This window comes from Uloborus diversus, chromosome 8, assembly GCF_026930045.1.
Source record: "Uloborus diversus isolate 005 chromosome 8, Udiv.v.3.1, whole genome shotgun sequence".
NCBI classification, from domain to species: domain Eukaryota; kingdom Metazoa; phylum Arthropoda; class Arachnida; order Araneae; family Uloboridae; genus Uloborus; species Uloborus diversus.
In genome coordinates, this window is record NC_072738.1 from 148,244,503 (window position 1) to 148,459,784 (window position 215,282).

At 34.1% G+C, this 215,282-nt stretch overlaps 6 protein-coding genes across 7 annotated transcripts; 4 read left to right on the plus strand and 2 right to left on the minus strand.

Annotated features, from left to right (window-relative positions):
• Positions 1–2,082: 2,082 nt before the first annotated feature.
• On the plus strand, positions 2,083–13,869 carry LOC129228674 (midnolin homolog). Its single transcript, XM_054863358.1, has 7 exons — positions 2,083–2,087; positions 2,349–2,436; positions 6,319–6,375; positions 7,959–8,372; positions 10,469–10,559; positions 11,858–12,049; positions 13,360–13,869. The coding sequence occupies exons 1-7, from the start codon at positions 2,083–2,085 to the stop codon at positions 13,626–13,628; spliced, it is 1,116 nt and encodes a 371-aa protein (XP_054719333.1). The 3' UTR covers positions 13,629–13,869.
• Positions 13,870–37,731: 23,862 nt separating this feature from the next.
• LOC129227573 (60S ribosomal protein L27-like) lies at positions 37,732–46,766 on the plus strand. Its single transcript, XM_054862155.1, has 5 exons — positions 37,732–37,870; positions 38,022–38,103; positions 38,994–39,163; positions 43,897–44,007; positions 46,677–46,766. The coding sequence occupies exons 2-5, from the start codon at positions 38,023–38,025 to the stop codon at positions 46,723–46,725; spliced, it is 411 nt and encodes a 136-aa protein (XP_054718130.1). The 5' UTR covers positions 37,732–37,870; position 38,022; the 3' UTR covers positions 46,726–46,766.
• A 5,589-nt stretch (positions 46,767–52,355) lies between these two features.
• LOC129227592 (28S ribosomal protein S31, mitochondrial-like) lies at positions 52,356–82,088 on the minus strand. Its single transcript, XM_054862173.1, has 11 exons — positions 81,913–82,088; positions 79,539–79,602; positions 79,378–79,415; positions 77,843–77,921; positions 74,853–74,950; positions 72,897–73,058; positions 69,117–69,275; positions 64,629–64,733; positions 58,485–58,561; positions 57,123–57,266; positions 52,356–52,705 (listed from the first exon to the last, which is right to left on the minus strand). The coding sequence occupies exons 1-11, from the start codon at positions 81,996–81,998 to the stop codon at positions 52,443–52,445; spliced, it is 1,275 nt and encodes a 424-aa protein (XP_054718148.1). The 5' UTR covers positions 81,999–82,088; the 3' UTR covers positions 52,356–52,442.
• Positions 82,089–82,375: 287 nt separating this feature from the next.
• LOC129227593 (geranylgeranyl transferase type-1 subunit beta-like) lies at positions 82,376–83,915 on the plus strand. The gene has a single exon (XM_054862174.1). It carries the CDS (start codon positions 82,394–82,396, stop codon positions 83,558–83,560), a length of 1,167 nt encoding a protein of 388 aa, XP_054718149.1. The 5' UTR covers positions 82,376–82,393; the 3' UTR covers positions 83,561–83,915.
• Positions 83,916–97,106: 13,191 nt separating this feature from the next.
• LOC129227594 (coadhesin-like) lies at positions 97,107–172,789 on the plus strand. Its single transcript, XM_054862175.1, is given in 11 exon segments — positions 97,107–97,219; positions 114,495–114,668; positions 132,570–132,743; positions 143,853–144,026; positions 152,517–152,702; positions 155,503–155,569; positions 155,571–155,622; positions 155,624–155,690; positions 158,763–158,915; positions 167,670–167,704; positions 172,662–172,789. Coding segments are annotated over 11 exon segments (1,218 nt in total). The 5' UTR covers positions 97,107–97,131; the 3' UTR covers positions 172,710–172,789.
• A 379-nt stretch (positions 172,790–173,168) lies between these two features.
• On the minus strand, positions 173,169–213,860 carry LOC129228183 (regulator of nonsense transcripts 2-like). 2 transcript variants are annotated; one of them, XM_054862846.1, is made up of 33 exons: positions 213,741–213,860; positions 213,414–213,461; positions 211,397–211,609; positions 211,043–211,174; positions 210,860–210,952; positions 209,863–209,902; positions 208,896–208,957; positions 205,332–205,418; positions 204,793–204,865; positions 204,312–204,440; positions 202,895–202,998; positions 201,124–201,209; positions 200,251–200,359; positions 200,116–200,173; positions 199,919–199,974; positions 198,775–198,891; positions 198,107–198,208; positions 193,798–193,881; positions 190,190–190,363; positions 189,886–189,945; positions 189,268–189,406; positions 188,988–189,124; positions 187,054–187,237; positions 185,805–185,906; positions 185,316–185,413; positions 184,472–184,651; positions 182,150–182,228; positions 179,932–180,011; positions 179,336–179,398; positions 178,562–178,640; positions 177,450–177,561; positions 176,997–177,133; positions 173,169–173,500 (listed from the first exon to the last, which is right to left on the minus strand). In XM_054862846.1, the coding sequence occupies exons 1-32, from the start codon at positions 213,858–213,860 to the stop codon at positions 177,130–177,132; spliced, it is 3,204 nt and encodes a 1,067-aa protein (XP_054718821.1). In that variant the 3' UTR covers positions 173,169–173,500; positions 176,997–177,129. The 2 variants fall into 2 exon arrangements, with proteins under 2 accessions (XP_054718821.1, XP_054718819.1); XM_054862844.1 differs by having other exon boundaries at positions 185,316–185,416.
• Between the last annotated feature and the right edge of the window lie 1,422 nt (positions 213,861–215,282).

Sequence of the window (215,282 nt, forward strand, 5' to 3'; positions counted from 1 at the left end):
GTGAGTGCCCTTTGGAATTCAAACGACTGAAATTGATCGTCTGCGAGAGAGTTTGTTGAGGCTTGGGGAAAGTTTTCCTTTCAACTCAACTTCTCCAATTTCTCCGCGTCCCGAGCGAAAGTAGCAGGCGTAGGCGGCCAGTAACTTTATTGGGATGGTTATTACGATTTAATTTGCTTTTTGACTTCGTTAGCAAAATAAGATTTCGTGGCCGGATGCATTGATGTGTAAATTGTATTGCTCCATTAATTAAGTTTACTATTTTAATTAAAAAAACTGGCATTTGTTGTACGTCAGTGTTCAGTATATAGTGACAAACAAGTTTGCTCAATGGTTTCAAATGTTTTTAAACACTGCTGATATTGTAACAAATAAATACCTTTGTGCTGAAAATTAAAATAATCAGTTATCCAACGTTTTTGAAGCACAAAAAATGCTAATTACAGCAGACACGTGTTTCGGTGTTACAAGGAACACCTTTTTCAATGCAAAGAAGTATGAGCTTCTGGATGAAAAGTCATCCGAGAAAAGCAACACGGTGGAACAGGAGACAATATAAATACCAAAAAATAGAAATTTAAACAAAACAAAAAAGACAAAAATGTCGCCTGGAGCCGAAATTTATTATATAATTCCATCAGGAAAAAAACCCGTTAAGTAATAAATTTCCAAGAAAACCCACAAATAATGCAAATAGTTCAAAAATGAAACCACTCTGAATAAATTAGCAGTAAATTTACTGACAGGAAAAACGATGTATGGAAGCGATGTACCAAATGGAGAAATGCAGAAAAAACAAAGTGAAGGATAAACAAATTGGAATTAGTTGATTACAAAACAAAACAATAAAGCAAAAAATGAAAAAATAAAAGTAAGAAATATACGACGTTTACATAAAAATAATAAAAAAACCCGAACCAATTTATATAAAAGAGTCCACACAGAAGAAAAATACGGAATTGCAGTAAGATCGTTAACAGAATTAGACCGGTTCCTCAGGACGTGGAAAGATTCCCAAAAATCGAGATCCAACGAATTGGGGCATTTTTGGATAATTTGATAAGAGTTAAAATCAAAAGATTGATTCGAATCCCAACAGTGTTGAGCAATACTAGACTTATTCAATACTGGATGTTGTTTTTTCACATAGCTTTGATGTTCTTTTAAGGGAATTTTCAAAGAACAAGCAGGAAAAACCCCGATGTATCCGAGTTCACAATTGCAAACAATTTTATAGATGGGAGCAAATAAGTCATTGGATAGCTGCAGCTTTACAATGCAGAAATCGCAGGCAAAAGGAGATGCTTGATTCCTTACTTGCAATTCTCGCATAGCTTTGGCCATATTTTTTTCTAATGCTCCTGGAGCTTACATGGTTAATCAAAAAGGTTCTAATCAATTACATTAAATCTACTAAATTTTTTCTCGAAGGTTTCCGAGAAATGACTGGCTTTAACAGGGGAGATTTCCCAATTCTTTAGAAAGTTTCAAAGAAAATTTCAGAAAGGTTACTGATTTTTATCGGAAAACGTTCCTGGTTTTTGCAAGTAATGTTACTGAGAGAAATTGGGCACATCAGCTGCCTATTTCTCTATTCCAGGAACGTTTCTGAATCGTTTTTACAGTGTTGCAAAATAACTTGTAGTAAGTTTGAAAAAGTCAAATTAATTGTTTTACAATGCCAAGTTAAATATTGGAAGATGCATTTAAAAAAACATAAAATTCCAGGAAATATTATTATTTTCAAATTGAAAATTCATCATTTTATTAAATTTACATTACTTTTTTTAAAAAGTCTGCTGCCTTTCTTTGAAAAATTATCGCCTCGGTTCACAGAAATCTCGGTTAATCGAGGTTCTACTGTGATAGTAAAGAAGTAAAAGTAGAAGTAATTATGCAGTTTTAAATATTAAACAAATGTTGACGATAAATAATAAATAACTAATGATTAAGCAATATGAATATGAAATAAGATGCAACAAATTACGTAGTGCTTCTAATTTACAATTCAAGTATAGGAGGCGCTGCTACCTCTTGCTAATGGCGGCAGAAAAAGGTAAGACCGACTCACTTACGTAGGGTATGACGTATGACGTGTCCAGTGAGACAGCAGCTTTGTCCGCGCGAAATTGAAATGTTTTACCTCTTTGGCTAATTTCTTAAATCACAGTTTAGGTGGTACATTCAAGCTCTAGAACTGGAAATAAATTATCCAGAAAGTAGGAAAGATATATTAATTAAAAGCATTGCAAATATATTACACCAGTTTTGCGACTAATTGGAATTTTAAAACATTAGAAATTTCTTCAATCTCTACTACAAATTTAATTTCTCTCTTTCGATTACAGACAGCTGGTTGAAGGGTCATTGGAAGACAATAATATAGCAGAAGGTTCTAAACTAACTCTTCTTCCAAATGTGGAAACAGGCCTAATGGTAATTATGATTGTGACTTTTATTTACTTTATTCCCTTTTTATGTAAACCATAATATTTTCTTGAAGTTTTCTGACAAATAGTGAGCTTAGTAGTTTCTATATAATAAGAAATTTCATTAAAAATTTTGTTTGAATATTAAAGGTTGCAATAGAGCTTTGAATATATTTTCATAACCTAATGTTTTTAAAATATCTAAAAATAAGCAAAATGGGGAAAAGAAAAAGAAATTTTGTAATTTTTAGGGAGAAAAACTAATGAAAACGAGTATTGGTTTTCTCTGACTACATTTGAACCTTGTAATTAGTTAAGAATATTTTACACATGAGCAAAACGGAGTGTTAGTAAATATTTGATTAAAATTACTTAGAATATACGGTTACGTGTTTTCAAATCACATTTCTCGTGCATGGATTTTCAGAGATATACAATTTATTAAATGAGATACATTCAAAACACTTTTTTAAAAAATTTCCGCCGTCAACTAAATTAAAATAAACAAATATATTATCACTATGTGTAAACATATCTTTTCTTTGATGCTGCTTGCACACAAAAAAAATTAGAAAATTATAACAACATATTCTTTGCTTATAATACAACTTCATCAGCTCATTTTCTGGCGAATATCGTATGTGATATGCAATAGTCTTAAAATACTACGTCTGACTAAAATTATTAATTCCACCATTTTGTCGGTTTTTTCTTTTGCTATTTTTGGACACAAACTTTCTGAAGTCATCTAGAATCCTCCTTTCCCTTTCAATTGGTTTAAATTGAAAGAAATTAAAATTCGCTTTATTCCCACTCGCTGTATTCTGCTTTGTCCTGACCACGTGTGGAAATACGTGACCGTGCTGATACTAGAGGGTGTCCAGGAAAGGACTCCCTGATTTCAAAATAAAATATCTCGAAAACAAAGGACAATATTGGAATAAAATAAAAGAAAATTTATTGGAAATACGTGACCATGCTGATACTAGAGGGTGTCCAGGAAAGAACTCCCTGATTTCAAAATTAAATATCTCGAAAACAAAGGACGATATTGGAATAAAATAAAAGAAAATTTATTGGAAATACGTGACCATGCTGATACTAGAGGGTGTCCAGGAAAGAACTCCCTGATTTCAAAATTAAATGTCTCGAAAACAGAGAACGATATTGGAATAAAATAAAAGAAAATTTGTTGGAAATACGTGACCATGCTGATACTAGAGGGTGTCCAGGAAAGGACTCCCTGATTTCAAAATTAAATATCTCGAAAACAAAGGACGATATTGGAATAAAATAAAATAAAATTTATTGGAAATACGTGACCATGCTGATATTAGAGGGTGTCCAGGAAAGGACTCCCTGATTTCAAAATTAAATATCTCGAAAACAAAGGACGATATTGGAATAAAATAAAATAAAATTTATTGGAAATACGTGACCATGCTGATATTAGAGGGTGTCCAGGAAAGGACTCCCTGATTTTAAAATTAAATATCTCGAAAACAAAGGACGATATTTCAATAAAATAAAAGAAAATTTATTGGAAATACGTGACCATGCTGATATTAGAGGGTGTCCAGGAAAGCACTCCCTGATTTCAAAATTAAATATCTCGAAAACAAAGGACGATATTGGAATAAAATAAAAGAAAATTTATTGGAAATACGTGACCATGCTGATATTAGAGGGTGTCCAGGAAAGGACTCCCTGATTTCAAAATTAAATATCTCGAAAACAAAGGACGATATTGGAATAAAATAAAATTTATTGGAAATACGTGACCATACTGATATTAGAGGGTGTCCAGGAAAGGACTCCCTGATTTCAAAATTAAATATCTTGAAAACAAAAGATGATATTGGAATAAAATAAACGGTATGTTTATTGTGAAACACATAAAAGTCATGTACAGGAACTTGGAAATTAGTAACAAAAATCGTCAACAGGGGCGCTGCACGCTGTTATTGCAATAGCAATCCCCATAAATAATGCTGCTTCAGCAGTAGTTTTGCCTCTCAGAGGCTTTATGCTAGAAATTATCGTTCAACCCCCTTCGCAGCACTATTTATGGGGATTTGTATTGCAATTACAGCGTGCAGTGCCCCCTGTTGGCAATTTTTGTTACTAGTTTCCAAGTTTCTGTACATGATTTTTATGGGTTTCACAACAAACATACAGTTTATTTTATTCCAATACAGGCCTTTATTTTCGAGATATTTAATTTTTAAATCAGGGAGTCCTTTCTTGGACGCCCTGTAAATCAATCTTTTTGTGTCCAATTTTCGTTTGCCCTATATCGTTTTATTTTTACTTTACATCAAGCTGTAAATTTTTAAATATTGAAACTACAGATTTCCTTTTTTTTTTTTTCAGTCCCTTTCTCTTTTCTTAGAGTTTGTAGGGATTTTACTCCTTTTCATTTTTCAGTTTTCCTTTACCACCTTGAAGAAAGTCATTCCTTCTGAAATTAATTTTCTTATTTACAAGCAAATCGCCCGTCAAGATATGACAGGTGAAAATTGCTTCTACATTTGAACGAAGCAATTGCTGGTTTGGTGATAATTTGATAGTTGAAATTTTAACCCTAACTCCAGTGAATCAATCCTCGATAACTCCAGTAGATGGTGTTCATTATTGACCACTTTTTCCTTTCTTCATACCCCTGAAATGACACAGTCTTACCAGTAAAACAGTTAAGTGATCAGTTCAACCCTGTAATTAAATAATCCAGTTCAACCCTGTCACAATAAAGCCTTTCTCTGCATTTTAAACATTACCAAAACATGTTATCGAATTATCATGTCGTGGAGCGAGTTTCATTGTTCACTGTTAAAAAAGATTTCTTAAAATTGAGACAAAATCGCTTATTCTTGAGAACATCACTTACTCAAAATGGCTCCGAGACAGTTTGGAGTAAGGACAGTTTCAAAAGTAAGAACTTTTAATTTTAATGTCGAGACATTAAAATTAAAAGTTCTTACTTTTGAAATATACCCTCTTCTTAAAATCGATTCACCATGTTCTCATTTTTGAAGTACTGCTCTAATCAGATATAAGCACAGACGGTATCATTTCTGCGAATAGAGCTGTTTCAAAAATAGAAACATGTCGAATTGGTTTGAAAATTCGAATGTCTCAAAAATAAGCACATATTGTACCATTCGTGAGTATAGTATTTTGCTCACCTATAATTCTTGCAAGTCCATAGACTTATTCGCTTCCTTTGGGAACTTAAACAGCCTGGACGTGCAGTAAACGACCTGAAGCCGATGTTTTTTATAAATACGCTCAGTTAATCTTTAAACTGGGAACTAAAAATATTTTTCACAACAGTGAGAAGTCTCCTACTCTCCTTTCTGCACATGCCTTATTTTTGAGATGGTCTGCTTTCTTAATTTAAGTTTGACATTTACTTATTTATAAGTCGGAACTGCTTAGAAAAAATGAGAAGAAAAATGTTTTCATTTCTAAACAGATGATTTTTAACAATGTTGATGACGTCAGGAGCGTTACTCGACCATTGGTTACATATGAGGATTTAAAAGAAAACTGAGATACAATACGACCTCACTTGTTTCGATTTGAAGCAGCAACTTTCCCTTAAGAAGGAGATCCCCCCCCCCCCAAAAAAAAATCTTTCTTTCCCTTTTTTTTTCTTTTTAAAGTTTAATGAATTATTTATTTTTCTGTCATAAAATTGGAAAAAGTTAATCAGGTAGATGATAGTAGAGTTTCGTTTTCTGACCGAAACACGCAACCTGCATCAAATTTGAGATTCAAATAATCTAATTACTAATTAAAAGATTTCTTTTTATATTTTTCAAAACGTAAAAAACCTATGTTTGCATTTAACAAAAAATATACATTACTTTTTTTTAATTCCTTACAGACACAAAATCCAGAGCAATGTGTTATGCAAGCATTGGAAACTTTAAATGAATCACAAGTAAGTATTTTTTTAAAAATTGTTATTTCTTGATTTTGTAAATGAAATTTACAGTTTTCATTTGAGCATTAAAAATTAGGTAACCAGATGCCTACCTTAAGTATGAAGGTAATTACAGTGAAACAGCCATTGAAAGAAATTGAAATGTATTTATCCACGATTTCAAGCTTAATTATGTATTAAGATGATTATACTTTCCTATTGTATTCTACATAAGTGTCTTTATCCCAAATATACAGGGTGATCAGCAAATAAGCCCTGATTTCAAAATTAAATATCTCTGCAACAAAAATCGATAGAATTATGCGGTAAACTGTACGTTTATTAGCAAAACTGTAAAGATGGTGCACAAAAAGTTAGAAAATTTAATTACGAGAATTGTCAACAGATGGCGCTCTGCGCTGAAAACTCTTTCTCCTGAAAGGAGTCTGAAAAAAAAAACAATGAGGTGAAGCAGGCTTTGCAATTAGAATACAATTTTTTCAAAGTGTTCACCGTTCGAAGCAATGACGCTGCGTAAATTAACAATGAAATTTGACATGACGTCTTGCAATATCTCAACGGTAATGGAATCACATTCAACACCAATCAAGCTCATCTAGAGTAGCGAGATTGTTTCCACATATACTGTCTTTCAACGCGCCCCACAGAAAGAAGTCACAAGGAGTCAGATCGGGAGAATATGGAGGCCAATCTATTCCAGTGTCAGTAAAACCAGTCGATATCTGGTCAATCCTCCAACGCTAGTTGATTGCTGACAAATTGTTCCAAAAGTTTAACGTAACGTTCAATAGAACATTGAATCGGTTTTGAAAACTGCGACGTGTTGCCTTAGGACTGTGTTGTCATCGGTGGAATTTCAGTACCAAAAACACGCGTTCTTCATTGGAATACATTATTTTACTTTCTACGCTAGCCTCTTTTTCACTATCCAACAGTCGTACTGATCACTTTATACTTTAAAGGCTCTTGATAGGTCATTGTGAGTGCAGCGCCATCTGTTGACGATTTTCGTAACTAAATTTTCTAAACTTTTGTGCACGATTTTTACAGTTTTGCTAATAAACGTACAGTTTAAGGGATAATTATATCGATCTTTGTTGCAGAGATATTTAATTTTGAAATCATGGCTTATTTGCTGATCACCCTGTACAAAGGACAGAGCAATAATCCTGGTTGAAACTAGCTTTTTTTTTTCAAAGTTAACTATTTATTTCATCTACCAGTTTGTTGGCACTCTCAGCTTCAATGAGATGAAATCTGCCAAACTTGGTTATTCACCTATTGAGACTCATGAGTTGTTATAAGAACGAGTCTGCAGTCTATGGATGTAATAACCAGGCTGTCTGGCTTATTGCGTATAGTTCTTAGCCCTGGCTTAGGGGCAATAAGTTTGATGTGGGATCATATTGCATTTCAGATCAAAGGCTCACTGTAATTACATTTCATATATCAAGTTTCTTTACTTTTAACATTTTTTTTTTCACTTTTACCGAGACGGAGAGGCCTTCGTATACTTTGAACCAATTTTTGCTAAAAGTCTTGCTGCATGGAGACTAAAAATGTTTTAATTTCTCTTGCAGGTCGATAACTTCCTAGCTGGAAGGTCACCTCTAAACTTGACGATGAGGCTCGGGGACCACATGATGTTTATCCAGCTACAACTATCCACTGTTTCCACAGCCCCCCACAGCAGCAGTCCTGCCACCACGTCTTCCCCTCCCACACCCCCAACGACGCCCACTTCCACCAGCCATCCAGATTCCCCATCTCCATTCAGCGCCCCTCCAGTGTCGGCCGTCTCTTCGTCCATCACCTCCATGCCGTCTCCTCCTCCATCACCCAAGTGCGCCAGTCCATCCGATCCAAGAGTTCCAGCCGAGTCTTCGAACTCGATCAGCAATAAGGTGTTCACGGAAGCCACCCGCAACCTGACTCAGACGCTGAAGCAGTTGTCTTCGTCGGCTCTTACCAAAAAGATGAACGAAAGCTGTGATGTAAGTCTGGCAATACTGTGCTTTGTAAGTACAGTGGACGCCGGTAAACTGAATCAACCGCTTTATTGAATCAAATCGTCAGAAACAAGACTAAATCCAGCTTTATTGAATTAGCCGCTGTATTGAATCAGTCGTTTTGCGGAATCAACAATCAAAATATTTAGGACAAACATGATTCATATAAGCGGCGGCCACTGTATAAAGTATCATTTTACTGAGCCTGTGGTGGCCTGATTGGTTGGGAGTCAGACTCATAACCGGAAGGGTGCGGGGTTCGATCAGCGATGTGCTCATTAATGGTGGCTGGGACATGGTAAATTTGTCGTGGTCAAAGCCCTCCAAGTGAATCAATACCCCTTAGGATGCTGGACCAGGAATTGCTTGGTTTTTGCTCTGGATCAAAAAATCAGAGCTGTCTTCTGTGCTCTATTGAACCGGGTAAATCCTAATAGTGGAAGGTACGGGGAACCTAAGAGTGTGAAATATCATTTAGGTTGTGTTCGCATACCTCAACCGGTTTACCGGTGACTAACCGCAGCGTCCTATGAGAGCTACCAGTTAACTGGTTGCTACCGATGTCGTTCTATTAGCCTCACCGGTTGACCGCAATTTACGCTGGTTGATTGGTTCATTGAACCACGTGACATTTTTGACCAATAATAAGTATTTTTCACCTGCGTGATATTCGTTCTGCGCCATGCCTGCGCAAGTAACCGGTGATCAACCGAAAGCTTTCGATGAAGCATTGGTTGATGAACAACCGGTTAGTAGCCGCTGACGTCATTAGTTGTCATGTGATAAACCGATGGATAGCTACCGGTCGAGGTTGGCGAATGCAGCCTATCTATTCGAATGGTACAGTGTGGGGCAAAGCAATTTACTTATATGCTTATTCAATAAAAAAAATACATTGCAGAAGTCACTAATTTATTCGTTAACAACGATTACAAGTCTTACTCTTCAAACACCGCAAGGAACAACAATAAACATTTATGTTTACCCAGTTTTAAAGATTCTGTCAGGAAGATGTCGTCTATTGTTTTTTATGCGCTGCGTCAGTCGGTTTTGAGCTCTCTCCAGCATCTTCACAAGTATGTTGGAAGCAGCTTGACGGACAAATGTTGTTCTTCAAATGGTTGAGGGTCCTGAGACGATCGTCGTAGACCAATGACTTGAGATACTCCCACAAAAGTAGTCGCAGAGAGGTTCCATGGGGCACAATATTGAAACGAGAATTAGGTATTTCTCGTTCACTTGTCCGTTGTCAGACTTTCTGAACCATTTTTCTTTTTGCACTGATGAAGGGGTTTGCTTTTATAACCTCGAAGCAGCTGTTTGCAGAGTTTTTTTTACTTTTTAATTGTTTTTATTTGTCCATGTGTACACGTTGTCGAAATTTTACTCATTTCATTGTACAAAGTTTCTGACTGCTTTTTTACATATGTGTTTCATTGTCAATACTTACTGGGAAAACAGTAAAAAAAAGCCGCGATTCGATTTTTTTTTCTGTTTGTGTGAATTTATTTTTTTCTAGATCCACTTTTAAAATACCTATTTCAGTTTCAAATATTTTTCCATTTGAAAGAAATTAATTTCTGTGTTTGTTTATTTTAAAACTGTAATTGAAGTTTCGTGTCTCACTATTATACCCAACTTCCCCTAAAGTCTTTTGAGAAGTCAGTTTTTACTTAGCATTCCAATTGAAAATCATTTGATGCTTTATATCACATTTGACGATAGAAAAGAAAAATGCCTAATATGAACCTTTATACATTATTTAAGTTTTATTTTCTTATTTATATCTTTTTAATTCTAAATTGTTTCGAAAATAGTTTTCAGGTTTTTAGTGCATTCAATGTGAATATTAATCCAACTACTTTGCTTTGGTCTGTGGTGTCTTACTGGCTCTCTTGCAAAAATAAAAACTACTGTGTTTATTGCAGTTTTTAAAAAAAATCATCTGTTTCGTTGAGAATCTTTTTAATATTTGATATTAAAAGTTCATGTTACGTCATGAGTGCTCTTAAAACTGTGAACTAAACATTTATTTATTTTGATATTTTTTGTGGCATTGACTTATCTTTATTTGTATTTAGGGCCGCTGCTGTGTGGCACGTCGGCAAGGTGGTGCTGTAATCGAAAGCATGTTCCATCATGGCCGAGGAGTCTTTTCAGGAACATTTTCTGGTAAGATTTTTAGAAATGTATGAATAGGTTTTGTTAGAAATTTCTTCTCTTGGAATAGTTTTTCTTTTAGTCCCAGAACAAATTTGCAACTAACAATTTTATTGTACCTCTGTTCTATGTAAAAAAGTTATTTTAAAACTTTTTATTAACTTTTCTTAAAACTGATTATTAAGATTAATATCAATACATTTAAAAATACTGTCCGTTCTCAAAAGCAAAGACCACCACTCAGGACAGATTCCATTACAAAAAGGGGCGATAGGTTGAGGATGGGCACTTTTCGCTCGCACTTGCTGTCTCTGTCTTTTTCGATGCTAGCATTGGAAGAATGCTGAGCACGTTATCCCGCATCTTTTACTTCCGGATTTCCCTCCCTATTTTGTTAAAATCATAGCAGAGCTCACGCATGCGCAAAAAGGCGCCAGGTCTCAGCTAAGGAAAACAAACAGTACTATATCTTTAAAATGTTTCTCCAGTGTAAATATTTGACTAAACTAAAGCATTACACCAATGTATGCGCCACAATACAGCATAATTTCGTAATTCACAGGCAGTCCGTTTATCATTACTTCTACCGTAGAGAAACGTTTCCAGTGTTCATTAGAGATTGAAAGCAGCAGATTGTATAAAGAAGAAAAAAAGTATTATGCTTTCCTCCAGCATTGTATTGCTATTGATATCTGTTAAAAATGATGATAATTTTCATGTTGCTTCACATCATGATTTTCGTAATTTTGATGATGGTTTTCATGAAATCAAAGGCCACAAATTGTAGAATTCAAAAAAAAAAAAAAAAAAAAAGTGAGTTATAGAAGTCCTTCATCTAGCAAGGTCTTATGCTAACTTTCAAAAATGATGTTGATGATTTTCATGTTGCTCTCTGATAATTTTCATGATTACAGAGATGATTTTCATGAAATCAGAAGCTGGACTGTTTGATTTCTAAAGAACATGTTTTCAGCGTTCATTAGAAATCAAAAGCACCAAATTGATAAAGTTGGAAGGGGGGGGGGCGAGAAGTTATTGGCCATCCCTCATCCAGCAGTGTATTGTTAACTGCTGAAAACGATGATGATGATTAATACAGTAATTGAATCAATCATAGCTTTCAGAACCCTTGGTGAGGATTCTAGGGATTCAGTTCTTTCCATAGACAGCTTGGGAAGATCAGAACCCCTAGAATAAGTTATAATAATATAATAATTATTAATTAATACAGATGAATAAAAACAAACTTAGGAACTAACCTTTGATCAATTGATTAAGCATCTAACTTTTGACCTTGCTTTCACCTTCAGGTACACTAAGTCCTCTGTTGCAAGACAAGAACGGTCGCCCCCGCCGCAACATTTGCACAGTCATTCACATTCTAAACGATCTGCTCGGGGCTTCGTCTCATTGCAACCCCTCTGCTCAGTGCCTCTGCTCAACAAATACTCCCGCTGCTCAGTCAAAGCTCTCGAAGACTGCCATTCCTAGCAAAGTCAAAGGTGAGTTAAGTACTATCGTGGATTGGCGTTCATAAAAATCTTTTGTTAAAGGTTACAGGAGCGGTAAATCTTAAAAGCAAATTTTTTAACATTCAGTTTTGATCACACTGTAAAAACAATTCAGGAACGTTCCTGGAAAATAATGGGCAGCTTATGTGCCCAATTTCCGCCAGTAACATATCTTGAAAAAACCAGGAACGCTCTCCGCTAAATGTCAGTAACCTTTCTGAAATTATTCTTGAAACTCTCTGAAGAATTTGGAAATCTCCCCGGTTACAGCCATGGGAACCTTCAAAAATTAGGTAGGCTTAATACATTTACTTGTAACCTTCCTGATTTACCAAGAAAGCACCAGAAGCAACGATTGCCCAAGTTAGAACAGAACTGCAAGTAAGAGCTCTCCATCGACTTATTTGCTCCCATTGAGAGCGTAGTCAATCTGGATGGGCTTCAATCGATTTACAGTCAATAACACTAAATAAACACTCTCAATCAATCTTTAAGCTGGTAGCTAAAAATATTTCTCACAACAGTGAATAGTTTGCATTCGTACAACTTGTAGCAATTCAGGAAACTTGATTGTAAAATACTTGTTTCTACGCGGATAGCAGATGAAAACCTCAGAAATCCTGAAACGTTCCACGGAAGTAATCAGTAACGTTTCGGAATTTTTTTTACAGTGCACTGGTTGCTCGTTTGAAGTGGAACAATATCCGTTCAGGAAAAATTCTAATCTTAGAGCCGAATTAACAGCTTTAACTATGAGGATATCAATAGATTTCTTTTTAATTGAAACCATTTTTCATTACGCTGACCTCGACTCTATATTATTTTTTTAACGAAATTCTAAAATATATCGTTCGATTTTCTAGCACCACCCCTAATTTGCATATGCAACAGTTTAGTTAATTGGAAAGGCAACTTATTGAAACGATTCCAGAATTTTTTTTTTTTTTATGAATTTAAAATATATTTCAACTAAAATACATTTTAAAATCAATAAAAACTAAACGGGCAGCTCTGATTTTTCAAATATACCGGTCATTTTGGCGATCTTTTACTGACTGGGTTTTCTTTTATACCTTTCAAAATGCCTATAGCGCCATCTGTCGAGGAATATTGTAACTAATTTTGAAAGTTTGTCTGTCTGAAAATTTACTGTTGTACTAAGCATAATGCAACAAACGGTATATTTCTATTGCTGCCCGTTTAGTTTGTATTGATTTTTTTTAAAATGTATCAGTCATTTTTGGAACACCTTGTCTAAAAAAAAAGTCAGGCAGTTTAACAACCACTCGTTTATTTTTCAGATGAAGACTGCAAACAAGATGAAGACAAAGTGCTTAGAGAAAAGGTCCAACATATCCAAACGATGCTGAAGGAGCGACGACAAAACCGGAGAGTTCGCAGGGAAGAAAGATCTTCCCCTTATTCCTCCGACAGCAAAGTGGTCGATCGAAAAACTCTCACCCACCCCACGAGTAGCTTCGACAGCAACGGGGTGTTCTGTTCCACACTCAGTTCTGACTGCAGTGACCAGAAGTGCATGGACTACAGCTCTGAAACAGCTGTTGCATGACTTTCCCCAACACACTGGCCATAGAGTTGGTTATAAATCAGTATTTTCTATTTTGTCCTGATTTGATCAGGACTCTGTTTGCCATGCTTGTTGAATAGCGTGGGTATTTCTTTTCTTTAATCGTGGTACTTGGTAGTATCACTGTGACCATATATGTTTGAGTATTCTTCAAGGCTGTTAACGAATGTAACGTTTAGGTTTGTTCCCAGTCTGTTACCATATTTAGAAGTATGTGATACAGTTCTCGTCATGATAGTTGCAGTAGATAAGCCAGAAGGAAGGATAAATATTCACCACTGCTGAAGTTGTTTATTTTTGATTTGTTTAGGTTTTATTATTTATGAACTGTTAGAATACAGTTTTTCAAGAAAATATTTTTTTTTAGAGCTGAGGCCGTCTGAAGCAAAGGGGTGTATGCAGACATTTTTAAGTTTTGAGTAGAACGTATGCAAAGCTGAAAACCTAGGTAGGCTTGCATTGAAAAGCTTTTTTAAGTCATGCTTTATAACAGCGGTTGGCAAACCCTCGATCTCAAATTGATTTTTAGTCGATAGTGCCAATATTTTATATCTTGCTAAACATTGTTAACTGAAACCATTAATAAAAATTATTTTCTGGAACAAAATTAGGTTTAACATCTAAAGCAAAAGTTATTTGAAAAACTTTTTATCGTCACTATTTTATCAATTTTGAAACTGCAGTACTCGGCTGGAATGACTGAGCTGGCGGTGTATTTCATGTATTTCTGCCTTAGGCCTGGCGGTAACATACTGAAAATATACTTCTGTCTGAAAATATTTGGATGTGCGTTAACAGTGCTCACATAACATTGTTTTAGCAATTATTTAAGTACTGAAGCCTTTTAATCAGAGTTAGCCTACAATTTGAAGTCAGCATAGTCTCAACTTTACCATGTACACTACACAATCGTTTTATTTATTATTATTATTATTATTATTATTATTATTTTCAAATACACCAGCAAAGTTGATTTTTATGTTCACTAACCTGGAAAGTAAATCTTCAGTCTTGGTTTTCAGAATGCTGTTGTATAGCATCACCTAACAGGGCAATTGATACAATATCTTGCTCCAAAACAGTGAAGAGTTCTTTCTATCACTCGTACTAGTTAAAGCTGTAGTTAGTAGATTAAGTAGCGACTCGTCCGCCATCTTGGGGTTAAATACCGCTTTCTTCCTGTGTCTGCTATAATGAAGTACTGTTTGACCACGGATTGTATGTAATTCGGCAATCTGCCAAGTAAAGACGATTCCATCTGAATGAATGTAGCAGGGGAGAAGAGAAAATAAGGATGGGATTTTTATGCACGCGTTTTTTAATGTCACTAATGCCTTATTCATTTATTGCATTCTCAAAACTAAAATAGGGGAAACAAAAATAGTTACCATGGAAACAACAAAAAGAAAATAAAATATTTTCATTTCGTTCAGGAACGTAAAAGCAAAATGGTAAGATCAAAACTTCGTTGTGAATAAATAAATCAATTAATTATTGCCGTAAGAACATGGATCGAATATACTTTAGATTTAAAATATGCTGCTGTGAGCAAATTTTGATTTTTACAAAACTAAGGCTAAATAATAGAGAAGCAAAAGTGCACATCTGAAACAAACCAACTAACAGCCCTATAAGCTAATACATAACGTCCATTTCCGCCTATAAACCGGATATTAGCCTTTCCATGTAATCGATGGTCAGACAGTAACGTGCTTTGCTTCTTGAATTTGGTGCTTCTTTACTGTGGATTAACATGGAGTTAATAAGAAACTACAGTTTAGAGGCAAAACGTGCTACTTCACCATAGCAGACATAGGAAGAAAGCGGCGTTTAACTCCAAGATGGCGGACGAGTCGCTACTGTATATTCTACAATTCAGATCTTCAGTACTAGACATCCTCATTTTTTTATTTTCCGCTTACATCCCTTTGCTTCTCCCTGCATTAATTTAAGTTAAGTTAAATTCTCCGAGAGTAATAAATTAATAGCCTTTTTTAGTTATTAATTTATGTTTGTAAAAGAAAGAATTTAATTACACTGAAAAAAGCAGTTTCAACGACCACTTTTACAGTTTGTGGCACAGATTGAAGTTATTGCTATATGAATATTTTTCGGAGCAGTAAAGTGATTCTGGATATGGAGAGGAATTTTTGTTAGTTACAATGTAACTGCAATAGTATTAAATGTAATTAAATACTATATTTTGCATCGAAGTGAAAATGATGTGGACTAATGTGGTGATGTTTCTAAATGTGAATCTACATTCATTCGTAATTTTTGTTGCAATTACATATCATAATTTATAATTTAGTTTCTATAATGCTTTGAACTTTGTTTGAAAAATAAAAAGCCTATTTATTATAAAAAATGTAATTAATATGTGTTAAGGTTTTGATATATTTTATGTAAATATGTATTGATAGATTCAAAATGCTGTAATATTTAAGTCATTTATTCTCTCATTGATGCAATTTTTGTGCAGTTATATTTCTACACTTTGGAGCAATAACAAACTGTCAGATTTTGACCAAAATTAATTTATGATAGTAATCTATCCCCGAAGTAGTTAACTTTTCGGTGCTACCAATCTGATGGAACTCCCTTAGTATTAAGTTATAGTATACTCACATTTACATAAATCCAGTAATCTTTATTTTTTTCCAACAATCTGCATTTTTAATCAGAGCTAAAACAACCGGTGCCTCTTGCAATTCAAGCATAATTAAAATTGAAATAAAATATATGTGCATTCACAATGTAGCATAAGTCTATAATTTCTTGAAATGTTCAAAATTATGCTGGACTCGGACGTAAACGCTGGATAGATCCGGAAAGTAGTCGCGAAAGTTTGCGATCAGTGGCGTACCTAGACTTCGGTGCGCCCCCCCCCCCCCCGCAAGATATATAAGTGCAACCCCCGCCCATATGATTTATTAGTGTAAGAAAATTGAAATTTTAAAATATCAAAAAATATTTCAACCTAGTGTTTCTTTTTTTTTTCAGAGCGTGCGCCCTCATACCTCTTGCCCCCCCCCCCCCCCCCCCCCCCCGGCGTTGCAAGGGTTGCTATATACGCCACTGCTTGTGACCTATCTTTGTAAAACTCATAGTTTTGACATTGGGTGTTGTTGCTCCAAAGTATATATGTATATAACATAAACTAAAACAATTTTCAAGTTTTTTTTTTCTCTTTCCATTCATTTCTTTTTAAAAGAAAATCTATATTTTCATCTATTAATCATATCATTTTTATCAATCCAACTTCATTATTTATCTCTATCATCTCAATATGTAGCATTATTCTTTAATCATGACGGTATAAACAGTACTGTACATTACTTTATCTCTACATTTTTCATTATTAAAATACTGAACTCTTATTTTAGCACAGCAAAACTATGCAATGTAAATAAATAGAGATAATGACTTAGTTAAATACCTATTGGTATGTAAGTTTTTATTCTTTGCACTAAAAACCTTGCTTTTTTTTTTTTTTGTTGTAGTAATTTGAAACGATGATGCACTAGAACTTTGAGCATTGTTTTGATTCTATTTTCATGATAGTTACTCTTTTTTTTTTTTTTTTTTTTTTTTTGCGACATTGCTTCAACCAGTTAGCGCTGATGAGTTGTTATAGAAAGCTTTCGATTAAAATAGCGGTTTAAGCCGATCATACCATCAGCGAATTATCATTTCTCGATATTAGAATAACTAGAATTTAAAAAATTAGTTTCGTGTTACATATGCATCTTATTAAAAAATAAAAAAACTCTGATCTTATTTTAAGATTGAATGTTTTAAATAATAAATTGTATTGCAATGAATGCATTCTTTAAAGTTCGTTTGACAAAAAATGGGAGAAGAAAGTGGAGAAAACTAATAAAAAAAAGAAGAGTCAACTAAAATCGCTATTTAAATATTTTAAACTTTAGGTTCTAATTTAATGAAAAACATCCTGAAGCGGCTGTGTATATTATGCAATAACATGAACAAATAATTCTGAACTCTTGGCGCGATGAGCCCTTTTTGTTTACCACTTATTGTTTTTTAACATCACTTGTTAATTGTAGGACAGTTTTATCTTCTATTGTTTATAGACTGTAACTGAAATGCCGTCAAAATGGAAAATAATTAAACAAATTATCTTTTTTTATTATGTTATAATGATGTGGCAGTACTAACACGGTGGTAACGTAAGCGACTTTTCCCCCGCCAAGTTTGAAACTAAACAAGTCGCCAAGTACTAACGTATCTCTGTTCTACTCTTCTCAAAAATGCAGTAGTTTAAAAAAAATACAAATTGTGTGATAAAGTACAAAAACTGCGCCAAGATTTTTCCTGTGACCATTACTTGGCAGGTTCTATGGCGCTCATTTTGAGAAAGTATATCCGATACTTAAAGAGCTCTACTGATGGAAATGGGTAAATTGTGCACGATAATAAAGATATTTGACGCGGCAGAGGACCGCCAAATTTTTCAACCAATGTACATAACATCACACAACCAAATAATTCTTCAACAGCTTTTGCAGCATCAACATTATATGCGTTTTAGATGTTGCACTGTTAAAATGAATTAGTGTACTATTCTATGCCTTTATTGCTTACGAATTCGAATTATTTTAAAGCTTTCAAAATGTAATGAAAGCGTATGAAGCAATACTTTTAAACGTACATTGTATAATAATGTAAAGATATGCAGTCTCGCTTAAAGAATATGTATAATGTTAGTGAATTTGCTCCTTTTTGCCATATATATGATTTTTGGAAGAATTTATTTACTCCTAAAATTTAGTTGCTCTTAGTGTGCTTAAAATTAGAGACTATGTAAAGAAGTAATAAAAAAAAGTTTGTAATTGAAGAGTTTAAGAATCAAATTAAAAGACTTCTTCTTTAGAGATCTTATAAATAGGTGCTACTTGCTTAACGCAGTGACAAAAAATCGTCAATGAACTCCATGCGGTACAATCCAATTTTGTGAGAAAACTTCTTTTTTTATAAAGCTTTTATCATTATAACATTCTTCAAAATTACAAAATCTGCAAATTATCTTTATATTCATACCTTCTACTGCTAGTATAAACGAGAGGTCTTTCTTCATATAAAAAAGCAACAAATGGAGTATATTTCAGTCCATTCTAAGCAACTCTAACTCTGCAATTAGACATCATCTTTGAAATAAATTCTTATCCCTAAGTGAGGACAAGCATAGACTGAGCCATGGTAAGAGTAATCTTGTTGTCCAGAAATTTGCCTAATTCTTATTCGCTGTCTTTATTACCATCTCGCAGGAGAATTAAACTACCTCTAAGAGCTATCCATAAATTAATGAGGTCAAATTTTTTTTTCAACATATCTAACCCCTTCCCCTTTGTCACATTTCACCCACCCCCTCCCCCAGGGCCTGATTACCGCACAGGCCGCCTAGGCCTGGGGCCCCCTCTTCATAAGGGGCCCCAAATTACTTAAAGAATTATGCATAGCATTACAACTATACAAAAAATACACATTTTAAAAATAATAGCCTTCAGAGGGCCTCTAAATTATTGTGGGCCTTGGGCCTCACTTTCAGTTAGTCGGGCCCTGCCCTCCCCTCCATCCCCTGTTCACATGTTACGCTAAATTACATAAGGGCCATTCCACGGGAAAGCCAACCGCTTGTCCCGCACGTGACGATTCATTTATTTCATTAAAAAGTAATGATTTGAAAGCATAATGACGAAATTTTTTGCTTAATATATCAAACAGAAGTTTGTAATACGTTAATCAGAAGAAATGTTTTCATTAATATTTTAAAGTATTATTTTTAATGACATATATGAGGCACCACGTGCGGGACAGGATGACCGTTTTCCGTGGAATGGCCCATAAATTGTTATTTTAAAAATATTTTAACCGAAATACGCGATATCAGTTTTTGTTATTCCTCCATCCCTTTTGCCACAAACTGTCACAATATCATGAGCTCCATCTTTCAAAGTGTGACATCAATTGGGAATGAATCCATAACTAAATTTGTGAGGTACACCGTCGTTGACAGCCCAAAAGTAACCTCAATGTTCAGAGGTAGTTTATCAGTGGTCAGTGACTGCAGCAGATGCATCACTACTGAAAATTAATGTTTCGAAAAGGAGAAGTTTGTTTCTTATTTATGAGAAAGAAAAGGTAAGAATGTAGCATGGCCTCACCAGATAGCGCTGACGCTTAACAGGCCTTGACAATTTCTGACTTTTCTGTCTTAAACCGATGCAACTGCGATTCGCTCATGCGTCTACCAATCAATGTCAACGTTTCAAAGTTTTTTTTTTTTATTGGACGTCGCCATTTTGACCGCAGGAGGCGCTGATAAGAACCCCTGCATCCACCAATCAATGACAATGTAATGGAAACATCTGTTCCATGTAGCGCCCTCTCTGTCGCCACGACTTTCAGCGATTGTCACGGCCTGTAAGAATTAAGTGGGGCCATGAATTTAGCGAACTGAAGCTGTACCGATCATGAAGTTAGCGTGGGTTTCATTTATACTTACAAGGCAATTCGTTATAATTACCCTGGTAGACAATTTGAATAAGCGATTCTTATTATTCGAAACTGAAACTTTTATTTTCTAATAATAACTGAGGTTTTATCCTAATATGTCTGAGTAGCAATCAAAGACATAATTTTACAAAAAAAGGACCGACATAAAGGCACAAATCATCAAAAATATTACATCGAAATAGCTATTATAAAGTCCCAGTGGTTTTCTCATTTTCAATGCAGAAAGACTCAACATACCAAGAAAAGTTCTTGTCCTGGTTACATTTAATCTTCTGAAAGTCCTGTCAAAATTCTTACGAGCAATAATTTAAAAGACAAATTAACTTCAAGAGTAAACTTGAACAATACGCATTAATGTTTCAGTTTGACTTTTCAACTAAGGCCTGTGATTTTCTTATGTTCTGTTGGAGAATGGCGAGCTTTTATCAAATTTCAATGTTAAAAGTTTTTTTCACGATCTTTTGAACTCAAAACTAGCAGAAACTCTTGAAATTAAACGATTTTTGCAACAGCTGAAGCATGCTCTCAGCATGCGTATTCCAATATTACAATTTGAATTCTTTATACAATTAAAATACTATAGAATTAATTCGTGAACTCAAGCATTTATAAAATTTTTTTTTATTAGGTTTGTTCCATGTACTTAAATGCTATATCTTTAAACTTATCACATTTTGTTAATTAAGTACTAATTGGCTTTCCTTTCACTGGTATGTGTTTAGTAGAATTATTTCTTTGCGCAATCCATTTTATGTTACACAGTATTCTGGGCAACTGAGTTTTCATGTATTTAAGGAAGTTATGGGCATTTTATGCAAACGCAGGAACGTTGTCTTCAGCCTGTAAAAATGTCATCAATAAAATTTAATATTTTCAGGCATTAAACACCATAATGCTGGAAATTGTAAACTGCAAAAACAGTGTGGAAAAATTTACTATATTGTAACATTGTTAAAAAATTAATACTTGGTTTATACTTATAGCATAATATTTTAACATGTCATTTTGATCATTTTATTCTCATTATATTACTATAGTGTGACTCTGATAAGTTGAGGCTTGACCTTGACAATGCTCACTTTTTCGGGGGGAATTCAGTAAAAAAAAGGTACATTAGGGTTATTCAAAAATACAGGTAAAAAAAAGTTTCTCCTAGATAACAGGACACCCCTCAATATTTTTAGACTTGTGGATAGAAAAAAAAAACTGGAAGTATTTTAGCTTCGTATTTCAACTGAAAGAGGGAGCTCAACCCCCTACCCCAAACTTCATAAGTATAGGGGAGGAGGGTTAAAAAATACATTGAACTGAAAAAACAATGCTACATGTTATAATACACACGAGTAATATGCATATACATTGTAATAAAATAATTATTTACAAAAAAAAAAAAAAAAAACAGCTTGGGGAAATTAAATGTTTATAAATTTGTGACATTTTCCATGCTACGGCTAATGTTAAATTGAGGCACCCTCTTAAAATTTGAGTAAGAAGCTGAAACTTTTACAGCATAATACTATTAGTAAGTCTTTTAAAAATGGGGGGGGGGGGGGGGTTTCCTGGACTCTATCCGAAAAAAGTTCTTTTGAACCAACTTAAGGGACATGTTGGCGTAAATTTGAGTTGGAATAGTTTTGTAAAATAACTATGAAAGTAGCCTATTCAATTTAGCGTCAATCAACCATTTTATTCTCCAAAAGAAAGTAAGGATTGTTGGTCAAGACCCAACTTATCCGAGTCACAGTATATTATTCCTTATATTTAAAATGTTTGGTATTTTTTGAAAATTTTTAGTGTTTGAACTTCAAAAATATAATGATTTCGATGCAACATTTCAATTTTTTACCCATAAACAATGCATGTAAAACTCATTTTGTCCTACTTTTCCATTGTATCCTATAAAATACCAAAGTTATACAGCAGTGATTAGATTTATTGCTCTTCCATATTACGTTCGAGTTTTGAACAAATGCCAGGGCTGTAGAAACTTGTTACAAAAACCATTTTCAGTAATGTACACTGTTGTTATTGAAGATATATATTTCTGCTTCTAATTTGATGTACGCCCCTGGAATCCGTGTTTGTTTCTTTGTATCCATTTGTGTTGAAACAGCAAATAAATTTTGAAACGAAATATTTTGCAGAAGTTTATTATTAAAGTGTGTCGTTGTAATGATTCAAACACATTAGATTGTTGGAAAAATCACACGTAGTGTCTCTGATATGTATAGATGTAAAAAGTGGGGAAAGAACCAGGAATGAACCGGATTTTTTCGGAAAGGGAGTTTTGAGGTTTTGAGTACTTCCAAAACATGATAATGGGGTCATTTCCGAAATTTTAAAAGTATTTTTTTCTGAAAGAGCATGCTTAAAAACATATGATATAACCATTTTTTAAATAATTTGTTTAATATTTTTTTAAAAATTACTTAAATCGGTGCGCTTTCATTGTTTAAGCTTCTACCCGATGACATCACACATGATGTAATGCCATTCAGTGTTGCCATTCACAGACTAAAATATTTAATTCGCATGTTTACTCACGTATATCGGCAACGATATGGTTGATAGCAACCGTAGAGCGCAATTTTAATTTGCTTCTTGATTATCATAACGTTGAAACGCGAAAGAAAGATGCGTCAAAATGCATCATTTGTGACGTCATCAAGACCACGCCTTGTTTGAAAAATTGGACATTTAAAAAAAATTAATTAAAAAACAACTGTTGGGAAAATAAAAATATTTTCTGGGTCTAAAGTTTTTTTTTTTTTTTTACTTATTCTATCCATTTTAGTGACTAAAAGTAGTACGCTTGACTGGAGGAAGCAACCCCATTTTAAAACGTTTTGTTTACCTTTTCTCAATGGCACAAAATTTAATTTGTATTTTTTGAAATGACGTACGTAAATTTGGATTAAGAATTAAATCCATATTCAGGGAGGAGGAAGGGGGGATATTAGCACTGGTTAGCAAAAGGTTAAGAATGTACATTTTACTGAAAATATGATAGCCATGGAAAAATCATCACGTCTCACCCAGCTCAAAAGAAAAAAAAAATAATTTGAATCTTGACATCTTGAATTCAAATTATGTTTTTCGCAATCACGAATGTGTGTGTGTGTGTGTAAGCGTGTGTGTGTTGTGTGTGTGGGTATGTGTGTTTGTGTGTAGGTATATGTGTTTGTGTCTGTGTGCAGGCATGAGTGTGTGGGTAGTTGTGTGTAGGTGTGTGTGTGTTTATGTAGGTGTCTGTATGTATGCGTGTGTATGTGTTTGCGTATGTATGTGTAGGTGTATGTATGTATATATATATATATATATATATATGTGTGTGTGTGTGTGTGTGTGTGTGTGTGTGTAGGTGTGTGTATGTATGCATGTGTGAGTAGTATATGGACGCAACCTGGAGACGGTTTTCGCTATAGGATCAGCATCGTGAGGAGTCGGTCGACAGTGATGCTGCAGAGGGTGTTGGCGGGAAAATAAAATGATAGCACATCAAAACCGTCAAGTAAAAGCAATAAGCAATCGTAATTGCTCAAAAAATCTATCCCCCATAACAGGATATTACAAGCAAGTACGGATACAAGGAAGGGGCGATCGCTTCTCCCTTTGGGGATACTGCATTGGCAATTTTTCAAAATTAAAGTTCTAAATTGCAAGTGCGGCTATCTTAAACGACCTTTATTAAAGGAAATGGGTTCAAATCTCTCTTCCGGAAGCTTTTGAGAATTGAGAGGGCTGTTCCAGACGATCTTTGATTATGATATAAAGACGAATTTGGAGGACTTTAATGGACACGACTGTAAACATTTCAGGTAGTGTTAATGGAAGAAATGGGTTCCGTGACTTTCCATCAGAATTTTTTTGAAACTAAAGTTCCAAAAAAGGGCAATTTTAGACGACCGTCGACCATGTTTGAGGGAGGGGGTTTTGAAACATTGCCCTGGAATTATTACGAAATTTAAATTCTAAAGCACAGTTTCAGAATAAATCTTTCAACGGAAAAGCAATGAAATAGGTTCGGAGACCTCCTTGGATAAATCTAAACATGTGTAAATTAATAGCATGTGTAAATTAATAGATACGTAGTAGAGGTAAGTTAAAATATCAACCGCTTCCTAATTGAACAATTTCTGAGTCCGTCCTTGCACTGTAAAAACGATTCAGAAAAGTTTCTGAAAAATAATGGGCAACTGACGTGCCCAAATTCTGCCAGTAACATATCTTGCCAAAGCCAGGAACGTTTTCCGCTAAAATTCACTAACGTTCCTAAAAAATATACCGGAAGCCTAATGAAAAACTCAAAAATCTTCCCGTTTCAAGTCAATCCGTGTTTCTGGAACTTAAGCGAAAACTTAGGTAGGTATATTATAATAGCTCTGCACCTTCCTGATTTATTAAGGAAGTTTCATAAGCAGTATTGCAAACACGGCCAAAGCCAAGCCAGACCCGCCAGCAGTTCTTGCAAAGCATCGTCGTCCATACCTGTTTGCTCCCCTTTTGGTCCCTTTGGGCGCTTTATCAGCATGGACGGGCCATAATCGCACTGAAACCGATACACTTTATAAATACGCTCAGTTAATCTTTGAACTGGGAGCTAAAAATATTTTCCACAACTGTGAGAAATCTGCATTCATGCAACTTGTAGCAATTCAGGAAACGTTTTGACAGTGATACTTGATATTTCCAGTAAATCGATAAAAACCATTGAAATCTTGAAGCGTTTTGTCGCCAAGTTGGCGACAAAATTTGGCTACCAAAAGACTGGTGCTCTATCGCCAAGTGTCCAACAAATTATAACACTACTCGAGTCTACATCAAAATTAACAATGATTCCCCCCTCCAAAAAGGGGCAAAAGGCCCTCTTAGGAACATCCGAATGCAACCAAAATGGGAGGTGCACAACAAGACCCCACTAGGAGTCTACGTACCAAATTTCAACTTTCTAGGGCATACCGTTTTTGAGTTATGCGAGATACATACGCACATACACAGCATACGCACATACATACATACGGACGTCACGAGGAAATTCGCTGTAATTAACTCAGGTGTCGTCAAAATGGTTATTTCGGGTGTCTGTATGTTCCTAGGCATATATCCACGTGTTGTAGGGTCGAAAAAAAAATCAACATTCATTTGGAGGTGAGAGAAATGGAAATTAAGGCCGATTTTGAGTGAAATTTTTTTCGCGAATACAATACTTCCTTTTTTGTGAAAGGAAGTAAAAAGCATCAAAATACAAGCTAAAATAAACATTTCTATTATGCTTTGAAAATGCAGATGGTCAATTGCCGACTTATTGCCCAGATGACTGTCCTGTATGTGCGTAAATTGAAATTGAGAAATGAGGAATATCATGAAGATAGTCAACAAGAGCATTAGTAAGTATTGAATAAACAAAATGGAGTGGATAGCAACGTAATGCGACTATGAAACCATGTTCTTTTAAAACAAATTCGGCATACTTTCAAAAAAGAAGTAAATTTTAATTTCCTTCTGAAGAAAAGCCAATGAATTAAATATTTGGTTAGAAACCGTAATAAGAAGGGGTACCAACATTTTAAATAATTAGTCTAAATAGAATACAGGTTTCTTGAACCTCTGGTGAAGCAAATAGTTTAGCAAAATGAGCAATAATTTGAGCTGACGTAACTAGTGAAGTATTGCATCTTAGTTCCTTACAGTGGAAATGTTTATTTATTGCCAACTAAATACTAGTTGCAACCAGATCATTTGTTTTATCAATTTCATCAACGTGTCATGATTTGATTCAAAAAAAAAAAAAAACGATTAATTACCATTTGTTTCGCACTCTTGGCTTCCTTAAGAGGTTTTCCATCTCCAGCTCAGTCACTTTCCTATGCCGGGCTGATGAGTGCTAATAAGCACGAAACTGCAGTCTTCGGCTGGAAATGACTGAGCTGGCGGTGTGTTTCACGAAAATAGCACTTCTTCATGGAGACGGGAGATACTAATAACATACATGAATACATAAATGTTGATATAGTTTTAGAGCTTTACGATGGTTATGGTCCCCTTCTATTGCCCCTCGTCTTCTCGTTGCTATACGTTTTTAACTTTTAATTCCAAAAACACAATTTTTTGACGATATAAAAGGATGGGGGTCTGGAGGCTTACCCCCAGAAAATTTTTGATATTTCAATTCTAAAAACTCAGTTCTAACAAACCTCTGATCATATTAGGAAGAGAAGATTCGGAGGCCATTATTTGGAGAAACTGAAGTCAAAGAACGTGATTGTATACTGCCTTGGGTAAGATCAGAGGAAAAAATTTGAGTTCACAGCGACTCTCCAGGCAGTTTTTTAAAATTGAAGTCTTAAATAAAACTGTACATTATCCTTAATGATGTTGTAGAGAGAGGAAAGAGTGGTGTTCAACGAGGTCTCATTGGAAAATTTTTGAACTTATTATCTGTTATTTATCTAAAAACACAACTTTATAGCAAAAATTCTCGAAATTATATACTCCGAAATGGTAATTTTTTACGTTCTTTGGTGAATTTGGGGCGAAGTTCGCGAAAGCCATCCCCTGGAAATTTTTCGAAAGTGAAGTTGTGAAAACGTGATAGATAATAGGCCATCACGAGTTACGTTTCGGTATGGGATGGGGTTCAGGCACTCTTCGAGGCAACCGGAAAAATTTCGAAGTTTGTCTTAAAATACATTTTAGACCATTGTTAACAATGTTGGAGGGGGAGAGGTACACACCATTGAAATTTTTGGAAATTATAGTCCAAAATACGCATTTATAGGCCTACTAGACGACGTTATAGGACGGGATCGGGCTCGGGATTACACCCATGGAAAGTTTTCGAAACTGAAGTTCCAGAAAGCAATTTTAGTGGGTTTTGGATTATGTTAAACAATTTTCTTCCTGAATTTTTCTGAATTTCAAGTTCGAATAAAAAAGTTTTTGGCTACCTTTGGTGATGCAAAAGAAAGGGGTTAGGTTCGGGGCATGGGTGACAGCTTTTTAGTTCCCTCCCACTAAGAGGAAAAAATTAAAAACGATATTTAAAGTCTTTCTTCTACACATAATTATTTTAGTTCATCATAAAATAATATTCTCTTAACAATTCATTTACTTCGCTCAGCATAAGTGTGAAGTCTCAGAATCTTTCTCTTTTCTTCTATCATGATCTCTTAATTTTGCTCATTGTTGTTTACAGTGCCGGATCTACGGGCTCGTGTCGCGGGCGGAAAATTTTGAGGGTGATAAATTGACACGAAGTTAAGTAACCAAAAAGAAATTAAGGATGACTAATAATTACCTTTTCCGGACTCCAATTTCGAAAGCTTTAAGAAGAAAGCCACTTTTAAACAATTTCTGGATGGTAACCCTTTCCCCTCTTTTGTCTAACATCACCAAAGAGAGCCTTAAAATGTGGTTTTAGGATTTGTGCTTTAAGAATTTCAGCATCCTCCTTCTCCTGCTATCAACAAAAACTGCTTAAATTTGAGTTTTTAAAGTCTAAATTCCGAAAAATTCCGGAAATTTCCCTTAAACCAACTCTACTTCAAAATTGCAAAAAAATTCCAAAGGACACCTACTTCCCTAGCTTCTCAACATTTGGGGGGGAAGGCTACAAAGCAACACTCTTTACCTAAAGTTAGAACTAAAGATAGCCTGCGTCTTGAAGATTTCGGTTTCTAACATTTCACGAAGCAAACCCGTATCTCCCCCCCCCCCCCCGATAACGTCTCCAGTGATAATCTAAAACCACGGTTTGTAACTTGAAGTCAGAATTGTTTCTGGGGGAGTTTAGACCCTCATCCCTTTCTCTAATCTTCCTACATAGCTTGAAATTTTGTTTTCAGCTATACCATGGGTTCGATCCCTCTAACCCTTTCTTCCCAAAGATAGCCTGACATTGACTTCAGTTTTGAGCACAATTTCAGGAAAGAAAGAACCCTTTCCCCTTTCCTCTATTGTTATGAAACAACCAAAACTTTCTCTTTTTTTAAGGCTTGAATAGCTGAAAGTTTTAGGACCCTAACTTTCTTAAATTTCCTAAGATACCTTAAAATTGACTTCATTTTAGAAAAAAAAATCCAGAGAAAACCCAATTCTCCGTTCTCCAAACTTTGCCTAAAATTGTAATTTTTAGGTCAGTTTTGAAACTTTTCTGACCCAACGGAGCTTTTTCTCTTTCCACTAAGAAAGATCAACTAAAATTGCGTTTTTTAAGACTTCAATTGGGAGAAATTTCTGAAAGCAATCTATCGAAAAAATAAGATTTTTAATTTACCTGAGTATTTAGAAAAGCTAAATCTAAATAAAAAGAGGAAGATAGAGATAAGTTTAAACGGGTTAAAGTGCGGAAAGTAGTTTTTTTTTTGTGGAATTTTTTCTCATGGCGCTGGGCCCTCAGAAGCGCGGGGCCCGTAGCATTTGCTACTTCTGCTCTATGGCTAATCGGGCCCTGTACTGAGAAGCTTTTAACATAAAATCTTACAAACTTGAAAACTTGGAGTCTTTTCACTTACTTATGAAGATGTTTAGGAGAAGAGTAGATACATTCAGACAGGGAGACTAGTGAGACAACGGCAATTTATTTTGTGTTGTTGCAAGATTCCGTGCTGTTGTGGAGGATTGGTCGATGAGCTTCCTAAAGGTTTTTTCTAACGAATTCGCTCACTGTAAAAACGATTCAGAAAAGTTCCTGGTGAATAATGGGCAGCTGATGTGCCCAATTTCTGCCAGTAATCTACCTTGCAAAAACCAGGAACGTTTTCCGCCAATATTCAGTAACGTTCCTGAAATTACCTCGGAAGCCTCCTTTAAAAATTCAGACATATTCTCGTTTGAAGCTAGTCGTGTCTCTGGAACTTTAGAATAAACTTTGGTTGGTATAACACAATAGCTTGGTCCCTTCCTGATCTATTAAAGAAGTTCCATAAGCAGTATTGCAAACATGGCCGAAGCTAAGCCACAATTGCCAGCAAGAATGGATGACTATTACTCGCCTGCAATTCTTGCTAAGCAGCGTAGTTCATGCTTATTCACTCCCTCTGGGAGCTTAATCAGCATGGACGGGCCATAATTGAAATAAGGCAGATTCCCTTTATGAATACGCTAAGTGTATCTCTAAACTGGGAACTAAAAATATTTTTCAAACCAGTGAGAAGTCGGTAATCGTGTAACTTGTAGCAATTCAGGAAACCTTTTGACAATGATTCTTGATTTTTCCAGGAAGTGGATAAAAACTATTGAAATCCCGAAACGTTACACAGAAATACTAAGTAACGTTTCGGAATTATTTTAGTGCAACAGAAAATGTGATTCTTGCCTTTCGTTCATTGCCTTTATTCGCAGTGTTTCAGGTCCAAAGTGCAAAATGCTAATATTTTCTTGTAGTCATACGCTGAAAGGAAATATTCAACTCCCGCTTTCCTTTCTACGCATGCATTATTTTTGAGATGATCTGCTTGCTTGAATTTAAATTTGACATTTACTCATTTCTAAGTCAAAACTGGTTGGAAAAAATGAGAAGATAAATGTATTCATTTCTAAGCAGATGGTTTTAATAGTGGGGACCGATTTAGACATGTGAGCCCGAGCACCAACAGCAACCAGTGGTCCCTGCCGGAAAGAGAATTCATTATTTATTTTTCACATGTCGTCGAACACAACAGGACTGAAATATTAATTCATTTTTGATGTGATAGGAGGGCTCATTTTTGAGCTCAAATTTTCTCTACCCGACTTGTCATTGAAATAAAGTCACTGTTCTTAGTGCGATCGCGCAAACCCGAACCACCGCAATGACGTTTTGCTGTTTCTTACTCTCCGATACCGACTTTTTCTTGTTGTTCTACAACAGTTTTATGCCAGACGAGGGAGGAGTGCCACCGAAATAACTGAGCAAAAAATGAGAGAATTCCATACTGAAGAGCTTGTAGACTTCAGTCGCGTGAGGCTAAGAAAAGAAAAATGAAAGAAATCTTTATCTTTTTTCTTTACTAATAATAAAGCTCAATAGTTTGTATGGATTTCTGTCGGGATATCTGTCTCGATCTCTGTCTGGATCTCTGTGACGAGCATAACGTCTAAACCGTTCGGCCGATTTTCATGAAATTTGGTACAAAATTAGTTTGTAGCATGAGGGTGTGCACCTCGAAGAGATTTTTCAAAAATTCGATTTTTTTTCCTATTCCAATTTTAAGAACATTTTGCCGAGCAAATTATCATAACATGGACGAGTAAACTAGCATTACATTGATGAGCAAATTACTATAACAAGGGCGAGCAAACTACCATGACAAATTGGCGAGAAATTCATTATCCATTATTTGTAAATACAAAAGTGAACCAAATGACCTTTTAATTTTCTACTAAGGGCAAAAAGTCGTGCGAGTACTGCTACTTCTTTATGAAACTGACTCATTTCCATTCCGTTTTGATGAAGTATTGTTGACAAAGAATAAGTAAAAGAAAAAAAAAAAACTCGGAATTTCGGACAATGGGGAAATTGAATATCTAGTACAGTTCAGAATTCGGCATCTGGAAGGAGACTCCAAAACCTAGCTTCTACATATCCCAGGAAAAGTTGATCAATCAATGTCGCTCGCTCATCGTAAAAAATATACGACACAAAAGGAGTTTAAAAGAGTTCAACAAAACCGAAGTTGATCAAAATCTAGAGCTGAGAGGCAGTTTCACACTGACACAGAATTATTTCCTTTATCATTATTATTATTTTCTGTTCTATTTGTACAGGGTCATTCACATCCTGTTTGTATACGTTTAGTAAATTACCGCATCGATGACGCATGATATGAAAGATCCGCATACCTTGTCAGACCTTAATTTTAACTTGATTTTGTCGACTGCGAGGTTACATATTTGTTTACATGGCATAGCGCATTATTTAAAGTAATGTCTCCTCATTTCTAGATGTGAACTTCAATGATGCCAACGATTTAGTTCTGACATTGTTTTCATCAGTACAAATCAATCAAACCAACAATATTTTTTCCATTGCAACTTGTGTTCAAAGCGAGCTGACAGTTTCATCACAATCAACACTTTTTTCGTCACTTTTGATCATAAAAATTGAATTTTCTAACTGGTGAGAAAACGTTTTAATACTACACTTTAGTTTTCTTCTTTTTTTTTTTGAGAAGTTTGTTTATTAGGGTCTGGTGGGGTAAAGTGGTCATAAAATCGTAGGTTTTCAACTTAGGTGGATAATAAATACAACAAATTCTTTAAACACTTCAACTTTTTTTGTTGTTATTTTACATTGCATTATTAAAGAACACGGTACATTGCATTTAAGGAAGAAAAACATTGATTTTAGTAGTTTTATAGCACTTTCTTTTCCCTATGTTTTTATGACCACTTTACCCCATGGGGTGGGGGAAAGTGGTCATGGCATGGGGTAAAGTGGTCATAGTTAAAAATAGATGCAAAACCGTTATAAATAACCCTAAAACTTGGATATTTCGGTTGTTTTTATAGTTACAAGTATATTCATGAATATATGCGTGTATACACGAATATATTCGTATCGTGTTATGCACGAGTAAACACGATCCTATATGAGTAGATACATGTATACTTCAGATACATGCATGCACTTGCCCACTCAAGTATATACGTGTATATACGAGTGTATAAGCATACATATATATATGTGATTACCTACAGGAGTGTATACGTGTAGTACATACGTGACACGTGTATATACGTGTCACGTTTATACGCGTGTCACGTGTATACCAGTACATACGCGTATAAACGAACATCATATGCGCGTATGCAGTTGTATCTCGAGAAAATACGTGCATACTTGAGTACATATGTGTAGAGTAGACGTATATATGCATATATAAGTGTACATGCATACATATACGAGTATAAACGAGTTAATTCGTGGATACATCCAGTGCGTCTTTGTATGTGTCTACTCACGTACATATAATATGGAAGCACGAGTATATACGCATGTATACGTGTAAACACGATTATATACCTGTATAGACGTATATAAGTACATTTACGTGCATACACCAGTATATGTATGTATACACGAGAATATACGCTTATATACATGTCTGCCTACTGAGTGAATCTAAGCTTTTGGGCAAAAATCAAAGGAGTGTAAGAGGGGAGGATAAGAAGCAAAGAATCATAAGGAAGTTATAATCACTGACGCGCTACATGCACACAAAGCCAGAAACTGACGGATGCAAAGCAGGGCACAAATTTGTTGCACAAAGATGATTTTACGTAACATTTTAGTTTTTAAGAAATATATAGAGCAGTTGTTTAAAGTTACGGCCTGTAGTAGCTCTAATACACGCATCGCAACAAAGGGCGCAGCGGTTGATGGAAGTTTTTCAAAAGTCTCGTTTTGCAACAGAGAGTGATCTGTGAATGCGACGCATTATTACATCTGCAATCCGCAAATTTCATCAATCCCTTCAAAACTTTCTTAAGACCTAAAATGTTGTGTAAAATTATCTTTGTGTATTATAAATTTGTGACTTTTTTTGCATCCATCAGTTTCTGGCTTTGCGTGCATGTAGTGCGTCAGCATTGTGTTTGTGACCATATGTTCCTTATGATTCTTACTTCTTATCCTCCCCTCTAACACCTTTTAATAATGTGCTCAAGGGTTTAAACTCACCCTGTATACTTGTATTTATTATGCTTGTATGTAAGTGTAAGTGTCTACTCGAGTAGGTACGCGTATATTACGTGTATACCTGATTATATAAGTGTTCTTGTGTATACAAATATAAGCGAGCATATACATGTATAGTAAAATATATAGCTGTATGGATAAAAGATACTTGCAGATACCCATATACGTATTTATTGGCGCATTTATTTGAATACGCCTATGTACGTGCCTACACGAGTATTTATGATTATGTATACGCATATAGTCGGTATATTTAACCCCGTTTACTGTAAAAACAATGCATATTAAGTAAAACTAATATTTAATTTGTATCTGCCTTATACTTAAAGATTAAGTGACATTAGAATAACAATATTCGTTAAGCCTAATATTATGACCACTTTACCCCATCTCACTTAATTTCTTCTAAAAAATTATCTAAAATAGATTCAGCTAAATGCTAATGAGTAAGAGTTCTTGAGATATGTAGGAAGCTTCCTGTGCAGTCAATCTGTTCCTAATTCTAACAAACAAAATTTCCCAAGGAAGTTAAAATAGGTGTTTAGATTTTAAAAGTTTTCATATTCACGCAAAATATTTTTTTTTTTATCAAATAAAATTTTGCCAGTTGTAAAATTTTGTATTCAAAATGTAGTTTCTAACTGCCCTACTCTAAAATAAAATTTTCACATTCATTCGAACATTTATTTCCAAGCTATAGCCATTTATTTGACGTATGACCACTTTACCCCATTGACCACTTTCCCCCACCAGACCCTAAGGTTTGAATTATTTTACTTTTTTTTTTAAATGGGAGGGGAAAGGGGAGAAAACAAATGTGCCCTCATGTTTTCTTTTATTTTCCTTTCTCGCCTTTCCTAGTGAATATTTTTTAGATCCTAAGCAGTGATGTTACTGTCAATTTTTCTGAGGATAAACTCCCAGTAAAGCCTCTTGAAAAGGACAGGTTGAATTATCCGACATTTTGGTTCCAGAACAATATTGAATTCAACCTCGTTTCTAGTATTTATAAATCTTAATATATAAAAATCAATGTCCTGACATAATATATATACATATATACATACATACATACATATATATATATATATATATATATATATATATATATCAACGCACAGCCAATACTGCTGAAACCTCAGACTTGAAATTTGGCAAGTATGTCCACATGATTACGAAAGTATCCACTAAGAAGGGATTTTTCGAAATATCAATTAGTTCAGGAGAAATTAATTAAAGCCCCTTAATTTCTGTGAAACTAAAACCTGTAATTGAAATTTAAATCACTTATTTTCGACGGCTTTCCTCCATTCAAATCATTATTCAGTACTTCATCTCAACTTTTTGTAGATAGCGAATTTTAAATTTGATATTCTTTTTATTTCTCGCGTGAATCTTCGAGGCTTCTCTCAAGTCAAATAATAATGTTGCTGTCTTTTGCTTTCATTTTTTTAACACCAGAAACGAAGTTTTTAAGAACATCATCTCGGACCGACTATCCTTTTGAATTTAGAAGGGTACAGTTTCCTGTAAAAATTTGTTTTGCAATAACCAACACAAGGTCATACATTAAAAGTAGCAGTGATCGATTTAAGAGAAGACTGTTTTTCACACGGCAATTTTATATAACTTGCTCCAGGGTGAGTTCATCAAGTAGCTTAATAATTTTAGCACCGGAAAAAAAAATGTTGTATACAAAGAAGTTTTTGCTCAAACATAGGTGTAATAATAAAATGTTGACGGCCTGCGTTTGCAAAGAAAATCAATACTTTAAAAGCTATCGTTAATGACAGTTCAGGATCGGTTAAGGACAAGGTCATATATATATATATATATATATATATATATATATATATATATATATATATATATATATATATATAAGGAGTCTAGGGGCCCGGGACCCTCCCACAATTCGAAAAAATTATAGGCAATAAGTAATTATTATAAGGGATTTTCGTAAAGGTTCACCAAGCACTGTTATCCCCTGCTGGTTCCAATACCCGAGCAATGCCGGGCACGGGAATGCTAGTACGTTATAATATTCGTTGGTTGCTATGTCGTAAAATAATTGATGATAAGTTGAGTAAAGTGCCACTTAAGGAGAATCTAGAAAGATAACTTAGCTCACAAATTCATCAAAAATGTATCGGGAAATGTTAAATGTGATAAACCACATTTTCACACCTTATTTGTTTTTAATTTGTATTAATTAAATCGTCTTCATATACAGAATAAAATGATCAAACATCAATCAGGCTATCTAGAACTTGGAGACTAGTTTTCTGCAATGAGTCTTTTGTACAAATACTATTTTTTTCGCCCGACAATTTTGGAACCAAAATGTCGGGTAAGGCAGCTCCCCTTATATAGGAGCTTTAACACTCCCAGTAATGAATGATGCACAACATGTGTATGCGATCATACACATTATATGTCTAAGAAATGTTTGAGAGAAAATGGCGTATATGGAGTATAATATGCCCTATGGAACAACTCTGGTCATAAGTACGTCTTTGGGGGGGGGGGGGGGGTCTACACATATCGTAGCCAGAAAGCGACAGTAGACTATCTTACTGTTATTTCTAGGCTGAGATGTCTTACTGTTGCTCTGAGGTGACGATATATATAAATGAGAGTTTAATTGAAGTTAAATGGAAGTTCTTTGATGCTCAGGAGCTGTCCTAAGGAGCTTTTTGCGCTCTTATAGGGAATTTTCCTCATTCAAACCCAGTTTTCGTCGGATCTTTGCCAACTTGGCACAGAGGTCTTTTGATGGGCAGAAATTCACATATGGTTCTATTGCCCTCTATGGGGGGGGGGAGGGAGAACATACCCCCTGGGGAGTTTCGCCAGAAAATCCGTAAAACGAACTATTTACGCCTATTAATAGCAATGACTGAATTATTGGAATTTTGAAGAAATCTGAAGATATATAAATTTAAGCTCAAGCACCGGATGCAAAAAGGGGGTTTTGATCTCCTTGAAGAGTTCAAAGAGAACTAAAAAAAGAATATTTAGACCTATAATTTTAGAAAAATTCCGGAGAATAGCGCGTGATCCCCAACGTCCTACCCTGTTGTCACCAAAGGTAAATTGAAATTACATTTTCAAAACTTCCATTTTGAAAAATTTCTGAAGGAGAGCCTCTTCTTCGCTCCTTCTCCCTTAACTTGCACAGCTGTAACAAAAGATGGCGTTTATGAAATGTCAATTTCATACCATTTCCTGCATGGAAACTCCCCCATCCTTTGCCTAATGTTGCTTAAGGTAACTTCGGAATGTTTTTAGTAGCAAGAACTCTCGAATAGCCCATCGCATCCCCAAATATTGAAAGTGATAGTAAAATCGCGTTTATAGAACGCAAGTGTCAAAATATTTTATTCTATGTTACTATACCTAGTACATTTTCAGACCGTTAATTGCAAAAAAATATAAAAAAAATCAAGGAAGAGCATCCGTATACTCTCAAAAAGCCTTATGTGTAGCCTACAATTGCGTTTTTGAAACTTTAATAACAGAGAAATTTGGGGGTCAGCCCCCTACATCCTGAACGAGTCAAATCGCAAATAACCGGGTAGTAAAATGTCACCCCCTTGATGCTGAGAATGCCAACGAACTTGTAGATAAAGTATATTTATCTCACCAGCGAGAGTTCGCTGCCATAGTGCGTTTCAACTCGCAAGACAAAACTTGAGCTTGAGTATTAAGCAGTGGTACCGCCCTTAAGCCAGGCAGAACTACATGCAATACCAGTTTCAACGAGATGACAATTGTTTCCAGTAGCAGATTTTAGGAGGGGGCTCAGGGGGCCCGTGTCCCACACAGAAAGGATAAATTAATTACACCATTTTATTTATTACTTTTTAATTGACCTTTCTTTTGCATTTTTTTACGTTGTTAATTAAAAAGAACACAAAACACACACAGCATATTTTGAATAAAAGCATTTTCGTTTGCTAAAAAAGTATTGCTGAAGTCAGAGGCACAAAGTTGCAGAATATATGTAACTCACTGGTTTCGAATTCAAGGGACCGTATTGAGCTTACGCTCGACGAGCACGACCGGTTGGTTAATCACGTGATAGTTCATCGAACGCTTTCAGTAGATCACCGGTTACTTGTTGGGCAGACATGACTCAGACCGTAGCCGAGCGGCGGCCTGCATCCTTGTAGGCCACGCTCAGACGATAACACGTAGGTGAAAAATACATAAAATTGTTCAAAAATATCACGTGGTTCCATCAACCAATCAACCAGCTAGAGATGCGGTCAACCGGTTCATAAAACTCATAAAACGAAATCGGTAGCCACCAGTGGACAGTATTCACCTGACGTCACTGCGGGTAAAAACCCCTCACTGCAGTGCATTGTGGGAACTACAGCGTATCATAACACTTGCTTTTGTGTGGCTTATAAACTCTTCTTTCTATTTAAAAATGGGAGGTTTTTTACGTTTTTAAGTAAGAAACGTAAAAGAATGATGAACGATTCATTTGATACGAAATACTCTCTTTATTATCGTATTTTCACGGGTTTAAGCATCTTTGGTTTCTTATCAGAAACATATGGTGAAAACTCGAATTCTCTTTTTATTTTCCCTGTTTCTCGGCATTTTCCATGCATTCGTAAGTCTTTTTAAGCCCTTAACATGTTCATTATGCGCATGAAGTCCAGTAATCCTTAAATAAAACGAGTTTTTTTAGCACTACTGACACTACGTAATTGGTCAAAATACCCGCAGACGGACAGCTGATGGGACCGTTGCCAAACCGTGAATAAGGTCCGTTAACCGGTAGCTCTCAAGAACGCCGCGGTTAGGAACCGATTACTTACCGGTAAACCGGTGAGGTTTATCGAACGCAAACTTTGTGCTCCGTGAACTTCTTTTGAAGTGTGACATCTAAACTTTTGCAAATCCACGCTTGTTTTTGTTCCCGAGGCTTATAGAGATTTTCGGGTTCGGATTTTTATAAAGTTCGAAAGGAACTTATAAACATCTGAGCGTAAGCATAATTTTATGTGTTGAACTTTTGTATTTATTTAAAACTCATAGTAAATCGGTCAAATACTATTTTATTTCCTGGTTTCAGTTCTCTCATGCTATTAGTATAGCTTCCAAATTTTCGTGCTAACAGCTGTGTATTTTCTTTTCAGCATGGGGAAAATAATGAAAATAGGGAAGGTTGTATTGGTTCTAAATGGACGATATGCAGGAAGAAAAGCCGTCGTTGTAAAGGTTAGTTTGTTCTTGTATTAACATGTGTTGAACTTTTTCAATCATTATAGCTTAATGTTTACATTTGTCAGTTAACCCCTAACGTCTACTGTCGTCCAACCTCATAAAACCACAAACTTATTTATTCATTTATGCGCCCCCCCCCTCCTATTGCCTAACCCAGTGTTGTTTATTTACATGAAATATTTTATTTTTCTTGTCATTTTTTACTAGACAGACTTAAGTGAAGTGCTTTTCTTCCTCGATCTAACTTCAGGATATGCGTTTGTCATTCCATTTTTCACCCTCTCTCGTTAAAGATATTTCTGCATATCTACCTCGAATTGGCGATGTTTATGAAGAAAGCAGTGCCTTTTATACGCAAATCATTTTAACTGGTCTCATTAAGACCAGTCTTTTCCAAGTCTTTCTATCTGAATTGTCGGGTTTCTGAGGTTCTAAGACGTTTCAAATTCCAGTTGGTGTTCTCTTTCATTTATAAGTTTTGTTCTCTTCTCTTATCATTCCACTTGATTCCTTGATTGTTGTGGAATTAATAAAACTGATTGCCGTTGCCATCTTGCCTATATTGTACAAACTCTGAATACTGTACAATTTCTCTTGGAAAGTCATAATCATATGAAAAAGCTACAACTTTTGATAAAATTTTTACTAATTTGGTTTACTTTATAAATAATTACTGTCATACATTACAAATAAAACTGGTATCCATTTTACAAAGCATAATATTACTGATTACTATGCTGAAAATATTCAGTACTTTAAAATTTTTGTCAGTTATTTTGTAAATTTTGTTCGGTAAAATAGGGATTTTTGACCTTTCAAACAGTTACCCTGTGTTTGCTAGTATTATGTACATTCATTACTGTTATTCTTTTCATTATATTTAGAATAATGATGAGGGCACGTCTGACAAACCATATGGACATGCTTTAATTGCTGGAATTGATAGATATCCAAGAAAAGTTACCAGACGCATGTCGAAGAAAAAGTTGAACAAGCGAAATAAAATCAAGCCTTTTGTTAAAGTTCTGAATTATAATCATCTCATGCCAACAAGGTAAATAATCTCTTTTGCCTGGTTTTCAGACCTTTTAATTAATTCTCTTTTTTTTATAATATTTTGTTACAGAAATAAACTCGAGCCCATTCAATACTCTGACTCATTAAGAGCTAGTAAACTGCAATTTCTTAAAAAAATCTACTTCAAACTAAAAGGGAGTATTGCATATTTAATCACACAAATTTGCAGGAAACTGCTTCTTGTGTTTTGGTGTTGCAACAAACCTCTTTCTCAATGCCAAAAACAAAGTGCTTTCTGCAAAGTTGTGAGATTAAACATAGTATTTCCTTTTACTCTTCTACACTAAAGTGTTTCCTTGGGGAAAAATGTGCACAAATTATTTTAAAAAATGTTTGTAATTGAAGTAATACTTGTACTAAGTTCATTAAGTTTGCAGTAAATTTTCCATGCTAATGTTTAAGTTACTCTAGTTATCTTCTGTGTTGTGTGCTTAAAAGCGAAATTTAAATCCTTGATTTAAAATCCAGGGCATACAATGCACATCGTCACGTCTGAGCAATAGTCTGATACATTACTGTTTTCAAACTTGGATGCCTTCTGTGCTCTGATACAATATACCTCCTGACTATGTGTTTAATTTTTATATGATGAATTCTCTAACTGCAATAAACAAAAAATTGCACTATGTTTTGAACACCTTCATTTGCATGTATTGCTCAACGTTAAAATTAAACACCAAGGAGAAATGGTCGGGAAAAAATGAAATTTGGCAAAAGGATAGACAGCAAGGAACCGAAAGTGATCTATCTCTATTTAGAAACGACATTGAGATTATAGAACGAGAACGTGAGGCATTAACTTGGTAGGATGTAGGACCACTGCAAGTGGCGATACACAGAGAAGCAAGTCCAGATACAGAGTCAATAAGAGTGGATGGTATCTTGAAGGATGAATCTCCGTTCCCTGTCAACTATTTGCCCGAGTTTGTCCTCGAAACAAGGCAGGAACTAAGTTGCAAACAGCGTCCAATCACATCCCACATGTTTGATTGATGACAGATCAGAAGAGCATGGTGGCCACGAAAGCATTTGTACACCTTGTAGAGCATGTTGGGAGATGCGAGCACTATTTAGTTGGGTGTTAGCCTGCCGGAAATTTGCATTGGGCACAAAGGTGCCCATATGCAAAATTTTCCCCATGGAAACAAATTCAGTACAGATTAGAGATATTAAAATTTGATTTTTTAATAACTTATTCATTAATGGGTGGAAAAGAAATTTTTATACATTTTTGCAATGAAAAAAGCATTAAAAACAAGAAAGTTCTCATTTCAAAGGGGGGGGGGGCTTGGGTCCCCCTTCCTCCCATATATGGGCACCCCCCCCCCAAAGGCAAGGGATTGCCACAGGCTGCAGCATATTCTGCAAATATCATTCGGCCATCATAGTGCCCTGAATACGAACTAGAGGTAACAAGGTATCATGCAATAGCACCTGAAACCATGATGTCGCTGCCGGCGGTGGGGCACTCCACAGTTGCTGCTGTATTAGACCTGTCTTCACATCAATGCCACACTCGTATGCGGTAACTATCATTGGAAAAATCGGAAATGCTGCTCATCTGAGCACATGACGTTCCGACATCCAAATCGCTCTAGCCCGGCACAATCCCAAGCGCTGACGTCTATGCTGTGGGTTCAATGGCAGTCTTCGTAATAGACACCGAAAGTGCAGGCTACTTGCAACCATTCGAAGGAAAATAGTTTGGATCGATGTGGGAACGTCCGGGGTGCCTTGGGGCACATGCATCATCGCTTGCGGGACTGCCAATGCTGGTCGGCAGATGCATTGGTCCATGTGTGCTGATGTCACTCTGGCTGCCACCGGCACTCCTTAAATTGCCGCATTTGCTTGCTCCAACCATGTTTACCACTGCTGATGCACCATGGACGCATCCATGGTGGCATCTGCTGCAGTTTGACATTAGGACTGACCTGCCCTTCTCAGCCCGATCACCATACCCCTCGTAGAATTGGCTGTCTACTGAAAGTGCTTATGTTGACCGCGGCCTAGCATTCTCCTGTTACACGTAACCTCCACGACAAAAAAAAATTAATTTGAATTTTTGGCATCATGAATTCAAATTGTTTTTTCGCAATCACGAGCGTGTGTATGTATGCGCGTGCAGACCTGCCAACTCTCCCGTTTTTCACGGGAGACTCCCGTTTTTTACTCCATTCTCCCGGTTGTACGTTTGAGTATCCATTTCTCCCGTTTTTTTTATTTTTTCGGGGTTTTTTCTTTTTTTTAAAATTTAACTTAATTTTCTTCCTTAAAATAGTTACTCACAGCCCTAATAGATGGCATGGCTAGCAGAGCAAACCCGCACTGCTCAGTGAGCTCACGTTCGACGAGCACAACCGGTTAGTTAATCACGTGACAGCTAATGATCACGTGCTCCAATCAACTGCTTAGAATGGTAAGGGATGCGTTAACCGGTTGATCATAGATCGCTGCGGTTAGCAACCGGTTACTTACCGATCGACCGGTGAGGTTCGTCGAACGCAAGGTGAGCGGCAAACATCCGATGGGTGCGTTCGGAGTGTCGACCGAAATGCTTCCGGAGATGGTATTTTGGTTTAACTCTACGTTCGCACTTCCACTTCTATCTCACGTATGCGCCGTTGCCGTTTTCGCGGTATCGTTCAGTTTTCAAACGCATGCTAACTGCGCCGCGTGTTTTCATCTTGATCTACAGCGTGCGTTGTAGTTTAACATTCATCTTTACCGATGTCTGAAAAAAAGAAATATCTACAAACAAAAAGAGCGATTATACGAGTGAATTCTCTTTCATGAAAAAATTAAATAAATACTTGTTATAACAGTGTTTTTTACTTATTATAGCATCGTTTAAAATCTCCCTTTTTCTCCCTTAAAGCTTTGACTGGATCTACCGTTTTTTCTTTTCATAAGGTTGGCAAGTCTGCGCGTGTGTGTTTGTGTAGGTGCATGTGTGTGGGTGCCTGAGTGTGAGTCTGTATGTAAGCAAGTGTGTGCATGATGGGTTCGGGTGTGTGTGTAGGCGTTCGTGTGTGTATGTATGCATGTGTGTGCATGTTTTGTATGCAGTGCTGTGTGTGTAGGTGTGTGAGTTTGTATGCGTGTGTGTAGGATATGGACGCAACCTGGAGACGGTTTTCGCTAGAGGAGCCGGTCGACGGTGGTGCTGGCAGAGGGTGCTGATAGGAAAATAAAATGATAGCACGCCAAAACAGTCAAATGAGAACAATAAGCAATCATGATTGCTCAAAAAATATCTTCAATGATTGGTCTGCCAGAAATAACAGTACAAATAATACCCATTGTAGAAGTTCCTCTGTTGTGTGTCCACCCTGAAATTTGCTTAGATTTTTGTCAATGCCTTCTTGGTGTTGCATTTTTAATGTTGAACAGTGTATATGCCGGGGTATTAGTTACTACTGTTAAAAAAAAATTGCAGTAGTACCTCCAAATAATGGACAGTTCAAGGTTTGTACACTCCGGGAAAACTTGGAATTGTCAGGGAAAATGACATAGTTAAAAAAGTCGGGGGAATTTTCCAATTTTGCCCCCCAAATTTTTTTCTCGGATAATTTTGTAGCATGAGATCTAATCTTCGTTTTTATCGATGTTTCCTTAAAAAAATTAAATGACACTAAATTAAATAACTATTCCAAAATATTAATTCTAACCAATGGATAGAGGCCTATTTCATTGAAAGTCATAGGTGTACGAACACTTTTGGGAGCCACTGTACATTTGCTGTAGATAAATGCATTGGCAGAAAATTGCTCATAATATCCTTAACTCTGACTATCTTCAAAATTTGAAAAGTTAATGAAAACATGTTCGTTGTTGCTTTCACGAATGCATGATGGAAAGCAAAAGGCATATACTTGATATTTTTATCTTACTATGGTGTCTGCTATTTGGGGGGGGGGGGGGGTTGTCACTTTGTGAGGCTGCATTTTGAGCTAAAAGCTGCAAGTTTAATCAAAGATATGTACAGTTTGCCACTGTGCACTACAACACTTGTTATTGTGTATTTACTGCATTTCATTTTTAAAATGTAACTAATCATTTGGTCTTGCATGAAGAAACGATAACATACATTATGTAAGAAGCTAACTTTTTTAATGTTCATTTAATAAATTTTCCCTTTTAAACATTAAAAATCTGCTCCTCAATATTATTCCTCTTGGTCTCCTACTCTTAAAATAAAGTGAAAGTTTTTCTGTATATGTTTTGATTTTTGAGAAGTCATTCTCTAAGCATCATATTCATTCACAGGTGGTATTCCATCTGCATCGTTTGAAAGCCAATTCCACAAGCAAATCAATTGTACTCTCAAAATCTTCTTTCTTTTAAAAGTTCTGAAAATTTCCAACTTAAATTTCTGAGTGGATCTGTTAAAGAAATGTTTTTAACATTTCACAATTGTATGCCCGAAAATAAATTTTAACAGCTAAATTATTCCATAAAAATTTTGTATAAAAGTACATAAAGAAAAGGAATCTCGTCTTTATAGCAGCTCTCTTGCAATATTTAAAAATAAATTTTTGATGCTTAGAAATATGTTTTAAGTTTGTGTTTTGGTCTTCAGTTGAAAGTGATAAATACATCACAGGTAGTTTTGAATTTAAATGGTAGTTATCGTCTCCTGTGTAATGTATGAATGAAAAATATTATCCTACTTTTTGTACACATGCATAACATTTTTTTTCTTGCTAGGTACATGGTAGATATTCAATTTGACAAAAGCATAGTCAATAAAGAAGTACTAAAAGATCCAGCAAAGAGACGTAAGGCCAGACGAGATGTTAAGGCAAAATTTGAGGAAAGGTAAATATTTTTTCTAACCACATTATTCAACATTTTATTAATGTTTTAATGCAAGTATGTTGCAGTTTTCTTTTCACTTTATTTCAAATTTATTTAAGTTTTGAGGGTTGTTCAAGCATTCAGGATCCAAATCACATCCAATAACAGTTAGCTTTCTTTGGTACATACATAACTATGAAGAAATAATTCCAATTCAATTTATATGCAATAAGTTACTCTTATGTGATTTCACAGTATTGTGCACATTGTGGACATGACATGTGCAAACTTCTGATAAACATAACTTGGAAAAAACTGTGAATGCGTCTTTTATGAAATTTGAACATCATTAAGTAGAGCATATTTGAGCATTAAAATAAATTATAACTTCTTTCCAAAAGAAAGAATTTGCATTTATGCAAATATGAATATGACACAAAAATATTTACATTTGAAAGTCTTTTAAATACAGAGCAGATTCTCTGAATTTCATGAACACTTTCGTTATGAAATTAAATTAGGGAAATCAGCCCATACACAGTAGGATGGTACCCATTTACATGTTTAAAGAGAAAATTTAATTTTTGCAGGTCTTGCCCTTTTAATTTGTACCTTTTGATGAAAAAACGCCAATTATGAACTATAAAATGAAAATTCTGATTTTTGGAGGTAACACAAGTGACCTAAAGTCAGGTCTGTGATCGGAAAATAATTTCAGGGTTATCTATTATGAAAGCATTTTATGTAATTAATATACATATAAAAGACATTTGAGTTTCGGAACAATATTTTTTGGAAATTTTTAAATGTAAACTAACATTTGAATGTGAAACTAACTTTTCGGGAGGGGGGGGGGTGAACCCTAAGTCTCCCCCCCCCCCCCTGTATACGGCTCTGTCTAAAGTTAGCTACTATGAGAAAATGTTGCAAAACCAGGGCTGGCTTTTTGACATCTAAAACCTGTTTTTGATGAGCATGTAGGGTTTTGCCTGTCTTAGTTTTTGATGAAAAAGACTTCTAATTCCAACATTTCCCTTTGTTAGCGTTGACTCCAAAGCACATATCTCGAAAACACATTTCTGTAAACACTGCCGTTTACCTGCCCACGGCAGTATAGTATTCATGGTCTAGAATTGATAAAAAGCACTGTTCCAAATTTTGTTCAAGAGTGCTAAACCAATGAAGTCTGCATTTATCTAAATATAATTATATATTTTTATTTTCTATTGCAAAACCTTATGCTAATGGAGAAATTTAATTTCTTATTTTTAGTTTTATTAAATGAAAACGATAGAAATTTATATGATGCAATTCCATGTTGAACATTTCACTTTTAGTCTTCTTTTCATATTTTATTGAGAAGTTTCATGAAAAAATGCCTCTAAAAGGAGAGAAATTTTAGAAACTTAAATATAGTTATGATTTTTTAAGAACTTTTGCTAAGGAAGTGTATTTTTCTTTTTGGTCCAAATGCTTTTGAAGTTTTAAAACTAATGTTATAAGGGGGAAGACTTGCCCCAAATCTTTTTTTAAAATCTTACATTTGCATATTGAATAATTAATGGTACAAAATTATAGTTTCAATGCAGCATGTGATTTGTTTATAGACAAAAACAGGTTAACTATTTGGTGGCCAAATGGTGTTCATTATTAGGCCATATTACTGTTCCATGCATCAGTAGTATGGACCAATGAAATTTTGTAGTCATTGGCCATTGAGCTTATTTTTCTAAATTTCTACCCAGAGCCATCAAGAGGCTATGTTGGCCAAGTCAAAAGCTAGGGTTCTGCGTAGTTTTATGTTTCATGAGGTCTTTTGGTCGAACAAAATGCAATGACCATGTTCGAATGTTGGAAACACGTTCTAAATAAGTTGAATTTCTATTATTATTTTGGTCTCCTATAAAAATGTTGAATAAATTTAAACTTGATTTCAAGTATTTCCAAGAATTTTTTTTTTTTCCTTTTTGGCAATCTCAGTCACATTTGAATACTTTGTACATAAATATTATTTTAAGATGTATTTTAGTATCAAAAAATTTATATTTTCTACTAAACTCTTAAGGCTAATATAGTAAGAATCTAATGATGGTGTTGCGGTATCCAGTGAAACTGTTCGACACGTTGTGACATAGGAAAGTTAGGCTGAATTTGGTAATTTATGTTTGAAATTTTAAGAAAAGGCTGAATTAAATCAAACAGAACGGTTTGCAATTAAAAATAATACTGGCGCGGCGCCGTTTTAAATTTGCCATAATATTTTGATGTATTCAATAATTTCATCATCAAAAAAATAAGTAGGCAACCAATAAAGGGATATTTTGATACTTGTGATTTTTACCCAATCTCCAAATTTTTTGCAATAAGATCAAAAAGAGAGGGGAAAAAAGTCATTCTGAGTGTGCTATATTAAACCTGCATCTATTAGACTTGAATGATGTAGTTAGTATGAAGTGAAGAAGAGTGGTAAGTTAAGATCACTAAGCAGTCCAATTAAAACTGAAATTGAGACTATAAAATAAGAGATAGACTAAGGTGGCATGATATAATTACTTCTTCAAAGATTTCTGCAAATCAAATGTTTGGGAACTCCTGATATATAGAGTTTATGATAAATGTTTCCCAATGTTTTGCACTTGACAAAAAGTTTTTATGATTATTATAATCTGCAATGTTTTCTCTTTTTTCAGGTATAAGACTGGCAAGAGCCGTTGGTTTTTCCAGAAGCTAAGATTTTAAGCTGTAATATTCAATTCCATTAAAATGTTTCTTTATTGCGAGTTTTATATTGTTTGATTTTCTAAAGTGCAGAAAAAGAGAAGCAGCAGATCATAAAGGATTTTTTTTTTTTTTTTGAAGCATAACTACCCCACGAGTTTCAAATGGTCCTTTTTTATTTCTTTCCTTCGATGCCTTTATTTGGAGTTGAGTCCCTTTCCCTACATAGTGAAAGAGAGTCAACTATAGTTTGACTTCAATTTAACGATTTCTTTGGTCTGAATTTGACTACATTGATTGTTTCTCTTTGATTTAACAATATTTTTTTCCAGTCCCTCAAACGTTAAATCAGGAAATACTGTATTGCATCAAAGCATTGTAGAATTCAAACTTTCTCAATCTTCCACATGAATTTCAACTTGAAAGTTACTTCATAATGATCTAAGACAGCGGTTCCCAACCTTTTCCCCCTTGCGAACCCCTTCAAAACTTCAAAAGAAGTTGGCGAACCCCTTGGGTATTAAGTAACAAGTAACAAGAAAAAAAACGCATGCGCACACACTTGCAAAGACAATAAAAGTTGGGAGATTTTTTTTAGTTTGATGCTGCTCCGTAGTTTATGACAGGAACTAAGACACAACTGCAAAACATAAAATTACAAATATTGCTACATACTAAAGTGATCGCTAAAAAATGAATACAAAGCAAATTCACCAAAAAATAAGCACAGTAATTATTATGTATTGAGAATTTTGAAAATGGGATATTCGTGGAATAAGGAGGCTCAAAAAAAAAAAAAAGTTTGGCTCAAATTTTTCCGACACTAGGTTACACATTTATCTCTAATCACTTAATCAGAAGTCAATTGAAGTATGTTCTTCAAAAAACCTTTCAGGAATAACAGATTAACTAAATGAACTTTTTTCTTACAGTAAAATGAGAAAGATCTCTTTTTTAAGTCTCCTTGGAAAGGGCTACAAGCCTAGCTGTTCGATAAAGATATACTACGTATGATTGCTGAAGAATTTTCTTGTAGTTATGCTATATAAGTGCTGAGTAAAATACGTATATTGAAAATAATAGAAGTGTCTATTTTCAATATATGCATTTACTCCAATTTTTACACAGTATGTAATTTTTAACAAGACAAATATTTTTAAGCTCACTTACTGCATGAGAAATTTTCTACACAAATTTCGTAAATTCCTCATTTACATATAGCGCAAATGATGAAGTTGCATGGTTGAATTCCGTTGATTTTTTTTTACTGTGTAAACCTCACGCTGCCGAACTTTCACCCACAAAAATTTTCTACAGTTAATTTTTCTTACTTCCTGTAGTATTTCTTGGATTGCTAGAGCCATTCTTTCCTTTTTTTGACAATGAAGCTCACAGTAAATTATAGTCAATGTAGTGTTGAAAATCAAGGCAGCAAACAACAACGTGATCTCACTTCTATACATTTTTGACTCGAGAGAAGAGCATCTTCATCAGACTCAAATGGTAAAGAAACTAAACATCAAAATATATTATTCTCAAATATGATCTATGTAATGTTTTCAAGTTTAATCAATCTTTCCAATCAAAAGCTTCTGAGGAAATGTAGCTTTCAAATTCTTTTATCCAGGGTTCATACGGGTCATAGAAAGAAAATAACAGAATTTCAGACCTGGAAAAGTCATGGAAAATTGAAACTTTCATTGAAAGTCATGGAATTTTATTTCAAGTCATGGAAAAATTTCCTGGACAAAGAGAAAGGAACAATAGCTAAAGGAGCATTAGAAATCTTGAGTGATTTAGCAGTGTAGCACATAAAAGCTATTAAACGTGGAAAATTGAACGATCCAAAAATCAAATCTAAATTTTAAAATCTCATTGCATCCACTTCTGTCGCAGCCGCTTGCCATTTTTTGCAATGTGATTCTACTGCCTGGACATCACTTATTTTGACTGTTATTTTCAACACTTCTTACGTTTCATATTCTGTAGTAGCAAAATTTCATTCTTAGTTTTGCCACGCCCACTCAAAAAAAAAATTCAATTCAATTGCATGCGAGTTCGATTCCATCACTTTTAAGGACTTTATTATTAAATTTATCAGAGTTTATATTTTTTGAATGTTTTAGAAAATAAAGATCTTAAATCAGGCGATAGAATACAGAAAAAGAGGAATTCTAATGCTCTAAAACAGTAGTGCCCAACATACGGCACGCTGCTACGTTCAATGTCGGGAATTAAACATGTTCTGAAATTTTTGAGCCTATTAATTTATATGCATTTGAAAATGTGCAAATTTGTAAACAAAACAAATACACTTTTGAATGAGAAGATTGATTCATTACTGAATGGTTTTTTCAAAAAAGATCTGATTTAGAAACTTAAAAAGAGCTCAACTATGTGGCTTCACTTCAAAGAACCAAAATACTGTCAAGTTACATGGATGATTAAAGGCACTGTTGACACTAAAAAGTAACTTTTGAAGCAAATTTATTGAAAATTAGCGATGACTCATTCAACCTTTGTCCCATTCAATATCATTCTGCCTGTTTAAAAAAAAAAAAATCAGACATTTAAGCATCATTATATTCGCTTCACTGCATTTTTACTTTACTTAAATTTATATGATGAAGACAAGAATAGTTTAGTTTTTTAAGTGTGCACTTATATTTTTTCCATTACGAGTAATTGCTTCAATGAGGCTGTGGCATTCATGTAGATGTTTTGCTAATGCTCATTTCCAAATATTACCAAGTTTGAGATTAAATAGTGCTATTCTCTTCGTGTGGCAAGGTCATGAAAATTTTTCATCCAAATAGAGTAATGAACCCTGTTTATCTTAGGAAATTGTGTTTATAAGTAGAGCTTTTTCAGCATGGCGTCAGGGCTATCATTGACGATGGAAGCGCTAAAACTGGCACTTTGCAATGAGAGTAAACTTAAATGTAAAATATGTCAGGAAGTATGCAAATTCTTTCATGTGAAGAGTATCGAATGTGGGAGAGACAAATGAATTAAAAAGGAGCAAAATTTGCCGGGAACCACTTGAACATGGAACTTCATCAGAAGCAGGCATGTTAGAACTCCGCCATTACAATATTTTTTCTGCGGAACCACTGATCTATGAAAAAGTATAAATGATCTATTTTTATGCTATTGGGAGTAATGGTGTGGCCATGTTGATCAAATAAAAGTTAAAGAAATTAGAACACTAAATACGTTTAAAAAAAACCTTTTTTCTTTAAGCTTTAATATAAAAAGTAAATCAGGGCCCAATACAGGCTGATTTTTATTAGTTTTTCAGTACTTTCACAAAAGTCTTATTTTAAAATCGGTACAGAAACCAAGTAATCAAATCAGCAGCTTCACGAAAACGCTTTGAAAATCCGCACATCACAAAAGACTAAAGCTGTAATGGTATTTTAACTGTTTTTCGCAAAATTGCATTTACACAATCTTATAGCACAGTTGGAGGGGGGGGGGGCATTTTTCTGGTAATTCCTGAATAGTACACATAGTCCAGTCAATGAACACGTTACGGAATGAATATGTGATAATTTTTGACTTCAGAATATTGTTGGGTGTAGTTAGTAAACATACTAAAAGTCCCCGCCCCTAGGGGGTGAGCTAAAAGTGGGAAGGAGAGGGGAAGAAATTTTTGGGTTCTACGAGAAAATGTCGGAAACGGTGGAAAATATGTGTTTAAAAATTCAAGCTAAATAAACCTATGAAACTATTACTACACATGTCAAATTTCCAATAATTTTCCAGGTATATGTTATGAAAAATCGATGATTTTCGGATAAATGCCTCTTTTTGTCAAACATTTGCCCCTCGTGCCTCACAAAACTTGGAACACTTGCCATTCACAAATTTCAAGCCGACTTGAAAGAATCACGCGCTTTCTCTTTCCTTAATGAACAATCCTGATGGACAATAAAGAAATATTTGTGGGTTACTACAACCCAAATGATCTTTAAGGGGGATGGGTCAAAATTGTGACAAGGGGGAAGGAAAGAGTAAGAAGTGTGACATCAAGCATTTTTTAATACGAATATATTTATGAAAAGTAGCTTGTAAAACTAACTTTGTGACGAGGGGGTTAAAAAGGTTTGACATTTATGGACAACCCCTTTACCAAGGAATCGGACAAAGGTTTGCAGAATTACGTATATGCAGTATGAATTGGTGGACTTAGGAAGGGCAGAAAGTCAGCACTATACATGCTGTTTAAGGAAATTAATATTTTTTTTTTTAAGCTTTGCAAAATTAAGTAGCCTAATTCCCTACGCATTTTCCACCAGTTATCAGTTATTAAAAGCATAAAACTAATGAGGTGTGATTATACACTGCTGCATATTAGTGCACCTTTTTTCCTCAATGTCTGAGTATTAAATCTTAACTTATTAACCATTGGGTGAACTTCCCAAGATTGCTTCTGCGTCTGTAAAGTTGTTTATTTTACATAGCTTGAATTTTCCTTTCAGGCATTCTATGCTATGTAAAATACACAATCCTACAGGCAAAGAGGAAGATGTCACTAATTCTTTTAACTCCCTTCTCTTTACTCATTGTCTTGAAGTAATTTGCTTGCTGTAATCACGATTTAAAGAAGAAATCTTTGTTTTTTAAATTAATACTTATAAAAGTTATTACTTCTTCCCATTTTAAATTCAATTGCTAACATTTAATATTAAATCAAAATCGAGTTTATTTTTTTGCCATCCTATTATTCGCTCGCTGTGTAAGATTATAGGAAGGGTTTTGTATTTTAAAATCAAGTTATATATATAAATATTTTGAAAATGATTGTTTTTTGCATTTTAATTTTTCTTAAAAAGTATTTATTCTTAAGAGTTTTTTTTCTGACAAATAATGAAATCATTTGAAACTGAATTACCTTGTGTACATAAATAATTATTTATATTATTTTTTAATAAAAATACTGTATTCATTCATTAAAACATAAGTTCTTTATTAAAGAATAGCTCAATATGACTGGTTGTTAAAAGGTTTCAATTTCTTCTACATCAATATGTCTTATTTACATAAATACGTCTACATTACTTCTATACTTTCACTATTACTTGGTTTTCTTGCAGCAGTAATTATATTGCTTAAAAATACAAAATTATTTCCATATAAAATAAAAACTTTTTAGTTTTATCATGATTAGATATGTCTTTAAGAGTGGTTTAAATGATTTCTTAGAATTCTTTTGCTAACTGGTCACTGGAAGTAAAGTATTTATTTTAAATTTCCTATATTTTTTACCTGTAGATAATTTAATAAACTTTTTTTATTAAAAAAAGGTAGCATCTTTAAAAAATACGTTTTTACTTAACAGCTTAAAGCGTTTTAGACACTTCATTTTATTTAATATGCAATGGTTTTCAAGTTTGGCAAAGAAAGGAAATCATTACCATTGGTAACGTAAATCAGAGAAATTTGGTGAACTTAAACAGGAAATTTTTTTTACAGTTCCTGTCGCCACCGTGTGAAAGCTTCTTTGAATCAACAGAAAAAGTACACAAAATTTCTTTCTCCACTATTAACTGTAACTGTAGTTATTTCTGGTGCTGTACCAGAACAAAAAATTTGGAAATATTTTCCTTTCCCCCCTGCAAAATGAAAATACATTCTAGATTCAGAAACAGTTTATTTATTAGCACATTTAACGTAAATAATCCACAGACAGACTCATTTCCATACACAAAATAGTATTTCACACCTAATATTTTTTACTGAGTAATTTGTAATTGAAATGAATGATTTTGATCAATTGCTCCACACTGCTTGAGGATGTCTTCTTTTTCCATGAAATAATTCCTGAACCAGTTAATATTCTCTATCTTTCTATCTATTGTTATATAAGGATTTTTGGACAATCCTACACAAACAAGTTCCATGAAATGACGGATAGGCCCCTGATCGGGGAATCCTTGAAGATTCTGCTCTAAAAATATATGTTCATTAAAACCAACATTTTCTTCAGCTCCCATTTCTGAAAAACAATTTAAAAAAAAAAAAAGAAATTAGCATTTTTTAAGTAGACATCATTGTTTTTGATTATTTGAATCGATTATTTCAGAAAGGGCATAAGTCACATTTTTTTCACAATTGAGTTAGCTGTGGTTTTCTCGTATTTGTATGTAGAGACATCGACTAGTGTAGCAGGGAAGTCAATACCTGTACAAAAAAGCACTTTATTTAGGGGTCATATTTTTCCCTTAGCGCAGAAAGGGCATAAGTCCCAGAGTCCCCCCCCCCCCTTTCTGCACTAAACGCAAAGGAAGAAATTGTAAGACGCAATTGCAAGATTATAGAAGAACTAGATTTTATTGGCGTAATGAAGTAAAAACAAATAACTCCTTTGATCCCCCAAAGCAGAATACTTGACGATGTTCTGCAACGTAAAATCATTTGATCAAAATTGTTCTGCAAGTACTTCAAGCATTGTATAAACAACCAACGTGACCTTTTCGCAAATCGGAAGCCCTAAATCAAAATCGTTTTGCACAGGAGGATTTTTTTTTTTTTTTTTGGCTTTTAAAACTTCATTGTTGTTATGCATTTCTGCAGAACCTAAACCGATTGATACTCTCCAAAAATATTTTATATGCTTTCTAAAATGCACAGAAAGAGCCAAAGATACAAAACTTCTTAAAAATTTGAACCTAGGCATCAAACCACGTTTTTTTTTTTATTGGGGGGGGGGGGGGGTAATTTACATAGCACGAAGGAGCAATTATGTTAATAAATCAATAAATAACTAAAATAATACATAAAATGAGTTGAGTTAGGGTAGCATATAATAAAACACTTCAAAACTTTCTAAATAATTGAAATATTTTCAGGATGCAAAAGGATTGAAATCTCAAACAAGACACGCAATTTTCGGCGATGGGCGAGTTTTAATGTTGGCATGTTTCCAAAACATAACGATTGTTAAAAAAAAGCAAAAGGGGAAACCGAGAACGCTAGAAAAATCTGAATATTTTCAGATTATAATATGAAATTTCTGCAGAAACTGCCAATTTTCTACAAATATCTTCAAACTCAAAACAGAATTTTTCACTAAGTGTGCAGATTTCTTTAAGTTTAAAGTAATTTTAAAGTTCCTGCAGATGACTCATAGAATTTAACATTTTTTGCGAGCTTTCGGCCGAATTATCGTAACTTTTGAGAATTTTAGATTTTCTTCTAATTTAAAGAAATCTGCAGAACATAAACAAAATTCTGCCTTGAGTTGGAAGATATTTGTAGAAAATTTGTCTGAGTTTTCCTCTCGCATTTGAACAAAATCGTTCTGCAGCTCAGGCATCTGTTCTGCGACGTACGTCGCAAATTTAGTAGTATTCTGCTTTGGGGCTTTGATCTAACATAATTTCGGCAATGGTAGGTTCGGAAGGTTGGGAGGGGGGATTTGAAATCATGGAATCCGAATAAAATTCGTTAATTTGTAAGGGGTTTTATTAACATCACTCAAGGAACTGCGAGAAAACTGTATGCTTTCAGTGAGATATACGCTGGTCAAAATAAGAACAACATTGCAGAAGACTTTTTCTAGAAATAACACTGAAAAGAAATTTAACAAGATTGCTGATGGCTTTCCTCTGAGAGGATATTTGTTTGTCTTTTGTGACTGGGATTTTAAGACAGTAAAACGAATGTTAAACAAATTTGACAGATTATTACCATGTGAAATTCTGAAATTACATCAAGATTCACCCTCACATCTGTTGGAAACAATGAAATCTAACAGCTAAAACAGGTGTCCTTCATTTTTTAAGAGGACTTTTCTCCCGAATTGAGATTTTGAAAAAAAAGATTCTACTGGGGGACAGATGTTTTCAATTAGCAACATTCATGATGTTTAAATATTCGATCGCACATCAAAGGAACGGTTGCAAGCTAGTTTTTTTTTAGACTGTTTTCAAGAGAATATTGCAAAGTAACGCTTGTCGACTGAACTACCTTTCTCAATATTGAATATAAAGGGAAAATTTTCATACTGTTGGAAGAAGTAACAAATATCAAGATGATGATTCAGTGCAATTTTAAACGTAGTCATACTAATATGCACATCAAACTTGGTACACAAAACTAGACTAGAGAAGGATCGAAAAAAAGATTTCCATGGAGATTGAATGAATCATTTGATGTGAATATAGTTTTCTACACATTTAAAGTTTTGCTTTTTATCTCAGTTTGTTAGTTTTTGTATTTTTTTATATTCTTTTTACACCAGACTTTATTATTTCACTAAAACCAGATGAGAGAAAGAGGAAAATACATGATGTATTTTCTTAAGATAATGAATTTATGAATACGGACTTTACTAATGATTTTTATCACTTTGTTATAGTATTTTTTATTATCATAAATCAGTTTGAGAAACAAATCTGTTTCACTTGATTTACATTTTCATCACCTTAAACTTGTCTTTCAGGATATTTATTGCAGAAAGGGCATAAGTCTAAATTTAAAAAAAATATTTAATTAATTTCAGTAACATTTGTATTTAACTAAATTTATAAATAAAGAAATAGAGCAGTGTTAATTTCTGTGATAGGTCCTTTTTAATGTCTACTTTTTCGTGGAACTTCTGGTTTTCCTTCATTAGTGTAGTTGAAAAGGAACATTCTGAAAATGGTTGACATGCAAAACTACAGGAAATATTTGAAATAACAATTATTGTGTTAGAGAAAAAAAAAATCGTTGAAATGAAATTTGCTAAAAATTGTTTTCAACTTGTTTTAAGAAAACTGCACCAGAATTTCAATGGCAACATTAATTTAAATTTCTGTTGCAAGGATGACTCATATGTCGTTTCACCAAAAGTTTCATATTCTTGAACTGGTACAGTCAAAATTCATACATGAACTCCCACATTTATTGTGGAACACCCACCATTTTTTAAATTGGTCTACAGAAGTAAGTTTTAATTAATTATTTTTTATAACGGGCCCCTTCTCAGTCTGGACAATAATGTAGTATTCCCGCCATGCTGATAATAAATAGGCTTCTAATCCACAACGTATTTAAGATTTATCTCTGTAGTTCATTTGGAAAACATCAAATAAAATTTCCACTCAAACTTGATTTTTATTGATTTTTCCAGAGGCTTAGTTGAATAAGAACAAAGATTAGTGGGACCTGGAGTTCCGCGGAATACAATTTAAGAACAGAGAAATGGCTATAATAGCAAAGAAGAGGAACTATGACCATGACATCAATATAGGGAAATAATTTTCAATCATTCCCATTTTTATGCTCGTGTAATTGCAGTCATTGATGTGATTTAAAATCGTACAAGGAGACGGCACGACCGTGGGGTCGGAGATTTGCGTCAATTTTTCTTGTGGTGAAAGAGGACCGTTAGTACCTTACATGGTTAAACACCCGCAATATACGACGCAATACTCAGAAAATTATGAGAAAAATCGATTTAAAGTCGCCATGGAATCTCCTAGGTGCCTTATCAGTTTAAAATGTCTATCTCTTGACCAGCTGCCGATAGCTTAGATGCTTAAGGCGCGATCTTGTGCTCCAGAGATAGCACAATCGAATCCCACTCTGGCCCTTTTTCTTCTCTCTTCTATTTTTTTTTGCTATCACAACAATTAGCGGTAACGCGTTCCACCCCTATATTACTTTCTGAAATTTATTTTTGCCAAGGATCGCAAACTTTTTCATTCACTGAAAACCATTCTTGCTCGTTATTCTGTACAGTTTGATTTGCCTAATAAAAAAAAGGTTTCTGACCTGTGGTCCCCTTACAGTTATAAGGGACATCTGCTCATAGCACATTCAATTTTTTTTTTTTTTTTTTGTTATCACACAGCAATTATTAAAATAGTTTCTCTTCCCTACATAATTTTTAAGAATTTATTTATATCATTTTTTAAAAATTATTTTCTTTTTCTTGCAGCGAAACAATTTAAAACAAGTTCATATTTTTTCATCATCCTACCACTACTTCGTTACTACTAATTGTTGTGGTAGCAAAAAAAAAAAAAGAAGAGAAAAGAAAAAGGTCCAGAGTGGGATTCGATCATGCTATCTCTGAAGCACAAGATCGCGCCTTAACCAATGAGGCTAGCGGCAGCTCGTCAACAGATTGATATTTTAAACTCATAAGGTGCCTAGCAGACTCCATGGCGACTTTAAATCGATTTTTCTCATAATTTTTTGAATATTGAGTCGTATTATTTTAACCACGTAAGGTACTAGGGGTCCTTTTTCACCACAAAAAAAAAATTGATGCAAATCTCCGACCCCACGGTCGTGCCGTCTCCTTGTTAGAAATATATTCGGCACCAGCACAAACAGTAAGTAAACAGTTACAATATATACTGCCAAGATGTAAAACTAATTATACAAATCACTGTTCATCGCTGCTAGAAATGACATATTACCTGTTTGATTGTCAATAGGAAATTTCCAATGTTTTCCTTGTTCAGTCCACATAATCATTTCTTCAAAGGCATTTGTAGGAGCATATTGTACTAGTAGCTTTAATTCTCTTTCTTGCAATTTTCGCCAGAAGTCACTTTTTGTACCTGGTGGGGATAAAAGAAAAAGGTTCAAAATTCCATTCATTTTATCAAAACCAAATATTACTGTATTTTTAACTTGAATTTCGAGTTTTTGAACAATAAAGAAAAGTAAAAAGAAACACTTTGTTCTTCACAAAGAAGGAAACATTGGATGACTAATGGAAAACAATTTCATTTTGTGGAAATTAATACTGCTACTTCTGGTAGTCAATTGAAAAAGAAAAAATCTATGGAAATGACAACAGGCGATGCTTAGTTGGAGAAAAGCCTGAAGAACTAATCTTCATTTAGTGTAACAAAATCAACTAATGGGCTGGTCATACTTGTGAAAATAATTGTTTTTAGATATACAGTGAAATACGTTTAACACGAAAACACTTTACATGAAAAATCGTTTTACGCAAACTGGTACAGTAGAAGACCATCATAGCGCACATCTTGGGACCAGAGCTTTTGCGTTATATAGGCCTTTTCACAAATTTTGAAACTATTATTCAGAATATATCTATCTATTTATTAGCACCTCAGAATGAGTTTTATCTGCAATTAGTAGTAAGCAATTGAGTGACTGATGACTAGTGACTAATTATGTGATGTGTGAATGACTAATTATACAATTATCATTCACAATTAAATATATTTCACAACTCAAAGAGAGTGCATTATCCTGCACTTCTGCTAGCTTCATGGTTTGCATAACAGCTGCATTTTCAAGAGCCAACTGGTATTTTCTTTTACTGTGAATACTAATTTTCATTTAAAAGCTTTAAATTAAGATAGAAAGATGAATAACTGTTTCAAAATTTAATTAGCCTAACCATTTTTATGTTTGCAAAGCAAAACAGAGGGATTTTTTAAACTTCAAAACCTTTTAGAGAATTGCGTTATAGGTCGGCCTTATAAAGGTTTTCTACTGTATAATGATCCATACTGTATACCGCGTAATTAAATATAAATCTTTTAATACGAAATTCGTTTAAAATGATTTTTTTCCAGGTCCTTTCAGCTTCGTGTTAAACGTTTTCCTCTGTACTTCTCTTTTTATTAACATATTAGAGGGAAGTAAAGTGAGAGTTCACTTTTTTCTTTGACATAGTAAAAAATACAGGTCAAAGAGATACTAGTGCATATTTTTAATACATATAATCACGGCTTTAGTTATTACTTATTAAGATTTCAGTAATGAAATATTTATGCATATTAGCTATTCATGATACGTACCTTGTTTGCTTTCATATTCTGCAGGGAAAATATTCAAAGGTGGTGCTCCAAATAGATCAATTTCTTTAGGAACTTGTCTATAAAAAATAGTTCAATTATATAAGCTCAACTTCCATAGTATTCGGTGAATATTTACAAGATGGCATTAATAGCAGCAGTTTATTGCAAAATTGGAGAGACCTAATAGAAATTTTGTTACAGTCGTAATTCCATTAAAAAAGTTAAATACAGGATTTTCCATGGGGAGGAGGGGGGATGGTTTAGACTGTGCCATTGATCTTTTTAAGGAAGAGTTACATTAAGAGGGGTTTTATCTCATTTTGGGTGCCCCGCAGCATTTGAGGGGGTGCACCATCACCCTTAAGGGTGGGGAATGAGCACCCTTTGAATAAGCTGGAGTAAAACCTGAAGAGGGATTGAAACTATTACCATTATAGCCAGAAATTCACAAAAAAACGGATACAACTGTATTGTTCTAATAAAATGCGTCTATACAGATTTCTAAAAAGTAATTCATGTCTTTCTCATGAATTCAGACTAAATAAAAAAGTTGGGAAGTTTTGCTGTAGTGCCTAGAAAGAGTATTGTGCCGATTGATGGATAAAAAGTGAGGTCAGATCTGCGCCAAGGGAGCACGTTATGTTTGTCAATCAGACTCGTTTTTAAATCGGCAATTACATGCTAATTTCGCTACTTAAAAACCCCGTTTTTTGGATGAAACTTATTTCATCGTAAAAGATAGATTCGGGAACAAGTTCTGTGTCTGGCAGAGGTGTTTATTTATTTTTCGAAGCCACATAAAAAATTACATGAATCCTCTTTAATGAATATAGTGCACTATAAGCTTTTAAAGCAATTTTTTAAAAGAATATTTATTGAAATTTTAGCACTAGTTTGTTAGCAATAATAGTTTCGTATTTTACTTTATTTCGTCAGATATTTCATTTGCAATTGGCGTGACCTTTCATCGTTCCTGAAAAGAAAAAAGCTCGTAAAAGGTAGTAAAATTTGTCAAAAGAAATTTTTGAAGGACTGTGTGCCCCTTATTTAATTATTAAATCTGCTTCTGAATTATTTCAGCTAATTAAAATACCATTTGCTAAAATATGCAGTCGAATTTGCAAATTTGATACAAAATAGAGAAGTTGGTTAATTTAGAATTTATTTTAAGATTTAAAAACAAAAGAATAGTTTAGAGAAGTTGTTTTTTAAAGGATTTTGTCTCATTATGAGGGTTGCGTTTTGGGGGTGTTTGATAAAATTTCAGGGCGAGGGACGAGCATGACTTTTGGGGGTGGGTACCTCTTGTTAAAGTTACTGCATTCTACTCGGTAAATAAATATTCCGGTAATTTATTCAAATAATATTAGCTAAAGCAGGGATGCCGTCGGGGGAAGAGGGAGTGGGGGCAGGGCTTATGATGGAGACTACACTAGCGAAAATTTCAAAAGAAGACATTTAAAAAGAATTTCAGTCTCAATTTAAAAGGGAACATTTTTGGGGGAGAAGGGGGGGCTCTAAAATAGTGAGAAGGGATGCTATCGCTCTTAGGATGAGCTTTCCTAATTAAAGTTTTTGTATAGAACAGCCTGTGGTCATTTTGTTATTAAAATGTTTCAGTATTTTTTCTTAATATAATTATAGCTAAAGCAAGGGTGGCGACCCCAGGAAGGGGGAGGGGGATGGTTCATGGAGGAGACTACACTATTGAAATTTTTATTGAAGGTGTTTCAAAATGATTTTAGGCTTATAATCGGGGAACTAATGGGCACTATTGGGGGGATGCCAAGTAAAATGGGGGGGGGGGGAGTACTTTGTGTCATCACTCTTAGGAAACATCCATAGATTAACTAACAGCGTATTTGTTCCTGTTATGTAGAAAATCAGTCTGCTGTCTTGGTACGTAAATATTTCAATTTAATTCCAATATTTTTACTAAAGGGGGAGGGGGTAAGGCTCTGTTTATGCCAGTCAAATTTTTACAAAGGGTGCTATAAAGATAAAAGTCTCATTTTGGGGGATAGCATTTCTGAGGGGGTGGGGTGTTTCATAAAATTTGGGGATGTGAATGGGTTGTGCATTCGCTCTTAGACAAAGGGGAGCATCCATAACTAAACCATCTGCATTTTCCAAAACCTATCGGCCATCTCGAAAAGTAAATTTTAAAGTAAATAATTTTAATAATTCAAGTAATGCAAAAACAGGGATAACAAGGGGGGGGGGGAGGGGTCGTGGTAAGGGTGCAGATTAAACCATCAAAACTTTTAGAGGTGTTTAAAAAATAAGTGTCATTGAGAAATGTTTTTGGGTGCGGTGGGGCTTCGTAAAATTTGGGAAAGAGGGGAGGGAGTGCTCTGTTGTTCTTGGAGGGGGGGGGGGGGGGAGGAAACCCAGAACTAAATCTGCATTTTAAGATCTGCAATGAAGGCTATCGGTCATCTTGATAAACACCACCTCGATAAACCAGCGATTCAAGTAACTTACCGTTAGCTGTGTAGGGATGCTGAGGAGGGGGAAGGGGGTTATGGCGCAGACAGCACCATTGAAATTTTTAGAGAAAATCAAAGAGTTCCTTTCCTTAAGTAAGTGGCATCACTAGGGAGGGGGACGGCCCAGGTGTCACCTGTCTGGGGGGTGACACCCAAAGTGGAATTGCAAGTTTCTGAAAAATATGAAGCTAAAATGCATTTTTAAGACTACAAATTTCAATTTTTTCCGGAGGTAAATCCCCCGCCCGCCCTCCCCTCCTCTTTCACCCCACATCATGGGGTGAATACTATACTCAGGAATAGGTTCATATTGTCAGTACTTGGACTGAAAATTGTATGAATTTCAGGTTTACAAAGAATACTAAATCCTTTTTTTTTGTCGAGGGGGAGGGGGCGGGCGTGACACTACAAATTGGTGCCCCAGGTGTCACCCATGCTAGATATGCCACTCTGCTTAAGTTTCTCCTCATCTTTGGCAACTTTGAAAAGCAAAAAGTTTTCTTTGCCTAATCCGTAACCACTTTTGCACGCTAGTATAAAACAAGATGTAGCTTTTTCTCTCTTAATATACAACTTTGATGTGTCCATTAAAATATTTTAAAACTCTTTCATAACTATTTTACGCAATGCAGAAAAACACTATTAACGCATAACCGAATTATAAGTATAAATCCCACATCAACTAATATGAACTCCGTCAAAAGTAATGTGCTTCCTAACCACACTGCCCTCTAGCAGAATTCCTCAATTTCGTCCTCAAGAATCGGGGGGAAACAGTGGCGGTCGACACACTACTCTTTCTCGGCACTACAGCACACAAGCTTGTACTATTAAAAAGATAGATATTAAAATAAAACTCCTAGCAATCATTAGAAAACAATATCTTTTAGGCACTGCGAAATTTTAAAATTATTAAAAAAAAAAAGAAAGAAAAGGCTTTAATTATGTCTACTACATACTACTATCCAGAAGTCGAAATGTCTTTCGGAAATAATGCCTATTTTTGGAGGCATGATTAACTTTTAAATAGACATGTTTTAACAAATGCATCATAATTAAGAACATGTGTATTTAAAAAAAATACAAAATCATGTTCAGAAATATCAGAAGCTAAATACTCCCACATTCCGTTCATGTTTTCTGGGAAAGAATAAATACTATTTATTGCATTTTCCTGATTAGAAAATGAACAACAAAGCCTTTGATTAAAATATCTTTCAACTGTATCTTTTTTTTCCTTTTAATTGGGTGCTAAGATTTGTAGTGTGAAAATTCAGAAAATTAGAGTCCGAAGATTAACATTAGAGAAGCAACAATGATAAATAGCATCCATCAAATTCTTGAATTTTAATTTCACACATCCAAATTTAATTTTTAAAATACAGTCAAATTCCATTTTAATGAAGTCCATTACAGCAAAATTTTGTTTAAGGGACGACTTTAGTCGAGTCTCCAACTCAAATTGCATGCAAACAATCAAAATTCGTAATATTGGTACAACAAAAATTCGTCACAGCGAAACGATTTTGCTGTTCTCTTGAACTTCATTAAAGCAGGATTTAACTGAATACCAAACTTGACACTTCATCCAGGGCCGGATTTGGAAGTGTGGAGGCCCCGGGGCAATGAAGGAGTGGAGGCCCCTAATCAGGGTTCGAAAAGATCATCATATTTTCGAAAATATCTGATACTTTGATATATATCCGAATATTTTGACATATATGTAGGTATATATATATATATATATGATATTTTTGATTTAAAAAATTTCCATTTAAGTCATTTCGTCAAACAATTGTTAAATTTTTGAGCTCAAGAAGCGAGAAGTTGTAAGGATAACCTGCAAAGTTAACCATTTTTCGGATTTTTTTTTTACTTACTTTAATTTTCTTTAACTCATAGGTACAAATTACAAATTAAATGAATAAAAAAATATATTGCCACTGAAATGCTTAATCAAATAAAAAAATGATAGTAAATGGATAATTGTGCAATCACGGCTGTCTGATATATCGACAATACAGTCGACGCTCATTATAACGACCACACATTATAAAGACCATTCCATCATAACGACTAGTGGTAAAAGCCCAAAATTTGTCCCTATGAACTTAATGTTAAATTTGCTTTCGGTATAACGACCGTTCTGTATCTTCTAATCCAATACAACGACCGAATTCAGCGGACACTATTTCTGGTGTTTTTTCCAATAAAGCAAATTTGTAACTTGAAATGATGTTGATTATTGTTTACGGACAGCTGCATGTAGTCTTTAGTGTTCAATCCAATTTTGAGAGGGGTGGGAGTGGAGGGGGATTATTACTCAAAACAGCACAGAAAAAATAAAGGGGGAATAAAGTGAAATTCCCGGATTCCGAAGGAAATGGGGTTGACACATTTTATGTTAGTTTTGTGTTTGAACACGTGGTTTTTAAGATCTTTACAGTTTTGCATCTCTCTGAAGCAGCATGGAATAAATTCTCAGAAAAGACCATCAAGAATTACTTTCATCATGTTGATTTTGAAAAGCAAAAGGAAATGGAATCTACTGCTGAAGTGCAAAAGCAACTTGCTGAAGTCAGGCAATCCAAGATGAAAATTTCGATGAAGAAGATGAAATGCTGTAAAATGTGTTTAAGAAAATAAACTGGATGAAGCGTTAAACTTAAACAATTATGCTAACATTGATTCTGATTTGGAATGTGTCGAGCATCTGTCAGAAGATGAATTATTCCTCGATACTGTGCACAAAAATAAATTGATGTATCATGATCAGATGAAGAAATTGAGACCAAAGTTTCTAGTGTGAAAAGTTTCGAATATTTAAGGGACTTTTAAATGTTCTTTCAAAGGCGGAAAAAAAAAAAAAAAGACACTACTTATCATCTATAACTACAAAGGAAACTCGTGTTTTGCAAAAATCACGTGCGCTAAAAAGGCAAACAAGTGCTTTTGATTTTATCTTCAGAAAATAAATGATTTTTAAGAATTATTTTTAAGTAAATGATTTTTAAGTATGATTTTTAAGTAAATGATTTTTAAGTATGTAATCAGTTTTTTCCCATATTTTCTACTTTAAAATCTGTCATAATATTTTTCACCCATTATTTTTTTTAAAATCTCTATGATAAAAATACTTAAGGCATTTAACTGGAATCTTTGAAAAAGTGCCAACTTTATTGAAGCAACGTTACATGCATGATGCATTTATATATGTATTTTAACTTCTACCTCTTATAACGACCACTCATTATAAAGATCTTTTCCTCTGGGACGGAGATAGTCGTTATATCGAGCATCGACTGTAATATTTTTTTGTGCACGCATTCTTTGTAGAAATACAAGAAAAAAAAATGTCTGGGAGAAAAAACGTAAAATTTGCTAATCCGTGAAAGTTAAGATATTTTGTAAAAATTTTATTGTGGGGGCCCCTTTGTTGTGGAGGCCCCAGGGCAGTAGCCCCGCCTGCCCTCCCCTAAATCCGGCCCTGACTTCATCCCTTGATAAAAGGAAGATTTTTACTAAATCTATCAAAAGTTTAACTTTTTTTAGCAAATACTTCGTGACTAGCTTGTTGATAATCAAATTCACTGTTTCATTTTCAATTTGAATTTACAGAAAGCCATTGCTTTCATAAAAGACATTGAAGTTTTACCTTTCAAATCTGGCTCTCTTCTTCCTCATTTCATTTTTGTCTATGATAGTTCTCTCCTTATCATGCATAGCTTTTGATTCTGTTCTTAAGCCATCAAGCAAATCTCTGTCAAAGAGCAAATTGCATTAACAGAATAAAACATGATATCTAAATAGTATTTAATTTACATTTCAATACAATTTATTGCTATAATCAATAAAGTACAGTAATTACCTTGATCAAGCTACCAATTACGTTAAACTTGGAATTACGTGTTTTCTTATTTTTACCACATGGCAAAAGGCAGAATTCATTCCGTAAATGTTTTAATTGCTTTATCTTGCTTTCATACACAAATACTACCGTATATACTCGCGTATAAGTGGAGAAATTTATTACAAAAAATGAGGTTTGAAGTTAAGGAGTCAACTTAGACATGAGGCAGAATTTCTGAAAATGTTCCCCGATTTTTTTAATAATGACATTCCAAAAAATTTTACAGGCTGTAAAGCCTAAACCATTACAGATTCATTGTAAATATTTTGAACGTTTTCTTAAATACATAAAAAAAATAACCATGCCAAGTTCTAATACAATCCGAGACTAGGAGTTAGACCACAATTTTTTGACTGACTTAAAATAAATTTAAGAAATAAAAATATTATCAAAATAATGAATAATATAAGCAGATATAAAGTAGCATATGGTGAAAAAACCTTCCAACATTTTAAATAATTGAAATATTCGAAGGATACAAAAAGATTGAAATCTCAAACAAGGCATGCAATTTTCCCCGAACCATGTGTTTGACATCGTTGGCATGTTTTCAGAACATACATTTTTGGCAGATATTGAGGAGGATGAAGATTTGGGGGGGGGGGATTGAAAAAATAAGAAAACGAGGACATTTTTTAAAAAATTAAGGAAATTTTCGGAAAATTAAAGATTTTTTAAGGGTTTTTTTTAGGGACCTTAATTTTGCTTGATGAAATTAAGGGTTTATTAAGGAAGTACGAACCCTGAACAAGTAAAACAAAATCGTAACAGCAAAATTGAACCCTTTACAAAAATCGTGATTGCAAAAGGGAACCCTTTTAGTGCAAAAGAATAAAAATCGGACGTTTTTCAACATAAAAATGTTCATTACATTTCATTTTCCTCCTTTTTATAATGTTTAAATTCAAAATTAGCGGCAAAACGCTTCCGCTTTTTTTTCCAAAAATAGGGACTCGACTTATATCCGGGTTCCTCCATGTAGTGACCGGAGCAGAATAGTCCCAACATAGTCCATGCGTGCTGTAAAAGGCGACTAAAATGGATACCCAATCTAAGGTGTGAGGCACTGTGCTGATGGATGGATGGCATCTTGGTTGTATGATGTCTAAACGGTCTCCTTGAGGAACCGGGGAAAACCTCATTGTAATTAGCCTTGCACTCGAACAGGGTGGTTGTGCGGGTGTTGGCCTTTTACCTTTTACCACACTGCAGTTCCTAGCTCCTATGGAGCTGGATACTGGTTTGAAGGAGAGAACCAGTAACCTTGCTGCTGGAAGAGGTGAGGGTGCATGTCTGCATCCCACCGACTGAGGGGGTGAGGGTGCATGTCTGCATCCCACCGACTGAGGGGGTGAGGGTGCATGTCTGCAACCCACCAACTCTGCAAGTAGGATGGCAGGGAGTACTTACTCATTTGTGCACAAAATTGCAACAGATGCTGGCGCAGGCAGGAGATGAAGTGGCTGGTATGAGAGGCGAAAGCCACGGGGCCAGCTATTCCTGAGAAGGTAGGAGAAACCAAACGTCTTCAGTCGGAAGTTTCAACTCCTTCCCCTGCACAAACTGCTGTATCTTAACAAGTAAGGATAAGTCAGCCACAGTCCTAACTATGTTCAAGCAGTGAGTACGTTTAAGATGGCTGTTGTGAGGGAAACCATCCCGTCGGAGAGGTTATCTCACGATGACATTGAACATATTCAGCTTGTCATCCTAAGGAGGACAGACCTGATTCTCTCTGGGGATCACATGCCAAAAATACAAAAGCTTCTTAACAAAAATAGTATTGGGAAGGCTTTTGGTCTTCTTACTGGTATTTACACTTTAAAGCGGCACCGTGCTATAATGACTAAGTATCAGTAATGATCTAATTTGCAGAGGTTATCTCTTTAATGAGGAAACTATTATTCACACCCTGAGTGATTGCAAAGTGTTTTCTGCCTACAGGTTTGAACACCTTCGTCATCATTTGCTTGAACCATGAGAGATTCATGATATTCCTATTGGCTGTCTGCTAGATTTTACTTCAGCACTGGTCAGTTTTAAGACTTCTATTTGGGGACTAGTACAATAGACCTCTGGTCGCAGTGCTTGGTTCGGTTAACCCCCCTCCCATTCTTTTACTTTATTATTACTATATACGCGGGTTTTCGATTTTACCTAAAAGTAGGGGGGTTGACTTATATGCGAGTATATAGGGTACTAATTCAAATTCATTTATAATTCAATTAAATACAAAGGATATGTCTCAATCACATAAATTCTTTATTTTCCGTTAATTTCTCAATTTATACCACAATTGTTTTGCGACAAAATTGAAGCAGACTACAATATGAAGCCCCAATTTCAAAACCCTGAAATTCAAAATTTTTTCTCAATTTTCATGTTTTTTAAAACACTTTAAAAACATTTCGTTTCTTTTTTTTCAAATTGTGCTTTTAACATCAATTTTTAGTTTACGATAATTTTTTTTCGTCTCATAATTATGCAATGCAAAGCATATTAAACGAAAATACAAAATTATGTTTAGCAAAAATTGATTTATTTATTGTATCAATTGGCACGCTGCTCAATAATAAAAATCCACATCTGCGGATTACATACCGCTGCTAATTATCTGACTTTTGTTTTCGCATAATGAACTATACTTTCATTCAGATTGATCAAAAAATAAAAGAACAACAGGGAGTTTTCACTACTTTTTGTGTCAGAATCCAAAAGAGTTTGCGGTTCGGAGCATTCCGGATTTGGGGGTCACATACTGTACTTCTCAAAGTGCAATACAGTGAAACCTGTATAAGTTGACCACTTGCGGTACAGAAATTTACAGCTCAACTTAGACAGGTGGTCAACTTACAAAGGGCTTGTTACATGATTCTCAGCCAAATTTGGTGTGTATTGGTAGTCAAGATAGACAGGTGATCAACTTATAAGGGTGGTCAACTTTACAGGTTTTACTGTATTGCATTTGCTACTTTTTTGCACTGCTGCCAACTTAACTTACGCTTAAGGTGAAATGGAGTATTGCAATACCAGTTTTCGAAAACTTTCATTTGACTTGCATTGATATGTTTCTGAAAAGAAAATGATCCCCTTACTGCGTCATGTCTAACAAGTAACTTTGAGGCATTATTGTATTTTAATATTTTTTGGATGTACTTTAGATAATTGAAACCATCGAAACCTAAGCAGAAAAATAAAAGGAAAACATAACAATGTACAACATAAAATAGGTTACACAATCTAATATGACACCTCTAGTTTTTTGCATGGAAAAGTAAAAGGATAATAGATTGTTTAACATTTCATAAAACATTTACTTTATGCAAAACTTATACTAGGATAATTTAATTAAATTTCATGAATCCATTTTTTTTCCATTTTTAACCATAATTGAAGAAAAATTAAAGTTAAGTTTTTTGTTTGTACACTATAGAAATGCTCTTTGTACTTAGATATTTTGCTTAGCAGCTGCAATGTTACAAAAAGAGTTTCACAAAAATTATTTTGAAATGATTTTCAAACAATAAATGTGAAACAACCAAATACTTTCCTATGATATAACATGAACTTCATTAAAACATTTTCTTAATGAGAAATATATGAAAATTTTTACACATCTGTTGTATTATAGAAAAATAACACAATAGAATTTAATTGTTGAAATAAATGTGCTGGATTTCGTATCAATGGGGGAAAAATAAATGAATAAATAAAATAAATAAATAAAAGGTGCTCATAAAAAACGAAACCCTGTGGAACAACAGCCTGTGAGGGCTAAGGCCTACTGTGCCCAACTCAGTTTTCCTGACCAGGGCTCAGGGGTGCAAGGCAGATGTTTAGCCTAACACAGAACCCCCAGTGTTTGGTTCCCAAGTACGCTTGGTACTCATTTTATCGACCCACTGAAGGGATGAATGGCTGAGTCAACCATGCCCAACCTGAGCTTGTAGTATGGGAGCGCAAAGCATTGCACTGGGCTTCAAACAGGTACTCATAACTGCAGATATTTTGAGAGTTTTTTTTTTCTTTTTTTTTAGGAAACAAATATTTATGCTCACAAAATATCCCAATTTATGAATATCTTTTTTAACTAAATGAAATTAGGTTCGAAATACTTGAAGAAAGATTCTAAACCAGCAATATGTTAATATTCCATGTTCAGAGACACTCAAAATGACATATTTCAACCAGTGCTCGTTCAAAACATAAAAGAAAAAATAAATAAATACACACAGCATTGACTTTTTCTTTTCTGGGGTTATTTTGCTATCAAGTGAAAGTCTCAATAATCTTCTAGTAAGTTCTGATTTGGGTGCAACAGGTGGTTCAGCCACAGTTGAAGCAACTTCATGAACCGATGACATTAAATTTTCTTTCATCTCTTCATCAATTCTAAAAAAAATGCAATATTGAAAAAAACAGGAAGAAAGAAAAGAAAAAAATAACACATTTTTGAGCCACAATTGTAAATTAAGTAAATTTTTTTAAATAAAAATAGAGATCTTTGAACTTGATCTCACGTTTATTACTGCTTCTTAAATAAAATTACAATTAAGATTAAGAAATGTATTGATATTTTGGTAGTACTTAAATCAAAATGCTAAAATGTCTCAAACACTGCAATGAAACTTCAGTAAGTCCCCTGTACCCTACCACTGTTTGTGGTTTAATCAGTTGGATCGGACCCTGAAGACAGCTCTGAATTTCTGATCCAGACCAGGAGCTGAGCAATCCCTGATCCAGCACACTAGAGGTATCGCTCACTTTGAGGACTACGAGCATATTTAACACGTCCCCCAGTCACCATTAATGAAGACAGTGGATCTTCGACCGGCTAGGATATAGCCCAGGACCAGGGTTGGGTTTTTTGCCGGCAAAAAGGTATTTTTGCCGGGACAGTGGAAAAAACCATGGCAAAAATGAAAAAAAAAACGGCAAAAATGGAAAAAACGGCAAAAACCTAATTGCAAATAAAGTAGCATCATATTGTTAATCAAGAAATAGTGACAATATAATATAAATAATGCACTTTAATATTTTAGTTATGTCTCTCCATATTACTTCTAATTTATAATGTGAAAAATTAATAAAAAACAAATGTTGGGATTGCAAAACTTAAGATTTTAAATGTTTGCTAAAACAATTTTTTCAGAATGAGCCAATTTCTTCAATGCTAAAACAAAGAATGTTTACTTAAGCTTAGTAAATTAATAAAAAGTTTGAATTCTAATTATATATATATACACATATTTAATTAATCACTTTTTTTTTTTATCCCACTAAGATTTTTAAGCTATTTAATTCAATCTAAATTAAAATTCTAAATTAAATTCAATCTAATGATATTTCAATCTAAAGAAATATGTATTTTGCTTTTTAATTACTTTTATTTCTCATATTTTATAGTTGCATCTTGATTAAGTATAATTTATATAGATATTTAGTATTCTGTAAAAAAATGCTATAATAAACAAGCTAATTAGATTTTCATTGTAAGTTAATTATTTGTCTTAGATGTTGCAAACTGAAATTTTATGTTAGTTTAAAAATTTAAAAGTAAAAATGCTCCATAACTTTTAAAGCAAGTTAAACCTTAAATTTTTTTAAACTATGAAAATTAAATTAAAATTTTTTTCAAAATCTTTTTATGCTTTTACTTTTATATAAAGGGAAGAAAAAGCTGTCCATAAGTTGTTAATACAAAATCTATTTTTGCCACTTTGGCAAAAACTGGCAAAAACCTATTTTTGCCGGGCGGTAAAAATTGTGGTTTTTTCCATGGTTTTTTCCGCCCCCGGCAAAAACTTGCCAACCCTGCCCAGGACCCTCCAGACACAAGTCCGATGCCTTACCGATCAGGCCACATGGCCCTTAGGTTCGTTAGTAGCGGGAGGAGGTCGTTCGGTCATTATTCAGCATAACCCACCCTAAAATGTTTGTCTATATCCTCCCCAGGTGCCATTCCAGCATTATGTGAGTGACTTTTGACACTATTATTACTGTGTATATTAACTGTGTACTAACTACACTGTGTGTAACTAACTGTGTGTAACTATACTGTGTATATTAACTTTGATAGTTTTTTAAACCCTCTTTCCTAGCTTAAAGTGAAAAAAACTTTATTGCAATTCCTCTGAAATCTAATAAGAATGGAAACAATAATGCCGGAGGGAGGGCATGGCCATTCCACGAAAATTTCAAAAATATCAAGTGTATACCAAATATTTGGGTTCGTTTAGCACAATGGGTTTGTCTTGTTAGATGCTTTTACTTCCCCCATGGGGGAAAGAAAAAGGATATGTGCTAGTAAGTTTCCGAAAAAAAGTTATACATTTAATGATTGCGCATTAAGTCATATTTTAGTTTTAACCTGGCTTTATACAGGGCTATGTAATTATTCTTCATTCCCTTTTTAATATGGGACTCTCCAAACAACTCCTCTTCCTCTTGTTCATATTACCAAAGATCGTCAACAAACCATGTTTTAAAAAACCCTTGTGAAAGTTTTCAGAGGAGGGTCCCCCACCTCTCATTTTCTCCAACATCGTTCAAGATCGGCCTAAATTTTGTTTTAAGCACTTGAGTTTCTAAATGTTTCCGGGGGAGAACTCCTTCCTCCCTAACATCACTGAAAGTCTTCAAGAATTATGTTTCTGGAGCTTCAATTTCACAAAATTACTGGCCCTCTACAAGTTACTCATGAATCATGGATTGCCTACATTTGCAATTAAAGAGTTCAATTTTGAAAAATTTTGCGAGTGAACCTCAGAATCTCTTCAACTTCTTACCAAACCAAAGATAGTCTAGAATGCGTTTTTAAGTCTATAAATTAGTAAAATTTCCTGGGATGGGCCATTTAATCTCTCCTCCCCTAAACATCACCAAAAATCGTCTAAAACAGCCCTTTTAGAGCTACAATTTCGGAGGGAGCGCTGAAAACCTCTTCTCGCCTACCATTACCAAAGATAATTAGAAACATTTCTTAGTGTGGGCCCTCAAATTTCTCCTTCACGTATCATTTCGAAAAGATCGTATTAAAGATCGTTATTATTAACATTTTTAAGGTTTCAATTTCGAAAAAAAGGCGGGGGGGGGGGGGGGGTCGGGAGGAACACACCCGAGCCCTTAATGTTACGAAAGACAGTTAAAATGCTTTTCTAAGATTACAAATGAGAAAAATTTCCTTAGATGGGCCCTGAAATCTCTCCTCCCTCTAATATTATCAAAGATAGTCTAAAACTACATTCTTAGAGCTACTATTTCGAAAAATAGAAAGGGGAGTGCCGTTGGACCTCTTCTCCTCTAACATTACCAAAGCTCGTCTAAAATACATTTTTAAGAAGTCAAATTCAAAATTTTCCAGGGGAAAACCCCCCACACCCCCCTTACTTCAGAGTTAATATTATACTTACGTTTGGTTCATATTGGCTTCCTCTTAAATCAGAAGTCCTATACAGTCGCATCAGAACACAGTAGTGATTACAGGAATACTACTTTGAAGTCGAAAAAAGGCAAAGAGGAAAATTATTGGGAATGTTACAGCCTTTATGTTAAACTTGCGTCGCCTAGTGAAAATTCCTTAAAAATGCTCTAGTTAAAGGCGGGCTATATTGATATTTAGAAAATTCAAGAATTTTTCAAAGCATCTTATTTTTCCAAATGAATCCATCCGAGAATTCTGTCTGGATCCGCCCCTGAACACATCAAAAAGACAACATAAAGCAGAAAAAACTGAGTTTCTCTTTGGCAGATTGCTTGAAAAAATAATTACAAATTTAGGTCTGATAAAATTTGAGGGCAGATATTTTTTTTCCATGCTAACTTTCCACAATTCGATTATTTGAAGAAGATTATATGATTGCCAAACATAAAAAAGGATTAGAACAAATTTGATATGTTCATTGAGTTCTGATAGAAATATTATCCAAATAAAACGTATTTAAAGTACATAAAAGGGTTAGGATTAAAATGCTGAACAAGTACATAATAATAAAGTACCTAATGAAAACTCACATTTCATTCGAAGCACTCTCTTGCTCAACTTCTATTGAGTCATCTTTGGACAATCTCATAGAAATTAATTTTTCCTTCAGTTCCGATTCTACTTTTTCAGAATCTGTTTTAAAACTTTCAGCTACTCCTTTTACAGCTAAATCCAGCTTTTCTGCAGGCGTTCTTTAAAAAGAATTTGAATTATAAAATTCACTTTTAATTTAAAAAAAAACAATAAGTATGATAAAAATGCTTAAAAACAACATAAGTGTAAACAATAGCTAAAAAATATGAATAACACTCACACATACATTTAAATTATAGCTAAAAACCATTACATTAAATGCAGAAAATATATCTAAAACCTAAAAACAAACATTAACATAATCATAGGTTAATGATTTCGACCCTTATTTCAGGCGAAAATCAGTAGCACTGCATTTACGGATTGACGTCAGGACTTCTCCCTCAAACCTCCTGTTGATGCACTGAAATTTTGCAAACGAATATAAGACATTCGTTATGGCATCAATCCGATGCTATCAATAGTTTCCCTGAATTAGGGCTGGAGTTTTAATTTCCTGGAATAATGTTAGGTTGGACTGAAAGTCGGGAAGAGAATTTTTATTGAACAATTGGTCTAATCCGCTTAAGGACTTACAGGTGCGATGACTTTGGAATCTTGATATTGTGGGAAGGAAAGAGAAGTAAGAAATAAGAATATCTAAAAGTAGAAATGGGTGTATTTTTCAACATTCAGTAAATCATCGACGTCAAAAAAGGGTTGGAGGAAGGAATACCTGCAGATAACCTGATTGTCGATAATCGGGAGTTTACTGTATCTAAGAACTCTTTACATTGTGAAAGCAAAAGATATAATATGTGCAGTCTTGCATAATATAGACGAACGCGCGAATGGCGTTCGCAGAAAATTTTTGGCTCTGCAGAAATTTTTTTTCAAACTGCTAACGTTGATTTGAAAAAAAAAAAAAATTTTTTTTCAAAGAAAATCCCAGAGTTTATTTCTGTTAAAGCCTTTCTCCAAAAGCCTTTTAAAGCACATGTGTAAAAAAAAAATGGTTTTCGCAGTTTTCTTCAGTTGGTGAAAAATAAGCAAACTATATGTAATTGTAAAAAAAAATGATTTAAAGCACTTTTTTTTTTGTTCCTTTCATATTTGAATATAAATTTAATTTTTTATTCAAGGGTGAGTTAAGCAAAATAATTATTTGCAAAAATTTTCCAGTTAGGATTTGTGTTCGAAGAAAGCTTTTCATTTTATCTAAGTCTGAATATGTGCAAAAAACAAAATTAAAATAAGTCAGATTTTAAATATACATTCTCATTGGTTGCTAAAGAAGAAGTGTATCAAAAGAAGGAATTAGTGTTGTTGCTTTCTGTTTCATTGAAAATTCTTTTGTCACAAAATGTACTTATTCTTCAGCATAAAAAGAATTAATGTCAATACTTAATTGCAGTATGAAAATATTAATCAAATAAAAGGTGCACAGACAAATAAAAGATGCATTGTGAATATCTGCCCTATAGCACTGATGAATAAATACTTTAATGTGGAGAAGCAGTACAAATATCAACCTACATTGAACATAAAGCATGAAAAGTTTTACCTTCACCTAGAAAATAATACATAGTTTTAGAGTAAAAAAAAAAACATAATAATGAAAAATTTTCAATTACTTATTCTAAGTATTAAAACTATGTTTTCAATTCACACAGTAAGTTTTTATCTTAACTAAAAAAAAAGTAAGCAAAGAATATTTTCAAACATTGAAAAAGCAATGAGAAAAAAAGATAGCTTGCAATAGAAAATAAAGGCAAATTATTTCATATCAAAAATTATAGGAACATAATAAAATTATTATTATTTAAAAAGCTTTTCAAAAACTAAAGTTTAGCACGAGTTATTGCAAAGAAAGTTTTTTAAGTAAATAAATATTATAATTAAATATTCTTTACTTCTCGACTTCGAAATCTTTAAAACGTTCTTTTTTACTGGGACGTGGAGGAGGCCTAGCTAACTTTAAGTTGGACCGCATAGGAGCTTTAGAGTCTACCTGTAATCAGACAAAAATATGTAGATAGAATTTAAAAGTAAGTAACAGATAAATGAAATATATAATGTATTAGTTTAAAATGCATATAATAAATAGAATACCTGCCGACCTCTATTTCAAAAAATGCGAAAGATTTTATGGGACATTAACTTGTAAGAACTAAAGTCAACTAAATGATAAACTGTTAAAACAGAACATTAATGGATATTGGTATTTATATTTACTTTCATATTATCAATATCAAAGACAATTAAATAAAATAATGAATTTTGGTTCCCAATATTTTTTGTGAAAAATTCTGATCCTAAGCAACACATTAGGTGTGATTAGTGCAGTGCTCACTACGTCAAGGGTAGACTCATTCCCGCTCTGACGTCATTGCTTCATAATAAAAACAGGTTGTATTGGCTTTTGAAAGAATTGGAAATATGAACATTTGTTCTTAATTGGGAGGGAAAATGTAGAATATATTACCTTTTGTGTCGAAGATAGGCCCTAAAGCAGAACACTACTAAATTTGTGACGTACGTCGCAGAATAGATGCCTAGGCTGCAGAACGATTCTGTTCAATTATGAGATTAAAACTCAAATTTTCTGCAGAAATTCTACAGATTTCTGTGAAATTTCTGCAGAAACTGCAGTTTTTCTGCAAATATCTTCCAACTTAAGATTGAATTTTGCACAAATTCCGCAGATTTCTTTAAATTAGAAGAAAATCTAAAATTCTCGGAAACTACGATAATTTGGTGGAAAGTTCATGAAAAATGTTGAATTCGATAAGTCATCTGCAAGAACTTTAGATTTTTTTTTTTTTGAACTTAAAGAAATCTGCAAAATTCGTTCCAAATTCTATTTTGAATTGGAAGATATTTGAAGAAAATCGGCAGTTTCTGCAGATTTTCTGGAGAAATTCCATATTCTAAATTTGAAAATATTCTGTTTTTTCTAGCGTTTTTGGTTCCTCTTTTCCTTATTTTTCCCAACAGATCTTCACCACTGCAATTTCCTCTATAAACATATATTTTGGAAACATGCCAACATTGAAACATGTCTATCGCCGAAAATTGTGTGTCTAGTTTGAGATTTCAATCCTTTTGCATCCTGAAAATATTTCAATTATTTAGAAAGCTTTGAAGTGTTTTATTATATGCTATCCTAACTTGACTCATTTTATTTATTATTTTAATAATTTATTTATTTATTAACATTATTTTAATTGCTACTTCATGCCATGTAAAATCAACGTAGTTTGACACCTAAGTTAGGATTTTTATAAAAGTTTGCATCTTTGCCCTTTCTATGCATTTGAGAAAGCATAGAAAATATTTTTGGAGAGTCTCAATCGGTTAAGGTTGCACAGAAATGCATAACAACAGTGAAGTTTTAAAAACTGGAAGGCGGAAAAAACCTCTCCTGTATGAAAGGATTTTGGTTTAGGGCTCCTAACCCTTTCAGACGTAGCGTCCGGTATACCGGACATTAATTTTAAACAGCTGCTAATCATTTATTAATTGAATAAATTACTCAATTGTTTCTGTAGTTTACTCTTTATAGTCTGCTTATTATTATCTGGGCAGAAAATTTTCATTTTGGGATTGACAACATTAAGAAATAGGGAATGGGAGAATGGGACTATCTCATTTTCCCAACAATGAATTCTCGTTGCAAAAGTGAGGTTTTTTTTTTTCTGATTTTTTAAAAATATATAATATTTTATTAATCATTTCAAATGCTTCTGTTATGTTTTATTATTGCTTAGAGAATATTTTACAATGAAGTTTGTTTGATGTTTCACCGTTTTTTTTTTTTATTTGAAATTATATATTTCAAAAATATATGTCCAGATTATTGGACCTGTCACAACTCTTTTAATTTTTCACCTACAAACTTAAAATTTTGTCTATAAGATGCTCTTTACCATAGTACTGTCTACCAAATAAAAACATTTATGGAAAAGTATTTCAAAATTCCGTCTGAAAGGGCTAATTTGTGGAAAAGGTCATGTTGATTGCTTTTGTATACAATGCTTGAAGTACTTGCAGAACAATTTGGTCAAATGATTTTACGTTGCAGAACATCGTCAAGTATTCTGCTTTGGGGCTAGGGTTGAAATGCGGAAAGCATCCACAAAATGTGGAAGGGCTGGCAGGTCTGAAATATCATACAAAAATTCCCTGTAGATTTGTGGACGAATAATGAAGATGAAGCCTGAAACTCATTTAGAGCATAGTTTGAAAAATGAGCAACAATTGAAAGATATCATGTTTGTTCATAAACTTATTTTTCACCTCTTCAACATACTCAGGTAGATGAACTTAATATAGTTGTACTATAGGTATATCTATAACCGCAGTATTGTAGTGTAGTTTTAAACTATAACTCGGTATGTAAATCAAACAACCATGTAAACTAAACTAAACTCCCTCTCTATCTCTCTAAATTAATCATACATCTTACTGCAAATAAAGTTAGCTTTCAATCAACAAGAGTTTATTATTCAAAACGAATAGTTAAGCTACCAACACATCACACAATTTAACCCCTGAAACAGGAAATAAACATCACAGCATCCAGGATCTTGATTAAAATTAGCATTTAATCATTTTTTGTAAAAACTCTTTTAATTAATAATTGTGTCATCAACTGTAAAATGTTTGAGCTGAATGAGGGGTGGGGGGACCTAAAAGTTGTGAATGAAAAATCCTTATAAAGGAAAAAATGGGCAAAATATCATTTATCATCAACATCCTAGCCAACATCCTTTCAAAGTTATTAAAAATTTATCATAAAATGGTTTTTAATGACAGGTACAGCAAACGAATTGGACTTGAAAATTACATTATTAAATCCTTTTAAACCTAAAAAAAATCAAGCAAAACAAAATACAATTACCTTAACTTCTGATAGAAGGGACAAAAGTTTTTCTTTAGCAGCTGCTTGTTTGGATTCATCAATAACTGTTGATTTAGCCCTAATGACATGGAAAAAATATTTTACGTGAACCTTCATTGAACTATTCATATAGAAAATAAATACACTAAGTCAAGCAACGCTTAAAAAAAAGCTCATGTTCTATAAACAGGTAACATCCCTAAAGCAGGTTTTCATGTTTTCAGTACCTATCAGAATGCTCAATATAACTTACAACACATTAAAAAAAAAAACCTTAGAAGTTAAAAAATATTTGCAAGCTTGTCGTAATCCTGAAAATTTAAACCTTACAAAATATTTCAACTTTTTTTATATGTAATTAATATTTACATTGTTCAATATAAAATTCGCAAAATCACCAATATCTTTATTTTTGCAAAAATTATGGCTCCCCCAAAAAAGTGCTTTTACAGTAAATAAAATCTATTATTCTGATTAAAATGATCATAGTTACTTATGTTTATTACCCAATAAATATCAAGATTTAAAGTGCCAAATAATTTAATTAATTTGACAGTCTCTGAATTATTTTCATTTTCATAACCTAAGTGTATCATATCTTCCATATCTTTAATAGCTTCAAACATTTGGTAATTCTTTATTCATTTTCATTATTTCATGCAACAAATTGTCAGCATACAAGGTCTTTCTTAATTACAACAATACTAGCCAAACAGTGGAATCGTAAACCATACAAGGAATTTGGGAAGTGAACAATCTATCATAAAGTATCCACTTTTTGAAAACAAGAGCATGCATTTACTTAACAAATTGTGGCAGTTCACAGTTTAAGAGGACTTAAACCTTGCGTTCGATGAACCTCACCGGTCAACAGGTAAGTAACCGGTAACCATTCTAAGATGTTGATTGGAGCACGTGATCATAAGCTGTCACGTGATCAACTAACCGGTCGTGCTCGTCGAACGTAAGTGAATAGAGACATCTTACACATGTTACCTAAATTTATTAGGTAGGGTCAGAGCCCAGTGAGAAACTTTCTTTTTTTAAAACAAATCCTATTGTTTCATTTTGACTTATATTTTATTGAACAGTTAATAATGAGTCAGTTGAGATTTTTTTTATTGTGTCCTTTTCATAACTTACTTTGTACTTTACAATTTTTGATGCTTTAATCTGTTTAAAAACATGAGGCAAACAATGAATAAAACGATGCACAAATATTCCAAATTTTCTTTAATGGTTTAATTTAACAATCTTGAATTTTGTAAGATTATCTAATGAAAGTAAATCATAATATTACTGTTTAAGATTTAAACTTATTATTCAAAAGACAAGAATGGTTTTACTTAGTCAATTTTGAACCTTGCCTTTAAAAAAAAAATGTAACTCTCACGTATTCGTACTTAGTATCTTTGTAGTGATGGGGCGCGCAGTGTGTGTGCTGCTAGTACAGTATATATTTCAGAATATATTTCAAAACAACAAAAGAGAAAACTGTTCATGACGTCAAAATAAAATAAAAAAAGAAATATTACTTCTCTTTAGCAGATTTTGAATGCTTTGAAGTCTTTGCCTGAAATAAAATCAATGTTAATCAGCAATATAATTTGTGAAGTTTAAAATATATATATTCATATATATTTTTTAAAACACTAAATTGTTTTTAAATAAATAAATTGAAAAATAAAAAAATTACTTTTTCAGTGTTCCCTGCAGTTTCTTTTGGGTCACAATTTTCATCATCTTTTGAAGAAAAGTTCCTAAAATGTGTTAAAAATGAAATTGTGAATTAAATGCAAATCATAATTTATACTGTTTTAGAGCACAAAGAATAAGAAAATTCTAAGATCCTCAAAATTTGCAAATTGTACATTAATAAAAAAAAAAGTTCACAATGTGCGTTCATGGATACATGATTGAAAACAAAATGCATTATCTTACTATAAAATTTATCTACTCACTGTATACATCTTTTTTCACACTTACATAAGCTTGCCAGATTTCTGAAATGTTCAATCAGGACACCGGCATCCCGTTACAACTGATACCAATACAACAAAATAACTATCCGTTTCAACAAAATAAATTTTCAGTCCTGATTCAATTTCCATTACATTGCTTGAATTCCATTACAACAAAATTTGCATTCATTTGAAGTTGGTTATGACGGGATTTCCGTGAACGGTAAAATCCCGATTATTGGCCAGTCAATCAAAAATCTGAAACATGAATTTTCGCAGTAAAAAGCAAATAACAATGGCTGTTTTTTTTTTTTTTGGTCGAAAAATTGCAAACTTCAACTCAGTTGTTTTTGTTTTATTTATTTTTTGTGCTTTCTTCATCGTAAATACACTTCTTCAATGATGATGTTAAGTACTCTTGTGCAAAAATACAAAGCACTGTGACTGTACTGTATATATTTTTATTGTTTGTAGAAAGTATTATACATCCATACAGCTAAGTTTTTGAGAAAAGACAACTCTGACCTTATTTGTCCCCAGGGCCGGATTTGGAAGTGTGGGGCCCCGGGGCAACGAAGGAGTGGAGGCCCCTAATCAGGGTTCGAAAAGATCATCATATTTTCAAAAATATCCGTTACTTTGATATATATCCGAATATTTTGATATATACATGTAAATATCCGATATTTTCGATCAACACTTTAATAGTACGTACATCCTGAAGTTGCTGCTATTTATTTATTATTATTATTATTATTATAATTTACAGGGGAGAAAAAACATAAAATTTGCTGACCCATGAAAGTTAGCATACTTTGAAAAAAAATTATGGTGGAGATCTCTTTGTTGTGGAGGTCCTGGGGCAGTAGCCCCGCCTACCTTCCCTAAATCCGGCCCTGTTTATCCCTCATTTTTGTGTTTTCACAGTTTATCAGCAATTTTTATTATCCGTGGCACCCAATTCCATGGATAATCGGGAGTTTACTGTATCTGCAAACATGAACCATAACCATCAGGGGTGCAAAAACTTGACTTTTCATCTTAAACACATTTGTTTACATTCAAAAAAGGATTTGGTAAAATCCTTAAATACAAATCAATAATTTTATTGCTCTTTACGTATGTTAAGCGTTGTTTTCAAGCTATGAACTCTTAGCACAAAGGTAAACATAAATTTACAAAAATATGATTCACTTTGACAGGCAAACAGCTGAATGACAATACAGTGAAATCCTGTTGCAACAAACTTTAACGAATCTTAAACTTTGCATGCGGTAATGGAATTCCAGTAATGTGACGAAAATTACATCGGGACTGAGAATATATTTCATTGAAGCGGATAATTCGCTGAAATGGTATTCGTTCATGGGCGCCCATATAAAAGGGGCAAGTTTGGACTCAAGCCACCCCCCCCCCCCCACCCCCCTTTAGAAATTAGAGCTTCCTTGCTCTTAGTATTTTTTTTTTACAAAAATGTAAAAACGATTCTTCACCAGCCATTAATTAATAAGTTATTAATAATGTCAAACAAAAATAACTCTAATCTGTACTGAAATCGGTTTTCATGGGGAAATATTTGAGCCCCACAAAATTTTGCATATGGGCGCCCATGTATTCGTTGTGAAAGGATTTCACTGATTTATGAAAAATGCACATTTATTTCATAGACCATAGAGTAAACAGACATGTTGCCTTTGCTCATCTCAGTATTGGCAGGAAGATATGGGCCATTTCACAGCATTTTGGACAAATGTAGAGTCCATAACATAGCCATTTTTTTCCATGTTTGTGTGTTGGTATGACAGACTCAAAACAAAATAATGTGCTAATCAACCAGCAAATTAAATAGTTATAACAAAAAAAAATCATATTATGGACTCTACATAATTGTCCAAAATATTGTAAAATGACCCATTTTCATTTTTTTTTTTTTTTTCAGAAATGAAAAAAAAAAAAAAATGAAGGCTTATTGTGAATATGAAGAATAAGTCAAAATTTATACGCCATAAAAAGGGGATGTTTTTCTGAATAGAAAAGTAGAACTAGGACAATGTTCCAGCATCAGTGCACCCTTGTAAATATAGCACTACATAACTTCGATTTACGTACCTAACACCAGCAATACGATACGTTTGATAATTTACTCGCAATGCTTGCTTTAGAATAAATTTTAACCTAAACGCCGTGCACGCCATTTCGAGAATATTTTAGGTGCTCTTTTAAGAATGTTCAAAAATTAAATCTTCCATATATTCAACACCGACGGTAAGTCAGTCACATTTCATCAGTTTTGTGTAAACAAATAACAAAATAAAGCAACTAGCATTACGGTTACAGCTAAAGTAAAAAGCTTATTTAACTTTGTTTTTTTTTATTACTTTTTTTGATGTTCTGAATGGTAATGACATTGATATTTCATGTAACAAAGCATGGAAGTAGTGAACAACATGTCTGATTCAATATTAATTAGAAACCGCTTATCAATGCATGCTATATTTTCCGTACTTGATAAAAACTTTTTAACTGCAACTGTTAGATTGTTAATTTGTAAATAAAGTTGCAGCGGCCGATCTTTCGCACGAGTGTCATAATGGCTCTGGAATCTGACAAGAACCAATTGGACTTCTCTCGTTTTTTGGGCGAAAAACATGTAAAATTTTGCCTGCGTTTTCTTGGAATGATACCTCAAAGATGCCAATCGCTAGATTCAATACGATTAATAATTGCTTTTTTTGCCGTTTCATCTCTCGATCTTATGGCTGCTTTGTGGAAATTGCCTGATAAACAAAAGATAATCGAATGGATTTATTCACTGCAAGTTGTACCTAACAAAAATGTTGGCTTATCTCCGAAAGACTGCGGTTTTCGAGGGACCGTTCTTTGTTCTTTGAATGAAAATAAAAATTTTGAAATTTGCGATCGTGCACATATAGCTATGACATATACTGCTTTGAGCACTCTTTTAATACTTGGAGATGATCTGAGTAGAGTGGATAAAACAAGTATTATTGAAAGTTTAAAAGGGTTACAACTTTCTGATGGCAGTTTTCGTCCCCTAAATGTTGAATGTGAAAATGACATGCGCTTTTTGTACTGTGCAAGTTGTATTTGCTACATTCTAAATGATTGGAGTGGCATTGATAAAGATAGAGCAGTGAGGTATATCAAAAAGAGTATCAATTACGATGGTGGAATCGGACAGGGACCTGGCTTAGAATCACACGGTGGTTCTACGTATTGCGCCGTTGCAACATTATGGCTCATGGGTGAAATAGAGAGTGCCCTCTCTCCTAATGAATTAAAAGCATTAAAACGATGGCTTGTTTTTCGTCAACAGTGGGGATTTCAAGGAAGACCCAATAAACTAGAAGATTCTTGTTATGCCTTTTGGGTTGGAGCTACTCTCAAACTTCTAAACTGTTATCATTTTGTGAATTATCCTAAGCTTCTACATTTTGTGCTTTCAACTCAAGACCAAATTGCAGGTGGCATTGCCAAATGGCCTGATTATTTACCAGACATGCTTCACACTTATTTGGGTATAAGTGGCCTATCTCTGTACGACACGGGTGATTCTTCAACGAACCCAAATTCAGATTTAACTCTGGGTACAAGTGGCCTATCTCTATGCGACACGGGTGATTCCTCCAAGAACACAAATTCAGCTTCAACTCAGATATTTTCATCAACAGTTCATCCTGCTTTAAATATTAGTCAGCGAGCAGCAGATTTCCTGTCTGAACTACACAAACAGTGAGAGCTTATACTGGGGATGTGCTGATCAATGAGCAGCACTGATTTATCATCCGCCAGATTTTGCTGATTAATCTGCAGAAAACATTATTCCCAAAATAATTTTTTAAAAATATATCTACAACTAGGAAGCATGATGAATAACATTTATTAACAGTAAATAAAATATATTGTTTTCTCCAAACATTACTGTAACAACGTGTAGTATGGAAGTGTAGAGTAGGGCCATTTCCATGGACACTTTCGACCCCGGAAAAAACCTGCTTTTCACAGCATTCCGCTTATTAACGGGTTTTATGTGGAATCTTTCTACTCCTACTAGCTTCTGGAGTGAAAGCGGTGTTTTTACCCAGAATGCATTACGCGAAACAAGTTCGTCTACTGGCCGCTAAGGATGCTGGGTAAAAAACGCTTTCTCTGGTACAATGGGAGAACCTCTTTTTACATGGAAACGGGGAATTTTTCAATCAGGTTTTTTGCGGAGCCAGAGCGGGGATTTACCGGGTCGAAAAGTAAATTGTGAACGCGGCTAGTGAGAAAGACTAAAAGTAAATATTTCAGTAAGTTACCGCCCTATAGCCAGGGCTAAGGCAGAAATACATTGAAATACACCGCCAACACAGTCATTCCAGGCAAGGACTGCAGACTCATCTGGTCAGTGCTAATTCCATATTAGCCACCAGTTTGTTTGGCACTCTTGGCTTCCTTAAGAGGTTTTCCACCTCCAGCTCAGTCACTTCCTAAGCCGGGCTGATGAGTGCTAATAAGCATGAAACTGCAATCCTCGGCTGAAATGACTGAGCTGGCGGTGTATTTAATGAAAAAACAAATAGTTAAGAAAGTGCGTACAAAACTGAATGAAATATTGACTAATAACCCTCACAGTTGATACTCAAATGACACTCTTTTGAATAAGTAAATTCCAAGACTTTTATATTGCAATGCAAAATCTTTAGTAAGAAGTCACCCCCCCCCCCCCCCCCCCCTTATTCTGCAACCATGTATTTTCACAGAACTTTCAATCCATGTCAAGTCAATATTTTTCCTATCCTAGGTCCCTCTTCCCCAATCTTTTCACATCATCTGCTATGCAGTTTCCTTATGTTTTTAATGATATTTCTATTTATCTTTTGAAAGACAGAAATAAACATATACAGTAATTTCCCAATTATTCCCGCGTCAATAAACAATCAGGAATGGTTTTTTTTTTTTGTCCAAAAATTGCAAATGTAAACTCACTTGTTTTTGTTTTATTTGTGTATTTTTTATGCTTTGTTCATCGTACATACACTTGTTCTATATTGATGCTAAGGTCTGTTGTGCAAAAATACAAAGCATTTTTACTGTAGTGTATATATTTATTGTTTGTAGAAGTATTAGACATCAAAACAGCTAAATTTTTGAGGAAGGACAATTTTTACCTTATTTGTCCCTAATTGTAGTCTTTTTCCGGATTATCTGCGGCACTCTTACCACCCAATTCCACATATAATCGGAAGTTTAATCTATATATATATGATCCCACTGCAATCTCCTCTTAACTCTCTCTAGAAAAAGAAAGCTTCCATAATGCTTTTGTTTTATTTCTTAAATAAAACCAGAATCATTTCCAAAGTTAGTTATGATAACTTTTCCCTAGCTTTTGATGATAATTTGTTTTCCCCCCAGTTATTATGTTCCTTATAACTATACATGTTGACGTCATATGTTTTGCTACTAACTCTTTAAATTATTCATTTTTGTTTCAACAAAGTATTAAATATCATTTGTTTTTTGAAAAATTTATGTACATACTTCATTACTTTTTTTCTTAACAAACTGATGGTTGAAAAAATTTTATTTTTTAATTTATTTTTTCTATATTGAATAAGTATACACATGTATACAATGTTGCAGCATATTTCATATGTTGATAATTTTCCCCTTTAGCATCATTCTTTAAAGATAACCTTATAATTTTTTTGAAGAATCAAGTCTCAGATTAAATTTCCATACCTATTAGTTAACATAAAGTAATTTTATGAACTATATAATATGAAAATTTAATGAAGTTTTCAAATTATTTTAAGAAACTCATTAAAGTTGAGAAAAATAAATTGTGTCTCAAAATATAAAATTAAAAAATATATATATGATAGAGAAATTGATAAGAATAAAAATAATCAAATCAGTAATTGGCCAGTTTGCTTATTATCGGCACATCCTTAGCTTATACCAACCCCAGCTAGTTAATACAATCTTAATTCTCAACAAATCAAATCTCAAATAGAATTGTTATAACAATACTATCAAAATCTTATGCAAAATTCAAATATATTTGCATTTATTCCTTTGAAAAAATGGTTCTCATTCTCATCAAGAAAATTTATGTTTATCAAATAAATTTTTCAAGAAAATTCAGAAATTGTTTTTTAGATTGAAAAAGCCATCTTATCTGTACAAGATGATAAATGATGATTACTTAGAAATATATTTTTCTATTCTCAGCTTGTTTTATACATACTTGTGTGTGCATTATGTCAAGTACAAGCATAAATAGATTTCCCTTCTTTTTCTGACACAGGGAAAAAAGTGGCACATGTGAACATTTTTTTTTTTCATTTTTTAATTTCTCAGAAAATATTTTCAATTTCTCACAGAAAAAGGGTCCCCATGATTGAATAGTCATTTCTTTGTGCCATGGATTTTTTTTCAGATCTTTAAAAAAAATATTTCTATACTTTATAGAATTTTTAAAAAAATGTCTTCAATTGTTCTCATTTGCCCCTATAGGGGGTAGATGTGAACAAGCTTGGAGCACATGTGAAACACAATTGAAAAATGCAAGACGAGCATCATATTTCAGAGAAAAACTCATTATAATGAAGCATACAGTCGACTCCTGCTACAACGCGATTCGACTTACATGAATGGCTATAACGCGAGTTTTTCCCGAGTAACGACTTTTAGGGCTAACGCGAATTCCTCTTCTGCAATACGATTTTTTTTGGAAGGAAGTATCAGTTTTGTTATTGGGTCCTAAATATTGGTTTCGTGAATATATTTTATCCCTATTGCGTCACTGATAGCGAAAGTTCCCGTCACCATACTAGTCCACACATCGTTTTATCAGTGCATCCAGTAACCACTCGGCGCCTTTCTTTCTAAATATTAAAGTTGATGAAATAAAATGGCACCTTAGTCCACTGTTTCATCTAAAGTTTGTAAAGATGCTTTACTAAAAAGTACATCGACGGTAGCACGACATTAAGTATGTAATGTACATGCCGTATAGTTTTATTTTATGTTTTTCTCTGCCATTGACCATTTATTTTGTGCATCTTAACAGTTTTTTTGTGTTGAATGGAGCAGCTTTTTTATGTTTTAATTACAGTAAAAGTACAGTTCTTAATTATAAGAAACTTTAATGTTTCCTTGAGAAATGCCTTAAAGCAGTTTGGGGGATGTTTATAAGTGTCTTAAAGAATTTTGGAATTTTTGGAAATTTATTTTTTCAAGTACATTTCCTTTTTTTTCTTTTTTAAGGGGTCACAGTACCTTTCAAGCATTTTTTTTTCAATTTAAGTAAATTTTATATTTCTTTGAAACCATAACATGCATACTTATTTCTTAATCAAATATTTAAAAATATTGCCTGCTTTTTTTAAAAAAAATCAAAAAAATGAAGAAAATTTCAATTTTTTGAAATCCCTAAGGCTTTTTTATTTTTGCACTAATTTAAAAAAATTTTTTTGCCAAACGATCACTATATTCATCTCTAAAAATCGGTGCATTCATTTGCTTATGAGTTTATTAGAAAATTTTCTGTGATTAATTATGTAAAAAATCGAAGTTTTTTTTTTTTTTTTTAATTGGTTTTTAAAGGTTTAACATGCTCTAAACATTTGAGTAATTTATAAAATGCTTATCCAATGCACAGTTTTGTCAAATATGTTATCCAAATTGCAAAAAGTATTACTTTAAAGCTGTATCTTTAATAGAAAAAATCCTTAGGGATTCTAATGACATGAAAACACAAAAATACCATCATTTGAAAAAGCAGTTTAAAGGTTTTCTTTTGCATAAGAATACATAGCGAGCATGGCCTAAAACCACTCATAACTTTTTAAATATTTGAACTAAAGCAATGAAACTTTTTCTTGAGTACTTGAAAAGTAAATTTCATTTTCTAGTGATTGAAAACTTTGAAAATTTGGAAAAGTGTGCCTACAAACCACAAATGGGAGGGGTAAGAAGAAGGAATGCCACTATATTTCAAATTCCAACTCCTTGCTACATCCTGCACTAAAAATGAAAAAACCACGGTTCTCACGTTTCTGAAACATGTTACGAATGTTTGTAAACTCACGCGTTTCATATATCTTGCTATTTATATAATTCTGAATGCAGTATTTTGGAAATTCTTTAGTTATTGCTTGATTTTAGCTTACTTCTTCTGCATACTGTCACTCTGTTTAGCACGGAAAAGAAATACACTACCTCTATTCCTTCACGTTTTCTGCACCACTTGCAACTGAAGCAAAAATGTTGTCCTAAAAAATCTGTAGGTTATTTTTTCTTTTAAATTTAAAATAGATCTTCTTACAAAGTTAGGACTGGACTGTAAAAATTTATAATTAATACTAAAATATCAGAGACTGGAAAGTACAAATGAAGTGCGTTAAATAATTTTAATTGTTCTAGAGTCCTTGAAAATAATTAGATAAGTCTTCGAAAATCCTAAGCAAAGTGGGCACTAATTTTATTTCTTATCAAGTGTATACATTATGAATTGTTCAATCGGGCAGTACATTACTCTCTTGTTACCTATTTTCTAAATCTGTACACCATTTACAAATAATACTTGTAATACAGTTTACGTTGCCCTCGCTATTCTCTTCATTTCCACTTCTGAACTATTCAAAAAAAGAAAAAAAAATCATGAATTTTTTCTTTTAAGAATTTGGAAAGTGTGTTGTTACTATGTATAAAGTCCTCCCAAGACTCGCACGAATTTCAAGTTTTTTGTGTCAGTAATAGTTTTCAATGGAGATTATTTCTCTAAATAATAGTTAAGGGACTTGGGGCCCGTATAAAAAGTTAGATTTTGTATTTTTTGACTTATTTTTATTTTTACTTCAAACTTTCAATATCTTAACTCTGTATCTGATTTTGAACATTTTTGCAATTGGTAGTACACATCTAAGACTAACGGTTGCGAAAATAAAGGTCTAGCAAGTTAAAACGGAACACCCTGTATAAATATATATGTAATGTTACAAATTCTTTAAATAGTAATTATTTTTATGATTAATTTGTTGAAATTTGGCTAAATTTGGCATTTATGTCATTATCTTTCACCTAAAATTATCTTAGTATTGTAACCTGCAAATAGTTTCTTCTTGTGAATACACAACCCCCCTTACATTCAAATGAAGTAATGGTCTCTCCATTTCTGAATGATAAGATTTGTGAATGGAATAAAAAGAAAACACGAGAAATTGGTAGGAGGTTGTAGGAGTTTCTGGATCTTTCTTTGCTGGTATAAAACGCCGGGCGTCTTGTGAATGGAGGAGAGTCAGTTTAGTTGCTTTTCAACTGTGGAGTCTCGTTTTCAGCGTTCCACTGGAAGTGTGTATTAGCCTTTGCGCTGTGGTTTTGCGTATTTTGATGTAAATACGTGTGTGACCGTTGCGTTTACGGTGTTAATTGATATTTGCCTAATTGCTATGGTTAATTTAGCAGTTGCTAACGATATTTCTTGTACATAGTTGTAAATAAATTTCCTGTGTTTTCTCGAAAACTGTGTCTCTAACTCTTTTTTCTTGGCGAACGACTACCGTTCGCCATGAAAGAAGAGGTTGAGACCCTCCTGAAAGAGATGCAGGAGAATGACGTCATCAAACCCTCGTCCAGTCCTTGGGCCTCTCCCATCGTCTTGGTCCGAAAGAAAGATGACTCCACCAGATTTTGTGTCGATTACCGACGGCTAAATGAAATCACCAAGAAAGACAGATACCCTCTTAAACGGATAGACGAGACTTGGACACTATTTCCGGAGGTGGTTTTCGACCCTGGACTTGAAGAGCGGCTAATGGCGTGACAGGTAGAGAGATACACCCTGATGACCGAGAGAAGACGGCGTTTACAACTGGACAATGCTATAACAGTTTAAAGTGATTCCTTTCGGCCTCTGCAACGCACCAGCCACGTTGGAGCGTTTTATAGAGACAGTGTTAAAAGGACTCTCCTACGAGTCCTGTCTGGTCTACTTAAACGATATCATCATCGTGGGACGCAGTTTCGAAGAACATTTGGCTAATCTATAATCTTAAAGAGGTGCTGCAAAAACTCAAGGAAGCCAACCTGAAATTAATCCCGTCCAAATGTAATTTGTTCCACCGAGAAGTGAACTACCTTCCTTGGGCACATCATCTCTTCTGAGGGTGTACAAACGGATCCAGAAAAGGTATCTGCGGTCAAGAGTTGGAGTTGTCCCGAAAACGTCCATCAGCTGCGAAGTTTCCTAGGGCTCTGCACGAACTACAGAAAGTTTGTAAAGGGTTTTTCCAAAATTGCACGACCTTTACATAAGCTGACGGAGAGCAAACAAAAGTTTGAATGGTCCAAAGAATGCGAATATGTATTTCTACGACTGAAGGAAGCTTTAACATCAATGCATATTCTCTCATATCCTCAGCTTGGAAAACCCTTCATCCTCGACACTGGTGCGAGCCACGAGGGCATCGGAGCTGTTTTATCTCAAGAAATAGACGGCAATGAACATGTCATCGCTTACTGGAGCAAATGCTTATCAAAGTCGGAGCGAAATTACTGCGTCACCAGAAAGAAGTTGTTGGCCATAGTTAAAGCTGTAGAACACTTTACACTTCCATCGTTACCTCTACGACCGAAAGTTTCTGCTTCAGACAGATTATGTCTCGTTAACTTGGGTTTTGAATTTCAAAAATCCGGAAGGCCAGATAGTCAGGTGGATACAGAGGCACCAGGAATATGACATGGAGATCAAGCATCGCAAATGGTTGTCTCACGGTAATGCAGACGCTTTACCAAGGAAACCCTGTCCGGAGACCTTGCCACTATTGTTCCCGAATCGAGAAACAGTATAGAACGACTAGCTCTACTGCCTATCAGGTGACAGTGACTTCAACATCATTAGAGCCTGATCCATGAAGTGACGACCAAGTTCGAAAAGATCAGCTTGAAGACCCGGACATAAAATCAGTTTTGAAAGTCACAGTCGGCGACCTAGCTGATGGCAGGACGTTTCCATCTTCAGTCCTGCAACAAAAGGCTTTATGGAACTCATGCCATTTACGGAACGGCGTACTACACTGAAATTGGGAATCTGACGATGGTAAAACATCCAGGTGGCAGTTACTTCCCCGATCAAGGATTTCAGATGTTCTGAAGGAACTACATAGTAGTGCGACTGGAGGACATTTTGGTGTCTTGAAAACCCTCAATAAAGTTTGAGAGCACTTCTTCTGGAGCAAGGCAAATGATGACGTGGAGAAGTGGTGCCATTCTTGTGACGCCTGTGCTGCTCGTAAAGGATCGAAGAAAAGAAGCCGAGGGAAGCTACATCTGTACAACGTTGGAGCTCCTTTCGTACGAATCGGGATCGACATCCTGGGTCCTCTACCAAGAACTGCTGACGGGAACAAATACATCCTTGTTTCCATTGACTATTTCTCCAAATGGATAGAAGCATATCCCGTTCCAGATCAAGAAGCTACCACCGTAGCAGAGACTCTAGTCCAGCATTGGATCTCGAGATATGGAACACCTTTGCAGATTCATTCCGATCAGGGAAGGAATTTCATCTTTGCTGTGTTTAAGGGCCTATGTCAAATTCTCAAATTTGAGAAAACTAGGACAACACCACTACACCTGCAACCGGACGGCATGGGGGGAGAGATTTAACCGCACAATCTTAAATAATCTCCCGCTCATGGTCTCCAGAAATCAACAGGATTGGGTTGTTGTTACTTATCTCGAAATTGTCTAGCAGGACTAGACAATCCAAATATCTCCAGGAAGTTCAGGAAAAATTGTGGGTTGCAAAGAACCTCATCTTTTGTAAAACCCAAGCAAGTCAAAATGTGAGCTGGTGAGGCTTCACCAGCAGAACACCATCGGCATTCCGGAAAGGCATTGAGACCCCCACAAAACCTGAGGGTTCTCGTGTGGCCACTTAAAAATCTTGTGTAGGCGGTTTGGTATGATCTACGTCTGAGTTTGAAGGATTCACCCGGACATTTTACGAAGTGCTATGAGTGGGTGGGAGGAGTTTTCACTTTTCTATTTAACTCAATTTTTGCCTTGGTGGAAATCTCCCAAAAGGTGAGTTCACCAGGAGGTCTCACACCCTGCAGCAGACCGGGCCAGGGAGTCTGCTCTTTTATTGTTTTCAACACCGACATGTTAGGGAGTCCACTGGAATTGAATACTGTGTCCGAGCGAAATTTTCTGAAGTAGATTCAGGATGTCAAGACTAGTCTGATCACCAACCAAGTCCCAATTATAGAGATGCTGAATTGAGGTACGGACTATCAGTCAAAACCCAGATATCCTCGTACCTATCCTTCATCTGAACAGCACACTGCAAGCCTTTCCTTATAGTAATAAGCTCCGATCTAAACACTAAGCAAAAATCTGGGTTTTTTAATTTTGAATTCCTAAACTCCGGTAGGAATAGGAATGTACACCCCACTCCCCGAAATTCCCCCATCACCCCTGCTACCATCTTATAAATCTTCAAAGAATGCGGAATTTCATGGATGGTCTCCAGAGCCAATTGTTTAACAAGTGCCGGAATTTCTGTGTTTTTCGTCACACTGGTCATGAGTTCATCATGGAAATGAATTCCATCGAGTTCCAAACTAACTCCCGGGGGACTCAAGGAGTGGGATTCCACAGCGGAAGAAGAGAGGTTCAGTGTTTTTGCAAAGGAAAACGGGCTGTGTTTCTTCAAGCGCTGATTATCAATCCATGCATGAAGGTAGGTGGAAGTCCTACGCTGACTATTGTAACTATATAACTTTGTTAAAGTATTTTGTGAGGCAGTAAATTCTTCTCCATAAAAGAGGCGGCAAGTTACTCTCGAAGAGCACAATTTGGTTGGGACAACTGTGTTTCTTTCAGACTAGCGGCACAATGCTGCACTCTTTCAAGTTTAATGAGATTGGTGTCTGAAGCACAAGAGTAGGGGGGGGGGGAACTGTACTCCAGAATTGGTCTGATGAGAGAAATATACGTAGTTTGGAGGGTGCTAGCCTCTGCTCCCCAGTCACGACCAGATACAAATTTAAGAATATTAAGCCTCTTCCTTTCCTTGGCTACTTGGCCATCAATATGTTTATTGCTTGTGATCTCTTGGTCTAAAGTGTAACGATGGTATTTAGCATTTTTCGCGTCACTTAATTGCGTGCCATTCATGAAAATCCTAGGCTGATAATTGAAGAGATGTCTATATTAGTTGTGAAGAAGGTAGTCGATGATTTCGAAGCATTAAATATTAGTTTATGTTGCTCAGCAAACGAATGAGCTTCTTCCATAGCCACGACTGAGATTAAGCTCAGTTTCACTTATATCTGATCCAGAAGTTCAGATGATGACATCATCAGCAGAGATGCCAACGTCACAGTGCCTAGAAATCTCTTTTTCGGTACCAGCGAAGTAGAGAGAAAACAGGACAGGACTTAACACTGATCCCTGTAGTACACCCTGTCTAAGACCGTAAGGATCGGACAGTGAGTTATTGTATTTTACACTTATAGATCTATCCCAGAAAAAGTCTGAAATCCAGGGAAGAGCCCTGCCCTTTATACAAAAAGAGTCGTGAAGTTTGGTAATCAAAAGTTGACGCCAAACTTTGTTGAAAGTTCTGGACATATCCAAGAGGGCGGCAACAATGTGATTAGTAGGCCTTTTATTCTGCGCGTCTCGAATATTCTGGCAGACAAACAAGATCTGATCAACCGTGCTATGACCCCCTCTGTTCCATACTGCTCTCTAGCAGGCAAGTCATTTGCATTTAAATGAAGTTTTAACCTTGTAAGAATAAGTCTCTCCATATGTTTACATACAAAAGAGGTCAGCGCAAAGGGTCTAAAGCTTTCAGGGTTGCTAGAGTCCTTTCCAGGTTTTAAGATGGGAATGATAATGGCTCTTTTCAATCCACGGGGGACCAGTATTCCAAGAAAGGTTAAAAATACCCAGAAGTCTCTGCAAACCAAGAGGCCTAAGGTGGCTAATCATAAACTCATGAATGCCATCAGGGCCCGGGGATTTGCGAAGATCCATAGCTCTCAGAGCAGAATTAAGTTCTCTCAACGAAAATTCCTTAATAAAAATGGTGCTCCCGGAGCTACAAGAACGACAATTGTTAATCATTCTTTTAGATTTGTTTTTAACAACAACATCATTATGGTTTAATGCCAAATTACTCATATTTTTGTAGATCTCTCCCAAAACATTGGCTGCAGTTTTATCATCTAGAGAGGCCATGCCATCCCGTTTACACTGTAAAAAATTTCCTGAGTGTTTCCGTGTAACGGTTCGGCATTTCAATGGTTTTTATCCACTTCCTGGAAATATCAAGTATCATTGTCAAAAAGTTTCCTGAATTGCTGCAAGCTGCCCAAATGCAGACTTCTCTCTGTTGTAAAAAATATTTTTAGCTCTTAATTTAAAGATTAACTAAGAGTATTTATAAGGTGTATCGGCTTCCATTCTATTACGGCTCGTCCATGCTGATTAAACTCCCAAAGAGAGCAAATAAGTATGGACTACGTAGCTTTGCAAGAAATTGCTATAAAGCGAGATGCTTAATACTTGCAATTCTGGCTTAGTTTTGGCTATTTTTGCAATACTGCTTTTGTAACTTGTTTGATAATCAAGAAGGTGCCAAGCTGTTATACAGGGTGTCCGAAAAGTCCTTGACACATTAAAAAAATTCATAGAAAACCAACAAATTGTCGTATGAATTTGCGGTTTGCACCATAATACTTCCCAGGTTCAAAAGTTTTTATGACATCGGAAAAAAAATGAAAAGGGGGGAAAAAAAGAAGAAGAAAAAAGGCATTTCCTCACAAGGGTGATGTCAGTATATGCTATACTTGTAATTCTTCGTTTAGTAATTTTCATTCCTTTTTGCGTTTTCCCATGTCAACAAAAACGATTTAAAAGTTACTTTTAAATTTCTTTTTTTTAACCGACTTCAAAAAGGAGGCGGTTATCAATTCATACCGTATGTATGTTTTTTTTTTTTGTTTGTCCACTCATAGCGTCTCACCTAGTGAATCGATTTTGATGATTCTTTTTTTAATGGATAGGGGATGGCTCAACTTAGGTCCCATTACTTTGTTTGACCATATTTGTTCTTTAGAAAAAAAGTTATGGGCAAAAAACAGTACATTTTATGCAATTTCCCTATTAAATGATTTTGTAGCGAAGTTCGCACTTGTCATCCGTGGATAACGGTGGCTCAGTGGTAGAATTCTTGCCTCCCATACGAGCGTCCCGGGTTCAAATCCCGACTAGGACAAAATGAATTTTACTAAAATTTCGTTTCGACTGTTTCCCGTATTTTCTCGAATCTTCTTTTAATTTCTGTATCTTTCCAAGTCTGGAAAGTTCACGCACTTTCTCAAGTTGTATATAAAGAGATGTAACGTTCATTCTTGGTTCTGAATAAAGATCTCGAGTTGAGACTAACGAGTATTCGCTTCATTTAGCTTTCACATTGTCTTCGCTATCTTCATCTACGCGACAATAGGAAACTCATTGTTATAAAACTTTGGTGCCCTATAACAGTAACATTAATAGTAATTGTAATGATAATTTTGAATGAAGGCTTCTCTGAAGCAAGCATCAAATTTCTTCAAGGGATATTTCGATAATGGGGAATCTGGCGCTGTCGTCTCATTTTTGGGTAAATAATTTTATTTTAGTAACCCTGCTGATGTATAGTAACCCTATGTGAATTATCAAAATCTTCCTTTCTTCAGTGCTATTGCTCCACAGTAGGGGTAAACCTAACCTGGAAGCGAGGTGATGCAGTGATTAGGATCTGCTTAGCCTTCACAATGCTACCATTAGGTTTGACTCAACTACTCTGTAGTATTTTTATCGTTATCATCTCGGGGCTAAGTAAGAAAATACAGGATTGCATCATGAGCAACTTAGATGCTGTGGAATGTAAATTAGTTAGGAAAAACGTAATACTTAAATGGTTATAATTAAATTAACTACGCATGATTTCCAGAGAGGAACAAAGATAAGTTTTTAGTGCCAATCGCTTAAAGTTTAACGCGTGTCAATGGTTTTTTTTTTTTTTTTTTTTAGTATGGAGCATTTTTAAGAAAAAAATGTGAAGTTTCGTGATGGTAACTTCTTATTATTTCTGAAATACTTAATTTACACTAAAAAGAATGAAATAAAAAAATTTTGAAAAAAAATAGAACCGACTTCAAAATTGCTCTAAAAAGTGAAAAATAATTTTATTCTTTAAACACCATCGATAATGCTTTTAAACATAATTTTTGAAGTTGGCGCAAAAACGATGGATAAAATCATTCACAGCCATAACTCAAATACAACTATAAATTTAACCAGGACCAGTTTCTTCACTATCACATACATTATGCATTGATGACAGCATATTTGAATAGCGATATAAATGTTTCGTTCGTAACTTAGGATGCTTTTCTGAAAAAAAAATATGAACGAAGCATGGTTACACTAGATTTTACGTTTTGTTTTTGCGCCAACTTCAAAAATTATGTTTAAAAGCATTATCGATGGTGTTTAAAAAATAAAATTATTTTTCACTTTTTAGAGCAATTTTGAAGTCGGTTCTATTTTTTTTCAAAATTTTTTTATTTTAAACTTTCGTCGGATTTGTCAAGTTCTTTTTAGTGTATTTTAAAGTTTTTGTTTATTATTTAATGTATTTACATTTTAAGTTTTTAATCTTTAAATTTGTTATTTAGTGTATATTGGTTATTCTCATTTTTCATTTTAATAATATTGATGTGTTTTTTCTTCGCTATTTTTGTTTAAAATGTATTCAACTGTATTTCTATGCATGTCGTTGTATTCGAAAATCAAAAATGTTGTAACTAACGCTGTGTTCTTTTGGTTTATAATTAAATTTTCCCCGCTATTCCTTCCCCACCTTTGACCTGTTCTTCCTGGATAGTAGACTTCACTCCCCTCATCGAACCGATGAGGTCTAGATATCATTCGGGTGGGGGGGGGGGGGAGTGGAGGAGTTCATTATTATGGTGCTCGTGACTTTCAATGTCGTCTTGTTCTGAATGGAGGGACCCCTGTGCGCACGCTTAGCTTATATTGTATGTGTGTGGGCGATAAATTCTTAGAACACTCGCCAAATCTTTGAATATTGATACATTTTTTTATTTTCAGCACATGCACATTTCTTTAGTTATCCACTGTTGTTTGCATTTCCGCAAATCAGCTTCACAACTGATTCGCTCATTTCCTTCCGCTCTTTCACATTCGCTAAAGGATTCATTACAAACTGTATCTGTAAGTCTGCAAATCAAAATGTGCGCTCGATCAAAATTTCACGAGCATGTTTTCTTTTGGAGCTTCTTTGTTGTTTTCCTCCTCATGTTGAACGTGGCATTAGCAAGTGAGTAATGAAATTACCAAGTTGGTTATATCTGACAACCTATGGTCTAACTGTAAATCTATAGATCAGAGTTTCCCAAAATGTGGTCCGCGGACCCCCGGGGGTCCGCGGTGCTATCCAGCGTTAAATATATTTGACGTGACGTTAAATATTTTTGCCGTTAAATATATTTGACATTGAAGGATGAGCAACGTTATTTTAATTCAAAAAGAAAGCACATTTATGAGGAACTAGTGGTACCCGCACGGCTTTGCCCGTAATAGAAAAATTAAAAGGTCTTTTGGTTCGCCTGTATATTTACAAATAATGTATGGTGAATTTTCTCGCCCATTGGCTTGTGCCCGTGTTACGGTTCCACGTTATGATAATTTCGTATCTTGCCAATTGGCTTGTGCCCATGTTACGGTTCCACGTTATGACAATTTCGTAATTTACTCGTCCATCTTATGATATTTTTGTTCTTAAAATTGGAATAGAAAAAGAACCGCATCGAATTTTCGAAAAATCGCTTCGAGGTGCACACCCCCATGCTACAAACTAACTTTGTGCCAAATTTCCTGAAAATCGGCCGAACGGTCTAGGCGCTATGTGCGTCACAGAGATCCAGACATCCAAACATCCTACAGACATCCAGACATCCTCCGGACAGAGAGACTTTCAGTTTTATTATTAGTAAAGAAGATAAAGTTCTTGCTTAAGTACATGCAGGACGCAAAAGTCTCCCCCCCCCCTTTCGGAACTCTCGGAGGAAAACGCACTACACATTAACTAATTTTGTGTACATGACGAAGTTCATATTGTTACAAAACAATATTAATTAAAATGCAAACATTGAGGCACATTTTCACAGCTGAGATATTATAGTTCGAATAAAATTTTCAAGACTAAATTTAATAGTCAAGATTCTAAATTTCAAGCAAAGGCTGAAGCACAGGTAGATCAAGTGCTATAGTTTTCAGTCGATTTTAATAATTATGGTTTATGAAGTACCACTGTTTTATAAATTTGTTTCATAACATGCTTGCGTTTATTCAGCAAAATCATTTGAAGTGAAAGTAAACGTTTGACGCTTGAGATTTTCGTACAGTCACCAAATTTTGGGCAATCATCCTTTCTTTCTGGCCAAATCGCCAAGGCCTAAAATATTTAATGCTTGGAATATATTGATATTATTAGCATACTTCATACTTATATCGAACCCGCACCTGCTGGACTCTGTTGATGTAGTTAGTATGTAAAGAGCTGATAAATAAGAGCGGTGAGAACGGTTGTAGCACTGGTGTAAGTGGAGTTGGGGGGGGGGGGGATATACAGAAGAATGAATAAATAAATGAAAAGAAAAAAAGCGTAAAAATATATTAGAAAAAAAAAAAGATTTAAGTGTGTCAAATCTTTTTTTTTTAAAGGTATGGTGAGAGAGAGAAATAAACGTCAAACGTTCCGTATACATGCAACCTTTTGTATTACGCAACCTTTAATCTTAAAATTCTTGTTGGGGTCGACAAATGCGAGATTTAAAATGATACAATGAACACCAGTTTTTCATAGTACTTTCATTAGAGGAATTCTAATGATACCTTGGAAATGTACCTTAGAAGAGATAATTTGGGACTGCTTCAAAACATGATCCAAGACTAGATTATTAAATTTTCCTGTTTTTATTCTTACAGAAAAACATCCTTGAAAAAAGACCACCTTCAACTATTGAAGTCAACGGACTATATCTGCTAGGTAAAATATATATTCCCTTGCATAGTTAACAAGATTAAATAGTAAGAGAAAAGGTACGATTCTTTATACTAATCTCTCTGCTCAACCTTTCACAGTTCTAGCAGTCTACAAGAATTTCAATCATTTCGCGATATTTATACCAGTATTTGAAGGGTTATCGACCGCCGCACCCAGCCGTGCGGGGGGCCCGCTACGCGGACCCCCCGGGCGGTGGAACCTAAGGCCTACGGCTAAGAGGTGGGGTGTGTGCGGAGAAAAGTATTTGAAGGGTTTGTAAGTAAGTGAATTATCTTTCAGAAATTCTATAAATGCAATGAAAAGTAGAACTCCTTTTTACGTAATATTTTGGTACTTTCACGTTTTAAATTTTAATAATAATAGTTTTAAAAACTAAAAAAAAACACGCTTTCGTAGCAAAATGAACTAAAAAGTGAAAAATAATCTTTGGATGATAGTACTTGACCAATCACTTAATTTTAATGTAATACAAAAAAGCGTGGGGGTGCTTCTTATCAGTTGTCTTGAATTTCTTCCATTTGTTGTCCATGCAAAAATGTAAATAGACAGCACCCCACGCTTTTTTGTATTACATTCAAATTAAGTGATTGGTCAAGTACTATCATCCAAAGATTATTTTTCACTTTTTAGTTCATTTTGCTACGAAAGCGTGTTTTTTTAGTTTTTAAAACTATTATTTTTTTTTCTTCTTTTTAGTTTAACTTGTTTTACGAAAAATATTAATTTCAACATTGTTCAAAATCTTTTATATTCGTGAAATTTACCCAAAAAAAGCTAATCCATCTCAGTCATTGATGTATGTGTGCGGAAATCATATCTACATTACTTTGAAAATTTGAGATGAATTTGAATAAAAGTTTTATTCAACAATGGTCTGATCAGCAATGAATTTCCAATTGAAGGCTCCCTAAATTTTGGCATGAAATTAGTTAAAAACAATTATATTTCATGTTCTAATTACCTTGGAGCATTGAAACAAATTTTGTCTGATGCAGAAAAAATAAAGGTTTTTGTAGATATTTTTAAATAATTTATGTAAGCATTTTTTAATGTATTTTTTTAAATTTTTAATTTTTCACATTGTTGGATTTATGCCAAAATATTGATTAAAACTGGAGGAAACTAACAATTAAAAGAGTTAATTAATTTGATTACAGAATATTGCATTGTCATCGGGTCTGAGGTCGTGTGCCAAATTTCAAAAGAATCCGATCGCAGGAAGTGGGCGAAATTTGAGCTGCAAGATTCCGTTACAAGATACATACATACATAATACATACATACATACATACATACATACAGAAGAAGCTAATAAAAGCGTGTTAAAAAGGAGTTTTGTGACGCATAGTAAGAAGTTATAACTCCTTAAATGTATAAATAATTACTCAACTATTACATTGTTTTGATATAGCGAAATAAATAAAAACGCTAAAACAAAAGAGCAACAATTTCTGCTTCGGTTCAGAATGAGTACTCAAGGTACATTTCGCGAGCTTGTTCTTTTCTTACCGCAAATTCTATTTCAACTTGCTATTTCTTTTTAACACTTTGATTATAATTAATTTTAAATAAACTGGACAGTGATATTTCAGATTTTATTGATTCTCTAAACAGTTTAAAGAATTTTATGAAATACTTATCTTTGAAAAAAAAAATGCGCATTATATTCAAAATTTTTGCTCGTTTGGCAAAAGAAAGGAGTTTTACTCACAAACCAACGAAGATAGGACTATAAAAAAAAAATTAGCTTTTATGAAGCCCTTTTTATGTTGTAGTCCTGGCCCCACAATGTAGTCCCGTAAAAATTTTTAGGTCCAGAGAATTTCTCTTTAGAATCTTGATCTGTAGGTGTTCTAATGCGAGAATATCTTGGGTAGACATGTTGAATCCTGCGCGAAATAATTTTACAGGCCATCAAAGAAAGCGGCCATTTTGGTTCACTTGCTCATTACATTTCACAACGGACGTACCTACAACTTTACTTTTAATTTTGAACTGCAGTTTTTGGAGTTTATGAAGTCAATTAATGTATTAATTATGTCACAAAAGCCTCTCTAGCTGTTTCCACAATTTTACGTGGAGATATCTCTGACATTTGTTGTTGAATATTCTAGTTACTAAAAAGTGTACAAAAATTAATAAATAATCCAAAATGCTCATTTTAAACTCGTGTTTATCACATACATGTTTCTTCAACAACACAACAAACGAAAAATACAAGATTAAGTACTTTTAAAAAAGGTTACGATCTGTTTTTGCATTGCATGTTATTGCACTACGATGGACGTCTGTATCACTGGATGCCGCAACCACTCTTTTTGAGCCATTTTTATCAGCCCAGTCCATGTGTGGCAAAATTCGTAGATCTGCATCTTATAATGAGTTATTCCAATTAAGCTCTTCAATGATCCGTCACAAATCTCCTATGAAAAGTATTGCAAATGGCTTTTTCATTAACTGTTAAACCGCTGGAAATTGCTGAAAATGTAGCATTTTTGGACATTTCTCCTATTTCCTTCCGTGCTAGTTACTGTAAATTTTCCTTATTTGATACTGAAGACCAGAAGTTGCATAGGTACTAGTGGTTTTCTGTCCATTACAGCAAGGTTTGTTGTGCAGTTAGTTGGTTCTCTTCTCATCCTTTCAGATTATTTCACAAAATGCTGCAAATAATTATAGAACACAACATGAAGTTCATGAAAAAGGCATACAGAAATGAATCCGTGCAGAACATTGCTGATAACTTCGCCAAAGTTTTCTTTATTTAGCGGACTTGTGACATGAAATATATAACGAGTGCAGTTTTTATTGGGGATACTTTGCTAAATAAAAAATGTTCTGGCAACGGATATTTCTGTAATCTAGCTTGGTAGGTGAATCACCATCACCAGGGGCGTGAAAAGGGGGAAGGGGGAGAAGAGAAACCTGTTGGCCCGGGCCTGAGCTTGAAGTGGGCCCAATATTTTTAAAACAAAGGGTGAAATGTATGGGTAAACACTATGGAAGGGGGCCCGGAAAAGTCATTTGTGACGGGCCATAAAATTTCTGTGCATGCCCCTGACCATCACATAATCTGTTCGTTGGAAACAAGTCGTGAGCTAAAATATTTTGAATGCATTTTCCCCTTTCTTTCGCATTTCCATGTCTCTGCACCCTTGTTAAAGTTGATTCTTTCCCATTAGCTTAGAAGTGATATTTTATGAAGAACTGTGTGCATCAAAGCATGGTAGGTTGACTTTCGAAAGTAAATCAGACAATTTTTGAAACAAAATGTATCCAGTCTAAACTGGTGTACTGTTCGAATCAATGATTCATGATATTCATGATGCTGAGAAGGCGAATCTTGACACTACCATTCACAAGTCGTTTAATGATAAAGCTGTCAATTAACCCTGTTTCAGAAATCTCATAGGGATTTATATGTTGATAGATAAAATCAACAAGCCTTTTGACATTTTCATCAAAATATTGGCTAAGATTACCTATAAAAATAATGATGCGGGACACTCTCACAGGGATCCATTAAGTGAGAACTAATAAGACCGCGAAACACATTGCATATCATTAAAATTTCATGATACTTTAAATGCCACTCGGCAACATACTTTTTCTCGTCTGCCCTGCAATTCGTCCGGCACTTTTCTGTAACCGTTGAATCGTTTGTTTCAAATTCATGTCTGGCTTTGCAGTATTGAATTTACCATTCTGTTTTTAAAAAAACAAATTTACCTTGAATGAATTTTTCCTACAGGTAAGGACACTCATTTTCTAGTGCCCTTATCCTCTCTATGTACCGTGTTGCATAATTGATGCACTCAAATTCACGAAAGACTGGAAACAGTAATTCTACAGTCTGAACGTATAATTTGTAATTTTTCTTCGTGATTAGCAATAATCAAGTGTTTTACAAGTGATACCAGTGAACGAAACACTTCCCAATACCTGCACAGTTCCGATTTGTCACTATATCCCTTAACAAAAACTCAATCTCTGTTTTGAAGCTTTCAATATTTGTGCGTAGCGATTGAATCATTATTTGACTTTTTTCCTCATTCTTTGAGCCAAGAGCATCCTGAACCATCTTTACTCGATTAGCAGAACTTCTTTTGCAGTATAAAATCAACATCTTATAACGATTTTCTCTAGATTCTCAATGATTTTCTGCAGTCTTCACGGCTTCTTGTGAACTAAAAGCAGCAGCAAGTACTTTTGGAGATAAATGTCGTAAAAAAACAACAAAGGTTCATTATTTCCTTCGGAAGCATAGAAAATAATGCGTTCATTATACATTGTTACGAGAAATTGTTTTATTTAATTAATTTTAACCAATGCATTTTCATCTACATTGAGCATTGAGCATCAATTCTTTTATTTCTGAAATAATAAATCCATGCTCAGAATTTAAAAGAGGTTTTTATATTTAATTTTCCTTTTGAAACAGTTCAAATTTTGAGGATAGATGTTGCGCAGACTGTGTATTGATTTCTCGCTCATACTTTCGAATATAAGAACTTATACAGTTTGGATGTGTATATAAACTCGCAGCAGTCTGTGCATTTTTTCTACCATTTTTTTAGCGTTTCTCCTCGCGTGTACTTCTTATAGCACTAGTTGCTGCAATGACACACTATATTTTCTTGCAGCGTTTTTCAATATTGCGTCTTTGCGTACTTCAGCAGCTTTGCGAACTCATTTTTGTCGGAGAATATAATTTTTTCTCTTGATTCCTTTTGAAAAACTACATATTCGTTTGTCAAAACTGTCTTCAAGTACTCCACTAATTCAATTCAATCTTCAATTGCCCACTAAAACTTTCTGAACTCAGTTTAGAAATATCTGCCATTGCTTAAATAGTTATTGTCACAGAAAAACATGAAACAAAAAATTTTTGAAATTGGGGAATATTTTTACTCGAAAACAATTACTTTGATAGCAGACGATAAATAACCTTGAACAGTGGTGGAGCTAAGGGGGGGGGGGGGGGGACTGGAGAAAAAACCCAATTGCCACTGGTTTTAACATGAATGCACATTTTAATACAGTAGCTTATGCATATGAAAGGGCTGTTTTGATCAACAAACACCTTCATAAGGTTTTTTCATCAAAAAACCCCGTTCAGAAGGTATTTTTGATGAAAAAACCCCTCCAGAAGGTATTACTGGCTGCACTGGTGACCTTGAAAAATATTGATTTACAAAAAAGATTTTACACTTTAAAATCGTTTGGTTTCATTAAGAGTTATTAATTTTTGTACACTTTTTAGTAACTAGAATGGTAAACAAAAAACGTCGGAGATATCTCACGTAAAAATTGCCGAAATAGCCAGAGCGGCTTTTATGACGTAACTATTACATTAATTGACTTTCTACGCCCCAAAAATATCAGTTCAAAACTAAAATTAAATTTGTAGGTACGCATGTTGCGGAAAACGTAATGAGCAAGTGAACCAAAATGGCCGCTATCTTTGATGGCCTGTAAAATTATTTCGCGCAGGATTCAACATGTCTACCCAAGATATTCTCACATTAGAACACCTACAGATCAAGATTCTAAAGAGAAAATCTCTGGACCTAAAAATTTTTACGGGCATACATTGTGGGGCCTGGAATATTGCGCCGATTGACACTTTTTTCAGTGTTTTCACTCAAATAGTTCGCGAGTTATGAGTATACTTCTTTGCCTTGCTTGGCTAGCGCTTATTGTTTTGCATTTGTAGCTGAGTTATTTTTCTCAAATTCCCGAATCGGTTAATTTAAAGTTTTTCTGTTACGCATTATATTCAAAATTTTTGCTCGTTTGGCAAAAGAAAGGAGTTTTACTCACAAACCAACGAAGATAGGACTATAAAAAAAAATAGCTTTTATGAAGCCCTTTTTATGTTGCGCCCATTGCCACTTTTTTCAGTGTTTTCACTCAAATAGTTCGCGAGTTATGAGTGTTTTAGTAAACGGCTCCCCCCACTGCGTTCCCCCTCGTTCCCCAGGGGGAGCGACAACATGTGGTTTCATAATCACTATCGTGCTTGTAACAATGATCAAAAATAATATTGCGTCAGCCTTTTCATGCATGTTCCAATCCCCTTCAGATCCCGGTCTATAATGTGTGCTTGTAAACCTGAATATCCTCCTGACATATTTGAGGTATATATTATCAAATAACTGTCCTCGGCAGTTTTTGAAAACTCGTTCATTTAGTTTCAGTTGGTAAAATCTAAAACCAACGTATTCGAGCTTTAATTTCTGGCCGAAATTCGAGCCCTATGACATCGTAATTCAAAATATCCCACGTGTGGTCAAGTCGAAAACAAAACTCAACATTCATTCGGGGGTGAGCAAAATGGAAATTAAGGTCGATTTTTGAGTGAAAATTTTTTCGTGAATACAATGCTTCCTTTTTTTGCAAAAGGAAGTAAAAAACTGAGTAGTCGAAAACGTAAAGAATAAAATTTTCTTATAAGCCTAAGCGTTCGCAAATAAATTCTTTTTAATGCTAGGGAGGGTAAAAGTATGATGAAATAAACGTCGATCGTTCCGAACTTCGAGCCCTATGTCATCGTAATTCAAAATATCCCCGCAAAGGAAATTTGGAGGGCCCCTAAACGAGGCCTTCGAGATAGGAAGGCCATCCAACTAGCAAATGACGTCATCGTTTGTCGATCCACAATGATATTGGGAAGGGAGCACTTCGATTAATATTTTGGTTAAATAAAACTATTTGGTTTATTTATTATTGTCTTCTGTTATTCAAGTAGCATTACAAGTTCTACTTTTTCATTTGAAAACATAAAAAGGAACCGATAATCATACATTAAAAAATACACTGAGCTTAATTCATAGTCTTACAAAGTATTCAATAACTAAACACGATTTTATTTTACAATCATGTTAAAACAAAGTGATAAATAAACACAGTTTTATTTTTCATTAGAAATTGTTTTTTAACTAATCGCATTTTAAGTACTCGTATATTGTATTGAAACATTAAGTCTTAAGAAGTATTCAAATAAATAAATGAACTTTCATTTTACAATTACATCAAAACAAAAAATAATATTACTATTGTATTTGAATAAGAATTAAATGAAATTTTAAAAAATAAATAAACATTTTTACTTAAGTAAACGGGAAACAGGACTGCAATATGTTTCAAAGACATAACATCAAATTAAAGTACATAATACCAGATTATTAATGTTAACTTAGCTGAGCAAATTTATGCTTTTAAAAAGACGTGAATGCTTGGGTGCCATCCCCAAAGTAGACGGTGCCCTACCCCCTTCAATTATGAAACCTTCAAAAAAAAAAAAAAAAAACCAAAACATCTCCATCTCCCTTAAAATTTCAAGGGCACAGTTATTTATAACTATAGCCGTTGAAAAGCTATCATTACTATGAGACTATGATTCCGACCCCCCCCCCCCCCTTCGGTGGGCACTCTCGAAAAATTACACAGGAATTCAACTTGAAAAACGTTAATTAAAGAATGAATGATACATCATGAATACTGTATGTTGTATATCAAAAAATGTATTCAATATCTAAACAGCCTTTTTTTTTTTTTTTTTTTTGGAATTCGGCTACTTTCCCATTTTTAGCTTTTTCTGCTGCTAATGATTCTTGTGTGTGTGGGGGGGGGGCTTTAATTGTTCATCATTTTAGGCTTTTGAAAAATTATTTTAAAAAGCATTAATTGATGACAAAGTAATCTTTTTCAAAAAACTTTTCATAGAATGACCATTTTAGCAACTTTCTTTAATACTTAAAACCTCATATATGTTAAATTTAGATCAACATTTTGCTAAGTATGCTCTTTTAGGAAATCAATGTGACAGTTTTGTGACAGGGGGAAGGGAGGGGATAACAAGAAGTGTGACATCACGCGTTGTTTATAACAATATGCTCATGTTGAACAGCGTTACATGTAACAAGGAGGAGGGGGGGGGGGGGATTTGTTCAAAAGTTTGGAACATACTTTATAGACAGCCCTTTAATTCAATTTATGTTACAGTTTCAGAGTTCCTGAAAGCTTATTAACAGAAAACCCAAGGAGTTCAAAAAATATGTAGTTCAAGACATTTTGCCCTTTTTAAGCATAAACAAACAAGCATAGAGCATTTGGCAAAAACACGTTGTGTATCCACTGCTCAAAATTAATCTTTCGCAAGCCCAGAAATTATGAATACCGTTAACTTAACCACAATGTGTGCATAAATATCATAAAACCTAAAGACAACAGTGAAAAAAAAACCATATATATATTTTTTAATTTACGCACAGAACCAGCTTGTTTGAATAACATTGCAGGGGCGTAGTTGGGGGGAAATGTTTAAGTATCGAACCCACGACCTCCGGCGTTCAAATCTAATCTTTTATCTCAGAACTACGGAAACCCATCAAGGAATGTTTTTTGATCAAAATAACACATGCTAGCGTATAAAACAATTTAATCGAAACCGAAAATATAAGATTAGTTCAGTTAAAAGCCTGTTTCAATAAACTTGTTTACATTTTTACTGAATATCAACACCAAGTTACGCTTCTGATAGCAACAAGTATATTCGCAGAAAATTTTGACATATGTATATTGTTAGTTTGGAAAATCCATTTCGAATAAATGCGTGTACAAGGTTGAAAAAATAAAGAAATAAAAAGTTGCAAGTTAACTGTTTCAAATATTAAAGCAGTATGCTGAAATTACAAATTACAGACAAAGATATCGGAAAGGAAACTGACAATTGTTTGTGTAATGGAGGAAAACTTAAGAAATCTTAACTGCATAAAATGTAAATTTGTTTATCTGAGAAAAGAGTACTTACCTCCGAACTTTAAAATTTATTCCATGAGGCGCCCAGCTTTTTGCTTTACATGCAGGTTGTTCGGCAGCGGAACTCGCTGACTCACTTTTCACTCAGCAGACACTTAAGACTTATATTATACATATATTTTTTAATTGCATCTACATTCCGGTACGTGGGAAGGAAGAGATAAATCCAACAGAATTGTATTCAAAAATATGCATCCGAAGTTACATATTTCCTATTTCATCTATATCAACCAGAGCAAGCAACACTACTGGTAAACTGCACTGTTTTTAAGTTTCGCGCCAAGTTCAAAGATCGACTACTGGTGGCGTAACGAAGCGGGGGGGAGGGGAGTTGTCTGGCCTGTTATCACGTGGGTCTCGCCCTAAACCAGGTCTCATGAGTCTATTGGTATATCAGTCCCTCGCTGTAAAAAAAAATTTCGTTTAGTAACAGTTGGCAATATCTGAAACCAATGTACTCTTGTTTTCAGTGGCATATCTACGGGGTCTGGCGTCCCTGGTGAACTCAAAAAATTGTGCCCCCCTTAAGGGTCGCCCCGATGGGAAGTCACGGGAGGTCACTGTGACCTCCCCAAAACATAATTGGGGGGGGGGGCCTTTTATTCAAATGCCCCCCTGCATTTGCCAAATTAGGAGACAGTGTTGCAACTGTAATATGCTTATTTTCTTTTTTAAAATTGTTTTCAATGATGCCCAATGTTCCTTGGCAATAGATGTTATGTATGTATATGTGTGCATTATCGAATTTTATCATTCGGTAAAATTGGGATTTCATTCGGCACATTGAGAATTTTCCCCCTTGCCAAACATTTTAGTCCCCCCCCCTAATTTCACATAAATTTAATAAAGCCAATAATATTTGCAATTCGTTAATAAACATAAAAAATGTACGCTCTTGAACCAAATGAAGATAAACATTTTTCAGTTTCGTTTTTAGCAATGTATTTGTTATTTTTTTCTGAACAGCTTTCATTTTTAGTAGAATGTTTCAAACCACTAGGAGAATACATGAAATACACCGCCAGCTCAGTCATTTCCAGCCGAGGACTGCAGTTTCGTGCTTATTAGCACTCATCAGCCCGGCATAGGAAAGTGACGAAACTGGTGATGGAAAACCTCTTATGGAAGCCAAGAGGGCCAAACAAACTGGTAGCTAATGTAGAATTAGCACAGACCAGCCGAGTGACCGAAGCAAAGGTTCGGTTCTACTCGAAAATTGATGGCAAGGCATGGTATATTCACTAGGAGAATATACAATAAACATAATTTACACATTTACTAAAAGAAAGAAAGAAACCTTAAATATTTTTTAAATTAAAATCAAAGCATTCAAAAAATTCTATTATAATTGGGAAAGCAAAGCAAATACAACAAGCATTGCTAATCTGAAGTTGACTAAAAACACGACCAGTTACATACAGGCAAAATAAAAAAGTACACTATATATCGCTAATTAAGTCCTCCCAATATTTCGCTTAGCTAAGACTTTTTATTCTTACACTATTTATTGTAATGAGAAAAAAAACTTAGCCCAAGAAAAATTGTACACTTCAAACTATACACGACAAAATGTCGCATCCTCCCCGAAAAAAAAATGGAGTCATCGTAGAATGCCTTCCACCACCAAGGCCGTATCCAGGATTTTTTTTCGGGAGGGGCCCGGACTCGCACATTTTCCTAATTAATAACTTAAACACGCATACCATTTCCCCCCCGTATGTGTTTTTTTTTTTTTTTTTTAAACTGATACAGCTCTCATGTTTTTGTCTCGTTTTTTGAATGCTCCCGCTCTTTTTATTTTTAATTTAATTTCTTCTTTTTTTTTTCCACCTTTGTAATGGTAAAAACGAAATGACGTGTGCCTCACATGACTTCCTTTTACTCCCATGTAATGTCATTTTCCCATTATTGGTAATTTTAATGTGATTCAATAGTTTATTACTCTCTAAATATCACCAACAATGGCCAAATTGAAACCAGATAAAAAAAAAAAAAACCGCAAAATTTGTCTGCAAATTGGCGACAAAACTTGGCGACCAAAAGATTGGCGATATATTGCCAAGTGTCCGCCAAATTGCAGCACCACTTGAATTTACATCGAAATTAACAATGATTTCCTCCCAAAAAAGGGCAAAAGACCCCCTTAAAAACATCCGAATGCAACCAAAAAGAGAGGTGCACAACTAGACCCCACTAGGAGTCTACGTACCAAATTTCAACTTTCTAGGACATACCGTTCTGGAGTTATGCGACATACATGCGCACATACGCACATCCGCACATACACGTACATACAGACGTCACGAGAAAACTCGTTGTAACTAACTCGAGAATCGTCAAAATGGATATTTCGCTTGTCTGTACATTCTTAGGCACTTATCTACGTGTGGTCGAGTCGAAAAAAAAAAAAAAAAACTCAACATTCATTCGGGGGGTGAGCAAAATGGAAATTAAGGTCGATTTTTGAGTGAAAATTTTTTGCGGATACAATACTTCCTTCTTTGTAAAAGGAATTCTAGTAGGAAAGTGGCCATTTAAGAGGGATGTAAAATAATTCATAATTTCAGGGAGTTTCTCCCGCGGGAAAATCTTTGAAAAATAGATATAAAGATCTGTATTTTGAGGCCTTTCTTATATGAGGGTGATTGAGACTACAAAAGAAGAAAAATAGGCAAACAAAACCTTTTAAAAGTTATGCATTCTTTTGCAACCAAGATCAATCAAAATAAAATTTGCTTGTTCGACAAAACGTTGACATTAATCGACAGCTAGGAAAAACAAGGGAGGAGAAAAGAGAAGCACATCGTCAATTGCTCATATCGGCTTTGAGTGTAGTTTGTTTTTGATTATTTCTCCATCATCCCCCTGCCCCCTATTGCATCAAATGTCCTATAGTGAAAATTGTACAAAATAGTTTACATGAAAGAAAATAAGTAACGAAAGAGTTGTATTGTGGACATTCGGATAGTTCTTATTTTATTTTCTTGATAAGAGACAAATTTGAAGTACTTTTCAAGGAATTTCAGAAACTTAAATAATTTTCAAAGACTCTAGAACAATTGAAATTATTTAAAGCACTTCATTTTCACTCTCCAGATGTTGATTGCACAGCCTTACAAAATGATTATAACTCCGTAAGACACAACTGGTTTAATCTGAAAAACAAATGTAATGAAATATTTCTCAAAACAAAGATTTTGTTTTTCAATCACAAGTAGTGCAGGAAATGAAATAGAGTAGAGTAAGTGTTATATTTTTCTCATGCTTAAGATATTAACACTAAGCAGTAGAAGTAAGATAAAAACAAGCAATAACAAAAGAACTTCCAAAATACTGAATTCGGTATTAAATACCGTATTACCCTGTATTATCCGGCATGCCGCAAAATTCGGGGGTCACCAGATTTTCAACGACACTTACCTGGTCCTTTCCGGCATACCAGAAAAATCGAGGTTAGAAAAAATAAATACTATTATAAAAAATGTATGTATATACATATCTTATTAGTTATCAATAAACAGTTTAATTTTGCAAAAATATTTACTAACAATGTCATTTGTTACTTTAACAAGAAAAATATTGTTTCATGACAAATAATTTTATAAAAATTAAATTAAAATTAGGTAAGAAAACATTTAAGTAGTAAGTTACCTCCCCTAAACAAGGACTACACTGTAAAAACGATTCAGAAACGTTCCTGGAAAATAATGGGCAGCTGATGAGCCCAATTTCTGCCAGTAACATATCTTGCAAAAACTAGGACCGTTTCTCGCTAAAATTCAGTAACCTTCCTGAAAAAATCAGAAATCCTCCCTTTTAAGCCAGTCGTGTCTCAGGAACTTTAGAGTAAACTTAGGTACACTGTAAAAACATTCCGAAACGTTACTGGTTATTTCCGTGGAACGTTTCCTGATTTCATAGGTTTTTCACCTATTTCCCCGCAAAATCAAGTATCTTCGCAAAAAAGTTTCCTGAATTGCTAAAAGATGCACGGATGCAGACTTCTCACTGGTGTGAAAGATATTTTTTGCTACCAGTTTAAAGATTGACTGAGTGTGTTTATTAAGTGTATAGGCTTTAACTTGATTACGGCCCGTCCAGATTGACTAAGTTCCTAATGGGGGCAAATAAGTCACTGAATAGCTGCAGCTTAGCGAGACAGGAACTGCAGGCAAGGAATATGTTTGGTTTTTGCTTGCGATTTTCGCTTAGCTTTGTTCGTGGTTGCTCTAATGCTTCCGAAGCTTTCTTGATAAATCAACAAGGTTCTAATCAAATACATTAAATCAATTTAATTTTTTCTACAAGGTTCCTACTGGCTTCAACAGGGGAGATTTTCCAATATTTCAGAAAGGTTACTGACTTTTATCGGAAAACATTCCTGGTTTTTGTAAGATATGTTACTAGTTGAAATTGGGCACATCAGCTGCCTATTATTTTCCAGGAACGTTTCTGAATCGTTTTTACAGTGTAGGTAATGTAATAGCTTGATAACTTCCTGTTTTAATAGGAAAATTCCATAAGCAGTATTGCAAACATGGCCAAAACCAAGCCAGAATTGCAAGTAAGTATCAAGAGTTTTACTCGCCTGCAAAGTACAATAGTTCAAACTTAATCGCTCTGTCTGGGAGCTTAATATCGCACTGGACGCGCCGTACCCGAACTGAAGCCGATACACTTTATAAATACGCTCAGTTAAACTTTTAACTGGGAGCTAAAAATATTTTTCGCAACAGTGAGAAGTAACGTTCAGAATTTTTTTACAGTGTAACAGAAAGATGACACTTGCCTTTCATTCATTGCCTTCATTCGCAGTGTTCCTGGTCCAAAGTGCAAAATGCTAATATTTTCTTGTAGTCGTAAGTTGATAGGAGAAATTCAGCTGCTGCTTTCCTTTCTGCGCATGCGTTATTTTTGAGATGATCTGCTTACTTGAATTTAAATTTTGCATTTACTTATTTCTAAGTCAAAACGGCTAGGAAAAAATGAGAAGATAAATGTTTTCCTTTTTAAACAGATGGTTTTTAATAGTGTATTGTTGTTATTAAGTGGAGGGACGGCATTTTAAACATTGCAGGGATGGCAGAACTACTAGCGCCGAACCTGCATACTATTATTGCCACACTGCGCAATCTGACTGACAATTACAGTGGCTCAATCGGCAGAGCGCTAAGCTTCAAACCCATCGGACTCCGGATCAAGTTCCGGCCAAGACTTTTTTTGTATATTTACAACAAAATTGTATGTTTTAATGAAGAAAATAGATTTTTAACAACGAGAACACCAAACAATACTCGAAAAGCGTTGGTTATACACGCGTGTTTCAATGTGTGCTCTGTTGATAGTCAACAGTTCCACTCAAGGCAGTACATGCTAACGCAGACAACGAGAAAGAAAGAAAGGGAGAGGAGCGCATGTGCGATTTAGAGTCACACAAAAAACAGTTACGTCACTTCCTTCGCACAAAAATTTGCCGATCAGAACTTCAAAGAACTCACGTAAAAAGATTCACTTGGAAATATAGAAATTCAATCACAACCGGCCCTGCAACCCACTGGCCCTTTTGGCGGTGAGTCGTCGACCGTTTACTATTCAACAGCCGAGACCGTTGGCTTGACTAGTTAGCAAGGTTTATTTGGAAATTCGAGAACGATAAATACTGTTCACCTCTGGAAAGTTAAGCTCCATGGCCCGATCGATTAAACGATTCCATTTGTTGAAATAGGGGTGAGGAAAAACGGCTTAAGAACTTGCGGATTTAGTTTGTAGTATTATTGCCCATTTGGTGAACAATATAATTCAGGTAAGAAGTATCAAGCGGTACAGGATTTTTTCGCCAATAAAAGGGTTGCAATGGTTGCCCAACTCTGCGCCTAATAATTCTTCTTCTTACTGATTGCTCTCCCTTGAAAGATATGAATTTGCTCAAGGCCATAGCTCAACTTCTCAGAGGTGGACAGTACACTGTAAAAACGATTCAGAAACATTACTGGAAAATAATAGACAGCTGATATGCCCAATTTCAGCCAGTAACATATCTTGAAAAAACCAGGAACGTTTTCCGATAAAAGTCAGTGACCTTTCTGAAATATTGGAAAATCTCCCCTGTTAAAGCCAGTCATGTCTTGGGAACCTTCTAGAAATATTAAGTAGGTTTTATGTAATTGATTAGAACCTGCCTACCTTATTTACCAAGAAAGCTCCAGCAGCATTAGAGCAGCCATGGCCACGCGAGTATTGCAAGCAAGAACAATCATACTCATTGGCTGTAATTCCTGCGTAGCAAAGCTGCGGCTATCCAGTGACTTATTTGCTCCCACTGGGAGCTTAGTCTACCCGGACGGGTAGTGTTCAAGTAAAACCGATACACTTAATAAACACGCTCAGTCAATCTTTAAACTGGTAGCAAAAAATGGTTTTCACACCAGGGAAAAGTCTGCATTTGTGGATCTTTTAGCAACTCAGGAAACTTTTTTGCGAAGATACTTGATTTTCCGGGGAAATAGGAGAAAACCTCCGAAATCCCGAAACATTCCACGGAAATAACCAGTAACGTTTCGGATTTTTTTTTACAGTGTACTTGTGTGTTAGGTGTCTAAGTCCCATTCAGTTATTTGACTTTGACACTATTTCATGTTCAGTCTTATTCAAGCAAAACGAGAATGATTTAAATCCTTGTTGATTCATGAATTACTTCCCTTAGTTGATGGTGGCTGGGCTACTTGGAGCAGATGGTCTCCTTGCTCTGTAACCTGCGGTAGAGGAGCCAGAAGACGCTTTCGAGTTTGCGACAATCCTCCCCCTAGTCCAACAGGAAACTGGTGCATAGGTAGACATCTGCAAGCAGAGAACTGTCAAATGCCTCAAGACTGTCCAGGTACGCTTATTTTAGAAACATGAAACTAACACAACTAGTATAAATATCAAATACTATATTGGAAAACATACTGTTGCCAAAACTGTACGGACGCTTTCAAAATTTGATATCTGATCTGACGAATTAATTGTTTTGTACTTTTTGTTATACAGGGTGTTCCGTTTTAACTTGAAAAGACCTTTATTTTAGCGATCGTTAGTCCTAGATGTATACTTCCAATTGCAAAAATGTTCAAAATCAGATACAAAGTTAAGATATTGAAAGTTTGCAGTAAAAATAAAAATAAGTCAAAAAATACAAAATGTAACTTTTTATACGGGCCCCAGGTCCCTTAACTTTTATTCAGAGAAATAAACTCCATGTAAAACTAATTGCTGACACAAGAAACATGACATTTATGCGATTAAAATTCAAGGAGATATTCCAGTTTAAAGTTTTAAGGGACCATACAGAAGATGAGGTTGGAACTTATAGCTATTTCAGAGGAATGACAGGTCGTCAAGGTAAGAAAAATAAAGTATTTATGTTTTTCATTGCTTAAAATACAAATGCAAATGTTATGCCGTGAAACACGAAAACACACTTAAAAACCTCGAACAAATTGAAAAACCGCACTCTATGCACACATATAGTTTGTAGCACACTTGTTAACAGCTATATTTTCCCCCAAAAGGTGTTATTGACGGCGAGTGAAAAGTGGCATAAGTCACAAAACGCTGTATTTCATATCTCGGTGAAAATTAATCGAACTAATTTCAAATTTCTTTGTGTTGAAATTATTTTTCAATGGAGATTATTTCCCTATATATAAGTTAGGAGACCAGGGGGGTCCTTATAAAAAGTTAAATTTTGTATTTTTTGCCTCATTTTAATTTTCACTTCAAACTTTCAATACTTTAAATCTGCCTCTGATTTTGAACATTTTTGCAACTGGAAGTATACATCTAAGACTGACGGTTGCGAAAGCATAGGTCTTGGAGGTTAAAACGGAACATCCTGTATAAAGGGTATGCTTAAGCTCACACTGTAAAAAATCAATCATGCAATCCTTAAGGGTATAAAACCAAATTGATAAAGCAAAAGAGGATTTTTTTTTTATCATATTGCATCGTAAAAAGCTAGGAGAAAGCTGAAAAATTCATTAATTAGTTTTATTTACATGTATAGTCACGGAGGGAAAATCACTCGATTGTTTGGCTTCTTATACGTAAGAGGAAAGAAAGAAAGACGTAGCAATCGCGCGACATCGATAGCGTCTTTTTACTTTCTTCTACAGGGTGAGTTCGATCGAATCTGCCATACGAAAGGGGGTGATAGAAGATCCCAAGCGGAGCATAGAACCACCCATTATCGTGTCCAATCCTTAACCGTAACCGAGTTTTGGTAAATTTAAGGAAAATGAGTAAAAAAACAAAATTCTGAGAAAACGGCCAATTTCTGAAATTCCTGTAGGACATACAAGGAAAATAAGTACATATTTGGAAAGAGCAGACTAAATCCTACAAAATGATACCTTTCGCATTAAGATAGTCGCATTTTACCGAGAACTACAAGCAGTGGCGGATACAGCCGGCGGGCAACCGGGTATTTGCCCGGTGGGCCGGTCATGTTTGGGCCGCTCAGTTGCCCTGTCTACAAACAACAAAATGTAAATACCGATACGTAAATTCTCTAGCTTCAGTCCCTCTTAACGCTTAGGCTGAAGCCCGCGCCGCGGTTGGAGGGGCCAAGGGGGCCGGGGGGTGGATGCTACACCACCTCAGTTTTTCAGAAATGGGGCCGCCAATTTCATTTTAGTAATGCAATAAAAAACAAGAAAACGTTGGCAGTGTTAAAAAGTTAAAATGTTTTTGCCCAATTGCCAGTTTCAGTTACAAATGACAATTCACATTTACTTTACTTATGAATGACAATCAACAATTGTTATGAATTGTATTTCATAACAATTGCAATAAAAGTGACATTTTTCAATAAAATTTTAACATAAAATGCAAATCTTAAAACACAATTTAGAGCATCCAAAGTACTACATTATTAAGACTATTTAAGTAAAGACCTCCGAAATGTGCGTTTCTAACACTTTTTACGAAAAATGAAGCATTCAGTTTCCCTCAGTATCCCTCGAAGGGTTCAAATCCACAGTTTAAGAACCTGAGAAACCGTTAGTTAAGACAGTTAAATTTGAAAGTGATTGGATTTAAAAAAAATAATAAATAAAAACATGGATCTCAGGGGTCGTCGACAAACCTACCCTTTCTACCATTTACCTTTCCTTTTTTTTTTAAATAAAAAATATCATCCTGAAAATCAGAGTTCAAGTGGAGAAAAATACACAGGCCCCCAAAATATGGTTTATTTAGGAGAAAAATTAAAATGCAGCGAGAGAGATTTAAAATATTGAAATAAATAGTTACACCAGTGTTCTAAGTGTTTGAATGTGAAACAAAACTTGATCAAGAGGTGAAGAAGATTACGAAATTAAAATAAAATGTAGAGTGGAAAAAAGGCCTAAGGTCATTAAGGTTATTTTAGGTCACCAAAGTATCAGGTCAGTACAAAAAAAGTTTCACCTGCGACCGCAGATGGCTTGCATTTCAAGCAAAGAAAAATGCCAGGCTGGAAATTGAAAATTTTACTATGGAAAATCTAAGTCTAAATGGGTTTGAAAGAGAAAACTGTAGGATGGTGATTCTTTTTTTTTATTATCAGTAGTTAAAATAAATAGATAAATAAAGATTGGGGCGTAGTCAAAGGGGGGGGGGGGGGGGAGAGGGATCCAAAAGCTTATATCTTTCTTTTTTAATCACCACAGCTAGCCTAAAGTGCGTTTTTAAAACTTTGCTTTTTAGGAATTCTCGAAAAAACGCCCTTAGTTTAACGTAATAAAAGATGGCTCACAACAGCGTTATTGGGATTTTAGCTTCGAAAAACTTCGAGGAGAGCGTTTCCGGTGCAATCTACCTAGAAACTTCCCCTCCCCATCATTAAAGAGCGTCAGAAATCAGGGTCGAAAAAATTTCGGAAGTCCCTTGAACATTTTCCCATAAAATCATCGAAGATTGTCAACAATTACCTTTTTTGAACTTCAATCTCAAAAAAAAAAAAAAAAAAAAGAGGAGAACCCTCGAATCTCTCCTTCCCCCACAACATGGCAGAAGAGTTTTTGACCTATACCCTAAAATTAAATTAAAACCTCAAATTAAATCTAGACACCAAACAATTTTTGTAACTGGCCATAATCATTTCCCTATCTACGTATACTTCGTTTCTCATTTTCAGATTCTGTATCAAGTAAAAGTTCATGTCGTGGTGTCATGGACTCCCAGGTACACGCCAGATCTTTATATCTTCCACTTATCTCATCTTTTCACATTAAATATAACCCCTCTCTTTTTCCTTCTGAAAATCTTCGCACAGCTTTCTTTCATCCTCATGAGAATACATTAATACACACCCTCTTTTCATTCTTAGCCAAAGGGGTATTTTGTTTAGGGTTTTTAAATTTAAATTATGAACTCATTTAACAAAAAATTAAAATTCAATAAACTGTTTTGTTTTCAGTCCTCCCCCCCCCACCCGCCTTTCCCGAGAAGAGAACATAGTGATTCACATTGTCTATTTTTGTTTTACAGAATTATTTTCATTTAGTGCCAATTTGGTTTTTATGCCATTTATCACGCAGCTTCATAATTATAATTTCTGCATTTTTAATGTATTGTACTTCTTATTGTGTTTTGTAACATTCAAATTCTAATTGTGACAAATAACTGAAGTCTCTAAAGGTGTATGTATATGCATAATACCAAGGACCGTCTACAGTGTTGCGTTGATAGGATTTATTTCGAAAGTTTACCATCGATCTTCTCTTTTTCTTAACATTACAAAAGATATTTAAAACACCGTTTCCGAATCTACAGCATCGAAAATTTAAAGGAAGCCCCCCCCCCCCCCTCGTCATAAAGCAGTCAGAAATCTCGGTTTTAATGCTTCAATCAGGGCCGGATTTAGGGGAGGGCAGGCGGGGCTACTGCCCCGGGGCCTCCACAGCAAAGGGGCCCCCACAGTAAAATTTTTACAAATCATCCTAACTTTCACGGGTCGAAAATATCGGATATATACATATATATCAAAATATTCGGATATATCAATGTATCGGATATTTTCGAAAATATGATGATTTTTTAGAACCCTGATTAGGGGCGTCCACTCCTTCGTTGCCCCCGGGGACTCCACACTTCCAAATCCGGCCCTGGCTTCAATTTTGGAAAAAATCTAGGGAGAGCCCCGCCATTACCCCCTTCTCCTAAAATCATAGGGGGTCAGTTAAAGTTTCGTTTTTGGAACTCAACTTTTGAACAACTTTCTATGCCCTAGTTTTTATCAAAGAAAGCTTAGAATCACGTTTTTTAAGACTTCATTTTAAGCAAATTCTTGGTTGATGCTGCTCGAATCTCTCCTTTCACTAACATCGCTTAAAATTTTCTAAAACCGCGTTTTCAGAGCTAAGATTTTGAAAATTTCCTGGACGCCATCTTTCGTAACATAATTGAGAAGAATGTAAGAATCCAATTTTGGAGTTTCACTTCCAAAAAATGGCCAGAGGAGGGCCTTTGATCTTCTGCTCTCCCTACATCACCAGAGATCATCTAAAATTGCATTTTTAAGACTACAATTTTATAAAATTTCCGGGGGAGAGAAACCCCCGGACCCCCCTTATTTCTGATCTAATGTTAAACTTACAATTAGGTTTATGTTGCTAATATTTAATGTAATGACTCCCATAAGCAAGAAAATAAATCTACTCTCTTTCTCTGTGTATTGCTGCATGTGTTTGACAAAATTAAGGGGTCAACCTGCCTCCCTAATATCCTTTCTATTCTAACAAAAGTTATGTTAGAAGATATTATTACGGAATAAACAATAAAGCTTCAATCATTTAAAAATATTTAAATAGATTATTTTACTCCCCCCCCCCCCCCCATTTTTTTTACAATCCAAGATTTAGCTTATCTTGAATCAATTGATACCCCATTAAAACCCCCATTTAATTACCCCATTAAAACACAGAAAGGATCCGTTCCGTGTTTTTTTTAAAGTATTTAATTTTTACGAATGATTTCTTCATATTTAAGGGATATCGTTTCCCAATCGTTTGGTAAAAATTAGTATTAGGAGCTATGGGGCCGCGACATCCTTTATGCCAGGGCCGATTTCTTGAACCAATCCGCCACTGGCTACAAGCTTTGAAACATTGGACACACTCAGAATTAAAATGGTGCCAACGTTTTTAATCGACATTTTCAAAAAACAACCGTAAGAGCTACAATCGGGCAAATCTACCAAAAACTGGCCCATTTTATTAGTTTTCAGATGCTAGAACAACAAATCATATTGGGCTTCAAGTTCAGCTGAAAGTCAGGCTTTTGTTTGAAACAGTGTAAAAATCTGCATTCGTTAAAAAAGGAAAACCAGCAAAGAGTCGCACTTTTCTGTTTTGAATTTTCTGTTTCACGATAGCATGTTGCTTTCTTTTTTTAAGAAAATGATATTTTTATATAAAAATAATAGTTTTATAACCATTTAATAAAGAGAAAAAGCACAGGGATGGGGCCCGTACGACCAATCCATTGGGGATACTGTTCAGTTAGAAATTCCCGAACGGCATTTGAAGAATGTGCAGGGGCTCCATCGTGTTGGAAAATGATTTCTGCCCTCTCCTGAACAGGAATAGCATCAAGAAGGTCAGGCAAATGATGTTTAATGAACTTTAAATATGTGTTTCCTTTTAGGTTACCTCGAAACACATACGGACCAATTAAATGATCTCCTATTACGCCAAGCCAAACATTTATGCTGAATCGAGTTTGGAATGATGAGTTTCGGGTTAAGAAAGGATTATGTTCAGCATAATGATGCCAGTTATGCAAATTTATGATGCCCCCTCTAGTGGACAACGACTCATCTGTCCACAATATCTTTCTTAGAAAATGGTGATCTTCAGTGTCTCGGGCTAGTAGCCATCTGAAAATGTTATCCGCTTTTCTAAATCTGAATTGCGCAGTTCTTGTACTAGAGTAAAATGATACGGGTGATACTTGTTTTGGTGCAATGTTTTCATCACTTTACGTTGTGATAGTCCACCTTCTATAGCAATCGAGCGTGAACTCACACTTGGGTTTTCCACTACTCGGTCCAGCACATACTCCTCAACATCGGCAGAACGGTGATCCTGGCCCCTCTCGAACAACGTACCAAATGAACCTGTCTCCCTGAGCTTTCGATGTATAGAGGCAAACACAGCTCGATTAGGTGCAGAACGATTTGGGTAACGGAGACGGTATTCTTTCTCCGCTCTGCGAGCATTACCATCACAAAATCCGTACACGAAATGCATATCAGCATACTCTTCGTTAGAAAATCGAGACATACCCAAAAATCGAGAAAAGAATATAGCAACTTATCTTTAGAAACTTTAACGAAAACTTTCAAAAACTAAAAACACTCTCTACTGACTTACTGTAAAAACAATCATAATTCTAGCATTTTCCAAAACACATTTACAAAATATCAGAAGATTAAAAAGAAGCAAACGATACATAAAATATTATGACAAATGAATAATTCTGTTTAGTTTTTATTATCAATTGTTTTGTTAAACAAATGCTTTTTGTTTTCAGACGATATTTTTCACAATCATAAATCGTAATCGGAAATCATTTGATGGGTCTGTATACGTTTTAAGGTCTTATAATGCAGGAAGCTCATATTTAGAATTTATTGAACATCATTTGCCTGACCTTCTTGATACTATTCCTGTTCAGGAGAGGGCGGAAATCATTTTCCAACACAATGGAGCCCCTGCACATTCTTCAAATGCCATTCGGGAATTTCTAACTGAACAGTATCCAGGGGCGGCTCGTCGCTATGGGCAGGGTGGGCCCGGCCCACCCAAAAAATTGTAATTGATAAAATACATTATTAACAAAAATATCGTTTTGTGTTTCAGTTAAAAAAAGTAAAAAGTAAGGCGCACAGCAGATTTCAAACATCTAGGCCACCCCCCTCTCCGCATATCTCTAAACATAACCAGAAAGTTTTTAAATCCCATTAATTTTAGCGCTGTGCACAGTTTTGGGAGCTGCGGGCTCGCGTGAAGCTGCCCCCGAAACTAAGAGTCACGCCTCTGCCCTTAGCCAATCGCAATGACTGAATCAGAAAGCGAAAAACGGCGGGTGATAACACCCGAAGGAATTCATTGCAACACAAGGGTGGGCAAAATTCGCCGAGCCCAAACGAAATCGTAGTTGTCTATAGCGGTTTGGAGGGAAGAGTCGAGGTCAGCAGCGGAGAAGAGTCTAGAAACGTCGCACAGTGGAGTATTTGACTGAAAATCCTGGCCAAAACTAGTTTGAAATTTTCACCCTTCTGAAGGCGACATCCTTGTGTGCGTTTGTGCGCTGTACTGCGAAGCTATCCCACTTATAGACATGAAACTTGGTATACAAGTTGTCTGAAATGTCTAATGTTACAATTTGAAACTCGATTTTTAAAATTTGAATTAGAAAATGAAATATTTAATATTTTATCCACGGTTTAGACTTTTGCATGTTTACGACCGTAAAAACGATCCTAGTAAACGTAGAAAAAAACCCAATGCATCACTAGATAGGAAAAATAATTTTCTTCAAGATTATGGTTTGTTTGAAGTTCTAACGTAATTAACCGAATTTCTAAGAATTTACAAAGGGAGGTCACTTTTTCGACTTTTTTCAATTATTCAATCCATGTAAACTAAAATTCTTGCATCCAGTATTCTAATAATGTTATGGCTCTGAAACTTTTTAAGGAAATAATATAAACACCTTACCTTCATTTACAGCGAAAACGGTGAAGTTATGATCTTTCACTGATTTATAATGAATTTTTTTTCAATGAGTTGAAATAAAAATTTTCAATAATTTTCACTCGATCCGAAATGAATGCCACGGTTGGCTCTTTGCCAATAATGCTTAGACAAGTGATAAGTAAACATGTTCGATGTGAATTGCTGTTTTCCTTTGAAGATATGTAATTAAGTGCATTGTTCGAGGGGGGAAAAGAGCAAAAAGCGGTTAAAAAAATCCTAGTATTCTGTACAAAACACTAATTTGAAACCAAAAAAATAATCAATTTTATTCTTTTCGTTTGGTTTCAATTATTAAAACCCTGAGTTAATCATGCACAAAAAGAATTAAAGACAAGGATTTCGGGGTTACAAAGAACCTTTTTTCTATTGAAAAAAAAAAATAAATAAATGAACTAGGATATTATAACTGTAAAAACACTCGAAAATGGATATTCAAAAGCTCTTTGTTTTTGAATTGTATGTATTGTACTCGTACCTTGGGTCGATCCTTAGTTTTACATCGTGTGATGTGTCCCGCTAAAAATTGTACGAACAAATTCGGAACTAAAATTTTATATAACTTTAATTTCACAATGAGTAGGTAAAATGTCTTAAATATGGATAGCTCGCTAGCGTAGGAACGTTAGGAGACAATTACAATTGTCTCCTAACGCTAGCAAGTGTGTGGGGGGGGGGGGTATTTCCCCCCTTTTGCTACGTATAAGGGGGAAAGACCTCCTCCCCCGGCACATTATTTGCAGCAATGATCTGAAAAAATATAAATATTTATTTATTTTATGTAAAATCTATCTCAATTTTAAGGAAGAGCAAATTTTCTTAGCGAGATCACAAAATAATTTAATTTATTAACTCATTAACGTACATGAGAAAATTAACATAACTGAACGCAAACACATGTTTTAGGGGTGCAGTGAATCTCTTTAGCGATGCATAAAGGTAAGCGTTTTCGAAATTAATTAGATGATTCTCATTCCATAACTTACATCTTTACACATTGATGAAGCGGTTTCACATAACCATGAAACTCGTGTCTGAAATTTTATTGTTGTTTGTGCGCTCAAATATGTCGATCTTTTCATTCAGTAGTACTTATGATAACTTTTTTGCAAATTTATTAAATCTTTGTAGGTAAATTCAGTTTAAAATCATGACTTGTCACAAAAAGATCGGATTATGCACTTTTTTTTAAAAAAATCGTTTAAAAAAAGGGCAGTTGTAGGCGGAAGATTTTTTTGCTGAAATTAGCACTAGAGACTTTGCCAAATACGATGCAACTTTCAAAACAGCCCGACCAAGCCCGACACCCATTTAAAAAGCTTTCTCTAGTTGTAAATTAAGGCGAAAAGCCTTTAAAAATCTCACGTACCAAGTTTTCTTTATTTTTTTCACTAAAAGAAAATAAAAATATTTACTTTGATTTATAATTAGCACTAAGCCCTGACATTACTTTATACCGTAAAATTGGTTTGGTTCAATTCCATTCATTTAGAAAGCCACAAAAAAATCTACATTGAAACGTAATAATTAAGCTGAAACGTAACAAAAAAGCGAAAATTCTTATAGAAATCTCATTTTTCACGGAGGCTATGAGCAATTGTATGTGACTCAAGTTTCCAAAACAAGTGCCGATCGATGCACCAGTTAGTCGACTATCATGGAATAAATTTTCATAAAAATCGGGTAAATTTTTAATTTTGGACTTTTGGCCAGGATTTTCAGTCAAATACTCCACTGTGCGTCGCTCACTAGAATAACATGTAAAAGGGCAGAGAATCGGCTGCCCATGCCCATGTGTCAGGGAAAACCTTTTATCATACCGTTCCGCTTCTGTTTTTTTCTTTTCTTTTTTTTTTGTATTAATTTTTTCCTCTTCAACAGCTATTACTATATATATATATATATAAGGCATGGAGATTGCCGGTTTCATGAGATTACGTACATTTGTTTTACAACGCATGCATAATTTTTTTAGTTATTTGTTTGTTTTTGGAGTTAGAGATGCTTATTCTCAAAATTTCTGTGTAAGGACTTTCTTTTCGAATAGTAGAGCAGCCCGGTGGTCTGTCGCACCGGCAAAAAAAAAAAAAAAAAAAGGCTGATCCTCAGATTTTTTTGGTCGTCCACGCAAAAAATAAAAAAAAAGGAAAAGAAAGGAAACTCCATAATACCTAATGATAATATGATCCAACACTTAATCTTTTACGTCAGTTTTAAGATTAATTTTCATAATTTTCTATGATTTCTCAGTAGCTTTTTTAAAAATTGTGTCCATTTTTTTGACCATAGTTACTTTTTGTCTTAACATTTAAATACTTGTGTAGCAGTTATTTAATAGAGTTTTATTTATATATTTACTTATTCATTTATTATTATTATTACTTTGTAAAAAAGGAAGGGGGAAAAAACTTCAGCCGTTCGTAATTTTTTTTTTTCATTAGTTTTTAATGGTTCGCGAACATTTTTTTTTACAAGTTAACAAGAAAACAGCACAAGTCCGCGTGAATTTTTTTGAAAAGCTTTTGCAGGCCCGCATGTCAAAAAAGGTCGAGAGACACTGTAGAAATTACATTACTCTTTTTCATCAGATCGCAGTTCTATTGGTACGTACCTTAGCTTTTTTTTTTTTCTATCATATAGGATAGTATAGTTTTGACATTAATTAAAATATTTAAGATCCTTTCAAGCTAATGTGCCTTATAACTAGTCGATTAAATATTTTGTTAAGGGTATATGTGTGACCGTAATTAATTTTTCAACCACTCTTACTCAAAATTATTATTTAATAATGATGATAAAACATAAGTTAAATTTGAAAGTCGATTAGTAAAAAATGCAGCAATAGAAACATTATGTTTATTTCTTTTATTTCATTTACTTATTTTTGTTGTTGTTCAGACGGACCTTTTAGACGCTATTTGTCAGTTATCCATGTTTTAATTTTAAGGTTGCTTGAATTGTTATGTCAAGATGCGTATACTGTAATTAAAGTATTTTTTTTTAAATATTGTTGAATACCTTTTTATGCCTGTCCTGAAAATAATTTAATTCACCAAGCAAAACCATTTTTCACGGGGGTGTTTTTAGTGGTAAGGGGTCTTTCTCTTTTTGAGAGTCTGGTTCCTTAATGTTTCACGGTGTGCCACCCCTTTTGGAGGGAGGGGAATGGCACAGTTGATGACATTAATATTTTTATTACAACATATTATTATTATTATTACTGCTGTTAATATTATTATCAATTCGATCGCTTAAGGGAAGCCTAGTGTTTCATTCAAAATATGCAAGGTGTTCCGTTTTAAACCAATAAGACCTTCATTTTCGCAACTGTTTGTTCAAGGTGCATACTTCCAATTGCAGAAATGTTCAAAATCAGATGCAGAGTTAAGATACTAAAAGTTTAAAGCGAAAAAAAAAAAAAAAAGTCAAAAACTAAAAATAACTTTTTATACTGACCCTAGGTCTCCTAACTTATGTTTAGGGAAATAATCTCAATTGAAATATATTACTAACAGAAACAATTTGACATTTATGCGACCAAAACTCAAGGAGATATTCGAGTTTAAAGTTTTAAGGGACCAGATAGAAATGAGATAGGAACTTATCGTCCTTTTAGAAGAATGATAGGTTGTCAAAGTTAAAAAACAAAGTATTTATGTTTTTTAATGCTATTCAAAAACAAATGCAAATTTTATGCTGTGATACGCGAAAACACTACAAAACATTAATCAATTTGAAAAACCAGTTTTGCACACAAAAATTTTAATCCTTTTTAAACTGCTATATTTTCCCTCAAAAGGTGTTATTGACAGTGAGTGTGAAGTGGTGTAAGTCACGAAACGCTGCGTTTCATATCTGGGTGAACATTAGTCGTACTAATGTCAAACTTTTTGTGTTGGAATTACATTTTAATGGTGATGACTTCCCTGAATATAAGTTGAAGAACCTAGGGCCCGTATAAAAAAATTGAATTTTGTATCATTTGACTCATTCTTACTTTTGCTTCAAACTTTCAATTCCTTAACCTTGCACCTGATTTTGAACATTTTTGCAATTAGAAGTATGCATCTTGGACAAACAGTTGCAAAAAAGAAGGTCTTGTTGGTTAAAACGGAACACCCTGTATAATCTATGTACACACAAACCTGTTTTTGTGCGGTCTTTCTTTTTGTACAATTGTTTTGTGTGATTTTTTTTTTCCCGCGATATATGAAAATTTCAATCAGATTGGGACTCAATTGACGAAATTATTTATGAAACAGACAAAATGTTTTTTAAAATGAACGAAGTTATCTTTAAAACGAACAATTTGTTTTTATGAGGTTCTTATCCACCGCACAAAAACAGGTTTGGGAGTATTAAATCAAGTGGTATAATTTTGTAGGGCTATCTGAAGTTTGTATTAACTGATTTAAGTATCATTTTATGTTCCTCAGCATTAGTTTACCAACCATTGTTTTCATCATTTTATCTGTGTAAACATATAAGGGTCATTCTCCAGAAAACGTAACTTTTGAACGCAAATATTTTTCAATTTCGAAACCTTTTGTTTTCTTTTTTTTTTTCATTCTTACAAGAAAGTGTTACCTTCTAGAAATAACCATAAACAATGGCCCAGCTAAGTTCCAATTATTTTACTCATAAATAACAAAAATAAAAATCATAAATTTTCATATTATGACATACTATGTATATGTTCACGTTACACAAATTGTGCTTAGTAGATTACTGGGAGTATACCCTCAGGAAAATTGATGGGAACATCACTGCTTTTAATTAAACAAGTTATTAAGCAACAAAAACAGTCACACAAGGAGTATGACACGCCACGAAGGTTGTGAACCAAAAATTTTCTAAAAAAAAAAAATTAAAAAATTGTTGTCAGGTTTAAATAGATATATTTTTGATGACATTAAAAATCATCGTTAAATGAATTGTTCCCTAAAGTTTTTACTGTAAAAGCCGTGTGACAGAAAAGTTACACTTTTTGAAGAATGACCCATAAACATAACTGCGTGCCCACCTACTAAATTAAGGCACGAGCCGCCACTGACAGTATCCCCAATGGATTGGTCGTATGGGCCCCATCCCTTGGCCCCCTAGATCCCCAGACCTGACGCCAGTGCACTTCTTTGTTTGGGGATTCTTAAAACAAGAAGTTTACAAAACAGAAGTAGCAAGTTTGCAAGAATTGAGCTACCGGCTTGCTGAAGCAGTAGGGAAACACTAAAGGAATGAAATTTCTCTAAGAGCAGCGGTTGTTTCCGTTCGCAAAAGAGCAAGAGCGTGTATCAGGTGTGGCGGCGACCAATTTCAGCAGCTATTACAAATTTTGAAGGTTTATTAAATGTACTAATTGAAGTTGGTGTAACATTTTTTGTTCTTGATTTTCCCTTTGTGAAAAGCACGGGAAAGTAATGCTTCTTTTATTTCTACGAATCGTTATCTCATGTGTTTTTTCTCTTTATTAAATGGTTAAAACTATTATTTTTCTATAAAAATATCATTTTCTTAAACAAAGAAAGCAACATGCTATCGTGAAACAGAAAATTCAAAACAGAAAAGTGTGACTCTTCGCTGGTTTTCCTTTTTTAACGAATGCAGATTTTTACACTGTTTTAAACAAAAGGCTGAATTTCAGCTGAACTTGAAGCCCAATATGATTCGTTGTTGTATCATCTGAAAGCTAATGGAATGGGCCAGTTTTTGGTAGATTTGCCTGATTGTAGCTCTTACGGTTGTTTTGGAAATGTCGATTAAAAATGTTGGCACCATTTTAATTCTGAGTGTGTCCAATGTTTCAAAGCTTGTAGCTCTCGACAAAATGCGACTATCTTAATGCGAAAGGTATCATTTTGTAGGATTTAGTCTGCTCTTTCCAAATATGTATTTATTTTCCTTATAGGTCTTACAGGAATTTCAGAAATCGGTCGTTTTCTCAGAATTTTGTTTTTTTACTTATTTTCCTTAAATTTACCATAACTCGGTTACGGTTAAGGATTGGACACGATAATGGGTGGTTCTATGCTCCGCTTGGGCTCATCTATCACCCCCTTTCGTATGGCAGATTCGATCGAACTCACCCTGTATATCTAATATATAGAAGAAAGTATTGGATTCGTGCAAATTTTCAAATTTCGAATTTTGACGGATTCGAACGTTTTGAGGTGTGCTGAGTCCATTTCGACTATTTTTGGAAAATGTCTGTCTGTCTGTGTGTATGTGTGTGTATGTGTGTATGTGTGTCACGTCTGTGTGTGACCAGTTTTTTGTGGTCGCTCTACAGCAAAAACTACCGCATGAAATTGAACGAAATTTGGTACACATATGTGCCCCTATGTGAACTTGTGCCCATTGGTTTTTGGCGCGAATTCCTCCAAGGGGGGTGGAGCAATGGGACGTTTTTTGAGTTACGCGTGCTTGCTATTCCTCAGGAAGTAACTGGCGGAATCAAACAAAATTTGGTCCACATGTTGCCCCTAACAGGAACAGATGCTGATTCAATTTTGGTGTCAATAGCTCAAACGGGGGTTGAATTATAGAACGTTTTTTGTCGTCAATTGTGACTGCTGTATCTCAAGAAATAACGAACGGAATCAAACAAAATTTTTTTGACAAGTAGCCCTTAGTGGATATAAGAGCTGATTTTATTTTGGTGTCAACAGCTGAAAAGGGGGTAGCGCAATCGCCCGTTCTTTTTTTCCATTGTGAGTGCCCTATCTCAAGAAGTAATGCTACGTTCTGGTTGAAATTTGGAATATATGTGAATCCATATGTAAACAGGCTTTGGTTCAATTTTGACTCCAATCGCTCCAAGAAGTGTTGATTTTTTTTTTTTTTTTTTTGAGCAATCACGATTGCTTATTGCTTTCATTTGACTGTTTTTGGCGTGCTATCATTTTTCCCACCGGCGCGGCGCCACCCTCTGCCAGCACCACCCGTCGCGGCGGCCGGCCTCACGATGCTGCTCCTCTAGCGAAAACCGTCTCCAGGTTGCGTCCATATCCTACACACACATGCATACATACACACACCAACACACACGCACACACAAACACATACACACACGCATGCATACAGACACCTACACATACACACAACTGCCCACACATTCATGCCTGCACACAGACACAAACACATATGCTTACACACACACACACATACACATACCCCCCCCCCCCACACACACATACAAACACACACTCGTGATTGCGAGAAACATAATTTGAATTCAAGATGACAAAATTCAAATTAATTTTTTCATTTTTTTTTTTTGCGAATAAAAATAGCTTTATTAATGCAACAATAAGAAAGATAAATCGTAATAGATTGTCGTCTGCGTATTTCTCGTGATTTTAATTGTATGGAAATGCCACGGAAATATAAGTTCGTTGCTTGAGGCACCTGGGGCCCTGCCCCTTATCCTCTGGTGTGGTATGTTGATAGTTCCGCGGTTGGGGCCATGGCTTTATTTTGGCGCAGAAGATGGTTGCGTGGATGTACGAGAGATGTGGCTTCCTCTAACGGGAGTACCATAATGGTTAGCCGAAGGCTCTTCAAAGTAAATTTCAACTAAAGTTCTTCTTTATTTAAATAAGTTTAAGTATTATTTTTTTTCGCTTCCTACATATTTTTTAAAAGTTTTATACTTTTTTCCCCCGTGGGGGATTTCTAGGCCATTTGAATGAATAAAAATAAAATAAAATTAAGACAATGATAAAATGTTGATAAGAAATTTAAAAAGAAAATAGTGAAATGAAAATAGATAGGAGCATGCTCCCAGCCAGAGTGTAGCACAATAACTAGAGTCGAAACGAGGTATGAACCCGATAAGGGATTCACTCACCCCGTTTCGAAATTGAAACTAAGCTAGCAGAGCGCGAGGCCTGCGAGAATTTGCCGGATCCAATGGATCGTAATTTGGAAGGATGTTAAGTAGTGGATTGCCAACACGGGGGATGTTGTAGTGAAATCTCTTGGCGAGCTTTTTGCAAAAGTTGTGGAGCGTCGGGATGCCAACCTCTTCCACCAGCTTGTCCGTACGGACGTACCAGGGAGGGTCGCACGCCGCTCGAACCATCACTCTCTGCAAGTTCTCAACTCTGTTAAAGTTAGAGATTGCAGAAGTCGCCCATATGGGCGCTCCATAGGTAATAATGGGTCTTAGGCAGGACTTATAAATGAGCAGTTTATTATCCGTTGATAAAACGCTTTTTTTTGTGCAGGAGACAATTTAGTGGTTTTTTGGAAGTGAGGTACTTCTTGCGTACCTCTTCAATGTGAGGTCGCCAGGTTAAATTACGGTCGAACGTTATGCCTAAATATTTCGCCCGCTGAGACCAATCAATCGGGTCGGTATAAAGATGCAGTTTAATAGGAGGGAGCTCAGTTGTTCTTGTAAAAAAGCAGGTAGCTATACTTTTGTTGGCATTAACTTTGATTTTCCAAGTCCTTAGCCAGATATCTAGATGTGTTAAGTGGTTTTGAATTGCTGAAAAGGCTTGATAAAGTCCCTGAGCGGAGGCTAGTATGCAGGTGTCATCTGCATAAATGGCAAGATGCGTGTTGTCCATGTGTGGGATATCGTTTGAGAAAATTGAGTAAAGAGTTGATACTAAGAGGCTGCCTAATTGTATGGAAATGATCGGAAATATTATCTCAATGATTTAAAATTTTTAACTGTTGCCATCTTATGTTTGTTAATAAATAAAATATTTGTAATTAATTCAAGCAAGGCTTTTAAAATAACTTTCAATTTTCGCTCATTGCTTTGCTTTTACAATAATTCAGACAGTGGGATGGTCGTCAAGTTTTTGCATGTGTAATTTTGTTTTTGTTGGGAATATTGCTTCCTCGTCAAGCATGGGGAGGGATCAGAAAAGGAAAAATATAGAAGAAAGTTTCGTGATAGCCACAACATACTAGTTAAAAGTCTTCTTTAAAATTTCGAGGATGAAATCTGTCTAAGGGATCATATACAAAAGAAAATGAACACCAAGTTTGAATTTTTGAAAGGAAACTTCCCCCTTTTTTACTACATGAAAGAACTCTCTGACAGCTATCAGAGCCTGAGTACCGAACTTTATTTCATTCCGACATGTAAAACAAAAGATATTGCACCTGCATCACAATGTGAAATGCTACGTTCAAGGTAAACGTTTACTGAGCAGCATATGAAAATCGGATGTATACCATTGACATATTTTCAAAGGAAATAAGTAAAGCTATTCGTTATCTTCCATAAACTTCAAGAAATTAGTTGAAAATGAAGGGGTTTTATTCAAGTTATTTGTTTTCAGAATGGATTACATTGTTTCAGTTTAAAAATCTGGACGGTCCCCTTAAATGGCATTTAAATTAGTCTTTGATGATATCATGAGAGTTACCGAATGTGTTCAGCTCAAATTTCGGATATCCGCATAAAAGTTCCTCTGAATTATTTTTTCTTTAAAGTATGGTATATCTTCAGATCAGATTTTTTTTTTTTTTTCAAAACTATATAAGGCTTTAGTTTTGAATAATTTCTGTAGATAACCTTCCGAAAACTCCTTCATTCAATTTTGAGAACCTTTAAGGGCTCAATTTCGGAACATTTCCAGGGGAAGACTTCCAAGTCTCTCCTCCAGCAACATATCCAAAGACCGTCTGAAACTGCATCTTTAGAACACAATTTCAAAAATTTCTGGAGAGAGCCCCAAATTCATTTCTTGGTAGACTATTATTTAATTTGAAAAAAAAATTGTCTTTCTAGATTTACCTTAGGTAGCGTTTCATTCAACTTTTTATCAGCTTTTTTAAAGACATAGCAACTAGCAATTATAATAACTTATTTCCAATTACTTGAAATATGGGAACATGGCTGTTTCCAAAGCTCTGTAAGTAACCAAAATGTCGGATAAGACGGCCATGTCCTCTAAAGGGGTTCTAAGTCTGGTGAATGCGGGAGTTGACGTCTGATAACTCAGTGTGATTATTGCATCTTAAATCTTTGTTAATAGTGGATGGAGGCTGGAGTGAATGGACCGTTTGGACGATGTGTTCTGTGAGTTGTGGTGAAGGTGTTTCCCACCGCTACAGAGATTGCGACGCTCCCAGACCAAAGAATGGCGGGAAGATTTGCGAAGGAACTTCTCAGGAGTCACAGTCCTGTTTTGCTATAAAAGAATGCCCAAGTAAGCTATGGCAAGAAAGCTTGCTCTTTTGTTTCGATTTCATCAATTTTTACAGATCTTATATAACTACTCTTTTAGCTTAGATTCTTCTCCAAATTACGAAAAACATACTAAGCAGCATTTTCGGGATCGTCACTGACAGGGGGCATGTGATCTTTAATAATGAATCCCGATTCAGTCTTAGTGCTCACGACCTAATCACATGCGTGTGGAGGTGGCCAGACCAGTAGTCAAATCCGGCATTTGTTATCGAGCGACACGATAAATTATATAAGATGTGATAGTGTGGGGAACGATTTGTTGGGTCACAGAAAGACCTCTAGTCGTCTTTCTAGGCGTTATGACGCCTTGCAGTTACGTAAACGACATTTTAGCATCGATCGTAGTGCCTATTACTATTCCATCTAGTCGCTTGTGCAATTAATCAGCAATCCAACGCTTGTCGACATATTGCGTGATGAACGATTCTCCTAAAAATTTCTTCAAGGAAATAAAGAGCTCCCATGGCCTTCTAGATCACCAGACCTCTCTCCAATAGAGCCCATTTGAGTCATGCTTAAAAAGTAAGTGCTGCCATCCCAAAATACTGGTTAAGTAGCTGCCCAACTTTGCACGATCCTACGCAAAGGGTTCTACATTTATTAGGTTGTACTTCATTTCATGACACACCGTGTTTTGACTTTTGTAAAGTTGCCCGAAAAGGTTATACTACTGTTACAAATCCTGTAAATAGTAATTATTGTAGTAACGTAACCTGTAAATAATTTCCCGTAATGAATATACAACCCCTTAACATATGGCTAAAGTATACAACCCCCTATTCTTTTTATTTTCATTGATAAAATTTGATAACGGTCTACGCATTTCTCGAAGCAGAAAGAATGTTGTGGAAAATTCTTGGATGTTTATAAAAGCCGTTAGCGATGGATAAACGGAGAGTTTCGATTGATATTTCGAACTGGAGAAGATTTTTGCTCTGTTTATAGCGAGGCATTTCGCTGTGTTGTTTTCGTATTTGGAAGTAAATACGTGTGTAAAAGTTGAGTTTACGGTGTTGTGTGATAATTGCTTAATTGCTGATGAATAATTTAGCAGTTGTTGAAGATCTTTCCTGTACATAGTGTAAATAAATTTCCTGTGTTTTTATCAAGAACTGTGTCTTCATTTCAAGAAAGTGGAAGTCGCACCGAATCCGTTACAATTTGGCGCCCAACGTGGGGCTTCTTCTGGACTTTCTTGGAGTAAGTGTGACTTTGGACATTTTTTCATAAAGACTGTTTGAATTTATAGACTTTGTTTTTATGGTGATTACTCGCGCAATGGATAACCAATTAAAACAACTTCTGGAAGCAATTAATGCTGCGAAAAGTGACTTGGCTGAAAGTATGGCGGCTAATCAAGAACAATTAAAAAGTGATTTGACTGCAAGTTTTACTGCAAATCAAGAACAATTAAAAAATGATATGGCGGCTAATCAAGAACAATTAAAAAGTGATTTGACTGCAAGTTTTACTGCAAATCAAGAACAATTAAAAAATGACATTGCGGCTAATCAAGAACAATTGAAAAGTGATTTAATGGTACTGAAAAATGATTTAGCTTCTAACCAAGAGGAAATTAAAAACGACCTTACTTCGGTAAAGACTTGATGGAAAACAAATTTAATGAGATAGAGCATCGAGTTGATGCTTTTGATGAAAAATTTGAAACAGTAGAAAACCGCCGTATCGCAACAGTTGAAAATCATATGGATGAGAAAATTAAAAACATGGAAAGGAGATTGGCGATCGCGGAAAGCAGCTCTGTACAGTTTGGCGCTCCCACATCGGTTGCTCGACCGTCCATTAAACTTGCCACATTTGATGGGAAAACTTCGTGGCAGGTTTACAAAACTCAGTTCATGATAGTGGCGGAAGCGAACGGATGGGACTCTGCTACCAAGGCCTGCCATCTTGCAGCATCCCTGAGAGGTGACGCAGCGGACATTCTTCAGACCCTTCCGGACAGCCTGCGCCTGGATTTCGCCGCCCTCACAGCTGCGTTGGAGCTTCGCTTCGGTGAGAAGTGCCAGAAAGACTTCAGCCGACTCCAGTTGAAGTCCCGTTTCCAGAAAACCGGGGAAACCCTGCAAGAGCTAGCGGCGGACGTCGAGAGACTGTCTCATCTTGCTTTTTGCGACTGTCCTGCGGATGTTCGAGACAACCTGGCACTCAACTACAGTGGCGTAGCTAGACCCGACTTTCGGGGGGGGTTACTTCTTTTATATATATATATATATATATATATATATATATATATATATATATAATATATATATATATATATATATATATATATAATATTATATATATATATATATATATATATATATATATATATATATATATATATATATATATATATATATATATATATATATATATATATATATATATATATATATATATATATATATATATATATATATATATATATATATATATATATATATATATATATATATATATATATATATATATATATATATATATATATATATATATATAATATATATATATATATATATATATATATATATATATATATATATATATAATCGCTTGGAATTTTTTCCTTTTCTTTTTTTTTTCTTTCTCTTCTCTCTTCTTTTTCTCTTTTTTTTTTGAGACTAACTTTTCGGGGGGGGTTTTGTCCCCAAAACCCCCCCCTTAGCTACGCCCCTGCTCAACTACTACATCGACGGGGTTCGAGATCCGGAAATCCAGAAAGCTCTACGGATGGCGGATGTCAAAGACCTGAGTTCTGCTGTTGTGTATGCGATGAAGTTGGAGGCCGCCCAGCAAGCAACCCGCAAGGATCGCCATTCAATCCGCGGCGTGAAAACTGATGAGCCTGATCCGGTTTCGTCACGCTTTGCTGAACTGGAAAAGCAAATAAAAGAAATTGCAGGAATCCTCAAAAGGACTTCGGCTTCCAAATACCAAAATGGACAATCACTTAAGTGCTGGAAATGTGGCGGCGAGGGTCACTTACGAAGAAACTGTGAACCTCGCCAAAAAACCAGAGGGAAGAGCACCTCTCCCTCGCAGGTCCAGGAAAACTAAGCCATGGCAATCTCGCGGGGCGGAGGTCGCCAAATTGGAATGAGCCCCATCTTAAAGTTTTCCAGATTTCATCGACGAGTGGCGGCAGTAATGGACTGTTTGTTTACGCATACGTAAGCGGGTCTCCCTGCGAACTGATTATTGACACTGGAGCCAATGTTACAATCATTAGAACAGATGTGGCTCGTCAATTTGGACTCAACATTCTTTGGACGCCGCCCTGCGTTACCCTCCAAACTGTGACAGGTGACAAGATCGAGATTGAAGGTAAAGTAAACTTAGAAATTGTGTTTGGAAATGCCACTTACCATCATACGGCATTCGTTGCTGCTATCACGGACCCCTTCATTCTCGGATTGGACTTTTTAAAGAAGTATGACTTCAACCTCGACTTCAAGACAAATGAGCTGCACTCGATGAGAGAAGACATAGCCGTTTTCCCCGCAGAAAGTGATGTAAAATCCGCTCATCAAATAATAGCCCAAACAGATTTATCGATTCCCTCAAGGTCAGAATCATTAATACCTGGCTCCATTGAAGAAAGCAGTAGTTTTCGATTTGGACTCATTGAATACCCCAACCTAAACAATAACCTAAAAGGAGTGCTGGTAGCATCTACACTTGTGGACCTTTCTATGGATGTAATTCCTGTGAGAGTCGCCAACGTGAGTGAAAGGCCCAGGAATATCCGAAAAGGTGATGTGTTGGCAACTTGTACTCCAGTAAACTGCATCATTAGAAGAATCAATTCCCCTGAGACTGTCTTCTGAGTCCTTGACATCGAAGTTAATTGGGAGTGCGCCGTTATCGAATGATCAAAGAACTGCTGCGGAACAATTGGTGGACGACTTCAAGCATCTGTTTTAATCTACATCGGAGGATGTGGGCCGGACGGATTTAACGCAGCATAGGATCTATACTGGAGAACACCCCCCTATTAAACAGCATCCAAGACGACTACCGTTTGCCAAGAAGGAAGAGGTCGAGACCCTCCTGAAAGAGATGCAGGAGAATGATGTCATCGAACCCTCGTCCAGTCCTTGGGCCTCTCCCATCGTCTTGGTCCGAAAGAAAGATGGCTCCACCAGATTTTGTGTCGATTACCGACGGCTGAATGAAATCACCAAGAAAGACAGTTACCCTCTTCCACGAATAGACGACACCTTGGACACTCTTTCCGGACACAAGTGGTTTTCGACCCTGGACTTGAAGAGCGGCTACTGGCAGGTTGAGATACACCCTGATGACCGAGAGAAGACAGCGTTTACAACTGGGCAAGGCTTATGGCAGTTTAAAGTGATGCCCTTCGGCCTCTGCAATGCACCAGCTACGTTCGAGCGTCTTATGGAGACAGTGTTAAGAGGACTTTCCTACGAATCCTGTCTGGTCTACTTAGACGATATCATCATCGTGGGACGCAGTTTCGAAGAACATCTGGCAAATCTTAGGAAGGTGCTGCAAAAGCTTAAGGAAGCCAATCTGAAGTTAAGCTCGTCCAAATGTAATTTGTTCCGCCGGGAAGTGAACTACCTTGGTCACATCATCTCTTCTGAAGGTGTACAAACCGATCCAGAAAAGGAGTCTGCTGTCAAGAGTTGGAGTCGTCCCGAAAACATCCATCAGCTGCGAAGTTTCCTGGGGCTCTGCACCTACTACAGGAAGTTTGTAATGGGTTTTTCCAACATTGCACGACCTTTGCATAAGCTGACGGAGAGCAAGCAAAAGTTCGAATGGTCCAAAGAATGCGAAGATGCATTTCTACGACTGAAGGAGGCTTTAACATCAACGCCTATCCTCGCCTATCCTCAGCCTGAAAAATCCTTCATCCTGGACACTGATGCGAGCAACGAGGGCATCGGAAATGTTTTATCCCAAGAAATTGACGGAAATGAACATGTCATCGCTTACTGGAGCAAATGCTTATCAAAGTCGGAGCGAAATTACTGCGTCACCAGAAAGGAGTTACTGGCCATAGTGAAAGCTGTAGAACACTTCTATCATTACCTCTACGGCCGAAAATTTCTGCTTCGGACAGATCATGCCTCATTAACTTGGCTTTTGAACTTCAAAAATCCGGAAGGCCAGATAGCCAGATGGATACAGCGGCTCCAGGAATATGACATGGAGATCAAGCATCGAAAAGGGTTATCTCACGGTAATGCTGACGCTTTATCAAGGAGACCCTGTCCTGAGGACTGCCACTATTGTTCCCGAATCGAGAAACAGTATGGAACGACTAGCCCTACCGCCTATCAGGTGACAGTGACTCCAACATCATCAGAACCTGATCCATGGAGTGATGACCAAGTTCGAAAAGATCAACTTGAAGACCCCGACATAAAACCAATTTTAGAGTTCATGGAAAGTGACAGTCGACGCCCTAGCTGGCAGGACGTTTCCATCTTCAGTCCTGCAACAAAAAGATACTGGGCTTTATGGAACTCACTCCATTTACGGAACGGCGTGCTACACCGGAAATGGGAATCTGACGACGGTAAAACATCTAGGTGGCAGTTACTACTTCCCCGATCAAGGATTTCAGATGTTTTGAAAGAAATACATAGTAGTGCGACTGGAGGACATTTTGGTGTCTTGAAAACCCTCAACAAAGTTCGGGAGCGCTTCTTCTGGAGTAAGGCGAAGGATGACGTGGAGAAGTGGTGCCATTCTTGTGACGCCTGTGCTGCTCGTAAAGGACCGAAGAAGAGAAGCAGAGGGAAGCTACATCTGTACAACGTTGGAGCTCCTTTCGAACGAATTGGGATCGACATCCTGGGTCCTCTACCAAAAACTGCTGATACGAACAAATACATTCTTGTTTCCATCGACTACTTCACCAAATGGCCGGAAGCATATCCCATTCCAGATCAAGAGGCTACCACCGTAGCAGAGACTCTAGTCCAACATTGGATCTCGAGATATGGAACACCTTTGCAGATTCATTCCGATCAAGGGAGGAATTTCATCTCTGCTGTGTTTAAGGGCCTATGTCAAATTCTTGGAATTGAGAAAACTAGGACAACACCACTACACCCACAATCGGACGGCATGGTGGAGAGATTTAACCGCACAATCCTAAATAATCTCTCGCTTATGGTATCCAGAAATCAACAGGATTGGGACAAGAAGCTACCTTTGTTCCTGCTGGCCTACCGCAGTGCTGTCCACGAGACTACCGGATATGCCCCATCTCAGATGCTCTTCGGACGAGAGCTTCGGCTACCTTGTGATCTCGTCTTCGGTCGTCCTCCTGATGCGCCTTCATCGCCTGAGGAGTACATCCAGGATCTCCAGGCCCGGTTGGAAGACGTTCATAACTTCGCACGAGAGCGAATCAACATCGCGGCGGAGAAGATGAAGACCCGATACGACACAAGGTCTACTGGACATGAATTCAACGAAGGCGACAAGGTTTGGTTATGGAATCCCATCCGACGGAAAGGTCTGTCACCCAAATTGCAGTCGCATTGGGATGGACCCTACAAAGTCCTTAACCGACTAAATGACGTCGTAGTGAGGATCCAAAAATCACCTAATGCAAAACCTAGGGTTGTACATTATGATCGGTTAGCCCCATACTATGGCCATAGTTCATGAGTATTACGTAAACAACCATGGTTGATAACATAAAAGTTGTAGATAATTTTTGCTTTTAATGTTTAGTAATATTTCTTGTTATTATTGTGTTTTCTGTATCTGTTAGTTATTAATTAATGTGTATATTTGTAAACTTGTGATAGAAGTTTGGCACCCTTTCTGGGGATTGTACTGCCCGGGACGTGCAGTCCTTAGGAAGGGGGCAATGTTACAAATCCTGTAAATAGTAATTATTGTAGTAACGTAACCTGTAAATAATTTCCCGTAATGAATATACAACCCCTTAACATATGGCTAAAGTATACAACCCCCTATTCTTTTTATTTTCATTAATTAAATAAAATTTGATAACGGTCTACGCATTTCTCGAAGCAGAAAGATTGTTGTGGAAAATTCTTGGATGTTTATAAAAGCCGTTAGCGATGGATAAACGGAGAGTTTCGATTGATATTTCGAACTGGAGAAGATTTTTGCTCTGTTTATAGCGAGGCATTTCGCTGTGTTGTTTTCGTATTTGGAAGTAAATACGTGTGTAAAAGCAGAGCCTGATCATCCTGACATTGGACATGGGGCACATTTCTATTTCAGGAAATTCATTTTGTGCCTCCCCCCCCCATTCCAGCTTTTTTTTTTATATATTGAAGCAATAAAATATTTCTTTCGATACTTGCATTTTTACACAACCGTACTAAATTTGGTGGTACCTCATATCACAATGTAATATATATGTTACGGCCAAAGCCCGAAATTGGCCAGTTCGCGAATTGGCCAGCCAATTCGCGAACTGGCCAGCATTGCTGAAAACTTACCGGCCAAAGCCCGAAATTTTCTTGATTTCGGGCTTTGGCCGGCCAATTCGCGAAGTGGCTAGGGACGATCGGCCAAAGTAGGAAGAAAGAACTGAAGAGCAGATTGTTTTCATAAACTTTTAAAAATGAAGTATTTTTAAATGAGTACTTCGGTGCACAATTTTTTCTTAAGTACACTTGGTCCAGAAACAAGCTCAAATATAAGTGATACCTCCGTGTGAAAAATTAGCTTGTAATGCATAAAAATATGATCTCGTCTTATTCTATTCTCATATTTAAGCCATAATAGATATTATTCAGTGAACGTATGATATGTAATATACAACGTGATTATTATAATTATGTGATACACAACGTGATTATAATAAAGGGCGTTAATGTAATCTTCAGGCTATTATACCGTGAGGATTAGATTAACATTTCTATTATCAAAACAAAGTACTGAAAAATGAGTAGATTTTACTGATTTTTAAGTATTCTGCTTTAATAGCTCATTTTACTAATTTCAAATGAGGAAAACAATTACGTAGTGTAAAGCCCATCACTTATTACTACAAGTTGTGAACTTCCACATTATAAAAAACAATTGTGTAACCAACCTTACTCCTTAAATTTTGGTGGAAGTATAGCTGCATCTACTGCTCTGATATAACTGGTGCAAAGTTCCACATCGCTTGTGGAAGGTTACACCATGGTAATATAACTATAGCGTAGCGTCTCACTCATTTCTACGTAAGGTTAGACCATAATGTTCTATATGCTTACAGATAAATTATTTGAAAGGTTACACAATAGCAAAATTTAAGCTTTCATTTGACTTTCTTGAACTGGTTCTCATTTTCAATTGTAAGTGGACTTATACTTCAAGTTAACTATTTGATGGTTTAAATTAACCAGGTAGGTACATTAAATGATCAATTAATATTTTTTTCTCAACGTTTTAAATTGAAAGTACAAAGTAAATTAGTAGGTGAAAATACTTGAAATTTCGTTATAACAGTATTTTTAAAAAATCATGCTAGAAACCCCTTGTTTTTTGTCTTCTTTACAACTTTTGCTTTCAATCATTCGTTTATTCAATATTTATCAAGTTCATTTTTTTTCCACAATCAGTATACACCAATTACAAACAAGACGTTTTTATTGCACTATTAAAGAAATACCCAGGACACCGGGTGGGGTCTGAACTCACAACGGGAGTCTTACAGACATGTGGCAAAGCAAGAGAACTGTTCAGCCACAAAGATCCGTTTTCATTTCGCTCATAAGATTTTACCAGCTCTGTGCCGATATTGATCTTTACGCATACACTTTGAATTCTACTGACTGCAGGTGGGACTTACACGAAACATAGTGCAAGGTTCCTCCAACAATTTGAGTTTTTGAAACAGAGATACTACACACTCCAGAATTCGTGAACGTTACACCCATTTATGATGGTAATCTTACACAATTTTTTTCCAGTGCATGACATTTCGAATTGCATAAACATTTATCCCTCCTCAAGGACGGATACAAGGGAGGGATGATCGCCCCTTCTTTGAGCGAGATACAGGACCTTCTTCAGGTATATATTTTCAATATTTAAGTTCCAAAAACAGCAAAATTACATAATCTTCGTTGGTGTTGGGAGTTTTCAAGCTTTAAAATAAACGTTAGTCACTCCACATCTCCCACCTAAACTCAGAAGGTCTTCAACCATTCGGGGGAGAAGTAGGGAGTCTCTGTCTCTCTCACTTGCAGCGCTGTCATACCGGAAGTGACACATGTACCGTCTACCAGTCAATCTACGATCTGCCATTATCATTTCGGGCTTTGGCCAAGGATTCCCGGCCAGTTCGCGAAATGGCCAGCCAAAGTAGAAAATACAATAGTAATTGCAAGTATTTCGGGCTTTGGCCAAACCTCTTGGCCAATACGCGAAATGGCTGGCCAATTCGCGAACTGGCCGAACTTCGGGCTTTGGCCGTAACATATACATTTAACAAGTAGAAGATATGTAGTAGTATGCGATAAATATATAAATGTGGTTAAACTTTGCAGTAAACCGTAAATACCAAAATGATCTTTCATATAACTTTTAATAGTAAATACAGACTAAATTTGGAGTGGTTTTCTGATTTGCAAAGAGATCACACTTTTAAGGCGAATTTTTAACAACAAATAGATTTTTTCCTTGTTTTGGCATTTGCAAAACTATTAATGATATCATTGTACTCTAGATTCTGAGTGAAATCATTATTTATTTTTAATTAACATGATAAATTAAGAGTATTTTGGGCCCCCCTGAAATCTAAGAGGAAGGGCCTGTGCCCCACATGCCCCTGCGGTAATCAGGCTCTGTGTAAAAGTTGAGTTTACGGTGTTGTGTGATAATTGCTTAATTGCTGATGAATAATTTAGCAGTTGTTGAAGATCTTTCCTGTACATAGTGTAAATAAATTTCCTGTGTTTTTATCAAGAACTGTGTCTTCATTTCAAGAAAGTGGAAGTCGCACCGAATCCGTTACACTACTTTTACGGTTTTGTAACCTTTGTTGCGTCATAACTTCTAAACAAAACGATATTTTGTTTTAAATTTGAAATCATTTGCTTTTATCTTCATCAGACAGAAAATATGCAAATAACCCCTTTTTTAAAATTAGTAAAAAATAATCCGAGAGTCGGATTCGGCATGTTTTTTAGCGACTCCGACTACGATTCCTTTAGCCCAAAATTAGTTCAATTCCAACTCCACAACCCTGGTTGTAATAACAATAGGCTTGCCAGACGTCCCGGTTTGACCGGGACAGTCCCGGATTTTAGACAAAGTCCCGATGTCCCGGCCGGTTTCCTTCGGGTCCTGGAAAAAGATAAATTTGATAAGATGACCAAAAAAGTTTAAAAATAATTAACTGGGAAGGATTATTTCGGATAATTACTTTGTCATTTGAAGCATAGACTAGTAAAATTAACATCGAATCAACTTGTGAGGATTTTTACAACAACGTTAAAACCAAAAAAGAGTTACTAAAAATAGTCCTAGCGAATGAAAAATACATGTAAATATTGTTCAAGTTTTTATTCCTCATTCGAAGTATTTCTTCTTGCTGAATAGTAACTAACAAATATTAACATGTAAGAAATAAAATGTTGAAATTTATCTGCTTGTGTCATTCATTATTTCCCCTTGTTTGAGCTCATAATTAGTATTTATTCATAACATTGAGAACGAAATACCCTCTAAAACACGCTAAAAAACAGCCAGGGTTGTTTATGATCCGAAGTTTCCAAAAATTTTGTGCTGACAACACATTCTACAGCTGAAAAATTATCTAAAAAATTTTTTTTAAATGTTGATTTTCAGTGGGTTTTGTTAGAATATTTCAAAACTTTTTACTGGGTGAAGAGGGGGGGGGGGGGTGAGCTTCCTCGTAATTTCTGAAAATTTCACTATCTTCAGAAAATTTTACTTGAGCCCAGTATCACCCCTGGTTCCTTTTGAATCGCGACTGGCGGGGGGGGGGGGGGTGTCCCGGTTGAACATTTCAGAAATCTGGCAAGCCTAAATAACAGCACCAAAAAGGATCTAATAACTCAAGTTTACTTCATAATTTCAGGGGATGGCCAGTGGTCATCGTGGAGTCAATGGTCACCTTGTTCTGTGACCTGTGGCGATGGAACGTCGGTTCGGCGGAGATCGTGCAACAATCCTCCACCATCAGGCGAAGGGAGACCGTGCGAGGGTCTAGGAAGAGAGGAAAGGAAATGCATTGCCCTTGAAAACTGCCCTAGTAAGTATTAGGGTCAGTCAATATATATCGAGGCAGAGGATATAAAGCAGATTTTATTCGATACCTTGAAAAATACTAACCGAAATTGTTTAAACACTTATCCCTGTGGGAAATTAGTCGCATAATTCCGTGCTCATAAAAGTCTTTTGGCTGTTGCTGGAACCAATTATGCACTTCATCGTCGGAATGAAATCGTTGCCCCCGAAATGCCTTCTTGAGTTTCCCAAAGATATGGGATCATACGGGGATAGATCTGGACTATAAGGGGGGGGGGGGGTTCAAGACTTCCCACTTAAATTTCCGCAAAAGTTCCTTTTTTGCATTGGCTGTGTGTGCACTTTAAAAAAAGTCCGAAACGATCCTGAGTGTTTCCGTGTAATATTTCGGGATTTCAACGGTTTTTATCCACTTCCTGGAAATATTAAGTATCATTTAGTAAAATTACCGCCCATTAGCCAGGGCTAAAGCAAAAATACGTGAAATACACCGCCAGCTCAGTCATTTCCAGCCGAGGACTGCAGTTTCGTGCTTATTAGCACCCATCAGCACGGCATAGGAAAGTGACTGAACTGGAGATGGAAAACCTCTTAAGGAAGCCAAGAGTGCCAAACAAACTGGTAGCTAAAATGGATTGTAATTTACTGAATATAATCTTTAATGATTTTGATGAGAGTGAGGGAAGGGAGAGGGGCGCTCCACTTAAATGTTCTACTTAAATGCTGTTGATTAAGAAACACACTTTTGATAGATCTTTGGTAATGTTAGTGGAAGGAGAAATTCGGTGGCATTCCCCCGGCAATTTTTCGAAATTGAAACTCCAAAAAGGCAATTGCAGATAGTCTTTGATCCTGTTAAGAAGAGGGAAGGTTCAGGGGCTCTCCCCATAAATTTTTCAAAATTGCAGTTCTGGAAACTCAGTTTTAGATTACTCTTAATGGCTGGAAATGACTGAGCTGGCGGTGTATTTCACGTATTAAGTATCATTGTCAAAATGTTTCCTGAATTGCTACAAGTTGTCCAAATGCAGACTTCTCTCTGTTGTAAAAAAATATTTAGCTCCCAGTTTAAAGATTAACTAAGAGTATTTATAAGGTGTATCGGCTTCCATTCGACTACGGTTCGCCCATGCTGATTAAACTCCCAAAGGGATCAAATAAGTATGGACTACGTAGTCTTTGCAAGAATTGCAATCAAGCGAGATGCTTAATACTTGTGATTCTGGCTTAGCTTTGGCCATTTTTGCAATACTGCTTTTGCAACTGTCTTGATTAATCAGGAAGGTGCCAAGTTGCGATGTTCTCACTAACTTGAGATTACTCTGAAGCTCGGGAGACACGACTGGCTTTAAATGGGAAGATTTCTGGATTTTTCAGGAAGGTTACTGAATTTTATCGGAAAACGTTCCTGGTTTTTGCGAAATATGTTACTGGCATAAATTGGGCACATCAGCTGCCTATTATTTACCAGGAACGTTTCTGAATCGTTTTTACAGTGTGGTTCCTGTAAACTTTCACGTGCTGTCATACTGTTGCATGATAACGCTAGACCACAGACAGCCAATGCAACTGAGGAACACTTGCGGAAATTTAAGTGGGAAATCATGACCCCCCCCCCCCCCCATATTGTCCAGATCTATCCCCATATGATCCCACATCTTTGAGGAACTCAAGAAAGCACTTCGGGGACAACGATTTCATGCGGGCGATGAAGTAAAGGAGTACGTGCGTAATTGGTTCCAGCAGCAGGCAAAATACTTTTATGAGCACGGAATTATGCAGCTAATTTCCCAGACGGATAAGTGTTTAAACAAGTTCGGTTAGTATTTTTGAAGAAAGTCGAATAACGTCTGTTTCATAGCCTCTGCTTCGCTATTTATTGATAGACCCTCATAGATAACTGAAATTTTTTAATTTAAAATCTTTGCGTCTTTGTTTTGGTTTGTTAAATTCAAAGAAAAATAAGAAGTACGATTTCCATCGTGAAGGGTAAACCGACCAGTGGGTGAACACTTAAGCGCAATTTAATTTTCAAAAATTCATCTTATATATTAAAAGCTGACTGTATCTTTGTATGTAACTATCTATCAATCTAACTATGTCAACGCCACTCCTGATGAACGACAGAAAACTGAGCATCGAAATATCGATCCTGGCTACATGTCTAGCTACACTGTAAAAACGATTCAGAAACGTTCCTGGAAGATAATAGGCAGCTGATGTGCCTAATTTCTGCCAGTAACATATCTCGCAAAAACCAGGAAAGTTTAACGTTAAAATTCAGTAAATTTCCTGAAATTATCCTGAAAAATTCAGAAATCTTCCCGTTTAAAGCCAGTCGTGTCTATGGAACTTCAGAGTAATCTTAGGGAGAATATATCAGCTTGGGACCTTCCTAATTTATTAAGTTCCAAAACGCAGTACATGGCCAAAGCTAAGCCAGAATTGCGAGTAACTACCAAGCATCTCACTTGTTTGCAATTCTTGCAAAGCTACGAAGGCTACACACTTATCCACTCCTTTTGGGAACTCAGTCAGTCTGGACCAGCCGCATTCGAGCTGAAGCCGATACACCTTATAAATACTTTCAGTTAATCTTTAAACTGGGAGCTAAAAATATTTTTTTCAACAGAGTGAAGTCTGCATTTCTGCAACTTGTAGTAATTCAGGAAACTTTTTGACAATGATACTTGACATTTCCAGAAAGTGGATAAAAGCCATTGAAATCTCGAAACGTTACAAGGAAATACTTAGTAACGTTTCGGAATTTTTTTACAGTGTAGGTCGAATAATTGTGCAACTTTAATTAGCGGAGATACAAATAAAAAACGTTATTTTTTTTTCTCCCTTTGTCATTCCTTCAGGATCAATGGTAGTTCGTTTTTCCTTTAGACATTTTCGCTTTTGCCATCAAGTGGCCAAAGCGGAAGTGTCTCGCAAACGGGACGGTCACGCAGAAAGAAACGAATGTTTTTCGAGTGGCCTAATGAAGAGCGTTTTTCGATGCGCAAAGAAAAATCATAATTCGAATGGCTTGATTAAGTAAAGGATGCAGTGATTTTTTCTTCTTTTCTTTCAAAGGAATGTAATTTTCGCCCCAAAAACATCAATTTAAATTCTTCCACGGGCTTAATTTGTCTCAGATGTCAAGTACGGGGCAAAGCCCCAAAAGTACCCCTAAGGTACTTCCAGGAATTGGGGTGCTGCACAAAATCTGCAACAGGCGGGTTGAGCGAGCCGTTGTAGGCGAGGAAGATTTTGCGCGCAAGAGGCGAGGAATACCCTGAAGTGCACCTCCGAAAGGTGGTGTGCACCTTCGGAGCACGAGATCGACGGCGAGATCGAACCGGGCGCCAAATATTATCCGCCGAATATATATAAGGATCAACAGTCGGGGCCCATTCAAATTTTACGGGGTTCTTTGAATCAGAAAGGAATAGGCCCTGACTGTTGATCCTTCTATTCTGCTTTTGAATTTATGATTTGTCTTATCTGTGTACGGTTATAAAACTATTTCAACGGTGTAGTTATATTCAGTAGTACTTAATAACATTCTAAACTACTGGAGTCATACATTTTTCTTTTTAGTTTTTTGGGTTTTTACGCAGTCGGGTTTTTTGTTTTTATTTAATAATTTTTTTTTTGAAAACTTCCACATGAACAATGTGCAGATTTTCTTGTGAAGGGAATTAAATTTTGTCAGAGCCTGGGTATCACTTTGGCTTGATCGGGCTCTGGATGTAATGAAAAGTTTAATTTCATTTTTTTTTTTTTTTTTGGTTGGAGAGATGCCTCTCATTTGGAGTATTTTTGATTGGTAGAGGGCTTGGCGTCTTTTTGACTCTGGCGCCGTCGTGCGTCGCACGACCTCGCACAAGGACGTAGCCAAGGGGTGGGTCCATGGGGTCCGGACCCCCCCCCCCTTCCCGAAAGACCCCTCTCCTTTTTTCTCAGTTGTTCCATCTCGCATCAACAAAATTTTTCCGAAAGGTAATGAGTTTATAAAACGCAGCATTCTCTCTCCTTAAATATTCCCAGTAATCGGCAATTTTCTCAGCGCTTGAGTCAATTCAGAACACGAGAACCTCGTGCAACAACCGCAGGTTCCCAATTTTCGTCTGCTTTTTGCTGTGTCACCTACTCCGTCCGAAACGGGGAAATGTCCCTTTCGACTTTCAAACCAGCTGGGTTGAAATTCAGCCCCTCTCCTTGTCCATCAAATTGCCATTGGCAAAGTAAAAACAAGCATTTATTGCCACTTCCGCCGTATCCCACAGTCTCATATTGGCGTGGTTTTCTTTATTTCTTTCTCTTTTCTTTTTGGATTTTCGTGGATTTCGTAGACGCATGTTGTACGAAAGACAGCCAGAGTGAGGTGCGTTCCTGGTGAATCAGTAATTGAATTCCGATTCTTTTCTGTTTTAACACGCAGTTTTTATCTACGTCATACTTATATATCTTAAACAAAATTGTATGCAAAAGAAAATTAAGTTAACCCAAACTAGGTAAGTCGTAGTGCTCCCTTTTAAAGTTTTCTTGATAATACGAGCAATTTTACGTGTTAATGTGTTTTTCCATTTAAAAACTAATTTTAGATTCTATGCCAGCAGCGAAAAAAGAAATTCTACACATTTCGTGAGTTTGAGGATGAGAAAAATAATTATTGATTTTTTTTTTCATTTTAACTCTATATTTTTGGCGTGGTTCATTTCAGATTCATTTTATATTTTAATAAAAATTTTATTTGAACATTTAGATTACTTTTAACATCTCTCTCCTGTCTGAGTAACAAATTACGTAGATTTTTTACTGATGTTTTCCCACCAATATTTAAGCATGATCATGAAACATATTAAATGCCCCCCCCCCCCCCAAAAAAAAAACAATTCGTGTTTGAAGGTAAAATAAATAAAATAAATGAATATATAAAACTTGAAGTTGATGTAACAAACTTTTTACGGTATCAAAGTTTTATAGAAAAATTTTATGAAATGACAAGTTCGGTCGTATTAACGCATGTAATAAGTAATTTATTAGAAATTATTACTTTTAAATATTACTGAATTGTGATTCTATGATCCCAAAAGAAAAACAGTTAGTTTTTAATTGACGAAAAAAAATCTTATTCGATGTTGTTCCATAAAACATATTTGTATTTGCATCATTGGAATACATTTTCTGATTGTTATTCATTGGCTTTGTACTAAGGAGTTATTTAATTAGCATTAAACGAAACAAAAAACAGACATATGCATTTAACTATAAATTACTAGGTGAAAATTAACACTATTTACTGCGTTACAAGCAAAGAAACAAAAAAGGTGAATACGAGGTAAATGTTTTTGAGCTTTTCTTTTATATATTGCCTTTTTTTAAACACTTATTTTCTTCAAGCAAAAGATATTTAGTATTTCTTGCAATAGAGTGTTTTGCTAACATCGTATTGAAGAAAAAAAATCATTACCTGCCTCGTAAAATATGATATGTATTGTTGTTAAAATTAACAACATGTTGTTAAAATTAACAACATGTTGTTAAAATGAAATTACACAGATGCTTAATTTAATTCATTAGGTATACATTCCATTAAACGGCATGTAAAAGATCCCTTAGGTCGTTTGACTGAATATGCTTGACAAAATTAAATTCCTTTTGCAGTTTCGCATCGAAGAGAGCTCAGGTGTCTCCATCTGGTGGAAACTGGGCATCAAATTTTCCTGTGACATTCACATCCGCGCCTTAATGGTGGCATATGAATGACTGGATGCCATATCGTTGGTTCGCACTTGTTCCGCAAAAGGCTAAAGCCTCTAACACAGCCCCGTTAGAAAGAAAAAAATAATGATAAAAACGGCAATACGCCTTTTCCGATATTTAAAATTTGTTCGAACAGCTTTCACCCTTTGAGGAATAGCGACTTCACTTGAGAACACCATTTATTTCTTGCTTCTCTTTTTTTTTTTTTTCAGCTAACTGAAATCACTGTGTCAGTTGGCTGAAGAAAGAAAAAATATATATATAAAAAATGGTTGCAGCAAAGGAAGCCTCCGTCCCTCAAAGAGTTAATAGTTTGCTCAAGCTTTTAATTGATGATTAGGAATGATAATTAGAAAACGGATAAGATTGGAAATATTCATTCTATTTCGTGTTATCAAAAAAATATTATAAATGTAAATAAATAAAAACTAATTCAAGCTTTTAAAATGAAACTTTGTTAATATTTTCGTTGAGAGAGTTGTGGGATTTTGCCTGAAATGTTGTTCAAATCGGCAGGGTTACGTATTACGTTATGTAACATTCGTATACATTCGACTCCATAGATATAGATATATTTATCCTCATATAAATAATGACGATGATCGAGTAACCCGCGTGTTTCAACAATGAATTCGCACCACGGCATGATATGTAATTCGATAATATGTTTTGGTAATGCTTAACATGCAAGGAAAGACTTTGTGACAAGGCTGAACTCGATCCGATAACTTGAACAGTTTTACTGGTAAGACTGTGTCATATCAGAGGAATGAAGAAACGAAAACAATGAACGTTATCTACTGGAGTTTAGGGTTAATCCACTGGTGTTAGAGTTAAAATTTCAACTATCAAAATATCACCAAACAGGCAATTGCTTCGTTCAAATGAAGAAGAGTTGAAGCAATTTTCACGCGTCATGTCTTGACGGGTGACTTTCTAGTTTTCAAATAAAATGGCTTAAGTACAAATGTACATATTTTGCTGAAATATATTACAAAGCTTTAATATTTTATTAAATTATCGCATGCATTTTCCAAGTAATTTCTAGAACAGTTTTCGTTTTCCGTTTTTCTTTTATTGTGCCCTTTTTATTAATAGAAAATATATCACTTATTTTCAGGAGGACATAGGTTCACCCATATTTGGAAACTTTGTATGTGATAACTTTCAGTTTAATGTTAATTTACAAACTGACAATAATTAATTTACCACTTAACATTTAACTTTTTGTTAACTAATTTTAACTAAAGACTCTATTAATTTCAATTATTTAATTAATTTTAGTTAATTATCATATTATAATGATCAGTTTTAATTGGATTTATCTTAGTCTTGTGTAATTATCAGCTACTAATTCTGCTTTAGCATGCCTCCTCTTTTGAAGTTCGTGCAACCTTGGACCCCCCCCCCTTAACAAAGTTCTAGCTACGTGCCTGCCTCGCACATAGGGACGGCGCAGCCCTGATTAGAAGATGAAGTTAAGTTACAAATAAATCGATCTCTTATCGAGAAATATGTTCATGGACTTAATATTGATTCCAAGCCTTTTTCTTCTTCTCTCTCTCATTTAATTATTATGTAACGATCACTGACTGCGCTTGAAGTGGTTCAGGTGCGTGAGAGTCAAATGGTCAGGTATACGGACTAAGTAGTTTATCTCAAGTTTTAAATGTAAACCGATCTAAGTTCCTTCAAAGCAGGCCTCAGCATTTATTTCGGAAACAGTATACTGCCGTGCTCTGCTAGGCACGAAAGTCGTAACTGTACTTTTTATCAAAATTGAGTTACGGTCATTAAGTGATTCTTTGTCACATATTTTACCTCATTACAATGTTTTATGGTCATTTGTGAATAGGAACTATTTTTTTTTTTTTAAATTCTGAAAAAGTTTCATCTGTATCAAATACATGGAGGCTCACAACTTTAAACGGCAATTTCTCATTTTGAACTCAGATACAGATACGACTTTTGCACTTAGCACGGCAGCATAACCAACACAAGCTTTTCTTCTTTGCTTCATGAGGCTTCAACTTAAAAATGATGCCATTTTAGGAAAAATAAATGTCTAGTGAAAAATTCAAGACTTAAAATACTACCCTCTCAGTTTTTCTACACTGTAAAAAAATCGAAACGTTCCTAAAAAATAATGAGCAGCTAAATGTGCCTAATTTCTGCCAATAACATATCTGCAAAACTCAGGAAAGTTTCCTACTAGAAGTTGGTAACCTTCCTGAAATTACCAGGAATCTATCTGAGAATTTCAGAAACTTTCTCAATAAAAGGCAAATATGTCTCTAGACTAACTCAGGAACCTTAAGTGAAAACCTCTGTATTTATATAGTAACCGCTCGACACATTCCTGATTTACCAAGAAAGCTTCTAAAGCAAATATAGAAGAGCTTAGACAGAATTACAAGCGACTCCTTCAAAGCTACAATATCCAGAGATTGCATTTTACCCGCCGCAACTAAATTGAAGGAGAAATACGTAATAAAGAAACGTAATGTATTTTTTCACTGGCAGCTAAAAATGTTTTTCACCACAGTAAAATCGGCATTCATGGAACTTATAGCGATTCAGGAAAAATGTTTCGCAAAAAACTTGTTTTTCACAGGAAGCTTTTGAAATCCCGAAACGTTACCCGAAAACAATCAGTGACGTTTCGGATTTTTTTAGTTTAGACCTCTATGCCACTTTATCAGTTGCTGCAGTAGAAAACTAACTTGTATGCTTTCAGTAAATGGCCAGTGGTCGGAGTGGTCTGAATGGAGACACTGTTCGGTGACTTGCGGCCCAGGGGTGCAGAGAAGGTGGCGAAATTGCAACAATCCTCCACCACAACATGGAGGAGCGGACTGTAATGAAGAACACGCAGGCGATGTGCAGACACGAAGCTGTAATGGCGGAGTTGAATTCTGTCCGGGTAAGCTGATTGGATTATTAGTATGACTTTCATGTAGGTATGCATTGATTGGTACAGTAGACCCTCGTTTTACGCGGGGTCACGTTCCACGAAAATACTGTGTGAATTAATAGTCCAAGAACCCATGAGTGACAGACCTACGTCATAATATAAATGCCCAAAATTTTTCTGCGTAAGGAATCACAGCAGGTAAAAAAGATTCGTTATTTTTTAAGCTGAGGCGTGATGGCTTTGGCAGGAAATAGGAAGCAAAAGCAGGGGCGGATTTACAGTCTATTCAAAGGGGTGGCGGTTGAAAACCGTAAAAGTCATTCCTCCCCCCAAACCCGTCATGTAGGGGGGCAGGGAGTCAATTGCCTCCCCCTTTACCCTGTCTTTAGAATCACCCCCTATCACCCCTCACGAACTTATCGCCGCTTGAAGTGTCAAATCTCCCCTTTGGGGGGCTGTCACCCCCAGGGTTGGAAACCACAGCTCTAAGTCATAGTAATGTATTATCATACCAGTATAGTGGAAGAAAAAGGTTGGAAGACAAATATAGAAATACAAAAATTATTAAAGTTCAAAAAAAGGGGGAGGGGTGAGCTTAGGTTGAAATTAAAAAGTGGGTAACGCTGTCCATTCTTGACTACACTAACTGTCTAAACTTAATTTAAAGCACATTTGTGGAATGTACTTGGTTGAAATTAGTAGCGGTTGTTATTCGATCGCAAGTAATTCCTTCAATTCTATATTATTGGTTTTAGAAAATAATGGTCACGAAGGGAGCGATCGCCCCCACCGCCCCCCTAGTAAATCCGCCACTGAGCAAAAGGTTCATAAAATTGCCATAAAAGCTAAACATCATAGATTCATTCCATATTACGTGACCTGCTGATGACTCTCATATACAACCATCTCTGATTTGGAGGACGTTCCAGAGAGGTTCAGACATGCCTTTGAAACTAACCTGTGCACATTTTCAGCTTCCAAGACACAAATCATGAGACCACCTCAAAAGGAAAAAAAAAAAGTGGGCTAAATGACTTCCAATGGGGGGGGGGGGGGAACCGTGCGAAACCTAGCAATTCGTTTCAACGCTGATCCGCCATTTTGGATCTCCTTTTTTTTCTTCATCGATCCTAGATCCTCAGGATTTGGGTCTCAGAAGCTGAAAATTTTTATAGGTTAGTTTCAAAGGATCTTAGAAGCTGAAAACTTTTATAGGTTAGTTTCAAAGGTATGTCTGCACCTCTATAAAATTTCGTTCATATCGGAGATGGTCTGGTGGAGACGACGAGGTCATTTGACATGGAATGATTCAGTTTTTGACGCAACTTTTGGTACCTGTTTCTATAATTAATACTTGTTTCTACTAATCCTCATATACAGAGTGTTTCGAAACAACGTGTCATAAATGTGCATGAAGGTCAGGCATATAGTAATAAACAAGAATCATATAGGAACGTAGGGTCGCATGCGCAATTCAGACGCGCAAGAGGGCGCTGAATATCGAAAAGATAGCTGGCCAGAATGAAGCGACGTAAAGCGTCAGTTGAGTGTAGGTACTTTAATGTTCTTGTAAACGTATATCGTTAATTTACTTTCTGTAATAAAATTTCATTCTCTCTAACGGTTTTTGCGTTTTCCTGTGTCAGCCTTTGAGCCCATGTAGTGCGTTTGGATTGCCCATGCGACCCTATGCTCCTTTTTTATTATTGTTAATTATTAATTTCCTGACCTCCATGCACCTTTCTGACACGTTGTTCCTAATCACCCTGAATATAATAGCCAATTCACTGATCGATTAACGCTCCTGACCTCATCAACAATAAAACTCGCGCCATTTCATGATAATTTGGTAACATTTTTTGGTAATCTTTGACATGCAGGGAAATGTTTTATTTTGACAAGGCTGAACTGGATCCGGTAACTTAACTATTATCTTGCACTGATGCTGCCTCAGTATTGTTATGTTACTCCATTTATGCTGTCAGCAGACTGCCACAATATTGAATGACAAGGTGTATACAGCATAATATCAGGAAAATATCAAGGTAGACTGCGTTTGTAATGCTAATGCTGCATACATATTGATATGACAGGATAATATCAAGATGTTGTTATGACAGCATTAATCCAGTCACTAGGCAAGGTGATCGTGCTTTTGTAATCCTGCATACGTATTGATATGACAGGATAATAGCAAGATGTTGTCATGACAGCATATAGTCTCTAGGCAAGATTTGCTTTTGTAATCTTGCATACGTATTGATATGACAGGAAAATATCAAGATGTTGTCATGACAGTTTGAAATCATGTGTCAATGTTGTCATGACAGTGTCCGGGTAAGCTGTTTGGATTATTAGTATGACTTTCATGTAGGTATGCATTGATTGGTACAGTATACCCTCGTTTTACGCGGGGTCACATTCCACGAAAATTCCGTGAACTCTGAATTGTAATAATATGTTTTGAACAATTTCTTTTCAGAAAAGAACTCTGAAATCACTTGCAAAAAATGTCACCGATGGCCCAAGATCGTTTATTACCAAGACAAAATGTAATTTATTGCATGATATCTTGACTCTCAATAATTTTAATTATGAAAAAGATGGAAATATTTTATCTGTTTGCAATGCCCGCATCCACGTAAAATCAAAACTTGTTGCTTTCTTAATTTTTTGACCCCCAAACACTAAAAAGACTTAAATTAGGGCAAAGTTTTGACTTTTGAGCATTACAATTATTGAAAATTGCCTGCAATATTACTAGTGTCAAATGCTGACCTCTTTTTTTTTTTTTTTTATTTAATCTCAGTCGATGGTGAATGGACGGAATGGAGTGACTGGGGCAACTGCAATAGTCCAAACTGCAAATCGAAACATTTCTTATTCGTTCAGGAAACGTAGCTGCAGTGATCCCCTGCCCCTGCATTCACGGTGGCACGATGTGCCAGGGAAATTTCTTACAAGCTGGACTTTGCGATCGTCCCGTCAATTGCGTTGGTAAGGTTTTTAACTGAATTACTATTATTTAGCTAACCCATTTAACTAAACTACTGATCATGTAATAAATAGTTCATATCGGTCTGTAATCTATCTTCTCCGTTGTTTAACAGTAGTTTAATTATTTCTAGCACACTATTAATGACATTTTGCTTGAGCCCTGTTTTACATTTTCATTAATGTACTTTTGAGTCCAACTCTTTCACATAGAGAAGGTGTAAAAACTGGCGAAGGTGAGTACCCCTCTCCAAGAGGTTATAGGAAATGTTGAAAACTAGCGACCAGGACTGTAAATGCCCAGCAAGCAAAATATCTTGTCTCCATATTGCATAAAGGATTGACATGCAAGAAAAATCATCTTGCATTAATGCTGCCTCAGTATTGTTATGTTACTCCATTTATACTGTCAGCAGGCTGCCACAATGTTGACTGACAAGGTTTGTGCAGAATAATATCAGGAAAATATCAAGGTAGGCTGCTTTTGTAATCCTGCATACATATTGATATGAGAGGATAATATCAAGATGTTGTCATGACAGCATGAAATCAAGGTCTAACCAAGGTGATCTTGTTTTTGTAATCCTGCATACGTATTGATATGGCAGGATAATATCAAGATGTTGCCATGACAGCATGAAATCAAGGTCTAGGCAAGATGATCTTGCTTTTGTAATCCTGCATACCTACTGATATGACCAGAAATTTATGATTGCGTTGGACTGTTCGGTAGCTTGATTTAATACATTTATTTAAAAAAAAAATTATCGCATAATGTACTCAAAAGTTTCGCAAGTATATGTCCGCATATTTAACATAATTCACATAACAGTCTTTGTAAAAGAGAGGTAGCTTGGTGTTAGCGCACAAGAACTACCACCGACGTAGAGGGTGCAGAATTGCAGCATTTCATGTCTCACTATTGGCGATTTCGGTCTATCCCCGCTTACGGTGATGGCAAAAGATTGGAAAAATTGGAGTAAATTAATTAAGAAGGACAAAGGAAACTCAGTCAATTAGGACTTTTTGGGGGGCTTTACAGGGATCTAGTTTTTGATATCATTCCAGCATTCTAAACAGTTAAATAACTCCAGTGAGCGGCATTTTTACCTTTTTCGAAAAGTTAAAAATAAATGAAATTTGTCCGTGAACTTCACCGCAATTGTTGATATTAGAATGCAAATTACAGGATCCCCCCCCCCCCAAAGCGATGGCCCATCCCTCAAGCGTTACGGAGTATCCTTCCAGAATGAAAAAGCCAAAAGTAAATTAAGAAGTTAAATTTTAAAGAAAGAAATACCCCTTTAAAAAAACTTTCTTAAAAATTCCAATGTCACAATCTGCACCATGGGACCCCCCCCCCCCCTCGCCTGGGCACCCAGTTTATTAGCATTTTTGTTTATTAGAGTTTATTATTTTACTACAATAAAGTGCGGTTTCTATGATTTTTGAGTAATTTTTTTTAAATAATTCAAATTTTTATTTAAAAAAAAGAGAGTTTTTTTCGTCCCCGCTCCCTTTCCTCCAAACTTGACGCACAAAATGCAGGAACTTTTTTACCCCTTCTTGTTGGAAGGTTAAGAAGTAATTTGTAACAGATTCAAAAAATTTTTATTTATTTATTTATTTTTTTTTGATGTTCGGGTTTTGCGTTTTTTCGCTTAGTTTTACCGTACTATTGAGGGGGAAGTGCTAACAGAGTCAGCTTCTTCTTTATATGTAAGGTTGTTTAATCAATAGAGTATAAGAAAATCTGTGAAAAATAAACAACCTTACAGGCACAAGAGCAGTTTTTTTTTTAACTGTAAATTGATGTTGAATAGTTTTAACTTTGAGGAAAAAAAAAGCAGACAATCGGTGAGGCAATAATTTTGCACTTTCATAGCATAATCTGTGGATAAGGTGCAGAAAATTACAGTAGTCTCAGTAAACAGGAGGAAGCAAGATTATGCATTGAAAAAAATAGGAATAAATAGGAAAAAACAAGAAAATTTTCAAAATTAAAAAAAAAGGAAACTAGGAAAAAATAGGAGGTCTGCGAACCCAGCAGGTATTCAACATGAGAATCACGAGGTATGAAACAATGGAAGCAAGTTCGAACATGTTTGAAACCTGATCCCCCCCCCCCCCCCCATCTGGTTAGATTTGATGGAGTCTATAAACTGGTAGATTTCAAATACAGCCAATTGAATTGATCTTTGAAGTTCAGCGACTTTGAGTACCTCCACTACTACCAAAAATCTACCCCAAGGAAGTCAAGTGTCCGAAAGGAGGGATGTGATCTTCTAGGTACCAATTATTCCGCGATCTTCACCGAAAACGGTGTCACCCGTCATCTTTACTTTCCCAATCTAGACACGAGACCGAAGGGGAAGGAAATTTTCTACAGAACCCTTTTCCTGCTCAACAACCGATTCACAGGACTTTCTGAGTCCTCAGCTTTAATGAACACGTACACCGAACAGGGTTTAATTTCTTCCAAAAGAAGTGCATTAACCCCTGCAATACATACTACTTATTATTAAGCGTAAATACTTGAATTTTGCCTAAAACGCTCTAATCTGCATAAAATTGAAAAGCAGTGCAGAGCAGAAGCTAAGCTCCCGTGAGCAAATTAAGCTCTAATCCCAAATGTACCTATAAGTGGGGGCAAACCTAACTTGGCAGCATTGTGAAAGCTACGCAGGTCCTAATCACAGCATTATAACACTGCTAGGTTAGGTTTGCCCTGACTATAGTCGGTATTTACGGCCTTGAACCCATGATCCTACGATCCCGAAGCAGATGTCCAAAAAAAAGCTGTGATGTGAGTTTCTACTTATAACTTGGCATTTGAGCAGCTTCATTAGCATGTTTAGAGTGTGCTGTAAGAAAACTTGGAATAAGTTCAGTCTTTTGCAGCCTACATGCTGGTAAGATAAGATTTATCCTTACATTATACTTATGTCTTTATTACCTTAAAATGTGTTACTTTTTTGTATTAATTGTTTTTTTTTCTTCAACTCGATGTATAAGTAATTCTTCCTCATCGTAATGAACTCCATTTAATTATTCCCCTCTTTTTGTCGGCTGCAGTTGATGGTGGTTGGACAGAATGGTCTGAATGGACTTGCTTGAAAGATGTAGCTTTGAGGAGTAGAGCCTGCCGAAACCCAGCTCCATCTAAAGGAGGAAGAAACTGTACAGGTCCGATGACAGAACATCATGTACCAAATACTGAAGAATACAGTAAGTCTACATACAATGCTGATGTAAGCAAGTTGAGGGCATTCTATTGGTTAGTTTGTAAAAAATTTCGGATCCAATGTTATTTTAACTGCATAGAATCACTTCTTTTAGGTGATTTTCGCATGTAATACTTATGTCTCTGATGCCCCTGTCCAGGTGGGTCCCAGAGTAGTTCAAGAGGGTATCATCGAGGGCAAATCGTAGATCCGGCGCTGTTTTCTGCAAACGAGTGCTACACTGCAAGCTATGACCGCCTTGTCTTACTGCAGCAATCTTGGAACGTTTTTTAACAGATAACTCTTTTTTAGGAGCAATCCAGAACCAAAAATGATGTTACTCTTCCTCAAAATATTAAAGAAATTCCTATCTTTAAAAATTCTTTTACAGTCTTGCTTTTAACAAGTTGCTAAACGAAAACGGTTTTGTTTGAAACCCAAGAATGAGCAGTTAGCATCTTGCTGAGCAACTTACTACGTCAGTCATATGTGTTTTGCATAATATGATGCAGTGATCAAACACAATCCACTTTGCCCTAAAATGAAAGTTTTAGAGCTATGTGCCAAAAACCTAAATTTAGCCCTTTTTTAAGACCAATGTCTGATACAGAATGGAAGCAGCTGTACTACCAACAGCTAAGGTAGGTGCGGGTAATAAGGCTTACCTAAGAGAGATTTGAAATAAATGAAAACTGTGTATGCGAATGAACACATTAATATTAATTAAACATACAGATCATTTACTACAAGAAACAAACAAAAAATCAACAGTTTTGCAAAACACAAGCATGAAATAAAACATTTTTAAAAACCTTGACATTAGGCCTTATTATACTATGGTAGGATAATAAGGCCTAAGAACTTTAACACTCTTAAATAATCAAAATAAGTTTCTAACATTGATAATTGAGATCAATTGTAATATATATGCATTAATTATGCTTAAGTCTTCAAAATGATAAAAAAAATTATTGGTTTAACAACCGTCAGGGCACTCAAAATTATTTTTGTCATAGACTGTCTCACCGACGCATTCCTGATAATATCACTCGCCGCATTTTAGATATACAGTGGCTCCCAAAAGTCTTCGTACACCTACGACTTTCAACGAAATAGGCCCCAAATCATTGGTTAGAATTAATATTTCGGAATAGGTATTTAATTATAAGATCTATGATCAATTTTTAACAAAACTGCATGAAAAGTATTTAAAAAATATTAAAACTTAATTTTTTAAAAAATCAAAAACTGAAAAGTGCCGGAAATTTTATCTCACAAAAGTCTTCGTACACTTTATAAAATGTCTATATATTATTGACTAATCTAACTTTTGATTAAGTTATTAATTAGTAGAATATCATACAGTATTCATAACACCTTTTAAACATCTGGGAATAGATTTCATTCTTTTTCTTTATTTTTTTAGCGTAATTTCTGAGTAAGTGTTATACCACACTTCGAGTATTACTATTTCTAGCTCTATTTTCGTTTTAAAGCCCTATTTTCGTAATCTAGCCTCCAGATATCTCTAAATACGTTACATTAAGTTACAATCTGGAGATTGAGGGGGTATTTTCTAAATTTTAGGACAATTTTCGAGGCACTAGACGGAAACGTTGAAAACCGTGTGCTTCTTATCGTTATCTTGATAAAAAACAAAGTTGTTTTCAATAACCAAATTTTTGGCTAAGAGTTCAAAATTGGTTTTTAAAATATTTAAAGGAACAGCATGATTCATTATTTCATCAAAAAATTACAAACTACCAAGTCCTGATGCTGATATGCACCCTCACACTAAAACACCTTCACCGTCCTGATTAACTGATCCAACTAAGTTCTTAAGATTAAGTTCCTAATTTTTTCTTCTACTTACAGTTATACAACAATTTAACCAAAAATGTTAAATTAACTTTTATCTGTAAGTAAGACATGATTCTAAACTGTTTTTAGCTTATTTATCACTGATTTGGGACGAAAAGCGTAAGCTTTCTGTTTTTCGCACGACCAAGAAAATTTCTGCGGGAAGAGGTCTCATTTAATCCAGCTAATCAAAGAACTTGGCGAACAATTTTAGGTGAAAAGAAAATGTAAAATGTTTCATTTTACTCTGCAGAAACTTTTACAGTGCTAAAATGTGTATTTTTCATAAATTTTTTAACTTTAAATCTACGATCACGTTTTGTCAACTTTGCCGGTTGATCTTTTCTTACCTTGTTTTCGGTCCGATTCCTTTCTATAAAGCATTTTATCAAGCACTTTACTATACAAACAAATAAAATAACTAATTTAGAGACATTTCAAACCAATTTACCACTACTGTGGGGAAAAAATTCAAATTTTGAATGGCGTTTGCGGTTTTTTACGAATACCAGCCATTTTACAGTAATAAGCAATATATTATGGAATAAATAAACCAAAAATTAAAGCCAAATGACTTATAAGGGTCAACACAATGGAAAAATATTAATAAAACGGCATATGATAATTTTAATCATGAATTTATTCGAAAATATTTAAGTGTACGATGACTTTTGTGGCGTGTTATTTCTCTGTCTCTTCGTTTTCTGACCCATTTCAAAAAGAAGATCCGTCAATATTTTGAAAAAAACCAATGGGTTATATTTAGAATGACATAGGAATGATGTGAAAAAATATTGGACTTTATATTCGAATTCAGCTTTGAGTTATTTTGGTTTTACTAAAAAATTTCCAAGTGTACGAACACTTTTGGGAGCCACTGTAGTCTCGCGTCATTCATCTTATCCTCTCACAAGTGTGTGACAGTACCATATAGCATCGTTTTCTTCAGTATCATTTCCTTCTTTGAGAGTTTACTTCTTTTTTTTTTCTCTCTCTTTCTTGTTTCTGTCGAACAAGCCTTTGATGCAGGGCCGATCCTAGCAGGTGTGCAGGGTGTGCACCGCACAAGGGCGGCCAAAGCAAGGGGCGGCCGAAGGCCGCATCATATAGTTCTTTGAATCAAGCAAAATTCCTCAAGAATTTCTCACAAGATAACTTATAATAAGCCAAATAAATATGCTGAATTTTAAATGTTCAATTATCAAAGTAAGTGCCGATTTCCCGACAGCATAGCATAGTTTAAGATAAATAGATTGTTAGGGAACATTGTGTTGGTTCATTGTCAATTAATATCTACTCTTAACACACATACTTCATTTAGTTGCAAAATTTGTGACAGAACCGGTAATCAGGCATGGATACAGGGGAGGGGAATAAGGGAAATGCCCCCCCCTCCTCAAGCATGAAAGGGTGCCTTCTAAAAGGAGCACTCAAGGCCCAGGGAGGCCACTAATGTTTACCCTCCCCCCCCACCCCCAAGCTTTTATAGACCTAAACAATGAAGACATATTTTATATATTATATTTAACAAAAGCTATACTGATTAGATACTGTCGCAAGCATTTAAAACAACAAATTCTGTTTTCAACAATCGCGGATGCGTGGAGAGACAGACTCCCCTGAGAGTCAAACATATATGAATAACGAACTAAAGTTTTCTAATTTCCCCCCTTTACAGCATTTTTTTCGAATTAAAATCAACAATGAACTGCCCGGTTTCAGATCAGGACTCTTGCCCCGGGTAGTAAATTTAAACGTAGCTCCAAAACGAAGATCCAAAAGAATGCCATGACCTCCTTGACGAAACTAAAGAAGGCTTAAAATTGCGTTTTTAGGACTTTAATTTCGGAAAATTTTGCTGTTTGAACCACCGATTTTAAGGACCCAATCAAATCTCTGATTCACCCCTTCCACCTTAACTTAATCAAACATAGCCTGAAAATGTTGGCTTTAAAATCCAAAATGTGTTTTCAGAGGACAGTCCTTCTTAATGTCATCAAAATTTGCTTAATGACATTTTTCGTGTTTCTTTTTCGAAATTTTTGCGATGGAGAGCGAAAAATCTATTCCCAAACATTACTACCAAAGATAGTCTCAATTAGAGTCTTTAGAGAGCCCCCTAATCCCACACCCTCAGTTTGAAATTGTCTTCAGTTTCAAAAAACAGTTCGTGAGGGCACACTGAACCCCCGTCCGCTCTTTGTCCCATCGTTATCAAACAGTGCGTAAAATACGATTTTCTAAAAAACTCTGGAGAACTGCCTGGCTTATGTAACTTTTCACGGCGCTAGGGCATATACCCATCAATCGTCGAAGTGAGATGGACAAAAGTCTATAGTTGTGTTTTTCAGATATTAATATCGAAAAATATCCGAAAGATCCGCCGAAGCTTCCCAGTTTTGTTAACGTCACCAAAGATAGCATAAAATTGCGCTTTTAGAAATATCCATTTGGGAGCTCCAAAACCCTTCCTTCTCAAAAATAGTCTAAAATGGATTTTAGTTCCAAAATATATTTCGGTTCGGAATATTTTCACGTTTTCCCTATCGTTTTCAAATATAGCCAAAAATGGGTTTTTGAAACAATAGTGCCGAGAAATTAGCGGAGGAAAGTCGCCAGATCTCCTAACGTCACCAAAGGCAGCCTAAGTTTGCGTTTTAAACTTTAATTTCGAAAACTTTCGATAGGAGATGATTGAATCTCCCTCCCTCTAGCAACGTCAACAAAGATAACCCAAAACTGCTTGTTTAAAACTTCAGTTTCGGAAATTTCGGTAAGAGCGCCGATCTTTCCCAAGCTGCGGTCACAAAAAATAGCTTCGAATTGATTTCAATTTTGAAAGAATTTTAGGAGAGAACTCCAACATTACTTTTCCCCTGAAGTCTCAAAAAAGTTCCTAAAATTGCGATATTGACGTCAATTTCGAAAATTTCCCCATGCACCTTGAATATACCTGGCCCTTTTCTCTCCTTGCAACCAAACACAACCAAAGCTTACTAAAACTTTTTTGTACGCCAATTTCGATAATCTTCTGAGAGCAATCCCCCCTCCTCTATCCTTTCTCTGATGTCACCGAAGACACTATAAAATGCGTTTTTACTAGTAAATTTTAGTATCTATTACTTTCTTCAAAGATATAAATTGTACCTAAGTTTCTTACTATAAAACTTTTCTTCTTTTCTATGAGTTCATCATTCTTGTTTTTTTCTTCTTCTTTTAGAACTTGATATAGAAGTTTGAAGAAATATTTTTATGGACGTCTAAGATTAGTCAAAATATGCAAATTACTCTTGAGGGGCGGCACATTAGTTCTTTGCACACGGGCGGCCGACACCCTAGGATCGGCCCTGCTTTGATGATTGGGGTTCTCTGATAATTAATGGCTTTTCTTCTAACAGTTTTTTTTCCATAATTTTCTCTGGTGCAGGCATAAGCTCTTGAAATGCTGTACTTTTTAACAGAGTGAACCGCACATTGTCTTCTGTATCGTCCGAACTAGAACCGTAAACCAAATGGTAAAACTTTTCAGAGGTTCTGCTTGGAGTACTACTGTAACACTGAATCAATTAGTAAATATGAACATCCATAATATATTGAGAAAGATTCAAAATAAGGTGTAAAACTGACAAACATTGTTACAAAAACAAAGCAGTACAATAAAGCCTATGATCAAATTTGGTAGGTCTTATTAGTCGCTGACATAGTGTACATAGAAGTGCACAAAAGTAAAATAAGTGGTTCATATATATTATTCAAACATTAAAAAACTGGAGCGCAAAACTATATCTAAAAGTGTAAGATTACAAAAATTATTTAGCATTCAGTCGGACAATTTTTCATTCTTCATGTTGCACAACCGCTCTGCTTAAATGAATCGCGTCACACTGGTCGCAACAAGTGAACAACATGTCGCGACCAGCATGAAGTTCCTTCTATGAGTGTTAGCTACCTACGAGTACATCCTTGAGTTGATACGAACATTTTAAATTGTAATTTTGTTGTTTAGGCCTTATTAGTCGACAGGAAAGGCCTTAATACCCGCACCTACCTTACATTAATATTACATTAAATAACAACATTTTATAGGGTCTGGTGGGGTAAAGTGGTCATAAAATCGTATGTTTTCAACTTAGGTGAATAATAAATACAATAAATTCTTTAAACAATCAAAGTTTTTTTGTTTTTATTTTACATTGCATTATTAAAGAACATGGTACACTGAGTTTTAGAAAAATAAATATTGATTTAAGTAGTGTTATAGCACTTTCTTTTCCCTTTGTATTTATGACCACTTTACCCCATGGGGTGGGGGAAAGGGGGTCATAGCATGGGGTAAAGTGGTCATAGTTAAGAATAGATGCAAAACCATTATAAACAACCCTAATAGTTATATGTTTCGGTTATTTTTATAGTTACAAGTATATGCACAAGCATATGTGCGTATACACGAGTATATACGTGTCGTGTAAACACGTTTATATATGAGTAGATACATGTATGCATCGGATACATGCATGCACGTGCCTACTCAAGTATGTACGTGTATACACGAGTATATAAGCATGTATATGCGATTGCCTACAGGAGTGTATACGTGTCTACATGAGTATATATATGTGTCACGTATATATACGTGTCACGTGTATGTACGGGTATATACGCGTGTAAACGAACATCATATTCGTGTATGCACTTGTATCTCTAGTATATACAGGCATACCAGAGTGTACAGTGGACGTATACACGCATATGTAAGTGTACATACACTGTTAAAAATTCAGGAAGATTTTCTGGTAATTGTTACTGTAAAATAGCGGACTTAACGCATCGCTGATTTCTACGGTACTTTCTACCGGAGAAATAAGCGATCCCAGCGCCAATCGGTTGATGTGGGCTACCAAGGAAACCGTAAAATTTTACAGTAACATTTGATTTTTACGGTAATAGTTACTGACAACATGGATGCCAGTAACAATTACCGTAAATTTTCCGGAAAATTTTTAACAGTGTACACACATATACGGGTATACACGAGTTAATTCGTGGATACACACAGTGCGTGTTTGTACGTGTCCACTCACATATGTATATTGTGAAGAACGAGTATTATACGCATGTATACGTGCAAACACGATTATACACCTGTATAGACTTATATACGTATATTTACGTGTGTACACCTGTACATGTATGTATACACGAGTATATAAGCTTATATACATGTGTGCCTATAGAGTGAATCCAAGCTCTTGGGCAAAAATCTGAGGTTGTGAGAGGGGAGGATAAGAAGCAAAAAATTATAAGGAATTTACGTTCGCTGACGCGCTACATGCACACAAAGCCAGAAAATGATGGAATCAAAATAAATAACAAATTTATTACGCAAAGATAATTTTACCCAACAGTTTAGTTTTAAAGAAATATTTCAAGCAGTTGTTAAAAGTTACGGCCTGTAGTAGCTCTAATACAAGCATCGCAACAAAGGTGCAGGGACTGATGAAAGTTTTTCAAAAGTCTTGTTATTGCAACAGAAAGTGCTTTGTGATTGCGTCGCACATGTATTACAGCTGCAGGCCGCAAGTTTCATCAATCGCTTTAAAACTTTCTTGAGACCTAAAATGTTGTCCAAAATTGTCTTTGTGTAATAAATTTGTGACCTGTTTTTGTATTTATCAGTTACTGTCTTTGCGTGCATGTAGCGCGTCAGCATTGTGTTTGTGACCATATGTTCCTTATGATTCTTGCTTCTTATAATCCACTTTTAGTAATTTGCAAAAAAGTTTAAGCTCACCCTGTATACTTGTATATCATATGCTTGTATGTAAGTGTCTAGTCGAGTACGTACGCGTATATACGTGTCTACCTGTGTATATAAGTGTTTATATATATATATATACGTGTACAGTCGAATGTATATCTGTATAGATTAAAAATACTTGCAGATATCCATATACGTATTTATTGGTGCTTTTATGTGAATACGTCAATGTACGTGCCTACGAGTATATACATACGCATGCGCATATACTCGTATATTTAACCCTGTTTACTGTAAAAACAATACATATTATTAAGTTAAATTAATATTTAATTTATATCTGCCTTATACTTAACGATTAAGTGACATTAGAAGAACAATATTCGTTAAGCCTAATATTATGACCACCACTTTACCCCATCTTTCTTAAATTGTTCTAAAAAATTTTCTAAAATAGATTCAGCTAACTGCTAATGAGTAAGAGTTCATGAGACATGTAGGAAGCTTCCTATGCAGTCAATCTGTTCATAATTCTAACAAACAAAATTTCCCAAGGAAGTTAAAAGAGATGTTTAGATTTAAAAACTTTTCATATTCACACAAAATATTTTTGTTTACCAAATTAAATTTTCCCAGTTGTAAAATTTCGTATTCAAAATGTAGTTTCTAACTGCCCTACTCTATAATAAAATTTTCACATTCATTCGAACATTTATTTCCAAGCTATAGCCATTTATTTGACGAATGACCACTTTACCCCACCAGACCCTATGCTTCTGATAAAAATTCAAAAAATAAGATAGTGTACATTGCTAGATGGCTAGCTCAGGCGTGCCCACCTGGGGGTGTTTTTAAAGAGGGTTGTTTTGAGGGGGATTTTTCAAATTTGGGGGGGGGGGAGGCTTTTACGACCTTTGATTAGCTTCTACAATTATACTATAAGTAATACCTTCAATAAAACTAATAAATTTTTTCAGAAAAGTTTTACCTTATTTTAAAAATATATGTGAAGCTTGAAGAACAAGCAAAATATGTCAATAATTTTTAATACAATACTAAAAATATTGTCTATGTCTTGATATATTAAATTAACCTAAAAATGTGCAAATAATTTCTCAAAGAATGAATTTCCTTTTTCAGGAGAAGTGTGCTCCGATAAACCAATTGACGATGAAGTAAGATTAATTTTATGACTTCGTAGTGATTCATTCAGTTTTACAGTGCTGGTAAAAAAAATTGCATCACGCTCACATTTTCACAACAATGGGATTATGTGTGAAGTTTTGGTCGACCGATTAACGATGAATGTCTGTGAAATTCTGCAAAACTTATGAAATAAACATTTAACGGCAGGAATCCGATAATTGCTTGCGTAGATCGGGGCTGTTTCCGGGCCAAGGCAAACTGCTGACCCCATGCTAATTTTTCCATTTCTGAACCTGCGTGTGAGTTTAGAGAAAAAAAAATTACTTAACCCCATGCCAGTTTAAGTCTAATGGCAGGATGAAGGTTTTTAAATTGTTACTTAACCAGTTTTGTCCTATATGGCACGGAGCAGAATCATCCTGGAAAATGACGTTTGCAACTGAAGTAAAGTGATCCCGGATAGTAGGAAGCAATTTATCCTCCAAAATGCCAATATACACATGATCGTTTACTGTTCCTTGCACAAAGTGAAGCCCACCAACTCCTTAATTAGAAATGCATCCCCAAATCATCTGAGATACGGGATGCTTGACTGTGTGTTGAATGCAGTCAGGATTATATTCCTCTCCTTTGCAGGGCAGGTGATGCATTATTTTTTACCACCACACTGTGTATGTCTGATTGCTTCGCCACTTTTATTGATTAATTCAAATAATACCAAAACTAAACAATTATATTTGATATAACAATCACCAATAGTAAATATTCTCTTCCTTCTGTCATTGTGTGTCATTCATTTGGTGTAAAAAACACAAATTTAGTATTCACTCCTACCTGACTCCCGAGAAAATAAGCACTCCTAGTGCTCCCACCCCCATTGAAAGTTTTAAGGAGTTAAGCACAAAAGAAAATTTTTCAGGTACCATGAATGGTGTTTACAAATCTGAAAAACAAAAGGTTTGTTAGTTTTGTATCGTAATAGCCAAAGAAATGTCGATCTTTTAATCAGTGGCGTACTGGTTGGGGAATTTTGCTTCAGTTTTTTGAAAAAATCTTTTTTTTTCACATAATTTTTTTTAATTTAGTGTTTGCTTTAATTTTTTGATCATTGCAATAAGCATTCAGGTTTCTTTCCTTGCAGGGCTTTTTTTTTCTACTTCCTTTTACAAAAAAGGAAGTATTGTATTCGGGGAAAAATTTTCACTCAAAAATCGACCTTAATTTAAATTTTGCTCACCCCCAAACGAATGTTGAGTTTTTTTTTTTTTTTTTTTTCGACCCGACTACCCGTGGATAAGTGCCTAAGAACGTACAGACATGCGAAATATCCATTTTGACGATTCCCGAGTTAGTTACAACGAGTTTTCTCGTGATGTCTGTATGTGCCTATATACAGTGGCTCCCAAAAGTCTTCGTACACCTACAACTTTAAATGAAATAGGCCCCTATCCGTTGATTAGAATTAATATTTCGGAACAGGTATTTAATTTTAAGATCTATGATGATTTTTTAACAAAACTACATGAAAAGTTTTGAATATTAAAACTTATTTTTTTAAAAATCAAAAACCAAAAAGTGCTGGAAATTTTATCTCACAAAAGTCTTTGTACACTTTGAAAAATGTCTATATATTATTGAATGATCTAACTTTTTATTAAGTTATTATTTAGTAGAATATCATGCAGTATCAATAACACCTTTTGAACGTCTGGGAATAATTTCATTCTTTTTTCTTTTTTTGCGTAATTTTTTAGTAAATGTTCAACCACACTTCGAGTTTTACTTTTTACAGCTCTATTTTCGTTTCAAAGCCGTATTTTCGTAATCTAGCCTGCAGATATCTCTAAATATGTTACATTAAGTTCAAACCTGGAGATTGAGGGGGTATTTTCTAAACTTTAGGACAATTTTCGAGGGACTAGATGCAAACGTTGAAAACCGTGTGCTTCTTATGGTTATCTTGATAAAAAACAAAGCTGTTTCCAATAACCAAATTTTTGGCTAAAAGTTCAAAATTGGTTTTTAAAACATTTAAAGGAACAGCATGATTCATTATTTTATCAAAAAATTCCAAACTATCAAGTCCTGATGCTGATATGCACCTTCACACTTAGAACACCTCCACCGTCCTCATTAACTGATATAACTAAAGTCTTAAGATTCAGTTCCTAATTTTTTCTTCTATTTACAATTATACAAAAATTTAACCAAGAGTATTGATTTCATTTTTATCTGTAAATAAGACGTAACTCCAAAACGTTTTGAGCTTATTTATCATTGATTTTGCTACGAAAAGCGTAAGCTTTCTTTTTTTCGCACAACCAAGAAAATTTCTGCGAGAAAAGGTCCTATTTAATAAAACTAACCAGAGAACTTGACGAACAATTTTAGGTGAAAATTAGGTATAAAATTTTTTATTTAACTCTGTAGAAACTTTTACAGCACTCAAATGTGTAATTTTCATAATTTTTTAAACTTTACATCTCCGATCACGTTTTGTCAGCTTTGCCGGTTGACCTTTGCTTCCCTTGTTTTCGGTCCGATTCGTTTCTTTAAAGCATTTTATCAAGCACTTTACTATACAATGGAATAAATTAACTAATTTAGAGACATTTCAAACCGATTTACAGCTAAGGTGAAGAAAAAATTCAAATTTCGAATGGTGTTTGTTGTTTTTCACAAATACCAGCCATTTTAAAGTAATAAGTACAATACTAAGGAATAAATAAACAAAAAAATAAAGTCAAATGACTTATAAGGGTCAACACAATGCAAAAATGTTGAAAAAATAGCATATGATAATTTTAATCATGAATTTATTCGAAAATATTTGAGTGTACGATGACTTTTGTGGCGTGTTATTTCTCTGTCTCTTCATTTTTTCACCCATTTCAAAAAGAAGATCTGTCAATATTTTGAAAAAACTACTAGGTTGTACTTAGAATGACATAGGAATGATGTCAAAAAATATTGGACTTCATATTCGAATTTAGTTTCGCGTTATTTCGGTTTTACTAAAAAATTTCAAAGTGTACGAACACTTTTGGGAGCCACTATATTTCGCATAACTCAAGAACGGTATGTCCTAGAAAGTTGAAATTTGGTACGTAGACTCCTAGTGGGGTCTAGTTGTGCACCTCCCCTTTTGGTTACATTCGGGTGTTTCTAAGAGGGTCTTTTGCTCCTTTGTGGAGGGAAATCATTGTTAATTTTGATGTAAATTCAAGTAATGTTACAATTTGGCGGACACTTGGTGATATATCGCCAGTCTTTTGGTCGCCAAGTTTTGTTGCCAACTTGGCGATTTTTTTTTTTTAAATCTGGTTTCAATTTGGCCACTGTTGGTGATATTTAGAGAGAGAGAGTAAACTATTGAATCACATTAAAATTACAAATAATGAGAAAATTACATTAAATTGGAGTAAAAGGAAGTCATGTGATGCACACATCAGCTCGTTTGCATGAGAGCTCACAAATGCTCTGCTCCTGTACCTTTTAAAATTTTATGTGAACTTTTACAAATTATAGTAGACGGAGTTCTGACTGTTAAATATGGAAAATAAGTTCTGAAAGATCATATGGGTCTGTACTTTTGTAAGAAATCAAGTCCTGTTTGTACGACAACTCTCGTAGAATCCTATTAGCAAAAATGAGCAAAACACTAACTAACATTCCCGGGTAAAAAAAAGTCTGGTTTCAGCCGCTGCAGCTGCTTCCAAGATTGAGATTCTAAACTTAAAAAGCTTACCTTTGCAGCCAACAGGGTCATAACAGGTGTCTGTAATATTCCAAGTGAGCCATGCAGTTATCAACACTATTAACTGAAATTATGAAAATCAATACACATACTATATTGAACACTTTTAGAGCTGAAATAAGTTTTTTGAAAGTATTAACTGATTGACTTGTGAACGGTCTTAGTTATCCACTTGAATCCCTTAAACTGAACCAAAATCATCATAATCGACGCAGGATTCAACTGCTTCATATTGGTGAGAAAAATTATGAGCAAATCCCTTGTTTAAGTTGAAAAACATACAGGTGTTGGAGAAAACTACGGTTTAAGTGGCAGTAAGTCAAAACTTCTGCTACCTCATACATATTTCTCAGGCTGCCAGGGCCACCACGAGCCAAGGCAGTTTTCTTGTCACTATGGTCGACACAGGGCCGGATTTAGGGAGGGCAGGCGGGGTTACTGCCCCGGGGCCCCACAATAAAATTTTTACAAAATATCCTAACTTTCACGGGTCAGCAAATTTTATGTTTTTTCTCCCCTATAAATAATAATAATATAAAAAATAAATATCAGTAACTTCATGATGTATTTACTATTAAAGTGCAGATGGAAAATATTGGATATATACAAATATATCAAAATATTCGGATATATATGGAAGTATCGGATATTTTCGAAAATATGATCTTTTCGAACCCTGATTAGGGGCCTCCACATTTCCAAATCCGGCCCTGGGTCAACGGCCCCCCTTCCCCATAAAACTTGCCATCTCAAGGGCCAGGCTCTTACTTTCCGACTATGCTGACATGGCCCCTCGAGCTTGCTATATGATGCAATGCACCAGGACCATGCTACTCCGGGCAACTCTTCTACTAACAACTTTGCATGGGTTTGTAATTAGTTTAAGCAAGTGAGGGGAGACTGTTCCTCTCATATAATACTCTAGTAGTTATATAGCTTACAACTTGCCTTAGCAATTTAGGTTGACATATTTAATAGTAAAATCACCTTAAAAATTCCTGAAGAAAATCGGGAGAGATGGCAACACTTTCATATGGCCCATTGCGTGCACTATCACTTTGCTGCTTGGAAAAAAAAATGTTAAGAAACACTAATGCAAAATCTAAATTAGATCTATTCATACGATTACTTCAGAGATTATTAAAAACAAATTGTAACTAGAGTAAATTGCTAAATTTAAATTTAGTTACTTTTCATTTTAAACAATTTCTTTTCTACCTTTTTTTTAGGATTTCCAAGGAAGTGGTTCAGGAATGGAAGTGGCTGAAGACAGCTAAAACAGTTTTTATATATTTGTTTCTCATTTATACTATGAGCATGGAGATGTTTTTGTTGACTTAATAAATGCTTCAAACAGAAATGTAAGTAAAAGAGGGGAAGGGGTCAAAAGGGGTAATCAGTAGGGAGGCACTTTGGACTTCGCAAAGCCTGACAAATTCCCCCTAAAATTGATATTGAAGGGATGAGAGGAGTTGAAATGCTAAAAATATACAAAGCAATTTATGGTGTATGAAAGCTACCGCATAAAGACTGGCTAACAACTCTGCATAAGCCTATTGTGAGGTCTGCCCCTGGGGGGGGGGATAAAGAGGGGAAATTGCTCGCCCCTGGCTTGCACGAATGAAGGTGAGAGTGTGTTTCCTGTTATTTTTCAAAATAATATACATTTCATCACAAACCCTTTGTTGCACCTTGCAAAGAAAATTTTGAAATATTAAGCTGCCTTAGGCCTTTTATCCATTACAAACATGGCATAGTTTTTGAAATTAAGAATGCACAAGTCTAAGAAACTTAAAAGCATTTTTAAATAAATAAACTTTATTACACTTTTAAATCTAATGTAAAACTGTACAAAAATCACAAATTGGACTGCATTTGCACTCCATGTCATTAAAAGATGTGTGATGGTATGGACGTCAATGTTCCTGCAGTCTCTTGGAGACAAGGTGTATTATGATATTTCCTGGCGCAGACAATTTCATATGACCTGGATGAAATGAAGTTTCGGCTTTTTAAAATGATCGGTCTTAATCGTAATTTGGTTTCAGTTTGTATTCAACAAGTAAACCTGAAAATAGAAAACATGAAATTACATAAAAATACCAACAATAAAAATTGTCAAGGGTGCATACAAACTTAGCTATTAAGAGTAATATTTTAAAGGTTTATATTGCCGTCCATCCAAGCTTAAATTGTCTCGCATGTCAGTCTCTGGACTTTGAATGAATGCTAATTAGTTCAAAGAGTAAGTTTGGTCTGTTTACTACAGACCAGTAAATTCCTAAATATATTATGCATATAAAATATTTCTCTGTTCACAAAAACAGCTAATTTTTATACCTTTATATCATTTGTTTATTTATTTGTCTTTCATCAGTAGAGAACTAGGCATCCTTTAATAAAATACTATTATATTTTTTATTTTATTCTTCTTAGCTTAGCATTCAAGAACATTTGAGTAATACTTAGTCTCATCAATACTATTTTCTTATATTCGTTATATTGAAGAGAGGGAGGACGACAAAGATTAATTAAAAGATCAAGAGTCAAATTAAAATACAACACTTTACATAAAATGTTTACCTTTGTGCAAAAAGTTAAAAGCATAAAAATAATGGTAAAGTTACATAAAAAGCAATAATATTTTATTTACTTAAAAAAAAAAGTATGTTGAAAGGATATTTGACAAAAGCGTTTTCTCACTTGAAATGTGTGTTTGCAGTTCTTATTGCTCTTAAATGCAATATTAAAGATCCCTTTATGATTTTAACGACTATCTAGTTCACTTGATGCATCACTAAATGTGGAATTCTACTTGTTATAATTGTACTGTAATTGTTTGCTATTTATTGCAATTAGTGATGTAAAATACCTGGGTATTTATTTTTATGGGTAAATAACCGGGTAAATACCCAAAATGGGTATTTACCCGGGTATTTATTTCAAAAATTTATGTTCAACTAAAATACTTTTCTGTCTGTATTCCACTATGTATATATATAACCAACTATATACAAAACAATAAATTTTTGCCCTAAAATTATATTTTGATCACATATTTAAAGAATTATTGTGTGAAACAACTTAGCAATCTAATATAATATTCACATTAAATGTGTTGGATATGCCTAATCAATGCCTCCATCTTTCTTTTTTGTTTTTCACTTTTCAAAGCTAAGTTTAAAGTTTTACCAGTAAAAATTCAAAGTGAGTGACAAACTAACGCTTCCTAAATACTAAATGCCTATTGCGTTCTTCCTTTTAACATAGAGCAAAATGATCCCAGTAAGCATAATCTCGGTCTTCTGGCTACTGCCAACTATCAAAGGTCGAAAGCATCAGAAATTAAAAGCGGAGAAAACAATTGGTTAACTTCTAAATTTAAATTTTAAAATTAACCAATTAACGGTTTGATTTCAATTATTTTGATCCATCGTCATAGCTACACCATTCATGTATTGCCATCAGGTAGCGTTGTTTGTGTACCAGCGGAGGATCACTTTTAAAGCAAATGTGATAGGCATTTAGTATTTAGGAGGCTTTGGAAAAACTGATTACAACTCAAAGCCAAAACTAACTAGTAGCATGATATTATGAAAAATCAAAGATGATAAGTTGTGCTAGTGCCATCTATGTGAAAATATTAAACTTAAATCCCTTTGCTTTACCCCATAAAAAATTAAATTATCCTGCCATCCTATTTAAGTTTTGGAATAGTTCATTCTAAATTCTGACAGTTTTTTTTGATAAGATTTCTTTACACCTTTAATTAAAAAAATTATGATATATAAATTTTTATGTTTTTAATCTTTCATTTTACAGTTTATGTTTTAAATAGAAAATCACCACCTTTTGATACCATCTATTTTTTTTGGCAAAATGAGCAATTACTAGGGGATTTACCCTGAGGGGAAATACTCCAAAAAATATTTACCTTCCCACCATACATCACTAATTGCGTAAATTAAAAATAGTGCGAATAAATTTTCATCATGAAGTACCGGGGAACAAATGCAAATGAGCACGACAACAGAAAACAATATTTTGATTTTTTTTTGCTTATTAATGTGAAAACTGTTTCTATATTTGCCACGTTATCAATTAAACAGCAATAAAATAAATAAATAAATAATATCATAGTCTTAATATTTTCTCAGTAAATTCGTCCAAGCATCCCTTATGCTTCCTTTTTTTTTCATTTTGGATATGACTAACCTAGATTGTGATTTTTAAATCCTGAAGTTCATCATTGAATTGCTTATACTTATCCAATTATGACATTGAAAAGAAAAATTCTTTGGTTCACGATATGTTTCTTTCATAATTTCGTCAAGGCTTCCAATAAAAAATATTATAAACTGTATAATACATATATATGTATCAGTTTTAAAAATTATTTCATATTTAGATTAAAAAAAATTCCTACTAACTTTTGTCATTTTTTTTTCAAAATACCCAGTTTTTGGGTATTTACCCAGGCCTTGGGTAAATACCCGGGTAAATACCCAAAAAATATTTACCTACCCACTGGGTATTTACCCAATCCACATCACTAATTGCAATATTACATTTGTTAAGAATTAAAACAAATAAGGCATAAATCTTAAGGATTAAATTATCACACCTGAAAACAAAATGAGGTAAACAAGCATTTTCTTACTAAAATTCAATTTTTTGCATCATTTAATGACTTTTATTTGAATGAAATTTAAAAACATGTTATGGTAAAACTACATTCATCATTTATTGCATTTTATTTTTAACTTTATCACTATATGGTTAAATACCAACACGTTGATCATAAAATGTATGTGAAAATATTAATCAATTAAAAATATCAACTCCAATAAGCTGACAGATACATTACATACTCACACATCATATATATATTTAAATAACTTAATTAAGCTGATATGAAGAGATTAGAGAATAACAATTATTTTACTCAAATTTTATGGAAACGAAACTCTACAAGATGGGCACTTTCTGATGTTAAAGCAGGAAAATTTCATAGCGTTCACAAACTAAAAGCCTGTGAGGCAAACAATAATGAAGGGGAAAACATAAAAGGGGAAAAGACTGAAATGAGCAAGTTTCAGCTGAAAAAAAAAATCATTGTGCAACTTTTGGGATTATTAAACTCAGTATGACTTTCAAATTCATACTACAATACAAAAATATATATTTGTGCATTATTTTAATGAAATAGTGATTCAGTGTTAAAATATGTGCTACATGGTGAGCTATTCCGCTATCAAACAACCAGTTCATATTTACAAAAAAAACAAAACTACGGTTGAGGCAAAACTAACCTGGGCGCATTGTGAAGGCTACATAGATCCTAATCACAAGATTGCAACACTGTCAGGTTAGGTTTGCCCCAACTAGTTTAAAATTTTTCAATTTCAACTACGAATTTTAAGCATAAACGCATCCTTTTTTGATTACATGCAGGACTTATCAAATAATTGGCATACTCCGTATTTTCAAATAGTTTTATAAATGTATGTCAAACGTACATGGGTGGAAATAATATATATCAGAAGCCATTTTTAAATACTTACGATTATTCTTATTATTTAAAGATTTGGTTCTTAGAAATAGAAATGTAGGTTTCTCATTTCACTGTAGCATTAAAAACAAATAAATAGGGTGGAAAACTTTCCCAGATCAATGAATGCTGGCCAGGCCAGACAGCTACCTAAAAGATAAATAATATTTAGCTTAATGTTAAAGACATAGACTGGAGAAAAAAAATCAAATAATTTCACTTAGACAAAAAAATTTTTAAATGATTTTTTTTTTCATAATCATACTGTTCTATGCAATTAACAATGCTTATCCCAAACTATTTCCCTTAGGAGAATAAAAATTAACTTTTTGCAGAACTTACTAAAAATTGAAATTTTCTTATCAATAGCATAATATTTAATAAATAAAACACACATATAACTTATGCTTCACTAACATAAAATATACAAATAGTACGCTTTGTTATGACGTTTTGAAAACATTACTTATTTCCGAAAATCAAGTCTGCATCAGGTGCACCCTTTGGATGATGGTATTTCTGTCTGCGATCTCTATTCAAATTCATAACTGATGGTCTTTGCTGAGCTGCCAACATTTCTAGAGGGAAAAGGGTAGAAAATCTTAGAAAGAATCTAAATAGTTTTTGAATATTTTATATTACTTCAATCTTTTTGAATGCATATTTAACCGGTTGAAAGTTAAAAATACATTTGTATTGCTTTAGTAAAGTCATAAATGATGACAGCTGCTCTAGAACAGAGTAAAAAGGTAGACCTTAAAACGCTATACAGCTCATATGACAAGAAATCAAAATTTAATAGAACATTCTCAATTCTATAACAAATTTAATTCATTTAACCCCTAAACAATTTCATTATTTCCAAGAACATCATAAAAGTGTCTCCCCCCCTCCCAAGAAAATAAAAAATAAAAAAGGTGTTTGTACAATATAGGTTTTTTAAAAAAAATATTTTGTGTGTGTGAAGCCACTATTCAGGATCATTGTGGTTTAATTTTGATTTTCCAGTAAGCAAGTTAAATTGAAAAAAAAAATCTATATCTTAAATATTAAAGCATAATGTTTTATGTATAATGTCAATGAATGTTATTAATTTTTTTTCTTGTGTGACAACTTGCAAAGTATGAGACACAAAGATTAAAATCACAATCTGGACAGTTGTACCAAGTTTCCTCCCTACATTTCTTAGAATTGGAACTCAATCCTGTTGTGTAAAAAAACATGTGTCTCCATAATGTACAAAATATTAAAAACATATACAGTGAAGCACAGTTTATACATTTTTAAATGGACTGTATGAAAAAAGCGCACAAGTGAAAAAAACATATACTAGGTCTACGTTATGTGTATAAGACTCTGCAGGGACCAATTTAAAAAACATATAAATCACTGTATATATAAGAAACTTAAAAAAAATCCAGGCACAAGAGATGGATACATTTAAACATTTTTGGAACATAACTTTCAAATGCTCAAGCCCAAAAATATCACAGCTACGAAAAATAGGAAACATTAGCTCGCTCTGTAATTTTGACCGGAGTGAGAGGGAAGGAGTTAATACTAGTTAAAGTCCTTTACCTTGATAATCTTCTTCTTCTTGTCTTTCATTTATATTCAATGTCAAAAGTTTAACATGCTGTTTTTCCATTCTTTCAGCCTATAGTGAAAGTTCAAAGTAATGAAAGAAATAAAAGGCATGAGTCAATAAATATGTGATATAAATATATGTCTTATAATGACATTAAAAATAATGGCACATTGTTATCTATTACAAAAGAAGGAGCACTTAAAGTAATTAAGAATGGTTTGGCTGATACTCATAAAAAAAGAACAAGTATTAATTAAATGCTTAAAAGTAATTCAACAAATAGATAAGACTAATGTATTAGAGAAGATTATTTTAATGCACCAGCTTGTTATCTTAAAATTAACAACTTAATTTTAAATAAGCTGCTTCAATATTAATTACTGAAGGGCTTTTTATTGTTGGTAACTTAATAAAATATAATAAAAATAGCATAAATATCAACTTTTGATTATATTAATCAAGTCGTATCAAAACATTGCGAATTGCATGATGTTTTTCGGTATCTACGTGAAAAATAGGAAAAAATGTATGCTGAACTTTAATTAAACTAAGAACAATTTGATAAAGTAACATTTTAAGACATAAAGTACTTCTAAATTAATATTCAGTTGATTTGAGAGGTTTGAGAACTGTTTCATTAAAAAAAAATTTTTTTTAGCACTCAGTCTATGTACCACAAGCTTTAGGAATGTTTTAACTGATGAATAAATTTAAGGAATTACTGGCTGACATATAACATATTCAACAATTGTGCAAAAACTTACCTCTTCTCTATCTTTCAAATTTTGAGCAAGTTCAGAAGTAACCGGGACTGCCAGATTTTTGAACTAAATGGAGATATGAAATAGATAAATTTTAAATCGACTGTATTTGCATATGCAGGTTCAGCTGCTTATAATAATGTTTTAATTTTGAATTCAAAAGTGTTTTCAAGTTGCTAAAGTATTGAAATTTGATAACAAAATATAAAAGCAAACAAATAAAAGCTTGAGATTTTAAGCTTGTTTTTCTTGTAAAGCAGTCATGTATCAAAAATTTGTAAGTGTTAACCAAGCAAAATAATTTCTTGATGCACAAAACAACTTAAGTCCCCAGTTTTGCATTGAAGACTTTTGGAAAAGTCTTTTTGTTTATTTTGCACATAAAACAAAAACAAAATTAAAACAACACAATTCATGCAAGTCATCAAATCCTGGATTCAAAAGAGAGAAAAAAGAAGGAATAAAGAAGAAAACAATTTTTTGATTGTAAATTTTTTCTAAAAATTTAAAAGAAAAATAATTTAACTTATCAACTGCAAGAAATAAATCCATGAATAGCATTCATTTTTTGAGAACTATAAATTCAAAGTACAAGGTACCTGTTGCTTATTTCCTCGTCTAGTCATCAGTACAAAATTAATTGTTGGCTTTTCTTCTTCTTTCAATTCAAATACAGATACTAGGAGTAAAACATTAAATGTTAAAAACTTAATAAGAATAGAAATTTATAATGTCAATTCATAAATCTTTTTTGGTCAACCTATGAAGTTAATGCAACTACGCTCTATGGCATACTTAGCATAGGTGACACCCGGGGCGGTAATTTGTGGTGAAACCGGAAAAAATGTTTAAATTTGAAGTCTTAAAAATAAATTTCAGCTTTATATTTTTCAAAAACTTCCAATTTCACTTTGGGTGTCATCCCCCAGATGGGTGGGACCAGTGGCGGACTGCCTCCCCCCCCCCCATTCATAGCGACGCCACTGACTATGCTGAATGCAACTTTTACAAGCTACCAAAATCAATTTCTTTTTCAGTTAACTCACCTCAATTTAGAAATATTTCCTTCTTGCTGACCTTATAATTCAAAAATGACAGAATTAAATGTTAAATCAATGATTACATTCTAGTGATGACTAATTGTACAATAAGTTTAATGTGTACTTATATCGATTTCTATGCACAACATGCATAAAGAAAACATACATTAATTTCATGTTCTGTTTATAAAAAGGAGCTGGCTATGATAGTCTTTCGGCAGTCATTAAGAATTTTTCTATGCTCTTTACATAGCATTAACGCATCCATGATCACTTGAATCATTTCCGTTAAAGAATCTTCCTTCACTAACATATCAAAAAAATAATTTCTATTGTCTAGAAATGGCTCAAAATTTTCATTCGGAATGCTTTTGTTTGTGTGTCATTGATGTCGTTATTCTCGTTGGTTTTGTCCTCCTTAATCACTCCTAAAAGCTCTTCTTCCAGTGAGTTCTGAAACTGTATGAGTTTAATAACTTTACTTGTGGTAAGAGCTCTGGAACCAATCGCATAAAATGTGTCTGGTAGCCCAAGCTTGATTACTAGCACGCCAAAACAGTTTATTGAATGTAATCTGCAATCTTTAGGAGATTGGATTTTAAAAAGAGGGGAAATTTTTATCTGTTTGCATTGCCGCATTCATGTAAAACCGAAACTCATCCACATAAAATAAAATAAAGGTGTCAAATCTTAAACCGTGTATAATCGAAACCACGTAAAATAAACCCGCATAAAAAGAGGGTCTACTGTAAAATACTCAAATGCAACTTAAATGATCTTTTGTCATTTACGATCCACCAGTTTTTTTTTTTTTTTCATTTACTAGACATCAGTATGCAATTAAATTTCTTAATCATACAATAATGATTTATAAAAGAATTACTTTGATTATTTTTATGCATTGATGACACATGCAGATATTGTAACATATACCCATATAAACAATTAGACGATTAATACACATCATCATAATATATTTCATTCTTTTCAAAGATTTTCTTTTTTAATGGTAAGATTTTAAGACAACTACAGATACAAAAAAAGAACTGGATTAAGGATATAAACTAGCAGACAAAGATACCAAAAAATAAAAAAGCAACTGTAGCAAAAGTCTGTGAATCTAACAGGCCCTGACCTCCCCGTATTGGTCTACAAGAGAGAGTTTGGAGAGAGCAGGGCAAAAAAAAAAAAAAGAAAAAAAAGACATGTTGGACAGCATTTTCTAAAGATCGTTCATATGAATAAAATAATGCATTTTTTCAGGACTGTTATTATCATTTTTTTCAAGATATTTAAAAAACTATCTTTTGTAAGCATCTAAATTTTTCTTTTTTTAAGACAAATAGAACATCAACCTAGATTTCTACTATTTCTTCGAACTAAGAATTAACATAAGGTAATGATAATATTCTATAATATAAAAGAGATAATTAGGTATGTTTTGGATAAGTCATTATTCAAATCTAATAATTAATCATATACAAATTACGGGTTTTAAAAACTATTTAATGAGTAAGATAAATAAATACCTTTGTGCTGAACAGTAAAGTAAGACAAAAACAACGTTAGAAGAAGCACAAATTTGTAAATTTGTGCTTCTTCTAACGTTGTTTTTGTCTTACTTTACTATTTAATGAGTATTTATCTTAGAGGTAGTTTCACATGGTAATAAAAGCCAACTTTAATTTTCAGCACTTAAATTTTGTTTTAAACAAAATAACTTAAACCCAAACATTTTTTTTCTTTTTACCCAGATGTTACTGGAAGAAATACATACTTGCTTTCTTGTTTGATCCTTTAATATTCATTGGTATCACAATATCAACTTGTGGTTTAACAGACTCTTGATTCCTATGCTGAAAATTATAAACAGAGGCATTTTTATAACATAAGATAAAGCATGCAAAAAAAGGGGCTACAATAAGCAACAAAAGTGTACTATTATCAAGTATTCTTTATTCTACAGAATTTAGAGCAGGGATTACCAAACTGGGTGTCGCAAGAATTGGCGAGGGATGTCGCGAAATGTCCGAGTTTTGGGGCAATTTCCTCCAGAGCTTGGAAAGTTTATTAAAGAAACATATTACCGATAGAGTAATAATGTTGACTTCACACGAGAAAAAAACTGTACAAGCTTTTTAACCGAAATGCTCGTTATGTGAACCTTTCCTAATGCAGCAGATATCAAGTCTTAGGACTAATTTTTCTGTCACGCGCTGTAACATGCCACGATGAATTGTCGTTCATTTTCAAACAAGATGCGGCACCTCCATTGTCTGACAGACGTTTCCCATTTCCTCAATAAAAAGTTTCCTAGTCGTTGGACTTGAAAAGGTTCTGATGACCATCACCTTCCTCTGTGATCACCATGTTCTCCGGACCTAACTTCAACTTCTTTTTTTTTAAATTGTGGTGTTGCATTAAAGATTGGGAGTTCTTGTTCCATGAGCCACGTGATTTGCAAGATTTACCCCAAAAGATCACACCGCATTTCTGAAGGTTGATCTTGACATGTTACAGCTAAGTGAAAAAAGAATGAGACTTTTAGACTTGATATCTGCTGCAATACAAAAGGTCCATGTATCGAACATTTCGGAAACAAATACATTTTAATACATATACATGCCGTAATACATTTGTTTCAATAGGACTTTCCAGCCCCAGAGGGAATTTTGATTTATATATATATGCAAATAATAAAGATAGACTAGGGTGTCGTGTAAATGTTCTAAATCCTTAAAGGGTGCAGCAAGTTGGAAAAGTTTGAGAACACCTGATTTAGAGAATAAACACACTTAATTGGCATAAAATTGTGACTCTATTAGGGATACACCCAATATTTGGTTGGTATTCAGTGTACTGCCTATTTGGCAGACAAACCGATATTCGGTCCCCCTGAATACTTTAATATTCAGTAACCCAAGACTAAATTTTAATATTCAAAAATTGGTAAACAAACACATTGTTTTTAACACAATGAAAAAGAAAGTTATAGTACCTTAGTACAAAACTTACTCAAATTGTGACTATTTAATGTTATCACATTAAAAGTAATTTTAAGTGTTCTTAGTTTGCATCCTTAGTAATATTTAATGAAGAGACTGAGACAGCAGAAAATCAGTTGAATAAATTGCAATATTTCATGATATTTTAAGCAATTTGGATTTGTATTAGTATGTAGGGTAAATGTAAGACAGTCTTTATAACATGTTACTATGATTATCAGTTATCAAATCATATATTGGGACAGAAATTAAGTACTAATTTATGCAGGATTGCAGATAAACATAAACCAAATCAGACATTTACTATATTAATTTGCTTTTACTCTTAGAATGATTTATTTTATTTATTTTAAATTAATAATGAATTAAAGCAGATATTAGGATGTTAAATGGAAAAGTACTTTCACTTCAGAAAAGACACAAACTAGATAAACATTTTCTATTTCAAATTAACATGTAATAAAGATATAATACAGATTAAAGAAAATATTAAAATATTTAAAATTAGCCCGAATACTCAGAATTTTCACCAAATATTCGTCATTCAACAAAATATGAGACTCTGTGCGTCAGTAGATTGCATTACATTTTCATTATTTTGGTGGTTCTGGATTTGAAAAAAAAATAAATCAACAGCATATTACACAATGTTTGTGAACAGCTTATCAAAAAAAAAAAAAAAAACATAAATGATTGTTTCTTTCAGAAAAAATTTGTGTGTGGTTTTTCTTCATAAATTACCTCATAATTAAGTTTTGAGAAATGTATGCAAGGTTCATCAACTTTTAGAGCTAATTTTGCATGCTACTATTTTTGACAATGATTTTCATTTAGTTAAAGTATTGATTAATTCATTTAAGAAAATTATAAGGATTGAAAAAAAAAAAGGCATATTAATGCTGGTCTTAAATAGATTTCAGAATTGAAATGCCAAAACACTTTTTAATTCAACATTTAAATTAGACACAAAATAGGAAAATTTAAAAAGAATGATGCATGGGTATTGAATAGAATTAACAAAAAGTATGTAGCCACCTACATCCCTACTTCTTTCAGTAAAAAAAATCTTTTGAAAGTCAAAAAAGTCAACTTACAAGAATGCTTTCAGATAGCATTCTATCAAATGCTGTCATGAAATCTTCATCTTCTGCTGACTGAACTTGTTTAGTGACGAGCTTGACATTAGGAGCATCTTCACTTGCATCATAAATTTGGTCATTTTCAACATCACTCTGTTGAGACATTCCATGTCGACTGCTTACTTCATTTTCATCCTTAAGAAAGAGAGAGAAAAGATCATGTTAAGATATGCAAAGCTAACATTTTTGAAGACAACTTTCTCTTCAATAAGAGGGAAATAGCTTTAATAATTATAAATAAATATTTAAATTATGAGTTACAAAGGGAAAAATATTACTAAACTAGACATATATTGTCACCAAATATGCTTCTAAATCAAATGTTAGAAAATTTAAATGTTACACTGAAAGTTTTAAAATTTCAAATGAATGCAAGAGGCACCGACAATAACTTTTAGGATTATTAAAAAAGAAAAACATATTCTTAAAACCAGAGATACAAACTGGTGGGGGGAGGCGAGGGGGGGGGGTGGAAAATTCAATGGCTATAGCAGCTATTATGAAAGAGATTTTTTAAATACAGAGATTGCCTGAAGATGGCTAAGTTCAATGCATTTTCACCAACTAACAATTTTCTTAGAGCAAGAGAATAAGTATTTCTTAATTTTAGTTCAATACAAATGACTTTTATTTTTGTAAATGGGAAAGCAGCATTGATTTTTCCATAAATAAGTAGGATCTTTTTGCCAATTCTGATTTTGTAAAATATCCTTGTCCGAGATATATTTCATATAAACTAAGTTCAGCAAAAATTTATTATTTTTTAAAAAAGGAATTGAAAATGTATTATAAAAAATACTTCAAAAGGTTGACTTTGACTTCCACTAAAGCCATCAGTATCTCCTTCAGTTTCTCCTTCATGATAACTGCCTTCACTTTGGGCATCATCTTCAACTTCTTCTGAAAAAAAAACTTCATTCAGTTCAAACTTTTTTACTGCAATTCTTTTTTCTGTCTTAAAGAAATTGCACATATCATCAAAACTTGCTCTGTTCGTATATTATATTTTTAAAAGTGCCTATTTTTAATTTATAAGTAATGTGTAATACATATTTCCTACAAGCAGATTCTAGTGTAAGTCTTTTTTTTTTTTTTTCAGAATTCAAGCCTTAACATAGATAAAATCATCAAAACAAATTTAATAAGAGAAAACAAATCAAAATACTTCATCCAAGTAATTTTTTTAATTTGACAATGACTCAAGTAATACAATATAGGACTGAAAGACGGAAAAAAAAAGATTTTTATGATACTAATTTTGATGCACTAAAAGAACCTGTTTGATTACCATCAACTTCCTCAATTGGTCCTAAACTGTCATTTTGAGCAGGAGTTTGCACCTTTGACTTTTCTTCGTCATCTTCATTTAGTATATTTGGGCAAACTTCAACTAAAAAAATAAGGTTTTTCAATTAAATACAAACTAATTCTACAAATAAATATTGCCAGAAACTATTAAAATAAATTGCTTTAAATTTCAAAAATTTCACTGAACAACTAAAAGAAACGGTTGCGATTTGGTGATGCAGTAGGAAGACTATTTCTGATGTGGAAAAGTAAAGGGCAGTATCTGCAGAAATGATTTTTGAGATACGTGAAGAAACACGTTTTGAGTTCCTTATCAACAATAGTGAAATGTTGGAATTCATTTGTACAATAAAGATAAAGTACAATAGATTAAAAAATGTAAGAAAAAAGAAAGATAAAGAATTTGCAGATACTGCCCTTTACCTTTCCGCAGCATATTTAGTCACCAGAGTGCATTGTATTCACTTTCAGAACATAAAATACTATTAATTACAATAACGCCAGAAATAAAATTCTGTACTGTTAAAACTATCAGCTTCCTTTTGAGGAAAAAAATTATCAAAATTTTAAGCAAAACACTTTTCTTTGCAATGAAATAAAAATTAAAAGGTGTTAGAAAATTTTACTAACAATTTTGCATCTAGATGTTGATTTGGATTTAACGTCACCAACACTTGTTTGTTTTTACTTAAGAAGTTAATTTCCGAAAGAACTTTCTATCTCATTAAAATATTTTAATAAGACAGAATGATATGATGTGCGTTATTCAGGGGTGCCCACCCCCCTGAGAGCAAGTGAACTCCCCTAAATATTGCAAAGAAAGTGAAAAAATACTCCTCAAAACACCCCCCCCCCCTTAAAAATTTTAATGGGGATCAAATATGTTGAAAAAAGTGTGACAAAAGAGAGGTCAAGCAATGCTGACAGTGGGATTTTGAGTCTGATAATGAAAGATCACTATTGGTTGAATGAAGACATGTAAAAACAAGTGAACACTTGCTATTGAACTAAGTTGAATGGCTAATTTTAGTGGTTTTTTAGCAAAACTTAACATTTCATCAATAGTTTTAATTCTTTCTAAATTTTCTCTTTCCTAACAATCTCATGTTTCAATCTGCACTGCTGCACAAATAAATAAATAAAAATTCACAAAAAATAAACAAAATATTTCACATGATCAGCAGATGAAATCGAGGATGAAGAATTAACTTGAAATATTTTCTACTCACCCAATTTAGGCTTTAATTCGTTAATCAGATCTTGAACGCCTTGAATGGCATCTTCTAAACTTTCGTACATTTTCAGTTTTGGACGTAAAGCAGCAATTGTATCAGTTACCATAAATTTTACCGTAACAGGAAAAGGATATTCTTCATTCCAAATTTCAGATGACATTTTATGCCAATAATATCGCTACCAAAAAAGAGAAAAAAATTTACAAACAGGAAGGATTATTTTAACAATGTTTTATTATAAGAGAGAGATATTCAAGTTATTTATGTAGCTATAAGATAACAATAAAAAAAAAATTCGCTTTTGGTGCTGGGAGGGTATTTTGGCAGGAAACCCCAGAACCCTTGCTTTTTACCACATATTGCCAATCATAATATGGTGATTTATATACATGCAAGGAATATTACAACACCCCTTCTCAAAGAAGGAAAATTTTGGCTGTGCTAGTGCTCTAGATAAAATGAAAACATTTATGTAACTTACAGCTGCATAATATAATGTAGGCTCTGATATCCTATGATGTTTGCAGATTAAAAAAATAAAAGTACAGTCGGACCTCCATATATCGAAGTAGCAAATTGCCGGAAAAAAAATCGATATATAGAAATTTCGATATAAGGAAACGATCTTATTTTGTCATAAAAGTATCCTAAAGCATTACAATAAAAGCTAATTTTCGTGTATGAAACCAAATTTATAAATTATACGAGTATCGGATTAAATGAAAGTTGATAATTTTTTAATCAACAGAAATTGCATTTTTACGCCAACCATACATCTGCAATCTTCGGCAATTCAACTTGATCGCAACATTAGGGGATTATCGTTTGAACAATTTGATCGAAAGAAAAGTAAAAAAATCAATCTACTTAACTTGAATGATTTTTACTGAAGCTAAGAAGACTAGAAATGATAATCAACAAACAAAAGGGATAATTTGAAACTGATTTTAGTGTTACTGGTTACAGCTAAGATTTGAAATAAACTTGAGGGAATTTAAGAACTTCAGAACGGAACAATGACTTAACTACACACCCTTCAACCCCAGATTTCTTATGAGTTCCGTAGCAACCTATAGTGAACGTAATTTTCTCCTCTAACCTTCATTTTTCATGAGACAAACAGTTTAAAGTGGAAAAAAAAATCTACGAATGTCTCGAATTTTTTTTCGATATATAGAGATTTTTTCGATATATAGGGACAATTTTTCTATATAATGAACATAGGAATTTGCTGGGATTTCGATATATAGAAAATTTCGATATGTGGAAGTTCGATATATGGAGGTTCGACTGTAATTCTAACAGATAGTAAACACAATAACTGAATACCAAATCTACACAAATCTCAAAATGGGTCCGAAACTTTATAATTTAGTTTTTTTTTTCTTAAATACTCTTTGGGAAGATTTTTTTGAAATTTTATTAATATCAATTTGATATCTTATTTATTCAATTTGAATGAGACAAAGTGTCATTAGTTTTAATTAAAAAATAGATATAACTAACACAAGACTAACATGCTTACAAAGTACAGGCTTCTCACCACAATATTGAACTCAAAAAAGTGGAATTAGTAGTACAAAATTATAAAACTACTGAGTTTGAAGAAAAAGGAACATCAATGGGAGACGATATGTGTTAAAATGGGCCGATTGAAAGAAACTGACAATTTTCTAGTAGTATCAGTTTAAACTAAAATCCAGGGTTGCTAATCTTAGCATCATTTAATGAATTTTGGAGAGAAATGTACAGCAAAAAAACTTCTTTGCAGAGTTTCAGTTTTTACCGAAAAAACTCTACAAAATACAGAACAGTTGATCGGGAAGCACCTTGTGAATGTAAACTCTCCTAATCACCAAGGTAACAACATTCATCAATTTATAAATTTTTAATTAGATATAGCTTGTTTAAAATAATAATCAGCAAACCTGGAAAAATATCAGAAAACAGTCCAACTTCTTTTTACTCGAGCCACTGTTGAAATATTGACCACAGGTATCAAGAAGTATGCAAACTAAACGAATTCTAAACAAGTGGTCAGGAGGATCAAGCTCTGAATATGAACCTGAAAGAAAACAAAAACTTTTTTTCTTTCTTTCTTTCTTTTTTTTAAAGAAAAAACTAGAAAACCTAACTAGAACCTAAAACTAGAAAAATCTAGTTTTAGGCACTTGGAACTGAAAAACTAGATAATTTGGCTTTGTTTACCATCATAATTTACTCCAAAAGTAATAAATGAGTATAGGACACGAAAAATAACAGCTGATTCTACCATCCTGTAGTTATATAATTCACCAAGATAACGCACCATGCTCACTCGACGTTGATTATATTTGGGATGATTAACCTAGAATGCAAATAAAAAATTAAATTAGCTTTAGCATTGTGCACTACAAATTAAAAGTCATTTAATAAATTTTTTGAAGAAAGCATAAACATTGGAAAATATAAACACAATATTCACAGAAAAAAGTTAGCCTGAGGTAAAAATTAATTTAAAACAAAATCAGAAATTTAAGCAGACGAACAATGCATACAATAAAAATATTTCTTTGACATCACTTAACAGAAAATATCAACGTTTTTTTTCGATTTGTGAACAAACACATAAAGAGTAAAAAAAAAAAAAAAAAACTGTTATGAAAAGAAAAGCATCTACTAAGAAAAAACAATCTGTGACCAGTTTTAGTTAGCTTTATCCAAACAAAAGTTCAACTAACTAGTGCAAAAGAAAATCAAAAGTTAAATGATAATAATAATAACAACAACAATACAAGTAGGAAAAAAGGAAAAATTGCTTTTGAGAAATATACATATTAAGCTAACCTCCATGCCCAACCTAATATCCTCCAACACACCATCCACCACTTGAGATCCAACGTTCTCCTATAAGAATGAGAACATATTCAGCTAAATTTAGAAAAAACATAAGAGAAAAATCACTTAAAAAATACACAAATGGCAATTTTATGTTGAACTATCATCTTTTCAAGTAAAACAATCAAAGCACAGTAATTCGGCATTCATTTTTTCTTACAAAAGTAATACGTTTCAAATAAAACTCATTTGGGCAAAGCTTAAATAATAAAATACCAGAATCAGAAGTAATAACTAAAGATTGAATGAGCACCTGATATGCAACCAAACCAGCAAGCAAATTAGCAATGCAACGAATATTGTAGTATTTAACGTTCCATACTGCAGTAAGACACTTAGTAATGTAAGCCGAGGTTTCTGATTCATCCCAATCTAATTTCCGCATCTGTCGAAGAACTTTCACAGAAGACGAATATTTATCAGATCCCTAGAATGAAAAAAAGAACAAAAATATTATGTTTGAAATTTTTCCCTCGTAAATAGTATTAATCATTTTGATAAAGTTCATAAAATAAAATTTAGAGTTTATAAAACAAAATAACAAAGAAAATAATTACGAAAGTAAAAACTATAATTGTTAACCCATTCCTTGCCACGGCCGATGCAGGATCGGCCACGCAGTTTATATTAAAACTGCCCCGGCCGAATCAGTCTCGTCGCAAGAAAATGGTTCCTAACTGCCTTCGACAAACCTGTGTCATCACGGCGTTTCTAGCAGTTTTTGCTTCGGCCGAATATGTGTCGGCGATCCTTCCAGGGGCAGAACCCTATTAATGTGCTTCTCTGCTGGGTTCTGGTGCTTTTAGGGGAGCGGTAATCAAGTTCTTTTCCTTAGTCAAAAGGGATATAACTTATAGTATTTCAAGAAACTGTTGTTATAATTTATTTTATTTTACTATGATTTAATCTTTCAAGTACTCTTGGATGCGACACGTATAATGCTTTAAATATTCAGGCAATACATTTTTATCTTTTCGTGGAAGCTTTGTTTCTTAGCATTCTGGCATTTGAACTCATAATGAAAGAGTGTGAAAATGTTTCCTTACTCATTTTACCAATATTTCTATGCTTGGAATAAAGCAAAGAAACGGAAATATTTTTTTCTTGTTATCAAAGATCCACCGTCTTACACAAGCATCCTAAACTAAATTTTTCATAATCCTCAAATTTTACAATTTATTTTACGCAATAATATTTTTTAAAATTCTCTTACATATCTTAATTTTGTACGAGTATGTTTTTTTTTTTTTAATTATAATGTGTTTACTACGTTTTTTATTTATTTGTATACTATTATTATTATTATTTTGTTTATTTATTTTTAAATGATGATATTTTCAAACTTAAATTATAACTTTTTATATTCGCGGCACCCTTTGATGGATTTTTAGTGATACGGTTTTGAATATTTTTAATTTCACAAACAAAAATTAGGACGACCGCATTGACTATACGTAACAGTTGGCCATGAAAAAAATAATAAAATATATACTACAGTACAAATGAAATGATAATATCTTGAGTTCTTTTCACTTTACTCATACGAAACGAAACATTCCTTTTCTCCCTTTCTTTTTCAGATTTTATTTATTGTTTTAAAATAGCTCCAATATGTTTTAATTGCACCTTCTTTTATGAAATTTTAAAAATAGAAATAAAATATTTGGTTTCTTTTCAATAATCAAATTACCTTAATTAGTAAATAATCCTATGAAACTAACTAAAATTTATCCAAGTATGTTTAAAAAAAGAAAAACAATCCGACTCGATTTCAAGCAAGATTTTCTTTTTTTTCTTCTGAAGACATGTTCCCAAATACAAGCAGTAAAGCTTGCTTTGAAATTCCTTTCTGATTCAAACTGTTTTGTTGTAAGAAAATAATGTGGAAGGGTTGACCACAAGACACCAAGGGGGACACCTCCTTAGGGATTCGACCTCTCCCAGGCTGTCTCTGTTATTCCTCTCTCAGCTGGGGGCTTTTAGTTGCATGCACAAAAGTATCCCTTAGGGAAATAGGGGATTAGCCACAAGTTTTGATCTTTTGTAATCATTTATCTTTAAAATACTTCCTACGCTTGAGCAACTGATATCTGGACACTCAGAAGGGATTTAAAAGTCAGAGTTAGGATAAAAGAACTGACGGACTCTGTGTTTATTAGTCGTTTTGAAGGGTCACAATATATCAAAAGGAACCGAAGAATACTTTTTATCCTCTTAGAAAATCATTCCCACAGTTAAAGCGTTATTGCCCATTCATTTCCCATGCTCACAGGTTGGATCGATCAGTCAATTGTTTGAAGAATGTTTTGTTGAGCCCTTTTGAAAGATAGATCTTCTTACATTTAACAGATTTGATTTCTTAAGTGTATAAAAAGAAAAAAAAATGATATACTGAGATAAAAGCAAAAAGAAAAATAAATCAATAAAATAATTAGTGTTATGAAAATAATTGCTTTTCGTCCTATCCTCTATTGTTTATTATTTCCCCGTCATTTACTGTGTAAATTTAATGAATATTTTAGCACATATTAGCAACCTCGTATTTTATTGCAATACTTAATCTAGTACCTAAAAATTAATAAAGCGGAGCTATTTTCGAATGCAAGCTCAACAGCAAAAACAACATTGAAATCCTGATAGCAAAATGGGGAGAAAAGTGCTATAACAACATAGCAAAAAGCAACTCCATTCGTTATCTGCGGCATGCGCGTTAAGGGGTTTCGGGCTGGTCATGGAATGGGTTAATGAACCTCATCATTCAAAATAAGCAGATCATCATTAATAACATATACTTTGCATAGCAATTACAAGAATTTTTTATATTTAGTAGAAAACATTTCTAAAATTGAAACAAAATAAACTCAATATCAAGAGAAAATTTATGTAGCATATCATCAGCTAGAATTTCCTTTATTTATTGGTCTAACGCTGATAAGTTTCTCTAAATGCTGATAATAGGTTAAGATTACAAAAGCCAAATATCTAAGAGCAGCTAACAAAGGAAATACTCAACTGAAGGCTCAACTGATTATGAAAAAAAAAAAAAAAATGTGATACACAAGCAGGACTTCTTCGGGGGGGGGGGGGACACGATGAGCAACTGCAATGAAATGGGTCCATGATTTTTTTTAAACAACATGTTAATAAATAAAAATTGGTGTAACACATTTTTTAACCACTGAAAGAAATACCCAATTACCCATGCTCGAAATAAGGGTACATATTTAACACTACGTTTTTTAACAAGAGAGGAACCCGCCATTGTTGGTTTCAAACATTCAGAAAAATTAGGATTGAAACCTTGCTAATTTGCTACGTTACAGTATTTTGTTTTTTGTTTATGCTTTTAATGAGTTAGCTTTTCATTACTTTTTTACAGCGAATGGAAATATTTTGGGAAACTAAATAAAACTAAAAAAAGGTACTAGCAGTACAGTTTGGAAAGACTTCTTTCAAGTGTCCAGTTTTGGGGGCACACAAATCTATCTCTCACTAGTTCAGGAGAAGACTAGGCAATGCAGAAGATGAACAGTTTTTGAGTATTATGGAACTTCTTTGCAAACATGATATAGTGCTGTAGGAACATTTTTGTCGGACTAATCACTAGCTTAAGATCATTATTAATAACCAAAACATAGTATGCCCTGCTTTGCCTATCTTCCAGCGGGATACAGAAATATTTTTATACTATAACAGTTTTAATAATAATAAAGTCAGAAATTATAATTATTTCTTCATTTCAGAGAGATCTTTTAAGATCACTTAACACTATTCAATTGATTTTTGCCGCCTAGCAAGCACGTTAGGCGGCGGCAAGTTTAGCTTTAACAGTAATTATTAAACTGTATAAAATAGTAATACCTTGTCCAGATTATTTTTGGTGAGATCTTGATACAATAATTTTCTTATATATTCATGCATGGGAGGACGCTCAACTTTCACCATCTAAAACAAACAATACCAAAATCACTTTAAAAATTTACAACACAAATTAATAATAAAATAAATAACAAATATTAAAATAATTTGGAAAAAACATTTTTTTATTAATCAGGATCTTCTAATTTGCAACTATATTTCGGAAATAAACATAACTAAAATCACATTCCAAAATGCGGGGATGGCTTTTAAATACAAGAGAAAAGCATGAGTATATAAAGATGCTTTTTTAAATATTTCAGTGACAGAATATTAGTGAGCAATAGTCGGACCCTGATAGAGGATCAACCAGTATGCTGTTTGGGGTCTAAATCCCAAAGAACTTTGTTTTAAGCCATATTTTTCATTTTAGTACAGTAGAGAGGTGATTATATGAACCGGACAGAACAAGCCCTAGTTTGGATGGCAAAAGTTTGGATAATTACAACAAGCAATTTTAGGGTAAAGTCTGAATAAATGAAAATTGTTATTTTTGAAGCAGAAAATTTAGAATCTAATCAAATTTAGTAGCAAATGGATAAATTTAAAAAATAGTGTATAATTTTTTTCACACCTTATCCAGGCTAGAATTAGGCAGTTAGAATTATTTTATCTTGACCCTGATTCCCCCTTTTTCTTATTTTCTAGTACACTTAGAGAATATTTTAAATTTTGCTTGCTCAGTCATAAAAAATTAAAAGGAATAGGGTCAGGTGGGGTAAAATGGGTCTTGGGGTAAAATGGGTCAGTTATAAATAACTCACTGCAATTAAATTAAAGTTAAATTTTTAAACCATTTTTTAGTTTTATTTTTTGAACTGTTGGCAACATTTTTCTTTTTAAATATAGTAAGTTCATGAATATAGCAACACAAGAAAAATTATTTAGAAGCTGTGGATAGTGCTGTGAAGAACTGAATTCAGTACTAACTTCAGAAAATTTCTATATTTAAAAAGAAAACAGAGAAAAATTGGATTACATTCTGATAAAAGAAGTTCTGCAGAACATCTCTGGCCAATCAAGTAAGAAAAATATTAAATATTTACATTTTTATATCAAATTCTTTTAGATGGGGTAAAATAAGTCAGTTAGGCTCAGCTGATTTTTTTTTTTTTTTTGGAAGAACCTAGCATTAAGTTTTATTTTGTGTAAACAATGTTTGTTATTTACCTTCTTAAAACTTAATTTTAAATTGTTATACAACATTAAATTTAAACAATACTCGCTATTTATTTTCTTCAAAATTAATTTAAAACTGTTCAATGTGAACAACATTATATTTAATCACTGTTTTTCCCCCCTCAACTGTTTGTTTCATTCAAACAATGCTTATTAAAACTAATTTCATACAGTTAAAAAAAATATTTGAACAATATTTTAGTTTATAAATTATATAGAATACTTTAATATTCGGCAACAGAATAGTAAACAAATTTAAATGTTCGAAAAATGGTAAAAAATATTTTTTTGCCGTATTACCCTGCATTATCCAGCATGCCAGTAAATTCAAATTTTCTGGCCAGATAATTCGAGGTTTATTTTGCAACAAAACAAAAGTAAATTTCCCCATTCAGTTCCAATCAGAAAGCAAACCACTGCAAGGAAAAAATAAATAAATCCCGAAAGTAACTTTTTTTTCAGAAAAAAATGTGTATTGCATATAATATGTGCTTTTTTTAATGGTAGGTTATTATTAATGGATTTAATTATATGCCAATAAAGTAATCAATTCGGAAGCAATCATCGTTACTGCGATTTGTTCATAATTTTTTTAAATAAATTATTTCAGGTTCCTTTCAGAGAGGTAAGTTTAATTTTTGTTTATTCAATAAATATGGTAAATTTTTTAGCACTGCTTTAGGGGTGGTAACTTACTGCTTAAATGTTTAATTACTTAGTTTTAATTTAATTTTAATAAAATTATTCGTTATTAAACTATATTTTTCTTGTTAAAATAACAAATGACATTGATAGTAAATATTTTTACAAAATTAAACTGTTCATTAATACTAATCAAATATTAATAAAATTAAAAATATAAGAACTTATATTAAGTTGAACACACATATTTTTTATAGTATTATTATTATTTTTTCTTAACCTTGACTTTTCTAGCATGCCAGAAAGGATCAGGAAACTGTTATTCAGAATCTGGAGACCCCCGAATTTTGCGGCATTCCGGATAATGCAGGATAATATGGTAAATATAATGAATTAAAGTTACTATATCATACCATAGTTCAAAATTCATTCAAATTGTTTCTTACTAATTTTATCACATTTAAAGTAATTTCAATGTAAGAGAAAGCAGTGAGATATTAAATTTAAATATTGTTGCTTTTCAATTTTTCTTAAATCCTATGACACATTACATTAACCTTATTTCAAACACATATAAATATGACACAGTAACCAGAAAAAAACACCTCATAATGTTGAGTACCGGATATACTAGGGTGGGCCAAAATCTTATTTTGGAAATCTGATTTTGGATAGTGTGGAAAAGTTGCTATATGGGTCTGTTATGTAACTCAAAAAATTTCACTATATTTGCTTAATATTTAGCCGGCCTTATTTGGTCTTGAAAAATTGAAAAAAAGTGCAAAAATTTACTTTTTTTCAAAAAAAAAATGAGGGTTCCAAAAAATAAATTAATTTGAAACTAGTTCCAGCAAACAGTAGAAGTATCAGTCAGTGAATCAGTTGTTAACACTCAAAGATGTTTAGACATTTCGCAGAATACTAAGCTGCACCCCTTTAAGACTGAAACATGGAGAAAATGAAAAAAAAAAAAAAAACAGTAGTTTAAAAAGTAGTTTTGAAATAAGTACTAATACTGAAATGTTAAGTAAATGTTGTGTTACTTAGAATATACGTTAAAAACTCAATCAATTTTATGCGACATTTGTTCGCCAATTTTAAAAAATGCACGCACTCAAATAAAAATAGTTATACAAGATGCTAATTTTGTAATCTACGGTTCCAATTGTTTCTTCTGGTTAATAAATGGCGCTCATCTGCTTTTATTATTCCTAAGAGATTATTTTTACTACTATTTTAGATACATATCGCTAACAACTGGTGAAAGTGCATAAGAAATTTAGCAAGGTATTATAGGCTTTGCGAAAAAGTGTAATATGAGCTTGCTCAACTTATCGGTTATTGGATGTGATGGAACAACTGTAAATACGGATGAAAAGGCGAAGTATTAATTCGTTTACTTGAGACATGTCAAAAGACTTTTACAGTGGAACATATGTCTGCTGCATATTTATGAGTTGCCACTGAGGCATCTTATTCTGGAAATGGACGGTTGCACAAAGGACCACATTCATATTCTGGAGCTATTGGACAGCTCCTCAGAGATTGTGAAAATAAATCCAGTTGGCAAATTTGATAAAATTGACTGCAATCTTCTGGCTTTGAATATGGAAGATATACAAAATTTAAGTACTGAACAGCAGTATTTATATCGAATCCGTCTTGTCGTAAAAGATGGTAGTTGCCCTTCTAGAGTGGCAGCCAGAAGCCCAGGCAAACTCGGTCATGCACAATGGCTGACAACTGCAAATAGTGTGTTACGCTTGCCTAGAGGCATTCCAAGTCCATCAAAAAATTTTACACTGCTTTTAAAGCATGTAATTCTAGTTTATGCTCTAATGTGGTTAGAAATAAAAATATACCAATCTGCCAATATGGTGCTCAACATTTTTGGAAAATGATTTCTCTTGCAAGGCAGTTTCCAGACGAAATCATCATTTTTGAGACCGTTTGATTAAGTAAGATGATTAGATCTCATGGTTTTTCGCCATGAGTCTGAAACTACAACACGTAGAGCATAATTACAGCTCTTGCTCAAAGTTATTGACTCAGGCGTTTTAGAGTAATTGACCTAAAACCGATTCTTTTTGTTTCAAATTATCAACTTTGAGTCAAACTATCAACTCATTGCTTTTGAAGCAAAGCAATCATATATTTAGCTCTTTTTTTTCACAACCCTAAAATTTGACCTCCACTGGAAGGCCAACAAGTCAAATTAGAGAGGAAAGAAGCTTCACTTTTTCTTATCACCGTACTAGTAAAATATCCTGAAAGTTTCAGGAAAATTGTAGGCGTCAACTATCAGGCCCCCCATTTACTTTGTCCAGCTTTAAAAAAATGACTCTTAAATTTCTACCATTATTTCCTCTTTGAATTTTACTTTTAGAATGAGGCTAAAATTGTAGATTAGAGAATACAAAAGATACAATACCGGAGCAACTTCTGGAGGATTGCAGTAGTAAAAAGCATTTTCAATCATTGTTGTATAACGACTGTCTAGCGACATAACTGACTTTTTTCTCATCATTTGTTCCTAAAACCAAAACCAAAACTAATAAAAATATTGATATATAATATTTGTCATATTAATAGCATTCAATAACTCTTTTATGATTAGATTTTCTTCAAAAATAGGAAAGATAATTAGTTGACTCTCTGTATAACGACTTCCAAAGGACCACAAAAAATCGTCTAAGTAGAGAAAATCATTAAATAGAGAGTCGTTAAAAAGAGAGCTAACTGTAGTGATTAAAGTTATAATGCTTTAGCAGTAATATTACATCAAGAATGCATCAGATGTTAACAATATATTTTAAAAAGGAAAGTATTATTTGAAGAAAATTAGTAAAAAGATTTAAAAGAAATTTAGGATAGTTCATAACTTAACAAAATAAATTTTGAGCAAAGCTCTTTGTTCATTCAATGCAAAATTTCATGGACCAAAATATATTCAAGATTGCAGCAAGGAGGGTTAAAGAGATTGACAGTGCTATTCTAATTAGTAATTCATTGACAATTTGACACAGGATAACTTAAAGATAAACTAATCAATAAACTAAGTAAACAAAACTTCCTTACTAAGTAAATAAAAATACTTACTAATAAAACTTTAGTACGTTGATAAGAATCTGGAGCTCGAAACAAAAATCTTCCACAAGTCTCCAAAAGATTGCAGGCCATTTCTATATGATGATGAATGAAATCTGATAGTAAAAGCTGGAGAAAAAAGATACAGCTATAATTCAAAAACAAACACAAAATATTGTTAAGTAAAATACATCCCAACAAAATATTGATGAGAAAAATTAATCAAGACGGGATTGAAATGAGGAGACTGATGAGTCCATAACAAGGACGAAACTGCAGTCTCTGGATGGTATGACTGGGCTGTCAGTATATTGCATGCAGTGAAATTCATTTCTCAAAATGAGAAAATACCCCCTAGAATCTGGGCACGACTCCTAAAATTTCAATCTAATTTCAAACCCTGCATTATAAGTTAATTAAGTCAATAACTAGCTGTGTCTTCCAGCTTTGCACAGTCCCCACAAAAATAAAAGTTAGGCCAAGTGATGTGTGTTCAACAATCATGCTTGAACAAAGAGAGAAAAAAAACAGTAAAATTTTGCAGCAAATTGTGAAAAAATACCCAAAAAGTAAACACATTTTAAATCCCCCATTTACAGGAAAAGAATTTAAAACAAAAGACAAAATTTTATTTGTTCAATTCGGGGGGGGGGGGATGGCAATAGATCTTTCTTCTCAATGATTTTCTTCAAGCTACAAATTTTAATGAAAGCATTGTAACGGAAAGTTGAGATGAAGCACTGAATAATAATTTATATTTTATTATTATTATCGGAGGATTATGTTAAATAGCCAAACATGAAGATGGGAACATTACAAATCCATTGATACCTGGTTTGACGGTCAGTTCACTAGCGTTCGGGAGAAGTAACTCGGACATGCATAGATACATAGGTACATACGCTCAGTTTTTAATTATATAAGATTTTATTTTGCTTTCATTTTCAATAAGTCAAATTATTATTTTTTTTTTCTGCAACTTGGACTTGTCATAGTTTCACTCTATATAAATTCTTTTTACCATTTTTAATTTGAAGCTTTTTTTTTTTTTTGAGAAAGACAGTGCATGGATACATGCATACACATGCATACAAATATTCAGAAAGAAATAATTTTTGTCATTTAAACAATAGTACAAAAAAACACTAAATCTTACTTTCAGACAGAATAGAGCTTCAGATTTTGGGAACACCTTAAACTTAACTAATTCACCTGATGAAAGAGAGAGAAGAAAAAAACCATAAAACACATAAACATAATGACAAAAATATAGGTAATGAACAATTTTTGAATACATTTTCAAATCTGCTAAATTTTTTAAGCTACAAAAGAAATAACTGTATTGGAACTCACCAATGAACCTAACAGTTTTCACTTTTGATTCAATATTTATTTGATCTTTCTTTTTCATCTGAAAAGAGTAAAGATTTTAGGTGTCACATGAAATGATTCACAAAAAAAAAAAAAAAAAGCACATTTATAACTTACGTGAAATTTAAAATCCTGCTTCAACATTGTAACTAAATCTGTAGCAACATCGGGCATGCAGGGATTCAATGTAGCAACAAAACGAGCATAAAATGGCAAAAGGTCTAACCTACAAATGAAAATGTGATAACTTTTATGCAGCTCACACACACACACACATTTATAAGATCTATTTCACTGTATCTGTTTCTTACAAAAAAAATAAAAACTTAAATTGAATCATTTAATGGTATGAAAGGTCTCAGTCAATATTGTAGTGAACAACTCATTTAGTTTGTACTCCTTGAAGTTAATCTAGCAAACAGAACAATCTAACATTGTGTATTATTTTCAAGTGTTAATAAAAGTAAAACAATTTTATAGAATTCATCATTTTTAAGTAGATATCACATTCAAGTTGGAACAGTGACCATGTTTTAAAGCAATTTAGCTTTGCTTGACCACTTCGCTATGAAGAATATACAAGCAAAAAAACATTGTTATTATTAATACTCCGTCCTTTTTTCAGAAACACAGAAAATATGTTTCTCAATTCCAAACAGATTCTTAACACATACAAAATAAATATATTTTCGGTTTTGTCCTAATAAAACTTAAGAGCATAATTCAAATGTTTTTTATGTTAAAAATAAGAAAAGAGTTTAAACGTCCCCCCCCCCCTCCCTTTCATATATGTTAGACTAAGCAATAAATAAAACTATTTTAAAACTCCAGAATCAAATAACTATAAATAAGATAAAGGGACAAATATTACATCTCAAAATTCCAGTTACAATTTCAGTACTAATTTGTTGTCAATATAAAAGGCATTTTAAACGTTAAGTATATGAATACGTTCAAATTGTATTTTCGAACTATTTTGTCTGTTTATACCTTGTTCTGGGAACTAAAAATAATGCTCGTACAAGTTTTTTCCGATTTGGCCGAGTATTCAAATTCATGCAGAAGTCTACAGCAGCCTAAAAATGAAAAATAAAAACATTGATTGAAAACAAAAACAAGTTATCATATAATAACACACACTAGTTTTCTCTATAAATTATTAGTTTTTTAATGGAACGAATTAAGGAATCTTTTAACTTAATTCTACTCCCATACTGAAGAACAGAAGAAGAGATGTTTCATAACTTTAAAGTATTTGAACACTTTTCATAGTAAATTTGTGCTTTCAGCTAACTTTTAAATGCACAACAGATTAGGATGATTTAGACTGAACATATATAAGAATAGAATTCCTTCAGAGGTAAACGCTTCCAAATTTGTACTGAATCACATTTCACAGTTCCAGAATTCTCCTTGCTGAAGATCCCACAGCAAGCTGTTGTGCACTTAGAAAACCTTGTGATGTGGATTATTTAGTTTAGACTGGATTTATTTGAAGTCCTCTGAATGGGCAGGCCAACCATAAAATTATGATGAATGAAACAAGGAGTTCAGAGACTTCATCACCCTAATGCTTTTGCATATCGATTCCTTGGACCGGAAACCAACTTACTCCACATACTGCAAAAATTAAGTTTTTTCCCCCCTTAACTTGACTTTTATCTCAGTAGAAAAACCAGTAAGGTTTTTATCTCAGTAGAAAAACCAGTAACCCCCAATGTTGGTTATAGATAGAAAAATTCACTGTATTAAAACCTGCTAACAACACAACATGCTATAAACCTAACTTGACATGTTTTAATTGCCTCCTGCAAAGTTATCTATCAAGGAGTTAGCTGGTTTACAATCTAAGCCACTGATAACAATTACACATTGTATGGATGGTGCAGGTAACAATATTAATAAGACTGTCCCTTGCGTCTTCAGGACATTTTTGCAACAAAAGATTTTTTTCATTTACACCAGAAACATTAGCTTCAAAAAAGAGGTTTTTTTTAAAAAGACAAGTTTGTCACAGTAAGTATGTTTCATAGCTTCTCTCAAAGTTTTGCTGTCTGCCCAACCCAAGAAGCAAGTTTTAAGACGTCATGCTGCTATACCATTTGTTTTTAAAGCAATAAGGTTATAGTTATTTTCATTTTCTTAATTGCTTTATCATTACTTATTTTTACAGTTTTAGGTTAGTTTAGCCACTTTATCTGGGACTTTTTTTTTAATGAAAACTTTGTCATATCAGACCTAATTGCAATGCTATACATATGAATATTGATACAAAAAAATAGAATAATAGAAATTAAAGAGCTAATATTGCTTTAACCATCGAATCCATAAAAAAAAATTGAAGTTTACATATGATTTTCTTATTTGTTGGAGGTATGGAATACGAAGTGAGAATGATGTGGCAAAATTGAAATGAATTTGCAGAAACAAAACAATGAAGTAATCATTATCTGCAGACGATACAGTTTAAAAAAGTGGCCGGTTGAGCCAAAGTAAGATTATAGTCACCAAGTAGCCATTTTAAGGTCTATCTAGGCCCAATAAAATTCATTTAGATAAAAGATAGAGACATCGAATAAGATTCAATGCAGTTGAAAATAACTAAAATTGAAGAAAGCTTAAAACCTCCTTCATATTGAAAGTAAAAAAAAAGCATGAAAGATAATAGAAATAGATGGAAAAGTAAAGAAAATACAAAACTGTAGAATATAATTTTAAAGTAAAATTCAAATACGGTAATAGTTTAAAGCAAAACACTTACTTGATCAATCATTTCTCTATTAACACAATTAAGCAGAGATGTTAAAAACCCATCTAATAATAGTTTATTGGCTGAATTGGTAACAGAGCTGTCTTCTTCTGTATCTAGTTTAATATTAAAGAAAGAAATATCAAAGAACAATAAGAAACAAATATAAGTTTTAATATATGAACATGATAATTACAGTTGAACTCTGTTAAACCATACCTTGGTACACTACATTATCTGCTACAAGTTGGACACTACCATGTCCCTGGTTATTCCAAGAAACAAATTTAAAAATCCTATTTTCTTCAGAAAGTCTATGCATGCAATGCATTCAGTGGTGCACACAAAGGGAGGGTCTAGAGGTCCAGACCCCTCCCATGGCCCTTGAGTTTTTTAATGGACTTAATCTTATGTATGTAGCACACAAAATAATTCAAATTAAAGTAACAATAATTTCAGATTTAATAAATGAAAAAAGTATAATTTATTTTCTGTCTTTCTTCCCCTACAAAATCAAACTGTATGTGAACAGAAATTGTTCTAGAATGATGATTTAGCTCAGCTGTTTTTATTTTGTAACTATGAGAAAGGTAAATGCATTCATTCTTGTGCTTTCTGGTATTTTAATTCTGTATTTGTTACTCATAAATTTATTTTATTAACTAATGCTATGTTACTGTTAAATATTTTTTTTATTTATTATTTTTCAACCCTACAATCAATAAAATCAAGAGAATATGTTTGAATGCGAGTTACTGCACCACTGAATGCATCCATCATTTTTTGAACACAATATCCATATCAGCATTCCAAGCTCTTAGTGTTACAGAAAACCCATCCAGCAGTTAGAGTTTCTGTTGTATTTGAGATAGTTTCCCCCTTTTTGGTATGTTTTTATTTAAATGCAGTTCATCAAGTTATTACACCTTCAGTAATATGTGATGCAATTTCAATAAACTTTTTACAATGCTTAATTTCAACACTATTAGCACTGCATTGTATTGTATTACAGTTAGTAAAACTAAGACCAGAATAAAAAAAAAACTTTAATATATTGCTGCTGTGTTATAATGTGGGTGCAAAACATATCCCCTCAAATTCTGGATCATAATGGGTTTGACTGGACATTCAAAACTAAAGTTCAATTAAGTATTCAGAAACATTTAAAAACTATGTCGCTTAATTTCAAATGATCTGAAGTAGCACAAACCAACTACATAATAAAAGAGTAAATAAAGAAAAGCAATGCAGCTCATCAAACTTTGCAGGAAAGACAAATAAATAAGGGCTATTTTGCAATTGTGTTTCATTAGGACCAGCTTTGTATCAAAGAAGATATTTCTTAAATAGCATATTTAACATGATTAATGCTTTCATAATGTTTTATAATAATTAAATATTAAGGTATTTTCTACATAGTTTGACATACCATCTATTTCTTGCATAAGTGTTTCTGTAAGATCTTTCTCATCACTTTTGGCAATGTCTTTGAATTCCTCAACTTCTTTTACTTCAGCTTCTAACAATTCATTATCTTCAATTTCCAATTTGCTTAAATCTAAAAAAACAAACGAAAGAATGCAAAAAATGAGCCAAAAATACTATTTCTTTCAAACATAAAAGCATAATTCTAATGGAACTGAAAATTTGAGAAATTATCTTTATTTCTCATTAGTCAATTATCCTTTTTGAAAAGAATAATCAAAATTCAGAACAGTTATTTTGCAAAGAAAATTCAAATAAAAGGCAAACAATCCGAGAGATTTAAGTATTTTTTTTTTTTTTTTTTTTTTTTGGGGGGGGGGGGGGTTCATTCAAAGATTAACTGCCTTAAAATCTAAGAGTCTCACAAATCTTTCAGACAACTTTGTAGCTATACAAATATATGAAAAAAAGCATATTAAACACACCTTCTTCCAGCTTTTCCTCAACATTTTCAGACTGATTTTGTAGAGGTGTTTGAGAGCTATCTTTAAAAAGAATCTATAAAAAGAATAAATTTTTCTTCTAATTATAATGTAAAAATATTAAATAAAAATTCAATGAATCAAAATTTAAACATGATTAAGATAATTCTTTTGCTACATGAAGAAATAAATTGCAAAATAACTTATTAGAAAACATATAATTAGCAATTTAATTTTAGATAGAATTTAAAACAATAAAACCTTTTACCTCATCACAGCATAAAAAAATAATAACATTAAAAAATTAATCCTTATAAGAAAAAAATCTTTTTCTCTAAGGATGATTTATTACAAAAAAAAAAAAAAAAAAAAAAAAAAAAAAAAAAAAAAAAACACGAAATTGGAAAATTTATTATAACAATAAATTTTCTGTTTTCCTAATAAAGAGATGAGACATAAATCAGTTTTACTGAGCTTAATACATATTTTTTGCATTTTAATACTGACTTTAATGGCAAGTAAATATAATATATAGTTCTTACACCAGGTATAAAAGCCTTGAGATCGGGCAAATTTTCATAAAAGCAACGAGTGTCATCATCTTCCCAAATTGAAAGTGTTCCTTCAGCCTAAAATATTAAACGTACATATCACAAGAAATAAACTAATTAAAGACAAACACATAGCTTCAAAGATGAAAACAGAAAACTATATTTTAAACTAATCTGCAATTGTTTAAAATTTTACACAAATCACAAAACTTTAAATACAGCAGATAATGTAATAAGTTAGTATCATTCAAACAGTTTACAGATTTTTTAGCAATGTGCAGATGAAGAGAATTATTTTAAACACATAATTCCTTCTCCCAACCACCCTTTTTTTTCAGAAACAAAGTTTAGCCTCTAGATCACTGAAGCTCACATAAGAATTGCAACGCTTAAATACATTTATTATGAATGAAAAGTTATACCTACTAAACAGTGGAAAATTTTTCCAGATCTAATGACATACATACGGTAATGAGTAAAATCCTACCACATGACCTAATCATTAAAATTTCTATCTGGCTCAGTACTCAAATATTCTCAGCCTAGTTAAAAATGGAATAAAGAAATTAATGATTTAAGTTTTGAGGTTAATTGCATAATCATGTGACGAAACACAAAGGATACTAAAAACACATCTACAGTCAAACCTCGTTACCGCGACACCCGGATTTCACGACACTCCGGATGTCACGTCACTTTTTCAAAGTCCCGAACTTATGCCATACAGTTTTAATGTTAAGTGGCTCCGGGTTTTACAACAGTTTTTTTGGGGCAACTCTGGTTACAACGTCACTTCGAGCTCTGCGCAGATTGGATCAAATATTTCTTTGCAATTGAAACATTTTCCGTAAAATAATGAAAACTTCTGGAAATGTTTGTTGTAGAAACTTCGATCTCAGACAAGAGATTTGACCAGGCATGACACCTCAAAAAATGGTGGGGGACGAGTAGATAAGTTCTGAAAGGTACAGGTTTCAAACTTTGACAAGGGGGCAATGGAAAGGAATTCAAACCAGGTGGATTGTAATACTGGACGAAGGAAACAGCAGGAGAAGAGAAAGACCATAGCTGCTTTAACAAGCTTCTCCCATGAGAGAAAAAGAGATAAGAGTTCCTCGTTATATTGAAAAGGGACACACAACTCTAAAGTGGATAAAGGAATTAGAAAGGGTTTTTTCATCTTCGAAAGGTGAGGCTAGGCTGTCAAAATCTAATCAAATTGCGGACAAAAGTGAAGAGTCTTGAATTGGTTTCTTTCTTGCTGATAATTTCGTGGAAAGGAGGAGTATTAAAAATGTTATTCGAAAGTTTAGCAAACACTTATTGAAAAGTATTGTAGAATTTAAAAAAAAAATTATAATAAGTGAATTTTTTTTTTTTAAAGAATTTTTGTTATATTCATCAATAAATCAAATTTACATTAGTTGAATCTATTTAAAAGCATAAACACTATTAATTTTTTCATTAAATCTAATTTTATTGTGAACTAATGTTTAACAATGAATTTTTAAACTATTCCAGTTATGACATCGCTCCGGCTATGACGACACTTTGTTGACAGTCCCAGAGGTGTCGTGATAACAAGGTTCGACTGTACATATTTTTTTTTTCCATTTTTAACAAAGGAGAATATTTTAAAAGAAATTTATCAAAAACTTTGACTGCAATATTGCATCACGTATTTTAATGTTCTTATTTAAAACAGCCTCACATAGAAAGATCGAGTTTTTGCCATAATGGCACTTGCCATAGCAGTCTCGTGCTTCCTTGGGCACTTTGACTGACCGGCAGATGATGATTTCAGAATGATCCTCTGCATGTTCTCAGCTTTGAGTTCACAGCAGAAGGAGTCGAGAGATAAAAGATGAAAGTATGAAGGTGATAAGTAAGTTGAAAGAATAAGTTTGCTACGCTCCAAGAGGTGTGAACTCAATAATAAAAACCCAAAATACATAAAAATACTTCGAAACTCTTTGAAAGATAATTTATTTCTATTCTCTCAAAATAGGAACAAAAATCAAACTAGATGGTACTTAATACTGATTTGTAGTCCAACAAATCAGTCAATAAGAATTATTCAAGGTGAAAGTACCCCATTAGCAGTCATTCCAACATACGGCTATGAACACAGACTAAATGTCACCATTTTTATGTTTGATAAATCACAGTTCAGTGTTTTTCAAAGAACATAAACTTGTTTATGAATTTCATTGCACCATATGGGAAAATAAGAAGAAATGTCTCCCCATGTATCCTTGGTGGTGACTAAATTTTTTCAGTTGTTAATTAGAATTTCTGATACTTTATTTAGTACACTTTGCAACAGACATTGACAGTTCATGCTTGGAATTTTTGTGGTAACCAATGTATAACTTTATCACTATTTCTCAAAGGTGCAGACATCAAAATTATGTCAAGAATAACCCAATGCTGATTCTTAACAAAATACAAAGTGAAACTTCTTAGAAAAATGGTCTTACATTAATAATTTAATTTCAGTTAGTAGTAAAACAGCATTCAAATAATAGTGGTAACAAGGTTATATGATAAAAAAATATATTTATATATATAGATACATAAAAGATGCTTTTAAAGTTACTTTCCTTAACATTTTTTTAGTATTTTATATGAGCAGATCTAAATAATTGCTAATCTACTTCCGAAAAACACTAAAATGATAAATGAAATTTATTCAAATAATCAAATGAATTAAGTTAACAAATAGTAAGAAAAATACACATTGTCATGAAGGATGCATTCCTATACACAATATTCTACACATTGGTTTTTATATGTTTTTGATGTTAGTAAAATTTTTGCATGGAAAAGCTTCAGACCAAAAAAAAAAAAAAAAAAAAGTGACAAGCAATTAGTTGAAAAATGTTGGAAATTGTAATAACAAATTTCTTTAGATTTAAAATATTTGCATGCTTCAGTTTTTGAAATATCAAAGATGTACTATTTGCAATGCATATTTCTCTTGTACTGTAGTAGAAAATAATTCGCTATCCAAAAATCTTATACCATAAAATAGTATAATACAAATATATTTAAATATATTTATCAATACATATATATATATATATATATATATATATATATATATATATATATATATATTGAATTTTTTTATACCAATTCTTAGAAATAGAAAAGAAGCCAATAAAAAAATCTATATACAATGCAAAATCTCAGTTGAATTAAATTACATTTTTGGCTGTAAAAATGGCATTCATACACCAGATATTTATGCTCACTTTTCGAACCATTTTGAAGTAATAAATTTTAAAATTATAATATAATACACTCTGATATGAAGCCATGAGTGGATGAAATGATAGTTCCTGCAGAATAACAATTTGACATTTAGCTGGAAACCAACAGACTCACCATCAAGTACACATGCACCCTGTATTGATCTACAACCACTACGCATACTTAACAATTTTAAAAAGCATTTTAACAAGTAATGCAGGAATGCTGATCCATCTAAAAGTGATTGAACTATAAAAACAAAGATATAAAATCATTTTCAAAACGAAAACAAATTCTTACCTCACCATCTTTAAAACGATTATGTACATCAATTGTTGTTTCACTGTCTTGAGAATAAGTTTCTGAAAGAACAGATCACATGAGATTAACCTCAAAAAATACCCTGCATTCAATGCAAGGCAATTAATAAAGACACATTACAAATGTCAGGCAAAAAATTGCACAATTCATCATCATATCTATTGTCCTACTCATTTCTTAGCTTGATAAAATCTTCTCCAACGTGTGATAGCCATCGACTCCTAGCCTGACTTTGGCAGATTCTGTCTCTTTTCTTAAATTTACAAAAACATCGACGATATGTGCATTCATCTATTTCACCCTCTCCATAAACACGACTTACATTGCGACGTCCTGTGGCTACCATACTACACTTTTTTAATGCATCCGGATAACAATGTCTAAAATGCTCCATCACGCTTTCCATGCTACACCTTCTGAGATGAGTAACTTTGTGCGACATTCATATGTGAGGCAACCACACATTTGATTGGCCAACGATTTGTATTAGAACTTCATTCCATTGTGAAGCCAATTCCAATGCAAAGATGCATATACAAAAACAGGTAGTACTTTCGCACTCATCCAATATTTTACTTTAAACAAATATACCTGTTTACTGAAGCACATATCACAAAAGAAATAGCTTTTCTAAGTTTCATTTTGAAAATACAAAAGACCTCATCAAATCAACAAGTACTTTTTAATGCATTGAAAAATAACAAAAACTTAATCAAGTAAGTCACAACAACAGTTTATTCTAGTAACAAAAAAAAAAAAAAAAAAAAAGACACAAACATGAATCTTTTGTGCACTAACATTTTAAAAATCATTGCTCAAAAGAAAAAATACTTCAGTTCAGTAAAAAGTAAGATTTTGTATATATGAAGAATAAAGATATTGATACATGAAAGAATGATAAATAAAAGATACAGTTACGTTAAAAAAAATAAATGCAATTAATTACCATCTTTAGGTAGCTCTGGCATATCTTCATCCACAATATCCTATTAAAAATTTGAGCAAATGTTTAAACAGGGGCAATTAAGCACATAAGCAAAATGCAAAAATGTAAGTAATAAAATAAAGTTTAGTTGTTTTTCGATAAAAAGCTTAATTTTTATGAAAAACGTTATCGTATTTTTATTTTTGTTTGTTGTTAACACTAATGGGATTTTTTTAAATTTTAATTGTCTGTTAACACTTGTTCTTTCAAATTTTTAACAGAACAATAGTCTTTTCTGAGAAGTACTGATTTTACTGTTTTCTCTAACTTTACTTTCACTGTTAAGGTCCTGTTTAACAGCATAAATTACCAAAATGTAAAACATTGTAGCTTTTGGCCGCAAATACTCTTATGCTCGGAGATATATTATGCTAGGAGCATACTTTAATTTGCATCTTTCAACCATACATACTTTATTGCCAGTGTTTGACACAGACTTATATTTATAACATTAAGTAAATATGCATCACAAAGGAAATGGATTGATAAAGAATCAAAGCATAAAAATGCATAATACACTGAATTGTAAGAAAATTATTCAAGACTCCTTTAAAAAAAAAAAAAAAAAAAAAAAAACTGTAGATGGGTGGGGGTGGGGGGGACATTTTATTATTATTATTATTTTTTTTTTTTTGGCAGAAAATTCAAACAAAAATTTAACAAATAAGAAACAAATAAAAAGAATTATGGTTAAGATTTAAATTAGCATGAACAAGCATGAAAAACATATACATATTTTGAAAAAAATATGTCTACAAACTGCAAATTAGGAAAATATTTTAAGACTGTTTTAAACTGAAACAGTGTTTGCGGACACTGAACTGTGTTTTCTACATTTCTACTAACAAGATGAATATGTAACACAAAAAAGGAAAATTTTTGCATATTCTGAAAATCAAAAGTAAGCTTAAGATAATGAATCTAAATTTAACATTCTACCTAAGATTTATTTACTTACAGCAAATTGCTGAGTGTTGGTAACAAGTTTCTGGAATGCATTTTGACAAGATTCGAATTTTTCTTTCCTCTCAGTACTTAACTCTCCTTTAGTCTATAAAAATAAATAAATAAAAAGGCTTAAAGGTTATTTTACTATGAATAAGAAACATGATAAAAATCTGAGCTAGTATTGAATAAATACCTGCAAGATTCTATGATTTTGCTTCTCCATATTTTGAAGAACTTTGTAATCTCTAATAACATGCTTACATAATGACTTATAATATTCTTTTAACAAATTACGCAACCCTTTCTGTCGGTCAGCAGGCAAGAACTGTAAAAAATAATTTTAAAAAATGAAAGGTACAAAGAGTATTAATTTCAATCTACTCGACATAGAACTGCATCAAATTATCACATTAAATAAAATCCTTTAATTTCCTTATATCTTCATTACCATTACATACAAAATTTTAAACATTAAAAACAATGCAAATGGGGTAATACAAATGGAAGTCTATAAAGAAAACATTGACTATTGATATAATATACGTACATTACTTTTTGGAACTTCAAGATTGAATTTTTCACTTAAAGTGCGATACTTCCGAGGTATTAGACCTGCATAATCTTCTCCACAATGGCGACAAAAACTCAAGAGGATATTGACATTTCCATGTTCTTCCTTATCCGATGCTGTCAACACGGTCAACAAATTTCCAAGAAGGGGCAAACCTTCTTTCAAGTTGAATACACCACAGGAAACTAACTGTAATAACAAATAAAAAGCTTAATTTAGAAAAATAACCTAGAATAGGTAGTAACAAAATATGCTTATGATAAAAATTATTTTGGCAACTGTTTAGGAAGGCTTTTCTAAGAGAGAGTCTTGGTTCAATATCTAAATTTTACAGCACAGTATTATAATTTTATTTAATTTTTTTGCATCATTCATAAACTTGATACAATAAAACATTAAAAAAGAGAGAGAATATCTTTAATAAAAATAAATGAAATTTTAAAAATAATAATAAAAAAAATAAACTATGTAAATGCAACTTAAAAAAAAAAGACAGACATTAGTTTAACTTGAAATATACATAAAACATACATGGAACTTTATTCAATAGGAAGGGGTACTTTTTTCATTTATAAAAAGCACATAGATATATTAGAAATCCAATTATATTTTTAAAAAAAATAAAACCCTCAAACAGTATGAAATTTGGGAAAGAAAAAAAGAGTATAACTCAATTATATTCATAGCTATGAGCTTAGAAAGTACTAGATAGGGGGTGATTAACTGATCAGCTGCAAATTGATTTCTGTTTGATATGCGTAAGTTATCGGACAACTATGTTATAGCACTGAGGTTTCTGTACATTTTCCTTATCCGAAAGCAATGAAGAAGTAGCATGCTTGTTTGACAAATGTATATATGAAAGGTTTTTTAACATGGTCTTTATTGGCATATAGTTCAAAATACAACCTTCTACTGGAAAAGATTGACTCCTCCTTGGAAACATCTTACAATAAATGTTGTGTTCCATTACATAAGGGTAACAACAATAAAATTAAAAATTTAAAAACCATCCCGACGGAGTGGCAACTGTAGAATCAAAAGGAAAATTGAAAATCCTTTCAAAAGCCTTATATTATTAAAAATCAATGTCAAGTATTTTATTTGCTATTAAATATAAACTGGCAACAGATAAAAATTTTAAATCATTGCTTTTAATTTCCTTGTCGATTAACAATGAATTCGTTTATCAATCATGTGAATAAAGGCTTAGCCGTTATTAAAATCTGCTTTAAAAAAATGTTATAATTCGAATTCTAAGAAACATGGAAGTTCCAAACACATTCTATCAGACGTGGAAAAACTCTTTATTTTGGTATTAAATTTTAAAATTTTTAACAATGTTCTCACTGCAAAAATAACAAAAAACTTTTAGAGATATTTAATTAATATCTTCGTCAATTAATGTTATCTATTATGCAACCTAGCTAAAAACACTCTCGATCAACTCTCCTTTCGAACAAAATCGGTCCATCCGTTTAGGCGCTAGAGCGCCACAGACAAGACACACAGACACGTCAAAATTATAACCCCTTCCTTTGTGTGTCGGGGGTTAACAAATACAAAAGCCCGACCAGCAACAAGCACTGGGCCCAGCTAGGCTAGTCTTAGTGAATATGTATTGCAGCAAATTCACAGTATTATTACATTTTTTAATAACAATCATGCTTCTAAACTATTATTCTCAATTTTTTTTCTCCATCTCTCCTATCAAAGAATACTCCTAAACTATTATTTTAATTTTTTTTCCACATCTTTCCCATCAAAGAATATTCCTAAACTTTTTTTCCCTTATCTCTCCTATCAAAAAAAAAGTTTCAAAGATAGACTGCAACATTATTCAACATATAGAGTTGATCCTAATGACTGACAAGTAGGCTATCCCTGCACTATCTAAATTCTAATCACAAAAATTCCTGGGGAGGGAAGTTTATCTAAAATTTTTTTGAAAAATAGCTAAAAAAGTTACTGAGTAAAAAAAGATAGTACAAACCTCAGCATAAAACCTGAGATCTACTCGAATTTTGCTGGGGTTAATGATCTGTAAAAAGAAATGGATAAATAATAAATTATTTTTTTAAAAAAAATCCTCTGAAAACAAAACACATTATTAATCAAAACTATAGAATATTTAAGGATACAAAACAGAACTGACACTAAACTGATTAGTACATTGACACAATATTCTGTTAAAGCTGACCATTTTATGTCTTCCATGACTATCAGACTAATGCGGAGAAAAAAAAGAGCCCATTAATTTATTTTTCAAGTCTATGTTGTTTGAATTAAAAATAAACTTAAGTTTTAGACATAATTTTACCTTTTCATCCTTTTTTAAAGGTAGAACTTTTTGCCAGTGCTCTAATAATTGAGCAGAGAATTCAGAGTAACGTTGATGCAACATCGAACAAATTTGGACAGCAGTATTTACATCAGACATCTAGGAGAAAACGAAGGGGGTAGGGGGAAGATATCTTTTACAAAAATAAAAGTAATTGCCGACATGAGACATACAACAATATACTGGTTATTATAACGTACCAAAAAAAGAAAAAAATCATATTTATCAAATACATAAAAAAAAACTTACTTTCAATTTTGCATCAACCACAGCAGAAGCCTACAATATTGAAAAACAAATTAAATATGCGGAAATAAAATTATCATCCGTAAAAGAAAAATTTTTGAAAAAAAAAAATAGAACCGACTTCAAAATTGCTCTAAAAAGTGAAAAATAATTTTATTCTTTAAACACCATCGATAATACTTTGAAACATAATTTTTGAAGTTGGCGCAAAAACGATCGATAAAATCATTTACAGCCATAACTCATTTACAAGTATAAATTTAACCAGGTCCAGTTTCTTCACTACCAAATGCATTACGCATTGATGACAGCATATTTGAGTAACGATATAAATGTTTCGTTCCTAACTTTGGATGATTTTTTGATAACAATATGAACGAAGCATGGTTACAATGGATTTTACTTTTTGTTTTTGCGCCAACTTCAAAAATTATGTTTAAAAGTATTATCGATGGTGTTTAAAGAATAAAATTATTTTTCACTTTTTAGAGCAATTTTGAAGTCGGTTCTATTTTTTTTTTTCAAAAATTTTTTATTTCATTCTTTTTAGTGTAAATGTAGATATTTCAGTAAAAGTAAGAAGTTCGGCTCTATATCACTGTATTGCTTTAGAAAAGCCTTTATTCAAAATTATCATTACAATTACTATTAATGTTACTCTTATATGGCACCAAACTTTTATAACAATGAGTTTCATATTGTCGCGTAGATGAAGATAGCGAAGACAATGTGAAAGCCAAATGAAGCGAATACTCGAGCGTTAGTCTCAACTCAAGATCTTTATTCAGAACCACGAATGAACGTTACATCTCCATATATACAACTTGAGAAAGTGCTGGAACTTTCCAGACTTGGAAAGATACAGAAAGTAATAGAACATTCGAGAAAATACGGGAAACAGTAGAAACGAAATTTTAGTAAAAATCACTTTGTCCTAGTCGGGATTTGAACCTGGGTTGCTCGTGTGGGAGGCGAGAATTCTACCACTGAGCCACCGTTATCCACGGATGAAAAGTGCGAACTTCGCTACAATTTAATAGGGAAATTGCATAAAATTTACTGTTTTTTGCCCATAACTTTTTTTCTAAAGAACAAATATGGTCAAACAAAGTAATGGGACCTAAGTTGAGCCATTCCCTATCCATCAAAAAAAGAATCATCAAAATCGGTTCACTAGGTGAGACGCTATGAGTGGACAAACAAAAAAAAAAAAACATACATACGGTATGAACTGATAACCGCCTCCTTTTTGAAGTCGGTTAATAAATGTAAAAG

Coding starts and splice junctions, on each gene's coding strand:
- LOC129227593 (XM_054862174.1), top strand. CDS start 82,394: ATGGCTCTGGAATCTGACAAGAACCAATTGGACTTCTCTCGTTTTTTG.
- LOC129228674 (XM_054863358.1), top strand. Junction 6,376..7,958: donor AAACTTTAAATGAATCACAA/GTAAGTATTTTT, acceptor TTTCTCTTGCAG/GTCGATAACTTCCTAGCTGG. Junction 8,373..10,468: donor AGATGAACGAAAGCTGTGAT/GTAAGTCTGGCA, acceptor ATTTGTATTTAG/GGCCGCTGCTGTGTGGCACG.
- LOC129228183 (XM_054862844.1), bottom strand. CDS start 213,860: ATGTCTGATGTAAATACTGCTGTCCAAATTTGTTCGATGTTGCATCAA. Junction 187,238..188,987: donor GTTTTCTGATATTTTTCCAG/GTTTGCTGATTA, acceptor CTTTTTTGGTAG/CGATATTATTGGCATAAAAT. Junction 180,012..182,149: donor AGGATCAAACAAGAAAGCAA/GTATGTATTTCT, acceptor TTTTACTCCTAG/TATCTGTATTTGAATTGAAA.
- LOC129227592 (XM_054862173.1), bottom strand. CDS start 81,998: ATGGCGTGCACGGCGTTTAGGTTAAAATTTATTCTAAAGCAAGCATTG. Junction 58,562..64,628: donor AAGAGAGCCAGATTTGAAAG/GTAAAACTTCAA, acceptor TATTTTTTATAG/ACAAGTTCCTAAAGAAATTG. Junction 52,706..57,122: donor TCCTATTGACAATCAAACAG/GTAATATGTCAT, acceptor ATTGTTTTTCAG/AAATGGGAGCTGAAGAAAAT.
- LOC129227573 (XM_054862155.1), top strand. CDS start 38,023: ATGGGGAAAATAATGAAAATAGGGAAGGTTGTATTGGTTCTAAATGGA. Junction 38,104..38,993: donor GAAAAGCCGTCGTTGTAAAG/GTTAGTTTGTTC, acceptor CATTATATTTAG/AATAATGATGAGGGCACGTC. Junction 44,008..46,676: donor AAGGCAAAATTTGAGGAAAG/GTAAATATTTTT, acceptor CTCTTTTTTCAG/GTATAAGACTGGCAAGAGCC.